This window comes from Dendrobates tinctorius, unplaced genomic scaffold (genome assembly GCF_039654945.1).
Source record: "Dendrobates tinctorius isolate UK_male_01 unplaced genomic scaffold, ASM3965494v1 ptg000156l, whole genome shotgun sequence".
NCBI lineage: Eukaryota > Metazoa > Chordata > Amphibia > Anura > Dendrobatidae > Dendrobates > Dendrobates tinctorius.
The window spans coordinates 6,800,561-7,034,888 of NW_027361823.1; the positions used below are offsets into that span (position 1 = coordinate 6,800,561).

At 44.2% G+C, this 234,328-nt stretch overlaps 2 protein-coding genes across 5 annotated transcripts; one reads left to right on the plus strand and one right to left on the minus strand.

The window, feature by feature from the left end:
• Nucleotides 1–16,003: 16,003 nt before the first annotated feature.
• On the minus strand, nucleotides 16,004–169,384 carry LOC141051301 (AMSH-like protease). 3 transcript variants are annotated; one of them, XM_073548193.1, is made up of 11 exons: nucleotides 169,166–169,384; nucleotides 83,234–83,317; nucleotides 81,437–81,654; nucleotides 81,278–81,353; nucleotides 79,903–79,998; nucleotides 70,582–70,951; nucleotides 68,774–68,898; nucleotides 39,715–39,852; nucleotides 26,846–26,958; nucleotides 24,154–24,253; nucleotides 16,004–16,327 (listed from the first exon to the last, which is right to left on the minus strand). In XM_073548193.1, exons 2-11 carry the CDS (start codon nucleotides 83,261–83,263, stop codon nucleotides 16,271–16,273), a joined length of 1,323 nt encoding a protein of 440 aa, XP_073404294.1. In that variant the 5' UTR covers nucleotides 83,264–83,317; nucleotides 169,166–169,384; the 3' UTR covers nucleotides 16,004–16,270. The 3 variants fall into 3 exon arrangements, with proteins under 3 accessions (XP_073404294.1, XP_073404293.1, XP_073404295.1); XM_073548192.1 differs by lacking the exon at nucleotides 169,166–169,384 and adding an exon at nucleotides 154,570–154,919; XM_073548194.1 differs by lacking the exon at nucleotides 169,166–169,384 and adding an exon at nucleotides 114,687–114,869.
• On the plus strand, nucleotides 144,494–210,961 carry ANKRD22 (ankyrin repeat domain 22). 2 transcript variants are annotated; one of them, XM_073548196.1, is made up of 7 exons: nucleotides 144,494–144,612; nucleotides 185,915–186,002; nucleotides 194,513–194,704; nucleotides 198,857–198,964; nucleotides 201,356–201,433; nucleotides 205,728–205,826; nucleotides 210,647–210,961. In XM_073548196.1, the coding sequence occupies exons 2-7, from the start codon at nucleotides 185,982–185,984 to the stop codon at nucleotides 210,722–210,724; spliced, it is 576 nt and encodes a 191-aa protein (XP_073404297.1). In that variant the 5' UTR covers nucleotides 144,494–144,612; nucleotides 185,915–185,981; the 3' UTR covers nucleotides 210,725–210,961. The 2 variants fall into 2 exon arrangements, with proteins under 2 accessions (XP_073404297.1, XP_073404296.1); XM_073548195.1 differs by lacking the exon at nucleotides 144,494–144,612 and having other exon boundaries at nucleotides 185,811–186,002.
• Nucleotides 210,962–234,328: the final 23,367 nt, after the last annotated feature.

A 234,328-nucleotide genomic window follows, 5' to 3' on the forward strand; every position in this document is an offset into this window, starting at 1 on the left:
TATCCACACGACAAATCACAAATCTGAAGTTTTTAGAACACACCTCCAAACACCTCCTCAAACAACAAACATCTATAACTTCAGAACCTGGCACTATGAAACTAACACTGGCAATCCCTGATTGCTTGAAACAAGTATATAATAATATAATAATAAAATTTTTTATTTCTATAGCACCGACATATTTCACAGCACTTTACATTTCAGAGGGGACATATGCAGAAAATAGACATTACAGCATAACAATAACCACATAGATTATAACAGATACCAAGAGGAATGAGGGCCCTGCTCACAAGCTTACAATCTATGAGATAGATAGATAGCAAAGGGGAATGGTCAACACTGAACAGTTGAAGTCATCAAAGCAGAAAAGCCCTGCATTGCTAGCAGAAACCTACACTGTTTAATATGATGTGAAGGGCTTCTAATCAGTGCTAGAGTGTGTGGAATCAGACGCTGCAGTCTTTTGGCCTTTTTGTTGCGATAAACCCATGACACTGACTCTACAGGTCCATCACCTCCCCAACACTTGAATTATTGATTATTCATCGACTGAGACTTGCACTCCCATTTTCAATGTAGTAGTATACCTCAATTAATTTAGGCTTTTTTCTAGCGACAGTGACTGCGGCCTCTGAATTGTCACAAGACCGGAAATAGGAAAAAAAATACACTAGTTGTTAGATAGAAAATAGCGTAGATTATGGGAATAAATTGATAGAGCGATAGTAGCAAAATGTATTTGCTTCTAGACCAACCCTTTAAGAACAATGAAATGGTGAATAAAAAAAACAGTTTAATTGCATATGATACTACTGAGGCCTCCTGTGGACCATGAATGTGAGTAGGGCTTTTAGTGTCCACTCTGGCATAGATATCAACTAGACTAAAAAAAAGTAGACAAACATGGGGAGAGTTAATAATCTTTACTTATACAGCGCCAACATATTCCGCAGCGCTTTACAGTTTAACAGTTTCAAAACACAAGTCATAAGTAACAATGTTAACAATACAATAATTAAAGCAAAATAAGACGAAATAAGACGACCCTGCTCGTGAGAGCTTACAGTCTACAATGAGGTGGGGGAGATGCAAAGTACAGGTGTGTATTTACAATGATGTATTTACAATGATGGTCCAGCCATCTTGAGGGAGTGAAGGATGGATGGAGATAGTGAATGGGCTACACATGCACACTTACACATACAATGTCTTTGATTAGTGAACGTGATAAGCCGCTCTGAACAAAATGTGTTTTGAGGGAGCGCCTAAAACTATGCAAATTTGTGGTTAGTCCTAATTTCTTGGGGTAGAACATTCCAGAGGAGAGGAGCAGCAAGGGAGAAGTCTTGGAGTCGGGAGTGGGAGGCACGGATTAGTGCAGAGGTTAGTCGAAAGTCGCTTGTAGAGCGCAGCGATCGGCTAGGCCGATAGACAGAAATGAGGGAGGAGATGTAGGGGGGGTGCCGCACCGTGGAGAGCTTTGTGGGTGAGAGCAAGTACTTTGAATTGGATCCTATAATGAATGGGCAGCCAGTGTAATGACTGACGAAGAGCAGACACGTCCGAGTACCGATTAGCCAGATGGACGACCCTGGCTGCTGCATTAAGTATGGACTGGAGAGGAGATAGTCAAGTGATGGGGAGGCCAATTAATAGAGCGCTGCAGTAATCCAGGCGGGAGTGGATCAATGCTACAGTGAGGGTTTTTGCTGTTTCCATGGTGAGAAAAGGACGGATTCTAGAGATGTTCTTTAGGTGTAAGCGGCAAGAGCGGGCAAGAGATTGTATATGGGATGTGAAGGAAAGATTGGAGTCAAACATAAAACCCAGACAGCGCGCCTGCTGCTGGGGTGTTAATCTGGTACCACCCACGGAGAGGGAAATGTCAGATTTAGGGAGGTTAGTAGACGGCGGGAGCAGAAGAAGTTCAGTTTTGGAGAGGTTGAGTTTCAGACAGAGAGTGGACATGATATTGGAGACTGCGGACAGACAGTCACTGGCGTTCTGTAGTACAGAGGGGGTAAGGTCGGGGGAAGACGTTTATATTTGTGTGTCATCAGCATAAAGATGGTACCGAAAGCCAAATCTGCTGATGGTCTGTCCAATTAGGGCCGTGTAGAGAGAGAAAAGAAGGGGGCCAAGGACTGAGCCCTAAGGTACCCCGACAGCAAGAGGAAGAGGAGATGACGTGGAGCCAGAGAACAAAACACTGAAGCAGCGGTCAGAGAGATAGGAAGAGAACCAGGAGAGAGCAGTGTCCTTAATGCCTAGTGACTGGAGCCTAGAGAGTAGGATATGGTGGTCAACAGTATCGAAAGCTGCAGATAGGTCAAGAAGAATGAGCAGAGAGTGGTCACCGTTACGTTTTGCTGTCAGAAGGTCATTGATCACTTTGATGAGTGCAGTTTCAGTTGAATGTAGGGGGCAGAAGCCGGACTGTGAAGGGTCTAGAAGGGAGTGAGTGGAGAGGTAATGGGTAAGGCGGGAGTAATCTAGGCGCTCCAAAAGTTTAGAGATGAAGGGGAGATTGGAGACTGGTCTGTAGTTGTTTGTGCAGGATGGGTTGAGAGCGGGTTTCTTTAGTAGTGGAGTAACAATGGCATGTTTGAAGGAGGATGGGAAAATGCCAGAGGAGAGGGAGAGATTAAAGATTGTAGTTAGGTGGGTTGTGACGACTGGAGAGAGAGACTGGAGGAGATGTGAGGGAATGGGGTCGGTAGTGCATGTAGCTGGATGAGAAGAAGAGAGGAGTCTGGAGACTTCTTCTTCTGTGATAGGAGTTACAGATTTTACTAGAAAAAAGATGGTTTCGAAAATTTTGGGATAATTATCATATTGGGGATACCAGTATGGTAATTAGGAATGTACAACAAAAGATATTAGAGTTGTTTAAGCTGCCGCCATTTTTTCCAACGATACCAAAATTTCTGGCAGCCAAATTACTTGCGGTATAAAATTTCAAGATTTTTATTTGGAATGCTTTTTCCTCAATAAGAGCAAAGGAGCAATAATGATCCATTTATGAATTATTGGAATCAGAAGTGTTGTATCATGTGGGTATATTAGATAGATACTATTCTTGGAATTGTACTTTAAGATCTTTATTGAATATATTAAATGTTAACACAGGAATTAGATGTGCTCTTTTATGGGATAATATAAATTTACATCTTTATATACCAGTAACCATAGCTTACATGGATAATTTCACATTTAAGAGTAAGTTTAGTTGATAAAACTATACAGTAAATATTACAACTGCACCATGGCACAATAAACATAAACACATAAGTGAGATCCCCTAATTAAAATCATAAATTGATCCAATTGATCCATTAGGCCCCTATCCTATAATAATGTCCCCCGTTCTGCAATAATGTACCCAATCATGTAATGATGTCCCCATTCCAGTCCCCTTTCTTGTAATAATGTCCTATTATTACCTATGTTGGCCCCCATCTTGTCGTAATTTCCCGTGTCTTGGCGCCTTGGCTATCATCCTGCAATAAAGTCCTCTGTCCTGCCCCCATCCTGTAATATTGTCCCCCACCACCCTGGCCCTTATCCTGCAATGATGTCCCTCGTCCAGACTCCTTCCTGTAATAATGGCCTACGTGATGGCACCCATTCTGTAATTAAGCCCTCCATTCTGTTATAATGTTCTCTGTCCGGGCCTCTATACTGTAATAATTTTCCTAAATTTCTCATGTGCCATCCGCCTTCGGAATGCCTCCGATTAGCCTGCGGCCTGTACCAGAGCAAGTGGGAAGAGGTGGACAAAGACTGTGGGATGCTATTTTTAAGCTGGGGAGGGCCAATATTCATGGTCGCTTCCTAGTCAGAGAACACCAGCCTCTAGCCGTCTGCTTTAGCTTGGCTGCTGGCCAAAAATTTTTGGGGACCCCACGCCGTTTTTAAAAATTATTTATTCAAATAATTAAAAAATATGGAGTGGGGACCCCTCTATTTTGATAACCAGACAATATAAAGCAGACAGCTGAGGGCTGTTAGATGGAGGACCCACTGGACAGACCTTTCCTTTTGATCTGCCGTAAATAATTAATATGTCAGTAGTGTCTGTGCGGAACATATTAAGTGACTTAACTTTTCATATCTAGTAGGAAATCCTATGTCAGCTTCCATTTATTTTCTGAAAATCATTGTTAGAATAGTTTTCGATTATTGAGGGTCCACATCCAGCTACGTAGGACATCTTCACTTCTAATGTACTGAACACATACATCCTATCATTAATAAGGACAGTGTAAGTGAGCTGCCGATGGGGTAAATGTCTGCTAAAACCCCTGGGTGCTGTTGTGTTTGGACCTCATTATATTGTCAGATCCCAATGTAGGATCCTGCAGATCTCTGGTAATCTTGTCAGTGATGTCATCTTCCCTAGTTTAAACCTATATTTGTAGTTTTACTGACTCTCCAGACTCTGTAGTATGGACCTGAATACTGACATGCCTTATCAGCAAAATCATCAGCTGTGAGCCTCAAAAATATGTTTTCACGTCTCCATTTTTCTGTGCAGATAATGAACGATCTGATAGTGAGGAGAGACCAGACACAGAGGAGAGGTGAGTTGTGTTGTACATAAATATTTCTATATAAAACCATGAACTAGGTAAGAAATGTTTCCGGTGAATTTATAGATGATTCCTATTTTTTCCCAGTATGCCGATATGTAAAATCCCTGGATGTTTCCTGGAAGACATCATATCACCCAGTTCCATCTACGTGACAAACTTCCAGGAGAATAAAGAGGAGCTGGTGACACGTCTGTATCGGCTGTATAATGAAACCGTGTTCAACAATCAGGTATCCTATCATCAGTATCTGGGTTATACATCACAAATCCATCCTCTCCCTCCTCCTACAATTAATTTGAAGAAAGCAGCTTTAGCTTTCTGGAGGGCTCCATAACACATTTGTCACTGTTGGGTAATTTGGTTATTGAAAATCCCATGAAATTCGTAATCTTATCTATTGATTGAGAGGAAACCTTACACAAGCGCCATAGACACACAGATTCTCTAACTTTTGCATGACATTCAAAGGATTTTTACATTTATTAATGAAACCATTTAGTTGACATTTGGACATTTTATAATAAGGTTATTTTGGTTGTTGCTCTCACAACTTGGATTTCTCAAAATACCCCATGCCCCATAGAAGGAGACCAGTAACGTAAATTACACATGAGCGCTGGGTACTTTGTTAGATTGGGATCTAAGAGTTTACAGATTAATTGAATTTGATTCCTCTTTTTAGCTTCCTGATGAAATGGAAATTGTGTGGAATAAGACGCTGATCCCACAATCCGGTAAAACTTGGCTCTCAAGGATAGATGGCCAACATTACGCCGAGATAGAACTTTCCGAAAAAGTCTTAAATTCTGCCGGTAGGTTTCAGATCACTTACAGCAGCTTCATACGATAACTTGTATACATGGGAACAAGCTGCTACCTGGGTTGTAATACATTTTATAAACTCATTGTATATTCAATCATGAGAAGAAATAAGTACACCCTCTTTGAATTCTAAGGATTTACATATCAGGGCAAAATTAAAAAAAAAACATTTCGTCCTTAGAATGTCTTAAAATTAGCTAAATACAACCTCAGGAAATAACAACTCATGATAAATATCATTGTGTCATTGCCTATTTGACAAAAATTAGGCCAACATAGAAAAGCAATGTCTGAAATATTAAGTACACCTGCTTCCATAGGAATTAACAGGGCAGTAGCAGCCATGTGCTGTTAATAATATGGACCTAAAGGGAATCTATCTGGTCTAATAATGCTATTAGCCTGCAGATATAGGGTTAATGTGCAGGTTAATAGTGTTATGGTGACCAGCCACAGTACTGAAAATGCAGAACCTGGTAGAAAATAAACTTTATCCAGTAGCTGCCAGCTTTCAGTGATGCAGTTGTGGCCCAAGCAATTACAGTCACCGGTCACTGAGAGTGATGACTGTAAGCACTCCCCGGCACTGACTGACAGCCAGCTCAACAGTGCACAGCTCAGTGTGGCTCTCAGTCAGTTTCGGGGGGGTTTTACAGCCACCGCATTCAATGCGCTAAATGGTGACTGTAATTGCTCCCATCACGCCTGTATTTCCCTTATGTGAAGACCTTCTAATGAGCTCACATTTTTTTTTATTATGTCCTGATATGTAAAGCAAAAATATTCAAACAGGTTGTACTCAGGTCATCTCATGCTTGTATAAATGATTTCGTTTTCAGAGCGATTACGATCCACACTTGCACACGAGATGTGCCATGCTGCCTGCTGGTTAATTGATGAATTCGAAGACGGCCATGGTCCATTATGGCAGGCGTATGCAAAAAGGGTCACTAATATCCATCCTGAGCTGCCAGAGGTGAAGAGATATCACAATTATAAGTTACCATATAACTTACCCTATCGATGTACTTCATGTAATAACAAGTAAGTAAATCTCATGACTCAATGCCTCATGAACCACAATCAGTGTGGAATGACACCGGTGCGGTTCTGTTGGTATTATGCTTTTATATTTTAGTGCTATCAGAGTAGACGGACATCTGGAAGCTGTAGGGTTAAGGATGCCACATATTATAGTTTGTTGTCTACAGACAGTTCTTCATATATTGGTTACAATTTGTTCTTTTTCATACAATCCATGGTAGTAACCAACATTCATGGCAGTCTGATAACCAATATTCCCTCTATCTTTGTAGATTCAGGTGTTTTAGAAAACTAGCTGAGAATGAACGCTTTTGCCCCCTGTGTGGAGGCCGATTATATCAACTGGCCACCACGTAAGGATGTTACACCAACAAGAGCAACTCAGGGTGAAGAGACAAGGCGGACAGCTCTCCACGCTATACAGTACAAGGCTGAAGAAGCGATGGATGAATCTGTTGGAATAGAAACAACTTGTCTGAATTTAGTTTGGGGCAGCACGGTGGCTCAGTGGTTAGCACTGCAGCCTTGCAGCGCTGGGGTCCTGGGCTCCAATCCCAAGGACAATATCTGCAAGGAGTTTGTATGTCCTCCCCGTGTTTGCGTGGGTTTCCTCCGGGTTCTCCGGTTTCCTCCCACACTATAAAAACATATGTATAGGGAGTTTAGATTGTGAGCCACAATAATATCAATAATCAGATTGTGAGCCATAACAATAAGTAAAAAATATAATAAAATTTAACTTCTGAGCTCAATAAAGTATTAAATTACCTGATTTATTGCGTTCCCACCCATCGCATGATGATTAGAGCTCACAGCTCCAGATAATAGGTGACAAACAGAAAACTTATCATCTACAAGAGTAATTTCTTATTTGAACTCCTCAGTTTCAGAACCTGGTGCTCTACACATTACCGGTCATCAGAAGTCTCACCCTAAACATTTCAGGACCAATACTTCGGTCTGCATCAGCCTCGTTTATAACTCCATTAGTAGCACAGCTCCAATATATTAGGATGTCTACTAGACAAGATGTGACCTTGACTGATCAGTGTCCAGTGGTCTTATCCCTACTGCTCAGAGTGCAGCTGTGGTGGACACTGGTCAAACAGCCCTCAGTTGTTTCACAACCCTAAAGGGGGTTTTACACTAAGCGATATCGCTAGCAATATCGCTAAAACATCACTGGTTTTGTGACGTTATAGCGATATTGCTAGCGATATCGCTATGTGTGATACTTACCAACGACCGGCTCCCCCGCTGTCCATCGCTGATCGCGCGAGAATGTCCGGCTCCATTTCTCGTCGGGCGCTTCCTGCTGAGACTTCCTGCTGTGACGACGAGCGACGCTGGACGCGGGCGGGAGGACGCAGGATCGCTGTGTGTGAATGGTAAGTATCGTGCGCTGCGTCGCTGCTGCATCGCTGTGAGATCTTTCTGTATGAAAGCTCACTAGCGATCATTTAGCGATGCACCAGCGATCCTGACCGGGTCGGATCGCTGGTTGGATCGCTGGTGCATCGCTAAATGTAAAAGGGCCTTAAGAATAGCCAAGACTGAGACTCTCCCAACCCTCAATACAATTCAACCTCCATCTATTGGCAATTTGATAACACAACTGTTATATACAAGACAGGCAGCAACAAAGCTTTCATTCTAACCCAAGATATACAATATAGTAGCATTCTCCCCCCAACTGCAGAAGATATTGCATAGCTGGACAACCATATCAGGGAGGCACAGATCAGAGAATAATATCACCTCCTAAACACCAGCACAAATAATTGGTAATATGTGGGTTAATACAGTTATGAAGGTGCCGAGCCATAGAACTGAAAGTGCAGCACCCAGGAGAAAACTAACTTTACTCGTCACCACCCGACGCATCCAGGCAAGTGCTGGGGCCCTGAGCAAGCAGGGGGTCCACTCACCGTCAGGACACCATCACGCTATGGGGCCTGTGAGTCAGGGGGGCAGAGCATTATAAGGGGGCAAATTCTGTATGGAGCATTATATGAGGCCCAGTATTCTGTATGGAGCAATATATAGGGTCCAACGTTCTGTATGGAGCATTATAAGGGGTCCATTATTCTGCATGGAGTGCTATATGGGGCCCATTATTCTGTATTGAGCAATTTATGGGGTCCATTATACTGTATGCTATGGACTATGTGGTGCTTATAATACTGTATGAGGGACTATACTGTCTAAAATGTAAAGTCTGCAGTCACTCTTACTGCAGACTTTTGAATCCCCCCAGGGCACGCAGATTCGCCCGTTTCTGAGCTATTGTAGAATTTACAATAGATATCACTCACGTAATGTAAGAACTAAGTGAAATCCTTGGCATTGTACTATACCTATATTTCATCATGAATCGTAGTGTGTTAAAGGGGCCCACTGAGATTTTTCACCCTGGGCCCACATAAACCTGGAGCCGGCCCTGCCCCAATGACCCATTTAATGCTCCATATAGAATGAGCCTCACATTATGCTCCATACAAACTGGACCTCATATATTGCTCCATACAGGATGAGCCCCGTATAATGGTCCTCAGGTCAGTGCAGAGGGTGCGCTGTAGTGATGATTTGTGTATGGGAGCTGCAGTCTCCATCCTTCTGTGTATAGGGCTGTGGGGGCCATTATATTCTGTATAGGGAAATGTGGGGACATCATAATGTGTGTCGAGGAACTGAACATGTGGGGACTCAGGGGCCATTTTTACCTTACACGGAGGGAATGTATGTGGGGGAACTCAGGTTGGGGATAGCATTATTAAATGTTATTTGGGCACTTCAGATGAATTATTGCTATAGGAGCACTCTGGGTATTGTGTCTGTAAAGGAACGATCTTAGAGATCGTTTTCTAACTAGAGGCTACAGCAAACGATGCGTTAAAAGGGGATTTGATAGGGCAAGAAGGGCTAACCGAGTATCCCTATTACATCCTACTGTTGATAATAAAAAACAACAGCAAGGAGTTGTCAGATATATTTCTACATTTAATGGGGAATGGGATGATATGAGAGGTATACTCAGTAAACACTGGAACATTTTGAAAACAGAACCTTCTTTAGCTAATGTCATAGCTGAACGCCCTCTTATGACTTACCGTAGAAGTCCCAATTTGGGAGATATGTTGGTGCATTCCCATTATGCCCCTCCCAACAATAACCCTTTCAATTCTCGTGGCCCCCCCGTTGGGACGCTACCCTTGTGGTGACTGTGTGGCGTGCAAAAATATTTTGCGTATTTCAACTTTTCAATCTGCTGACGGTTTAAAACCTTTTTCCATACGCCAACACATAACGTGTAACACCTCACAGGTGATATATTACGCAACATGTGGATGCCCAAAAATTTATGTTGGGCTAACTAGCCGTCAGCTTAAAACACGGACTAGAGAACATGTCCGTGATATTTTGGCAGTCAAGACAGTCACTGATCTGACACAACTTAAAACCATTCCTCGGCATTACAAATTAGTACATAACTGTGATCCAAAGACCTTTTCTGTCAGGGGCATCCAACATATAAGGAGTGGAATTAGGGGAGTTGACATTAAACGCCTCCTAGCCCAGAAGGAATGCAGGTGGATCATGGTTCTGGGAACCATGACTCCACACGGCCTGAACGAATCACTAGGATTTGCGTCTTTTTTATAAATTCAGTGTCTGCCAACTCTCTGTTATGGATCTCGCCAGTCTGTTTTCCCTCACTTTTTCTTCCTTTTTTCCCCATTCCCTATAATTTTTATTGTTTTATCTAGATATACATAGTGTGCACACATGAGCGTGCACTTGTTCATGTGCACGTACATGGTGATGTACTTGTTTTTAATGTTCACTTTCACTTTTTGACATGTTCTGTTTTATATATCCAGGTGTATTTAACATTCATCATCACCAATATTCAGATTTATATCTATGAGAGGGTCGGTATATTGAGTTACACATCATGCCCCTGAAGAAAATCCAGGAGGATCAATGAGAAGAAAGAGACTCCTTGAAACTATAGCATATACCGTCTTCATGTCGACTGATGTTATTGCCGACTGTTTTTGATGTGATGCCTTTATTTTTGTAATCGATTGGCCTCCATGAGAGGTTATTTATATATTGCCAACAATGATGTCATCTTGTGGCATCCGTATACGTGATGCATTTATTTTAGGAGACAGAAAATATTGTTATACTGCGCTTGGATAATCTATGCCCTGAGGCGGTCCTCAAGTGTGTGCTGCGTTGCCCTGGTGACAGCCAGGCGCCGGCCACCCCCGGGTGACGTTGGCACGCTTGGGGATTGCTGCCGGTTTGTGGCGTCATCCAACCGCAGGGCGCATGTGCCACCTTGCTGTCTACAATTGGCTTATAATAGCCATGTGATTCTATGTCACCGGATATATAGGGGTTGGATTTACTTTTTTAGCCACGCCCCCCCGAGGAAGCGGTATTATACCGCGAAATGCGCGTAGGGGCTACTGACCAGCGACAGGCCTTGGATATGATGGGTATGTGTTGATTTTTTCAACGTATTCTTTTTGTGGGCATTGTGCAATATATCTTTTATGTGATTTTGATGTTACCATGATGCGCAGGTCTGCAGCACATTGCAGCTCCCTCTTGTGCTGTATCCTTCGACTCTGGCAGCGACGATAACAGCCAGCTGTTTTTACTTTGGGCAACTTTAGCTCATATAGCCATTGCAAGCACCTTACTTATTTTTTCAGTGGCTGTATGTGTTGCAGCACGTCAGCAGCTACATGAAACTATTCAGCTTATTTCAGGGGCCGATTGCGGTGGTCTGCAGTCTGTGTCATCATTTTATATCTCATTATGCACGATAATTGGTCATTTCACATGTGATATATAGGTATTTACCATATTGTTATTACTACACTTGGCCATTTACATTGTGCCTGTCGCAGGTGTATTTCATTGTTCCAGGTTGATTCATCTTTTGACCACTTTACTTAATTACGTGTCCTGTATCTCACATATGTGTCTTTTATGGACTAATAAAATATTCATTATATATAGTTTGTTTGACTCTTTTTCTCCAGTTTGCTACAATTCTGAAATGTAGGAAACTGTAAATGTTTTTCTAAATTATTACTAGCTGGTGTATAAAAACAGATTATATACAGGTTGCACACAGATGACAAATGGGGAAAAAAGAATTATTATAGTTTTCTGGACTCTGACAATTTTTTAAATGCTTCTGTGAACTTAGCCTAAGTGAGAATTTTCTGTGACAAGTTATGACCCGTTGAAGCGCTCGAGCAGCGCAAAACGGCCGTTGTCAGCCTTTCTTGCACTCCTTATGTCACTCCCCCGACTTGACATGTTTATGATATGTCAATAAATCAGTGAAACTTCCATCTCGATGAGTGCGACCTTTTCTCTTTGCATGGATTCCCAGGATTGACTGTTTCCAGGTCTGGCACCCGAGATTCCCAGCTGCTGGGCTTCTGTATGCCGCACATCATTTGAAGTCACACGGTATCAGCGGTGCCGTCCGCGTTTTATCTTGAGTTTTGCAAGTTATGAAGATGGTGCACTGCATGCCATAATTACAGCTATGAATTCCAGCCTTCTATCCTTACATGGCATCGAATGGATAATGCCATCATTTTGTTTTAATGCGATAACTACAGAATAGTGATGAGAGAACGTGCTTGGATAAGGTGTTATCTGAGCATGCTCGGGTGCTAACCGAGTGACTTCAGCGTGCTCAAATAATATATTCAAGTCTCTGCAGCAGCAAGACAGCCGCAACACATTCAGGTATTGCCAAACAAACACACAATCACTGCATGTGTTGCAGCTAACAAAATCACATTCAGCAGGCAGGTGCCGGCGGCGTCGCCTGCGCTGCAGCAGGATCGCATCTATAATGTGCATTTAATTATTTTATTTAGTGATATAAGTCTATTCAGAAAAAAAATCTCTCATAATGGCAGCAGCCGCACCTAAGCAGTACCAGCTATCGACGAACATGAAAAGATAGTTGACAACCATTTTTTCTCCCGTACTTCTCCAAAAATTGTATATAGTAAGTATATGTTTTTTTACGCCAATATTCCAAATAGGTGATATGGTAATATGTAAAGATGTACTTCTCAATATGTCTAAGGTATTATTTTTTAATGCACCCTCTGATTCTCCCCACAGCATTGGCAAAACAATGTATAAAACTGTAAAAAGTAGTTGGAGAAAAATAGATACCTATAAAAACCTGCATACATCTTTGAAACACAAACTATTCTTGCTTTGGAAGACTGAGCTCAGACCGGGAAACCATGAGGTTGGACTAACTGCTTCATAACCAAATAAGCAGCAGTTAGCTCAGGTTGGAAGACCTGGGGGTTTGGACAATCCTCTGATCCAAGCGCCATCCATTTATACAGACTGTGAAACCGGCGAAAGGTTAGGGTCACATGATCTTTTTTCTCTCATCACAGATGAGAATAATAAAAAATATATCTCCATTCACTCTCTGTGTGAAAATAAGACCAAACTTGGATGTCTCTATTAAATCAACGGATAGCACTCGTCCAACTTTTACGGTTGCGTGCGCGTGCGCCTTAGTTGTATTAATTTGTTAAATCCCCTAATATTCCAACCTCTCCAATATGGCATTGCTGAGGGTCTTTGTTAAAGGAGTTGTCCATTACTTGGACAACCCCTTCTCTTTCCCCATATTTGGCCCTGTTATAATAAAAAAGCTTATACTCCCCTCCGGTGGCGGCATTGTTCAAGCGGTATCGGCACTCGCTTTCCTGGGGCTCATGTGAGGTTGTTATGTCATGTTAGCCTTGCACCCAATCAGCGTTGGTGTCACTGTCCAAACCTTCAGACGTACAGTGGGGGAAAAAAAAGAAAAAGTCAGCCACCAATTATGCAAGTTCTCCCATTTAAAAAGATGAGAGAGGCCTGTAATTGACACCATAGGTAGACCACAACTATGAGAGTCAAAATGAGAAAACAAATCCAGAAAATCACCTTGTCTGATTTGGCAATATTTATTTTGCAAATTATGGTGGAAAATAAGTATTTGGTCACCTAAAAACATGCAAGATTTCTGGCTCTCACAGACCTGTAACTTCCTATTTAAGAGGCTCCCCTGTCCTCCACTCATTACCTGTAGTAATGGCACCTGTTTGAACTTATTATCAGTATAAAAGACACCTGTCCACAACCTCAAACAGTCACACTCCAACTCCACTATGGTGAAGACCAAAGAGCTGTCGAAGGACCCAGAAACAAAACTGTAGCCCTGCACCAGGCTGGTAAGACTGAATCTGCAATAGACAAGCAGCTCAGCTTGGTGTGATAAAATCTGTGGGAGCAATAATAAGAAAATAGAAGACATACAAGACCACTGATAATCTCCCTCGATCTGGGGCTCCACTCAAGATCTCACCCCGTGGGGTCAAAATGGTCACAAGAATGATGAGCAAAAATCCCAAAAGCACACGGGGGACCTAGTGAATGTCCTGCATAGAGCTGGGACCACAGTAACAAAGGCTACCATCAGCATACACTATGCCGCCAGTAACTCAGATCCTGCAGTGCCAGACATGATCCCCTCCTTAAGCCAGTACATGTCCGGGCCCGTCTGAAGTTTGCTAGAGAGCATTTGGATTATCCAGAAGAGAATTGGGAGAATGTCATATGGTCTGATGAAACCAAAGTAGAACTGTTTGGTAGAAACAAAACTCGTCGCGTTTGGAGGAAACAGAATGCTGAGTTGCATCCAAAAAACACCATACCTACTGTGAAGCATGGGGGTGTAAACATCATGCTTTAGGGCTGTTTCTCTGCAAAGGGACCAGGACAACTGATCCGTGTACATGAAAGAATGAATGGGGCCATCTGTCGTGAGATTTTGAGTGCAAACCTCCTTCCATCAGCAAGGGCATTGAAGATGAAACGTGGATGGGTCATTCAGCATGATAATGATCCCAAGCACACCGCCAGGGCAACGAAGAATTGGCTTTGAAAGAAGCATATGAAGGTCCTGTTGTGGCCTAGCCAGTCTCCAGATTTCAATCCCATAGAAAATCTTTGGAGGGATTTGAAAGTCCGTGTTGCCCAGCGACATGCCCAAAACATCGCAGACTTACAGAAAACGTTTGACCTCTGTCATTGCCAACAACATATTGAGATGAACTTTTGCTAATGACCAAATACTTATTTTCCACCATAATTTGCAAAATAAATCTTGCCAAATCAGACAAGGTGATTTTCTGAATTTGTTTTCTCATTTTGACTCTCAGACTATGTGCACAAGCTATGGAATTCCCGTGGAAGTTACCACGGGAATTCCGGAATTCCATTCCGTGGGAAAACCGCATTTTAAATTCCCACGTAAAAACTAGCGATTTGCAAGCGTAATTAGCTTGCAGAATGCTTGCTACAGATCGGTTGGAACGAGACCGCTACGTCATCACAGGTCCTTGCCACACGGCATTACTGGGAACGGGAGTTGGCGGGAGCATCAGTAAGGCTGCGCGGGACGTCGGAAGGTGAATATAACCCGATATTTTATTTTTTATTCTTTTCTTTACAGGGATATGGTAACCACAGCCTGGAGGAGAGTCTCCTATCCTCCACCCCCTGGGTACCATCCGCAAATGTTCTGCTTACTTTTCGCATGGTGGGCATAGCCACATGTGGATAGTAAGCAGAACAATGCATTCCTATGTGGGCGGAATCCCCGCGATTCCGCAAAAGTAATGAGCATGCTGCGTATTTTTCTGTGAAGTGATTCCGCCGCGGGAAAATCCGCAGCATTAGCACAGCATTGCGGAATCCCATGGAATGCATTGGATGCTGTTTTTTTTGCGTTTTCGCGGCAAAAACGCGAGTTAAAAACCGCAGCGAAAACGCGAAAAAAATGCGATGTGTGAACGCAGCTTCATAGTTGTGGTCTACCTATGATGTCAATTACAGGCCTCTCTCATCTTTTTAAGTGGGAGAACTTGCACAGTTGTTGGCTGACTAAATACTTGTTTTCCCCACTGTACACGTACTTAACAGGACGTGAGTGGTCAGTCGCAGCTATCACCTCCTGTTAACTGTATATATGTCTGATAATGGGGACAGTGACGCCAGCGCTGATTGGGGGCAGGGCTCACGTGACATAACAGCTTGAGAAGAGATTGTCCTAGTAGTGGACAATCGCTTTATTTGTCCTTTAGTGATTGCACCATGTGCCGAATATCGGCATTTGACCGCTGCAGCCAATAACTGTCCATGGTTGTCTTATGTCAAACATGCCACGATTATCACTGAAGGCTGCAATATCAAATGGGCCATGAGAATGTATCCATGAAGCCCAAAAACAAAACCAAACATAAAAAACTAACATGAGGACAAAATTCTAATTGCAGGGTAACTATACATAACTCTTCTTCCTAGGTCATTTATACTTACATTATTGGGAGCGCATATGTTGTCTAATTATGTCTCGTGACCCAATATCTACAAGAACGTGCCACATGACTTCAATTCAAGAAACAAGAGGACACCGATTTATCTGAAGCGCACTTTTAATTCCAGGCCTTGTCGGATGTAGTCTTACACGAGATGGTACATGTTTTCATATTTATGGCCTGTGCGGTCACAGAAATCAAGTAAACAAAAATAAATTCCAAAATGTGCAGAAGCAATAAATAAAATATCACATTTAAAATGTATAAATTAGAAAAAGTCCACAGAATCTGGAAATGGGCTAAGAAAACCAGCAGCCGGATCGTCATCCATCTGTCACAGGTGACTGCAGACGACCCTTGTCGTTATTACCTCAGATCCAGCATGGAAATTTTTGCATCTTTTACAATCACATGCCTGCAAATCTGTAAAGGGAATCAGGCAAATAGCATATTATTTATACATATACAGCTTAAACGGGTTGTCTGGGACTAGCATAATGATGATCTATGTATGTAACCCCTTTCTCATGTACAGCACCATGGAATTAATGGTGCTATATAAATAAATAAGATAATTTTCTGGTTAGGATTGTGGTTTATACCATACAGTAGATCATAAAGCGACATGTAGTGCTGTGGATAAAAGTGGTTCTTAAAGCCCATATTTACTCATACCCTGGAAAATTCAGGGGTGACTGCAGTTTGTGCTAATATTCCTATGTACCACTCCCAAAAAATCTGTAAGCTGAGATGAGGTGACAGATGGGAAAACATCTTATTGATGAGGAATAAGACGTCTCACCATCTGTCAGCCGTATGTTCCACCAGAAAGGGCTTCCATCTTGTAGATTGCAACAGATTAGGAGTAGTGGACATCATGCATGTGATAATTATTACTTCTGATCATCTACATCTTTACAGTATTTCCTTCATATGCAGCAGAACTTAATTCTTTTTTTCTTAATCAAGCCGGGATTCACAAGCTTTCTGGTCAGAAGACCACATTGTCAAACTAAACCGAGCCCAAAGGTCACAGTAAAACTTAGTGTTACCATCTGAGACATTTTTAGCATATCAAAGTATAGGACAGGAATGTATGAGAATAGGTACCAGTTCCATTTCCAGGACTGCAACCCATCAGGAAAATATAAGTCTCTTTTTACTCCTTTGGCCGTCCACATAGGAAGAAACCTTGCATGCATGCGACTCTTCACTGTAGTTTATGTGAGTTGCTAAAATTGACCAGAGTGTCCCCAACTCCCATAAAACAAAAATGGAGATCGTTGCACACAATAATGGCCACCTCTTCACCTCAACTACCTCTGAGTGGAGTGCTACACTAGGATCTAGAGACCCCGCTACAACCATTAGTACTAGCACCTCCCTGCTCTTGTTGCAAGCACTACTCCTCTGCTGTCTGACATGGAAACACATGAGATCAGCCACAGGATGCAGACGAGGATGTGGTTGGGGCTTCAATGAATGACATTCCAAACTGCATTTTGCCCCTGTTCCACAGATGAAGATTCTTTACTGTACAAGCACTGAGTGGTCATTCAGACATCATCAGTTTCTTATCAGTTTCACCAGAATTTGGTCAGAGTGTCCATTTTACCATCCAAGTGTGGTCATAGTTTGTGTATGTGCACAAGAGGTATTATTTCCACCGATGCATCCGCCAAGATTTTCCTAGGCAAAATTGCTTTAGGAAAATGCCAGCTGTCTTTTTCCTTAAAGGGAATCTGTCACCCCTTTTTTTGGACTATGAGCTGCCAGCATCATCAGGGGCTTATCTACAGCATTCTGTAATGCTGCAGATAAGCCTCCAATGTAACCTGAAACATAAGAAAAAAAGAGTTAAGGCCCCTTTACATTTAGCAATGCACCAGCGATCCGACCACGATACGACCCGGTCAGGATCGCTGGTGCATCGCTAAATGGTCGCTAGTGAGCTGCCAAACAGGCAGATCTCACAGCTGTCGTTACTTACCTTTCACACGCAGCGATCCTGACGTCCTCCGGCCCACGTCCACACGTCGCTCGTCAGCACCAGCAGGAAGCGCCCGATGAGAAATGGACCCGGCCGATCTCGTGCGATCAGCGACAGACAGCGGGGGAGCCTGTCGGAGGTAAGTATCACACACAGCAATATCGCTGCTGCGTCACAAAATTGGTGACGCTATGCGTAAAACCCCCTTTAGATTATACTCACCGGGGGTCGGTCCGGTCTTGGTCCGATGGGTGTTGCGGTCCGGCTCCTCCTATCTTGCAGCAATGCCGTTCTCTTCTTCCCTTCCTGTCGTGGCTCCGGCGCAGGCGCACTGCTCTGCCCTGTTGAGGGCAGAGCAGAATACTGCAGTGCGCAGGCACCGGACCTCTCCCGGCGCCTGCGCACTGCAGGACTCTGCTCTGCCCTCAACAAGGCAGAGCAGTGCGCCTGCGCCGGAGCCACGACAGGAAGACAAGAAGCGGACGGCATCGTATGAAGATGGGAGACGCCGGACCAGAAGGCAACACCCATAGGACCGGACCGGACCGAACGCCGGGGTGAGTATAATCTAACTCTTTTTTCTTATCTTTCAGGTTACATCGGAGGCTTATCTACAGCATTACAGAATGCTGTAGATAAGCCCCTGATGTCGATGCCGGCAGCTCACAGTCCAAAAAAAGGGTGACAGATTCCCTTTAAGCGGCTTTGCTGACTGTTTTGCCAGAGGCTCTGCTGTCGGCATTCTTATACAATAATTCAAATATGACCATGAAGCCTAAAAAAGACATCATGTGTACATGGCCTTTCATCAGTGTTTGTCAGATAAAAAAATGAACTGGTGGAAGTTTAACAAGCTTCTCACAAAAAACAGTCCGGTGGGCAGAGGGCGCCCGCATCGGGCCCACTCTCCTCTGCTCACCGGGCCCTTACCGGCAGGTAAACCCGGCCCTTAGCGCGGTGCGGCGCTGCGGGCGGCAGCTAAACGCTGGCCCGCACATCAATAGTTAACAGCCGCCAGCCAATCGGAGGCTGGCAGCTGACGTCAGCTGCAGCGCGCACCTCGCCAGTGTCAAAATGGACACAGGGCAGAATGTGACAGTGAGAGACAGGAGGGGGCAGAATGTGGCAGTAAGACACAGGAGGGGGCAGAATGTGGCAGTAAGACAAAGGAGGGGGCAGAATGTGGCAGTAAGACAAAGGAGGGGGCAGAATGTGACAGTAAGACACAGGAGGGGGCAGAATGGACACAGGGCAGAATGTGACAGTGAGAGTCAGGAGGGGGCAGAATATGAGGCACGGGGGCAGAATGTGGCAGTAAGACACAGGAGGGGGCAGAATGTGACAGTGAGACACAGGAGGGGGCAGAATGTGAGACACAGGAGGGGGCAGGATGCGAGACACGGGGCAGGATGGGAGAGACATGGTGCAGGATCATGGGGCAGGATGGATACGATGTAGACAGATGGGGCAGGAACGGGAGATCATATGGGGGCAGAATGGATACTCATGAGGGCAGGATGATAGAAAATATGGCTGGAGCCAGGAATGCGACACATGGGGGCCAGGATGGGGGATATTACTACCATAGGGGCTAATTAAGGGATATTATTACTGCAGTGATGTATTTAATTTTTTGAGGATACTGCTTTAAATGGGGGGGGCGGTCCTGTTACTGTGCAGAGCAACACTATGTCACCTTTTTTTCTTCATGTGGTGTAATGTAGAAGTTGGGAAAAAATATGTAATGTGTTCTGCAAGTGGAGCTCTAGATAACTGTGTTATTTCCTGCAGAGACGAGTCCTGGCTGGAAGACGTGATGGCGATCTGTGCTGGATGAAAGATGAAAAGCAAGGATGAAGGACTTCACCTAGAGACATCACTGGTGAGTTAGTGTGTTACCTGCACACTGACACTATACACTGTATACTATATACAAAGATCCTGTGTATAATGTCACCAGTGATCACTGTGTTACCTGTACATTATATACAGAGCTCCTGAGTATAATGTCATTGATCACTATATTACCTGTACACAGACACTGCATACTAAATACAGATCACCTGTGTATAATGCCACTTATGGTGGTAGTATTATGTTTTTTTATTAATGATCAGTATTGTAGTATTCAGTTACCATGTGGTGGTAATATGTGGTCTGGGCATGGTGCGGTGGTATTTGTCCCTTGTATGTGCTATTATTTGGTCACTGTGGTGGTAATATGTGGTCTGGACATGATGCGGTGGTATTTGTTCCTTATATGTGGTATTATAGGTCACTATGTGGTGGTAATATGTGGTCTGGTCATGGTGTGGCGGTATTTGTTCCTTGTATGTGGTATTATAGATCACTATGTGGTGGTAATATGGTGTCTGGACATGGTGTAGCGGTATTTATTCCTTGTATGTGACATTATTGGTCATTTTAAAAATTGAAAAATAAATAAAAATATACCTAAATTGTATTGCATATTTTAACAAATATTTAATAGGTTACTGTAGAGTAGGGCCCGGCCAAAAGTGTCTACCCTGTTATGGTGGCGGCTTAAAAAAAACCTTTTGTCCAAAGCTGCCGGCTATATGTGTGATATGGGGATGGGAACTGTTAATGTGTGATTGGTGAGAAGTGGAGTTTTTCCAAGAGAGAGTGGTGGGACTGTGAACAGTTTGAGGGGTAGAGGCGGGGCTGGGTGGAGCCTGGGCGGAGTCTCAAGGGGGCCCAGAAAATTTTGCCAGTATGGGGCCCCGAAATTCCTAGTGGCAGCCCTGTTGGTGATACACTTCTTTTTGATACCAACCGTGGTGAAGACTGGATCTACCTGGTGCAGTGGTGGTTCAGCTTATCTGGAGCAGTGGTGCTTCAGCTGAATGCTGATAGGGTGCCTAACTTTTTGTTTTTTAGTTTATTTAACCCCGAGGTGTCTGTCTTATCTTTTCCTTTCGTTTTTGGTGCTGTGCACCTTTTCCCTGTCTCACCTCCTGTGGAGGGGGTTGGGGCTTTAACTCAGGGCTAAACAGGAGATAGGGACAGGTCGGGGACTTGGGCCTCACTACCATCATGTGTACCCCCAAGTTAAGGAAAGGCAGGGCACCCCCTTAGCCTGAGGGGCAGTTCAGGGGCCAAGGTTGCTTGTCCCCTGTTTTCCCACTACTGCCCCGTGACATTATCACCAACCGCCCATTTTTCTGGTGAGCCATGGCCCTAATGCAGATCTGTCTCCAATTGCTTCAGACCCTCACTGAGGAGCGTGGGGTGCTGCGTGGTGTGGTGGAGCAGCAGCTGCAGCAGTTGGTGGGTTCGGGGCCTCAACTCAGGTTCAGGCTCAACCAGAACCCAAGTTATCTCTCCCAGACAGGTTTTCTGGAGGGATAGAAAATTTTTTGGTTTTTCAGGAGGCCTGCAAGCTACACTTCAGGCACCGTCCTCATTCATTAGGGAGTGAGGAACAGCGGGTGGGATTCATCATATCTCTCCTTAAAGGTGATCCCCAATCCTGGGACTTCTCCCTGCCGGCCGATTCCCCATCTCTACGGTCGGTGGACGAGTTTTTTGCGGCTTTGGCGAATATGCCCCCTGTAGTCCTTGCTAGGGAGGACTCATTGGTGCAGTCAGAGGAGCCGAGGCAGGTGGGAGGAGTTGGTTCCCCAACGGTGTTGCCTACGCTTCATCGTTGGTTGGTGGCATGTTTTAGCTGTGGGCAGAGTGGTCATTTTATCAGGGTCTGCCCGGCTTGCGCCAAAACTTCTGTACCACCTAAGAAGCCACATCCCCCTGGTCGTGTGGAGGGAGGCGACCAGAGAGTGTATATTTCCTCCATTTTGCCTTCTCAGTGTACTATGTCAGCAGAAGTGGTGGTTGGCGGGGTACCTGAGGGCATACCGGTGTTTGTGGACAGTGGAGCGGGAGTCAATCTGGTGGACGGTCAATTTGTCCAGACCCATGGTCTGAGGTGTAGGACGCTGGCCAAACCCCTAAGCGTCCAGGACATTGACTCTGTCCCACTGAGCCAGGGGAGGTTGACCCAAGTCATAGAAAATATACATCTGCGTATAGGGACTCAGCATGAAGAGTCCCTGTCTTGCTACGTCTTGGGGGGTATGCCATCACCTATCGTTTTAGGCCTCCCTTGGTTGGGAAAACACAACCCAGTGATAGAATGGCGGTACAGGGAAGTAATCTGCTGGGGTCATTCGTGTGAGGGCTGCTGCCTGGGGGCTAATGTCTCTGCCGTCATTCTACAACCATCCTCTTCTTCTCCAGTGGGGGCAGCAGAGGTGCTGCCAGGGAGTAGGGGCAAGTCTCAACCCTCACCATTAGCCAACCCTGAGAGGCGGAGTCCTCATAGGAGGAGGGGTTGGAGGAGGGTGGTGATTCCCTCTCTGAATTGTTGGGGTGTGAGTGTGATGACACAGGGGGACGCCTCTGTTATCAGTTAAAGAGTTCACCATCTTGTGGAAAACGTGTACTTGGGAATAAACGTTCAGGTCCGGACCTGTGTGTGAACGAGTACGTATGGGTGTCCACCAAAAACATCCAGTGGAAGTGTGCTGCTGGGTTCTGGAGTTCTCGGGTGATCGGGCCGTATCGGGTGTCGGCCATCCTCAGACCGTGGACTTACCAGCTGGAGCTACCCCCAGTAATGCCCATACTCAACTCATTCCCAGGTCGGCGCTCTGGAGATTTGTGGCGCCTCCGGAGCATACGTTGTCACCTCCATCAGCCCACGTTTGCCATGAACCTGAGAGTCAGGTGGTTGCTGAGGTGAACTCTGGTGGATCTAGGCGTCGTCACTGTAGGTGGTTTTCTGGTGAAGTGCGATGTGGAGGGTCCAGAGGCCCCTCATTGTAAGGGGGGTACGGTCACGATCCATTTTTGGGCTGCTCACATTTAAACTCTTTTCCTTTCTGGCCATCAGGGGGTTAATGTCAGTTTTTCCCCCCAGTGGCCGCTGGTGTTACTACAACTTTAGTTAGTCTGCTGGTGGGTTTTTCCCTCCAGTGGCCGCTGGTGTTACTGCATTGTGATTAATTATCTATGCAGGTGGATGCCACTCTTACCTCCCTTTATAAGGTCACCAGGTGGATGCTACTCTTACCTCCCTTTATAAAGTCACCAGGTGCTGCAGCTCTTTATTGGTGATACACTTCTTTTTGATACCAACCGTGTTGAAGATTGGATATATCTGGTGCAGTGGTGGTTCAGCTTATCAGGAGCAGTGGTGCTTCAGCTGAATGCTGATCGGGTGCCTTACTCTGCTGCTCGGAGCATTGGCAGCAGAGAAAGCCAAGTTTTGTTTTTTAGCTTATTTAACCCCGAGGTGTCTGTCTTATCTTTTCCTTTGGTTTTTGGTGCAGTCTCACCTCCTGGGGAGGGGGTTGGGGCTTTAGCTCAGGGCTAAACGGGAGATAGGGACAGGTCAGGGACTGGGGCCTCAGTACTATCAAGTGTACCCCCAAGTTAAGGAAAGTCAGGGCACCCCCATAGCCTGAGGGGCAGTTCAGGGGCCCAGGTTCCTCATCCCCTGTTTTCCCACTACTGCCCCGTGACAGAAACCTAAGGAACTCTTTGCCACAACATGTTGTGATGGTTGATTTATCGAAGAGGGCCTGGATGTCTCCCTACTAGATTTCTGTAGAACTGAAACCATTTCAGGAATTTATTCTGGAGTAAGAAAAGGAATTTCTACCCAAACATGGGCCACCGTGTGCCATCCTTTCCTACCAAAAAATATGTCCTTTGCCAAAGAATGCCATCCAGAAAGCCTATAGATGGTCAGAGAGCACCTTTGAACGTGCCTAAATCATTAATGTGGAGTCACAGTGGTAATCTTCTTCTATGTAGTTATGTGTTCGCAGCCATTCTACAGTTACCTACATGTAAACTTCTCTTTCTATAGGTCGATAGGCTCAATAAGAAGTGGCAGCAGAAGTGACATATCTGACTACCTTCACCCCACCACTCACCACTGCAAATTTGGACAAAAATATATTATGGGGAGAAACATATTTCTTAAATGAAAAACAATGTTCAGGGCACAAGAGATTTACAGGTGAATAATGCATTAGAATATGGAGGTATATTTTGCATTATGTCCCAAAACTATCCCACACAATTTTACAGTGTATTTCTCAATATGGCTGAAAGCAGCTGCGGCAACTACGGCTGTCACAACTCGCTATTCAGAAAAGGAGCTTTCCTCTACCTGATCTTCAGCACGCAGAGCTTTAGAACTGTATATGATGTACTTGCGTTTACTTACATTGAATTGCCTTGGTTCTTTGCTGTGTGGATGAAACCCCTTCTTTTTACATCCTGAAACTTCTAACATGCCAGCATTAGTAAGTCGAAAGATCCCAGTACTGCGCAAAGAAAAGGAAACAGATATAAGCACATTAATATCATAACATTCTGTAAAAATGGCTCAAGCTAAAAAAAAATAAATAAAAAAGTGACGGCATTGGACGACTCATTGATGGGCTACATTGGGTCAAATTCTTGTTAGAACAAGCAGTTTCAAGTGGATCAGTTCTTTGTGACTGACACCTGTTTCCAAGTGTCCAAGTGGTGGTGGGACGGAGTTACTGGATGTGCGTGACCACTGGCACTAAACACATTAGGTGGACTTTCTGAGAAAGAATCAAACATTAGGGGACACCAAAACTGACATATCTAGACACAGGAAAATGTTCAGTTTTAAATAAAAATGTTATGTTATGTGAGATCTAACTGATCTATTAAAGAAATGTAATATCCAATCACAAGACAAACTCTGTATATACTGGTTTGTTTTACAATGCAATATTTAAGAGTTTTTTTCTTAAAGAAGCACTCCTCCTATCAAAGTTTTTATCCTCTAAATATATTGCAATCATCACATTATACAACACTGTGTACTTACAATTGCACATTTTGCCTTTCTACCCTCTTAATTATTCTGTTTTCCATTATATCTATGGCATCACATAATTAAAAACAGACTAACTGAATCATTCTAAGCTTTATGTAGAAACAGGAGGTCAATTTTCTCTGCACAAGTTAGGAGTCAGTGCAAAAGTCTGACAGAGGGAGGAGGCAAGGTCAGAAAGGACTGTCTAGATGGAGCGCCAGGCAGTCGGCCAATTAAGGGAGGTCCACTGCAGCTCCAACCAGGTACCTTGGGAGAGAAGCAGACGGAGTGATGAATGAAAAAACCCGGTCACAAGGGAGTGCGAAGGACACAGATGAGGAGGTTATTTAAATCTTCATTTATTGTTATCCACAATGCGTTTCGACGGTGTATATCCGTCTTCATCAGGTGACCGGGTTTTTCATTCATCACTCTGACAGGGGGAGGCAGACACAGCTGGGTAAGGAGGTGAAGACGGGAATGAGTAATGCAGGGACAAGAGACTTCCTGTTTCTACACAGAGCAGAGAAAAGAGAAGAATTAACTGGGTAGAAAGGCAAAATGAGCAATTGTAAGTACACAGTGCTTTATAATATGATGACTGCAATATAATAAAAGGATACAAACTTTGATGGGAGGACTGCTTCTTTAAGATGTGGCTTTTATGTCTAGGTCTGTTTTTAGATTATTTAACTAATATAGCAGCACATATTGTGATGAATTCGACCTGTGCCACTTCCACATTTATGTTTAGGCCCTGTTTACATCTTAAAAAATGATGCAACAATGCTCTGCCAGACTTATTATGTGACAAAAGCCAACAGTACCTCATGAGCTGCAACAACTGATGAAGTTTAATGGAACCCAATGAGGTGTCTATCGCTTTCATCATCATTGCTTTCATATTAATGAAAAATTATGAAAATGTAAAGGAGGCTTGGACACAGAAATAAATGTAACCTTATTTTCCCTTGTGATCACATACTATATGGCTTGTATATATTGTGAAAGAGAAAAAAAAAAAATTATTCTGTAGGCAGGTAAGGCCCAGAGTACAATTTCAAAAGAACGTAACATTCCTTATACATTTCAGTTGCTTTATATTGACGTGATGATGGTAACAATTGGCGGAGGATGCGGGCAGAGTATAAGGCTGTGTGCACACGCTGCGGATTTTGCTGCGGTTCCGCAGCGGTTTTGGCCGCTGCGGACCCGCAGCAGTTTTTGCTGCGGTGTACAGTACCATGATTCCCTATGGGAATCAAAAACCGCAATGCAGACGGTGCGGATTTTTCAGCGCGGATTATCTGCGGTTTTCAATCCGCAGAAAGAATTGACATGTCAATTCTTTCTGCGGATTCCCCTGCGGTTTGCCATCTCCTCCATTGAGGAGATGAAAAACCACAGGGCAAAACTGCAGAGCAATCCGTAGGTAAAACCGCAGGTATTTTGACCTGCGGTTTCACCTGCGGATTTTACAAAATCCGTGGGGATGAAGCCGCACCTAATCCGCAGCGTGTGCACACAGCCTTAAAGGAAGATATGCAGATTTTTGCTCTGAAAATAATTTATGTTAAAAGATGGAACATTTTTGCAAAATTCTGTTGAGAATCATTTAAGTACAAGCTAAACAGCTGGCATAGACGAGCTTTACAGCAAACAGTTCAGCACCCGTCAGTCTTTGCAGTATTTACACCAAACACTCTATGTGGGAAAAACAAATTGTTCTACAGAAATATAGGCACTCATTCAAGCTATTAATTGAAAAGCTTGTGAAAAGCTTGTTGTCAGACACCTCTACCTCCTAATGTAATCATCAGGTTTAAAATCTCTGGACTATAACACAGACTATAGCGCAAAAGTAATTTAACATAAGCAATGCATTTACTACATTACTCAACTGTGTAGATAAATTCTACATAAAAATATAAAATATTGCATAACCTTCAAAAATTATACTACTCTGTAGGCTGCTGTATTGCATCCAGTCATGGTGTAGCATGGTATAGTACATGGAAGGCATAAAAGTACATAATGATACATTTTGGTGGTACAGCTCGCATACTCATTGTGCTTTGGAGAACAAACAATAGCGATGGCTTCTGGTAGCATGAGTTGGTAGGAACAGTGCGTGTGAAGATCTACGCTGGACAAGAAAGCGGTCTGTGTTGGATGTGTCTGCAAAACAAGAGCGAAACAAAGAAATCATGAATTATTGATCCAGATGATAGAATACACTGCAATGTAGAGTGCTCAGCATAAATGAGGACACCTTCTTTGAAAAGTAAGATTTTAATCAACAGCTCAATGATCACAAAATGACTGAATATCATAGAACATTTTTTTAACCCATAACATGAAAGTAAGGTTAATTATACACCACAGCTAAAGAGAAAAACATGGACCGCACATACAAAAAATCATAAATTGATCTAATGCCACTAGGTAAACATTTATAAAAGTGAACATGATTCTGCTCAGACTGTATGAATTAAAAACACATGTGACATGCACAAATGTGAACAAGTCGGTCGGACAGTGTTCACACCACCCACTGACTGAAACACAAAAAGAAAACACAGAATGACAAATGTGCAAAAATACCCTTCAGTAAAAAATATGACAGTAGCCAGCAAGTGCTGGTAAAAAGATAACAAATTAAGGGTATTTAGTCAATACCTTTTTTTGCAAAAAAATGTATACCAAGCCACTCCACCTCGTCAAGGTAACCCTTATTGGAGCAGTCCCTATCTAATGTATTTAAAACCAGAACATATGAACAGTGTCTAAATGAACAGGATTCTGCAAGGCAGAGTCCCCATTACTCCAGACCACACCATCCCACATCATAGCACTACAGCAACAATGGCCAACATACAGCACCAACACCGATTGAAAGGAGCTAGAAAACTCACCTTCAACATGTTCTCAGAAAGTGAACCGAGAGCAAAAATAGGCAGAACCATCTTGCAGCCTCCTGCTAATTAAAAATGACTGAAAGGTTTGCCGTGGAGTGTCAGTGGACTTCATACATTGTGACCAGAATGTTAAACTAAGAATCTCATGTTCCGTTTTGTAAATTTTTGCCTAGCCGCATTAGATCAATGTGTGATTTTTGGATGCGCCATTCATGTCTCTCTCTACAGCTAGGGTATAAGGTTAATAAAATAACTTTCATTACAACATCTTCAGTTCTACTCAAATTAGTTGATATAAGCATAAATACATCACACATTGAAAACAACTGCATCAAGTATTTTGCTTTCCATGATAATTGGACAGCACTAAGTCTTTTAGGCATGTTGTGAACAACTTGGTGACATATTACAACATCTTTTTCGATTCTTCAAAAATGACCTGGATGCTGGATGGAGACTGATGCTCAACTTCTCTCTTCAAAATTCCCCATAGGTGTTCGGTTGGGTTCAGATCAGGAGAAATACTTAGCCACTCATTCACTTTTCTCCAGGTCTTCAGAAATGCAACTGTTGCCTTAGATCATCAAACCCGTCTGTTACATAAAATTATATGTTAAACAGAAAAGAGCACAATATTTGAACAATGTAAAAAAAAAATTTTATTATTCCACATGGAAAATTAATACATCACAAAGAAAAAACAAAAAGGAAAAAATGGTCAAGCTGGAATAACCTCTGTGGTGGGACTGAAAAAGGCTATGGACTACTTTAACCCCTTCACCCCAAGGGTGGTTTGCACGTTCATGACCGGGCCAATTTTTACAATTCTGACCACTGTACCTTTATGAGGTCATAACTCTGGAACACTTCTATGGATCCCGGTGATTCTGACATTGTTTTCTCGTGACATATTGTACTTCATGTTAGTGGTAAAATTTCATTCAAATAACTTGCGTTTATTTGTGAAAAAAACGGAAATTTGGCAAAAATTTTGAAAATTTTGCAATTTTCCAACTTTGAATTTTTATGCCCTTAAATCACAGAGATACGGCACACAAAAAACTTGATAACTAACATTTCCCACATGTTTACTTTACATCAGCACAATTTTGGAACCAAAATTTTTTTTTGTTAGGAAGTTATAAGGGTTAAAAGTTGACCAGCGATTTCTCATTTTTACAACACCATTTTATTTTTAGGACCACATCACATTTGAAGCCACTTTGAGGGGTCTATATGATGGAAAATACCCAAAAGTGACACCATTCTAAAAATTGCACCCCTTAAGGTGCTCAAAACCACATTCAAGAAGTTTATTAACCCTTTAGGTGCGTCACAGGAATTTTTTTGAATATTTAAAAAAAAAATGAACATCTAACTTTTTTTCACAAAAAAAATACTTCAGGTTCAATTTTTTTTATTTTACCAAGGGTAACAGGAGAAATTGGACTGCAAAAGTTATTGTGCAATTTGTCCTGAGTACGCTGATACCTGATTTGTGGGGGGAACGACTGTTTCGGCGCATGGCAGAGCTCAGAATGGAAGGAGCGCCGTTTGACTTTTTCAATGCAAAATTGGCTGGAATTCAGATCGGACGCCATGTCACGTTTGGAGAGTCCCTGATGTACCTAAACAGTGGAAACCCCCTACAAGTGACCCCATTTTGGAAACTAGACCCCCCAAGGAACTTATCTAGATATGTGGTGAGAACTTTGAACCCACAAGGGCTTTACAGAAGTTTATAACGTACAGCGGTACAATTAAAAAATCATATTTTTTCCACAAAAATGATCTTTTCACCCAATTTTTATTTTCCCAAGGGTAACAGGACCCTAAAAGTTATTGTGCAATTTGTCCTGAGAATGCTGATACCCCACATGTGGGGGTAAACCACTATTTGGGCGCATGGCAGAGCTCGGAAGGGAAGCAGCGCCATTTGACGTTTTTGGCTGGAATTGAGATCGGACATCATGTCGCGATTGGAAAACCCCTGATGTACCAAAACAGTGGAAACCCCCCACAAATGACACCATTTTGGAAATTAGACCCCCTAAGGAACTTGTCTAGATGTGTGGTGAGAACTTTGAATCCCCAAGGGCTTCACAGAAGTTTATAACATAAAGCCGTACAATTAAAAAAATCATATTTTTTCCACAAAAATGATCTTTTCACCCTCAATTCTTATTTTTCCAAGGGTAACAGCACCCTAAAAGTTATTGTGCAATTTGTCCTGAGTACGCTGATACCCCACATGTGGGGGTAAACCACTATTTGGGCACATGGCAGAGCTCGGAAGGGAAGCAGCGCCATTTGACGTTTTTGGCTGGAATTGAGATCGGACACCATGTCGCGATTGGAAAACCCCTGCTGTACCTAAACAGTGGAAAACCCCCACAAATGACACCATTTTGTAAACTAGACCCCCCAAGGAACTTATCTAGATGTGTGGTGAGCACTTTGAACCCCCCAGTGCTTCACAGAAGTTTATAACGCCCGGGCGTGAAAATAAAAAATTCGTATTTTTTCCACAAACATGATCTTTTAGTCACCATTTTTTTTATTTTCCCAAGGGTAACAGGAGAAATTGGACCCCAAAAGTTGTTGTCCAATTTGTCCTGAGTATGCTGATGCCCCATATGTGGGAGAAAACTACTGTATGGACACACGTCAGGGCTCGGAAGGGAAGTAGTGACGTTTTGGAATGCAGACTTTGATGGAATGGTCTGCGGGTGTCATGCTGCCTTTGGAGAGCCCCTAATGTACCTAAACAGTGAAAACACCCACAAATGACCCCATTTTGGAAACGAGAACCCCTAAGGAACTTATCTAGATGTGTGGTGAGCACTTTGAACCCCCAAGGGCTTCACAGAAGTTTATAATGCCCGGGCATGAAAATAAAAAAATCGTATTTTTTCCACAAACATGATCAATTAGTCCCCAATTTTTTCATTTTCCCAAGGGTAACAGGAGAAATTGGACCGCAAAAGTTGTTGTCCAATTTGTCATGAGTACGCTGACACCCCATATGTGGGAGAAAACTACTGTATGGACACACGTCGGGGCTCGGAAGGGAAGCAGTGCCATTTTGGAATGCAGACTTTGATGGAATGGTCTGCGGGTGTCATGTGCGTTTGGAGAGCCCCTGATGTACCTAAACTATTGAAACTCCCCACAAGTGACCCCATTTTGGACACTAGACCCCCCCACGGAACTTATCTAGATGTGTGGTGAGCACTTTGAACCCCCAAGTGCTTCACAGAAGTTTATAACGCTCGGACGTGAAAATAAAAAAATCATTTTTTTCCACAAAAATGATATTTTTTCCCCCAATTTTTTATTTTCCTAAGGGTAACAGGAGAAATTGGACCCCAAAAATTGTTTTGCAATTTGTCCTGAGTAGGCTGATACCCTACATGTGGGGGTAAAACACTGTTTGGGCGCATGGCAGAGCTTGGAAGGGAAGGAGCACCATATGACTTTTTCAACTCAGAATTGGCTGGAATTGAGATCAGACGCAATGTTGCATTTGGAGAGCCCCTGATGTGCCCAAACAGTGGAAACCCCCAATTCTAACTCCAACCCGAACCCCAAAACACCCCTAACCCTAATCTCAGCCCTAACCCTAGCCCTAACCCAAGCCCTAACCCTAACCCTAGCCCTAACCCTAACCCTAGCCCTAACCCTAATGGAAAAATGGAAATAAATACATTTTTTTAATTTTATTATTTTTCCCTAACTAAGGGGGATAAAACGGGGGGTTTGATTTACTATTTATGGCGGTTTTTATTTTTGGCAGCTGTCGCACGCTAAAAGACGCGTTTTATTGTAAAAATAGTTTTTGCATCACCACATATTGAGAGCTATAATTTTTCCGTATTTTGACCCACCGAGTCATGTGAGGTCTTATTTTTTGCGGGACGAGTTGACGTTTTTATTGGTACCATTTTCGGGCACGTGACATTTTTTGATCGCTTTTTATTCCGATTTTTGGGACGCAGAATGAACAAAAACCAGCGTTTCATGAATTTCTTTTGGGGGAGTGCGTTTACACCGTTCCGCGTGCGGTAAAATTGATAAAGCGGTTTTATTCTTCGGGTCAATACGGTTACAGCGATACCTCATTTAGGTCTTTTTTTATGTTTTGTCGGTTTTTTGCAATGAAAACTATTTTATATAAAAAATAATTATTTTTGCATCGCTTTATTCTGCGAGCTATAACTTTTTTATTTTTTCGCTGATGATGCTGTGTGGTGGCTCGTTTTTTGCGGGACAAGATGACGTTTTCAGCGGTACCATGGATATTTATATGCGTCTTTTTGATCGCGCGTTATTACACTTTGTTTGGCGGTATGATAATAAATCATTTTTTGCTTCGTTTTTTATTTTTATTTTTTAAGAGGTTCGCTAAAGGGGTTAACTAATGCTACAGTTTTATAGGGCGGGTCGTTACGGATGCGGCGATACCTAATATGTGTACTTTTATTGTTTTGGGTTTTTTTTATTTTCAAAAAATGAATTTATTGGGGAATATTTTTTTTTTTTTTTTACTACTAATTTATTTGGCGATTTTTTTAAAATTATTTTTACACTTTTTTTTATTTTTTTTTTTACTTTATTACATAGTCCCAGGTGGGACATCACTGTCCTGTGACAGATCGCTGATCTATCACATCACAGATCACTGTGACAGATCAGCAATCTGTCACAGGCATTGAAGAAGACTTCCTCATGCCTGCGCTTTGCAGGCACTGAGGAAGCCAGCTTCCTCCAGGCCCCCGAAGGCCCCCGTCGCCATCTTGGATTCGGGGGCCTGGAGGAAAGGAGCCCCCCGCAGCAGCGCTGCACATTGCGCTGCCGTGGGGGGCTCAGGGAAGCACGGAGGGAGCCCCCTCCCTGCCGATGCTTTCCTTTAACTCCCGGTACACCGCGATCATGTTTGATCGCGGTGTGCAAGGGGTTAACGTGTCGGGGGCGGTCCGTGACCGCCCCTGACACATTGTGCCGGGTGTCAGCTGTGATAATCAGCTGACACCCGGCCGCGATCAGCGGCGCTCACCACGTGGGCGCCGCTGATCGCGGTAGACGTACTATCCCGTCCATGGGCATAGGGGCCCGGGTCCCATGGACGGGATAGTACGTCGGATGTCAGGAAGGGGTTAAACACATGAATGTCAATCAAAAAACAATCAGTACTGGCCCTTTAAAGTTGAAAATAAAGGGTTAACAATTCATTAACCTCCATAACAATGTTCAAAGCCCAACAAAAGCCATAGCTAATAACTAGGCAAAGAAAAGGAGTGATAGCGTTATAATCCCTAAAACAAGGAGCGGGTAACCATTATAATAAATGCATATGAAAACTCACATGTGTGGAGCCTTATGCCACGTCCCTCACCCCTAAAAATTTTTTTTACATTGTTCAAATATTGTGCTCTTTTCTGTTTAACATATAATTTTATGTAACAGATGGGTTTGATGATTGCATCTCTTTGTTGATTATAATTGTTGCCTTAGATGTACGGTTTGGATCATTATCATGTTAGAAAACAGTGATGGTAGCATCTTCTCTTTAAAGATAAAGCAGTACATGTGTAAGTTCTTGATATGATCAATGAAATGTTACTCCCTGACACCAGCAGCACTCATGCTGCCGCACATAAGGACACCACAATGTTTGACTGTAGGCACCATGCATTTTTCTTTGTACTTTTCATGTTTACGACACCATCCAGATTTGAGTCCATCAGTTCCAAAAACCATTTGTCAGTCTCATCGCTCCAGTGTATAGAGTCTCAGTGGTCTGCATATTTTTCAATATGGGAACTGGCAAATTATAAGTGGGCTTTTTAGTGCATGGGCTTTCCGAGAATCTTGGGTGTGCATGTGTGTGGATGACACCCATGTATGTCATTCCTCTGCACTGTACGCTGTATTGTGTCACAGGAAATACCCTGTTTTGACTTTCTACTTCTTTAGATAACCACAGTGAACTTGCATGTCGATTTTCTTCAACGCTTCTTATCAGAAGACGCTCCTGTTTAGGTGTTAACTTCAGTAGTCGACTGGATGTCTCTTCAAGATGGTTGCAGCTCGATATTTATTAAATTTTTATATCATTTTTGCTATAGTATTCTGACTGATATATAAAGCTTTGCTGATCTTTTTTCTCAGGCAGTGTGGTGGCTCAGTAGTTAACACTGCAGCTTTGCAGCACTGGGGTCCTGGGTTCCAAGGCCAACATCTACTATGAGTTTGTATGTTCTCCCTGTGTTTGTGTGGGTTTCCTTCGGGTACTCTGGTTTCCTCCCACACTCCAAGGACATACTGATAGAGAATTTAGATTGTGAGCTTCATTGGGGAGAAACATGAAAATGTATTTAAAGTGTGCGAAATTTGATAGTGCTAGATAAGCAATGCATAATAAAGTAACATTTTTCTTCCATGCGGTTCCATTGTTGCCAGCATGAAATGGTAGAGCATTTTCTTTGTTAAGCAACGTTCTGCTGGATATCTGATTAATGAATAATTAATTACCCTTACTGTGACAACTCCTGGAGTGGACCCTCTGGGTCATGATACCAACCCACCCTGGGCAAGCTGACCTAGTGAGGACCACCCCCCATACAGGGAGCTTCAGGGGCAGGCCCAGGAGGGTAAAGTACCACGACTGCTGGAACCAGGTGGTCGGCTCACAGAAGACACGAGAGACCGTGTCAGCAAGGAGAAGACGGGAACACGCAGGATACAGGAGTGTGTAAAGTGTGGAAACAGGGGCACGCAGGGTACAAGATGGTGCAGAGCGTGTACATGGGGGCACGCAGGGTACAGGATAGTGCTGAGCGTATGTACGGGGACACGCAGGGTACAAGATAGTGCAGGGCGTGTACACGGGAGCACGCTGGGTACAGGAGTGCGTATAGCGTGCACTGGGAAGCACGCCCGGGTACGAGGCAACACAGAGCACATGCAGGGAAGCACACCTGGGTACAAGGCAACGCAGAGCACATGCAGGGAAGCACGCCAGAGCACAAGGCAAAAGCAAAGCGTGTGCTAAGAAGCATGCCAAAGCACAGGGCAGGGGACCTGAGTACAAAGAGCAGCCAAGCAGTGACCAAGCAGGCCTAGCAAGGAAGCCAAAATGATAATCAGGCGCCGCCTACAGGAAGAGGCAGCCTGATATAGGGCATGCGAGCTGGGACTCCCGGGTCAGGTCCTCCAGGACCATATAGACGTCAGGGGTGGCGCGGCCGCAGTCAGGGCTATGGAATGAGCACATGTGCACTCGACAGAGCCCTGGAGCCGAGCATGCAGCTATAGAATCAAGTGCGAGAGGTGCGCATGCGCACCCATCGGGACCCCCGGACCAACTGTGACACCGGAAGTGATGATGTCGGGCGCTGAATCAGGGCTCCGGAGGAGTGCAGTGAGAGTGGCATGACACTTACCTGTGCTTTAAGTCTTGATAATTAGAATTCTGTAGTCTAAACTTTAGGTTTGCTCCTAAGACTTTAATTGAGGTGAACTCATGTTTGTCTTTAATAAATTTCTTAGGAAAATTACTATTTTGCCTGTGCAAAAATAACAAATCTTCTTTGAAATCACTGGTCCACATTTGTGGGAGTATTTTTTGAAAAAGACTGGCATCGAAACGCGTAGCTCTGTCTCACTTGTCCTACATGGAGCTGTAACTGTCTGCATGATTGTTTGGAAAATGTTTTTCCTTTTTAGTAACTAGTGATAAAGCACATTTTTTACCTTTACATTCCACGCTGGATTTTTTTTTTTTTTCTTTTTCTTTGCTATTGCACTTACTGGTTGCTCTTCTTGATCTGAGCGAGGAATTGGATAGGAATCTATCTACAGAGATTGGGGTAAGCTGACTTTTTTTGCCAAATTTGCATATTTTTCAGTATTGTATCCTATAAAAAATGTTGATTCTGAAAGGAAATTAAAGTTTTTTTGACAAATCTGTTGGAGTGTACTCATTTATACTGAGCAGTGTACCGTATTTTTCGCATTATAAGACGCACTTTTGTTCCCCCAAATTTTGGGGGAAAGTGGGGGTGCGTCTTATAATGCGAATCTGTGTGCTGCTGTGCTATAGAGTGGGGGGGGCGGCTCTGGTGTGGTGTCAGGGGGCTGGGGTGGGCTGGCTGTGGGCTGCAGAGACAGCGGGAGGTCCTGTGCTCCCGCTCATTAGGCTCATGTAATATTGACTGCACCCGCTGTCCATCACCTCGGTGCTGAAGCCACGCTGAGTTGGTAGACAGGGGAGCAGCGCATATTGCCATGTGCCAGCACTCGCCCCTATAGTCACCTTCAGATGATGGCTCCTGCTCCCAGCTCCCCCCGTAGCTTTCCTGTGTCTGCTGACATCCTCTTCCTGCAGGGCGCGCGGCAGCAGCTGCTCATTCAGGCAGCTCATTGCTTCAGGACCTTCCATGATGTGACCAATAGGACCTGCGGTCACGTGACTCCCAGTGTGCACTGCGAGTCACGTGACCGCAGGTCCCATTGGTTACATCATGGAAGGTTCTGTAGCTACAATGAGCTGCCTGAATGAGCAGCAGCTGTGTGCCCTCACAGGAGGAGGATGTCAGCAGACACAGGAAAGCCACGGGGGGAGCTGGGAGCAGGAACAATTACCAGAAGGTGAGTTAACTGTTTATTATTTTATCATGTGCTTGCCAGCAGGGGGGAAATATAGGGACGGGGGCCAAGTGTGACAGTAGGGGGGAATATAGGGACGGGGGGACAATGTGTGCCAGCAGGGGGAATATATGGACAGGGGGGACAATGTGTGCCAGCAGGGGGGAATATATGGATGGGGGGGACAATGTGTGCCAGCAGGGGGGGAATATATGGACGGGGGGACAATGTGTGACAGCAGGGGGAATTGTTGTGAGTTCATTTTCCCCTTCACCATTGAGGTCTGATGAACTCCCTCTTCTGGTGAAGGAAGGTAGTGAGGCTGATTACCAAGCACCTGAGCAGGATGATGATGACTGGGTGACTAGATTTGCTGACTGGATATAAGGCAGCCGACGCCCTTCTGCCTTGCTGGTGATCTCTCTGAGGGATTCTAGGAGACCAGTCTGATTCCTGCTCCTCAAAAGCTAAGTTTTCTGCTCTGCTTTTTGCATTTGTGTTTTGGTTTTGTTTTGCCTTGTTTTTCTGGATTTCTGCCATTCCCTGCTGGGGTGAGCTGAATTCCTTTTTGCTCTGTCTTCAGAAAATACCTGAGTACTGATATAGTCTTTTTGAAGCCTAGCGTCTTCAGGGCTTTTCTCCCTATCAGTCTGTTGGCTCTTGTTTTGATAGGGTTTTGGCGGATTGCAGACAGCAGCTTTTCTATCCTTTCCTATTTAGTTAGCTTGGGCCCCATCATTTGCTCAGCCTATCTTTCTATCTGTGTGTGTTTTTTCATCTTGCTTCACCGTCATTATATGTTGGGGGCTGCCTATTGCTTTGGGGTCTGCTCTGGGGCAGTTTAGATTTCCCTTTCTGTCTTTAGGCTATTTAGTTCTCCGGCTGTGATCGAGGGGTCTAGGGCACCGTAGGAACCCCCCACGGCTACTGCTAGTTGTTGTTGATAGGTTCAGGGGTCTGCAATCCGATAGCTGCCAACTTCTCTGGTTTTCTGGACTTAGCTAGTATTTCTGTTTTTGCCTCCTACGGTGACTCATTCATAACAGGGAATATAGGGGGGGGACAATGTGTGCCAGCAGGGGGGAATATAGGGACGGGGGGGGTGTTGTGAGTTCATTTTCCCCTTCACTACTGAGGCCCGAGGAACTCCCTCTTCTGGTGAAGAAAGGTAGTGAGCCTGATTGTCAAACACCTGGGGCTGATGATGATGACTGGCTGAGTGGAGTTAATGACTGGATATAAGGCTGCCGACGCCCTTCTGGCCTGCGGGTGATTTCTCTGTGGACTTCTAGGAAACCAGTCTGATTCCTGCTCATCTAAAGCTAAGATTTCTGCCTGGCCTTTTTGCATTAGTGTTTTGTTTTCCTTGCTTTTCTGGATTCTGCCATTCCCTGCTGGGGTGAGCTGAATCTCCTTTTTCCTGTTGCTCTGTCTTCAGAATATTCCTGAGTACTGACATAGCCTTTTTGAAGCCTAGCGTCTTCAGGGCCTTTTTTACTGTCAGTTTGTTGGCTCTTATTTTCATAGGGGTTTTCACGGATTGCAGACAGCAGCCTTCCTGTCCTTTCCTATCTAAGCTAGCGTGGGCCCCATCTTTGCTCAGTCTATCTTTCTGTCTGTGTTTTGTTCTTTCTTTTTGCTTCACCGTCATTATATGTGGGGGGCTGCCTTTTACTTTGGGGTCTGCTCTGGGGCAGTTTAGATTTCCCTTTCTGTCTTTAGGCTATGTAGTCCTCCGGCTGTGATTGAGGGGCCTAGGGCATCGTAGGAGCCCCCCACGGCTACTGTTAGTTGTGTTGATAGGTTCAGGGGTCTGCAATCCGATAGCTGCCAACTTCTCTGGTTTTCTGGACTTAGCTAGCATTTCTATTTTTGCCTCCTACGGTGACTCAATCATAACAGGGGGGACAATATGTGCCAGCAGGGGGGAATATAGGGACGGGGGGACAATGTGTGCCAGCAGGGGGGAATATAGGGACGGGGGGCCGAGTAAATGCCAGCAGGGGGAATATAAGGATGCGGGGGCCGTGTGTGTACCAGCAGGGAGGCATATAGAGAGAGGTGGGGACATGTGTGTGCCAGCAGGGGGCATATAGAGAGAGGGGGGCCATGTGAGTGCCAGCAGGTGGGCATATAGTGACCGGGGGGCCATATCCAGGATGGGATGGAGGGTGGCTATGTGCCAGGATGGGAGTTATATAGATATCAGGATGAGGTACTTATACAGTATATGATTTGAAAGACGGACACTGGCATTATAAGACACACCTCCATTTAACATAAAAAAAACATTTTTTCTCTTTTTCTTCACCAAATTTGGGGGTGTGTCTTATAACCAGGTGCATCTTATAAAGCGAAAAATATGGTATTTTGTTAAAAAATGCAAGATAAAAAGCAAAACTACTCAAATAGACACTTTTTTCCGGGTACTAAACATTTTCTGGAACGCTTGTTTAAAAATTAATGTCGAAGGAAAGTCTAAAAAAATATAAGAGCACAAAACAAAAGAAGGTAAAACCAGCTCAACGACAACCACAACAGGTGCACGGAACTCCGTATTGATCAGACGTCAGGCATATGTAGTAAAAGGAAATGTTCCAGCTCCTTAAAATGAATTTTCATCCTTTATTAAATCCATATTAAAAACAGAACAAGTGGTAATGTGCTCTCCAAAAGGTAGCCAAACAAAGATCGTTACTGATCGAAACGCGTCGCTCTTTCCCCGTGTTCGGCTACCTTTTGGAGAGCACATTACCACTTCTTCTGTTTTTAATATGGATTTAATAAAGGATGAAAATTCATTTTAAGGAGCTGGAACATTTAATTTCTCTAAAAAATATATATATATACACAGTGTATCCCAGTACTGCAAAATGTAAGACTATTAGAAGCTACTAAAGTGTTTTGTTGCCATGTAAAAGCACAAGGCTTGTCAATAGGACACAGAATTCCAAGTTACATTTTGATATTCTTTATAATTCATGGTATTGTGTGCATTAATGATTACACACATTGACTGTAGCAAAACCTATTTTTGAAGACAAAAGGGAAATCATCTGTCCACCAGTAAAGTGGGTGTCCACTGTTATAAGAAAACTTCAGAAAAGGCTGAGTCTGGTGTAAAATAACAAAATCAATATTGGCTGCCCCCAAGAAGTCTTTCTTGACAGGGCTGCAGTGGTGATGTCACACCTACAGAATATAACCACTGCAGCCAATAACTGGGTTTAACCCAGCAATAGACTAAAGGAGTAATAATAATATATACAAGTATTATTTTTTTATAATCAATGTTTCTCAAAGGATCACACAGCTGGGAAGACGCTGCCTCAACCAGTGGAAATAATTCCCAATATTTTCTACTTACATGGATCCAGCCCAAGGTAAGAAGATTGTGTTGATCTTGCACATTAAACAATTCCTCCACATTCTCCATGTCACAATAGTCTGGTCCTGCAGACTGCTTTGGTACAATTACATGCGTAATGGTAAATTCATCATGAGTCTGACAAACATAATAAAAAGGAATTAGAAATGGTCAAACATATAATAGGTCATGACTGTAGTCCTTCTCCAAAATATTCGCCTGCTGGAGAGCGAATGGGCGACATTACTGCTGTGATAGCCCCAACATTATATTCTATTACATAAAAGGAGTTGTCTGGCCACTCTGACTGTCAAGCCCCCTCTGTATAACTGCAGACAGCCTAATTTTGACAGTGTGCGATCTGCTCACTGTCAGGATTCCCCCGATGAGTGGGTGGTCACATAAGTGAACGTATACAATTTGCATACTGTGATCATGTCCTGAATAGAAGAGAATGGAGTGAAGCCACGTGAGACTAGTCAGCACATGAGCGGCAGTATGCAAAACACACAAGTGTGGTCATGTGACTGCTCAATAGCACTAGTACTGTTGAATTCTGACAGCGTGCGCATCACACACTGTCACGATTCATCAATCTGCAAATTTTCTTCTTCAAACAACTCCATTAAAAGAACACTTAAGAAAAAGTGATATACTTTGTTGTGCCTAATGCAGTGATTGGGTGAGCCATGCTTTACTTCGTGTTTTGTTATTCGATGTATGTCTGGCTCATGTACTGGCTCCTTAGGCTCGGCACTTGGTCACAAAATGAAAGAGGTTGTCCAAGACTTACATATTGATTTCACCTGTTTGTAGTTCATGCACTTGTCAGGTTTCCCCAGTGTTCAGAAGTAGAACAGAATTAGAATTAGAACTCTGTATACAGTTTAGTGGACGTTCACAAGTGCTGCAACTCAGCTGCCATTGAAATGACATGAAATGGAGCTTAACAGCAGTATACGAGCATGGCCAACACACACAACTCTACACTATTTAGATTCAAGCACTGCCGGACCTGCAAACAGCTCACATTGACATCCAAAATAGATCATGAATACATACGTCCTGGACAACCCTTTAATAGAGTGCTGGGAGTAAATATATATATACACAATACAAAGAACGGGAAGATATACGCCTGTTTCGTGGACTTTAAAAAGACCTTTGATTTGGTGTGGCACCCAGGCTTATTCCTGAAACTGCTGGAGAGTGGAATAGGAGGAAAGATCTACGATGCTATCAAAAACTCCTACACCAAGAACCTCTGCAGTGTGAGTGTGAGCGGCAGAAGAACGGCCTATTTCCAGCACAGCCGTGGAGTCAGACAAGGCTGCAGCCTAAGCCCAACGCTCTTCAACATTTACATCAACGAGCTGGCTACCGCTCTGAAATCTTCCACAGCACCAGGTCTCACCCTCCACGATGTGCAGGTGAAATTCCTGCTGTATGCAGATGACCTGCTGCTTCTGTCACCAACCGAGAAAGGCTCCAAGACAACCTGAAAATCCTAGAGAAATTCAGCTCCACCTGGGCACTACCGGTCAACCTAAAGAAAACCAACATCATGGTGTTCCAGAAGAGAAAGAGAAAATCAGACCAGCACCCTTCATTTGTCCTCAACAACTGCGCCCTTACTGGAACAGACAAATATACCTACCTGGGCCTACAGATTCACCGGTCAGGGAGCTTCAAACAAGCCATAGAGACCCTGAAAGACAAGGCCTGCAAAACCTTCTATGCCATCCGATGGAAACTCTACCATCTGAAGCCACCAGTGAGGGTCTGGTTAAAAATATTCGACTATCATCGCCCCAATCCTCCTGTATGGCAGCGAAGTCTGGGGTCTTCACACCTACCCAGACTGGTCAAGGTAGGATTCCAGCCCAACAGAAATATTCCACCTGGAATTCTGCAAGCACCTTCTCCAAGTCCATCGGAGCACCTCCAACAATGCTTGCTGGGCCGAGCAGGGCAGATTCCCTCTACACCTAACGGTTCTAAAGAGGGCACTGTAATTCTGGGCTCACCTAGGTAGGAGCAATCCAAGCTCCCATCACCATAAAGCCCTGACACATGTAGGTGAAACAGAAAAACCAGAACCCTAGGAACAGCCCACCCAAACCCAACCTCACCAGAACACCAATCACAACAACCTGACAAAAGCCACAATCAGGAAGATGGTAGACGAAGGCCACGAGAGGTATGTCAGTGACTGGAAGAACGACATCATCAGCTCACAGAAACTGACCATGTTCCGGAGTCTACAGAGAGACTACAGACTGGCCCCATATCCGGAAAAACTCCCAGACCCCAGAGACCGCAAGATCCTGAGCCGATATAGACTCAGTGTCCACAGTCTGGCCATCGAATCCGGCCGACACAGGCAGAGCTACAAGCCCAGGGAGGAAAGACTGCCAACACTGTGACCAGGAGGCCCTGGAGGACAAAACCCACTTCCTGCTACACTGCTCCAAATACTCAGCAGTGAGGGACACTGACTTCAGGAGACTCTCACATCTCTTCCCGGATTTCATCACCATGAAGGAGAAAGAGAAAACATATAATCCTGCTGGGTGAAGAAGAGAGAGCAGTGGAGATAGCAGCGCAATATGTGAGCGAATGTCATAGACTACGAGAAGGAGAACTATGATATGCCATGGACGTCTATGGCCCCACCCTGGATCTGCCCCATCCCCCCATCCACCTTCCCTATGCCATGGACTTCTATAGCCCCATCCTGGATCTGCCCCCATCCACCTTTCCTACAGTCCCTATCCCTGTTCCCTTTTGTACACTTGCTTTGGCAAAACTAATGTGTATTTAGTCCTGCCAATAAAGCTTATTTGAATTTGAATTATATATATGTTTATATACAAATGTGTATATATATATATATATATATATATATATATATATATATATATATACACACACACACACATATACATATATATTAGTGTGTACGTATCCAAATCAAAACTCAATCTCACACTAAATATTCATTTCATTTCTCTTTTGTTCATTTACTAACTTAAAATTGTATTAATTGATCAAAACAAATTATCAAAACTTTTCTATTTTTAGAGGCATTCTTACTTTTTCCCACATCTGCCCAAAAGTTTTGCACAGCATTGCACAAATATTTTAAATACTGTATTTTTCACATAAGATGAACTTTTTTTCCCAAAATTTTTTGGGAAAACTGAGGGTGTGTCTTATAAACCAAATGTAGCTTACTAGGTGGATGACTGCGATGGAGCGTGGCCCCAGGAGGCTGGGTCTCTGATGCAGAAAGCTGGAGGCGGCAGCAAGAGTGGGGAAATGCTGCGGGCACAGCGCAGGGAGGAGGTGGTGTTCGGCGGTGCAAAGCTCAAAAAATGGTGCAGCGGGCGCTGGGCTTTCAGAAAATGTTGGGAGTGCCTGCACTTCCTATGCTTTTCACTGAGGTGGACTTAGGGAAAATAGTCGAACGCAGTGTATGCACAGATGGAGATCCTGAGATCTTAATCTGAGCATGCGCTGCATCCGGCGGCTATTTACAATAAGTCCACTTCAATTAAAAGAATAGGAAGTGCTGGGGCTGTCCTAGGTCAAGGGTCTTCCAGCAGGACAATGACACCAAACATACTTGAAGAAGCACCCAAAAATGGATGGAAACAAAATGCTAGAGTGTTCTGGCCAGCAAGGAGTCTGGATCTAAATCCCATTGAACAACTGTGGAGAGATCTTAAAATTGCTGTTGGGAGAAGGAGCCTTCAAATATGAGAGACCTGAGTAGAGTGTTCCAAAATTCCAGTAGCTTGTTGATGGTTATAGGAAGTGACTGATTGCAGTTATTTATTCCAAAGGGTGTGCAAACAAATATTAAGTTGAGGGTGCCAACAATTTTGTCAAGCTAATTTTTGGGGTTTTGTGTATGATGTACAATTTGCCTTTTTTTCTCTGATTTTTTGTGTTGTTCCAATACACACAAAGGAAATAAATATCTGTATAACAAAATGTGTAATTGCAGTAATATTCTGGAAGAAACACTTCACTTTCTGGAACAATTTCAAGGGTGCCAATACTTTCGGCCATGATTGTATATATACACATACATATATACACTGAGTATATATATTGCAAATCAAATCTTGCAATACTTGACAACCCAGGAATGTAAATAATCTTCTTTTCACGTAGTTCAGTGATATGTCAAAACAATCTGATTCAATTTATCCCAGCTGACATTATCCATCACACCAAATGGCATCAAAAGTAGAAAAGCAAATGTCACATTTCTTGCACATGATAGAGCAGACGCAACAGATAATGTAACATGCTTGTAGGCACGAATATCAATCTGAGCTGTAGAATCTTAGTCTGTTGAGTCTCAATCATCAGTGTCAAAAACAACAGTATCTATTTCATTCTACCCAAGTGAGGCTTTATGTTTTCTCATGGTCACCAATAATCAGGGTATCCAGCATAATAGTCATCCTGAAAAATCTCACAGACTCAGGAAAAAAAACAAGTTTTAATTCATCTTGCAACATGATGATTACCTGTCTTCTAGCAATACTTAACGTGCTCTACATATATTTATAATATTAGCACTATGGTTTAGTCCCTGCAATTACAAACATCATGTTCCAGAGGTATCAAGCAATGAATCAGAAATGTATAAAAAAAAATAGCTTCTGTGAGGCAGTGACCCCTGTTACAGCTAGGGGGCACTGTATGTTCTCCCCAGGATACGCACGGAGGCGTATTGAGGCTATGGGAATGCATTGCAGTCACAAGCGTATCTGTGATTGCAATGGTGAAGCAGTGACCGATGTCACAGGTAGGGGTCCTTGTGTAGTCTCCCCAGGATATGCACGGAGGTGTATGAAGGTCATAGGTGTGCATGGCAGTCACGGGCATAACGGTGGCTGCAATGCAGATTAAAAGATAAATTAAGTGCTAGCCTTGGACATGTTAGTGTCCAAGGTAGAGGTACGGAAAACCGGCTCTGGATGTGTGTGTGAAGCAGACTGCAGGATTGTAGTTTGTGCAGTCTGTTCCATTCTGGACACAGATTTTCCATGTGGCTGAAAGCCACAGGTTTCTGTGATAAAAGCCCTGCAGGAAAGGGTTAGTGAGGTCTTAGTGAGGTCTGAGTGAGTCTGAGGAGTCTCAGGTGTGTCAGGCCTGGCAACCCACAGCGTACACAGTGGTGCTACTGTGGCGCCCCAGGGGGTTCAGTCGCCACAGAGGTACTGCACCTCATCCAGAGGTGTGGTATTCCGCTCTCAGGTAAGGAGGGGACATCACCCAGAACCAACACACTTGCATCCAACATCAGATCTCTCAGTCGACGGGGAGAGCTGTGTAGAGGGTGTGGATGGAGAAAGTTAGAAGTTTGGTAAGCTGTGGTCTGAGAGTCAGAGGTCTGTTGGAGGGAGAGGTAGGAGACAGACAGTTGGTGAAGAAGGAGTTGCATCTGGATATTGTGCCGCTTGTCTTCAGACAGAAGAGACAGAGAGAGGGAGAAACTCCAGAAGTAGAGGAAGAAGAGGTCCTAGGGGCACGGATAGTGAGCAATCCATCAGGGGGGCCCGTATCCATGCTGACCGTAGTCAGGTGGAGGGGCCAGGTCGCGGTGAGGGGAGCGGCCCCAGCTAGTGGAGAAACTAAGGTCTCAGCTAGCAATCCAGAGACGGTAGGCATTGCAAGTGCTACAGCCACATCTACCCTCATTCGCAGAAAAGGCAGACATATAGGATCCAGGGGTCTGACCATCGTGGCCCGACAAGATCTGAGTCTGCTGGCTTGGGACACTGTGTGTGAAGACGCTGGGCAGTAGAGGTGGTAGCCAGTGTAGTGAGACAGCCAGGAAAGGAACATCTGGAAAGGGGTTCTGATACGGTGTACCCCAATTTACCTGGGAGCTGACTGGACCACGGACCCTAAGGACACAGCACCCCGGCTGGAGATTGTAACATCTGAACTGTGAATAAAACCTGTGAAGACTGCACACTGCTGTGTCCTTCAATTTATTACTGCGTCACTTGCCCTGCACTACAACCTCCATCATTCCCAACAACATAACTGCCCTGGGGAATATCTCTGCTTGTTGAGAGTTGTATCAACTCTGCTGCATCAACAACTACCCCAGCGGACTGAATCTGCAGCGTCAGTTAACATCTTACTTGCCGAGTACCACAGGTGGCGTCACAAATTCAATCATATAAACTATATTCCCCTTTAATTATTATCATTTTCATTGGACTGCCAGGGCCACGAACCGGGTTACTGCTGCTGTGACATATCCCCTTAAGAACCGGCCCGGTACTGAATATCCCCATGGCCATGGCGGGCGCTCCACTGCCATCCATGGTGACTGGTATCGGATGTGGATGTCTTGTGCCCGGAGGTGAACCGTAGGCAGACAGTCCTGTGTCGGAAAAAAGACTGGCGTGAGTAACGACTGCAAATAGATGGATATGGTGCCCGGCTGCGATCTGAAGGATATCATGTACTGTGTACGGCTGTGTACGGCTGTGTACGTGAGTAAAGAGACTAAAGGAGGCCGTAAGTGAGAGACATTGGCATGGCGTGCAGTCGCCCATGGAAACTGGACTATGTGAAGTCCGGCATGTTTAGGGACTGTGATACAAAGCCGTGTACTATGTAGTGCTATGAACTGGTGTGAATTGAACACTTATAATATGCACTGAAGTTATATGCAATTGTGTGGATTGGAACTTTTCTGTGTAAAGATAACACATTAAGGCTATGTGCCCATGTAGCGTTTTAAACCGGACACTCAAAACCGGACTCCTTCCCAGAAAACGCCCGTTTTTTCCACGCAATTTTACAGCAATTATGTTGCGATTTTCACGTGCGAAATTCAAGCACTTTCCAAGCGATTTGAAGCATCGTTTGGAAAGTGATTGACAGGTTGGTCACACTCGTCAAACATAGTGTTTGACAAGTGTGACCAGCTTTTTACTATTGAGGCCGCCTATGTGGCATCAGTAGTAAAAGATAGAGTGTTAAAAATGATAAAAAAATCGAGGTATATTTACCTTCCGACGTCCCACGCAGTCTCAGCGATGCTCCCGTTCCCAGCGATGCCTTGCGAGACCTGTGATGACGTTGGTCTCGCGTTGCTGTAGTGATCTCACAAGACCGCTAGAGTCACGCGAGACTACGTCATCACAGGACCTTGCCGCAAGGCATTACTGGGAACGCTGAGGCCCAGGAAGGCAGCGCGGGACGTCGGAAGGTAAATATACCCCCAATTTTTTATTTTTTATTCTTTTTTTTACAGGGGTATGGTACCCAGGGCCTGGAGGACAGTCTCCTCTCCTCCACACCGTGGGTACCATCCGCACATGAGACGCTTAACTTTGCGCATGGTGGGCATAGCCACATGCGGGAAGTAAGCGATTCTCATGCATTCCTATGGGTGCGAAATCGCAGCAATTCTTTGCGATTCCTCAAAAAGAATGAGCATGCTGCGTTTTTTTCCGCAATGCGATTCCGCCGCGGAAAAAAGCGCAGCATTAGCACAGCATGTGCGGAATGCCATAGGAATGCATGGGGGACGTTCTGTACGAGTTTTTAAAATGTTTTCGCAGCGTTTTCACGTCGAAAATCGCTTAAAAATCGCATTGTGGGCACACAGCCTAAAGAGAATTTTATGTTTGAACTTTGTGGGTCACTGCCTCATCACTGCGTACGGTGCTACAGCTGCACTACACTTCCTTATTAAAATGACAGACACGTGTATCTGTGATACATTTGTGAGTCATTGATTGATACTTAAAGGCTCATTATACTTGTCTTGGGTTTGCTAGATGCAAGGGCGATTTATTATTTATTGGCTGCGTCCTTTTGTTTGTACATCTAATCCATGCAATCTGCCTATAAGCAACAGTAGTTTCAATGTTCTGCAGAAACGTCTATAAAAAGTACAGCAAACATTACTATTGGCCATATGCATTATCTGCTTCCTAAAGGGGATTCACCAGCATTACAAGTAATAGGATATGCCATGGCTTCCTGATTGGTAGGGGCCCGAATGTCAAAACCTCCACTGATCTTTAAAGTTTTTCTCTGAAAGTAACCTCAGGAAGAAGACCTATAACACCGGCCCATTAATTTATATAGAGGTATGTTGTTTTCTGCAACAACAAAGGTTGGAATAAGGCAAGGGTAATGACAATTTTTCTCACATATTTCAAGGATCAAGGATGCAGGGCTAAGAAAGAACCACAAAAATTGTTACTTTATATACATAATGTTATTATTTACTGATACAGACACATCAAGAGGGCTGACAGAAAGTTCTTAGGCTATGTGCACACGCTGCGGTTTTTGCTGCGGTTCCGCTGCGGTTTTGGCCCTGCGGAACTGCAGCAGTTCCGCAGACATGGTACGGTACCATGTAACCCTATGGGTTTTAAAAACCGCTGTGCTCACGCTGCGGTTTTTTCTAACATAGTAGAGGTGTGAAACCGCAGGGCAAAACCGCAGGCCAAACCGCAGGTCACTTTACCTGCGGTTTTACCTGCGGTTCCGCACGGAAAAACCCGCAGGTTAATCCGCAGCGTGTGCACATAGCCTTAAAGTGTCTAGGATTAGTCAAACATGGCTGCTTTCTTAAAAAAACAGCAACGCACCTTACATACTTTAACCGTGACATACCCACTGGAGTCATTGTAATTGAGGTGCAATACTACACAAAACCTGTAATCAGGTGTGGTGCTCAGGGGTATACATAGAAATCATGGGGGCCCCATAACACAAGTCCAAATTGGGCCCCCCTTCCTGTTGTAAAAAAAAATTCAGCGGAATGGGCAGGGTATTAGCGCAGTCCCAGAAGGGCATACTGCCCAACTTTTCAAAACAGAGAGAGGGACATGTATTGTGACACTTACAAAAGTAGTTTTAGGCTGGTTTCACACTAGCGTTTTATCATGCGCTATTGGGCGCATGCGCAATGTTCCCCTATCTCTAACATGGCGGACGCAGTGTTTAGAGACTGCACGCGCTCATCAGCATTTGCCTGCGCTGTGCATTTTCTAGGTGTGCGTTCATGCGCGCCATACGCTACATGTTGCATTTTTTGTTCCGCCCAACATCGTTAAAAAAGCGAGCGCGCACGTGTGCGCACGGTATGCGCAAAAAAATAGCATTACAGTTTATGGGGTCGCTGGCGTGCGCTTGGATGTGCGCACATCAGCGCTTTTTGCGCACACGCGATTTGAGTAAACAATGTCTAGACACTTGTTTAAACCTCCCCCCTAAACAAGCAACATTGTTTGGGAGGAGTGTTGATTGGTTTGTGTGCTGATAATGATGTTGGCATCAGTGCATTGCATAACGCTTTCTTTGTTTTTCCAACAGTGAACAAAGTCCGCACAAGTCGGCGCTTGATGAAGGACCGCTTCAACACTGATGTTCGTGCTGAGGGAGAGGTTCGCAGTGGTTCAGCGGCAAGGACCAGAAGAAAATATCGTTATTATCGCAAGTTGGCGTTCCTGAGACCGGTCCTTGCCAGCAGAGCGTAAGTATTATTATTTTTTTTTTTAACCTGTCCTTTTCTATTCCACAGCTGATGCTTCTTGTAAATGCATGATAGTAATGTATTTCCTTTCTTTCCACAGCACCTGGAGCAGCACTCTGCAACCTGTCCCTGGAGCGGTCCTTCATCGGACGACCTTGGACCCGTCCCAGCTATCCGACAGCCAGGAAGCATCTTGCAGGTCAGGAACACAGACAGCTGGTGACCAGGAAGCTGGTCAATCAGGTGTTCCCCTGTCACAGGTCTCTGCCACTGGTTATGCGGACACTACCCGCCAGCGGCAGAGGGCCTTGGACAGGCCTGTCATGCCCAAGTTCATGTACTTGAGCGAGGCCTTTCATGCCAGCCTCAAGGCGGTCAGCCAGTGGAAAGCGGTTTTTCCCTGATGGAACGCGGTTTTAACCACATGGAACACCACTTCCACTCTGTCAACCAGTGCCTTGACCTTCTGGAGGCCGACCTCAACAGACCAGCGCACCATTTTTTCAGTAAAATTGAACAGGGCATGGCGGAACACCTTAGTCCTGAGCAACAGCTGAGTGTGTTACAAGTGGCCTGCAACACTGCTTACTTGCAGGCTATGCAGCAGAATCGGTATGTGCAGCAGTCAGTGGTGTCATTTCCAACAGTGCCTCCACTGACTCGCTACTCCTCACTACCGACTTCTACTGCATACCACTGCACGGCCACCTGCATTCCAAGCCAAGCCGGACACCATCCCAAGTCCGAGTGCTGCTGGACACTCCACCGCCACCACCACTATGGCAAGCGCTGCTCCTGTCTGGAGCACCACCACCGCCACCGCACCACCTGCTTGGAGCACCACCACCACAGAACCTGCTTGGGCCACCGACACCTATTCTCCTGTTCAGAGCACCACCACTATTTCTCTGTCTAGGAGCACCGACACCACCACTCAACAGCATTCAAGGAGCACCGCAACCACTCCTCATCATAGGAGCACCGCCACCACTCCTCATCAAAGGAGCACCGCCACCACTCCTCATCAAAGGAGCACCGCCACCAATTCTCCTCCTAGGAGTCCCGCCAACACTTCTCCTGCTCGGAGCACCGACACGTATCCTCCTTCTAGGAGCACCGACACGACTTTGTCTCCTAGGATCACCGCCTCCGCCACTTCTTTGACCACCGACACGAGTTTGTCTCCTTCTTGGAGCACCTCCACTGCCGCCACTTCTAGGAGCACCGACACAACTTTGTCTCCTTCTAGGAGCACCGCCACCACAGAGCATCAGAGGGGTGACCCACATTCCATCTTTTACAGGTCAACGCCACGGTCCACCAGCTCCAGGTGGTCGAGCAATGTAAGGCGGTCACACGGTGGAAGTCGATCCACGCAGGATACTCCTGTGCCAAAGAAAAAAAAAAAAACTTTGTCCATCCACCCTCTCCTCCTAATGTGTCTCAACCTGCCTCCATGTCCATCCCTGAGCTCCCTTCCCCCAGTACTTTCGTTGCCCCTTCCTCAACTTCCAGCCGTTCCTCGTCTCTCCACACCCCCAAAGTATCCCAATCTTCCCCCAAACGTCATTCATAATAAAAAAAAAATTTTTTTTTTTGGAAAAAATAAATGTGCAATTCTGCTTTCCAAAAATATGGAAAATAATGCACTCAGTACAGGTATCAAAACAGTGTTTTTATTAACATACCAACAAGAAATTTTTTTTACACCATTTGCTCTTGCCATTCCACCCGTCCTACATCTGAGTTGAAGTAGGCCGCAAATCGGTCCCTCATTTGGCCAACTTCAACCGATGACCGATGACCTGAGAGGGTGCTGAGTAAATTCAGGCAATGGGTTAGGAGCAACATCATCAAGATCTAAGTTCGGGTGCTCTCTAGCCATGACAAAATTATGTAGAACCACACAGGCCTTCACCAACTCATCCACTGTTTCCAGTTTCAGATTAATTGCTGTGCCGAGAATGCGCCATCTGGATACAAGGATACCAAAGGCACACTGAACAGTTCTTCTGGCCCCGGTCAGCCTGTAATTAAAAATTCTTTTGGTGTGGTCCAAGTCCCGGCTGGAGTAGGGCTTGAGCAGGTTTTGGCACATCTGGAATGCCTCATCCCCAACCATTACAAAGGGCTGTGGGGGACCTTCAGTGTTGGGAAGAGGCCGTGGCATGGGGAAATTGAACTGGTTGCCATACAATCTCCGGCCCATGTCCGAGTTCTTAAAGGCCTGGGAGTCATTCCCACGGCCAAATGCACCAATGTCCACTGCAATAAACATACAGTCTGCATCCACAATGGCCATGAGTGCAGTAGAAAAGTACTTTTTATAGTTGTAGTACTCAGATCCAGTTCTTTTTGGCTTGATAATCCGGATGTGTTTCCCATCAACCGCTCCCAAACAGTTGGGGAAATTGCAGACTGTCCAGAAGTTTTCGGCGATTTCCAACCACTTTTCTGCGGTGGGCAGGGGCATGAATTCTGGACAGAGAACGTTCCACAAAGCCCGGCAGGTGTCCGCTACAATTCCAGACAATGTGGATATTCCAATACGGTACTGAAAGTGGAGTGGAAAGAGGGTCTCTCCAGTAGCCAGGAATCTGGGAAATGAAGGGAAAAAAAAATATATTATTTATGTATATGGATTTTTAAAACACCAAAAATAAAAAAATAAAAAAAAAAAAAAAATTCATAAAAATACATCTGCAGCCTTTTGTTCACTACATGCCATAAAAAAATACCGCAGCCATTTGTTAACTACATGGCAGAACTATAATTCTGCCAGATTTGGAATAGTACATGTCACAACAAAGAAAATTATGCAGGGATTGGTTTTGCAATACTAAATACCGTAATGTAACCAGGAGCCGTTCCTCAGGAGTAATCGCACGACGGAGCTGCGTGTCCTGTCTCCGGATGGCTTCTTGGACACAACCAAGCAAATCGTTAAAGCTTTCTTAGGACATCCGGGTATAGTCAGTAAATTTCTCCGGGTTTGCCTGTAGCTCACTGTAAAGGGTGTGGTACGCTCCACGGCTCTCCCGGAGTGGGATGTATGGTATCCACATACGCCGCCGCTGCCGTCTTCGCTGCCTCTCTCTCTCTCTTTGTTGATGGCAAGCAACTGCATAAGCCTGAGCCATCCTGATATCCAGATCCAAGTCAAAGTAAAAACTCTTCCAGCGAAGATCCATGTTTCACAAAGGAAAATGCAAGCAAATGTGAAGAATTCAGCTGTAAACAGGGTCTATATAAAGAATTCCCATAACACTCGCCCACTGATGTCCCATTGGTGGAGTCTGTTGCAAGAATTTTTCAAGGATTTTTCTCCTGTGAAATGTGACACCTAGACTACCATTGCGCATAAAAAACGCAAACGCATGTAAAAACGCTTACAAACGCATAAAAACGCTGCGATTTTTTGTCGTAATGCGCACAATAATGCTACAGAAAAACGCAGCGTTTACAAGAACTTGCACGCTTTTTTTCATGTGTTTCATGTGCGGTCGATACGCTGCGCAAAAAGGCGCAAGTGTGAAACTAGCCTTAGACCTATTGAAACCCTTTAGGGTATATATCCACTGGCCGGATTACATCCGGATTAGCTCTGGATTGAATGCTGCGTACAGCCCCGGCGTTCAATCCGCAACGTCCAGATGTTACAGCATAGTGGAGGTGATTTTATGCAATCCCATTGCCCTGCGTTTCCGGACATGCGGCGCATCTTTTTAGACCGCAGAATGTCTGTTTACCTTGCGGCGACACTCCATCACTGCAAGGTAAATAACATAGTCCTACATTGCTGTGCAAATTAATTGGGACAAAGCATTTTTTTAAGTAAAATCGTAAGTTGGTTACCAGTCAGTGATTCAAACCAGTTTTAACTGCTTGGAACAGGTGTGTGTAAAACCTTGAGTAACAAAATGTGGCTTGACTGGCTTTAGTCAGAAAATAACAGCTAGCTGCCCCCTCAGCTTCAGTTGAGAGCTTGTTTCTGTGAGGAGTGGTTTAGTGTACTTTTTCTCTCGGAGGGCAAAAGAGCCAGTAAAGAAACAACTTCTGACATCTCCAATGAAGTCAAAACGACTCGCATGCGAGAGAAAAAGTACACTAAACCACTCCTCACAGAAACAAGCTCTCAACTGAAGCTGAGGGGGCAGCTACCTGTTATTTTCTGACTACAACCAGTCAAACCACACTTTGTTACTCAAGGTTGTATACTCACACCTGTTCAAAGCAGTTAAAACTGGTTTCAATCACAGACTGGTAACCAACTTACGATTTAACTTAACAAAATGCTTTGTCCCAATTAATTTGCACAGCATTGCATGTATAGGGTGCGGAGATTCCAGATGTGTTCAATGAAGGGGGCAGCGCTCACCAACTAAAATATCCCTTTATTGGCTCAAATACAGTATGATACCCCCCCAAGAATGCTCCCAACACACTGTATAATACTCACACAGTGAATTTCCCTATAATACCCCAAAACACATAGCATGATGATCCCATGGCGCACTCAGCAGAGTATGATTTCTCTCACAGTGCCCCAGCACGGTAAGATGACCTCTGCAGCCCCCATCACAGAGTATAATGGCCCCCACATAGTATTATGACTAAGGACCCCCATAGCTCTCCCAACACAGTATTATGGCCCAACAGCCCCTCGTAGCAAGTATGATGGCACCCAGAGCCCTCCACACAGTATCATGACCCCGCAAGCACATACTGTTAAAAGAAAAATTACTCACCTCATCCTGTTCCTCTGATGCACGTCTGCATTCTGTGCAGTGTGGGCTGAGCCTCTGTGTAGCAGGCATAACCTAGTGAAGTCATTGCATCTGCTATACTGAGACTCAGATACACAAGCTGAATAGTAAAGCAGAGAGCCGACGGCTCTGTCAATGTATACAACTCTGTTTGTCTCCTACGGATACAGATACTATTGTCAAGCCAGGTGGTGGAGCCTCGGCCCTGGTCCCTCCAACTCACAAGCCCCATACCGACAGCTCGGTCTGCCGCTATTAGCCCTATGCCATTGGTGGCTCTGTTTTCTGAAAAAAATCAGCCATATTTTACTAACTCTGGACAACCGCCATAAACAGTGGTGTAAATTGTAGTTCATGGACCTGAATGTAAACCTGAAACAGGGTCTCCAACTATCACACGTCTTTAACAGTATTGTTCTTCTTTTATGGTTCAATAGGACTTTTAGGGTCTTCATAGACTCTAGGACAGTGGTTCCCAAACTCCAGTCCTCACAGCCTCCAACATGTCATGTTTTCAGGATTTCCTTAGTATTTCACAGTATTTCACAGGTGATGGAAGTATTGTCAAGGCATCAGGAATTAATAATAATAATAATCTTTATTTATATAGCACCAACATATTCCGCAGCGCTATACAGTTTAACAGTTTCAAAACACGTCATAAGTAACAACGTTAACAATACAATAATTAAAGCAAAATAAGACGACCCTCTCACATGTGTAACACTATGGAAATGCAGAAAACACGACCTGTTGGGGGCTGTGAGGACTGGAGTTTGGGAAACACTGATTCTAGGACATAGGTCGGACTGGCCCACCGGGACACTGGGGAAATGCCCGGTGGGCCCCACCCCAGAGAGGAGGGAGAAGGAAAAAAAACGAGGCGGAAGAAAAAAAAAAAAAAGGGACGCGGGCCATTTAACTCCAAAGGAGGCCCAGGCGCGCGCGTGCACGGGACGCATGCTGTCCCGTGCAAGCAGTCCCATCCCGACCAGGGCTGGCAGCACCACCCGGAGGCGTATCTAGGGGGGGGCAGCCGGGGCAGTTGCCCCAAGCGCAGCCGGCAGGGGGGCGCAGTAGGGCCGCCTAATGCAGCGGTCCGCAGTGTCTCCCCTGGCGGCTGCATTCTGCCACCCCCCCGGCATGAGAGTCGGCGGTTCTCTGTGTCAGCTGTCAAGCTGACAGCTGGCGCAGAGAAGGTGCGCGTGCCGGCTCCCAGGGATCAATTGTACTGGTCTCTATACAGACGCGAGTACAACTGCAGCTCTGACAGCCGGGTCAGAGCGACGTCAGCAGCGTGATCAGGTCATGTGATCACGCTGCTGATGTCACTCCCCGGCGCCCAGAGCGATGGCTGGTGGTAAGTGTGCTCCAATGTGGAGCTGAAGAACCACCGAAGATGGGGGTGTAAATGTGGGGAAGGGGGTTAATGAGTGGGGGGGTTAATGTGGGGAAGGGGGTTAATGAGTGGGGGGGTTAATGAGTGGGGATGAGGGCTATTGAGTGGAGGGTTAATGAGTGGGGATGGGGGTTAATGTGTGAGGATGTGGGTTAATGTGTGGGGGGATTTGGAGTGGGGATGGGGGTTAATGAGTGGGGATGGGATTAATGTGTGGGGGGATTTGGCGTGGGGGGTACATAATGTGTGGGGATTTGGGGGGGTTATTGAGTGGGGATGGGGTGTTATTTAATGTGTGGGGAGATTTGGAGTGGGGATGGGGGGTTACTTAATGTGTGGGGGGATTTGGAGTGAAGATGGGGGGCTATTTAATGTGTGGGGGGATTTGGAGTGGGGATGGGGGTTATTTAATGTGTGGGGGGATTTGGAGTGGGGATGGGGAGTTATTTAATGTGTGGGGGGATTTGGAGTAGCGGGTTATTTAATGTGTGGGGGGATTTGGAGTGTGGATGGGGCTTTTTTAATGTGTGGGGGGATTTGGAGTGGGGATGGGGGTTATTAAATGTGTGTGAGGGATTTGGAGTGTGGATGGGGGATTTAATGTGTGGGGGGATTTGGAGTTGGGATCTGAGGACACAAAATGAAGAGTATGTATGAGGAAACAGTATGGGGGATGGGTGCAGACAGTATGGGGAGCGAACGGGTTAATGTATGTGGACACAGTATGGTGAGTGAGGGTTATGGGATGTGAGCAGACACAGTATGGGGAGTCAGGGGTATGTGTGAGCAGACAGTATAGAGAGTGAGGGGGTAAATATATGAGGAGACAGTATGGTGAACAAAGGGATGTTAGAGGAGGGAGGGGATTAGTGTGAGGAGACAGTATATTGCAGATATTTTTATTCAGGAGCATTATAATGACACTTCTATCTTTAAGGGCATCGTGTGGAGATTTGCTGCAGAAGAACGGAGAAGATGGAAGTCTGCAGAGACGGCTGTGGATGAGAAAACTCATCATAGGGTCTGGACAAGAAGAAGAAAAGGAGAACAACTCCAGAGACGACGTAATCTATAAGGTACCTTGCTGATTACTTTTATATGTTTTTCACTGCACAGTATTTTTTCAAATTTGTCATTTTGTGCTCTCTTGTTGTGGTTCAGCCATTAGGTGGTGTGGGCATTGTCTTACCGACTTGTTCACACTTGTGCATGTCACATATATGTTTTTAATCCATTTTTTCCGTGCTCAGCATGGTTTGGGAGACCCCACCCCTCCTCACTGACTGTACATTTCGGCCTGCGGGGCTGTGCAGTGAGGGGGTAATGTAATGCAGCCTCTTCCCACCCTTCCTCCATCCTTCTCCTCCGCCTATCGGGAGTCTCTGTACCCCTGCTACCTAGCAGCTTCTCCCTCCTCTCCGCCTGGACCCTCAGTGAGCAGCGCTGCGCTGGGCAGAGGCAGTGCTGACGTCAGCCCCGCTGCACTGGAGGACTGTCATGGTGGGATGGTCGCGACTGCCAGGAATGTGATGCACACAAGGAGCCATGTTAGGAAGAGCCAAGCAGTGAGCTGGTGAGTGCGGGGCTGGGGTAAGGTGGTCTGCGGCTGCCCCCGGCGGCCCTGTGTGCAGGCAGCTGTCATCCTCATCACAGGCTGCGCTGGGTGTGTGTCTGCCTCCATTGTGTGCAGTTATGTGCCACCAACACCGCTGCCTGTGTCTCACCATGTGCAGCAGCGAAAGGATCTGTGCATGCAGCCACACTGTGTGTGTGTGTATGTACACTTATGTGTGTGTGTGTGTGTATGTACACCTGTGTGTGTGTGTGTGTATGTACACCTGTGTGTGTGTGTGTATGTACACCTGTGTGTGTGTGTATGTACACCTGTGTGTGTGTATGTCTGTGTGTGTATGTATACACCTGTGTGTGTGTGTGTACACCTGTGTGTGTGTGTACACCTGTGTGTGTATCCACCTATGTGTGTGTACACCTGTGTGTGTGTGTGTGTGTGTGTACACCTGTGTGTGTGTATCCACCTATGTGTGTACACCTGTATTTGTGTATGCCTGTGTGTGTGTGTGTCTGTGTGTGTGTGTGTGTACGCCTGTGTGTGTGTCTGTGTATATACACCTATGTGTGTGTGTATGCCTGTGTTTGTGTATGCCTGTGTGTGTGTGTGTGTGTATACACCTGTGTGTGTGTGTGTGTACACCTGTGTGTGTGTATCCACCTATGTGTGTGTATGTACACCTATGTGTGTGTGTGTACACCTGTGTGTGTGTATCCACCTATGTGTGTGTATGTATACACCTATGTGTGTGTGTATCCACCTATGTGTGTGTACACCTGTGTTTGTGTATGCCTGTGTGTGTGTGTCTGTGTGTGTGTATACACCTGTGTGTGTGTGTGTCTGTGTATGTGTATATACACCTATGTGTGTGTGTGTACGCCTGTGTGTGTGTCTGTGTCTGTGTGTGTGTGTGTATACACCTGTGTGTGTGTACGCCTGTGTGTGTGTGTCTGTGTATATACACCTATGTGTGTGTGTATGTATACACCTGTGTGTGTGTACGCCTGTGTGTGTCTGTGTATATACACATATGTGTGTATGTATGCCTGTGTTTGTGTATGCCTGTGTGTGTGTATACACCTGTGTGTGTATATACACCTATGAGTGTGTGTATGCCTGTGTTTGTGTATGCCTGTGTGTGTGTGTCTGTGTGTGTGTGTGTATACACGTGTGTGTGTATACACCTGTGTGTGTGTGTGTGTATATACACCTATGTGTGTGTATATGCCTGTGTGTGTGTGTGTCTGTGTGTGTGTATACACCTGTGTGTGTACACTCTGCGCATGTGTCAGCACAGCAGCAGCTCTGCTTTCCTAGGTTTTCTGTCCCGTCCTGGCACCGTAGCAGCTGCAGAGGCTCCGCCCTATTGATGCTCCCGGGAGGAGGAAAGAATATGGCGGTGCTGCTGCCCCAGCTGGGAGCGAGAGGAAAAGGGTAGGACAGTACTGCACGGGGTGAGGTGGGATACTGGGGAGCATGGTATGGGGGCGATTTGTGGGAGAGGCTGCTGGGTGCACCGCGGCCATTACCGGAGAATGCACCACCAACATCTGTACGGGAGAAGCCACAGACAGCTGTCACATGCCACATAGACATCACACCACAGGTGTCCTAATACAATAATCATCCCCCATATAAGTGTTCTCGTACATCCCCCCATATATACGTGTCCTCGTACATCCCCCATATCCATATATACGTGTCCTCGTACATCTCCCCCTATACGTGTCCTCGTACATCCCCCCATATACGTGTCCTCGTACATCTCCTCCCCATATATTTTCTGTTTTTTTCTGTCACATTATTAAAAATTATTATTAAAAAAAGCCATTAGGTCTTCATCCAGCATCATCAAGCTAATACATACATATATATATAGAGAGAGAACTGCAAGAAGATGAAAGTCTAGAAATGTAGAAATAATAACAGCAGAGTTAGTAGCAGACTAAAAATTAGATCTTTGAGTGTAGTGTGGGCTCTCCTGATGCTTCCGGATTATCATCGACCAAAGGGGCGGCAAATTTTTCGACCGCCCCGGGCACCACAAACAGTTGCTACGCCACTGATTGTACCATACCTGTATTTTTTATCTGTGCATCATGAATCGTGGCATGTATTAAAGGGGCCCACTGAGACTATTTCGCAGGCCCACGAAAACCTGGAGCTGACCCTGGTGACATCGCACATAAAGATGAATGCCGGCTGCAGCTGTGACAGGGCATTCTGCTCTGCAACAGGCCATGCCTCGACGTCACATAGCAGTTACGCTACATGACTCCTGCAGCCTTTGATAGGCTGGAGACCAGTGATCACTGTATTACCTGTACACTATACACAGAGCTCCAGTGTATAATGTCATTGGTGATCCCTGTATTACCTGTATACTGATTCTATATACAGAGCTCCTGTATATAATGTCACTGGTGATCACTGTATTATATGTACACTGACACTATATACAGAGCACCTGTGTATAATGTCACTGCTGGTAATAAGTGTTAGTATTGTGGGTTGTATTCATGATCAGTATTGCAGTATTTGGTCATTATGTGGTGGTAATTTGTGTTCTGATGTCGGCGTAGCAGTATTTCTCCTTATATGTGGTATTATTTGGTCCTTATATGCTGGTAATATGTCATATTATTGAGTCACTATATGGTCTGAACATGGTGTGGCAGTATTTGTCCCTTGTATGTAGTATTATTCGGTCACTAAGCGGTCTGGTCATGGTGTGGCAGTATTTCTTTTCTGTATGTGATATTATTCGGTCACCTTGTGGTGGAATATGTAGTCTAGTTATGGTGTGGTGGTACTTCTCCTTGTATGTGGTATTATTTGGTCGCTCTATGCTGGTAATATTTGGTCACTATGTGGTCTGGTCATGGTGTGGTTGAATTTCTTCCCTGTATGTGGTATAATTGGTCTTGGTATAGTGGATTGTGTTGTGTATGGTGGTCATTTGTTCTCTCTAATAATTAAATACTTGGCACACAGCTGCAGAGATGCACTTACAGGGGTTTTCCTGTGAAAAAAGTAATCACCTCTCCACAGGATAAGTGATAACGTATTGATTGGTGGGGGTCTGACTACTTGGACCCATTCAGCAAAATGTGGAACTTTATATGGGGGTCTGACTATTTGGACCCATTCAGCAAAATGTGGAACTTTTTATCCCCATTAGACTGGAGTGGCATGTACAACCTGATCACTGATCCATTCATTCCCTACGTTGCTGCACTTGTTTTTTTCTGGAAGCCCCAAAGAGAATGAATGGAGCTGCGGTCAGACATTCCACCTGCCGCTCCATTTTTTTTTCTTAAATTCGTTAATTGAACTTCAGGATACAAAAAAGAAGAATGCATAACATACATTGGCCCATGTTAATAAACATTTTCTACAGAGCATACATGTTTCCATCCATTGTTGAAAATAGAAAGCCAAGAAATTGCACATTATTATCTTAAAGGAATAAGGTAGCATTGTACATAATCTTCCCAGCATACGCAAAGGACAGTTAGTTATATAACATAAAACATGTATATCAAGCAAAACACACAGGCCTTTTAACATTTTCGGATAAGAGAATCTAATCAGAAATTCCTAAACCAAACTAAGGCTACCACTACATCAACCGATGTCTACTATTTCGCAACCTAGCATCCTCCAGCATACTGTCTCGTATGTGATGTTTCAACCTTGCAGGGTAAGATGAGAGGAGTTCCACCTCCCCCAGATCTTTTCAAATTTACCCTGGCATCCCCTATTTTGGTATAGGGTACGTTCTTACGGAACAATCGAATTCACCAAGTTAATCCAAATTCTAAGGGAGGGGGATAAAGTTCCCATCCACCGTAATGCTAATACCTTCTGTGCCATAAATAACGTCTCACGCAGGAAGACCCCATCATATCTATCCCAAATCTCCTCATCCCATATCCCAAACAAGCAGACCAGTGGCTCTAAAGGGACCGGGGCCTGTACTAGGGATGACAGTAAGGATGTCACCTCTCCCCAGTAATGCAGGATAGTGGGACACTGCCATACCATATGAATAAAATTTGCATCTGAAGAGTGGCACCGTAAACATTCTGATGACTGGTATCGGCCCATCCTAAAAAGTCGTGTCGGAGTCAAGTACGACTGATCTATAATAATAAATGCCCTAAGCAACTTCCGGTTGTAACAACTTCCGTCCAGTTGTAACCGGTGACGTCACCGCACACCTCTTTCCATGTTAACCCTCAACACACACACTCCACTCACCTTTCACCATCTCCACTCACGTCCACTCACTCTTTCACTCCACATACGACCCTTTCTCTCACTCCGTCTCTCATACTCACGCCGTCATCGCCGCTGATCCACGATCCCCGACATCATCTTCCGCCGGCGCCATCCTGGATCCAGACGTCCTCCACGCCGGCGACATGTTCTTGCGGCGACGCCATTTTGGATCGGCGAAATCCCGCGATAGTCAAGATGGCGTCGCCGCAAGAACATGTCGCCGGCAAGGACGACGTCGGGATCCAAAATGGCGTCGGTGAAAACTCGCGAGATTTCGTCGACGCCATTTTGGATCCCGACGTCGTCCACGCCGGCGACATGTTCTTCTGGCGACGCCATCTTGACTATCGCGGGATTTCACGATACTCAAGATGGCGTCGCCGCAAGAACATGTCGCCGGCGTGGACAACGTCTGGATCCAGGATGGTGCCGGCGGAAGAAGATGTCGGGGATCGTGGAGCAGCGGCGATGACGGCGTGAGTATGAGAGACGGAGTGAGAGAAGGGGTCGTATGTGGAGTGAAAGAGTGAGTGGAGATGGTGAAAGGTGAGAGGAGTGTGTGTTGAGGAGTGTGTGTGTTGAGGGTTAACATGGCAAGAGGTGTGATGCTATCGCATCCTCCCGATGCGATAGCATCGGGCCATAATCTAGTTAATTATATACTGTATAATTGTATCATTCTGTTGTTAATAGATGGTGATACACCAATCGGGGACTCCAAAATCTCCTCCCACTCCTCATCCTGTGTATTAGGGATGAGCCGTTCCCACTTTCTCTTGAAAGAACTTATGGCAGATTCTGCTCCCGCTGATAGCATGTATGTGTATAAGGAGGAGATGAGACCCTGAGGGCCCTGCGATTTAAGGATTCCTATCAGAGGTAGAAATGAAATAGTACGGCCTACACCCTTATATCTTACCTGCCGCTCCATTTTAAAATGGGGATAAGTGTCCTATCAACGATAAAACTTCCTCATTCTTCCAGTTGCTGCAGTTTCTAATGGTCGGACCTAAGTGATCACCTATCCTGTGGAGCCCATGGATCGGTGATAACTTGTTTTAACCAAAGAACCCCATTAACGTAAACTATCGTAATTATACATCCCAGTTATGGGGGCGCACAGTAGATATGCAGGAGCCGCTTGTGTTTTAGGCCAATGCTTCACTATAATGGGGATAACGACTGACAGATATTTGCATATAGCTGTAGGGTGGGCCCCTAGAGTCCATTCCCCTGGTGGGCCCCAGACACCCCAGTCCGACCCTGTAGATGCAGATTGCAATCCCTGCATCCCTTATAGACATGCCCTGCCTGTAAGGCCAAGGTACAGTGTGCATCATGAATTTCACTGCAATATCGCAAACTTCACTAGGGAAATGCAAGACACAACATATGTATTTGTCATTCCTCCATGATTTTTTTTTTACAATGAATCCAACAGGTTTGTCCTTCTTTTGTACCTTACAATTCTAAGTCATTTATGCAAAAATTGTGATTTACACTAAAAAATTATATTGTGGTGTGGTGTATTACCATGCAATAATTGTCCAATTTATCTAATTTATTTAATTTTACAAAGATTGAATCTGAACATTGACACCTAATTGTGTACAAACACTTCCAAATATATTGAAATAATTACTGCACCTAATTAACCTTATTGCTTCAGCAAAACTGAAGACCACTAATTTAATGGAAAACTGGACTTCTATGAAACCATTATTGCACCGCTGCGACTCCCTAAAGAATCCACAGCCATTAAGATCCTGTCTTCTCAGTAGATTAGGTTGGATTGTAACTATGAGATGGAGAGGTCATGGAAGATCTTGTCCCCAAGATATCATTTTTTTTTCTCCCATGCACATACATACAGCTCCCATAGGGTCTGAATTGAGTAGCAATATTCTTGCACAGTGACTACTACAATCAAACTCTTCCATTTCCTGTTTTTTTGGGGGGGTCTCAGCAGTGGGAGCTGCAAGTGCTCAAACATTTATCACTTAACCCATAAATCTGTATATAATAACATGTAAATTATAGCTCAGATTTGCAGAGAATTTCAAATCCAACATTATAACTAGTGAAATCTGTGGAACATGTAGGTAAAAGTTTTCTCCGCATCATCTATAAAGTTGCAGAGGACTAGACACATACCCTCCATGGTATTTAAACCAGTAGATCAGCACATTCCAAAATCAACATATACTTTACTCTAGACCAAAGGTGTAAAGATCGTCGTCGCAGAGGGTGCGACAAGGCCCATGCAGGAGGGGACACACCAAGCAAAGCACCTACTTCAGCTGGATGTGCAACTGTGGACACACATCCAGTTGAAAAATATTGCACTGCAGAGACCTGTTGGCTGCCTGCCCTGCAATACAAGTCCCTGTGCAATCAGAGATTGGCATTTGGAGGAAGATAAGGTGTATTTAAGGAAAGCAGAGAGGAGGAGGGCCTTCCATAAAAAGAAATTTTATGATGAAGGTGAAAATATATATAAATTGAAGACTGGTGTATATAAATTGAAGACTGGTGAGGAAAGGGAGGTGGGGGACACAGAGTGCATTTTGGGGGAATTTAGACGATTCTATAATCAGTTATATTCTTCGGGATCGGGGGGATTCATTTGGGGACATAGAGGGTTTTCTTCAGGAAGCAGGGCTCCCAAGGATTAAAGACAGTGATGGGGAGACTGGAGGTGCCCATAACAAAAGAAGAGATAGAAATGGCTATTACATCTATGGCTAATAATAGGGACCCGGGGGCAGATGGTATCCCTAGTGAAATTTACAAACAATTAATTGAGATGGTGACACCCAGACTGCAAAAGGTTTTTGAAGAGGCTCTTCGGGAGGGTGAATTACTGGCGTCCATGAGGGAGGCGGTGGTGGTGGTCATTCCGAAAGAGGGAAGATTCGGGGTTGGCAGAATTGCTGACGGTGGATGCAAAGATTTTGGCTAAAATTTTGGCCAGCCGTTTTGCGAGTGTGCTTCAGGATCTTGTCCATCTGGACCAATCCGGATTTATGCCAAATAAGTCTATGGCGATTAATTTGCGTAGACTTTCTGAATTTGCAGCTGCCATCGGACAATAGAGGCAGTAGGATTGTGGTATCATTGGATGCTCGTAAAGTGTTTGATATTGTTGAGTGGCAGTATCTTTAGAGGGTATTGGAACGCTTTGGTTTTGGGCCGACCTTTATTTCATGGATATGGTTGCTATATACTTCCCCAACCGCTAGGGTCAGAATTAACGGGAAAATGTCTAGGAGTTTTGAGCTTCATAGGGGGACTAGGCAGGGGTGTCCGCTGTCACCGCTACTTTTTGCTTTGGCAGTGGAGCCCCTGGCGCAGACAATTAGGAGGACAGCTTCGGTTAAAAGGTTCAGTTTTGGCTTGGTAGAGGAAAAAGTGTCATTTTATGCAGATGATGTGTTGCTTTTTTTGGAGGATTCCGGAGAGTCGTTGTTGAGAGCAATGGAAATTATTAAAACATTTGGGTCTATATCGGGATTAGAAATTAACTGGGAAAAAAACACTGTCCTGGCTGTATATGATTGTGCTGTTGATTTGCCAGTGTCGGGGGAGGGTAGTAGGTTGGCAGTGGTGCGACAGTTTAAATACCTGGGCATTCAGGTGGCACTTCCGATTTCAAGCTATGCAGATTTCAATCTGATTCCACTGCTGAGTAAGTTTAGGAGTAAAGTAGGGGCGTGATGTAAACTGTATCTTTCAGTATGGGAAGAATTAATCTGATTAAGATGACTTTGATGCCCCAACTGCTGTACGTTTTACACAATGCCCCTATCTGGTTCCCTAGGCAGTGGTTTATACTATTGACTCTATATTTAGGGATCTTGTGTGGGGAAAAAAGCAGCCAAGGATCAGACTTGATATATTGCAGAGGCCCAAGGATGGAGGGGGACTGGCGCTTCCGAACCCTGGGATTTACTACTTAGCTGCTCAGGACCAACAGATGAGGGGGTGGAGGGATGTGTCTGAGGCTGGTTCAAGTGATGGGGAGGGATCCCTTGGTTCAGGGGTTGGAGGCAGGAAGTTTTAGTAAGTTGGGTTTGATGTATCCTACTTTAGCGCTGATACATAAAGTCTGGGAGGCAATTAAAAAGATTAGAGGTTTGGAACACTTGACAAATTTTTCCCCGATATGGCAAAAAGAGACTCTACCGGAATTTGTTAAAATGGGAGAATTTAAAAATTGGATGAGACTGGGAATACAGTACATGGTTCAGGTGCAGGACGCACAGGGACTGGTGCCCTTTGGAAAGTTGCAGGAATATTATGGGCTACCGGAGGTCTGCAGATTTCAATATGGGCAGTTTAGGCATGCTTATGTTACGCAGAGTAGGACGATGAATATGGAGATTCACAAGGATATATTGATTGATTATGTCTTTGCAGAGGGGGGAACAAAAGGGGTAGTGTCAGGCATTTATAAGGTTCTAATAAAAAGAGGAAGATAAATGGGAAGTGATTATGGAATATATACCCCAATTATCGCTGAGTGAACCGGGCAGACTCTCGTATATATGTACTCCATAGAGTATATAGGACTCCTGAACGGCTGTATAGAGCGGGTCTGAGAAAGACTTCTGAGTGTCCTCGGTGCCGAATAGAGGGGGCTGGAATTCTCCATATGTTATGGCAGTGTCCAAATCTGAACCCATATTGGACGGCGGTACTTAATGCCATAGGAGGAGCGTATGGTTGTAGGATTGGTAGGGATCCTGTGGTGTGTATACTGGGATATGTGGAGGAGATGCTGTTTTTGACAGTTTTCATAGTTGGGGGCAGAATTTCTGTGTTTAAATTATGTTTAGTCATATATATGATGGCACCGTATCTGAACTATTTGCAATTTTTTTAGCATTTGGCAATTTTTGATTGCTAGTTCTATCTTATGCTATATTTTCATATATTTTTTTGACATATCCTTCTGTTTTGAGGTGCTTCTCACTGTCCCTGGTCACCAGTGGCAATTGATGGGTATTTGCCCTTTTTCAATATGGCGGCATTGATTTTTTACTCCTCACTGCGCCTGTGCGGCTCCCTCGCCACTTCCTGTGCTGATGCTGGGGGTTATGGACGTCCGGTCCCGTGGGGCCCCGCGGGATCTCTGCGTCACACCTCCCTGCTGCCAAGCCTGGAGAGGCGTGTGTGTCCCTCAGGCAACGGACCTTGTTGCCACATATGCGCACTATACATGCACGCAACAGCGTGCGCGTCGGCATGGGAACCGATGGCCACTTCCGGTTTCGCCGTTAGTCCCATTTCCGGTTTATGCCCGCTATAAAATCAGCGTTTTTCACTTCATTCCTTGCGCCCCCTGACGAAGGTGTTCCGAAACGCGCGTTGGGGTGGACATCGGGACCCTGTGTCTGCCAGCTGCTTCTTTGCCCAGGTATTCAACATATTTTTTATGTATATTTCCTGACTGTTGCCTGGATTTTTTATTACTCAATCTGTCTACCCATTAGTACAGCATGAATACCAGAATACATAGCTACTACATTGTTGGGTATACATGATTATTGTGTAATTCTTCATGTACTTATGTGCAGTTCTGGCTACTAGGGCCCCTGTGTCCTTATTCGCTGTTTTTACTGTTTTTATGGCTTTTCATCACGTTGTATTTGTACCTTGCCTCACTGTGTGGAATAAAGCAATTCTATTAAGACCAATACTTGTTGTCTGGATTCGTCCTCCCCCCGTATGCTTATGTTACGCAGAGTAGGACGATGAATATGGAGATTCACAAGGATATATTGATTGATTATGTCTGTGCAGAGGGGGGAACAAAAGGGGTAGTGTTGGGCATTTATAAGGTTCTAATAAGAAGAGGAAGATAAATGGGAAGTGATTATGGAATATATACCCCAATTATCGCTGAGTGAACCGGGCAGACTCTCGTAGATATATGTACTCCATAGATTATATAGGACTCCTGAACGGCTGTATAGAGCGGGTCTGAGACAGACTTCTGAGTGTCCTCGGTGCCGAATAGAGGGGGCTGGAATTCTCCATATGTTATGGCAGTGTCCAAATCTGAACCCATATTGGACGGCGGTACTTAAAGCCATAGGAGGAGCGTATGGTTGTAGGATTGGTAGGGATCCTGTGGTGTGTATACTGGGATATGTGGAGGAGCTCCAGGTACATAATAAATATAAGGTGGCTATAGCTAGATTATTATATATTGCTCGAAAACTGATCGCAAGATACTGGATAAATGAAGATCCGCCGACGTTGAGGGAATTTTTCAGACAGTCTGACTATATTGTGAATATGGAAAAAGACATTTACGTTAAGAGAAAAGGCATAAGAACATTTGAGACACTGTGGACAGCTTGGGTGGAGAGAAGATGACCCTGAACTTAGGTTACACCATGCATTATTTGCTGCTCTTGTATGTAATGGGGGGAGGGGAAGGGAGGGAGGGAATTTCTGAAACTAATTACCATTGTTAATGTTTTCAATGCGATTTTTGAACTATTGTTTTGTACCTTGAATTTGGTTAAATAAAAATGTATCTGATTTAAAAAAAGAGATTGGAATTTGGTGTCGGCGTGCTTCTTATGGGCAGCACATGGCAGTGACATTATGCTCCACCAGGACTGAAGTCAGCTTCTGGCCTCTGCGTTGACTATAGAAGAGGACGCTACATGTTGTGGGAGCTGAGGAAGGTAAGAAGAATCATTTATTTATTTTAAATCTGTTGGGGAAGAATGGCAGAATGGAGGACATTTTTACTGCAAGGAGCAAGGATGGGAGACATTTTACCGGGAAGGGGCCTAGGTTGGATGACTATCACTAGTGGAATGGGGGACATTATTATTTGAAGTGGTCCAGTACAGAGGACATTATTACTGGAAGGGATCCAGAATAGAGGACAATATTGCAAGAAGGGTCTTAGGATAGGAGACACTATTTCAGGAAGGAGCCCATAGTGACATTATTACAGGAAGGGATCAGGATGGGGGACATTATTACATGACGGAGACATTACTATGGTGGGGCAAGGATGGGGGACGTTATTACATTGTGGCAAACACGTATGTCTTTATTGGATCTAGAATGCTACAAGGGCCCATGCATCTGAACAACATGCTGCACATCCTTTTGAAAGAAAGTAAGGGATTTTGAAGCCCAATATCTGAAAAACATTAAATACATGAAGGACAATCTACAGACATAGATTCAATCAAACATCTTTCCACATAGAAAGAAATAAGGGAGATGAAAGATAAAGGTAAAGAGGTTTCACTTTCATGGTAGAAAACCCAAACTCATAAAAACCACTCTGGAGAAAAACTGAACAAAAATTAGGATTTAGCCTCAAATCAAGTTTTAACTGTTCTAAAATAAGTGTTCGTTACCCATAATCCACAGAATATGTTGAGTGGTCAGACACTCATGAGAGATTGTGTGCACTATTACCTATCTTTAATATTTTTTTAAATAACAAAAAAAAATTAAATTCTTACCAGTTTACCACACAGAATCCCACAAGTTTCAATTCCTCTGCTTGTATTTGCCTCTGCCAGTTGCAGAAATTTTTGGGAGAGATCTTTGGGCAAAACAACTATCCGCAGTCCTTCCACTATTTCATCTGATGGGAAAAAAAAAAAAGCAAACAGTTCAGCTTTGACACCTAGGCTAGATTTAGGTTAGATGATGCTCTATGAAGAAGCTTTTATTTGACTCTTCTACATGTGATGTGCAACTTGCCTCTTCAGAGAAAAAGAGGACTTGAACTCTATAGCGCCACCTGTTGCTAGTAGCGATCCTACAAGTCACAATCAACCCTTTAACGAGTCTTGTAAAGGGTATTATTTTCCCAGAGGAGCATTGCAAGGCGAATAAGCCTCCTTACCTTGACAAGCCAGAGCTGGCATGTCACTCTCCACAAGGAGAAACCTTACCCCTTAGACTACATGTGATGTTCATGTAAGGGTCAAAATAAGTGTGCTGAACAGCTATAAACTAGATGATGAAACTACTGTACATCTTGTGCAGTTCACTTTGCATACATGTACAGCTGGGCAGTGTAGGATCATGGTGTAAGTTCTTGGTGCCCATACACTTAAGTCCTCATTGTGCAATCATATACTAAGAACCCCTCCATGGATTGGTAGGTAGTAAGTGGCTGTCTCATCAGTATCCTTACACCTGTGTTACTGCCATCTTAACCACATGGGCCTGCTGCGCCCTGAAGTGCATTTGGCTGGAGGCCTAGGCAGGTAAAAACATTGAAAGAAAGTTCAAAACCTTCATAATTATCATACGTGGCCAGGAACCAGTTGAAACAACAATAGTAGTTCCCCCACCAAACGTGAGGACTATACAAATAATAGTGGAGTACTCCCAGCAACATGCAAATTGAAGAAAAATGGAGTAACCATCAACCACAGAACAAAGGGTATACGAAAAGATAAAAGCCTTCCCCTTGAGAAAGCCGAGGCGAAACGCGCGTCGGGGTTGAGTGAGGCATCTCCCCTTCTCTACAATCCCATTATGGGTAAGTGACACGGGCATTATGGACACCGGGTAGGATCCCGGGTCTTTGATTGAGATATGTTTTTTGCGCCGCACTTTTTTGCTATATTTATTGGCACTATGTAGCACCTGCGCATTGAATGGAGACATAGTCCTGGGATAACTATATAGCACACTTAGGTGACTTAAGTGCATTGATTTTTGCATGCCTTTTGTCACTTTATATGTAGGGGTGATTTCTTGCTCTGTAATTTGGATGATTCTTTCTATTTCACCTCATATACCGTATGTATTTATAAATGTCTGATACTCTTTTAAATGTGAGATAATAAAGGTTTGCTTTTATCTTTTCATATACCCTTTGTTCTGTGGTTGATGGTTACTCCATTTTTCTTCAATTTGCAGGTAAAAACATTGCTGCCTTTTTTTCTGCTGTCTTTTGAATTTTTGGAAGATTTTAGTCCTCTTTTAGTTGCTGTTTATATTTACAGTGTACTTGTGAACTCTCATGGAATGTTCAAAACCCTCCTCAAACCTCCTGGGAAACCTCCTGAGAAGGAGTATCCCTAGCATCCAGCTTCATATTTGCAGTAGGAACTGGGGTACAGATGGGGAATAGAATGCAAAGGAGCAGTGAGTACAAGTGTTAACATTAAATGCTATCCTCAAAAGACCATCACTCGGAGCATGGGGTATTGGAGTCTGCAGACCATACAGGTGGATGGAAATCTATACTGTTACATAATGGTGTTTGATGAACGATACAACCACAAGGTATAAGGTATCATGCACTCACTTTGTACGGCACTTAGAGTTGCTGCTGGTTTCAATGCTCGGCTTATAGGGGGAGACTGTCCAGCATACATAGCTGCATCATTCTTTACAGTTTTGCCAGAAAGGACATTAGACAATGAATGGCCTTTATGAGAGGGACAACAAGATATCATGGTGCCATCTGTTTGCTCTGGCACCTTAGACCTAAGGCTAAGGTTTTCTTGATGTTTTAGATGGTCTCGCATCATGTCTTGTTTCCGGAGCTGATCCTCAAAAAAACTGAATTGCTCCGTTTCTATTTGTTGCTGTCGCAGCTGCGCGACTCTCTTCTTCTCTGCCTCAATGAGTTGCTGCTGTTCCATCTTCTTCAGACATTCAGCTTTTCTCTCATTCTAGAAATAAAGATATAGCAAAGTACAAGTATGAGGTCACTAGATATCCAGATAGCCATTTTGTTGCTTAGTGATCAGAAAGGCTTAGTTTAGGTGGGATACAGGGATTCTCATCCTGAGATAATTCTTGCTTGTCACAAAAGTTAATTAAAGAAGCACTCCTCCTCCCATGAAAATGTGTATCCTCTTAATATATTGCAATCATCATATTATATAGGACTGTACACTTACAGTTGCTCATTTTGCCTTTCTACCCAGCTAATTCTTATTTTCTCTGCTCTATGAAAAAAACAAAAGTTTATTGTTCCTAAATCATTCTTCTCCAACTCCTGACCCACCTGTTCCCTCCTCCCTATGGCCATTGACTTTTGCAGTGACTCCAGTGACTCATGAGTCATACAGAGAAAATTGACCTGCTTCTACAAAGAGTTTATGTGATGTCATAGACCTAATGGAAAAGAGAAGAATTAACAGGGTAGAAGGGAAATATGAGCAATTGTAAGATGACCGCAATTTATTAAGATGAACATTTTGATGAGAGTGCTTTCTTAACAATAAGCTAATAACATGGTAACAAAATGCTGGGACTTCACTATCAGCCATGATCTGTTGGGAAACAGGAGAGGTATTTTATAGTAAAGTACATGCTCTGTATCCCCCTTCACTCTGAGCAAAATATGACAATCATAACAGATTTCCTTATAGGATAAATAATAATGAGTTTTCTACAATGAACACGTCCTTTCAATATTATATTTCCCCCCTCCCCAGTTGACTAAAGAGTTGGTACAGTTTGACTAAATTGTATAGGTTTAATGCAGACTATAGGCAACTGTAAATTACAGGGAGTAGCTTCTATCCATCATATCATACAAATATACAGCAATTGCATGTAAAATTACTTTTTACGACTCATTTGCGTCTCCATCGCTCCCTGCTATTCCTCTTTTATACTCCCCGATTGGTGGATGGGCATTCAACATGTCTTTGTATGAAGCCAGGCGAAGGAAAGGTGTGAGAGCACATGGGTGAACAAAATGCTATCTCCCCAAGTCTCCCTACACAGTATGACCAGTTTTTGTTTTTGTCCCTTCATTTCCTTCCTCCACCCTCTTCCAAGAACAGTAATTTTTTTTTCATTGTTCAATCGAAAGCCAAGCCATTTGAGGGCTTCTTTGTGACACCATTGATTCTTTGACTCTACCATATAATGCATTGAAAAATGGGACATTCTATATAGGGTGAAATGGAGAAAAAAATGCAATTACCCTGTGATTTAATAGGTTTTATTTTTATGGTGTTGACTTGATTATGATTACCAAATTTATATCGCTTTCTAAAAACATTGAAAAAAAAATTGGTCTGTGTATTTTCTGAAACCTATAACTTTTTTGTTTTTCCATTGAAGAAACTGAGCAAGGTCTTGTTTTTTGCAGGCTGAGATATAGGTTTTTCATTGGTACCATTTTGGGTTACATACCATCTTTTATTCTCTATCAAGAACTACCACCCCTTTCAGGTCACCCCGACCTTCCACACTTACAGAAACATGCAGGCCATTAACACCCAGAAACTCATGAAGAACTTGGAGTCATCATTGGCCCCTATCTCCTCCCTCTCATGTTCTGATTCTGCACTGAAGCATTACAATAAAATACTGCAAAGTGCCCTGGATGAAATTGCCCCTCCTATACTTTGAACAATACGACACAGACGGTGACAACCGTGGCACACCCTGCAAACACGTTTCCTGCAGCGGTGCTCCAGGTGCGCTGAACGTCTGTGAAGAAAATCTAATCTACCCGAAGATTTCATCCATTATAAGTTTATGCTTAAAACATACAACGCTGCCCTTCACCTCTCCAAACAAATCTATTTCAACACCCTCATCACCTTGCTATCCAATAACCTTAAACGTCTCTTTGACACTTCATTTCCTACTCAACCAAAAGTGCAGGCCCCAACCACGGATCTCCGCGTTGACGATCTGGCCAATTATTTCAAAGAAAAAATTGACCATATCCGACAGGAAATTATCTCCCAATCACCACATACCATGTACTGTCCTCCCTCCCCCCACTGCATCTAGCTCACTCTCTGATTTTGAACCAGTCACAGAAGAAGTAATCAGGCTCCTTTCATCTTCTCGCCCTGTCACTTGCACCAGTGACCCCATTCCGTCACATCTCCTCCAGTCCCTTTCCCCTGCTGTCACCTCTCACCTAACAAAAATATTCAACCTCTCTCTTTTTTCCGGTATCTTTCCCTCCTCATTTAAGCATGCCATCATACATCCATTACTTAAAAAACTATCCCTCGACCAAAACTCTGCCGCTAACTATAGACCTGTCTCTAATCTTTCCTTCATCTCTAAACTCCTGGAACGCCTGGTCCACACCCGTCTTATCTGCTATCTTTCAGATAACTCTCTTCTTGACCCTCTTCAATCCGGTTTCCACTCTTTACACTCTACTGAAACTGCCCTCACTAAAGTCTCTAATGATCTACTAACTGCTAAATCTAATGGTCACTACTCCATGCTAATTCTCTTGGATCTCTCTGCAGCATTCAACACTGTGGATCATCACCTCCTTCTCACTATGCTTCACTCCATCGGCCTCAAAGACACCGTTCTCTCCTGTTTTCCTCCTATCTCTCTGACCGTTTCTTCACTGTATCTTTTACTGGTTCCTCCTCCTCTCATCTTTCCCTTACTGTTGGGGTTCCTCAAGGATCAGTCCTAGGCCCCCTCCTCTTCTCTTTGTAAACCACCCCTATTGGACAAACAATCAGTAGATTTGGTTTCCAGTACCATCTCTATGCTGATGACACCCAATTATACACTTCTCCCGATATCACGCCTGCCTTTTTAGAAAACACCAGTGATTGTCTTACCGCTGTCTCCAAAATCATGTCCTCCCTCTATCTGAAACCGAACCTCTCAAAAACTGAACTCCTCGTGTTTCCGCCCTCTACTAACGTACCTTTGCCCGACATTGCCATATCCGTGTGTGGTTCCACCATTACTCCCCAGCAACATGCCTGCTGTCTTGGGGTCATATTTGATTCCGAGCTTTTATTCACCCCCCCCACATTCAATCACTGGCTTGTTCTTGTTATCTGCACCTCAAAAACATTTCTAGAATTCGATCTTTTCTTACTTTTGATTCTGCAAAAACTTTTACTGTTTCCCTTATTCATTCTCGTCTGGACTATTGTAACTCTCTACTAACCGGCCTCCCTCTTACCAAAATCTCCCCTCTCCAATCTGTCTTGAATGCTGCAGCCAGGATCATATTCCTCACCAACCGTTAGATCGATGCCGCTACCTTGTGCCAGTAATTACACTGGTTACCCATCCTCTCCAGAATCCAGTACAAACTTATTACCCTCACCCACAAAGCTCTCCATGGCTCAGCACCACCCTACATCTCCTCCCTTGTCTCAGCCTTCCACCCTACCCGTGCCCTCTGTTCTGCTAATGACCCGAGGTTAACATCCTCAATAATCAGAACCTTCCACTCCCGTCTCCAAGACTTTTCATGTGCTGCGCCATTTCTTTGGAATGCACTACCCAGGTTGATTTGATTAATCCCCAATCCCCACAGTTTTAAGCGTACCCTAAAAACGCATTTGTTCAGACTGGCCTACCGCCTCAACTCATTAGCCTAATTATCCCTATGTGGCTCATTCAAAAAATATTACCTTGGTATCCAAGGTAAATATCGGGTTACTAAGTGGCGCGCGTCACTTAGTTACCCGATGTGTACCTTAGAAATCTGTGTGCCTGCAGCTCCTGGCGCGAGCACACAGATTTCTAAGGTACACATCGGGTAACTAAGTGACGCGCGCCGCTTAGTAACCCGATATTTACCTTGGATACCAGCTCCCAGCACCTGCTTAGAGTGCAGGGAGCCTCGATGATCGTTGGCTCCCGCTGCCACATGCAGCGATGCGCGCTGGCCTGCGGGAGAGCAACGATGAAAAAATGTCCCAGGACGATGCTGCACGATCAGCGATACCCGGCGGGGGGGCAGTCGCTGATCCCCATCACACACAGCGATCTCGCTGTGGCGTCACAAAATCAGCGATCTCGCTAGCGAGATCGCTGTGTGTGACGGGGCTTTTACACTATGGCTGGTCCGAACAATGAAAGCAATTGTTACCATCTACCTTTCATGTCTCCCCTTTTTCCTCATAGATTGTAAGCTTGCGAGCAGGGCCCTCACTCCTCTTGGTATCTGTTTTGATCTGTGTTTATTGTTATGCTGTAATGCCTATTGTATGTACAAGTCCCCTCTATAATGTAAAGTGCTGCGGAACATGTTGGCGCTATAGAAATAAAATTAATATCTCTGGCTCTGATTTTTTAGTGCATTATGACATTGTGCAGTTGAGAAGCAGAAAGACAGCTGTCAGTGATGGCCAGACTCCCCATAGAGAAGTCAAATATCTTTTTTTGCTATCTCTGCCTTCTTGGTTGCTGTATACAATGCGCTGAATGATGTAGGAACCAAAAACAGCACTTCATACTCTAATTTCAACGATTATGTGATCAGACCACATTAGGTCAGCAATGGATTTAGAACGCTGAATTTGCCCTGTAACTGGATAATTTGCCAGCCCCAGTTACAGAGGAAATCAGCAATTAAAACATGTATTTAATGTTGAAATGCCCCCAGAGGTCTTTTATGACTTACTGTAATTAAGGCACAATGTGTGAAATACATGAAAAAATAAATAATAAAAAGCAGAAAAAAAACGGCCAATTTAAATTGCTGTTTCTTGTCCCGCCAAACCGAGGGTAACATAATTTAAAATGTATTTAACTGGTCCTTTCTGGTCATAAAAAAATGTGAAAAAAATTAACCTATTTGCTCTTTTCCCCTTTTGCATCAATACTGTGAAATAAACTTTATACATGTCATAAAAAGTAGGCCCCAAGTATCACAACAAAGAAGATAAAAGGTATTGTAATATCCAAATAAAAAAAAATATTGGAGCTCTTAAATTGCATGTACACAAAAAAAAAAATGAAATTGCGCCTGGTCATTAATGGAGAAAATGTCTTGGTTTTTGACCAATTAAGACTTATAAGACATTCATACACAGTAATGTCCTACGTAAGCTTCACTGTGATTGCCAATTGCACTTCTGAGGTATTGGTTTGGATCAAAGAAAACTATGAAGCAAACGATTTAACCCTCACATTTCTTGTGGGCAAGCATAAAAACTCAGACCAGGGGCTGAAAAGACTCCTAGGAATTTCCACAAAAAAAGGATGCAAAAACTAATCAATTTATCCAGGCCTATAAGCTATACATTTTTGTTTATAAGAATGTCCTCGAATTAACAAGTTGACTCATTTAATATGCCAAAAACTATCCTAAAGCCCCCGTCACACATAGCAATCTCGCTAGCGAGATCGCTGCTGAGTCACAAGTTTTGTGACGCAACAGTGATCTCACCAGCGAGATCGCTGTGTGTGACAACGATCAGCGACCGGCCCCCCTGCTGGGTATCGCTGATCGTTCATGAAAGGTCAGGACTTTTTTGGGTCGTTGGTCTCCCGCTGGCCAGCACGCATCGCTGCGTGTGACAGGCGGGAGAGCAACGACCAGCGATCAGCGCACTGGTAACCAAGCCAAGGTAAACGTCGGGTTTCTAAGCAGCGCGCGGTGCTTAGAAACCCGATGTGTACCTTAGTTAACAGCGCTGGGAGCTGATAACCAAGGTACACATCAGGTTTCTAAGTGACGCTCGCCGCTTAGAAACCCGATGTGTACCTTAGTTATCAGCTTCCTGCATCAGCACGCTGGTAACTAACGTACACAGCGGTGCCGCGTGCTCGGCGTCGCTGGTGCTGATCGCTGGTGAACCTGTCTGTTTGACAGCTCACCAGCGATCATATAGCGACACACCAGCGATCCTGACAAGTTGATATCGTTGTCGGGATTGCTGGTGAGTCGCTATGTGTGACCGGGCTCTTAGAAATAGAGGTCAACTTAGGAGATGGCACTTAGCTGAATACATAAACAATGACTCACAGCCTTGATGCCATGCTTTGACCAAAAACACTCTACTTGTACTGGCTTTGCAATAAAGCAGAGGTGCACAACAATTTTTGGTCCAAGGGCCACAAAGCCATACTGAACCAATCCCAAGGGCCACAAATTATTTTAAACAAGTAGTTACATGAATACATCACCAGTGCATTCATTTTACACTGGAACCAAATTTTGAGTATTTCAGAAGGATTTGGAGAGTTTCGGCTCCAAGAAAATCAGTGTGAACAAATGCTAACTTAAACTGAGTTTTTTTGGAGCAGAAACTTGCCAAATCCACCTCATAATCTCAAATCTCCAAATTTTGACACTTTTTAAGTGTTAACATAGCCATGAAACAAATTATGGATTGCTACATGTGTACAAGCTCAGAACCAACATATTTATTAATGACCTTGTAGGGGGCATAGAGAGTAGAATTTCAAAATTTGCAGATGACACTAAACTCTGCAAGGTAATCAGTACAGAGGAGGACAATTTTATATTACAGGAGGATTTATGTAAACTAGAAGCTTGGGCTGATAAATGGCAAATGAGCTTTAATGGGAATAAATGTAAGGTCATGCACTTGGGTAGAACGAAAAAGATGTATAATTATGTGCTTAATTGTAAAACACTGGGCAAAACTGTCACTGAAAAAGACCTGGGTGTATGGGTGGACGACAAACTCACATTTAGTGGCCAGTGTCAGGCAGCTGCTGCAAAGGCAAATAAAATAATGGGATGCATTAAAAGAGGCATAGATGCTCATGAGGAGAACATAATTTTACCTCTATATAAGTCACTAGCGTGACCACACATAGAATACTGTGTACAGTTCTGGTCTCCGGTATATAAGAAAGACATAGCTGAACTGGAGCGGGTGCAGAGAAGAGCGACCAAGGTTATTAGGGAACTGGGGGGGTCTGCAATAACAAGACAGGTTATTACACCTGGGGTTATTTAGTTTGGAAAATCTAAGGCTTAGGGGTGATCTTATTACACTGTATAAACATATGTGAGGACAATACAAAGACCTTTCTAGTGATCTTTTTACTATTGTCCGACCTGTGACGGGGACAAGGGGGCATCCTCTACGTCTGGAGGAAAGAAGGTTTAAGCATAATCACAGATGCAGATTCTTTACTGTAAGAGCAGTGAGACTATGGAACTCTCTGCCATATGATGTTGTAATGAGTGATTCCCTACTAAAATTTAAGAAGGGACTGGATGCCTTTCTTGAAAAGTATAATATTACAGGGTATATACACTAGTTTCCTTAATATTGCGTTGATCCTGGGAGCTAGTCTGATTGCCGTATGTCGAGTCGGGAAGGATTTTGTTTCCTCAATGTGAAGCTTACTGTTTGCCACATGTCTTTTTTTTGCCTTCCTCTGGATCGACATGTTAGGGCAAGTTAGGATTGGATATGGGTTGAACTAGATGGACTTAAAGTCTTCCTTCAACCTTAATAACTATGTTACTATGTTACTGCTAGCACAAGTGTCACACCAGAATCACCATCATTACATGAGTATAACACCAGAACTACCATCAGTACATGAATAGAACACCAGAATTACTGTCAATCCATGAATGTAGCATCAATACCACCATCTGTACATGAATATAGCACCAGAAACACTGCCAGTACACAGAGGCTGCACCAGGAACACTATCAGTAAGTGAACTCAGGGCCAGAACCACCATCAGTACATGAATGCAGCACCAAAACCACCACCATTACATGAATATAGCACCAGAACAACCATCATAATACGAATGCAGCATGAGAACCACCGTCAGTACATGAAATTCAGCACTAGAACTACCATCAGTACATGAACACAACACCAGAACCACCATCAATACATGTTACCCTACACAGATCCTCTATAAAAAAGAAAATATCCCCCCTACACTGCCCTTCTCCAAAATATCCCCCACTCTGCCTATCTGTATAATATCCCCTCACACTGCCCATCCCCAAAATATCCTCCCACAATGCCCCTCTTTATAATATCCCTCACACTGCTGCTCTTCAAAATATCCCTCCACAATGCACCTCTATATAATATTCCCCCACACAACCCCTCTCCATAATGTCCCCTCACATACTGCCGCCTTCCATATCTCTCCCAAACTGCCTCTGTCCAAATATCCCCCGCACCACTGTCCATTGCTATACTATACCCCCTTTCACAATCCCCCAATTGCCCCATAATGTTCTAAATTGCTCAAAATGTCCCAAATTGCCCCATAAATATCCCAAAATGTCACATTATGTGCCCTTGCAGTAACACAATCTTTCCCTCCCTCGGCCCCTCATCGAAAATAATATGACATTTAATCTCTGGTTCCTCCATGGAGCACTTAACAGATGTCTCCTCTGCCAGTGAGGCCCGGCAGCAGTGTAATCACACCAGCAGTGTGCTGACCTCACACCGCTGCACATCAGGGCAGGGGCTAACACGGACTCCTCTGCCCCAGTCTCAACACTACAGTGTTCAAAGACGCAAATATATTTATACATGGGAAGAAGTAGCTGTCGCATGCTGGACAGCTCCACAGGCCCCACAACATCCTTTGGCGGGCCGCACATGTGCAAATAGTGTTGGTAATGTGTTCTGCTACGCTGGCCTGTATAAATTAAATGAGTCTCTGTTTGGCCTCCACTGATTTACAGGGGAGGAGAATCTCAAGTTTATGTTGAGTCTATTTCATAAAAAGTGACTTATGTTCTTATATATTTTACTTTGGAATTTACCATTTCCATTTTGGTCCTGCAGGCTGCTTTACTGCAGTGCTAGAATAGATGCATAATGTATTTATATTAGTTCACATCAATAATCCCTCCATCTCCCAGGAAATAGATCAACTGTAATATTGACTTTCCGTACAACTTACTATGTCTCTCATGTATTCTTGGTATTCTAGGTTATATTTCTTGAGAAGGTCTTTTTTTAGATCATCTGTCCTTGGAAAGGCAACCTCCTTTAATTTCTTAAAGACAAGTAGGAAAATGAAGGTCTTTACTTTGCAATCTATGACATCATATAATATCACATTAAGGGTTTCTTCACACTGGTGTATGTTTTCTCATGTGAGATAATTGGGCCGATCATACTAATGATAGTCGGCACAATCTCTGTCAGAGTATGATCCGAGTATCATCTGAGTGTGATCCGATTCTCTCAGATGATACTTTGATGGAGAACTAAACTTATCCATCGCCTCCATTGCCAACGTCCACTGTATTTGCACTGCACTGGGGTGTCATCCAGGTGCAGGCCGATGTTTCAGATGCACCCATAGACTTGTATGGGTGCATGTGAGCTTCGTCTCGCGATTGTTTGCTCATGACAAATCGTCATGAAAAAATTATTGCAGATCTGCAATGCTCAACAGTATAACATTGGGCAAATTGCTATCCGATAAAACACCGCATAACACTCGGCCATGAAATACATAAGTGTGACCGAGCCCTAAAGGGAATCTGTCAGTAGGATTTCACCCCCAAATTATTTATATGTGCATATGTGTGTATATTTCTTTCAAAGACAATCCCAGCAATACTTTTACATGGCCAGTCCATTCCACCATTACTGAAAAATAGTTTGGTCATTAAATCCTGCTGACAGATTCCATTTAAAGGAGTTTTCCACTACTTGGACAACTTTTTCTCATACCCCAAAGTTTGACCCCGATAAAATAATAAAGTTTATACTCAAATTCAATGCTGGCGCCATTCCTGCTGTGTCAGTACTCGCAGTCCTGGTACCTCACGTACTGTTGTTGTGGCACGTGACACCGGCATCCAATCAGCGCTGTCGTCACTGTTCCCACCTCCTGTCGTATTGACCAGAAAGAGGAAGTCAGGTATCAGCTGCAGCCTGGACTTCCTCTTAATGTTCGATCTGTCTGAAGGTGGAGACATTGACGCCAGCGCTGACTGGGCACTGTCGTCACGTGTCAAAAAACTGCACTAGAGCCCTGGGACCACGAGTGCCAACACCGCAGGAACGGCGCCAGCACGGGAGGTGAGTATAGGTGTTATTATTTTATAGGGGCCAAACATTTTAATCGAAGGGCCTGTCCTAGTTGTGGACAACCCCTTTAAAGCACATTATTATAGGAGCAACTTCCAGTGTCATCCATTGAAACAATATGCTATCGGTGGGTCAAATGTATTAAGCATAATTCCTGTATCTCGTTTTTTCTGATTTTTGTCTACGAACATAAAAGTTACATCACATTAAATCAGATAATAAATCCAGCCAACCTTTAATATAACCTGTTTTTCTGGGATTTCACATTGCTGGTAGTCTCGGTGATTAGGCAGTTTCTCCACAAACAATCTGCAAAACAAGAAACATCTTACAGCCTATGGCAGTATTTCAGACCAGAAAGATCTAGAGCTGAACACAGCCTAAATCCTCACGTGATGAACTTGTTGTAGAGAACAAAGGCATTTTCAAGATTCCCTTCATCCAGATACACAGAGGCCATTCTCTCCATTTCCACTCCAGAACGTAAGTAGCGTCTGGGAGTGATGTCTTCATTGATGGTGATGTTACAGCCAAGCTTGCTTAGGGCACGGACACGCTCCTCTGGGCTCAGAGATACATCTGTATGATCTGGCATCGCTGCTAGCTTTTTCTACAGAAAAAAAATATATATATATATTAGAGTTAAACAGCAATTAATGTAATAAATCCAGATAAATATGTATAACCTATATTGGATTTATCCACAGTGTTTGGAGCTTTCCAATTTTGGAAAAATTCCCCCTGGCATTCCTTGCTTTCGCTATGCACAGATCTGGCTCCAGTAATCGTCATTCTGCGAAATCGTTACTCTAGTCCTTATGGAAATTTGATGGAGGGGAAAATGGCCTCACTGTTTCTCCACTGATGCTGTTTGGGTGACTTTATTGCATCTTTTTTATACACTCCTGTGTCTACTATTCGCCAACAATCCCAAACTTGAGTGGCCTTATTTTTCAGAAACAATCCCAGCTAATTTGGGTCCATCCTGGGCATTCCTGGACCCTCAATAACATTGGTAAGTACTTCAGGGGTGACATGTCACGTGATTGGACTAAGCATTCATCGATTGCTTTAGTGAAGTCACTATAAACTATGATTGGACTATAGGGAAGACATGTCACGTGATTGAGCTAGACGGTCATGCCATGCACTAGTGACATCACTATGGATCAGATCCTGATTGGACCATTGGGCTAATCTTGATGAGTAAATGGACCGGAGTCAAACCCACCCACTGACTCTTCATGAATAAGGAGCGCCGGACGAATGGCGTGCACATCGCCACAAATCCTGCTCTGCTGGAGTAAGATTTGTGGGGCAGCGAACACCGCTGCTTGTTATGAAATTGAAGAGAAGCGGTCTCCACCACCCCGAAATGCCCGCATTATCATAGCTCTGTGAAAATGGCGTAAGAATGCCAAAAGACATAAAATTGTGCCAAAATGATGTGACTTTTCATAGCCTTTTATGCCAGAATGCTGACATAAAAGCTTTATGAATCGGGCTCTGTGTCTTACAAGAAGCTAACTGACATTAAATAGAAATGAACTGAACTACGAAAGCAGCTCTGGACTATATCCAGAATTTCAGAAAAAAATAAAGCATGTGTATACAATGGTATTCAACTTGTAGATTATAATTATAAAAACTATACAAAATAAATTGCTCACCGGTAGACATACCCTGTAAATAAATTCATGAATATAAACAATGCAAGGAAACATGAACTGAAAATGCACCATGTAAAGAAGCGAATTCTGAAAACATGAATGCAATCTGTCGAGAGAGAGATATACCGTCATCTCTGTATAATCAGTGGATCCCTGTTACCTTAAGTACAGTACCAACTCACTCCCCGCTTACATATGATGAAAAGCCCCCTTTGTCATTAACTCCTTAGGGGCGCATAGTGATAACCAAAAGTAAAGTTTGGCACACAATGTCTAACTTATTTCATTCCACTCCATTAGTAGAAAGAACAAGCTCGTAAAGGCCGGTCACAACTATAAAGAAGAGATTGCATCAGAACTCGCACTGCAGTATAATATAGATTCATCTAGGATTTATTTACATAATAAGAAGGTACAATTAATGTACACACACATATATATCACACGCATGTAGACTATCTGAATGATAGGTATATACAGTATATATAAATATATACGAAATAAAGAAAAGGGATTCACCAGTGATGAAATGGAGATGGACTGCTCCATGCTGTCTTCAGGGTTGATGGCAAGGGGCTGGTAATAGCTTTATAATCCGTCCATCTGCAACCAGAGGAGAAACAAAGAAAATCAATGGCTCCACAAGTATCAAATAACGTCAGTCCCTCCGTTCTGTATGAATCATTGGTCGATACAACGGCCCAGAAACGATAATGGTCTTAATGATCCCAGGCCTCAAATCCAGGAGTGGCGGCATGACACTAATGTTCAGCAAATACAGCCGCGCCGTTCTGTGCTTATTAGAAGCTGCTTTGCTTCTAGCAAGAATGATGATTTACAGAAAACTGCGGGGGAGAGGATGAAGTGAAGGATTAAAAATATCAGTGAAAGGGTAAGCGTCGAGAGAATATCTCCCACCTATCGCTATGGAATACTGAGCTCTTAGACAGAAATCTGACCGAGTACAACATCTGTATCAGGTTCGTCCTTCAGTCTTGTGCTCATATATCTGTGCACATCTGTATAAAACTCTGCAGAATACTTGGTGCTTTGTGCGTAAAAAAAAAAAAATACAGAGAAGATAAACATGTTCAGACATTTTTAAGACTATGATAAACTCTCTTTGATCAACCAGTAACCCAACTGACATACAGAGTAAAGGCCCCGTCACACACAGCGATCTCGCTAGCGAGATCGCTGATTTTGTGACACCACAGCGATCTCGCCAGCGAGATCACTGTGTGTGACAGGGATCAGCGACCGGCCCCCCTGCCGGGTATCGCTGAAAGTGATAGTGGCCTGGGCCATTTTTTTGATCGCTGGTCTCCCCCTGGCCAGCACGCATCGCTGCGTGTGGCAGCGAGAGACCAGCGATTAGCGACGCTGGTTTCCAAGGTAAACATCGGGTATCTAAGAGTCGCGCGGCTCCTGGATACCCAATGTTTACATTAGAAGCCAGCTTGCTCGCTGGTCCTGATCGCTGGAGGGGCTGTCTATGTGACAGCTCACCAGCGATCAGCCTAACAATGTCCCAGCGATCCCATCGATGTCGGATCGTTGGTGGGATCGCTGGGACATCGTTAGGTGTAACGGGGCCTTTACACAGACGCCCCTTTGCCCCCTGTGTCAGTCTTGTATATATCTAACACTTCTTCAGCCTGGCCTAGATAAGCCAGGGCTGAGTATTCCTAAACTGAGAATGCACAACATACATAAGAAAATACAAATATATCACAAATAATGTCAGGGTCAGCCTTAGGCCAAGAAGGCCCCAGGCTTTACAGGCCAAGAAGGCCCCAGGCTTTACAGGCCAAGAAGGCCCCAGGCTTTACAGGCCAAGAAGGCCCCAGGCTTTACAGGCCAAGAAGGCCCCAGGCTTTACAGGCCAAGAAGGCCCCAGGCTTTACAGGCCAAGAAGGCCCCAGGCTTTACAGGCCAAGAAGGCCCCAGGCTTTACAGGCCAAGAAGGCCCCAGGCTTTACAGGCCAAGAAGCTCCCAGGTTTTACAGGCCAAGAAGCTCCCAGGCTTTACAGGCCAAGAAGCTCCCAGGCTTTACAGGCCAAGAAGCTCCCAGGCTTTACAGGCCAAGAAGCTCCCAGGCTTTACACAGGCCAAGAAGGCCCCAGGCTTTACACAGGCCAAGAAGGCCCCAGGCTTTACAGGCCAAGAAGCTCCCAGGCTTTACAGGCCAAGAAGCTCCCAGGCTTTACAGGCCAAGAAGGCCCCAGGCTTTACAGGCCAAGAAGCTCCCAGGCTTTACAGGCCAAGAAGCTCCCAGGCTTTACAGGCCAAGAAGGCCCCAGGCTTTACAGGCCAGAGACCAAAACTTTGTACTGATAAGGCCAGTCGTGCATTGTCATTGGAGTTTTTTAAGGTTAGAATTGTAAAAGGATCTTTGGTCACTTTATGCCATGTTTGTGTGTGTAACATGCAATGTGTGTGTGTTTGCGTAAGTGACAAAGTGTGTGGGTATGTGTGTGTGACATGTAGTGTGAATGTAGCATATAGTGTGTCTGTGTGTAACATACAGGGCTTATCTGTGTGTAACATGTAGTGTGAATGTAGTATATAGTGTGTATGTGTTGTGATAAAACACTCCGGGATCGGCTTTGCTGGGGTCAAAGGTCACGTGTGTTCCGCATGAAACCCAGGCGTAGAGCTGGGATTCGGGTGTAACTGACCCTGGGTCAGGTTTATTAATAGTGAAAGCAATGCAAAAGGAAATAAAACATAAAACAAATCCTTGCCTGTCCGGCACTAACTAAACAATGGACAACCTAACTACCAACTGGCGGGATTCTCCCGTCCAGCCAAACCACAGTTGCAGTGGGCACTGCTTTCACTCACGTGTGTGTCTCTCACACAGACAAGCTCTCTGTGTTCCCAGGCTGAGACACTCACACAACCACCTGGCATCCTTTTATATCCACCTCCCATTATCCATTAGTAAGCAGGTGCGATACTGACCAGACTAGGCCACATAGGAAAGGAATCTGGGCGAGATATACCTGCCCTCATCCACTATTCCCACATGATTCTCACATATCCCCCCCCTCTGCTCAGACCACTCCGGTCGAGCAATGACACCCGCCAAACAGTGCACTCGGGACAGGGCATCTGCATTCCCCATCTGTACCCCTGGGCGGTGCTCCACCGTAAAAGTGTAGGCCTGCAGGGCAAGGAACCACCGGGTCACCCGGCTATTCCGCTCCTTGTTCAAGTGCATCCACTTGAGAGGGGCATGGTCAGTGATCAGCCTGAACTTTCGGCCCACCAGGTAATATTTGAGGGCCTCTAGAGCCCACTTAATGGCGAGGCACTCTTTTTCTACGACTGCATACCTTTGCTCGTGTTTATTCAGCTTCCTGCTGAGATAGAGGACTGGGTGTTCCACTCCGTCCCTCACTTGTGAGAGTACGGCCCCGATACCGGTATCAGAGGCATCCGTTTGTACCACAAACTCGCTGCGGAAGTCCGGAGTCACCAGTACGGGCTGAGAGCAAAGTGCCCGTTTTAGGCCATGGAAGGCTTCTTCAGCAGCTAAACTCCATTTAATCATGACGGAGTCTTTCCCTTTTGTAAGATCCGTTAGGGGGGTAGCGATGGCTGCAAAATTGGGTATGAACCGGCGATAATAGCCGGCGATCCCCAGGAAGGCTTGCACCTGCTTCTTGTTGACAGGTTGTGGCCAGTCCTGAACCGCCTGAATCTTATCAACCTGGGGTTTAACAACACCCCTCCCAATTACATACCCCAAATACCGGGCTTCTTCTATCCCGACGTGACATTTCTTGGGGTTCGCGGTTAGACCTGCCTCCCACAGGTCGTCAATCACAGCTTGTACTTTCTGGAGATGAGTCTCCCAGTCCAAGCTGTAAATGACAATGTCGTCCAAATAGGCCGAAGCGTACTGCCTATGTGGCCTCAGGACTCGATCCATCAGTCTCTGGAAGGTCGCCGGTGCTCCGTGCAGTCCAAACGGCATATACACATACTGAAATAGACCTTCCGGCGTAGCAAATGCCGTCTTTTCTCTGGCAGCCTCCGCCAGAGGGATCTGCCAATACCCCTTTGTTAGGTCTAGGGTCGTAATATATCGGGCTTTACCTAACCGATCTATTAACTCGTCGACCCGGGGCACAGGGTAGGCATCAAATTTTGAGACCGCATTCAGTTTCCTGAAGTCATTGCAGAATCGGATTGTGCCGTCCGGTTTAGGAATTAACACAATCGGGCTGGACCAAGCACTGTGCGATTCCTCAATGACACCTAACTCTAACATTGCCTTCACTTCTCGGGAAACGGCTTCACGGCGCGCTTCCGGAATTCTGTAGGGTTTCACGTGAACAGTGACACCAGGTTCCGTTATGATGTCATGTTTCATTAGCGTAGTCTGCCCGGGTTTTTCTGAGAAAAACTTTTGTTTGTGAAGTAAAAACTGCCTCACCTCAGTCTTTTGCCGCTCTGAGAGAGTCTCTGCAACCCGTACCTCCGGTACGGTATGTGAGCAGACGGGACGGGCCAGCTCCGCTGACAAGGCAGACCGATCCTTCCAGGGCTTTATCAGATTTACAAGATAAATCTGTTCAGGTTTCCGTTTACCTGCCTGGTACACTTTGTAATTTACTTCACCAACTCTTTCCTTGATCTCAAAGGGGCCCTGCCACTTTGCCAGGAACTTACTGTCCACCGTGGGGACCAGGATCAACACCCTATCTCCGGGTGCAAACGTACGGATCTTGGCGCCCCTATCAAAGATTCTTTTTTGGGCTCCTTGGGCCTGTATCATGTGTTCTTTGACGATAGGCATAACAGCCGCAATACGCTCCTGCATTTGTGTGACGTGATCTATCACTGTTTTAAACGGAGTGACCTGACCCTCCCAGGTTTCTTTTGCAACGTCTAATAATCCGCGAGGACGTCGGGCGTACAATAACTCGAAAGGCGAGAATCCCGTGGAAGACTGGGGTACTTCCCTGATGGCAAAAAAGCAAATACGGAAGTAAATAGTCCCAGTTCTTCCCATCCTTGTCTATCACCTTTCTCAGCATCTGCTTCAGAGTTTTATTGAACCGTTCGACCAACCCGTCTGTTTGAGGGTGATACACGGATGTGCGTAACGGTTCGATTTGTAACAACCGGCAGAGCTCCTTCATTACCCTGGACATAAAGGGGGTCCCCTGGTCGGTGAGTATCTGTTTCGGTATACCGACCCGACTAAACACATGCACCAGTTCCTTGGCAATCATCTTGGTGGCCGTGTTACGCAAAGGGATAGCCTCTGGGTAACGAGTGGCATAATCCAAGATGACCAGGATATGTTGGTGTCCACGTGCAGACCGTGGAAGGGGCCCAACTAAATCCATCCCAATCCTCTCAGACGGGACTTCAATAATAGGTAGGGGTACCAAAGGGCTACAGAACCGGGGCTTAGGTGCAGAGGCTTGGCAGTCAGGACAAGACTCACAATATACACGAATATCGTGATGCATGCCTGGCCAAACAAAACAGTGTAATATCCTTTCGGTGGTTTTCTGGACTCCCAGGTGACCTCCATCACATGTCCGTGGGCCAGGTCCAGCACCTGCCGCCGGTAGGGTTTTGGCACGACTAATAGTTGCACCGTATCTTCCCCCTTTTTCTCTATCTGATAGAGTAAATCATTCTCCAGAACCATGTAAGGATATGCCAGCCTAGAGCCAGGTTCTACAGGTACCCCATTTATCACTTTTACATTTGTCCTAGCCTGAGAAAGGGTAGGATGCTTTATTTGCTCGCTTTGGAAGTCATCTTTCTGAACTTCTAAATCCGGCAAACGGGGAGGTGGACGGCTGTCGGCCTCCTCCTCTTCCCCGGTCTCCTCCGTATCACCCGTCATGACTGAAAATGGGAAATGCAGGTCATTTCCCGCAGACTCTTCCCCAGAGTCTTCCGGGGAGACCTCTTCCAGGGGTTCGGGACCCACACGCGCCCTGGGAGAAGAATCATGTACACTATTACCCTGGGGTATCAACTGATTCTCCCACAATTGCCAGAAGTGGGGAAAATCCCGGCCCAGGATAACATCACGCAATAACGCCGGGACGAATCCCACTTTATGTTGCACAGACCCATAGGAAGTAGTAATGCATATGACCGTGGTGAGGTACGAACAGGTGTCTCCATGCACACACGTTACAGAAAATTTGTCTGATGGTCCAGTCGGGGCTGACACCAGACTGGCCTTCACCAGAGTCACCACACTTCCCGAGTCTAACAATGCCACCACATTTTTGCCATCAACAGTTAAATCACACAAGTGTTTTTCCACATCCTTTTGACCGGCATTCACACTCACTACCCGTGCAACCATAGACATGCGGTTTTTAGAGTCTGTGACGTCGCACTGCATGGGTTCAGTAGTGACCGGACAGTTCGCAGCAATATGTCCCATCTCTTGGCAGCGGAAACACCTAACGGGCCCCTTGCTTAGACCATAGTTCGTTACTCTCGGCCTCGCAGTGCGGGCAGTCCCGTTTTCCTCCCCCACTGTCTTAGGGATTTTTCCATCTCCCCTGCTCCCTGGAACAGTCTTACCGGTTCCACGTGGAGACGATGAAGAACGAGGTGGGGTAGCGTCGTCTCGGAGTCCTTCCGCCACGGAGTAACGTTCAACCAGATCCACCAGTTGATCTGCCGTCGTAGGATTTCCATGGCTTACCCACTTCCTCAGGGCTGGCGGTAGAGCTCTCAGGTACTTGTCCATGACGACTCTCTGGATTATCTCTGGCGCTGTCAGCACCTCGGGTTGTAGCCACTTCTTCGTCACGTGGATCAGGTCGAACATCTGGGACCGCGGTGGTTTATCCGGCTGATAAGTCCATTGATGCACTCTCTGTGCACGGACAGCGGTCGTCACTCCCAGCCGGGCCAAGATCTCAGATTTCAATTTGTCAAAGTCCTGCGCAGCTTCAGGTTCCAAGTCATAATACGCCTTTTGGGCCTCACCGGAAAGAAACGGGGCAATCAGGCCGGCCCATCGTGCCTTCGGCCATTTTTCTCGCACCGCCGTCCATTCAAACGTGGTCAGGTATGCCTCGACGTCATCTTCGGTCGTCATCTTCTGCCAGTACCGACTCTCGTGAATCACTCTCGACTCGGCTTCCAGATTAACCTCCTGTAGGCTTGCCAGGCGCTGCGCCACCTGCTGGAGAAGCGAACGATCGGTAGCTGTCATGTCCACCAACTCCTTCAGCTGGGCCATCATCACCCGATTAGCTTCTTGCTGGACGGCGGTGGACTGTACCAGCGCTTTCACCACGTCCTCCATGCTCATGCTTGCAACGTGATGCCCGCGTTCTCCACCACAATGTGATAAAACACTCCGGGATCGGCTTTGCTGGGGTCAAAGGTCACGTGCGTTCCGCATGAAACCCAGGCGCAGAGCTGGGATTCGGGTGTAACTGACCCTGGGTCAGGTTTATTAATAGTGAAAGCAATGCAAAAGGAAATAAAACATAAAACAAATCCTTGCCTGTCCGGCACTAACTAAACAATGGACAACCTAACTACCAACTGGCGGGCTTCTCCCGTCCAGCCAAACCACAGTTGCAGTGGGCACTGCTTTCACTCACGTGTGTGTCTCTCACACAGACAGGCTCTCTGTGTTCCCAGGCTGAGACACTCACACAACCACCTGGCATCCTTTTATATCCACCTCCCATTATCCATTAATAAGCAGGTGCGATACTGACCAGACTAGGCCACATAGGAAAGGAATCTGGGCGAGATATACCTGCCCTCATCCACTATTCCCACATGATTCTCACAGTGTGTAACATACAGGGTGTGTGTATGTGTAACATGTAGTGTGAATGTAGCATATAGTGTGTGTGTGTGTATCTGTGTGTAACATGTAGTGTGAATGTAGCATACAGTGTGTGTAACATACAGGGTGTGTGTGTATGTGTAACATGTAGTGTGAATGTAGCATATAGTGTGTGTGTAACATACAGGGTGTGTGTATCTGTGTGTAACATTTAGTGTGAATGTAGCATATAGTGTGTAACATACAGGGTGTGTGTGTGTGTGTGTGTGTGTATCTGTGTGTAACATGTAGTGTGAATGTAGCATACAGTGTGTGTAACATACAGGGTGTATCTGTGTGTAACATGTAGTGTGAATGTAGCATACAGTGTGTGTAACATACAGGGTGTGTGTATCTGTGTGTAACATGTAGTGTGACTGTAGCATATAGTGTGTGTGTGTATCTGTGTGTAACATGTAGTGTGAATGTAGCATACAGTGTGTGTAACATACAGGGTGTGTGTGTATGTGTAACATGTAGTGTGAATGTAGCATATAGTGTGTGTGTAACATACAGGGTGTGTGTATGTGTAACATGTAGTGTGAATGTAGCATATAGTGTGTGTGTATCTGTGTGTAACATGTAGTGTGAATGTAGCATACAGTGTGTGTAACATACAGGGTGTGTGTATCTGTGTGTAACATGTAGTGTGACTGTAGCATATAGTGTGTGTGTGTGTATCTGTGTGTAACATGTAGTGTGAATGTAGCATACAGTGTGTGTAACATACAGGGTGTGTGTGTGTATGTGTAACATGTAGTGTGAATGTAGCATATAGTGTGTGTGTAACATACAGGGTGTGTGTATCTGTGTGTAACATTTAGTGTGAATGTAGCATATAGTGTGTATGTGTGTAACATACAGGGTGTGTCTGTGTGTGTGTGTATCTGTGTGTAACATGTAGTGTGAATGTAGCATACAGTGTGTGTAACATACAGGGTGTATCTGTGTAATAAAAAGAGAGAAGAGCCAGCACTGCCAGTGGTCAGAACGCATAACATGAGGTGCATATGCACATATCTTACTGCATTCAAAATGAGACATTTAGCAAAATATTGATCAATATATTGAGCCACCCCGCCTGGGCCTGGATCGTCCTTTATCTGTGGTGCTGGTCAGGCAGTGTGGAGGTTGGACCTGAAATGTCCGCATGGACCTGGCTAATCTTTATCTGCGCTTGTCCTCTCTGGTGCCATAGGAGCGATTCTGAAATGCTTGAGGTACAGTGTGCATGTAATGAGGTCTTGCTTTTATACATTTAGGAGGCCGTAATGGCACAGCGAACATAAAAAACGTAGAGTAGGACTCCCCATACGAGACTGCCTTGACGTGGCGGGGTAGCTCAAACAATTGATCAATTTTTTGCTAAATGTCTCATTTTTGAATACAGATTGAAACCTATGTGTGTTTTCACACTTTATGTATTACGTTCTGACCACAAGCAGCGCTGGCTTCTCCCCCTCTTTTTTCTTGATAAGGGTGTATCTGTGTGTAACATGTAGTGTGAATGTAGCATACAGTGTGTGTAACATACAGGGTGTGTGTATCTGTGTGTAACATTTAGTGTGAATGTAGCATATAGTGTGTATCATACAGGGTGTGTGTGTATCTGTGTGTAACATGTAGAGTGAATGTAGCAATCAGTGTGTGTAACATACAGGGTGTGTGTATGTGTAACATGTAGTGTGAATGTAGCATATAGTGTGTGTGTGTAACATACAGGGTGTGTGTGTAACATACAGGGTGTATCTTTTTGTAACATGTAGTGTGAATGTAGCATACAGTGTGTGTAACATACAGGGAATGTGTATGTGTAACATGTAGTGTGAATGTAGCATATAGTGTGTGTGTAACATACAGGGTGTATCTGTGTGTAACATGTAGTGTGAATGTAGCATACAGTGTGTGTAACATACAGGGAATGTGTATGTGTAACATGTAGTGTGAATGTAGCATATAGTGTGTGTGTAACATACAGGGTGTATCTGTGTGTAACATGTAGTGTGAATGTAGCATACAGTGTGTGTAACATACAGGGAATGTGTATGTGTAACATGTAGTGTGAATGTAGCATATAGTGTGTATGTGTGTAACATACAGGGTGTGTGTATGTATCTGTGTGTAACATGTAGTGTGAATGTAACATACAGTGTGTGTAACATACAGGGTGTGTGTATCCGTGTGTAACATGTAGTGTGGCTGTAGCATATAGTGTATATGTGTGTAACATACAGGGTGTGTGTGTGTATCTGTGTGTAACATGTAGTGTGAATGTAGCATACAGTGTGTGTAACATACAGGGTGTGTGTATCTGTGTGTAACAGTTAGTGTGAATGTAGCATATAGTGTGTATGTTTGCAACATACAGGGTGTGTGTTATTTCCATTTTGTGGGTATAGTATGGAGTGAGTGTGTGTAACATACAGTGTGTGTGTGTGTAATGTACATTTTGCAGGTGTAGTTTGGAGTGTGTGTAAAAGGCCGGATTACTTGCCGGTAATGCTCTTTTAATGAGTCCACGACAGCACCCACTGGAGGTATCGGATCCGCCCATTTGGAACAGGAAACCCTACAGGAAAGATAAAAGGGGCGGTCCGCCTTTCCTCCTCAGTTTTACGTTTCAGAGTACCAGAAGGACCGCCAAGGATTAGGCAATGTTCTCTTATTTTAACATCTTTCTTATCCATTATTTGGTAATACTTTAACTATTGATATCTTTAGGGGGGGAAGTGAACGGGTGCTGTCGTGGACTCATTAAAAGAGCATTACCGGCAAGTAATCCGGCCTTTTACTCTTCGCCACGACAGCACCCACTGGAGAGATTCCAGAGACCATCACCTGGGTGGGACCACCGTGCCAAGGATAGTCCTGCCAAAGCTTAAGTCAGAGGTTGATGAAAGATCAAGTCTGTAGTGGTTATAGAAGGTAGAAGGGGATGACCAAACTGCCGCCTTACATATAGTTTCAATCGGAACATCTCCCTTTTCCGCCCAAGAGGTTGCCATTGCCCTGGTGGAATGCGCCCTGATGTTCCCTGGAGGATCTTCGTTTTTTGCGGAGTAGGATAAACGAATGGCCTCTCTGATCCACCGGGAAATGGTGCTCTTCGTGACTCCATACCCCTTCTTACAGCCCTGAAATGAAACAAATAGGGCCCTACTCTGCCTCCAACTGTTGGACCTCTCAATACATTTTAGGACAGTTCTTTTGACGTCCAGAGTATGGAACTTCTGCTCTTCCGGAGTAGAGGGATTTTCATAGAAGGTTGGGAGGAGTATCTCCTGAGATCTATGGTATTTTGTTGCCACTTTTGGCAGGTAGGCAGGGTCTGGTTTTAATACTAATAAGTCTTGGTATTCTTGGAAAAAAGGTGGATCTATTGACAAGGCTTGGATATCACCCACTCTTCTAGCTGAGGTTAGTGATACTAAGAGGGCCATTTTAAGTGCTAAGTATTTGAAGGGTATTGTGTCGATCGGCTCAAAGGGGTCTACCGTTAGGGCGTCTAAGACCAGATTTAGATCCCATGTAGGGACGGAGGGTATGTGGATTGGAGTTATTCGTTCACATGCTGTAATAAAACGAGTTATCCATTTGTTGCCTGCTATATTATGGCCATATAGTGCTCCTAATGCCGATATTTGTACTCTCAGTGTATTTACTGCTAAGCCTAAGTCTTTCCCCTTCTGCAGAAATTCCAAGATTGGGATTATCGGAACTTCTGTTGTATGAGGTACTGTATGGAATTGAAGAAATTTTTTCCATATTCTAATGTAAATCTGGGTCGTGGACTGTTTTCTACTTTGTAGTAGTGTAGCAATTAAGGACTCCGAGAATCCTCTTGTCCTCAATAACTGCCTCTCAAATTCCACGCCGTCAAGTGCAAGCTGAGCACTTGAGGGTGGAAAAAGGGGCCTTGGGAGAGTAGATTGGCAGTCGGAAGGACCCAAGGATCTGTTATCGACATAATCTGCAGCCACGAAAACCACGGTCTTTTTGGCCAGAACGGTGCTATTAAGATTATTCTTGCTTTGTCGTCTCTGATCTTCCGAATTACTTGAGGTAGGAGAATCAATGGAGGGAACGCATACGCTAGGTTGAAATTCCATGGAACTAGAAAGGCGTCCAGTATGTTTGGGTGATCTGACGGAGATAGGGAGGCAAAGGTTTTTATCTGCCTGTTCTCCCTTGTGGCAAAAAGATCCACCTCGGGTTGTCCCCATGCGGCTACTATGTCCCTGAAGACCTTCCGATTGAGGCACCACTCTCCTTGTCGTAGAGTGTGACGGCTTAGGAAGTCTGCCTTTTGATTGCTCTCGCCTCTTATATGAAGGGCCGAGAGGGACAAAAAATAGTTTTCTGCCAAGTTTAAAATTTTTGCCGCTGAAGACATCAGAGTCTCTGATCGAGTTCCTCCTTGTCTGTTTATATATGCCACTGTGGTGGTATTGTCCGACAGGATCCTTACATGCTTCTGTTGGAGCTGCGGAAGGAAGTTGTATAGAGCATAGAACACTGCAGTCAGTTCTTTTAAATTAGATGAGTAATCACATTCCTCTTTACTCCACCTTCCCTGATAAAACCCATTCTCCATGTGGGCTCCCCAGCCCTGGGGACTGGCATCGGTGGTTACAATACAGGATGGAACTATAACCCATGGGACTCCTGAACATAAATGGTCATCGTCTAACCACCACTCTAGGGAAGTCAAGACTTCTTGTGACAGGGTTATTTTGCTCTGTAAACGACCACTATGTCGCTTATCCTCCTGGAGGATCTGGTGTTGTAGTGTACGGACATGGTACTGGGCCCACCGGACTGCCGGGGTGCAAGAATTTAGTGATCCTAATAGTGACATTGCTCCTCTTAAGGATACACGTGGTTTATCTATAGCTGCTTGTATTTTTTGTTTTGTGAGGATGATTTTTACCTGGGGTAGTAGACATCTCTGGGTCAAGGAATCTAGTTGAAATCCTAGAAATGTCTGGAGAGATTGCGGATCGAGTCTGGACTTTTGGATATTGATGATCCAGCCAAGGCTCTGAAAAGAGGAGACTGCGTCAGTCACGCGTTCAGTACATTGTTTGACTGAATTCCCAATTACTAGGAAGTCGTCTAGATATGGTACAATTAGTGTGTCCTTTTGGCGAAGGTAGGCCATCACTTCTGCCATCACCTTGGTAAATATTCTTGGTGCCGTGGAAAGCCCGAAGGGCATGGCCGCGTATTGGAAATGACGAATCCTGCCCTCGACTTCCACTGCGACTCTTAGGTATTTCTGGAATCTGTTGTGTATAGGGAGATGATAATAAGCATCTTTTAAATCAATCCCTGCCATTACGCAATTTGGGAAAAGAAGCTTTATAGTGGATCTAATCGATTCCATTTTGAACTTATAATTTTTTATAAATGAATTTAGCTTCTTTAAATTAATAATGGTTCTAAATGTACCGTCTGGTTTAGACACCAAAAACAGGGGAGAGTAAAAGCCTCTACCCTGTTGTTCCTCAGGGACGTCAACTAAAACTTTTTTAGCTAGCAGGACTCGAATCTCGTCTTCGAGAGCCTTTTGCTGAAGTGAGGAATTAAGGCGAGTTATAACAAAGAACTCATAGGGGATTCGAAGGAATTCAATCTTTATTCCTTCCTTGATTATATTCAAAATCCATGGGTTTAACGTAATTTGTTCCCATTTGGTAAAAAAAAATTTTAATCTGCCCCCAACCGGTGGGTCTAAACTTTTAATTTTTTTCTCTCCTATATGTTGGCCCTCTGAAGATGGTACCCTTCTGCTTTTCGTCTTTCGTGGCCCATCTCGTTCTGTCCGATTGTCTTCTTCTCCCGAATGGCCGTCTTTTAAAGGTTTTCCTATAAAACGGAATGGGAGAATCACTGAAGGCCTTTTTTCTTTCTTTTGCCTTGGCGAGAATTTCGTCTAAGGCTTTTCCGAAGAGGAACTCACCCTCGCATGGGGTTGCACTAATTTTGGATTTTGATTGTGCATCCCCTTTCCAGCTTTTTATCCAAAGCGCGCGTCTGGCGTTATTCACCAGGGCTGCCGACCTTGCTGCAAGTCTTAGGGTGTCCGCTGAAGCGTCTGCCATAAAGGCAGCTGCCCCTCTTATCAACGGGATGGCTGCACGCAGTTTCTCCCTTGACACTCTTTGCTCAATCTGCTGGTCTAATTGATCTAGCCATACCAGCATTGACCTAGCAGTACATGTGCTGGCTATTGCGGGTTTGAATACCCCGGTGGTGGACTCCCAGGACCTTTTGAGCGAGGATTCAGCCTTTCGGTCCAATGGGTCTGCTAACAATCCTGCGTCCTCGACCGGGATCGAGGTTTGTTTAGAAGTGGAGGATATGACAGCGTCCACCTTTGGTATTTTAGACCATTTTAATAGATCTTCATCAGTGAACGGGTACTTCCGTTTTGAAGCGGATGGGAGAAAACCCCTCTGGTCGTGTTTTTCCCATTCCCTTTTGATGAGATCTTTAATTGCCGGTATTACTGGAAATGATCTCCTCTTTTTTCTGCCAATCCCGCAAACATAATGTCCTGCGCGGTCTGGGCTCCCCTTTCCTCTTCACACCCCATAGTATTCCTAACCGCTTTTACCAGGTTATCTACGCTGTCCAGAGGAAAACATGCGCGTCCTTCCGCCTCCGAGGATGATGATGAGGACGTGGATGCGGAGCCTGAGTTTAACCCCTGTTCTTCCTCTGACTCTGAACTAACAATAACCTGTTTTCTATGCCTGGACTCTGCGGGAGTGCTGGCGCGGTTGATGGCTTGTATTTCCTCCCTAATTATGGCTCGGATATCCTGAGAAGATATCGTCGGCCCCTGCCTGGTCTGTTTCATGCATTGTTTGCAGAGTTTTTTGGGGTAGGAGTCAGGGAGAGGCTCTGAACATAATGCACATTCTTTATGTTTTGTTTTTCCTTTTTTCTTTGACTGAAACGGGAGGTCAAAGGTAAAGAGAGGGGGGAGGGGGGGGGGAGGAGAGGAGGTTAGCTTAATAGGTAGAGCATATGCTTTGCACACTCACCCAGTGAAGCTCAATACCGGTTCAGATGGCTGAGACGGTTTGGATCGGGTTTCTGCTGCCTCGCTCCTGCGGGCAGTCTCCGTCCTGGCGCTGCGGTCCCTGGTGGAGTTGCCCCCAGCTGAATCCCCTGCTGGGGTTTGCGACTCTGCGGGGGACGACATGTTCCAATGTTGCAGCGCTGTTTTATCTGTATCGTTGCCCCGGAAGTCGCCCTGTCACAGGGCGCATGCGCCGCGTCATCGCCATCTTACCCCGGAAGTTCAACCATTACTTCCGGGGTATGGGAGCGTCGGGCGCCGGCCTGCTCCCGCGCCACCGCTATTAACACATGCGGCTCGCGCGCACATGGCCTCACCATCCACGCTATACCCCCACCGATGGGAATGGGGGGGGGGGGAAATCTCCCGGATGCCAGACCGGCGCGCTCCCTGGTAAGACCGGGCGGCCCTCCCCGGACCCGGCCATTACCACTATGCCACCAGACGAGGGGGGAGCCGTCAAACGGAGTCTCCCCCGACGCTGCCTCCGGACCGCAGCCCCTGCCGTTCCCGAAGAGACCGCACAGGCGGATGCATGGCCCAGGTAAGATCCTGCAGGATCCTGCTCCATTTGGAACAGGAAACCAAAACTGAGGAGGAAAGGCGGACCGCCCCTTTTATCTTTCCTGTAGGGTTTCCTGTTCCAAATGGGCGGATCCGATACCTCCAGTGGGTGCTGTCGTGGCGAAGAGTAAAATGAAGTGTGTGTGTGTGTGTGTATAACACTGTGGCATATAATGGCCCAGGGCAGCATATACTAAAGTGTTTAGTGTTAATGACAATTTAATATACCAATTGAAAGCTTTTTTAGAGAAACTGGAGCAAAAGGATGGCAACCCAAGGCCTCAGGATCTTACAGGGGAGCCTCTGGCTCCGCTTTGGAGTTCTGATTTCTGCTCCAATTTTGCTTTCAGGGACTCAATGTTTTGTGTGGTTGCTCAGTTAGGAACTCATGTGTCCTCAGAAACTAGAGAATAAAATCATAAAACACGAATTCTCGGACAGTTTGTATTTGATATATTTATTTCCCTTGGATCATGTGACGGTTGACAAAGAACGAGTTTTCAAGAATAATGCCGAAAGAAAGACAAAGGTAGACAAAAAGTTTGGGAATTAGATTCAGGGTTTTTCTAGCCTGCCTTATATTCTCTGTCAACATTTTCCTGAGAAGGGAGAAGAGCTTTCCATTTACATGAATCCAATCTATTGAGTCCACAAGATGCACAGAGGTTCGGCTTGGTGGCGCTATGATGAAGAGTTGTCATTGTTATGCTCAATAGGTTGGGTGGTTAAGGCAACTGATGTTCGGATTCAATTAATACTTTCTCAAAAAAAGCAGTCACAGACTTTTTCTTGGGGAAGCCGCCACAGGTTGCTTCAGCAGCTGCTGTGATGGCCCAGCACACCACAGGTGCCTGTTGGCTTTTCAATGAGAGACACTGTAGATTTTTTGATACCTACAATTTCCACCATGAATGTGCAATTTGTGGTGGTAAAACGCAGCACTCCGTTGCTTTAGGACAGGGTTCCCCAACTCCAGTCCTCAAGGCCCACCAACAGGTCATGTTTTCAGGATTTCCTTATTATTGCCCAGGTGATAATTGCATCACCTGTACAATACAAGGGAAATCCTGAAAACATGACCTGTTGGTGGGCCTTGAGGACTGGAGTTGGAGAACCCTGCTTTAGGAGAAACAGACAGTTGGCAAAAGCAGCGTTACACAGTACGCATGAAATCACCGGTGTGAATCACCAATCCTCTCTTGGCCTGGCCCCCACGAAAAAGCAAGGAAAATTCAGGCTCATACATCACTTATCCTATCTTCCGATGGATTCAGACAATGACGAGATATCAAAAGAGGACACTGCTGTGTCTTATACATGTTTCGACATGGCAGTTCAGTGGGTACGTCGTTTTGATACAGAGGTTTCGCTTGCAAAGTTTGATATAGAGTCAGCATTTCGCCTATTACCCGTTCATCCGACATGTTATCATCTCTTCGGTTTGGTTAGATTTGAGTTAGGATTCCAGTCGGTAGGTCATTATTTTGATTACCATATTTTATGGTTTCTCTCTCCTGGTGATGGCGACACGTGTGTAGGGTACTTGCATGTTTTAGGCGATTGATGGGGCAAGTCAGCATTCCTGTCGCTGAGAATAAAACTGAACGCTCCACAACAAACCTTTCCGGCCTGGGTACTGTGCTGAACACACTCTCCATGACGAAAATCTGCAGAGACTGGTGGTGTTCATTGATCAGGTAACGATAGCTAGAATAGTCAAATTGAGGCAAGTTCAGTCATTATTAGATCTTTTCATTTTCACATGCCAGATAATACCCATGGGACGGTGTTATGATTGAGTCACCGTAGGAGGCAAAAACAGAAATGCTAGCTAAGTCCAGAAAACCAGAGAAGTTGGCAACTATCAGATTGCAGACCCCTGAACCTATCAACACAACTAGCAGTAGCCGTGGGGGGTTCCTACGATGACCTAGACCCCTCGATCACAGCCGGAGAGATACATAGGCCTAAAGAAGGAAAGGGGAAATCTAACTGCCCCAGAGCAGACCCCAAAGCAATAGGCAGCCCCCCACATATAATGACGGTGAAGCAAGATGAAAACACTTACACAGACAGAAAGACAGGCTGAGCAAAGACGGGGCCAAAAACTACCTAGATAGGAACAGATAGGAAGGCTGCTGTCTGCAATCTGCCAAAACCCTATCAGAGACAAAAGCCAACAAGCTGATATAAAAATGGCCCTGAAGCAACTAAGCTTCAAAAACTAAATCAGCACTCAGGTACTTTCAGAAGACAGAGCTCACGGAACACTGCACACTCCAGCAGGGAGTGGCAGAATCCAAAAAGCAAGAAAAACAAAAACAAATCTTAAATGCAAAAAGGCAAAACAGAAAACTTAGCTTTAGGAGAGCAGGAATCAGACTGGTGTCCAAGAGTCCACAGAGAAATCACCCGCAGGGCAGAAAGGGCGTAGGCTGCCCTAAATCCAGTCAGTGACTCCACTCAGCCAATCGTCTTCATCAGTCCCAGGTGCCTGATAATCAGGCTCACTACCTTCCTTCACTAGAATAGGGAGTTCACCAGGCCTCAGTGACGGAGGGGAAAATGAACTCACAACAGGACGGGTTTCTTCGCTTGTCATGAGCGACTTGTGGTGTTCGCTACGCATTCATTTAGGATCGGCACGGCAACCAAGGCCAACATACTTGGCCTAGGTGAGGAGGCAATTAAGCAATTGGGCAGATGAAAATCTTTTTGCTTTCCTACATATACTAGACCGGACCTGTTATAACATGGCAGCGCTTTTTTACCGGTTTGATTTTCCTACTCATTAAGCGTATCTGGTTATCTCTCTTTTTCAAATGCTCTTATTCCACATATAAGGATACTCAGTCATTCGCATATATTCTGGGCTAAAAACCGAGCGGAGGTACAACAGGTGTGCCCAAATTTGGGTAAAAAATATGCAGAGGTATATTGGCTTGTTTTTAGAGGTTTACGGTAGGCTCAGGTGTTTCTCCCGGTGGTGGGTTTTAGTCAATCACTAGGGCATCCTGTAGTTTTGGTCATATACGTGGGGGCAAAACAAGTTGGGGAGGATCAAGTTAGCGAATCTCATCGGCTTTATTAAACTGGACCCGGCTAGGTGTAAAAATCTGTTTAGTCAAAAATGTGTTTTTGTTTGGTCGGAAATTGTGTCGAAGAAGAACTGGAAAGGGTCCACAAAATTAGCGGCCATGTAATATGAGGGCTACTGGCAGGGTGGTGGTACGTATGGTATGCTGGAGGGTAACAACCAAGATTTGCTGTTGGCGAATGGGGTTAATCTAAATTCCACAGGCATCAATATTTTTCTATACTAAAAATATAAATTCGCGCTAGTCAAACCCATTGATTAAACAATATACAGTATGTAGTATATTATAGAATATTACTATTATATAAGATAATCCTTTAATCGTCCCACCATGGGGAAATTCAGAGCATTACAGCAGCAAGGCAGGAACAAGTACAGATACAGATGCATAAAGGCATTACATTGACAGTAGGTAGGTACATATACGAAAAGAAAAAGATAAAACCGGACTATCACAACTTTGGATCTATCAGTTCACTGTTTGGGTCGTTCTCCGTTTTGGACAGTGCTGGTTATACAGCCTAACTGCAGCAGAAAGGAAGGACTTTCGATAGCGCTCCCTCTCACATTTAGGATGAAGTAGCCGGTCACTGACAGTACTGCACATCTTTGTCACGGTCTCATGCATGGGATGGGAATCATTCTGCGCCATGTAGCTCACCTTGGCCAGTATCCTCCTGTCGCCTACTTCCTGAACTTCGATCAAGGGGGCATCCCAGGACAGAGCTGACCCTTCTAATCAGTTTGTCCAGCCTATTCCTGTCCCTGGTTGATATGCCACTACCCCAGCAGGCCACATCAAAGAAGATGACTGATGCCACAACAGAGTTGAAGAAGGAAGCAAGGAGTGCCCCCCTAACTCCGAAGGCTCTCAGCCTTCTGAGCAGATAAAGCCTACTGTGGCCCTTCCTGTACACTGCATCCAAGTGATGGGCCCAGTCAAGCTTATTATTGAGGATCACACCAAGGTACTTATAGGTGTCGACTATCTCAATGTCATTTCCCTGAATGTTCACCACTACTGGTGGATTTTTTCCCTTGCGAAAGTCCACCACCAATTCCTTGGTCTTCCCGGAATTAATCCTAAGGTGGTTCCTCTGACACCACTCCACAAAAACTTGGTTAGTATCTCTAATAATAATAAATTTTATTTTTATAGCGCCGACATATTCCGCAGCACTTTACATTTCAGAGGGGATTTGTACAGACAATAGACATTACAGCATAACAATAATCACATACAGTAGATTATAACAAATACCAAGAGGAATGAGAGCCCTGCTCGCAAGCTTACAGTCTATGAGGAAAGAGGTAGACACGAAAGGTGGGTGGTAACAGTTGCCCTGATTGTATGAACCAGCCATAAAGTGTGTGACAGTACAGACACAGAGGGCTAATGGATGCATAAAGCATGTGGGAACATGATGCAGGAAATCTGGTTATGGTAAAACTTTTGGCTGTGCCACACAGGGATAGATTAGGTTAATGTGTTGAGGCGATAGGCCAGTCTGAATAAATGCGTTTTCAGGGCACGCTTAAAATTGTGGGGATTGGCGACTAATCGTATTGACCTGGGAAGTGCATTCCAAAGAATTGGCGCGGCACGTGTAAAGTCTTGGAGACGGGAGTGGGAGGTTCTGACTATTGAGGATACTAACCTCAGGTCATCAGCAGAACGGAGGGCGCGGGTAGGGTGGTATACTGAAACAAGGGAGGAGAAGTAGGGTGGTGCTGATCCATGGAGGGCTTTGTGGGTGAGGGTAATAAGTTTATACTGAATTCTGGAGTGGATGGGTAGCCAGTGTAATGACTGGCACAAGGTAGAGGCATCGGTGTAGCGATTGGTGAGGAATATGATCCTGGCTGCAGCATTCAAGACAGATTGGAGAGGGGAGAGTTTGGTAAGAGGGAGACCGATTAGAAGAGAGTTACAATAGTCCAGACGAGAATGAATAAGAGAAACAGTAAGTTTTTGCAGAGTCAAAAGTAAGAAAAGGTTGAATTCTAGAAATGTTTTTGAGGTGCAGATGACAAGAGCGAGCCAGTGATCGAATGTGGGGGGCAAAGGAAAGCTCAGAATCAAGTATGACCCCAAGACAGCGGGCCTGTTGCTGGGGAGTAATAGTGGAGCCACACACAGAAATAGCAATGTCGGGTATAGGTACATTAGTAGAGGGAGGAAACACCAGGAGTTCAGTCTTTGACAGGTTCAGTTTCAGATATAGTGATGACCTGATATTAGACACAGCGTTTAGACAATCGCCGGTGTTTTCTAGAAAGGCTGGCGTGATGTCAGGAGAAGAAGCGTATAATTGGGTGTCATCAGCATAGAGATGGTACTGGAAACCAAATCTACTTATTGTTTGACCAATAGGGGCAGTGTACAAGGAGAAGAGGAGGGGGCCTAGAACCGATCCTTGGGGGACCCCAACAGTAAGGGGAAGGTGAGAGGAGGAGGAACCGGCAAAAGATACAGTAAAGGAGCGGTCGGAGAGATAGGAGGAGAACCAGGAGAGAACGGTATCCTTGAGGCCAATGGAACGGAGCATAGTGAGGAGGAGCTGATGATCCACCGTGTCGAATGCTGCAGAGAGATCCAAGAGAATTAGCATGGAGTAATGACCATTTGATTTAGCTGTTAGCAGATCATTAGAGACTTTAGTGAGGGCAGTTTCAGTGGAGTGTAAAGAGCGGAAACCGGATTGGAGAGGGTCGAGAACAGAGTTTTCTGAGAGATAGCGGATAAGACGGGAGTGGACCAGGCGTTCCAGGAGTTTAGAGATGAAGGGAAGATTAGAGACAGGTCTATAGTTAGCGGCACAGTTTTGGTCGAGGGATGGTTTTTTAAGTAGTGGATGTATGATGGCATGCTTAAATGAGGAGGGAAAAATACCTGAAGAGAGAGAGAGGTTAAATATTTTAGTATCTCTGTACTCTTTCATCTCCTCCTGTGATGAGGCCTACTATTGCAGAGTCATCAGAATACTTCTGCAAGTAGCAGCTAGATGAGTTGCACTTAAAATCCGCAGTGTACAGTGTGAAGAGAAAAGGGGCAAGAACTGTACCTTGAGGTGCCCCTGTATTGCAGATCACCGTGTCTGACACACTGTCCCGAACCTTTACAAACTGAGGTCGGTTCGTGAGGTAGTTAAAGATCCAGGTGGAGAGTTGGAGGTCCACGCCAACAAGGCCCAGCCTGTCTCTCAGTAGACCTGGCTGTATGGTATTAAAAGCACTAGAGAAATCGAAGAACATTATTCTCACAGTGTTCCCAGGTTTCTCTAGGTGAGAGAGAGTCCTATCTAGAAGGTGCATAATGGCATCATCCACACCAATGCCCGGACTGTAGGCAAACTGGAGAGGGTCCATATCCGAGCTCACTAGAGGACGGAGACGTGTGAGAACCAATCTCTCTAGTACCTTCATCAAGTGTGATGTCAATGCTACAGGTCTATAGTCATTAAGGTCTTTCGGATAAGGTTTCTTCGGAACTAGTACCACACACGATAATTTCCACAGTTGTGGTACTATACCTATTCTCAGGCTCATATTGAACAGATATGTAATGATCTCACTCAGCTGGTGCCCGCAGGTTCTGATTAGCCTTGCACTGATGCCGTCAGGACCTGCAGCCTTCAAAACTTTGATCTTATCCAGTTCTTTTGCATCCTGGGTACTTGTGAAGAACAGACCCTGGCTCAGTTGACAAGTTGCAGCAGGGGGTGAGGTTATTGTAGCAGAGAGGTGTGAATGGTATGCAGGGGCAGGAGCAGCCAGTGTGTGATTAAATCTGTTAAAGAATAGATTAAGTTCATTAAGCCCCTCTTTATCTACAACCATCCTGGAGACAGTCTGTCTATGCCCAGATATAGACTTTAGACCCTCCCAGACTTCATGAATCCTTTTCTGTGAAAATTTCAGTTCAATCTTTCTCTTATAATTAGCCTTTCCCTGCCTGATTAGATTCTTCAGATCTTTCTGCACCTCTCTCAGCCTGCCCTTGTCACCTGATCTGAAGGCCAACTTCTCTTTGAGAAGAGCCTTTATTCCGGGGCTGATCCATGGTTTATTGTTAGAGAAGCACCTCACTACTTTTGTGGGTACCGTGTTGTCTACACAGAAATTAATGTAGTCCGTTATACAGTGTGTGAGACCATCCATGTCATCACCATAGTAATCTTGCAGCACATCCCAAGTGGTTGTTTCAAAGCAGTCTCTCAGAGCATCATCACTCTCCTCAGTCCATATCCTCACTGTGCGAGTGACAGCAGGTTCTCTCTGTACAAGTGGCTTGTACACGGGTTGGAGGTGCACTAGGTTGTGATCCGATCTTCCAAGGGGCGGTAGGGCTTACGAGGCATATGCCCCTCTCACATTGGCAAAGAACAAGTCCAATATTTTGTTGTCTCTAGTGAGACAGGTAACATACTGTGTGCAACCGGGTAGTATGGATGCTGGAGACACATGACTGAAGTCTCCCGAAACCAGAAGGAGTGATTGGGGGTGAAGGGACTACATCATGCTCACTGTGGATTGTAGGACCTCAGTGGCAGCATCAGCTTTCGCATGGTAAAATGAGTGGAGTCACTCAAAGTAGAACAAAACAGACCTCGTACGGTGACGTGGAGGGAAAAATAAAACCAAAATTGGCTCTTTTGACAAGAGGATGAAAAAAAAAAAAAAAGGAAAACTAAACAGAAAACTGCCCCATCAAGAAAGGGTTAAATAAATAATAGACGCCAATAAAGTTCTATTAAAATGCAGCCATGAAACCCCAGACTTGGTGCACAGCTGTGATCAGTGACTCCAGCTTAGGCCGTAGTCACACTAGCGAGAAAATCGGACGAGTGCAATGCGATAAAAAAAAAGTTGCATTGCACTCGTCCCAATGTTAATCTATGGGGCAGCTCCCATCTGCCGATTTTTTTTTTTCTCGCCCGTTTAAAATGGGCTGAGAAAATCGCAGCATGCTGCGATTGTCACTGATTCCCGGCCGAGACTCGCCAATGCAAGTCTATGGGTGCGAGAAAAAAATCGGATTACACATGGACCACAAGTGTGACTTGCAAGAAATACGCACCAGGGTCCTTTAACCAAAAGTCGGCAATTCAGTGCGCGATACAGTAGAATCACACTGACATGTTTAATAAAGAATAGAAAGAATAGATATAGACACATAGAATGCATATACAGTATATATATATATATATATATATATATATATATATATATATATACACACACACACACACACACATCATAGAGATATATATATTAATTCATACAGTTCTTCATAGCCGAATAGCCGCTAAAACATTTGCCGGCTTCATTAAAATCATTCCAAAACCCGACATGAAATGACACATGGTTTATATACAGCAAGCCATTTCATTTCATATTTTTTTTTTTTATATGTCTTCCACTAGTAATTAGATGAGGGTTTCTGTGTAAAATTTGGGAGGTGTAGGTGTTAATTTAAGGGATTAATTTTGTGGGCTCCAGCGGTAATTTGTCAACCAGAGAGGTAAAACAGGTGAGTGAGGGCAGATTTTACTAGCCTTGAGATGGACCATTGTTTTTGCTCCCCCCGGCTACAAAAATCTGCCCCCAGACACCCCCAGAAAAGGCGCATCTATAAGATGTGCCTTTTCTGGCACTTATCCACTCTATTCCCATTGCCCTGTAGCGGTGGCGAATGGGTTAATAGCAAAGGGTTAATGTCACCATTCGATTGGAAGGTGACATTAAGCCCATTAATAATGGAGAGGTGTCAATAAGACACCGATCCATTATTAACCCTAGACTATAAAAGGGTTAAAAAAACACACAGACATTAATTAAAAAGTATTAATGAAATAAAGACACCAAGTTTTTGACAAAATTTTATTACTCTGCGATTCCAAAATTAAATTAAACCATGATCTGCAAGAAAAAAAAAAAAAAATCAACAATATCCTTACCTCTCAGCCGTCCAGTCATGTCCCACGCTGTAATCCTTCACAAGGGGTTAAATAGTTTACAATGAGGACCGGTGCTAATGCGATCAGCCCCACTGTAAACTACTACGAAATGAATTAATTCAGCTCTGCGCAGACTCACTGGCTGCCCTGAGATGAACTAATTACCGTGTGAAAGTTTCTGCATTTTTTTCCCACGTTCATTAGTTCACCTCAGGTCAGCCAGGGGACACCCAGCAGCCTCATTTCTGCAACGTGGGTACATAGCCTAAGCTGGAATCACTGATCACAGCTGTGCACCAAGTCTGGGGTTTCATGGCTGCATTTTGATAGAACTTTATTGGCGTCTATCATTTATTTAACCCTTTCTTGATAGGGCAGTTTTCCGTTTTGTTTTCCTTATTGTTTTTGGTTTTTTTCATCCTCTTGTCGAAAGAGACAATTTGGTTTTATGTTTCCCACCGCGACACCGTACGAGGTTTGTTTTGTTTGGGATGGGTCGTGGTTTGAGTGACTCCCAACTAATTTTACCATATAATATTATTATTATATAATATTCTGCATATATTGTTTAATCGGTGAGTTTGACTAGCGCAAATCTGTATTCTAAGTATACAATTATTTTGACAACCCTGTGGGTATTGTCTAGAGTTGCAGCAGTCCTTAAAATCCCAATACACACCAGCGCCACCAAATTACATAAAACAATATTTTTCTGTCTGCTCTGGTATTGTTGGGTGGCGATGATGGGAGGGTTGAATAAAGTGTTTCGACCTCCTGCCTTGGTGGGTTTTTTGGCCCCGTTGCTATCATACGCTCACTGCCTCGTGCTGTGACTCGGCATTGGTGGATTTTTGTTTTATGCGGGGTCAAAAGGGATAAAAAAAAATGGATGGTTAATAAAGCCGTTTCCATTCGTTCACCCAACTGGAGTCATGTGTATTATTCTTGTTTAGTGTTTTTAGGTTAGTTGGTCCTTAAAGGTATATGGAAGCAGTCTTGGTTTGACACTGCTCATCCGATGTATCCAGTTTGTTTTGTAGGACCTTTCAATCCCAATCATCTCCTCTAATGGGTGGTGTGACTAATTCTTGGACACTAAAATCAACATTGATGATATCATTAATATTGTCATCCACCCTCCTTCTAGGTACAGTGATCAAAATAAATCCAATATCTTTAATAGATATGGGCACATTCAGGTACATTTTTTTACTTATATATACAGTCATGGCCAAAAGTATTGACACCCCTGCAATTCTGTCAGATAATACTCAGTTTCTTCCTGAAAATGATTGCAAACACAAATTCTTTGGTATTATTATCTTCAATTAATTTGTCTTAAATGAAAAAACACAAAAAGAATTGTCCTAAAGCCAAATTGGATATAATTCCACACCAAACATAACAAAGAGGGTGGACAAAAGTATTGGCACTGTTCGAAAAATCATGTGATGCTTCTCTAATTTGTGTAATTAACAGCACCTGTAACTTACTTGTGGCACCTAACAGGTGATGGCAATAAATAAATCACACTTGCAGCCAGTTGACATGGATTAAAGTTGACTCAACCTCTGTCCTGTGTCCTTGTGTGTACCACATTGAGCATGGAGAAAAGAAAGAAGACCAAAGAATGAGGACTTGAGAAACCAAATTGTGAGGAAGCATGAGCAATCTCAAGGCTACAAGTCCATCTCCAAAGACCTGAATGTTCCTGTGTCTACCGTGTGCAGTGTCATCAAGAAGTGTAAAGCCCATGGCACTGTGGCTAACCTCCCTAGATGTGGACGGAAAAGAAAAATTCACAAGAGATTTCAACGCAAGATTGTGCGAATGTTGGATAAAGAACCTCCACTAACATCCAAACAAGTTCAAGCTGCCCTGCAGTCCGAGGGTACAATGGTGTCAACCCGTACTATCCGTCGGCATCTGAATGAAAAGGGACTGTATGGTAGGAGACCCAGGAAGACTCCACTTCTTACCCCGAGACATAAAAAAGCCAGGCTGGAGTTTGCCAAAACTTACCTGAAAAAGCCTAAAACATTTTGGAAGAATGTTCTCTGGTCAGATGAGACAAAAGTAGAGCTTTTAGGGAAAAAGCATCAACATAGAGTTTACAGGAGAAAAAAGAGGCATTCAAAGAAAAGTACACGGTCCCTACAGTCAAACATGGCGGAGGTTCCCTGATGTTTTGGGGTTGCTTTGCTGCCTCTGACACTGGACTGCTTGACCGTGTGCATGGCATTATGAAGTCAGAAGACTACCAACAAATTTTGCAGCATAATTCAGGGCCCAGTGTGAGAAAGCTGGGTCTCCCTCAGAGGTCATGGGTCTTCCAGCAGGACAATGACCCAAAACACACTTCAAAAAGCACTAGAAAATGGTTTGAGAGAAAGCACTGGAGACTTCTAAGGTGGCCAGCAATGAGTCCAGACCTGAATCCCATAGAACACCAGTGGAGAAATCTAAAAATGGCAGTTTGGAGAAGGCACCCTTCTAATATCAGGGATCTGGAGCAGTTTGCCAAAGAAGAATGGTCTAAAATTCCAGCAGAGCATTGTAAGAAACTCATTGATGGTTACCGGAAGCGGTTGGTCGCAGTTATTTTGGCTAAAGGTTGTGCAACCAAGTATTAGGCTGAGGGTGCCAATACTTTTGTCTGGCCCATTTTTGGAGTTTTGTGTAAAATGATCAATGTTTTGCTTTTTGCTTCATTCTATTTTGTGTTTTTTCATTAAAGACAAATTAAATGAAGATAATAATACCAAAGAATTTGTGTTTGCAATCATTTTCAGGAAGAAACTGAGTATTATCTGACAGAATTGCAGGGGTGTCAATACTTTTGGCCATGACTGTATATATATATATATATATATATATATATATATATATATATATATATATATATATATATATATATATATATAATATACTAGCTGAAGAGGCCGGCGCTGCCCGGGCATAGTAACTAACTGTGGCTAGTTATAGAAAGTTAGTTATAATTATCCTCCATCCCATAGTCCCGTGCCCATATACCCATCATACATATCCTCCATCCCATAGTCGAGTGCCCATATACCCATCATACATATTCTCCATCCCATAGTCCCATGCCCATAAACCCATCATACATATTCTCCATCCCATAGTCCCATGCCTATATACCCATCATACATATTCACCATCCCATAGTCGAGTGCCCATATACCCATCACACATCCTTCATCTCATAGTCCCATGCCCATATACCCATCATACATATCCTCCATCCCATAGTCCCGTGCCCATATACCAATCATACATATCCGCCATCTCCTAGTCCCGTGCCCATATACCCATCATACATATCCTCCATCCCATAGTCCAGTGGCCATATACCCATCATACATATCCTCCATCCCATAGTCCAGTGGCCATATACCCATCACACATCCTCCATCCCATAGTCCCGTGCCAAAATACATATCCGCCATCCCATAGTCCCGTGCCCATATACCCGTCATACATATCCTCCATCCCATAGTCCAGTGCCCATATACCATCACACATCCTCCATCCCATAGTCCCGTGCCCATATACATATCCGCCATCCCATAGTCCCGTGCCCATATACCCGTCATACATATCCTCCATCCCATAGTCCAGTGCCCATATACCCATCACACATCCTCCATCCCATAGTCCCGTGCCCATATACATATCCTCCATCCCATAGTCCCGTGCCCATATACCTGTCATACATATCTTCCATCCCATAGTCCAGTGCCCATATACTCATCACACATCCTCCATTCCATAGTCAACCATTATGACATCATAATGAGCGGCGGCAGGGCTTGCAACCTTTGGTGACATCAGCGTCGCCATGGAAACCATTGTGACATCATAATGAGGGGCGGGGCTTGATACGCACACACTGCTTCCCCAGTATGCAAATAGGGGCATTGTGACATCACAATGAGGGGCGGGGCTTGACGCGCACACACTTTTTCCCCCAGTATGTAGATAGGGGCAAAATTGTTTGGTGAATTGGAACGCGCGGGGTTAAAATTTCGCCTCACAACGTAGCTTAGGACGCTCTCGGGGTCCAGACGTGTGACTGTGCCAAATTTTGTGGCTGTAGCTGCGACGGTGCGGATGCCTATCCCGGACATACACACATACATACATACACACATACATACACACTTTGAGCTTTATATATTAGATAAAGCTCAAAGTGTGTGTGTATGTATGTATGTATGTGTGTGTGTGTATGTGTGTATGTCCGGGATAGGCATCAGCACCGTCGCAGCTACAGCCACAAAATTTGGCACAGTCACACGTCTGGACCCCGAGAGCGTCCTAAGCTATGCTGTGAGGCGAAATTTTAACCCCGCGCGTTCCAATTCACCAAACAATTTTGCCCCTATCTACATAATGGGGAAAAAGTGTGTGCGCGTCAAGCCCCGCCCCTCATTATGATGTCATAATGCCCCTATCTACATAATGGGGAAAAAGTGTGTGTGTATCAAGCCCCACCCCTCATTATGATGTCATAATGGTTGCCATGGCGACGCCGATTCATCATAGGTTGCAAGCCCCGCCGCTTATTATGATGTCATAATGGTTGACTATGTAATGGAGGATGTGTGATGGGTATATGGGCACTGGACTAAGGGATGGAGGATATGTATGATGGTATATGGGCAGTCTACTATGGGATGGAGGATGTGTGATGGGTATATGGGCACTCTACCATGGGATGTAGGATATGTATGATGGGTATATATGGGCACGGGACTATGGGATGGCAGATATGTATGATGGGTATATGGGCACGGGACTATGGGATGGCGGATATGTATGATGGGTATATGGGCATGGGACTATGAGATGAAGGATGTGTGATGGGTATATGGGCACTCGGCTATGGGATGTAGAATATGTATGATGGGTATATGGGCATGGGACTATGGGATGGAGAATATGTATGATGGGTATATGGGCATGGGACTATGGGATGGAGGATATGTGTGATGGGTATATGGGCAGTCGACTATGGGATGGAGGATATGTATGATGGGTATATGGGCACGGGCCTATGGGATGGTGGATATGTATGATGGGTATATGGGCCCGGGATTATGGGATGGAGGATAATTATAATTTGCTATAACTAACCACAGTTAGTTACTATGCCCGGGCAGTGCCGGGCTCTTCAGCTAATATATATATATATATATATATATATATATATATATATATATATATATATATTTATTAGGGGCTAAAAAAAATGCAGTTGGCCTTCATTAAGATATTTGCATTGTTATTCTTTTTAACACTGTTTGTTTAACTGCACATTCCTGGTTGCAGATTGAAAAGAAGGAAAAAGCAGTCAGATCGTTGTGATGAAAATTTTGCATCTTTTTTATGTCTTTTACAAAACCTTTCTCAGCTAATTTAATACCACAAACCGCATCAAAATTGAGATGAACTTTGATGTAGTCATAAATCACTTGGAAAAATCCTAATATTTTAGACATGTCCATCAACACTTAACTTATACCAAAGTCTCAGAGGGAAGGCCCTCTCTGAATCAACTTCACAGAGAAATAACTACGTTCTGTGCATTCTGAAAAAAACACACCAGAACAATAATAAATCCAGTAATGTAGTATCAATGAAATGTAGACATAAAAGACATACACAGGTGACTTAACAGGATGGAAAAATCAATACACGATATGCGCCGGACTTCAAATGTTCCTGCTCTGCTTAATATTTATAAATCACGTGTCTTCCCACAACAGGAATTGTCTACAGGACTCGATCACTTGAAGGTTAAGGAGCCGTGGAATAAACAGAAACATCTGGTTTAAGAGTTCTCAGACGTGTGTACACAGCTTTCAGTGCAGCAGAAATATAGAAGTCATATAATATATAAGAAATGCAACTACATGTTCTGAAATGATTAATGCAAATCATAAAAAAATTACTTCAAACTTGATTTTTAGGGCTCTTGCAATAGAGAAAACTGAAGAACATTATGAGAGCCATATGGTCCCATGTATCATATATTAGCCTGATATGTCCATCCTGTCCTACCTCTTTCTTCAGCTTTGATGCTAGGCAGATGTCCTATTAACTGCAATCTGTTAATTGTCCCCTGCTGTGAACGGTCCTCCAGCCCCCTTCTCCTCCTCCCTCTCTCCCTCACCTGGCTTCATTTCATGGACATTTGAATGGTATAAGTTGAAGCGAGCAGGTCAGATATGACCTTGGTCAGATGTAACATCTTGAAAGTGTAACATCTTGAAAGTGTAACATCAGAAATATTACCAGAAATAGTCCAGAAATCGGTCAGACGGTAAGACTAACCACTGCTTTCTTCCTTTACTTTTTTTTTGTTACCCTCCTGTTTATCCATGCTCACAATTGCCATCACCGTGTTTGCTCCACTAATCCTTACTCTCCTTCACTATCCCCAAACCCCTGCACCCTCAAACCAAATAACCATCTCCCCTCTCTTACCCCCCACCTCGCTTTTTCTGCAGACATACTCCTTAACCTAAGACCTCTCCTACTAACATACAATACAAAACGATCACTCTCCTTCACTACCTGCTTTCCCTTTCTCTGCTTCTTCTCACTGCTGGTGACATATCCCCCAATCCTGGCCCCCCCACTAATCCTCACCCCTATCTTTCTCACTCTAAGAGAAACTACCGCAATCCCTCACACTTAAAACCCGTGCCACTGACCCCCTCCCTCCCGCACCCTCTTTCTGGAGCACTTTGGAATGCTCGCTTCATCTGCAACAAGCTCCACTTGATCCACGACCTCTTTACCTTCCGCAACCTTTCCTTCGTGGCCCTCACTGAGACCTGGCTGACACCCCCTGACACGGCCTCCCCGGCCGCACTGAGTTACGGCGGCCTCCAGTTTACCCACACTCCTCGACCTGGCAACAGACATGGTGGAGGAGTGGGTTTCCTCCTTTCTAAAAACTGCTCCTTCAACCCTATCCAACCCCCACCCTCCCTTATCCCCCCTTCTTTCGAGGTTCACTCTGTCCGTATCTACTCTTCCTCTAATCTCCAAATGGCTGTCATATACCGACCACCGGGCTCAGCCACTACCTTCATCGACCAATTTTCCACCTGGCTCCTCCACTTTCTCTCTGCTGACATCCCCACCATCATCATGGGGGATTTCAACATCCCCATTGACACCCCCCAGCCAGCAGCCTCCAAACTCCTGTCACTTACCTCATCCTTTGGACTTACTCAGTGGTGCTCCACAGCCACCCACACAGATGGACATACATTAGACCTCATCTTGACCCGCCTCTGTTCCCTATCTAATCTCACAACCTCCCCCTTCCCCCTATCTGACCACCATCTACTCACCTTCTCATCCTTGTCCTTCTTACCTGCCCCTTACGTCCAGCCACTAGCACATCCTCGCAGAAATCTTGCACACCTAGACATTCACAGACTCTCTTCTACCTCTGTCCTCCATATCTTCACTCCACAACAGAGACAGTGCCACCTGTTATGAATGGGTCACCGAGGAGAAAAAAACAAAACAAGCTAAGTCACAGAAAACCAGAGAGGTTGGTAACTATGCAGATTGCAGATCCCTGATCCTAACCACACAACTAGCAGCAGCCGTGGAGCGTACGTACGATGGTCCTAGACGCCTCGTCACAGCCAGAGGACTAAATAAACCTGAAGCAAGAAAAGGGAAAAACTAACCAAAGGAAAGACAGCCCCCACACATGTATTGATGGTGAAACAAGATGAAAGCACAAACACAGGCAGGAAAATAGGCTGAGCAAACGATGGGGCCCAAACTAACTAGAAAGGATAGGAAAGAAAAGACACTGTCTGCAATCTGCAAAAAACCCTACAAAAATAAAGTCCAACACTTCTGATAGCAAAATTAACCCTGAAGTCACTAGACTTCACCCACTATATCAGCACTCTGAAATATTCTGAGACAGAGCAAAAAGAGGCCAATCTAATAAGGGACAAAAAGCAAATTGGCAAATACAGAAAGATAAGAGTGGAAATTTAGCGCAGCCCCAGCTGGGGCTGGCTGACCACATAAAAAACTGAATAGACCAACAAAATCAAGTGTGAACATTAGCAGAAAAACTTAGCTTTAGATGACTGGAACAGAGCTGAAAACCAAGACCTGAAAAGCCAGAAGGAATCACCAGCACCAGACTAGGGCGTCGGCTGTCTTAAATCCAGTCTGAGATTCCTGAGGTCCAATTGTCATCCTCATTATCAGGTGGCAGGTTTCTACTGATTAAATCAGCCTCACTACCTCCAGTTACCAACAGAGGGAGCCTGGAAGGAGAAATCACAACTGGTGGACCGAAAAATGAACTCACAACAGCCACCTTCACATCAGCCATAGACTCAGTCGCCCCTCTCATGCATGGCAAAGTGCAACAATCCAATAGGCAACCCTGGCACAACAACCTCACCAAAAAACTTCGACAAGCATCCAGGGTCGCGGAGTGGCATTGGAAGAAAACACGCCTGCCAGACGACTTCGCTGCTTTCAAACAAGCTACACTTGCCTTTAAATCAGCCCTCACCTCTGCTAAACAGACCTATTTCACAAACCTTGCATCTTCACTATCCCACAACCCAAAACAACTGTTCACCACATTCAACTCTCTCCTCCGCCCACCACTGGAACCTCCAACTCCCCTCATCTCTGCTGAGGACTTTGCCACCTACTTCAAAAACAAGACTGACCAAACAAGGCAAACTTTTACAGCTTCACCACCCCAACCTCTCCACATACCAGACCTCTGCCCTTCCCTAATAACCTCCCTCTACAACATCACTGAAGGAGAGCTTACTCATCTCCTTTCCAAATCACGCCTCACCACCTGTGCACTTGACCCCATCCCTTCCCACCTGCTCCCCAACCTCACTAACATGATCATTCCAGCCCCAACCCATCTCTTCAACCTATCCCTAACTTCTGGTACCTTCCCTTCTGCCTTCAAACATGCCACCATAGCACCCATCCTCAAAAAGTCAAACCTTGACCCAACTACTCTGCCCAGCTATCACCCCATATCACTGCTCCCGTTTGCTTCCAAACTCCTTGAACAGCATGTCCATGCTCACCTTTCCTCCCACCTCTCATCTAACTCCCTCCTTGACATCCTGCAATCTGGCTTCCGCCCCCACCACTCCACTGAAACTGCCCTGACCAAAATTACTAATGACTTACTTACAGCCAAAGCTAACAGACAGTTCTCTATCCTCCTCCTTCTTGACCTGTCCTCTGCCTTTGACACAGTTGACCACTGCCTACTGCTACAGATTCTTTCTTCCCTTGGCATAAAAGACCTCGCCCTGTCCTGGATTTCCTCATACCTTTCCGACCGCACATTCAGCGTTTCCCACTCCCACACTACCTCCTCATCCCGCCCCCTCTCTGTTGAAGTCCCCCAAGGCTCTGTCCTGGGGCCCCTACTTTTTTCCATCTGTACGCTTGGCCTAGGACAACTCATAAAGTCCCATGGCTTCCAGTACCACCTGTATGCAGATGACACTCAGATCTACCTCTCTGGCCCAGATGTCACCTCTCTGCTGTCCAGAATCCCGGAGTGTCTATCAGCCATATCCTCCTTTTTCACCTCTCGCTTCCTAAAACTCAAGGTATGCAAAACTGAACTCATTATCTTTCCTCTATCTCACTTATCTTCCCTACCCGATCTATCTATTATGGTAAATGGCATCATGCTCTCTCCCGCACCTGAAATCCGCTGCCTTGGAGTAACTCTCGACTCTGCCCTGTCCTTCAAACCACATTTCCAATCTCTTGCCACCTCCTGTCGCCTCCAACTCAAAAATATTTCCAGAATCCGTCCCTTCCTCAGTCCTCAATCTACTAAAACTCTTGTACATGCCCTCATCATCTCCCGCCTTGACTACTGCAACACTCTCCTCTGTGGCCTCCCTGCTAACTCTCTTGCACCACTCCAGTCTGTCCTCAATTCTGCTGCCCGACTAATCCACCTCTCTCTTCACTACTCCCCTGCCTCTCCCCTCTGCAAATCCCTCCATTGGCTCCCAATTCCCCAACGAATCCAGTTCAAACTACTAACACTGACCTACAAAGCCATCCACAAACTTTCCCCTCCCTATATCTCTGAACTAATCTCCCAATATCTTCCCTCATGTACTCTTCGATCCTCCCAAGACCTCCTTCTCTCCTCCACACTTAATCGTTCCTCACACAACCGCCTCCAAGATTTCTCCTGAATATCCCCTATCCTCTGGATTGCCATGCCTCAACACGTCCGATTATCCACCACCCTCGGATCCTTCAAACGGAACCTGAAAACCCATCTTTTCAGGAAAGATTACAGACTGCAATAACCATTCTGCCACCTCGCTGCGGCCTCATCACCACCAGAGCTGCTGCACCCCAAACCTTCTGTCTTTTCCCCGCTATCCCGTAGAATGTAAGTCCGCAAGGACAGGATCCTCTCCCCTCTGTACCAGTCTGTCATTGTAAATTTGTTGTGGAAACTTGTTTACTGTTAAGCGGGAGTCACACATAGCAATCTCGCTAGCGAGATCGCTGCTGAGTCACAACTTTTGTGACGTAACAGCGATCTGACCAGCGAGATCGCTGTGTGTAACAGCGATCAGCGACCGGCCCCCCTGCCGGTATCGCTGATCTCTGTAAGAAACCTCTGGACATTTTTTTGGTCGCTGGTCTCCCGCTGGCCAGCACGCATTGCTGCGTGTGACAGGCGGGAGACCAGCGATCAGCTGTAAAAAATAGAATTAAAATAAAAAATATTGTTATTCTCACCTTCCGACGTCCCGCGCAGCCTTCCTCTCTCCACGCTCCGGTCCCAGTGATCCTTTGCACGAATGACCGCGAGACTTCGCGCTCCCGCGAGACCGTGACGCCTCATGGTCATTCTCGCAAAGGATTACTGGGACCGGAGCGTGGAGAGAGGCGGGAATGCTGCGCGGGACGTCGGAAGGTGAGAATAACAATATTTTTTATTTTAATTCTATTTTTTACAGGGATGGCAAGCGATGCCGGGCGCTCGGCATCGCTGCGCTGATTGCTGGTGAAGCTGTCTGTGTGGCAGCTCACCAGCGATCACATAGCGACTTACCAGCGATCCTGACACCTTGATAATCGGTGTCGGGATCGCTGGTAAGTCGCTATGCGTGACTCCAGCTTTAACGATATTTATAACTTTGTATGTAACCCGCCTTCTCATGTACAGCACCATGGAATTAATGGCGCTATATAAATATATAATAATAATATTAATAATAATATGTGACATCCATAGGAGAACACCAAGATCACCAGCCATTTTCATGGTACCTGTTATGCCTCTCGAATACAATTACATTCAGATCTTAACTTAAGATTTTCATGACAAATATTATACCTAAAGGTATAATATAAGGGTTTTATAAATCTTCTTTTTAAATTTTAATTCCCTCCCATATTCCTCTTCTTACAAAGTCAAACAACTAATGAGGTATAACTTTCATTACGCAAAAGAGTTCTATAATAAGGGAGCCTCACTTATACACCAACTGGGGGGAAGCGAAAAGTTGGAGGGTCACCTAAGGAAATCAGATACCTCCTTTAATTTTTCGTAACACGATTCCGAGAAGTATGTTTATCAACGGAGACGACCTTCCCAAAGTCAGACGTGCCGGTAAACTGCTACAAGACAATAAGGAGACAGTGACACTGCCCGTCTAGACTTGTTATTTTATATAATCTCATTTCATGATAGATTATTATATCTTTAATATAACATGCTTGTGTTATGAATTGGGTTTTGGATCAGATAAATAAATCCAATACGACTGGACACTTGGCAGCATCTCCTGGGTGTAGATAAATTAATTAGCGAGTGACTGACAGTTTCTGGGAGAGCAAACTGTTACTGTGTACATCCTTGTTAGCAAGTCAATGCTACATCAAGGGTGAATATAATTGCCCTTAAAGAAAACTGGTCATCTCCATACAAGAAACCTCACATGGCGGAGATTATTATCGCTATGTCATGGACATATGTCATCCACAGATATATCTGTGATTGGGGAAAATAATTGCTTCAGTGGGTTCAAGTGCCAGGAATTTTAGTCCTTGGGAAAATACAGAATTGGTCTCTCAACCACAGAATTGTAATATCAACCCGAATTACGGATATATCATTGTCATATTTGGTGTGTTGCATGGTGAAACTATGGTTGGAACTATGGTGATCTTATCCTTCCACTACAAGATTCCTGTGAGAAAATGTGACATAGATTAGTAATTACACCTTTGCACCATGTTTCTGTTAATATAATAAGCCATCCTCCTCTCACTTGACCAGGAGGAGGAGTGAGGGGTGTGGATGGGACCCTTTATAATGTCTTCTCCAGAAAAATCTAGTTGTCATATTCAGGAGAGACAACATCAATTGTAGCTCTATCCCAATTTCTACTGTGATCTCACCGATTTAACTTGTAAGAGCTTTCATTATTTATCCGCAGTATATATTCGAGTATAAGCCGACCCGAGTATAAGCCAAGGCTCCTAATTTTACCACAAAAAAACTGGAAAAACATATTTACTCAAGCATAAGCCTTGGGTGGTGTCATGATCCAGGTCGGGTTTTGCATCCTGTCTTTCTTTCCCGGTCTGATCATGTCAAGGGTTAACTTTTCTCTGCCTCGTTCTGGCACTAGGCTGGCTATTTCTCTTCACTGCAATCTGCAGGCGGTGTCAGTTATAGTGTCTCCCTACAGCATGAGTAGCTGACTCCGTGTATACCGATTTGTCCTTCTGCTTGTGCTGACTTAGCCTGTCTGTTTGTTCCCCTCTTCCCGTCCCGACTCTGTGTTCCCCCTCTCGTGTTTTGGACTCTCTGGTATTTGACTTGGCTTGGACCTTGACTTGCTATGTCTCTTGTCTTTGGCATATCTGTTCCTGACTGGTACTGACCCATTTGACTTGTTTCTGACTCTGTGTTTGTTTATTCCTTTGTTCCTTTATTCTGCTGCCACCTGCTGGTAGCTTTGCTGTTGTGCTGCAGGTCTGCTATTGCTGCGTGCAGTCCTCCCTCCACTCTATTGCCATCTGGTGGAGCTTGTATCTACCTGCATTGTAGCAGCATGACACGTGGGAAATGCAGCAGCTACTGGTAAATGCTCCATACAAAATATGCTGCTCCACAAAGTTCAAGATGGGCCCCATAGGATGCTCCATACACAATACGCCCCATATAATGCTTCATAAATTTCATGATGGGCCCCATAAGATGCCCATATAATGCACAGTTTATGCCATTTCAACCCCATAGAAAATCTTAGGAGGGATTTGAAAGTCCATGTTGCCAAGTGACAGGCCCAAAACATCACTGCTCTAGAGGAGATCTGCATAGAGGAATGGGCCATCATACCACCAACAGTGTGTGCCAACCTTGTGAAGACTTACAGAAAACGTTTGACCTCTGTCATTGCCAACAATGGATATATAACAAAATATTGAGATGAACTTTTGCTAATGACCAAATACTTATTTTCCACCATAATTTGCAAAATAAATCTTGCCAAATCAGACAAGGTGATTTTCTGGATTTGTTTTCTCATTTTGACTCACATAGTTGTGGTCTACCTATGATGTCAATTACAGGCCTCTCATCTTTTTAAGTGGGAGAACTTGCACAATTGGTGGCTGACTAAATACTTGTTTTCCCAACTGTACTGATTTTACTTGTGTGTAGGTATTTTATTTCATTTTTGTAGACTTGGGAAGTGTGTGTGGTGTGTGTGCAGGTGTATTATTCAGCATTCACCGTCCTGCTGGACTTTCAAAACAGCAGGTGGTGGTAGCGAAAAAGTATGGTGTGGGTGTGCGGCGCACTTCGCACAATTTCAACCCAATGCAATAGGTGAGTGGGTGAGTTTGTGTGAGAAGCGAAGTCCCACTTTACTTTCGCACACAAGACACGTGTGCAGCCATTGAGAAGTGTTCGAGACAGCGTGACATCTTTACTAGCTTGGTTGCTTAAGCATATTTTTTGAGTATTCATTGTCACCATGGCCATCACATAAGATGAGAAGGGTTCAGTGGTTTCCTATAAAATAAACTAGGTTTATTTGCCTCTAACATTAAAATGGTGTTTATTGATCTAGAAAACCACTATTTCAGGAAAGAGAATGATTTGGAATTGCAAAATTGCTGTAAACACAATTCTCTACGCTTCACCCACGGTGACAGTAGATAAACGTGGGCGCTTGCTGGGCTTTGTGCAGCGCCGACGTTTATCTACTGTCGGCGGTTTTGTGCCCCCCGGGACCCCCACATACCTTACAACGCGGGGATCCCGGTGCACAATGCATGCTGGGACCCCCGACGTCATCGAGACCTGATTGGTTCAGGTCCTGATGACGTCAGCGTCACAGCAGCCAATGGGAGCGATCGCTGGGAAAGCTGCTTGTTTCCCGGAGATCTCACTCATTGTAACGCGGCTTCTCCTCTGATCTAACACTGACAGATGATCAGAGGTGAAGCAGCGTTACTGTGTGACTAGATCACTGCCTGGCACAGCTGATCGCTGCCTGGCACAGCTGTGCCAGGCAGCGATCTTGTCACACAGTAACGCTGCTTCACCTCTGATCATCTGTCAGTGTGAGATCAGAGGAGAAGTGGCGTTACTATGAGTCAGATCGCAGGGCAGCGATCTTGTCACAAAAATAAAAAAAAGTAAAGAAAAAAAAAAGCAGGTACACAGGTTAGGGCTAGGGTTAGGGCTGGGATTAAGGTTATGGGTGTGTTGGTGTTAGGTTTGTGGTTAGGGTTATGGTTAGGGCTGAGATTAGGGTTAGGGGTGTGTTGGGGTTAGGGTTGGAATTAGAATTGGGGGTTTCCACTGTTTAGGTACATCAGGGGCTCTGCAAACGCGACATGACGCCCGCACACCATTCCATCAAAGTCTGCATTTCAGAACGTCACTACTTCCCTTCCAAGCCCCACCGTGTGCCCAAACAGTAGTTTTCTCCCACATATAGGATACCAACGTACTCAGGACAAATTGGACAACAACTTTTGGGGTCCAATTTCTCCTGTTACCCTTAGGAAAATAAAAATTGGAGGCTAAAAGATCATTTTTGTGGGAAAAAAAAATGATTTTTTTTATTTTCACGGCTCTACATTATAAACTTTAGTGAAACACTTGGGGGTTCAAAGTGCTCACCACACATCTAGATAAGTCCCTTGGGGGGAGTCTAATTTCCAAAATGGCGTCACTTGTGGGGGGTTTCCACTGTTTAGGTACATCAGGGGCTCTCCAAATGCGACATGGCATCCGATCTCAATTCCAGCCAATTCTGCATTGAAAAAGTCAAACGGCACTCCTTCCGTTCTGAGCTCTGCCGTGTGCTCAAACAGTGGTTTAGCCCCACATACGGGGTATTAGCGTATTCGTGAGAAATTGCACAAAAAATTGTGTGGTTCATTTTCTCTTTTTACACTTGTGAAAATAAAAAAAAATGGTTTTGAAGTAAAATGTTTGTGAAAAAAAGTTAAATGTTTATTTTTTCCTTCCATATTCCATTCATTCATGTGAAGCACCTGAAGGGTTAATAAACTTCTTGAATGTGGTTTTGAGTACATTGAGAGGTGCAGTTTTTAGAATGGTGTCTCTTTTGGGTATTTTCTGTCATATTGACCCCCCAATCTCACTTCAAATGTGAGGTGGTCCCTAAAAAAAATGGTGTTGCAAATTTTGTTGTAAAACTGAGAAATCGCTGGTCAACTTTTAACCCTTATAACTTCCTAAAAAAAGAAAATTACGTTTCCAAAATTGTGCAGATGTAAAGTCGACATGTGGGAAATGTTATTTATTAACTATTTTGTGCGATATCACTCTCTGATTTAAGGGCATAAAAATTAAAAGTTTGAAAATTTTCTAAATTTTTCGCCAAATTTTGATTTTTTTTAACAAATAAGCGCAGATCATATCTAAAAATTTTTACCACCATCATGAAGTACAATATGTCATGAGAAAACAATGTCAGAATCAGTAGGATCCGTTGAAGCGTTCTAGAGTTATGACCTCATAAAGTGACACTGGTCAGAATTGAAAAAATTGGCCACCGTTATCTACAGAATGCTGTAGATAAGCCCCCGATGTAACCTGAAAGAGAAGAAAAACGAGTTATATTATACTCACCCTGGGGCGGTCCAGGTCCAAAGGGTGTCGCACTGCAGTACTCTGCCCTTAACAGGGCAGAGCAGTACGCCTGCACCGGAGCCGCGACAGGAAGCAAAGAAGAGGACGTCATCGCTAGAAGATGGGAGGCGCCGGACCAGACCGCGACACCCTCCGGACCCAACCGGACCTGGACCGCCCCTGGGTGAGTATAATATAACTCGTTTTTCTTCTTTCAGGTTACACCGGGGGCTTATCTACTGCATTCTGTAATGCTGTAGATAAGTCCATGATGGTGGTGGCTGCATCTTATGTACTAAAAAATAGGTGACAGATTCCCTTTAAAGGATATGATGGAGCCAGAAGCCTCATTTTTAATATTCTCAATATACAGCACAATTCAATGTCTGTATACAAATTACAAGGCACATTGTAGAAATACAGAAAGCAAACAAAAAAAGGTGCTCATAAAACATAAGAGCAGGCTCGCTTCCAGATAACGCTGGAGATGGCAGGGGGGTGTTCATGGCTATACTCCAGCAGGACATAACATTTCATTACCACAAATGAATGAGTCACACGTATTAGTCATCTCTTGCGTCTTAACCATCTAATTATCGTTTGCTCCTTAACCATGTAGAAACACACACATAGGATTTGCTAAACACAGTACTTATCGTCTAAGCACAGTGGGGGGCCATGTTAGAAAAGAAACAGTTTTAGAAACAAACAAAAAATGGATGTGCAGAAAATGCTACACGATATACAAAGAATATGAAGCATGAATTTTTGAGTTGTATGGTTCATCAAATCTTACCCCTTTAGATCCGACTTGCTGAATATTTCAGAAAGACTCCCAAAAGACAGGTAAAAACAGGCTAGTCTCTTGGACGGTGTATCCTCAGGCTGCATTTGCCTTCTGGTGCATATTTCTTTATTCACCCAGTGAGGTCAGAAGAGTGTCTGCAGCCTACAATCTGATCACATCCATTAAAATATGTATACTCTGCAGTACGTATTTTACTAATATAGCCGGCCTATAGTCATCAGAGGCGTTCATCGGAGGTTCACATCCCAGTGTCTTGCTCTGATTTAATGAATAAGCCTTAACTTCTGAATCTATGGGTCCCGTCACACACTGCAATCTCGCTAGCGAGATCGCTGATTTTGTGACACATGAGCGAGATTGCTGATTTTGTGACACATGAGCGAGATCGCTGTGTGTGACTGGGATAAGCGACCGGCCCCCCTGCCGGTTATTGCTGATCGTGCTCAAGCGGTCTGGGCCGTTTTTTCGATCGCTGTTCTCCCGCTGCCCAGCACGTATCGCTGCGTGTGGCAGCGAGAGACCAGTGATCAGCGACGCTGGTTACTAATGTAAACATCGGATATCCAGGAGCAGCGCGGCTCCTGGATACCCGACGTTTACATTAGAAACCAGCGTCCAGCGTCGCTGGTCCTGATCGCTGGGGCTGTCTATGTGACAGCTCACTAGCGATCAGCCTAACGATGACCCAGCGATCCCATCATGTCGGATCGTTGGTGGGATCGCTGGGACATCGTTTAGTGTAACGGGGGCTTATGACCAAGAAGCACTTCCTTGCTCGGCCTTGGCATCAGTTTGCAGCAACACCTAGGAATGAAAAAAATATATGGCAAAGTAGGTGTAAGTGAACTGCAGGGAATCTGGGGTTTAATCTAATTTGAATTGATTTTGGGGTATGATGATCATCGATGGTGCCTGGGGGCGTATATAAAAACCTAGAGTCCCCATAAAAACAGATTAAAATTGGGTTGCACCCAAAGCTGATTGGCAGTTTTCTGCCTATGCACAGTGCATACAAAAAGCTGCCTATCAATGGTGGGGATAAGGTTATATAGAGTTCAGCCTATAGAGTATCGGTAGATCTACAGCAGACAAAACAGTGATTTTATCAAGACTGCAGCAAGTAGCCCAGTAAGTGGTACGTCACTGAAATCAGGGTATGTACCCCTACATCAAGTTGATCTCAGATGGATAGCAAAAGCCTGAGGAAAGATTCCCTTTAAATAATGATACTTTATTTTCTGCTTTCACAAATCAATAATACAAAGAAACTTTGTAAGAGAAAAAATGTTTCTATACCCGTCACTCTTTTCATCTCCAACACTGTTCAGTCACTCTCAAAAACTGCTCCAATCATGTTTACAGTTCTGTCTTCAGTGATCAAATTATGTCTACTGGTTATAAAACTCTATGGATAGGAGAGAGAGGAAAAGCAGAGGGGAGACAGGAACAAAAAAAGAGAAATTGATGAGGATTCTAATGACTGGAACTTCAAGAGGGGAAAACTGGGGGGAAAAAAAAATGCAAAATTCGAGCCATACAATGGCCAGAAATAGTGCTACTCTTTATGACCAAACACATTACAACTTGTCATTAAAAATCACCTAAAAGTACAGTTGCACTTTAAGAAGGTCAGAGGTGTATAGCGTTTTATTGGCAATAATCCGTTATTCATTTTACTCACTTATATAGCGCTATTAATTCCACAGCGCTTTACAGAATATCATCACTGTTTCCACTGGGGCTCACAATCTAATTTCTCTATCCTTATGTATTTGGAGTGTGGGAGGAAACCGATGCACCAAGAGGAAACAAACACCAGGAGAACATACAAACTCCTTGCAGATTTTGACCTTGACCCCAGTACTGCAAAGTAAAGGGCCTGTCACACTAAGCGATATCGCTAGCAATATCGCTATAACGTCACTGTTTTTTGTGACATTATAGCGATATCGCTATGTCTGATACTTACCTCTGACCGCTCCCCCGCTGGTTATCGCTGATCGCGCAAGAACGTCCTGGACCGTTTCTCGTCGTCAGCTTCCTGCTGGGCTTCCTGCTGTGACGACGAGCGACGCGTGGACGCGGGCGAGAGGACGACAGAATCACCTCGTCTGACAGGTAAGTAGCGACCCCCCTCCCGATCTTGCTCTACACAAGAAGAAATGCGTAGAGCAAGACAGGGAGGGGGGAGGCAGGTGAATAAGCCCCGCCCATCAGACCGGACAGCGGCAGTTCACATACATCTGAACTGATATAAAAAAGGTATTTATGCATGAAAGGTGCGGGGTCAGGGGGAAGCAAAAGTACTAAGAGAATCCTTATGTGACACACAATTGAATGATATTATATGATATCTCAAAAAAGGGGTGACAGATTCCCTTTAAGAAGCTGAAACCTGGAAAATGAATGTAAAGAGCTGCCCACAGCATAATAAGACTGGGTAAGAGCTTGGGACGTGCCATGAATAAAGCGACATCAGCCTTATATAATAAAGTGCAATGTCATATCAGAATAGTAGGGGTAAACGTTACACACAGTAAAGATTAGTATCAAAATAAGTGAAAATATCAAGAAAAGGTTACATTGCATTCCACATTCCATGCATACGGTTACTACCTTGGCTTCAAAGAATCCCTTTAAAGGGAACCTGTAACCCCCGCCCCCGGGCGTTTTTAAGTAAGAGACCCACCTTCAGCAGCACCAAGGCTGCATTCTGTGAAGATGGCTCTTCTGTTTCTGACCCCCAGTAACGCTGAAATATCAACTTTTATTAATAGCTCTTCATACCTGTAATGTGTCCCATAGGTATGGTGTGTCCCCCTGTATCAGCCGCCTACCATCTGTCCATCATGATGCCCCTGTGCGTCGCTGCCTCCTCCTGTTTTGTATTCTGGCGCTTGCGCTGTGACAAGAGTTCTCGGGCATGCGCAGTGCGCGCTGCCCGAGAACCGACATCAGGCTATTGCGCCTGCGTGTTGCGGAGGCCCCAGATCCCGCCCCGCAGTGTGTTATGATGTATTCACACTGCGAGGCTGGGGCCTCCGCAACACGCAGGTGCAATAGCCTGATGAACTCTTGTCACAGCGCAAGCGCCAGAATACAAAACAGGAGGAGGCAGCGACGCACAGGGGCATCATGATGGATGGATTGTAGGTGGCGCCCAGACACAGGACCGAGGCATAATGGACGGATGGAAGGCGGCTGATACAGGGGGGGGACACCATACCTGTGGGACACATTACAGGTATGAGGAGCTATTTATAAAAGTCGATATTTCAGCGTTACTGGGGGTCAGAAACAGAAGAGCCATCTTCACAGAATGCAGCCTTGGTGCTGCTGAAAGTGGCTCTTTAACTGAAAAACGCCCAGGGGGGGTGACAGGTTCCCTTTAAGTTCTCTTATTAGACCCATAATGTACGATTTATCTGACAAACCAGGATTATATCTTCTAACGGGTTATTCTAAATACAGAACATGAAAGAGGAAGAGAAAGAGTTTTCCTACGACTATGAATGTATCTGCCTCCCAGCGCCTACATCTGCCACCTGTCAGGTTTAACAATTCATAAACTATACTAACCTGTGAAATCACATATCCCGCAGGCTCTCAACAAAAATGTTTGTAAAACAGAAACGTAAGAATATAGCCAGGTATATAGCACAAGGGAACTGTACATCTTCCACCATTACTAATTGCATCTACAAAACTATCCATTCTTCTTACACTGTTGTTCCTCCTTGCCCTTTTCATCACAGCCTTTCCAGGGCTGTTTTTAGTGGGGCCCTGCACAAAACTTTAATGTGGGGCCCCAAATGCTCACATATTACACCATCACACAGAAACATTTAGGTTACATTTACATGCGCGGAGTTCGGATCGTTAAAGGGAATCTGTCACCTCACTTTTCCACTAGGAGATGCGGCCACCGCCATCAGGGGCTTATCTACAGCATTCTGTAATGCTGTAGATAAGCCCCCGATGTAACCTGAAAGATAAGAATAACGAGTTATGTTATACTTACCCAGGGGGGGGGGCGGTCCGGTCCGATGGGTGTCGCGATCCGGGTCCGGCGCCTTCCATCTTCTAGCGAAGACGTCCTCTTCCTTGCTTCCTGTCACGCTCCTGTGCAGGCGTACTTCTCTGCCCTGTTGAGGGCAAAGCAGAGTACTGCGGTGCGCAGGCGCCGGGAAAGGTCAGAGAGGTTCAGCGCCTGCGCACTGCAGTAGTTTACTCTGCCCTCAACAGGGCAGATATTTACGCCTGCGCAGAAGTCGCAAAAGAAGCAAGGAGGAGGACGTCATCGCTAGAAGATGGGAGGCGCCGGACCCGGACCACGACTCCCATCGGACCGGACCGCCCCCCCGGGTAAGTATAATATAACTCGTTTTTTCTTATCTTTCAGGTTACATCAGGGGCTTATGTACAGCATTACAGAATGCTATAGATAAGCCACTGATGGCGGTGGCCGCATCTCCTAGTGGAAAAATGAGGTGAGATTCCCTTTAAATGAGCGCGATCGCCAATATTGAATTCAGTCAGCGCTTGGTTACCGGCCTCTATAGACCGGCTGAGGAAGAATGATGGGGACAGAACGATCACTGGTAGATCAATCTGTCCTCATACAGTATCATGTTATCACCAGCACATCTACAGATTACACAGGATGATGTGCTACTGAGAACAATGATATTTGCTCCGGTATAAACAATACGATCGCCCGATGAATAAGCAACATTTTGCGCGTTCCTTTGGCAATTACCAACATGTATACAGAGCACATACACAGGGACAGATAAGTATTCACAGAGCATATACATGCATACACGGAGCAGATACAGACACATTTATACAGACACAATGTATAAACACCAAACTCAGCTCTGCTACATCCATAGTCTCATCATACAGTACTGAATTACAAGGAAGGGTATTGGGAGTCCCCAGACGAAGGCATATCGCCAAAACACGCCATTCCAGCAGGAGCGTTTACTTCACGGGTACATGAATGTTTTATACTGTTGGCACTTAAATAAATCTGCTTCTTATTATACATGTACTTTTATCATTCATGCAATACCTTTCCATGTGATTGCACAAATATACATTATAACATTTACCGCATACCGTCCCCTGCTGCCTATGTCACCACTTTATTGCTGTTCTCCCTCCCCTTATCTGTTTGATATTTCTCTATATTCATCATGAGGCCTATAAGCATGAATTTCTTCCTTTTGTATAAGACACACGCACACACAGACACAATAGAGGACTTACCACCAGCGTACAGTGAATTGCATTTTACCCCTTGGCTTTTTACTTATTTTGTTACATCACAACCCGTATTTACATATTTTTGTAATCCGATGTGTGTGTGATGCATCAGGACTAAATAGTGTGAGTTGATGAAGTGAAATTAGAAAAAGTATAGGCATTATTTAAATTTATGGGATCAAATAACTAAAAATTGGCATGTGCATACTGTATGTATTCACATCCCTGTTGCGATGAAGCCTCTACAAATTTCTGGTGAAAGCAATTAACTTCATAAGTCACACTCTTAGTGAAAGGAAGTCCACCTGTGCAATCTATGTGTCACATTGTCTGTCAGTATATACAAATTACCTTTTCTGAAAGGCCACAGAGGCTGCAACACCATAAAAGGGGTTGTTCACTACTAAGACAACCCTTTCCTGAGTCTAAATGCTTGAGCCTGATAAAATAAAATGCTTATACTCACCTCCTGTGCAGTTACCGATCCAGCGGTGCCGGCACTCGTGATCCCGTGCGGTTTTCCTGGAACGTGAGCCTCGCCTTCAAACCAATTGAACATGAAGTCCAGACTGTGGCTGCTCTCTCACTTCCTCTTCATATTCAATTCGTACAAACGCCAGCGCTGATTAGGCACCGGATACCACATTTCATAACAACCGCATGAAAGCCGCGGGGCTGTGAATGCCAACACTGCTAGAACAGCAGCGGCATGGGAGGTGAGTATAAGCGTTTGAATTTTATTGGGTCCAAACATTTAGATCAAGAAGGGGTTGTACCAATAGTGAACAACCCCTTTAAGCTGGACCCCATCTTCAGTAGGAATACTTAGCCCCAGTGTTTTATCTCCTATCAGCTGCTAGGAAGATGCAGGGAGATGCAGTGGCTGCTATTTAGCTGCTATCCCTGTACATAAACTGCAGCACCACAACTTTCATTACAAAGTGTGAAAGGCAACGCAGGTGCTGTGACCTCCTCAGCACAGCAGACACAGGATGGTATCTGAGCTCCACTGAGAAGCTACTTGCCCATTATCTACAGCACATGGGTGTTGTAGTCCCTGCTTTCCTCCTCCTGTCTTGACGGCTCTTCCTCCTGCACCAGCTCTGCAAGCCAGGAACTGAGCAGCCCCACATCCACCAATGAGATGACGGGGGTGGGGCTAAAACAGCTTCTGAGAAAGATCAGACTCATAAATCAGTCCCTCTCTGGCGCTCTGGCTGTGAGTGTCAGGGGGCTGGATGTGGCCCGTGGGCTGCAGTTTGCCCAGGCCCGCCTATCAGTATGGCTTTGTAGTGTGGGAGGAAACTGGAGAACCTGACAGAATCTCACGCAAACACAAGGAGAACATACATGTGGTAATAGCAGCTATGCAGGATGCAGTGATGAGACGCGAGACCGATATGACTTTAAACGTTAACTTTTATAGATAAATGCCGTTAGGGCTATTGTTACGCAACCAACAGAATAACAGTAGTTGTCCTCACAGGGAACCAATACACATAAACAAGGATTGGGAGAACACGACTAATCCGGCAAAGACCGGTCACTATAGGGCCACGGAATGGCCGACTACGGGTCCTTAGTCACTAATCTTCTTTATTTTTATTTTATATAGCGCTAACATATTCCACAGCGCTTTACAGTTTGCACAAATTATCATCACTGTCCCCAATGGGGCTCACAATCTAAATTCCCTATCAGTATGTCTTTGGAATGTCGGAGGAAACCCACGCAAACACGGGGAGAACATACAAACTCCTTGCAGATGTTGTCCTTGGTGGGATTCGAACCCAGGACTCCAGCACTGCAAGGCTGCAGTGCTATCCACTGAGCCACTTATCCGTCCTGACGTCCCTCGGCGTTCTGTTCCACTGTGTGTCTGCGTCGCAGCCACTGGGCCCAGCCACTAAAGATCTGGCATAGTCTTCGGGCATTCCAACGCCCAGGAGGAGCAGGGGCACAGCAGGTCCGCGGAGAGTTCTTTGGCGGGATGTCCCCGCAGCGGGCACAGGCCCAGTCTCTACCCCGGACTGGAGCGGGGCGGTGGCAGCTGCGGGCGGCAAAGGAGGAGTCACCGCCGTGGTAGGGAGTGAAGCAACGGTGGCTGCGGGAAGCAACGAGGAGGCCGCAGCCGCGAGCTGGAGTGAGGCGGCGTCGGCCGCAGACATCTGCGAGTAGGCCGCAGCCGAGAGCTGGAGTGAGGCAGCAGTCTTCTTTTGTCGGTAAGCTCGGCGCCGTCTCCCTGTGGTCCACCGAGAGTCTCCCTCCTGTCGCTGTCCTCCTCTCTGGTAGCTGCTCGTCGCTCTTGCTCTCTGGCCCTCGCCAAGTCTCCACCTCCTCCTCTCTCGTTCTGCTGACTCATAGTCTGGCCCTCTCCGACCCTCTTCTCTGGACTCCTCCCCCAACTGCCCTGTCAGTCTCAGAGGTCCATCCCCTAGCTCTGCTCCCTGGAAAGACACCCCAGGAACCTAGAAGACGGTCCCCTCGGTTCCGGTCCGGCTACTCGGCGGGGGCCTCTCCTCCTACATACAAACTCCTTGCAGATGTTGTCTTTGGTGGAATTTGAACCCAGGACCCCAGCGCTGCAAGGCTGCAGTGTTTACCACTGAGCCACTGATAAAATTAGGGGATTTCTGGGTATGTAATCCCTAATACATTACCTAATATTTAGGATCGGTATCTATTTTATGCTCTACCTATAGAATAGTTGCGTCATGGGACGATAAATGCAGGTTTTGCAGCATGTACACCATAAAGAATTCTTCCACAAATCTCCCTTTCCTTAAAGCTGTGCTTGCATACTAGGAAATTATTGCCTATCAAGCAATATACCAATATAAACCTCTCATCTGAGCAGCTTGCAGACCTTGGAGCAATATGAAGCGTCCTGGATAAATCTTTAGATTTTACCGGTTCATCTTATGTGATAACAGGCAGTGTCACCACTGAGCAAATACAAATGCCAGATGTAAGCCAAAGTCAACAGACTCCGTTTGCGTAACGGTCACACTTTGTTGCATCCATTACAATCTTAGGACTACGTGAGGAAGTACATAGAGCTCAATGTCGGGCATTATTATTATTCCTAGTGATTGTGATTGCCAATCGCTATATCACAAAATGCCCTAATATTTATTGAGTCCACTGCCATCTTATACTACCAGGGGTGTAACTACAGTATAATAGGTACAGGTGTTGCAATCACACCTGGAATCTGGAGGTGACAGCAGGGGGCAGGGGGTTTTGCTAATTTTTATCGGAAATTTATAGCAAAATTTTCTAGTATTGCCAAGCCATTGACTGATCTGACTAAGAAGGGTGCAGATGTGTTGAATTGGTCTCCTGAGGCTGTTGCTTCGTTTCAGGAGCTGAAGCGAAGATTTACCTCCGCCCCGGTTTTGCGGCAACCTGATGTCTCACTCCCGTTCCAGGTAGAGGTGGATGCTTCTGAGATTGGTGCAGGAGCCGTTTTGTCCCAAAAGGATCCTGTAACATCTAAAATGAATCCCTGTGCTTTCTTTTCCCGAAAGTTCTCTCCATCTGAACGTAACTATGATGTGGGGAATCGGGAACTGTTGGCCATGAAATGGGCATTTGAGGAGTGGAAACATTGGTTGGAGGGAGCTAAACATCAAGTTGTGGTCCTCACTGACCACAAGAATTTGATTTACCTAGAGTCGGCTAAACGCTTGAACCCTAGACAGGCTAGGTGGGCCTTGTTTTTTACACGTTTTGATTTTGTGGTCTCTTTTCTTCCTGGAACTAAGAATGTCAAGGCAGACGCCCTCTCTAGGAGTTTCTTTGCTGATTCTCCTGTGGTGACCAAGCCTGCTACCATCTTAGGCGAAGGGGTAGTTCTTTCTGCCATCTCGCCCGATTTGAGACTTGCTCTGCAAGAGTTCCAGGAGGACAAACCTGAGCGTTGTCCCAGTGGAAAGTTGTATGTTCCTGACCAGTGGAAGAAGATAGTGATGTCTGAAGTTCATTGCTCTGCATTGGCTGGTCATCCAGGTATTTTTGGTACTAGAGATCTGGTGAGTCGCTCTTTTTGGTGGCCCACCTTGTCTCATGATGTCAGGAATTTTGTGCAGTCCTGTGGGACTTGCTCCCGGTCTAAATCTTGTTCTCGCTCTAGCGGGTTGTTGATGCCTTTGCCGGTCCCCAGGAGGCCATGGACCCATATTTCAATGGATTTCATCTCTGATATGCCGGTCTCTCAAAGAATGACTGTTATTTGGGCGATTTGTGATAGGTTCTCTAAGATGGTTCATCTTGTACCACTCCCTAAGTTGCCATCTTCCTCTGAGTTGGTGCCCCTGTTTTTGCAACAGGTGGTTCGCTTGCACGGGATTCCTGAGAACATTGTATCTGACAGAGGAGTTCAGTCTGTGTCTAGATTTTGGAGGACTTTCTGTTCCAAGTTGGGAATTCAGTTGTCCTTCTCCTCTGCTTTTCACCCTCAGACCAATGGGCAGACAGAGAGAACAAACCAGACCTTGGAGTCGTATTTGAGATGTTTTATTTCCGCTGATCAGGATGATTGGGTTTCATTTTTGCCCTTGGCCGAATTTGCTTTAAATAATAGAGCTAGTTCTGCCACTTTGATGTCACCTTTTTTTTGTAACTTTGGGTTTCATCCTCAATTTTCTTCAGGGCAGGTGGAGCCTTCTGCCTGCCCAGGTGTTGACACTGTGGTGGAGAGAATGTACCAGATCTGGGACCAAGTGGTGGATAAGTTATCTCTCTCCCAGGAAAAGGCCCAGCGGTTTTCCAATCGACATAGGACCATTGGTCCCCAGTTTAAGATTGGTGATATGGTGTGGTTATCATCAAAAAATATTGCTATGAAGGTGGCTTCTCCTAAGTTTAAGCCTAGATTTATTGGACCTTACAAGATTTTGGAGATTATTAATCCGGTCTCTTTTCGTTTGGCTCTTCCTGTCACATTTAAAATCCATAATGTGTTCCATAAGTCCTTCTTGAAGAGGTTTGTTGAACCAGTTGTTCCTGGGGTGGCACCTCCAGACCCTGTATTGGTTGAAGGTAACATGGAATATGAGGTAGAGAAAATACTGGATTCCCGTCTGGCTAGACGGAGACTCCAGTATTTGGTTAAGTGGAAGGGTTATGGTCAGGAGGATAATTCCTGGGTCTCTGCCTCTGATATTCATGCCAAAAGATTGGTGCGTGCATTTCATCGGGCTCACCCTGATCGCCCTGGTGGCGTGGTTGAGGGTTCGGTGACCCCTCCTCAAGGGGGAGGTACTGTTGTGAGTTCATTTTCCCCTTCGTCACTGAGGTCTGGTGAACTCCCTATTCTGGTAAAGGAAGGTAATAAGCCTGATTATCAGGCACCTGAGCCTATTGAGGATGACTGGCTGAGTGTAGTCACGGATTGGATATAAGGCTGCCGACGCCCTTCTGCCCTGCGGGTGATTTCTCTGTGGACTTCTAGGACACCAGTCTGATTCCTGCTCCTCTAAAGCTAAGTTTTCTGTTTTGCCTGTTAGCATTTTTGTTTTGTTTTTTTGTTTTCCTTGCTTTTCTGTATTCTGCCATTCCCTGCTGGGGTGAGCGGAATCTCCTTTTGCCTGTAGCTCTGTCTTCAGAATATTCCTGAGTACTGACATAGCTTTTTTGAAGCCTAGCGTCTTCAGGGCCTTTTTCACTGTCAGTCTGTTGGCTCTTATTTTCATAGGGTTTTTCACGGATTGCAGACAGCAGCCTTCCTGTCCTTTTCTATCTAGTTAGCTTGGGACCCGTCTTTGCTCAGTCTATCTTTCTGTCTGTGTTAGTATTTTCATCTTGCTTCACCGTCATTATATGTTGGGGGCTGCCTATTGCTTTGGGGTCTGCTCTGGGGCAGTTTAGATTTCCCCTTTCTTTCTTTAGGCTTATTTAATTCTCCGGCTGTGATCGAGGGGTCTAGGGCATCGTAGGAACCCCCCACGGCTACTGCTAGTTGTGTTGATAGGTTCAGGGGTCTGCAATCCGATAGCTGCCAACTTCTCTGGTTTTCTGGACTTAGCTAGCATTTCTGTTTTTGCCTCCTACGGTGATTCAATCATAACAAGAGGGTCTGCTGAAGACTCCATGCCTGTCATTATGAATCTCCTATGAACATGTTCGTAAGAGATCGCGAAGCGCTGCTATGTGTAGAATAGGCAAAATGATGATCACAGCTTCAAGTCTCCTTAGGGGGCTTTAAAAAAATATTAATAAAAATTACACAAAGTTCAAATCTCCTTTTGCCCCATTCAAAATAAAACAACTAAAAAATACACATATTTGGTATCGCTGCATTCAGACATGTACGATCTATCAAAATTAAATTAAATTAATCTGATTAGATTATCAAAAGGCAATCAGAGGCAATCAAAAGATATCTACTCCAAAATGGTAATAAATAAAAACGTCAGATCATGGTGCAAAAAAAAGTAAGCCATCACCCAGCCCCCGTGTGGAATTGTTCTTTTTTTTGCAATTTCACCACACTTGGAATTTTTTTAATCAATGATGCCATTCAACAGTACAACTTGTCCTATAAAAAAAGAAGCCACCATACACCTATAATGACAGAAAAGAAAAAAGTTATGGCTCTGGCAAGAAGGGGAGCAAAATTCGAAAGTACAAAAACTGAAAGGGATTAAACTTTTGTTTTTGTTTTTTATACAAAAGAAGCACTTGTCCCATCAAAGTTTTTATCCTCTTAATATATTGCGATCATCATATTATACAGCACTGTGTACTTACAATTGCTCATTTTGCCTTTCTACCCAGTTAATTCTTTTTTTTTGCTCTGTGCAGAAACCTGAAGTATCTTTTTCCTGCATTTATCATTCCCATATTCCCATCTTCACCTCCTGACCCAGCTGCTCCCTTCTCTCTCCTGCCAGAGACTTTGGCAGTGATGACTCGTACAGGGAAAATTGACCTCCTGTTTCTACATAGAGACTGGAAGGATTCAGCAAGTCCGTTTTTAATCATGTGAGGTCATAGACCTAATGGAAAACAGAATAAATCACTGAGTAGAAAGGCAAAATGAGAAATTGTAAGTACACAGTGCTGTATAGTATGATGACTGCAATATATTAAGAAGATAATATTGTTGATGGGAGGAGGAGTGCTTCTCTAACGTGGAAGCAACATGAACAAAAGGATGAGAATTAACCTTGACCAACGGCTCATTCACACATCGAGGTTTGTACACTTTATTCCCGGACTGAAAGTCTCATCGAGATGTCGGTTTTTCTCGCACAATTCCTATTCATATTTTTCATGTACAGCATTCATACCGGTTATAGTCTGTAGGACTGTTCACACATTCAATTCTTTTCTCACCCAAATGCTTGGAGACTAGTCCGCTTTCATCCAAGTGGCAGACCAAACTCTGCAATGCAATGAATGGGTGCGTGAAAACGAATTGGACTGTTTAATAGAACAAGAAATTTCCATTATTTTTTTTTTATCTGAGAAAAACTGATAGAACCGTGACAAAAACTCTGATAGTGAAAACTGACGCTAAACAAATTCTGATGACAGTCTGTCAAAAACACAGATGAAACTAGTGTTTATCATAAGAGAAGAATCATTAATTGAACCCGAATTTCCAAGAAAAAAAAAAAAAAAGATGAAGGCCTGATCATTTGATCCCATTTTCCTTTCAAGACCATGGATCTGTGGAAACAGCGGACAGCTGTGCGTCATCCGAGTGCTTTCATTTATAACTGTGTGGTTAATAGGAGAAGCTTTGACTTTTTTTTTATTCGTACTACAAAAACGGATGTAAACATCAATGGATCAATTGGATTTTTTTTTACGTGCAGCAAAGAGAAAATGTGTGAATTCAGTCTTACCCAAGTCTTCATTCAACTAACGTAATCTAGAAGTTGGGAGGCCCCCCCCCCCAAAAAAAAATGTACACCATCGGGGGGTGTTAGGAACGGCGGAACGCACTAAATAAAAATAATAAAGTGCGTTCGCCGCTCAGGGTCCACCGTACAGTAGGTGTTACAACCACTGCTGATTAATGGCAGACGAGCAATATGGTGATATAATGCGCATGGGTTCAACTTCACCCGAAGTGCGCAGAGCGGGCTCTGTTCACACACAGAGGCGCCGCAACAAAAACATACATAAAGGCTGAGCCTGTTAGAGTCACAGGTCTCAGGTAAATGCACACACGGTATAAGGTCACAGGAGCAGGAACTAAGACAGAGGGGCTGCGTCCGTCTAGACCTACCGTGTGTGCGGCGTCGCTACTGCGAACGCCAAGAAGGGTTGCAACTGCAGCGCGGCGCAGGACACTGCCGCTGGACGACACAGCTACAAAGCAGGCGCTATGTCGGACGCTAGCGCAGAGGTGCGGTGTTCACAGTGGCCTAAGGCTTGCCACAGACTGGCGCTGACTGCTGAACTAATTCCCTAACCACATGCGTAATATCAGAGGGAAGGGGTTTCATAATAAGTCAGTCACCAGAATCAACCATGCATCACCATTCACACATAGCAGTCTATACTAGCGCATGGCAGAACGGCCATGCGTGCTTTTTATAGCAGCCGGGACCTTCCGGAAGCTTCCAGATCTCCGAGATGTACCAATGAGATCTGGAGCAGGACCTGAGCATATGACTCCCGATCTCCAATGGGAAACCGTCTCATGAGCATGCTCAGTAGGAGGACAGAGGGACTTAGCCCCTGGAGAGAGATTTGCTGCAAGGCAATCTCCTCTGCGGTAGATGAAGAGCAAGAGACCGCAGAATGTAAGGGTCTGGATTCCTGTAGAGCAGACCCAAGAAGCTGACTCCTAACAGAGGGCAATTCTTTTTTCCTACCCATTTTTCTTAAATGGATATTGTCAGAAAAACAAGCAGTTTTGTTATTTATTGCTTATTACAATGTGCAGAAATATTAACACTTTTCTTTTGTTTGCACCTTGTTGACAACACACTTATCCACAGTAACAACCACTGCGGCCATGTTCCTCATGGCTTTCTTTCCCATTTCTCCAGCATTCCTAGTTCTCACCTAATTACATAATCTTACACTCCTCCTTTGGCCACACATCTGGCTATTTCCTCTTCCTCCACTGTATCCCAAGGACTTGGCAGCTTATAGTTACTTTCATATTTGGCATTCACTTCTCCCTCAGTCACATGTTCTGCAGCAATTCTTTTCCCAGGATTCCTGAGACTTGCTGTTAGGCATCGAGTTTCTCCCACTGCACAGGAGGAGTCTTGAGCCATGTCCTCTATGGTCTCCCATTTCTCTACAGCCACAGAGGTTCCTGCTCAGCAGAGACGTCCGTCCCAGCGTCTTGCCCAGGGTAATGTTAGGTGTCTGGTTGCTACTCCTGGCTCAGCTATTGTACCATGCATGAGTCAGCGGCGAGCAGACGCTCCTGGGACTAAGTCCTGCTTTTCTCCTACTGAGCATGCCCGTGGGACGACCTCTCATTGGAGGTCGGATGTCACATGCTCAGGTCCTATTGCAGCTCGGATTGTGCCATCAGGAAGGTCCCGGAAGGCTGCGTCTATAAAAGGATCGCACGGCAGTTTACCACCTCTGCACGGTGGACCCCGGGCTGCGAACACACCTTACTATCATTTTATTATTTGGTGCGCTCCACCAGCCCTAACACTTGCTCTCATCATTTACATATATTCACTCTCCCCTCAGTCAGTTTCCTTGCTGCGTCACTCGGACTATGCTATGCACCCAGTCATGTGCCCACTATGAGATCACAGGGAGCTGCAGAATACAGGAGGTGATGCTGCCCCTTTTATTGGTTATCATACAGGAAATAATGGGGCCCCATTTTTGTGTCAGAGTAAATGAAATGATGCCGCCCAACTTCCTGGTCACAGTGCAGGAAATGATGTTGCCCCACTTCTGAGTCAAAGTATAAGAAATGATGCTGCCCCACTTTCTGGCCACAGTACAGGAAATGATGCTACCCCACTTCCTGGTCACAGTGCAGGAAATGATGCTGCCGCACTTCCTGGTCACAGTGCAGGAAATTATGCCGCCCCACTTCCTGGTCACAGTGCAGGAAATGATGCCGCCCCACTTCCTGGTCACAGTGCAGGAAATGATGCCGCCCCACTTCCTGGTCACAGTGCAGGAAATGATGCCGCCCCACTTCCGGGTCACAGTGCAGGAAATGATGCCGCCCCACTTCCTGGTCACAGTGCAGGAAATGATGCCGCCCCACTTCTTGGTCACAGTGCAGGAAATGATGTCACCCCACTTCCTGGTCACAGTGCAGGAAATGATGTTGCCCCACTTCTGAGTCAAAGTATAAGAAATGATGCTGCCCCACTTTCTGGCCACAGTACAGGAAATGATGCTACCCCACTTCCTGGTCACAGTGCAGGAAATGATGCTGCCGCACTTCCTGGTCACAGTGCAGGAAATTATGCCGCCCCACTTCCTGGTCACAGTGCAGGAAATGATGCCGCCCCACTTCCTGGTCACAGTGCAGGAAATGATGCTACCCCACTTCCTGGTCACAGTGCAGGAAATGATGCTGCCGCACTTCCTGGTCACAGTGCAGGAAATGATGCCGCCCCACTTCCGGGTCACAGTGCAGGAAATGATGCCGCCCCACTTCCTGGTCACAGTGCAGGAAATGATGCCGCCCCACTTCCTGGTCACAGTGCAGGAAATGATGCTGCCCCACTTCCTGGTCACAGTGCAGGAAATTATGCCGCCCCACTTCCTGGTCACAGTGCAGGAAATGATGCCGCCCCACTTCCTGGTCACAGTGCAGGAAATGATGCCACCCCACTTCCTGGTCACAGTGCAGGAAATGATGCCACCCCACTTCCTGGTCACAGTGCAGGAAATGATGCCGCCCCACTCCCTGGTCACAGTGCAGGAAATGATGCCGCCCCACTTCCGGGTCACTTGATTAGAGCCAAACACTTCTAAAACCAGGGGAAGAGTCTTGAGGAGATCATTTGCATATTTCCAGTGCCTTCTGGGATAAGTGAAGAGTCTCCGCGAGCTCAACGATCTCCGCGCGCCGCGAATTTTGGCTCATCTTTCATCGTTTTTAAGAAATCTCAAGATGGAAGAGGCCAGGAGCCATTTGGTGAGCTGCATTTCTTGCTACATGTTCACAGATTTACCAGTGGAAAAGCCAAACTTCACATGCCACAAATGCAAGCTTGTGTCCCTGTTGGAGGAAAAGTTGCAAAATCTCGAAGAGAGGTTAGCTACATTGAAGATCATTAAGGAAGGTGAAGAGTTCTTGGACAGAGCAGAATTATCTCTTCATGTTACAGAAAGAGAAGAAATTCGAAGTGCACCTGAAGAAACAGAGGAATGGAGACATGTGACCCAGAGAAGCAGGAGGATCAGGAGGCAGTCAGCACCCATACTGCTCAGAAACCAGTACCAGGCTCTCACGCAGGAAAACAATGAAGAAATACATCAGGATAAGACTTTGCCAACAAACAGCAACCTTGTACGCCTTCAGAGTCCTCCTGGATGGAGAAAGAAAAATGTTGTGAAGAAGAAACGGAGAGTGGTGGTCATGGGGGATTCACTGTTGAGAGGAACAGAGGCCGCTATCTGCAGACCGGATATAACTTCAAGAGAAATGTGCTGTCTTCCAGGTGCAAAAATTAAAGATGTGTCTGACAGGATATCAGGACTCTTCAGACCTACAGATGACTTCCCATTCCTGCTACTACATGTGGGGACAAATGACACCGCAAGAAACGACCTGGAAACCATCTGCAGAGACTTTGAAGACTTAGGCAAGAAAGTGAAAGAACTGGGAGCGCAGGTGGTCTTCTCTTCCATCCTCCCAGTGGATGGCCATGGAACAAGGAGGTGGAATAAGATTCTGCAAGTGAACAACTGGCTACGTCGATGGTGCCGTCAGCAACGATTTGGATTTCTGGATCACGGAGTGAACTACTTATACGATGGACTACTTGCTAGAGATGGGGTGCACCTTACGAAGACTGGAAAGCATGTATTTGGAAGTCGCCTTGCTACACTTGTAAGGAGAGCTTTAAACTAGAACAACATGGGAAGGGAAGCAAAAGACCAGAAAAAGCCATACACCTGACAAATGCTATTGAGAACTCTGCTATTAGAAGTGGAAAAGAAGAACAAAGACGAAAGAATCTAATTAATAAAAATATTGGAGAAAGAGAAACCAATCACAAACTAAAATGTTTCTATACTAATGCACAAAGCATGGGCAACAAACAAGGAGAATTGGAACTACTAACACAGGAAAAGAAATATGATGTCATTGGAATCACTGAAACTTGGTGGGACAATACACATGATTGGAATACAAGACTAGAAGGATACAACTTATTTGCAAGAAACAGACTTGATAAACGAGGAGGGGGTGTTGCATTGTATGTTAGAAACGCGTATATCTGCACAGAGATTGAAGCTTCAGAGACTGGGAGTTCTGTGGAAACTGTTTGGGTAAGAATACAAGGACAGAACAATGGAAAGGACACCATTGTAGGCATTTACTACAGGCCGCCTGTGCAAGCTGAAGATATGGATGAACTCTTTATGCATCAAATGGCCAAGTTCTCCAAAAAATATGACATAGTTGTCATGGGAGATTTCAACTATCCAGACATTTGTTGGGAATCTCTCTCAGGCAAAACTAACAGGTCAAGGAAATTCTTATCCTCTCTTGCTGACAACTTTATCTTCCAAAAGGTAGGGGAGAAAACAAGGGGAACTGCTACCTTGGATCTAATCCTTATTAACAGGGAGGAAATGGTTGAGGAGGTAAAAGTGGCTGGAACCCTAGGAAGGAGCGACCATGCTATTTTAGAATTTTGGATAACTAGAGGAGGAAGACCTGTGAAGACTCAGACGTCAAGGTTAGATTTCAGAAAGGCAGATTTTAAGGGATTCAGAAAGATAATTGGAGGGATCCAATGGCTGGATATCCTTAAAGACAAAAATGTCCAGGAAGGATGAGAAATCTTGAAAAATGAAATTCTCAAAGCACAGTTGTTAACAATTCCGAAAAGAGGGAAAAATAGGAAGCATTTAAGGAAACCAGGATGGGTGAACACAGAACTTAAGCACATGCTAAAAAGGAAGAAAAAAATGTTTATAAAATGGAAAGAGGGAGGCATATCTAAAGAAGAATATAATGCTGTCTGCAGAACCTGCAGGGCACAAATCAGATTATCTAAAGCTGACAATGAATTGAGGCTTGCAAGAGATGTCAAAAGCAATAATAAAGGATTTTGGGGATATGTCAAAAGTAAAAGAAAAGTCAAAGATGCTATAGGATTTTTACAGGATGAAAATGATGAAATAGAAGAATCCAGGATATCTATAAACAGAAAGATAGTGAGGAAACACTTAGCTACCCTAAATGAATTCAAGTCTCCAGGTCCAGATGAATTACACCCCAGAGTACTGAAGGAGATAGCAGAAGAAATTTTTGAACCCCTCTCCATAATCTTTGAAAATTCTTGGAGAACAGGAGAAGTGCCAGAAGACTGGAGAAGAGCAAATGTTGTTCCTATCTTCAAAAAGGGGAAGAAGGTGAACCCAGGCAACTATAGGCCGGTGAGTCTGACTTCTATACCAGGAAAGATCTTTGAACAAATTATTAAACAACATGTATGTCAATACCTGGATAAGAATGAAGTGATTAAACAGAGTCAGCATGGGTTTGTAACTAATAAGTCATGTCAGACTAACTTAATTTCCTTCTATGACGGTATCACTGATTGGGTGGATCAAGGAAATGCTGTAGATATAGTATATCTTGACTTCAGCAAAGCATTTGACAAAGTCTCTCATACAATCCTTATTGAAAAAATGACTAAGTATGGAATGGACAAGGCAACTGTTAGGTGGATTCATAACTGGCTTAGTGATCGGACCCAAAGAGTGGTCGTAAATGGCTGCACATCCAGTTGGAAGAATGTCTCAAGTGGGGTACCACAGGGCTCTGTCCTGGGCCCTGTATTGTTCAACATCTTTATCAACGATTTAGATGAAGGAATTGAGGGTAAACTGATTAAATTTGCTGATGACACAAAGCTAGGAGGGATAGCTAATACTAGAGAAGAGAGAGAGAGGATTCAAAAAGATTTAAATAAACTGGAGAAGTGGGCAGCAACTAACAGAATGGTTTTTAACAGGGAGAAATGCAAAGTACTACATCTGGGCAATAAAAATGAAAAAAGCATATATAGAATGGGAGGAATAGGGCTAAGTGACAGCACATGTGAAAAAGACTTGGGTATACTAATAGATCACAGACTGAATATGAGTCAACAGTGTGATGCAGCAGCAAAAAAGGCAAATGCAATTCTAGGATGTATTAACAGAAGCATACAGTCTAGATCACGTGAAGTCATTATTTCCCTCTACTCCTCTTTGGTCAGACCTCATCTGGAATATTGTGTCCAGTTTTGGGCACCACATTTTAAAAAAGACATCAACAAACTGGAGCAAGTTCAGAAAAGAGCGACCAGAATGGTGACCGGTCTGCAAACCCTGTCTTATGAGGAAAGGTTGCAGGATTTGGGAATGTTTAGTTTGCAAAAGAGAAGACTGAGAGGAGACTTAATAGCTGTCTACAAATATCTAAAGGGCTGTCACATTGTAGAAGGATCAACTTTATTCTCATTTGCACAAGGAAAGACTAGAAGCAATGGGATGAAACTGAATGGGAGGAGACACAGATTAGATATTAGAAAAAACTTTTTGACAGTTAGAGTGATCAATGAGTGGAACAGGCTGCCACGAGAAGTTGTGAGTTCTCCTTCAATGGAAGTCTTCAAACAGAGGCTGGACAGACATCTGACTGGGATGATTTAGCGAATCCTGCTTTGAGCAGGGGGTTGGACCAGATGGCCCAGGAGGTCCCTTCCAACTCTACGATTCTATGATTCTATGATTCTATGGTACTTAGTGTAGGCCTTCCATTCTCCTGACATCGCACCATTACACCTTATTGATGAACCTGCCATCCCGCATGTGCTGAGATCGACCTAATATCAATCCACCTGCAATCCGGTAAGGACCTTTTCTGCCATATCTGGTCACGTCTCATGACACTTTGTCGTACTCTCTTCTCAATCTTCTGAATTGTGCGTGTTTTTAATTAGTGATTACTCTAAAGAGAAAGCAGTGCTTACAATGTATTCTCACCGTGTACACGGAGTCCTGCAAGCACAGCCCTCTAGCCATACTATGTAGCCTGGCGTCCATTATAGCGTGTGTATAACTGGCTGTCAATAGTGTTCTGTACCCATGACAAATTTATCTGAGCACACATCGCCATTGTTTGTATCTCTGCCATTGTCGGAGATGGTGTCGTTATGCCAAAAATGTTGGCAATCGTTGTCCTGTGTGTTATACCCACAAATCGCTCCTTGCTTTCCCTTCCTTTTATTTCCTTCTGTCCTTCCCCTTGTCTCTTTTCCTCAGTTTCTGTTCTGGGTTAGGGCTCGCTCATTTCCCTAACAAATATGTAATACATTAGTCTCACTGTAAGTGTTGACATTACGCAGCAATGTACACTGAATACTGTCATTTATTGATGAAGCTCACATGTTCTTGGACTGTACAACGATACCCTTGCCAAATTCACAAGTGATAATTTTGTGCCCAGGTTCTTTCTATTATTAACTCACTGGGTTTGTAAGGGCCGGTTTACTCTGCACGATGCACAGTGTCAAGCGATTGACCCGCATCATGGTGGTTTAAGAGCCTGCTTACATCGGCTCCAAGTATGCGCTGACCAATCTATAACTGGCTGCGCAAAGGCGGCTATCGTTCTCAGCAACACAGGCCGATGCACCGCCAAAATTGTTCTTTTTTTTTTTATTACAGGTCGCTCAGTGTGTGACGCTTAGCGTGGTATGGTTGTAGTCACAAGCTTTTTTAGGGCCTCCCCCATTGGTAAATATTACCCAAATGGTTGTTGTTTAGTGCCACCAACGAGTCCATGTAAACGGACCCTTAGACTGGTTTCACATGTTTGTAAAATATGGGTCATGAATGAAATGTAAAGTGTGTGAGTGTCTTTAGAAATGAAAGGCAAGTGAAGAGGATTGGAGATTGGATAGCCATTCTACAGGATAATGGATACTACCTTGGTAATCAGTGAAATATTTCCCTTGGGATAAGTGTAAACAGTAAAGTAATACAGCTAACAAATCAGTTGTCATGTGTGAAGTGTTACTCAATCTGCTACAAGGCGCTTCCTTCTATATAACACAGTCAATAAGTAACAATGGTGATTGTATCCTCTGTGTATTTACCTGCTACTCCGGTTGCACACAGACCAGGTACACCTTCTCTTGAGAAATACAAAAGCTTAAACAGAGTATATCAGCTCTAAAGTTTGTAAAGTTAGCACAAGTCCTTGTAGGGGACTTTTGTTTTAAAAGAAGCCATGCCCTTTGTTTAATAATCAGCTGGAGAGTTGTTGTTGGTTTGTTTTTTTTTAAATGTTCATATGCAAATGTGTTTGGAGCACCATGGGCCAGTGCTGGAATAATTTTTTTTTTTTCCTCCCCATCCACAGTCGCTGGTTAGGTCATTGCTGTCAATAATACAGCTGAGGCAAATAAAGCTGGGAAAAAAAATGTGATCTGAATCACATGGCCACACCTGCAATGCTCCAAGCATCTAATTTGCATATGAGCAGAAAGAATATTTTACTTAAACCTGTCCAGGGGATTTGTATATTAAAGTTATGGCCCCTCTTAGGCTGTGTGCACACGCTGCGGATTTTGCTGCGGTTCCGCAGCGGTTTTGGCCGCTGCGGACCCGCAGCAGTTTCTGCTGCGGTGTACAGTACAATGATTCCCTATGGGAATCAAAAACCGCAGTGCAGACGGTGCGGAATTTTCCGCGCGGATTATCTGCGGTTTTCAATCCGCAGAAAGAATTGACATGTCAATTCTTTCTGCGGATTCTCCTGCGGTTTGCCATCTCCTCCATTGAGGAGATGAAAAACCGCAGGGCAAAACCGCAGAACAATCCGCAGGTAAAACCGCAGGTCTTTTGACCTGCGGTTTCACCTGCGGATTGTACAAAATCCGCGCGGATGAATCCGCACCTTTTCCGCAGCGTGTGCACACAGCCTAAGTGTAAGATCTTATTAAAGATAAGAGTTTACTTTGATACCAATAAGCACAGGGTGAAGCCGGTTTCTTGCTTAAAATAAAGAGGGTATCTGGGATTTTGCATATTTTGCCCCATGGGGCTAAGAAATTACAGGCAGGTAGTTTCTACCTACCTGCTTGTTCTGCCCAGTTCCAATCTCTGCCAGCTTAGAGCAGTCGGGTACCGTTCCTGATGGCGATTCTGTGGCTTCCGGTGATCACGCTGACAGAGCAGCCGCTTCTTTTCTGCTCTGTCGACGAGGCGTCCCTACCAATGTAATGTTGATTAACAGCTGCCTCCCTTCTCCCACTGCCTAACTGCAGGAAGCTAGCCGTCAATCAGGATGTTAGCAGAGACACCCCGTCAACAGAGCAGAAGAAGAGCTGCTTTGTTGACGAGAGGTGAAATGAAGAAGTTCTGTGACCGCTCTAAGTGGCCAGAGATCGGCATCGGGCAGGTAGTTAGCGACTACCTGCCAGTAGGTTTTTGGCCACTTGGGACAAATTAAGCACAGTCCCAGATGACCTCTTTTAAGATAAACGGTCACCACAATTTTGTAATGTGAAGACATGGTGGTAATGGGGCTGTAATACTGATTAAATTGATAAATTCGGTGAAGAAATCCACTTTGCTGTTCTTCTTTAATCACCGCATGAAGTTTTCTGTTAATTAGATTTCAATGCACAGGGGCCGGACTGTGCACGGTGTCTTCTCCGCCCTGTCTGTGATTCTCCACCCCTCCACCTGCATCCAGTCTTTGAGTCACACGTCATTCTTTCAGTGATCTGCCTCTTCTGTGTGAAATCTCCTCTTCAAACAGAAGAGTCAGATGGAAAAGTGAGGAAATCAGACATGGAGGAGAAGACCCGGTGCATAGTCCCGGTCCCTGTGCACCAAAATCTAATTAGCAGAAAGCTACAAACGCTGTTTATAGAAGAACAACAACGTGGATTTCTTCATCAAGTTTATAAAGGTATTCAGTATTACTGCGCCATTACAGCCATCTCTTTGTTACGATACAAAATCAGGCTGATGGGTTCTTTAACCCCTTAATGACGGAGCGTTTTTCAGTTTTGTGTTTTCATTTTTCGCTCCCCTTCTTCCCAGAGCCATAACTTTTTTCATTTTTCCGTCAATATGGCTATGTGAGGGCTTATTTTTTGCGTGCCGAGCTGACGTTTTTAATGATACAATTTTTGTGCAGATTCGATCTCTTAATCGCCTGTTATTGCATTTTAATGCAATGTCGTGGTGACCATAAAAACCATAATTCTGGTGTTTTGATTTTTTTCTCGCTACGCCGCTTAGCGATCGGGTTAATCTTTTTTTTTATTTTTTTTTTTTTTTGATCGGGTGATTCTGAATGCGGCAATACCAAATATGTGTATGTTTGATTTTTTTTTTTTTTTTTATTTTATTTTGAATGGGGGGGTGATTTGAACTTTTATGTTTTTTTTCCCATATTTTTGAAAAAAAATTTTTTTTTTTTTAACTTTTGCCATGCTTCATTAGTCTCCATGGGAGGCTAGAAGCTCCCACAACTCTATCGCCTCTGCTACATAGAAGTGATGCTCAGATCGCCTCTATGTTGCAGATTTACTGCATTGCTATGAGCGCCGTCCAGAGGGTGGAGCTCATATCAATCCGGCATCAACAATCAAGGTCTCAAGGAGACCTCTGGTTGCCATGCCGATGACCCCCGATCACATGAAGGAGTCACCGATGAGTGCATTTCCAGCCAGATGGCTGGGAGCGCTTGTTAAATGTCGCTGTCGGTTTGACAGCGGCATTTGACTAGTTAATAGCCGCGGGCGGATCATGATTCTACCCGCGGCTATTGCGGGCACATGTCAGCTGTTCAAAACAGATGACATGTCCGTCTTTGATGTGGGCTCACTGCCGGAGCACACATCAAAGCGGGGGTGCCGCCATCGGACGTACTATTCCGTCTGATGGCATAAAGGGGTTAAATGTCAAACATCAACAAAAAATAATTTTTCTGAATTTCTGTAACATACACATATTCTATAGCACTTTTAGCAAATTTGTTCTTATGGTCAACAGGTAAAAAAAAAAAATCTATGAATGTTCAATAAGACCCTCCAGTCAAACACATGAATGTTTACTCTGAAAGCTCTCCACCCTGGAAGTCCTACATCTCAAACTATGTGGAGAGCGAAAGAGAAATCCTTCGTGGAATGATTTTCTCATCTATAATTCTGTTGGATTCCCCAAACACTGGACAGTATAGAATTTTAGCATGTTGTGAAGTATGGTATACTGGAGCTACAGAGCTATGCCAAGGTGTACCAGCCGGAGCTCACAAAAAATAGTGTAAAAAGGTCTGTAAATATTTGACTGTCAGATCCACTATAAATTTAGAGCATACACTGGATATTCTTATCTGATTTATGTAGTGGAGCTCAGGTCACACTGGGCCAAGACCTTAAGGCCCCGTTACATCTAACGATGTCCCAGCGATCCCACCAACATAGACAACCCCTCCAGTGATCAGGACCAGCGAGCAAGCTGGTATCCAAAGTAAACATCGGGTTTCTAAGAGCCACACGGCTCTTAGAAACCCGATGTTCATGTTGGATACCAGCGTGCAGCATCGCTGGCTCCTGCTGCCACATGCAGCGATGCGTGCTGGCCAGCGGGAGACCAGCGATGGAAAAAACAGCCCAGGACGATCCGGCACGATCAGCGATACCCGGCGGGGGGGGGGGGTGGTCACTGCTGGATGTCACACACAGCGATATCGCTGTGTGTAACAGCGCCTTTACTCTACAAGTAATATGTGCCTCCTCCCTATGAGCAATAGCAGCAATTAATGGAGTCAATAAATACAGTATACATGGATTACATGTCTCAAGTTCTGGAATTATTGTCCTGAGAATTTGGGCCCATACACACTTGTGAGACTGAAATACATGTAGCCACACGCTCCGCTCCCAGGGCCGGTGGCAGTCCCAGGTTTTCTTGCGAGAGACTCGCACGAGAATCATGTGAGTCTCTCACAAGTGAGTATGAGCCCTTTTGTTGTATTTTTGGGCAGTGTGAAATGGCCATCGTACCGACAGCACATTGACCAACTTTAGCCCCATCAGTGACCACTGCCGTGTAGATCAGTTGCATGCAGATTCTGATTATTGTACTCCATGATGAGCCCAAGAGAAAAAGTTGAAAGGCGTAAGACCCATGCAGTGTTGAAATTTAGGGGTAGGTTCAAGAGTGGTCACCCTTGTTAGTGTGGGGAACCTGCGTGAGGTTCATGATTTACGGCAGGGCTATGGAATCTGTGACACTTAAAATCTATAATACATTGGGTACAGTAGTACAATGCAGGATGTGCTGCACATTTTTTTTTTTAAAACAATTTGGGAAAGTTCTGAAATGTCCTATAAATGTCTGCTCTGTTCCTGATCTAAGGTCTGGGCTTTTAGATGAGAGGAATCTGTGCTGCACTTTATGCACATGCTCAGTAGTGACCAGTGCTGTGGGGTCAGGGAAACTGAGTAGTCAGAAACTTGGATTACAGACTCCACAGCCCTGGATCACGGTGTACCTGAAGGAGAAAGCATGGATCAGGGCAGAAAATGTGTCCTATACCAAGCAAGATTTGCATACCATAAAAGTAAAATCTCATAAGTAGCTACCAATGCATTTTATGGTCTTTTTAATAAACATTCTGTAATTGATGGTTTGCGATTGTTTTGCACAGTAACTTGTGTTGTGTGTATTTAAGCCTGTGACCAATAAGTTGGGTCTATTTAAGGATTAAAAAAAAAAAAAAAAATATATATATATATATATATATAATGATTTCAATGAACTTGCCTTATTGTATATAACACATTACCAGTAAGGCTAAGTTTCACATAGTGTTGTTTCCTATGTTTAGTGGGCCCTTTGGGGTTCCTGTCCAAACACCCCCTCCCAGCAAAATGGGATTCGGGCGTATGCAGTGGAATGGCCATTGACTATAATGGTGCTTTGTTTTACATCAATTTCGGATTTGCCTATAGGAGTCGGGAACCAACAGTCTGCTATGTCTTGGTGCCCACCTCAACCAGGCATATACGGCCAAAAATGGAGCACATCAGAGTACACGGTGACTCCGTCTGCACCATTATAGTCAACTAGCTAAAGAGCCCGGCGCTGCCCGAGCATAGTAACTAACTATGGTTAGTTATAACAAATTATTATGATAAAATATATATATATATATATATATATTTATTCGGAGTGCAGAGCCCCGCCCACTCTGCATAGCCACATTCACTATAATATCCCACCAGCCAGAGTTACCGGACAACAATCCCTAATATCCCACATCGTCCCATCAGCCAGAGCCACCGGACAACTTCCATTAATATCCCACTTCGTCCCATCAGCCAGAGCCACCGGACTACTACCCCTAATATCCCACATCATCCCGTCAGCCAGAGCCACCGGACTACTATCATTAATATCCCACTTCGTCCCATCAGCCAGAGCCACCGGACTACTACCCCTAATATCCCACATCATCCCGTCAGCCTGGGGTCAGAACCAAAGTGCTGGATGGATTTGCTCTGACTTCCATACCAATGATCTCTTTAAGAGGGAAGATGTGCCTATGAGATGGAGGATGTGTGATAGGGATATGGGCAGGGAGGGGGGATTCCTTTCTGTCATGTGCTCTGTGCTCCTTTTTGGGGGGCAGACAATGGCTGGGAGCTTATGTTCCCAGGGATGCTAGACTTCTCCCACCATGTCAGTGTCTGCTGAGGTGTTGTCAAGTGGGAAAACTTGCTCATAGCAACCAATCATAGCTCAGCTTCTTTTGAACAGCTCTGTTGAAATGAAAGATGCATTGTGATTGGTTGGTGATACACACACACACACACACGTTCAGTTTTATATATAGAGATGGTCATGCCGCTGCATATGCCTGAATCCCATTTTGTGGGGGATCGGTTGGAGGCCACTGAATTTAGGAGAAAACGATATTTGAATCTAGCCTAATGCTTTATACAGCAGAGGAATTGATACAGTGGAGATTTATCAATAATGTTGCAGTGATCGTCATGCCGGTCTATCACACTAATGTAGTGTTTGTTGGCTGCTCAGAGAATTGCCTAGACTGGATACGTTCCAGCTGATATGTTTAGGTCAATTTTCAGCATCTAACATAAAGGTTTTTATTGCATGACAGTAAGCAGAGATTTTGAAAATGGAGATAAACAATATTTGCTATTATGCATGTACCAGATATGATGACAGTCAGAGACAGGTTAGCATTACCATTAGTTACACAACGTCAGGCTTTATATACAGAATGCTATCACTAGAGTAAATAGTTTCCACAGCTCATCGGGACCATGCTGTACGGGAATCCACAATTATCTACTAAACACTGGCCACCCAGGCCATAAAGAACAAGCATCTGGAATTTAATATAATGGGACATGGCTTCATCACATGCCGGCTGATGAGTAAATAGGATGATGGAGCTCCGCAGTTTTCATTAACAGTTCAGGTCAGATAAGTCACAATGGCAGCACGGTGCCACCTCTCAGGGTAAAGACAATGAAGTCTGCCACCATTTGTGGACGTCGGCTCAGAAGTTTTAAGCTGTTAATGACTATTACAAGTAGACACAATTGTATCTGACACAGGGATGAAAGTATGCTGATGGTAATAGATCACCAGCTATTGCATTAAAATATTACTTTCATTAAATTATGACTCATCTTTACAAAATGCACGATAGTATTATATCCTGTACAGCAGCACGCTGCTCAGTGGTTAGCGCTGCAGTCTCTGACCACTGGGGTCCTGGGTTCAAATCCCACAGATGTTGAATTAGATCTTAGCCTACTTAAAAAATATTGTATGGTAAAACTATGTGTAGCGTTTTGTTTGACAATTTATAAAAAGAAAAACGAATTATTGGGAAATATGTAGAATTATATAAACAGTCATCCAGCCACAAACATAAAAAAGGACATCAAAATATAAACTTGGCTTTAGGACAGGGGTGCACAACCTGTAGAACAGGTTACCTTCCTGTGCAGCCAACCATTCGCTGACAGACTTGCTTGACCATGTCTAATGACTAAATATATGTATTTTCTATGTGACGAAGGAGAGGTGTGGTGCAGAGATGGACTGATTTTTAACGACTTGTCCATCTCTAGGAACCCTAGAAATGTGGGGGCTATTGGCCTCCATATGGTACTTGATGGTAGATGAGGCGCAGAAGTGGCCCCGTGCATTATAGTTTACAACTGTTTTGGCCACTCTTAAAAATTACAATGGGTAAAGTAGCATGCATGGCCTCTTCATTCACAGCCTAGGAATAGGGGAGAAGATGGGTCCCCGTACAACCATTAAGTGATGGTCCTGGAAGAAGTTCTTGCCATTTATCACAAATTCTTTCAGCATGCCCTAATATCTCAGATGGTAATACCGACTGTGTGCAGCCATTGCAATTGGTTGCTTTGGAGCAGAAATTATTGTCCACTCTTCCTCAAAGGCCTCATTCTCACATCTGTGTTACCCAAAGAAGTTCTATCCATTTTTTTTTTTTTTTTTTGTCTTTCTTGGCTAGAACACGTACCCGTAATCTATGGTGATCTTCACGTCTCCGGTATCGCTCATGAAAAGGGCCAATACAAGTCTATAGGTCGGCGAAAAAACACGTACAGCACACGGATGGCATCACGTACAGTCCATGTGCTGTCCGCATTTAACCTTGCAAGTGTAGAAGTCTTGGAATTTGTCAATCCATCCGTGAAAAACGACGGCACCCTGATGGTGAAGAACGGACGCCTGGACGGCACCCTGATGGTGAAGAACGGACGCCTGGACGGCACCCTGATGGTGAAGAACGGACGCCTGGACGGCACCCTGATGGTGAAGAACGGACGCCTGGACGGCACCCTGATGGTGAAGAACGGACGCCTGGACGGCACCCTGATGGTGAAGAACGGACGCCTGGACGGCACCCTGATGGTGAAGAACGGACGCCTGGACGGCACCCTGATGGTGAAGAACGGACGCCTGGACGGCACCCTGATGGTGAGAAGAACGGACGCCTGGACGGCACCCTGATGGTGAAAAAAACGGACAAGTGGACGGCACCCTGATGGTGAAGAACGGACGCCTGGACGGCACCCTGATGGTGAAAAAAACGGACAAGTGGACGGCACCCTGATGGTGAAAAAAACGGACAAGTGGACGGCATACTGATCCAAAACGCTGTTTATACTGGTACAATTTTTTCAGAGACGTGTGAATGAGACCTAAGAGGTGACACTGGAATCGTGTCATGCAAAAGGGAGCACTAACTTACCCCACGAGAACTGATCTTGTAGTAGTTATTGGCAAGGAAGGGGGATTTTGAGGTTGCAATGTTTGCGTTACCATTTTCATGTATGTAGTATCTGCATATAACACTTGTTGGTTTCGGCATGTACTTGTAGGAGAGACAGATGCGAGAAATAGGATGAGGGTTAGTTTATAAAAGTACCACGCTCCTTATTAGCACACATGAAATTGCCCTTTAACTACTTGTCCTTCCCAATGTCACCACTGACCATGCGGCGCCACATCAGTCTGGTACAGAAGTCACAGCATATCAGCCCGACAGCCATCTGGATAGGAAAAGGTTTCGGCATACCGAACTTTATCAGTCTCAGCGCCAGATATATTACATACCCCCCAACCTATTTTCTACCAACTAAAGGGCTGCACAGAGTAGAGTGTAAGCTCTGAGGAGCAGCCTCCTCCTTCTGCATGAACAGCTGTTGTCATTCTTCGTCCCCAGCCCGCCGCCAGCGTCCTCACCCAATCCGTGGTCTGACTTACCCACACCGCAGCCTTGGCTTGTCATCAGCCGCTCTGCTCTCCCGGCTTTTGCTGGAAAGAACTGCAGCTTTTTGTGACAGCACAGAGTGAAATGCCAGCAGCAGCAGCAGCCGCCCGGCCGTGTCCCCACCTCTCTCCAGCCTTCGATGGAATGGCTTGTTTACCAGATGTTGCTTTTATGTGCACGTGGTGTCAATTCTGTAATAGCAACACCCCCCCCGACTCGGAAAAGGGGTCTGCACCCTGGGACCCGAGCCTGCGGCGGTGAGAGCCGGGCTGATTGCTGAGAAGGAAGCCTCTCCCTCCCCGGGAAGCGCCAGGTCTGCAGCTGCTCATTGCCGCCTCCTGTGACAGGGCCATGAGGAGGCATCACCGCGCCGGATTCACACCACTTCTTGTATTCCTAGGGTTGTGGCCCCGCTGCTCTTTATACTCCACATTTATCAGTCCGAGGCCAGGGATCGACCCCAGTGACACCTACCACATGACTCTAAAATGCCGCACATCCCTGCAGCCGTCTAATCGTACTGCTAGAAAGCCAAATCTGACCAAGACATTAATGTCCGGCAGCTGTGACCCGCAAGCCGCACCGCTGGATCGCAACTGGGGAAATTCACCTTTCCTCTCGCGCATCCCATTTAGAAAAAGAAATATGGCACTCCTGTACACGACAGTGTGCGGTCTGACTGATGCAGATGAGCGCAGAGCCCCCCTGACCACCATCAGCTCCGGATAGGCTTCGTTTTACAATGGAAGAATTTTCTTCCAGTTGACTCTTACCAATGGAACTCTGCTGGTACAAAGCCATGCTCGGGTCAGGGGAGGCGCCAGCCAGTCCCAACAATGCGATTGGCCATCTGTACGCGCACTTAAAGGGAATCTGTCAGTAGGATCAACCCTCCTAAACTGTCTATATGGGCATGTGGGTCACAGGAAGCTGAATAAAATGATGCCTTGGTATCTGCGATCTGATGTCTTATTCCCGAGATATCTACATTTTCCTTAATATGTAAATGAGCTTCTCAAGACTGTGGGCCGGACACTAATCTGCATGAGAATCTGCTCCAGAGATGATTTTACATGAAGCATATAAAACCTACAAGAAACAAAATAGTTAGACAGACTCAAGGCTAGGTACACCACCTGGGGTATTAATACACATGTGATGTCATGGCAGTGTACACATGGAAACCAATGGGGGACAACTCAGAAGATTAGAAGGAAAAAAACCGAAATGATGTCCAATAATAGCAAATTTTATTCAAGTGAGTATAAATGAATATAAAAGGGGGGAAGGAAATCAATGCCAAAAGGGGCACAACACAGGGGACATAGAAATACAATGGTAAAAATGAAGTAAATACTAGAGAATGTAAAGATAAGCAAGATTAAGTATCTTGCATGAGGCAAACGCAAAGTGCCAGTGCATAAGAGTGCAAAATAATGCTCAGTAATATAAATATATATAAAAAAAAATTAATGAAAATGAATAAAGTGCAAATGCAAACTATATAGTAACTGTACAGCAATTATTAAATAGCAATATCACAGTGGATTCAGTGCAATAATGAATAATAAGTCACATAGGGGTTAAAAAGTAAAGAGGAGTGATGTGCTTAGTGCAATACCTCATGTGGCGATGGAATCCCCCGGGATTAGCCCACCCCGATGCGCGTTTCGGCGTTGCCTTAGTCTGCTCTCCTGATCTCACTGCAGAGCTGTGTGTGATTATACCTGACACATCTGCAGGTTCCTCTCAGATTCAGTCTCACAGGCAGACAGAGAAACAATACAGCAGAGCTGTGAGAGCTGCAGTAAATGTGTTTGTAAAGAGACAAAGTTCCGTTCTCCTGTTGGCCATAAAGCACCATTATCAAGGTGACTCTGATCGGGACGGTCCTATACTGCCTAATATTAAAATCCTCACCATGTGTCAGAATTAACTTCAGTGTGTGAATAAAGTCCATTTGTCTGCCCTTATTCACACACTGAGATCAATTCTGACACATGGTAAGGTTTTTAATATTAGACAGTGTAGGACCGTCCCGATCAGAGTTACCATGATGATGGTGGGACGGCTTTTATGATATTTTTGATCAAAACCAGTATTACTAAGAACCCTGCGTTATTTAGATGCACTTGCTTTAGTTACAGCAGGGTTTTTGTTTATTTTGTTTCTTGTAGGTTTTATTTGCTTTATGGCCAATGTGAACATGCTGCATGTATACCAACTTAATTCAAGCTCAATTTTTGTATTTTACATGAAGGTAGAGTTACCAATGTGAGACACGTAACTAACACAGAACAGGAGAACTGAACTCTGTCTCTTTACAAACACATTTGCTGCAGCTCTCACAGCTCTGCTGCATTGTATCACTGTCTGCCTGTGAGCTGGAAGCTGAGAGGAACCTGCAGATGTGTCAGGTATAATCACACACAGCTCTGCAGTGAGATCAGGAGAGCAGAGAGGCCATCACACTGGTAATGCCCCTTTTCATTTACAGTAAGTCCTGGAGGCAGCTTCTCTGGCAGATCAATGTCTGGCCCACAGATCTTAACAGCTCATTTATATGCAAGAAAAAGTTCTCTGGATTAAGACATCAGATTGTGGATATGAATGCATCATTTTATTCAGCTTATTGTGACCTGTATGTCCATATAGACATCTTAGGAGGGTTGATCCTACTGACAGATTCCTATTAGTGTTTTTCACCCTTAGGTCGGGATCCCACATGTGAGAAACACAGCCGAGTCTCGCATGGTAATACCCGACACTCGGGAGCGGAGCGTGCCGCTCCATGTATTGCTATGCGGCCGCATACTCCGCTCCCGAGTGCCGGGTATTGACATGCAAGACTTGGCCGTGTTTCTCACATGTGGGTTCCCAGCCTAAGATTAATACATATACAATAAGGGAGGATGTTTGTGTAGAATTAAGGACTACAGTGTTTATAATATAAATGGAGGTCTATGTATATAATAAGGGATGAGGGGGGAGGGGAAAAATGAAGCTTATCTGGATAGCTGACCCGTGTTTTCATAGAATCATAGAATGGTAGAGTTGGAAGGGACCTCCTGGGCCATCTGGTCCAACCCCCTGCTCAAAGCAGGATTCGCTAAATCATCCTAGTCAGATGTCTGTCCAGCCTCTGTTTGAAGACTTCCATTGAAGGAGAACTCACCACTTCTCGTGGCAGCTTGTTCCACTCATTGATCACCCTCACTGTCAAAAAGTTAGAGTGACCAATGCCATGTAAGAATTTCACCATGTGAAACTATACCTCCCAGTATAACCCCCACAATGGAAAGAGTTGTCCTTGTTTTACAAGCAAGAATGTTATCAACCATCATGACTCCGCAGACCGTACAGTGATTAGAGGCAAAACAAACCTGTACCTTACCGATGACTCCACTCTGGAGTCACTTTCTATCTTTTCTTTTTGGTTCTCAACCTGTTCTTAACATGTGTAATGAACCCTGGCTCCTGGCCACGGCTTGGCAGAGTTCACTGCTCCTAGCTGGAACGGGTATGTATGTGCCAAAAGTAGCATCATTGGGTGCAACCTCAGGTTGTGCCAAAATTTTGCAGTCTTACAAAATCTTTTATGCCAGGTTTTGGAGTAATTACTTTGATAAATCAGAACCAAACACAATTTATGTTTTGGGCTCGTTGGCATTTTTTATCATCACCTAGCATGCTTTATGCATGTTTTCTCTTCAGCTATTACACTCAAGAGACTCAAAAATTGTACAAAATAACACAAATTAAAGGGAACTTGAAGTCTAAAAATGCTATTCACTTGCAGATATAACAGTAATCTGCAGGTTAATGACACTTAAAACCATGTCTGTCAGAATTACTTGAGCATCAGATAAAGGCTGGGATCACCCATGCGAGAAACACTGCCGAGTCTCACATGATAATACCCGTAAGCCTGTCAGACATGATCTAAATGTTATTAACCTGCAGATTACTACTATGTAGGTAAATAGTGCTTTTTTGGAAATGACAGGCCCCTAAAATGTTTGTAAAAGATGCCATTTGGTCGCCCTCCCAGGGCTGTGGGGTACTCTGTGCCGGGCCGGTGTCATGGGGGTGATGTGTCACAGCAGCGGTGACCCGGTCCGTGGCCCTGGGCGCCCAATATCAATGGCGGTGATGTTTGTAATGTAAAGTTCGTGACGCCACCCATAGCCAACGCTGCATGCAGATCCGCTGGGACTCCACAGGTGGAGCTGTAGCCCCAGGGCAGTGTAGGTGCAATGGATGAGTAGAGGCACGGAATGGGGTGGATGTTGGTACCCAGATGTAGCGGTGCTGAAGGTGTTAGCGGCGAATGAATGGAGGACACCAGAGCTTGCAGTTTCAAAGCTTTACTCACAGTTCTTGGTACCCACTGGTGCCTGCCTCCATGCCGTGTCCTCCAGGGTAGAGACTCAATCAACCTCCCGGGCAAGTCAGAGTTCTCCCCTCCAACACTCCGCCAACATGTACCCTTCCTGAACGACTCCTCTATTGCGCCTATTAGTGTGAAGAGCTCCAGTACTGTGGTACTCTGAAGTTCCTCCTGTCAGATGTTCCTAACAACTCTACTTGTATGACAGACAGCTGTAGCCTGATCAGGGACCTCTTGGATCCCGGCTCTCTATCCGTGTTGCTGTTGTGTCCCAAGTCTTGGATGGGAGTAGTGCATTTACAGCCAACTACTCCACCGGTGTCTGCTGCAGAACCATAAGCGTCCGTACAACCTCGGGGACCGGGCCCCGGCCTTGCGCTGAGAATCTATAGGCAGGGTTCCTCTTCCAACCCACAACTCCTCTCTGTTCTCCTACTCCTTCGTCCCGTACTTGTCTTTCTCTCTTATGGAAATGCAGGTTACAGGTCTACATCTCTCTCTCCTTCTATTTCGTTCCACGGGAGATGTTCCACTAAGACCAGTCCTCAGCCTCTCCTGACTGACTGTCTTCCTCCGCCTCACTCCCGTCAGGCGGACCTGCTGTCCGCCTGCTCTCTCTCTCTCTCAGACCCTCGTCTGACTTCTCTGGGACTCACCCCAGACTGACCTTCCTGTCAGACTGACCTCTAATTCTATCTTTCCCCTTCTTTTTATACTAACTCCACCCACCTCCCAGCACATCTCGTGTTACGAAGCAGGGTTTCACGAAGGGTGCTCTGCTACCCCCAGCCTGGAGCTGCTAGGTGGATCTACTGAACTATCCTGTGTGTGGGATGCAGGTGTTGGAGTGAGGAAAGGAGTTCCCAACTTACCTAGGTGGTGGGGCAATACACCTTAGGAGAAGGTGCAGTACCTCTGTGGCGACTGAGCCTCAGGGGCGCCACACCATAAAAAGAAGCTTCAGGCTGCAGGGTACTTTAGAATACTCTCAATATGTGATAGTGGCATTTTCCATTTCATGATTCTCCTGAAAGTCGTGAACAGATCACATATCTATGTTTTATTAAACCATAAGCACAGAGAGGTAAACTAGGTCTATAGCAGAATATACCTGTGTGCATGCCACCTTACGCAGATTTTACACTTGTGTCGCAAACAGCTGTGCCATAAAATTGGTTTACTTAATGTAGCGACAGCTCAAATGTATAATATATTACAGTTCTAGAAATATGAATGTTATCTGGCCCCGGTGCGAACTTTAAAATGGGGGCTCCGCACACCTCATACACGCGCGGCTCCGCTCCGCACACCTCGTACACGCGCGGCTCCGCTCCGCACACCTCGTACACGTGCGGCTCCGCTCCGCACACCTCGTACACGCGCGGCTCCGCTCCGCACACCTCGTACACGCGCGGCTCCGCTCCGCACACCTCGTACACGCGCGGCTCCGCTCCGCACACCTCGTACACGCGCGGCTCCGCACACCTCGTACACACGCGGCTCTGCTACATCCACCCTGTAAACCCCCCCCCCACCCACCTTACACATAAACTTACCCTCATCCGGCACCATGGCAACCAGCACAGCAGAGTCCTGCATCACCGAGGCTTCTGATCATGTGACCCCTGACTTCTCCCCTCCTGTGACCTCATCACAGGTCCTGCGTGCACAGAGCAGCCATCGCAAAGCACGGAGCTGCACAGCCAATGAGCGGCTGTAGCTCCCAGAGCCTGCTACTCCCCTAACTCGAGATCGGACCCCTAAGCACTGTGGGCCTGGTCGCAGCTGCGACTGCTGCGACCATGGTGTTTATGCCCCTGTCTGGTCCTATTACATAGAACATGCAATATTTGTAGGGCTCGTCCATACTTGAGCATAACACGGTTGAGTGCTGTGTGATGTTTTATCAGATAGCACTTGGCCCAATGTTATACTATGGGGTAGTACAGATCACGCGCACCCATACATTTCTATGAGTGCGTATGAAACATCAGACTGCACTCAGATGTCAACCAAGTGCAGCCCGATTTACGCTCATATCGACGATGGAGAAATTAAGTTCAGTCTCCTCCACGCTTGTGCCGCGATTCTCCCATGCGAGAGAATCGGATCACACTTATACCACTCTGATTAAACTGACAGAGTTTGAGCTCGGTGACCTTAGCATGAGAGAATGTACACCGATGAGAACGTCAACTTCCAAATTGACCACTAACATTTGAAACCTTCAGGTTTTGCCAGCAGCGCGTTGTGTGGCTCATTATACTCTTCATGGATGACGCCATCTGGTGGCAGAAAATATTGACATATTGCGCTCACATTAATTTGAAAGGAAATTTAATCGAAAAAAAAAAGTAAAAATAATCTGACTGCTGCAGTTCCCACTGATCATGAGAATGAGAGGCCTGTGTGCTCGGTTTGCATTGAGCAAGTGCATAGCAGTTCCATCTAATAAAGATGAAGACGGACGAGTTCTAGATATAATAATGATATATTCTGCAGCACTTGACAATATAAAGGGGCGCGTACAGACAATATAAGACGTAACAACTCAAACTAGAAGAGTGAGGGTCCGGCTCGCAAGCTTCCAATCCATCAGGATATAGGGGTCATACAAGGTCATAAGCCGCTTGTATTGTACAGTCAGGCCGTCAGTACAATGAACAAATAAGTATTCACATAAACCCGTCATGTGTCTGTATGTGTCCAGATTCAAAGTGCTGCTGAGAGCATGGAGGGGGAGAGAGAACAAGGAGCAGTTGTATTGGGGAGATGAGGCCCTGTAAAGTGATGTGTTTTAAAACTGTGGATGCTGGGAAGGAACTGGATTTTATGTTCCAGTTCAGAACGAGCGTAGCTGGAGAGAAGTCCGAGGCTACGTGCTCACGGTCAGGAATAGCAGTGTTGTGTGTGTGGAGCAAAATGCTGCTTTCTACATTAGATTTATAGAAATCCCATGTCCACTGTTCTATTTAATGCTGCGTAATCTTGTAACAAGGGGAACCGGAAGGGGGGAGGTAGTTGTGGCCGAGTTATTTAAAGGCACAGTACACAGACTGAGTCCACTGAGCCAACAGTCAGCGAGCACCCCCGACCCCTTTTATATAAATAGACGGGACCAACACAGCTTTTCCCACAGTTTAACTTGTTCTCTCTCTGTTCACGGTAGTCCAAGCGAATTAGAGTCTAAGAAGGCAACTGTTGTCCAACTTTTTAACCCCTTACCTACAATGGACGTACTATTCCGTCCATGTGACCCTGGACCTAATTACCATGGACGGAATATTACGTCCCAGCGATCAGCGGCGCCCACGTGGTGAGCGCCGCTGATCGCGGCCGGATGTCAGCTGATTATCACAGCTGACACCCGGCACAATGTGTCAGGGGCGGTCCCGACACGATAACTCCTTGTACACCGCGATCAAACACAATCGCGGTGTATCGGGGATTAAAGGGAAGCATCGGCAGGGAGGGGGCTCCCTCTGTGCTTCCCTGAGCCCCCCACGGCAGCGCAATGTGCAGCGCTTCTGCGGGGGTCTCTTTCCCTACAGGCCCCCGGATCCAAGATGGCGACGGGGACCTTCAGGGGCCTGTAGGGAGCTGGCTTCCTCAGTGCCTGAAAAGCGCAGGCATGAGGAAGTCTGCAGAACTGCCTGTGACAGATCGCTGATCTCTCACAGTGATCTGTGATGTGACAGATCAGCGATCTGTCACAGGACAGTGATGTCCCACCTGGGACAAGGTAATAAAGTAAAAAAAAAGTGTTAAAAATAATTTAAAAAAAAATCACTAAATTAGTAAAAAAAAGAAAAATATTCCCCAATAAATCAATTTTTTCAAAATAAAAAAAACAATAAAAGTACACATATTTGGTATCGCCGCGTCTGAAGCGACCCGCCCTATAAAACTGTCCCATTAGTCAACCCTTTCACGAACCCCGTAAAAAAAAAAAAAAAAAAACAAAGCAAAAAATAATGATTTATTATCATACCACCGAACAAAAAGTGCAATAACGCGCGATCAAAAAGACGCATATAAATATCCATGGTACCGCTGAAAACGTCATCTTGTCCCGCAAAAAACGAGCCGCCATACAGCATCATCAGCGAAAAAATAAAAAAGTTATAGTTCGCAGAATAAAGCGATGCAAAAATAATTATTTTTTTATATAAAATTGTTTTCATTGCAAAAAACCGACAAAACCTAAAAAAACGACCTAAATGAGGTATCGCTGTAACCGTACCGACCCGAAGAATAAAACCGCTTTATCAATTTTACCGCACGCAGAACGGTGTAAACGCACGCCCCCAAAAGAAATTCATGAAACGCTGGTTTTTGTTCATTCTGCGTCCCAAAAATCGGAATAAAAAGCGATCAAAAAATGTCACGTGCCCGAAAATGGTACCAATGAAAACATCAACTCGTCCCGCAAAAAATAAGACTTCACATGACTCGGTGGGTCAAAATACGGAAAAATTATAGCTCACAATATGTGGTGATGCAAAAACTAGTTTTACAATAAAAAGCGTCTTTTAGCGTGTGACAACTGCCAAATATAAAAACCGCCATAAATAGTAAATCAAACCCCCCGTTATCACCCCCTTAGTTAGGGAAAAATAATACAATTAAAAGAAAATGTATTTATTTCCATTTTGCCATTAGGGCTAGGGTTAGGGCTAGGGTTAGGGCTCAGATTAGGGTTAGGGGTGTGTTGGGGTTAGGGTTGGAGTTATAATTGGGGGGTTTCCACTGTTTGGGCACATCAGGTGCTCTCCAAATGCAACATGGCGTCTGATCTCAATTCCAGCCAATTCTGCGTTGAAAAAGTCAAATGGTGCTCCTTCCCTTCCAAGCTCTGCCATGCGCCCAAACAGTGTTTTACCCCCACATATGGGGTATCAGCCTACTCAGGACAAATTACAAAACAACTTTTGGGGTCCAATTTCTCCTGTTACCCTTAGGAAAATAAAAAATTGGGGGCAAAAATATCATTTTTGCGGAAAAAAATGATTTTATTTTCACGCCCAGGCGTTATAAACTTCTGTGAAGCACTTGGGGGTTCAAAGTGCTCACCACACATCTAGATAAGTTCCGTGGGGGGTCTAGTTTCCAAAATGGGGTCACTTGTGAGGGGTTTCAATAGTTTAGGTACATCAGGGGCTCTCCAAACGCACATGACACCCGCAGACCAATCCATCAAAGTCTGCATTCCAAAACGTCACTACTTCCCTTCCGAGCCCCGACGTGTGCCCATACAGTAGTTTTCTCCCACATATGAGGTATCGGCGTACTCAGGACAAATTGGACAACAACTTTTGGGGTCCAATTTCTCCTGTTACCCTTGGGAAAATAAAAAATTTGGAGACTAATTGATCATGTTTGTGGAAAAAATAAGATTTTTTTATTTTCACGCCCGGGCGTTATAAACTTCTGTGAAGCACTGGGGGGTTCAAAGTGCTCACCACACATCTAGATAAGTTCCTTGGGGGGTCTAGTTTCCAAAATGGTGTCATTTGTGGGGGGTTTCTACTGTTTTGGTACATCAGGGGCTTTCCAAACGCGACATGGTGTCCGATCTCAATTCCAGCCAAAAACGTCAAATGGTGCTGCTTCCCTTCCGAGCTCTGCCATGCGCCCAAATAGTGGTTTACCCCCACATGTGGGGTATCAGCGCACTCAGGATAAATTGCAAAATATCTTTTAGGGTCCTGTTACTCTTGGAAAAATAAGAATTGAGGGTGAAAAGATCATTTTTGTGGAAAAAATATGATTTTTTAATTGTACCGCTGTACGTTATAAACTTCGGTGAAGCCCTTGTGGGTTCAAAGTTCTCACCACATATCTAGATAAGTTCCTTGGGGGGTCTAGTTTCCAAAATGGGGTCACTTGGGGGGGGTTTCCACTGTTTAGGCACATCAGGGGCTCTCCAAACGCGACATGGCGTCCGATCTGAATTCCAGCCATTTTTGCATTGAAAAAGTCAAACGGCGCTCCTTCCCTACTGAGGTCTCCCATGCGCCGAAACAGTGGTTCCCCCCCACATATCAGGTATCAGCGTACTCAGGACAAATTGCACAATAGCTTTTGCAGTCCAATTTCTCCTGTTACCCTTGGTAAAATAAAGAAAATTGAACCTGAAGTATTTTTTTTGTGAAAAAAAGTTAAATGTTCATTTTTTTTTTTTAAATATTCAAAAAATTCCTGTGACGCACCTAAAGGGTTAATAAACTTCTTGAATGTGGTTTTAAGCACCTTAAGGGGTGCAGTTTTTAGAATGGTGTCACTTTTGGGTATTTTCTATCATATAGACCCCTCAAAGTGGCTTTAAATGTGATGGGGTCCCTAAAAATAAAATGGTGTTGCAAAAATCAGAAATCGCTGGTCAATTTTTAACCCTTATAACTTCCTAACAAAAAAAAAATTTGGTTCCAAAATTGTGCTGATGTAAAGTAAACATGTGGGAAATGTTATTTATTAAGTTTTTTGTGTGCCATATCTCTGTGATCTAAGGGCATAAAAATTCAAAGTTGGAAAATTGCGAAAATTTCAAAATTTTCGCCAAATTTCCATTTTTTTCACAAATAAGCGCAAGTTATTTGAATGAAATTTTACCACTAACATGAAGTACAATATGTCACGAGAAAACAATGTGTCAGAATCACCGGGATCCATGGAAGCGTTTCAGAGTTATGACCTCATAAAGGGACAGTGGTCAGAATTGTAAAAATTGGCACGGGAGTTAACGTGCAAACCACCCTTGGTAGTGAAGGGGTTAATGAACAGAAATGAAATAGTAGTAAAAGAGTATAACACTCGATTCCTGATCTCTCCCTGTCACTCTCTACAGCTGTACCCACAGCAGCTGCAGGAAACAAAGATCTACAGTAGTCCATGCGCTGGGATAACCCCTTCAGAAGAGGGGAGCCCTTCCAGGGTCCTGGGGTCCGTGTTGCAGTCTTTTTAGTCATTATGCTTAGTCCTTAGCCTGGGGCACCAGACCTCTCCCGTCCAGGGGGCTCTGGCAGTGCCCTGTCTGTAGTACACGTCTGACCTGGCCAACAATCTGCAGCTGGAGGTCCAGTCCCCTTATTTAACATATCCTGTCCCTAACTAAATTGGCATTAAAGGGAAACATACACATTATAAGACAGTACATTACAAGACAATAAACACATATAGAACATTACAGGCATATAACATATGTACATAAGAGGTGCATCAGGGTCACACGGCAGAAGGAGAGGGCGCGACTGAGGGGAACGGCCACCTCCTTACAATCTCGCCCACGGTGTGGGTTTACAAGCCACAGCATGGGAATTTCTGTAGCGGATACGCTAGTCTCCACTGCAGATTTTGACCAATCCGCATGTACTGACAAACAAATGCGGCAATTAGAATGCAGCGTTTTGGACCCAGTGGAAGTACGCTTCATCCTGATTATGTGGACTTAGCCTTGGAGCTGGGAGTGGGAGCATCACACTTAAGAGGATGTTAGTCTTGGGTCACTAGTGGAATGGAGAGCACAGGTAGGGTGGTAGACAGATGAGAGGAGATGTATGGTGGTGCAGAACTGTGGAGAACGTTGCAGGTGAGTGTGATAAGTTTATATTGGAATCTGCTGCAGATGGGCAACCAGTACAACGACTGCAACAGTGTGGTGGCATCAGTGTAGTGGATGGACAGAAATATGACCCTGGCTGTTTATTGGAGAGGAGAGTGTTTAGTAAGAAGCAGACTGATTAGTAGAGAACAGTCCAGACGGAATCAGTACATTAGTAAGAATTTTTGCAGTGTCAAGGGTCAGAGAAAGGTCTGATTTAATGAGTGGCTGTAAAAAAAAATAATAAAAAAAATGTAGGTGTACTCTATAGAGCTCTCAGAACAACACATTCCTGGTGAGAGATTCGCTTTAAAGGGAACCTGGTGCCCCTTGCCCTCCAGCCCAGCAGCATTCATCTTTGGATGACTAAATTGCCTCTCCAGTCTTGTATGATGATATTCAATTTAAAGTTTAAACATTTATAAGATCCACTTTTCCTGTGCTAACTTTGACTAATTGTTGGGGCGTTAGTTTCCTCAGACTAGTTGCCCTTCTTTCATGTTATTACGCTCCTGCGGGCAAAATAACATAATTTGCAAGATACAGCATCATCGCCAGCTCATGCAAATCTCACGCAGACCTGCCACTCATTTTGGCATTGTCACTATGCCTCTGTAGCCGGGTACACACCTCCCTGCTTCAGAGGTGCGTTGCACATGACCGGAAGCCATCTACTGAACTTCCAGTCATGTGCAGTGCGCCTCTGAAGCTGTAGAACCATACACCCAGCTACGGAGGCATAGCAACACTGCCAAAATAAGCGGCGAACATGCGCGAGATATCCAGGAGCTGGCGATGACGACAGCTCGTGAACATTGATATCAAGCTCAGAGGGGCGTCATAACATGGAAAGAGGGGTGACTAATGTGAGGCAACTAACCCCCCATTGACTATTCAAAGCCCTAATTAGCATTGGAAAAGGAGGCCTTATAAATGCTTTTTTTTTTATACATTTAGCTGAATAATGTTATACAGGGTTGGTTAGGCGGGGAATTTAGTCATCCAAAGGTGAATGCTGCTGGATTGGAGGGCATGGGGGACCTTTTTAAGGGCTCATTCACACTACTGTTTTTGGTCCAAGTGCTGTCCGTGAAAAAAAAGAGCAATTTTTTTTTTTTAGTTACCAGAACTGCATGTAAAAAAAATGGCAGCAGGCACTAGTTTGTTCTGTAAATTGGATGAGACTCAGTCCTTCAAGTTTATGGGTGTGTAAAAAGCAAAAAGATTGTCAGCGTATTCGGACCGAAATACGCCAAGTCTATGGGGGCGCAAAAAATACGGATTGGACACGGACCAGACGTGTGACTTGCGAGAAATACGCACCCGGTGTCCTTTAACAAAAGCCGGCAATTCAGTGCGCGATACAGTAAAATCACACTGACATGTTAAATAAAGAATAGAAAGAATATAGACACATTGAATACATATATATTATATAGTAATAGTAACAAACTACAGTTAGTTATAACAAATAATATTTCATATATATATATATAATGAGTGTATGGCCCCGCCCACTCCGCATAGCCAGATTCACTATAATATCCCACATCATCCCGTCACAGCCGCTGGACTGCTACCCCAAATATCCCACATCATCCCATCAGCCAGAGCCACCGGACTACTACCCCAAATATCCCACATCATCCCATCAGCCAGAGCCACCAAACTACTACCCCTAATATCCCACATCATCCCGTCAGCCAGGGCCACCAAACTACTACCCCAAATATCCCACATCATCCCGTCAGCCAGAGCCACCAACTACCACTAATATCCCACATCATCCCATCATAGCCGCCGGACTACTCCCCCTAATATCCCACATCCTGTCACCCAGAGCCACCGAAATACTACCCCTAATATCCCACATTATCCTGTCAGCCAGAGCCACCGGACTACTACCTCTAATATCCCACATCATCCTGTCAACCTGGGGTCAGAACCAGAGCGCTGAGTGGAACGGTCCTAACTTCCATACCGGGGATCCCTTTAAGAGAGGCCTGGCATCAGAACCAGAGCGCCGAGTGGATTTGCCCTGACTTCCATACCAATGACCGTTTAATAGAAGCCTGGGGTGAGAATCAGAATGCTGAGGGATTTACCCTAACTTACATACCGGAGATCCCTTTAAGAAAGGCCTGGGGTTAGTACCAAAGCGCAGAGTGGATTTGCCCTAACTTTCATACCCTGGGGTCAGAACCACAGAGCTGAGTGGAACGGTCCTAACTTCCATATCAGGTATCCCTTTAAGAGAGGCCTGGGGTCAAAACCAAAGCGCTGGATGGATTTGCTCTGACTTGCATACCAATGATCCCTTTAAGAGGGAAGATGGAGGATGTGTGATGGTATATAGGCACGGGAGGGGGGGATTCTTTTCTGTCATATGCTCTCTGCTCCTTTCTGGGGGACAGACGATGGCTGGAGCTTATGCTCCCGGGGATGCTCCCACCATGTCAGTGTCTGCTGAGGTGTTGTCAAGTGGGAAAACTTGCTGATAGCAACCAATCACAGCTCAGCTTCTTTTGAACAGCTCTGCCATGTCCAGAAAACAGGCTCTATAGCCTCAACACAGTTATTTCCCCTTGTCCGGGGTTACCTCTTAGGAGCCAACTCTTGGTTAGTCCTTTCTCTCAGGGAAGCGGCCGCACTGGGATCACCGTTCCGGACAGTGCCTTATTCACTAGGTCCCCTCACTGTTCCAGACCCACAGCCGGGCAGTGGCTTCCCCAAACGCAGGCCGTCACAGACTCTGTTCACACACGTGGTCTGTCCGTGTGCTGTTCAGGACGTTCGTCCCCCACTTGGAACCGTCCAACATACAGGTCTCACCGGGTGCTATTCAGGGATCCAACCCTACTCCCAGGGTCTCCAACACACCAGCCCCACCAGGTCCAAAGTCTCGCCACGTGCTCCAGGGGTCCGATCCTCCTCCCAGGATCTCCCAACACAGACCTTAGAGGACCTAGCAGTCTGCACCATTCAGGTAAAAACACTCTCCCCATGTGACCCACCACAGGCACATTATATGGTACATAACCACACCCACAGCTGAGGTAAAGATCACATGTTCATGACCTCACTGCAGGTCCTCTTAACACACCCAGCCACACGTACACAGGCTTTACTTTGGGCATTCAGACACACACCCCTGGGTGGGTTTGCAGTTGACTGGCCCCACCCACTCACCAAGTCACCTGGAAGCTTCCCTAATACACAGTAACAAACCCTCAGCAGTACCTCTGCTGATCAATACACGTTCCAGCTTCCATACATATCGGACATTTATATTCCTGTCGCTCATCATTTCCCCATCACAATAAAGGAAACGCCTGCATGCATGTCCTGGGAAGATCACACAGCGCCCCCTAGCTGTCACAGGGTCACTGCATCACTATATATATATATATATATATATATTTACATTTCATAGAGTTATACATAGCAGAATAGCTGCAAAATCAGTTGCCTGCTTCTGTAAAATCATTCTAAAGCTGACATGAAATGACAAATGGTTTACATACAGTAAACCATTTCATTTCATGTATTTTTTTTTATATGTCCCTGACTAATAATTAAACTAGAGTTTGTGTGTAAAATTTGGTACATCTAGGTGTTAAATTAAGTGGTTAATTCGTTGGAAAAAAATGCATGGGCTCCCGCGGCAAAATCGCAACCAGAGAGGTAAAGCAGGTGAGTGAGGGCAGAAAAATCTGCCCAGACACCACGGAAAAAAAGGCGCATTTATAAGATGTGCCTTTTCTGGCACTTATCCTCTCTATTCCCATTGCCCTGTAGCGGTGGCTAATGGGTTAATATTAATGGGTTAATGTCACCTTGCAATAGGAAGGGGACATTAAGCCGATAAATAATGGAGAGGTGTCAATAAGACACTTATCCATTATTAACGCTAGACTATTAGCGGGTGAAAAAAACAGACATTTAAAAATTCTTTTAACCCCTTAATGACAGCCATTACGTCTTTTTACTGACCTGAGATATAAGAGAATATCATCCCCATACAGGTGACAAACCAGCAGCTGTCGGCTGTACACTATAGCTGACAACTTGCTGTATCAGAAATGATTAGTGTTGGCACCATCCAGATCTGTTTAACCCCTTAGTTGCTGCTGTCAAAAGTGACTACATCTATTAAATGGTTAATAGATTGTGGGGGGCTTCTGCTTTAATCTAATTGACACACCGAGATCATGATTGTGTGGTCCTGATGTTTACCATAGCAGTTCATGGCCAAATAGCGGCCTAACGCTACGTGCACATGCTGCGGATTCCACTGCGGTTCCGGCCGCTGCGGACCCGCAGCAGTTTTAGCTGCGGTGTACAGTACCATTCAAATGAATGTTAACCAAAAACCGCAGTGTAGATGGTGCGGATTTATCCGTGCGGTTTTGAAACCGCAGAAAGAATTGACATGTCAATTCTTTCTGCGGAATCCGCAGCGGTTTCCTATCTCCACCACTGTGGAGATGGTGAAACCGCAGGACAAAACCGCAGGCCAATCCGCAGATAAACCGCAGGTCTCTTGACTTGCGGTTTTATCTGCGGTTTTTGCAAAATCCGCGCGGATGAATCCGCAGCGGATTCCGCAGCGTCTGCACACACCCTTAGGGTACGTGCACAAGCTGCGGAATCTGCTGTGGATTCATCAGCGCGGATTTTGTAAAATCCGCAGATAAATCCGCAGGTCAAAAGACCTGCGGTTTATCTGCGGATTGGCCTGCGGTTTTTCATCTCCACAATGAAGGAGATGGCAAACCGCTGCGAAATCCGCAGAAAGACTTGACATGCAATTCTTTCTGCGGATTTGAAACCGCACCACAATCCGCGCGGAAAATTCCACAGCATGTGCACAGCGTTTTTTTATTCCCATAGGGAATAATGGTACTGTACACCGTGGATCCGCAGGGCCGGATCCGCAGCAGAATCCGCAGCGTGTGCACACACCCTTAGAGTCTGCCAGCTACAGCGGCCAGTTCAGAAGTCAGCGACATTTAGGTGGTAAACAAACACTTTTTCATTCCTGCTACACCACTTTGTATTAATTCCTGAAAATCACCTGAAGGGTTAATAAACTATTTGACAGCAGTTTTAATTATGTCGAGGGGTGCTGTTTTTAAAATGGTATCACATTTGGGGTCTTCCAATATATAGGACCCCCAAAGTCACTTCAAACCTTGATAGGTCTCTCAAAAAAATAAATTTTGTAAATTTCCTTGAAAAAATGAAAAATTACTGCTGCATTATTAAACCTTCTAAAAGGCTAATAAAATAAATTAGGCTTTTAAAAATGGTGCTGATGGAAAGCCGACTTGTGGGAAATGTTGTTTATTAATGTTTTTGTGTGATATGACTATCTGGATTAAAGGGATAATCATTCAACTTTTGAAAATTGCAATTTTTTTACATTTTTGTCACATTTCTGAAACTTTGTATAAATAAACACAAAACTTATCGACCTAAATTTACCGTTATCATAAATTATAATGTGCCACGAAAAAACAATTTCAAAATCAATGGGATTTGTTGAAGCGTTCCAGAGTTATCACCACATAAAGTGACATTGGTCAGAATTTTAAAAATTGGCTCCGTCACTAAAGGGTTAATGAAATAAATACACCAAATTTTTGACCATATTTATTCCTCTGCTAATCCATAAATAAACCATGGACCTGTAACAAAAATAAAACAAAAAAGTAACAATATCCTTACCTCTCCGCTGGTCAGTCAGGTCCCCGCTGCAATCCATCAGAAGGGGTTAACTGGTTTACATCAGGACTGGTGCTAATGCGACCGGCCCGAAGTAAACCACTGCCAGAATGAATTAGTTTATCTCTGCGCAGCATCCCTGGCTGACCGAGGATGAACTAATGAGCGTAGTAAAGTTTCTGCATTTTTTTCCCACGCTCATCTGTTCACCTCAGGTCAGCCAGGGGACTCCGTGCAGCCTCACTGACGTCACTGGCTGACCTGAGGTGAACTGATGAGCGTGGGAAAAAATGCAGAAACTTTCCCACGCTCATTTATGGATTAGCAGAGGAATAAATATGGTCAAAAACTTGGTGTCTTTATATCATTAAAAGATTTTTTAAATAATGTCTGTGGTTTTTTTAACCCTTTAATAGTCTAGGGTTAATAATGCATAGGTGTCTTATTGACACCTCTCCATTATTAATCGGCTTAATGTCACCTTCCAATAGCAAGGTGATATTAACCCATTAGCCACCACTACAGGGCAATGGGAATAGAGAGGATAAGTGCCAGAAAAGGCGCATCTTATAGATGTGCCTTTTCTGGGGTGTCTGGGGGTAGATTTTTGAAGCCGGGGGGGGGTGGCAAAAGCAATGGCTCCTCTCAAGGCAATTATCCTCCCTCACTCACTGGCTTTCCCTCTCTGGTTGCGATTTTACCGTGGGAGCCCACGCATTTTTTTCAATGAATTAACTCCTTAATTTATCACTTAGATGTCCCAAATTTTACACACAAACCCTAATCTAATTATTAGTCAATTATTAGTCAGACATATATAAAAAAAAATGAAATGAAATGGTTTACTGTATGTAAACCATGTGTCATTTCATGTCGGGTTTTGGAATGATTTTACAGAAGACGGCATTTCATTTAGCAGCTATTAGTCTATGAAAAAAAAAAATATATACAATATGTATGTATTCTATGTGTATATATCCTTTCATTTCTTTATTAAACCTGTCAGTGTGATTTTACTGTATCGTGCACTGAATTGCCGGCTTTTGCAAAGGACAATGGTGCGTATTTCTTGCAAGTCACACATCTGGTCTAATCTGCATTTTTCTCACCCCCATAGACTTGCATTGGCATATTTTGCCCATAATACGCTGGCAATTGCAGCATGCTGCGATTTGTCGCGGCCCGTAAAATACGGGCCCCATAGAGAAACATTGGTCCGAGTGCAATGCATTGTTTTTACGCCTCTCACTCGTCTGTATTTCTCTCTAGTGTGACGCCGGCCTTAGATGTTTCATGCGTGTCCCTCCTCTCCTCTAAAGTTGTTGAGCAGAACTTTCCCTTTTAGACCGAATGCCATCATATAAATATTATTATAAGAAACTGAGTTGAACTGGAAAAACCAGTTGTGGTAATTTAGTCTTGGTGGCAGGCTGGGGTGAGGTTCTTTGCTTCAAACATCAGTGCACTTAGGCTACTTTCACACTTGCGTTTTTTTGCAGCGCGTTTTTTGCACACACAAACGCATTAAAAAACTCATCATGCGTTTGTGTGCGTTTTTTTGTGGGTTTTGGTGTGTTTTTTTGTGTGCATACGTGCGCATTACAATGCGCACGTATGCACACCCATAGACTATAATGGGTGTTTTGCTGTAAAAAAACGCATTGCGTGCGCATGCGTTTTTTGGGGGCAAGTCGGACGCACAAAAAATGCAACAGGATGCATTTTGTGCGCCCGAGCGCACACTACAAAAAAACGCATGCGCATACAAACGCATGTGTATGCGCACCCATGTTAAAGTATGGGGAAAAACGCATGTGTTTTTTTTGCGCTAAAACACAGCGCAAAAAAACGCAAGTGTGAAACCAGCCTTAGCTGAAGGTCTTGATACTCAGTGTTCTGTCCTCTTTATGTGTAAGGCGTACATAAATCAACATAAAGCTAACTCCCTTCACGCAACTCATTGATTGGAGAAGTTTCCGTATTCAACTTTTATTGCAATGAAGCAGAGTGAAACTGTGAAACAACAATAGGAGCATTTAGTACATGGTACATACATAGTAAAGTAATACATGAACTGAAATCGCAGATATGTACATAAGTAGTTCCTATTTAAACGGAAACGAGATCTAACTAATGCTGACTACAAAGGAGAAACACAAAAGCGCTGACGTATAGATAGTCCTAAGTCAAAACCTGAATCTCCTTACCGACAGTGCTTCTGTAAGCCGGGAGGCAGAGAGATGCTTCAGTACCACATGGAATGAAAAACTAAAATGGCTCCTGGAGAATAAGGTTATATGATGTCTCCCAGGGGTCAAAGGTAGAGACTACGGTGGCCGGATAGATCAAACAAGAGTAGACTAGAATGAACTCCAAAGCTGTTTGTACAGACAGCCAGTAGGTGGCGCTGTTGCATTATAAATGACAAGCATAAGAAATCACAGAAGGACAATAAATAAACAATTATGAAGAAAGCTGTTAAAGGCTTCACACTCCCCGTCTGATGTCTTGAAGATATCACTTCAACACACTTTAGGGGAAACTAACAGGATCAATTCAGTAACGGGTCTCAAGAAAAGTTTTGAGTGACCTTGCTTCCAAACTCTCACTTCTACTTTCCTAACTTTTCCATCTTCGCTCGGGAACACTTTGGTGACCAGTCCTAGAGGCCATTGGTTTCTCTTTGATTGAGGGTCTTTGATTAAGACAACACTTTCAACCTGCATGTTAGGTTTGTCAACCTGCCATTTGTCTCGTGTCTGGAGAACAGAAATGTACTGTTTTTTCCATTTCTCCCAGAAGGTATTAGAAAGAGTTTGTACTTTCTTCCACTGGCACCTGTATAGGTCTTTTGAAGGAAACTCATCAGTAGGTGCAGCAACTGTACCAACCTTTTGGGTGAGCAGAGTAGCAGGAGTGAGCAAAAGAGGATCTTCTGGATCATTGGATATCAAGGTCAAGGGTCTGGCGTTCATAATAGCTACCACTTCAGCCATGAATGTTATGAGGGTATCGTGTGTGATAGTCAAAGTCCCTAATTGTAAGAACATTGAGTCTAAGATTCTTCTGGCTATGCCAATCATGCGTTCCCATGAGCCCCCCATATGAGAGGAGTGTGGCGGGTTGAACATCCACCTGCAGCCTTGATCTGCGAGATATCTTCCTACACATTCATCGTCAATGTTTGAAGGGATCTTCAGTTCTCTGCAGGCTCCGACAAAATTGGTTCCTCTATCAGAACGGATAAGTTTTACTGGTCCCCGAATGGAAATAAAACGTCTAAGACAGTTTATGAAGCTAGAGGTGTCCAATGATTCAATCACCTCTATGTGCACGGCTCTAATGCTCATACAAGTAAATATAGCCGCCCAGCGTTTGTTGGTGGCATGACCTCCTCTGGTGCGCCGTGCGATGACAGACCAATGGCCAAACACATCTAGACCGACGTTTGTGAATGGAGGTTCTGTACTCAGTCGATCCCTTGGAAGATTAGCCATCTTCTGAGACTGGAATGTACCACGACGCTTCCTGCAAGTGACACATTTGAAGATTACACTACTCACGAGTCTTTTTGCTCCCACTATCCAGAAGCCTGCAGTGCGTAAAGCTCCCTCGGTGAACAGACGACCTTGATGTTTAACTTGCTCGTGGTAGTGTTGCACAAGTAAGGACGCAATATGATTACTCGGGAGTATTAATGGGTAGCTTTGGTTGCTCTCTATCCTTGCATTTGAAATGCGACCTCCCACTCTAAGCGATCCGTTTTTATCCAAGAATGGGTCGAGTCTCCTAAGATGGCTGTCTTTGGAGACACATCTTTGGTTCATTAAACATTCAAACTCTTGCGCGTAAGCTTCTCGTTGAACACATTGTATAATAAAGTCCTGAGTTTGTGAGAGTTCATCTGAGGTACAAGGTCTGCGGTAGCAATGCCAACCTTTGCAATGTTCTGACTGTGGTGATTCAGCTTTAAAGGATCTAGCTATGTGACGTAGATGGGTTATAGCTCTACACAATGACCGCCAGGTAGAAAACTTGTTGAAACGTCCAATACCGAGTTGCTTGTCTGAAACAACTGTATTAAGTGTAGAGACTCGAGGACGAATCTCTATGTCAGATTCTGGTTCTAGCAACTCAAATGAATTTCTTTCCAGAGTTTCAGGTTTTGTCTCGTATAACGATACTGGTCCTGTGAGAGCCACATAGTGTCTCTGAGGCGAGACGCTGCTACACCTCTCGTGGCGCAGTCTGCTGGGTTTAGGTTAGTTGACACATAGTGCCACTGGGTAGGTTGTGTTGACTTTCTGATCCTCTGGACCCTATTACTTACGTAGACGTAAAACCTCCTGGTCTCATTGTGAATGTAGCCTAACACTACTTTACTGTCTGTATAAAACATTGTATCTTCGAGATCTACGTCTATTTCTGCTGCAATCAGTTCAGATAGTTCTACTGCCAGGACGGCAGCACAAAGCTCTAGTCTCGGTATCGTGAGTTCCAGACGTGGTGCCAACTTCGTCTTGCCCATTACAAAGCCGATATGAGCTTGATTTCCAATGTCTGTAGTTTTGAGGTAACCTACCGCAGCAATTGCTTTTTCGGAAGCATCGCAGAAGATGTGTAGTCTCTTAGACTGGACCTCATCAAGAGGGACAAGTGCGTATGGTCTGGGTATGTGTAAGCTTGACAATACCTCTAGAGAATCTCTCCACACTGTCCACAACATTTCCTTTTCAAGAGGGAGTGGAGTGTCCCAGTCACACGTATCTGTAATTAGCTCTCTGAGCAGAGCCTTACCTTGGATCGTCACTGGTGCTGCAAACCCAAGCGGATCGTATAAGCTGTTTATCATGGATAAGACGCCGCGTCTTGTGAATGGTTTTTGATCACGGACAACCTGAAAAATAAAGGTGTCAGTATTGAGGTCCCAATTGAGCCCCAGACTCCGTTGAACAGGGATGGAATCTGTAGGCAAGTCTAGATCTTTCAGATCGTTAGCGCGATCTTGCTTGGGGAAAGCTTGCACAACAATTTCGCTATTTGAAGCAATCTTATGTAGTCTGAGATTTGAATGGGCTAACACGTCCTGGGTCCTTTTGAGCAAATTGATAGTGGCTTCTGCTGATGGAAAAGACTTTAGGGCATCGTCCACGTAAAAGTCTCTTTCTACGAAGCGCCTGACGTCTTCCCCTCCTTTCTGTGCAGACAGTTTGAGTCCATAAATAGCAACTGAAGGGGAAGGGCTGTTGCCGAAAACATGTACTTTCATACGATGCTCTATGACGTCTTTGGTAGGATCGTTCTCTCGGAACCAGAAGAATCTTAGGAAGTTCCGATGCTCTGATTTCACTAAGAAACAATGGAACATCTGCTGTATGTCGGCGACGACGGCAACTGCTTCTTTACGGAATCGGATGAGGACCCCAAGGAGGGTGTTGTTAAGATCTGGCCCCGTTAAGAGAACATCATTAAGGCAGACGCCTTCATAACGGGAACTAGAATCAAAGACTACCCGAATCTGTCCTGGTTTCTTAGGGTGGTAGACTCCGAAGATTGGTAGGTACCAGCATTCTTCCTTTTCCTTTAAAGGTGGAGCTACTTCTGCATGCCCTCTCTCAAATATATTTTTCATGAACAGTAAAAAATGTTCTTTCATGTCTGGTCTCCTCTGAAAGTTGTGTCTGAGAGAAGTAAAGCGTTTTAGTGCTTGACTCTTGTTGTCAGGGAGGCGACGCCTTTGTGTCTTGAAAGGGAGTGGTGCGACCCAGCTTCCTGTCTCATCCTGGAGAAACTCATACTCCATTATCTTTAGGAAGGCTTTATCCTCGATTGAAGGGGCTATCTTGTTATCTTCCTTTGTTCTGTGGAAGACTGTACATCCTAGATGGTCGTTGACTGTACCACCAGAGTAGTCTTCTCGCTCGTTAAAAGTAAGATGCACAGGGCCACTAAGATTCTCTTTAAATAGGAACTTGTTAGGGCAGGGTGGCAAAAAGGATGGGCGTCCACTCTCTAGCGAGTTTGTGTACAGAGAGCTCACGGTGGTTGGTTTGTGAAAATCCCTTAGGCAGACATCGCCTATAATGACCCAGCCTAGGTCGAGCTTCTGCGCATATGGCGAATTATGAGGGCCGTTTACTTGCTGCCTCACCTTGTGTAATCTTATAATGTCTCTTCCTAGCAGAAGCATAATCTGAGCCTTTGGGTCTAGTGCAGGAATGTGGTCGGCTATGGCTCTCAGGTGTCTGTGATGTAATGCCGCCTCAGGAGTAGGGATCTCTTCTCTGTTTGGGATTTGATTGCACTCAATCAGCGTAGGCAGAGGTAGAGATAGTTCTCCATCTATAGATTCAATTTGATAGCCTGTTGCCCTTCTCCCCGCCGTCTCACTCACACCTGTGCACGTCTTGAGCAGATACGTAAAGGTGTTTCCTTCAACTTTGAACATGTCGAAGAAAGCTGAGCTAGCAAGAGACCTGTTGCTCTGATCATCGAGGATGACGTATATTCTTACCGCTTTTTCTCTCTGTCCAACGGGATAGACTACAGCAATACAGATCTTGGAGCATGATTTGTTACTGAGGCCTTCTCCACAAACCTGGGTACATTGGGGCGTCACTTCGGGAGATGCTGTGGCGTCTTCCTCCCCGCCGTGGTCCGTAGCCTGGTCTAGAGGAGTAAGAACTTAGGAGCTGATCCTGGATGTAATACTGTGTTGTGCTCTCTGCTATCACATTCGGCACACTTGACTTCTGTTGTACAGTCCTTTGCCAAATGAGCAGTTGTTATACAGCACCTGAAGCAAATGCGATTTTCTCTAAGAAATATCTTGCGGTCTTTCAGGGGTTTGCTCCTGAATCCTCGGCACTTTAGTAGTGAGTGGGGTTTGTTGTGTAGAGAGCACTCTTTGCTTAAGTCTCTTGCATGGGGCTTCTCTGGGTCCTCTAAGGGTAGAGGATTGTGTAAAGAGTCTGATGAGGATACACTAGTTTTGTGGACAGCTATTGGCATGCCTTTCCCGCTGCGAAGTAATGTGGGTTTACCTACTTTAAGACAAGCAGCGTCAAGCGGAGACAGATCAAAGCTAGGATCGTTTCGGGTTTTTGCCTGTTGATTCACAAACTCTACGAAGAAGGCAAAGGGGGGAAACAAAACACCATGTCGTTGTTTGTACTTTGAGCCTTGGGTAATCCACCTCTCCTGTAAATTATAAGGTAACTTTTGCACTAGGAGGTTGACCCCACGTAAAGTGTCTAACAGCGCGAGACCTGGTAGGTCACCTTCAGATTTGGCGACTTGGAGCTCCATTAACAGGTCCCCTAGTTCTCTCAGCTTCTGGTACCCTTTGTTAGAAATCTTAGGGAAGTCTTCAACCCTTTTGAAGAGAGTGTTCTCTATCACTTCTGGTGATCCAAAACATTCATCGAGTCTTTCCCATATAAGGGCTCGCCCTCTACTAGGGTGGTTGATGCAAATGTCTCTAATTCGCTTTGTGTGCTCTGCGGAGTCTTTACCTAGCCATTTGATTAGGAGATCAACTTCTTCACTTGCTGACAGCTCCAGATCTCTGATAGCATTCTTAAATGAAGAACGCCAAGCACTATAACCTTCTGGACGGTCGTCAAATTTTAGGAGGCTCTTGGTTATAAGCTCTCGTCGTGCGTAAAACTTAAGAAAGTCAGGCATACCTTGATCTCTACTCATTGAGTTGTCATTTGTCGGGGCTGGTCGACCGTAGTAATCTTTACATTCATCTGCATAGTAAACATCATCTTTCTCTTTCTCGAAACCTGTGCTCATGTTGTGGAAGTTTGTTGATCTAGGTGACGTCCGCATTGCGGGTTCACGGTATACGGGATGATCATATTGGTCCATATAAGGAGTTTGGGTCATAAGGGTTGCGTTCAGTGCAATAGGTTTCTGTGTGAATTCATCGGCAGGAATTGGTGTAGTTCTTGGGTGCAAGTTGTCGTCTATCTTAACGTGTTGCGTTACATAGTCTAGAACGCGCTGTGAGTGACAGGATATGCTGTCACGTTCTTTCTCTGACGCATCTGCGGCCTCTTGTAAGGCCTCTGCTTCAGCAATGGCGGCTGCAACTTCTTTCTCGGCTGCTAGTTTGTCTAATGCCATTTCTAGATGTGCTTTTTCTAATTTCAATCGTCTTTCCTCTTCTGAAAAGGTCGCTCGTGCCTTTGCGGCTTCGACTCTCGCGCGAGCTCTGGCGACTGCGGAGCTGGTCACTGACCTAGTCTCACTTCCGGAGTTGACAGAGACGTGTGACCGTGTCTCGCATTGGCTTCCCTCTGCTGCTGACATGTTGGTTCTAACGTCACTGATCTATAGTACTGATTGGGTTCGGTGCACTGCGTAGCTTCTAGAAGCGTCGTTTCACTGTTCTGTCCTCTTTATGTGTAAGGCGTACATAAATCGACATAAAGCTAACTCCCTTCACGCAACTCATTGATTGGAGAAGTTTCCGTATTCAACTTTTATTGCAATGAAGCAGAGTGAAACTGTGAAACAACAATAGGAGCATTTAGTACATGGTACATACATAGTAAAGTAATACATGAACTGAAATCGCAGATATGTACATAAGTAGTTCCTATTTAAACGGAAACGAGATCTAACTAATGCTGACTACAAAGGAGAAACACAAAAGCGCTGACGTATAGATAGTCCTAAGTCAAAACCTGAATCTCCTTACCGACAGTGCTTCTGTAAGCCGGGAGGCAGAGAGATGCTTCAGTACCACATGGAATGAAAAACTAAAATGGCTCCTGGAGAATAAGGTTATATGATGTCTCCCAGGGGTCAAAGGTAGAGACTACGGTGGCCGGATAGATCAAACAAGAGAAGTAGACTAGAATGAACTCCAAAACTGTTTGTACAGATAGCCAGTAGGTGGCGCTGTTGCATTATAAATGACAAGCATAAGAAATCACAGAAGGACAATAAATAAACAATTATGAAGAAAGCTGTTAAAGGCTTCACACTCAGTGTTAACAATGTGGCTTCAAAACTTTAATAAGAAAAAGTGTCATTTTGATCATAAAGGCAGATGAAGCTTTCTGCTACTCCTCTTGGTATGTGCACACATAGTTTTTTGTCTTTGCGGATTTTGTAGAGAAAACCGCAGGTAAATCCACAGGACTAAGACCTGCGGTTTATCTGCGGTTTTGCCCTGCGGTTTCACACCTCATAATGGATGAGGTGTAAAACTGCAGCGTTTCTGCACCAAACAATTGACATGCTGCGTTTTGAAAACCGCGCGGAAAAAAACGCAGCATGTGCACAGCTTTTTTTAATTTCCATAGGAAATAAAGGTACTGTACAACGCAGCAGAATCTGCTGCCTTTCTGCAGAGCCAAAACCGCAGCAGAAACCGCAAAGTGTGCACATACCCTTAGGCCTTTTATAATACAACACCAGGCAAGCAAACTTTAACAATGTTGTACAAAGTCCTCACTGACCATTCCTTCTTACAGGTTCCTTCTTAATGAGGATCTTATTTCTACACTTAGCTGCTGAACTTATATTTTAGAAAATAGCCTTTGTCCAAAAGAAAAAAATATTATATAAAGAAATCTAAAAGCCCAAAAATACATAGAAGACAATCCATTATCTAAAATGAGAGTGAGGGCATGCTTCCACGTAGTGGAAACATTCAGTATTTGCTGCGGTTGAACGCTGCGTCCTGCCGCAGTGTTTAATCCGCAGCATCCAGATGTTCCAGCATAGAGGAAGGGATTTTATGAAATCCCGTCTCCACTATGCGTCCTATTACGCGGGTGACACCTGCGAAACCGGACATGCGGCACATCTTTTTAGACCGCAGCATGTCTGTTTACCTTGCGGAGATGCTCAGTCTCCGCAAGGTAAACAGCCAACTCTATGTATAGGCTGCGGCGATTCCAGATGTGCTCAATGAGCATATCCGGAATCCCCATGCGTACAGAAGGGGGCGGGGCTTTGGTCGGAGCGGGTTTTCTGCTCCGTCCAAAGCGCAGGGATTACGGTACGTGGAATCGTACCCTAATAGAAAAGATAATATTAATCAGTCACTCTGAAAAAAGTAAAAAAAAATCTGCCAAACTGAGACCCTTGGGGTGAACACAACTACAGATTATGTTTTTTGACATGCTTATAGTTTGGCTATGTTTACACCATGCATTTTTGCAGCATTTTTATTTCTGCAGTCAAAACCTGCTCTCTTGGCAGTAAGAAGCAACTTCAAAAAAGCAGGTTTTCCTTAGTGTTTGATTCTTTTTTGCAGCATTTTTTTTTTTTTACTGTATTTTTGGTAGGGTACTTTTCTTTTTTGCATGCTAAATTTTGTGTATAAAAAAAGAATCTAATTCAACTTCATCAGGTGTTGGCACCAAAAACACAACAAAACCTGATGCCTGCATTTTTGCACTACCCATGTGAAAAACACTGAAAGAAGCCGAAACAGTGGTTCCCCCCCACATATCAGGTATCAGCGTACTCAGGACAAATTGAACAATAACTTCTGTGGTCCAATTTCTCCTGTTACCCTTGGTAAAATAAAAAAAAATTTGACCTGAAGTAATTTTTTTTGTGAAAAGTTAAATGTTCATTTTTTTTTAAACATTCAAAAAATTCCAGTGAAGCACCTGAAGGGTTAACTTCATGAATCTTTTTGAGCAACCTGAGGGGTGCAATTTTTAGAATGGTGTCACTTTTGGGTATTTTCTATCATATAGACCCCTCAAAGTGACTTCAAATGTGTTGTGGTCCCTAAAAAAAAAATGGTGTTGCAAAAATGAGAAATCGCTGGTCAACTTTTAACCCTTATAACTTCCTAACAAAAAAATGTTGGTTCCCAAATTGTGCTGATGTAAAGTAAACATGTGGGAAATGTTATTTATTAAGTTTTGTGTGTGCCGTATCGCTGTGATTTAAGGGCATAGAAATTCAAAGTTGGAAAATTGTGAAATTTTTGAATTTTTCGCCAAATTTCTGTTTTTTTCACAAACGCAAGTTATATGAATGAAATTTTACCATAAAGTACAATATATCACGAGAAAACAATGTCAGAATCACTGGGATCCATGGAAGCGTTCCAGAGTTATTACCTCATAAAGGGACAGTGGTCAGAATTGTAAAAATTGGCCCAGTCATGAATGTGCAAACCACCCTTGGGGGGTTAAGGGGTTAATAGAAGCCTGGGGTCAGAATCAGAGCGCTGAAGGATTTGCCATAACTTCCATACCGGAGATCCCTTTAAGAGGGAAGATGTGCCTATGGGATGGAGGATGTGTGATGGGTATATGGGCATGGGAGGCTCTCTTAATGGGGTCCCCCGATATGGAAGTCAGGGCAATTGCCTTCAAATGCTCTGATTCTGACCCCAGGCCTCTATTAAAGGGATCATTGGTTTGGAAGTCAGGGCAATTGCCTTCAAATGCTCTGGTTCTGACCCCAGGTCTCTATTAAAGGGATCATTGGTATGGAAGTCAGGGCAAATCCATCCATCACTTTGGTTTTGACCCCAGGCCTCTCTTAAATGGATCCCTGGTATGGAAGTGAGGACCATTCCACTCAGTACTCTGGTTTTAACCCCACGGCCTCTTAAAGGGATTATTGGTATGGAAGTCAGGGCAATTCCACTCAGCGCTCTGGTTCTGTCCTCAGGCCCCTCTAGGATCCCGGGTATGGAAGTGAGGGCAAATCCACTCTGCGCTTTGGTACTGACCCCAGGCCTCTCTTAAAGGGATCCCCGGTCAGGAAGTTAGGGTAAATCCCTCAGCACTCTGATTCTCACCCCAGGCTTCTATTAAAGGGATCATTGATATGGAAGTTAGGACCATTCCACTTAGCGCTCTGGTTCTGACCCCAGGCTGATGGGATGATGTGGGATATTAGGGGTAGTAGTCCAGTAGCTCTGGCTGATGGGATGATGTGGGATATTATAGTGAATGTGGCTATGTGGAGTGGGCGGGGCTATACACTCAGATAGATAGATAGATAGATAGAAAGATATATATTCATTGTAATTTGTTATAACTAACCGTAGTTAGTTACTATGCCCGGGCAGCGCCGGGCTCTTCAGATAGATAGATAGATAGAGATATATATATATATATATATATATATATATATCTAACTATGAAATTACTGTTATGCATAATTTAAAGGGTGATCCGAAACTGAAGGTAAATTTCATACTAAATTTAATTCAATAATCTAATCACTTTTCTAATATACTTCAAATAAAAAAATTCTACCTTTTCAGTCTCTACTTTTTTTTTTTCTTCCAGTTACATTTTTTTTTGAGAATCCCAGTGCATTTTGGGATACTCACATGGGACGTCAATCACTGCCACAGCTGCTTTCCCCACCATGAAATAAAGCGTCATCTGTTTCAGAGACAGGAATGGTCCCTGCTGGGTCATCACTTCTTTTTAGAGCCAGCAAGGGAGCGCACTGTCACTGTGCATTCAAAGGAATATAGCACAGGGAGCTCATACTGAGTATACGTCACAAATTACAACCGACACATTATCAGGTGAGCAGGACTAGCCGAGCCTCCAAAACGGACATCATGGGACGTTAAAAAAAAAAAAAAGTCAGAATGTAGAGGGTACGTTAGGGAATTTTTCATTGAAGTATATTAGAAAATGAGATTAGTTTATTACACTGAATAGTTATACATTTAATATGAAATTCACCTTTGGTTTCGGACCGTTCCTTTACGTTCAGCCGATCAGTTCGGCCCTCCACAGCAGTGCCAGTTTCTCAAGCGGTCGCTTGTGAAAATTAATTGCCCACCCCTGCTTTGGATACAGCTCTGATTTTTTTTTTTTTCTTAACATACAGTTTACAAGTTTGATGATTTAGCGTTCAGTATAATCCACAAGAACAAATTTTTGACATTATTTTACCTACACCTGATTACAGAACTAGAATGCCATGTTGTAGTCTAATCATACAATTCTGAGTATGACATGTTCTCTACTAGAGGTTCTACAGGACTACGATGTCTATGACCTCTTCTTAGGATAGTTCATCAGATTGATGGGGGTTCCAACCCCCGGGACTCCCACTGATCATCTATTAACAGGTTCTGTGACTGCTAGATGTAAGCGGTGTATGAAGCCTAAACACTGCTAGTCTGAACACTTTGTAATGGCCGTTCTTGGGAACTCCAGCTTAGCTCCTATTGTAGTGACAGTCCTATGAGCTACAGTACCCGAGAGTCCACCACACAGTATACAGACCTATGATGCTCCAGCTCCGTACATTCTGTACTTCCGATGCACGAGAATTAGTAGAAGTGTTTGGCATTGGACATTAGTGACCTATACTAGGGTCCAGTCATCAATATCAAAGTCCTGGACAACCCTTTAACCAATCTACTTTTTTTCTATATTTTCTAAACAAAGTCACATATGTCTCATTGTGTGCACAATGACTGAGAGCGGCAATGTTGTAACTTGCCCTAGTCCTGTCATGTATTAAGTAATAGGACACTTATGGGTTGGGCGTCTTCGGCAGCAATCCTTCAAGTCGGGATGTTTCACACTTCCACCTAGTATTGACTATGTAAAGTCTTACATATTTGTACTTGATTTATTCTTTTACTTTTCTGAAGGAAAGTGACCGTGAAGAGTTGGACTTCTACAGTTACAGATCAAGCATTATCTGAATCGGCAGAGGACATGGGAATTTTGTACTCTGAGGTACGTTGGATTATGTTTGTATGGATGTAAGTTTTATTTTCTATATAGACTTATGGTTGACACAGGCCTGTCATGACTCAAGGCGGACATTGTGATTTTTCCTGTACTTCAAGTCTTACGACGTCTGCGTTCGCCGATAGAAGTTTGTTAAATCTCACGCAACTGTGTCCATTTCCAAAGACTTTTGTAGGTTTTGTATGCTTTTTGGCCATGTGAACATGCATTTATATGCTGCATGTGTACTAACTCAAACCAAGCTCAATTTTTTTCTTTGTATTTTTGCACTCTGTGCAAGCTGGGGTGTGGCCTCCCTCTCCTGAGCTGGAAATTGTATTTAAAGGCTTCCCCTGACTGGTGTCCGGTGGTTGGGACCCGGTCCTTGTCTGCCCTTATTCACACAGGCGTCAACTTTGACACATAAGGTTATTAATACTAGACAGTGTAGGACCGCCCCGACCACAGAGTCACCTTGTCGACGGTGGGACGGCTTTTATGCTATGTTTGATCAAATACAGTATTACTAAGAACTCTGTATGATTTTAAATGCACTTTTGCTTTTTACTTATTTAATTATAGCAGGGTTTTTTTCATTTTGTCTTTTGTAGGTTTTGTCGGGTCACATACATTGTCTGACCCAAGTCAGTCCTATGAAACCATACTATCAAATGGGGGGAAAAATATGAGACATGAAAGTTTATGTATATAATACACAAATTCAATACCCGAGAGTCCATGTAATTGTTCATGTAGGAACTAGCAAGTAATCAAAAAGGACAACAGGTTCTACCTAGAGATGAGTGAACTGACTGGCAGGCCCTTGGTCCTGTGCCCAGATCATTATTTCATGGCTGCCAGGCTAGAGCCCTACAAACTGCCTTTTACCTGATGGCATCCATGTCTCCTGTTTTGCCTGGTCCGATCTCATTATTTCAGAGTGGTGCACAAACATCACGCGGCCCGGCTAATCGTGAGGAGCCACAGATGCCGGCAGGTAGGAGGCCATTACTAGGGACCCTTCAAGTGGCCCCTAAATACTAAGCTGGTGACTGACTCAGGGTCCTGCAAAATTAATGTGCTCCTCTTTAGTTCTTTAGTTCTTGTAATCTCTCCTAGGCCCGGGTACAGAAAGACTGTAAAGAATTGTTACTGTGCTCATGATACAAGGTCATGTCTATGTAAAGTCATTGTATGTGATAGTTGAAGAAATGGTGAAGTCTTTACATTGGGATCTTCAGGCTATATCTCGGTATATAATGTAGCCTCTAGGGCTTTTCTCAAGATAGAAAGCTGTCCTAATGTGCACCTCGGCCCATTTCATTGGGCCTGTTTCATCAATTCACGCCAGTCTTAAGGACACATGCTGGAGTCAGATGGTCCTGATTCAAGAAGAGGTGAACGCTTCTTTGGGAATCTGAGCGTCTAAACGAGTGGCGTACTCCATTCAGGTACTGGAGTGATATTTCTGTCATAGGGAACGCCACAGCTTGTCATTAAACGAACGAGCTTTTGTGTCCTGCCCCATCTCTGCCTATTTTGTCAGAGCTGGGAGAAACTGGTGTGAACTAGTGTCAAAAGTATCAAAATTTAGGCATAACCCAAGTTATGCCTAAATTTTGCAACTTTCTAAAGTTTATATGCCAGAATCCTGGCACGAAAGCTTTGATGAATTGGGTTCTTAGTCTATGCGACTGTCCGAAAAAGATGAGCTCTGTAAAGACTAAATGGTGCAAGGTGCGCATTCAATTCAAGAGGAGCTCTGCAGTGCTTGCAGACCGAGCCGATGGACTCCCAGAGATCAGTAAGTTATCCCCTATCCTATGGACATTGGATAACGTATTACTTTTGGAAAACCTCTTATGATCTGGCTGTTTAAATATCTATTGTTTAATTATAGCTTAAGGTGCAACAGGAAACTTGCGTAATACAGCCACGTAGGAAGCGAGTCACTGCTGACTCATGAATGTACTAAAATGAATTCTACTCGTTCTATACATTTAGGTGTGATTTCTTGCAGCTGGACCTGTGTGGAGACATGGGCTCAGTGGGTGCTCTGGTCTGAATACCTTTGGCTAACTGCTTATCCGAATAGCTATAGCGCTTACCGAATACCGTAACTGCATCGGGAACTGGAGCGCTCCTGATGATCAGCTGTCCGGGGCCGCAGCTCCAAGTGTCGCGGCTGTGTGACAGTCACAACACATTCATGGAGAGCCTGTTTATTGGGCTCATGTGACTGGCCTTGTATTTAGGAGTGTGTATAGGCGACAAAAGCTATAGCTCTATGAAAATGGATAGACATTGGATATTGAATAAAGGTGGATGGAATCAATGGCCACCACAATATGGTTGTTTGAACAGGACTAGTGTCATGAAAATATTAATGATTTTACCCTTACGTAGCACGGTGGCTCAGTGGCTAGCACTGTAGTGCTGGGGTCCTGGGTTCAAATCCCACCGAGGACAACATCTGCAAGGAGTTTGTATGTTCTCCCCGTGTTTCCGTGGGTTTCCTTTGGGTACTCCGGTTTCCGCTCACACTCCAAAGACATACTGATAGGGAATTTAGATTGTGAGCCCCATTGGGGACAGCGATGATAATGTGTGTAAAGCGCTGCGTAATATGATAGCGCTATATAAGCTAAGCATATTAATAAAATAATACGTAGAGTGCAAAAAAATAAAAATAGACATGTTGAGACCTTTTACAATCCTATCTAGCTAACAACTTTCACATTCAAAACATACTGTTTTGTTTTATTTTTTTCACAATATATGGGGCTTCATTTTTATGTAAATCGTATTCTTTTTTTTTTTCCCTTATATCGGGCAAAAAATGGGAAACATAAGGAAAATTAGTGTCTTTGTTTCCCATTTTTTTTTTCTTTTTATAACCACACAAGATTACTAAAATACATTTAAAAATTTGTTCCTCGTTCTGCATCAAATATCTTTATATATTGTACATGTGTTGTGGTTTGTTTGGGAGGGAGGGCAATGCTATTAACAGTGATTTGGACTGACTCTGGCATTATTATTCATTTTTCATTTATTTTGCACATTTATTGTGCACTCCCATAAGGTTATAAAATGCCTGGGGAGAGACCAATTTAATTGTTGAATTCTTTGTCTTGGTCTTCTGTGTCCTAACAGCTCCTGTTCCTTCCCTCGTGACTAGAGTAGAGCGACTTTGGTCGGATCGGGTTTCATGAAACAAAATTTGTTTCAGATGAAACTGGTCTGGCTAGGGCAAAAAAAAGTCGGCGTTTCGTCCGAAACTCGACCCCAATGCAAGTCAATGGGGAATAAAAGTCGGCATTGAGTGGATGAATGTCATCCGCTCAATGCTGACTTATTTCCCATTGACTTGCATTGGGGTCGGGTTTCGGACGAAATTCCGACTTTTTTTTACCCTAGTCGGACCAGTTTCATATGAAACAAATTTTGTTTCATGAAACCCGATTCGACCAAAGTCGCTCAACTCTACTCGTGATCGCACCATTAGCGCTTCCTATCACTGCATAACCAGCGCTTGTCTAGCACTGTGTGTACAGCAATAAAGAAGGCAGAGACTGTAAGAAAACGCCTCAGCCTTCTCTATGGAGATCCAGGTGTCTCTTACAGCCGTATTCCCGATCCTGTTTTTAGGATGTCATTGCAGAGTAGGAGCAGGACCTCCTGGATGTTAAAGGCTATAAGCGGTCCTGAAGCAGTAATTGTGCTTTTTACATGTATATCCAGACTAAAGAACAAAACAAAAAACACAAGTTGAAGTTACCTTATGTGACACAGTTACACCCATCATTACAGTACAACACAATAAATATACAACATAGCTTCCATATGACAGGAGAAATGTTTGTACCTCTGGGTGTCTTCTACTGGGCGACTCTTGCATGTGAGTCACCTAAAGATTGATGTCTTCTTACCACCTACATTCCACGTCACATAGTTGGTCTAGGAAAACCCACAAAATGTCAGAACGCCCTATAGCATTTTTGCCTTGGGAGGTAAATTACATTTTTAGTTAGGAATGTATGTGACGTGATGAATTCAGGACTGGATGTCATACGACTAGTTACTCTGAGTTCAGCTATACATGTAGTAAAATACAGAATAGCTATGTTGGCACATATATGCGCTGTCACACTCCCACTGCATCGGGGTTATTAATTTGGACTTTTTTTTAGTTTTATTTATGTATTTTTTTACATTGTTGGCCAATGGATGACGCATGCTTCTGACCTCATTTATTTATTGTGCTTATATACCGCCATCCTATACTGCAGCTCTTTACAGCCACCATCATTTCAGAAGGATTCTCTCTTTAGACACCGGTGCCATATGTATAGAATATATTGTGCATGTCTTATAATGAGGCACTGCGCTGGTCCTTTTTACTGCAATGCAAGAAGGAGAGCATGTGATGCTGCTAGGAATATAGGGGAGATTATCTGGAGGGTCTATATAATTGGCACGGATATTGCAGTCTAATACACGCTCCTTTGTATGTAGCTGTGCTTTTCTTAAAGGTAGGGTCCGAAACGAACATTTATTTTAATCATAAATTAGTGTCTAATGTCATAATCTAATCTCTTTTCTAACATACTTTCATTAAAAATAACCTATTATTTCTTCACTATGCTAACCGCTTTCTTTTTTTTACCTTCTTCCTGTTTGATTATGCTTCATTTGAGAACCCCCAGCGCATCCTGGGATCCTCAAACAAATCGTCATCAGTCGTCAGCGTTCACCACTGCAGCCTCTGCCCCCTTCCTGAAACAAAGTCATCATTTATGTCCATCTCGGGCTGATCCCTGCTCTGCTGAGCATGTGTCTGTTGTCAATTCTCTTGCAGGCTCTCATGAGAAGCAATGAGCCAACATGAAAGTATACTGTCATTGCGTAATGTAAAGGGAAAACCCAGCATGCAGAAAAAGCAGAGACTACTGCTGCCCCCGCAAGTGACGTTTTCCTGCTCGATTCTTTTTTTTTTTTTTCTTTGCAATGTGCACTGACAGTGCGCTCTTTTTCTGTATCATCACTTCTCATCAGAGCCAGCGAGCGCACTGTCACTGTGCTGTACATATTGCACAGTGACAAGAACCTGCTGAGGATACATTGGAATTGACAACTGAGGCATGCTCAGTAAAGCAGGGACTAACCCGACACTTGAAACTGATGTCATAGATGACGTGGGGTGGGTGGGGACAAAGGTTGCGGTAGGGATCGCAGCTTCTGCACCCTGATGACTGCTCATCTGAGTATCACAGTATGCATTGGGGGTTATCAAACAAAGCTTCATCAAAGATGAAGAAAGTAAAAAAATAAAATAAAGCAATTAAATATTATTCCCTCCCTACGCTAGGGAATTTTTAGTTAGTGTATATTATAAAAAAGATTCAGATCATGACATTAAATACACAGTTAGGATTAAAATAAAAGATTCTGACCACCCATACCAATATCCATGTGATCGCATGTTGCAGAAGTAAAAGCAACTAAACATTTTGTGATCGTTTCACTTTAATACTTATTATAACCCCCAACCACAACAGCTGCAAAATATATTACCGTAATATTCACCAGCATGGTGCCGTATTGTTACAGCTAGTATGAAGGCGATCTGTTCATCAGTAACCTCTCTATCCACGTGTACTTTTCAATGAGAGGTTGTTAACTTCATAATACGGACAATGAGTGGTGTAATTACTGTCTATTAAGTTGAGATTAATTGTATCCTTTTAACTAATCTAAAACCAGTAAAGTAAATAGAATATACATAGTACTACAACTAAACTAGTACTCATCCCCTTAAGGCTATGCATTCACTTTTTTAAAGGGGTATTCTCAAGTATGAATATGATCCCCTATCCACGAGAGGGAACTTTGTGATCGCTGAGGGTGGCCCCCATTGATAACGAGAGCAAGGGCTTTGATGAGCCCTGGCTAATGCAGCATAGGTTGGTTATGCACCAAAATCAGCTGAGCGCAGCGCTGGGCAATCTCTGGTGGTTCCATTAGAATGAATAGAGTGAGAGTGCGCATGATTGACATCTGCTCTTTTCAGCAAGGGCTCTTAGGACTTGCAACAATGAGAAAGTTATCACCCATCCCTTGCATTGGGGGTAACTTTCAAACTTGAGCACACTCCTTTCAATGTAGACTCATCTCCATTCATTCTCGGCCTTGATCTGGTGGCTAGTAGCAGATATATATGGCATATTGTGTGGGTATTATACCATGATATGTTCTATGGTGAGAAACCTCTTTATAGAGAGAGTTGAAAGTGTATCATGTATACTCATCAGTAGGTTTGTTTTTTTTACCAAAATGACTCTGGCTCCTTGAGATGGTGAATTCCATAAGATCTGTGAAGGTGTCCTGTGGTATCTGGCGCCAGGACATCAGCCGCAGATCTTTTAGTAGGTCCTGTAAGTCGTCATATAGGACCTCCCATGGATATAATTTTTTTTTTAGCATATCCCACAGATACTCAATGAAATTGATATATTTGAAATTTGGAGACCTATGAATTCCATGCACGGATCAATCAGAAATGGTTTGAGGAAAATGAAAATCTTTACTGTGTTGTAGACCACTGCCATGGATATGATAAAGTAACATCAAGTGAATAACAACACCTGAAGTTTTCCACCCAAACCTTGCCTTGAGTATCACATTATCTTCATCCCAGGTGACATCTTTTCCCATGACAGGTTGTCAGTAGTGTAACTTGAAGCTTGTTGGTTTCAATGCAAAATCTCCTATGACTCTTCACGAACACTGATCTTTAAGTTGGTTATAAAGGAATTTTTTTATTTGTTTTAGGCTCATAATGAAATACAAACAGCAGGTAGTTGCTTTAGAGCCGTCCTTACTGCTCCTGCCAGCGATCAAGTTGCTCCATGTCAACAGAGCATCTCATCATCTTCTGGGCTGCTCTGCTGACTGCGCATGATGGCTGGTGTCATGCTGATTGACAGCTGGTTCCTCGTAGTTAGGCAGCAGGGAGCCGGCTGTCAATCAGCATGACGTCAGCAGTCACGCCCCATCAACAGAGCAGAGTGGAAAAGAAGATGCTGCTCTGTGATGTGATGACAGCGGAAGCTGCTGAATTGCCGGCAGCAGTGGTCGGTGACTGCTTTGTGTTGGCAGAGATTGGCGCCAGGCAGATAGTTAGCAGCTACCTGCCTTTTAGTTCTTAGACACATTGTGAAAAATAAAGAAGTCTTGAATATCCCCTTTAACAATATTGTCTTCTCATCTGGGCCTGATCGGCTCTCCTAGGCTCCGGGGCCTATAGTTCTGCCCCTACAGGTTGTGTGTAGTATTGCAGCACAGTCCAATTGACTTCAATGTTGTAACTGTGTAGGGTTGGAGGGGCGAGCTGGGGGATGGCCCCTCTTCTTACCGCGCAGAGACGAAACAGAGACAAGATGGAAGCAGGTACTGGGTACAACAGGTCCAAGTTTATTGTTCACCGTCCGACTGACGGCCCTCGCAGCACACCGCATTAACTCTCTCTCTCACGGCCCTCCGTGTCCAGGGCCGCTTCCAACACCGACGTTACACTAGGGACGTATTTATACGTACCGCCCCTTCTCACACTATGACAATCCTGACAGCTCAGTCACTGTGGCCGCCTTAGGCCCGTACACCATCAGCACTTTACTGGCCAGTTGCGTCGTTACACATACGGTGTCCTTCACCCAGAGCCTTGTCTCTACTGCGGTCCTTTCCTGTCAGGACCACCCCCCTGACGTTCTCTCTCCTCAGTCCCCCTGGTCTGGATTCACCTCACAGTGCACAGACTGTCGTAGTCCTCCTGTCACTGCGACTCCCCCTGGGGACTGGAATCTTCTGGAACCCTCCCTCAGAATTTATAGCTCACCCGGTTCCTTGAAACTGTCACTCCAACTGTCACCTCGCCCCCCATGACCAACGGTTTCTAAAGCCCTAAGCTGCTGTCAAGTCCTTTGCTCCTACTCCTCCCTGCCATCTAATGTCCACCCAAGGTACTGCACGTCACCTACCCTTTCCTAGCTGTTTCCCCACTGTAATAACCGACACCTACCTACACAGTGCAAACCTTTCCTTCTTCACTCTGACTAGTCCGTCCGTCAGGTCACCTTCCCTACAACTGGACATTAATTCCAAATACAACCCATGGAGAGTGCTGTTTATAGAAGAAAGCAGCCATGTTTTCTAAGTCTGTACGATTTCAGTTTTCAAGATAGTGGTTTCATTGTTTGCTGGCGATCGTTGTGCAACATATAACAAGTATAATGCAGACCTCAATGGGATATTCTCCGCTTGTAAAGCAATGTTACGAAGATATGGCATCACTTTAAAATCTTTGGTGGCCTGACCTCTGAGATGTATATTTTAGTGACACGTTGTCACTTCATGTGGTGGGAATACTCTTTAAGCCATAGTTGTGTAATGTTGATTTGCGGACACTGAATAATGAAGATCCTTCACATTCTCTTTTTTTTTTTTTTTTTCATTAGCCGATCTGTCAAGCTGCCTATGAAAACGATCTAGGTGAAATCCAACATCTTGTAGAAGAAGATCCCGATGTCGTTAATGTGAAGGATCGCTTTGGTGGAGACACGCCACTCATATGTGCCTGCCGGAGAGGCAATATTAAAGTTGTCAATTACTTACTATATGCGAAAGCTGATATCAACCTCACAAATGACGTAAGTTAAAAACGGGGTCAGATTTTGAATTTTAATCTTTACATTTTACGGTAGATTCGTACAATCTAAAACATTTGTCAATAAGACAGTACTGGCCTACATAATGATTACGGTATATATTTCCCAGAGTTACAGCCCCAAAGTACACTATTACTCAGATAACATGTTTAAAGGTTTGTTTCTAAAATCACAATGTGGTTTTCTAATAATGTACACATTTGTAGCCATTAACTGGTTCCAGCAGAGCTCCACACTTCTGCACTCCACCACAGTAGAGCTGTAATAACTGGGCAGTGCAGAACTGAGACACAAGCTGAGCATTTGCGGCTTCACATCATTAATCTGTCACCAGCAGGCGGTAACTGCTCTGCCCTTCCTAGTAATAACAAGCTTCATTGTGGAGGAATGCAGGAGAGTTGAGCTCTGCTAGGAAATAGCTAGCAATGCTATAAACCACACAGGCTGCTATATTGATGCAGGTGGCAGAAGATAAACCCTGTCCGGCAGGGTACTGTACCATACCTCCCAACTTTATCAGGAAAGAAAATGGGATAAATATATGCAGCACAGCGTGACACATTTTTAGCCATGCTCCTAGCCGCACACATTTATCCTTTTCTTTTTTTACCCTGACTTTAGGAGTTGTCAGAGGGGGCACACTGGCAAATGAGGTACATTCATCAGACCACAAAGGACAACAGGGCGTAGGCACGAATCTGTGAATGTCCTGCTGAATCCGGTTAGGACTTATGGATATATTTTTTGTTATTTCACAGCATACTTGTAGCAGCCATAATTTTTTCTTTTTCCATAAGCTTCAATTTGAAGCGTTTCTTTTTTACGAAAACAGCTATAGGGTGTATACAGCTACCTTAAACAGGGGAATTTACCAGCGAAACATCTCCGAGGTGTGCAGGCGTACTGTTCCTCCTTCCAATGTCTCAGTATGTAGAAGTTTCTCCTGTGGATCTACAGCACTGTCCGTTTAAGGTACCGAAAGCAAACTACTGTTTTGCGTAGATCATTACTGGATTGTATTGTTGCACTTCAGTCGATGAAAATATTTCTATTTGAAGGATACATTTGTGGGTGTTTCAATAGAGAGCGCGAGACCACGTGTAGATATAGTTTCAGAATAATCTACACTTGAAACGTGTCAAATATCTTTTTATGGCCATGCTACTTTTTTATTGAGGTCATTATAAAGTATTTTTGCTTTTAATTAAATTTTTTGCTGGATTGAAAAACCTCTCTTCACATCTTCAGACCACTGACACACTGAATTGGACTTGTTCTGCTGGTTGCTGATTTTTTTTTTTTCTTACCCTTTAACGATTTGGAAGACTTCATATGTTTTTTCAGATCATGTACTGTACAACCTTTTTTAACTTAATGATCCCCGCTGCCCCCTCACCACTACTGGAGCTACCGCCTCACCATCACTGCAGCTGCTGCAACCCCCCAACCTACTGTCTCCTTCCCCACCATCCTGTAGAATGTAAGCCCAAAAGGGCAGGGTCCTCTCTCCCCTCTGTATCAGTCTGTGATTGTTAGTTTGTTTACTGTAAGTGATATCTGTAATTTGTATGTAACCCCTTCTCATGTGCAGCACCATGGAATCAATGGTGCTATATAAATAAATATTAATAATAATAATAATAACTTTTCTAGAAAAAAAAAAAATATTTTAGAGCATTCTCCATCTTATTCGTACAAATAAAACAAAAATCATAGCGTGCCAGTAGTTTTGGGTAAGTGTAATGTTAGCGCACTGCAAACTAGTAGGCTTGTAAGAGTGTTTGACATAACCGAACTGTAGCACTACCATTTCTGTAGCAAATTAAACCAAACACTAAAGAGCTTAATAAAAAAAAAAAAAAAATGTTATGTTCTCTGAGACACACCTCTGATGGAAATTATCATCAAGAAAGCAAACAAGTGCATAACATCTCGTAAAATATGACCTTGTGGTAGAGCGACTCACTCAGCTGCACTCGAAGGTAGACACAGGTACACTGTCTCTTTAAATCTGGTTTATTAGACATGTGGCATAAACCAGCGAGAAGTGAAAAGAAACACGGCCGTATAGGCAAAACGGGAAAAATTAAAATGGTATACAGTCTATGTAGCTGCAGGGATCAGCCAACTCGGGATATAGCAGCCAGGTAAAGTATAGTTAACATAAACAAAACCACTTCTCTGGAGCTGCTGGCTCCAAACTCACTGAACACTGAATTAATGCCTCCTGTGGCCGACTATTTAAAACCCAGACTACACCCTGGGGTGGAGATAAGGTGGACAACCACCCACTTTATGGTTGTCCACAAAAACCCAGTCCTTAAAATGGCCAATTAAATCCTCTCATCACATCGTGTGATTGAGGAAACTTCTGGGTTTCAAATCACTGAAGCTATTGGCCTCAGTGAAACATTTCTCCCCTTCAGCACTTTGCTAGTAGCTTTGTCACAACCTGTATTTAAAAATAAATAGATAACATAGATACAAGAACAGAGTAATCCTATGGAGGGTCACGTGGTATGGAATTTAATTTTATTGTTGGTTATTACCTATATCGTCTTTTTTTTTTTTTTTTTTACTCACTAGCGCTGAGCTTAAACTAACTCGTGCTCTTCATTAACAAACTGTTTGACCATAATGGAAGGGCAAAAAAATGCACACTAGTATATGTACATTGCCAAGAGCTAGTGTGACCAGTGGTCCTGTGTGCCCCAATGCACGTTTCACCCAAGTTTCTTCAGGGGCTGATATCTCTGTAACAAGCAACAAGTAATTTGTAGAACTGAGAGATGTGCAAGACAAATTGCTGAGGTTTGAATGGAAAGGTTTTATAAACCTTTAATAGCACTATAAATATTATTTTTATTATTCCTCTACCGTTCTGCTTTAGTCTAATTTACTTTGTATAGCGTATATCGCTAGAGAAAGTATATTCTGTATCTATATACTAACTATAGTGTATATTAGGGTGACCGCAAAAAATCGATGTCGGAATTTTGTCCTTCTGGACCCCACAAAACGATTCCCCTTTCCAGATATTGAGATAGCCAAAATTTGAGCTCGATCAAACGACGTTAACCCGTGCCGCTCGTCGCTCAAAGTTTGAAAAAATCCAAATTGAGGTATTTTAAGATTTAGGTATTTTGCATAGTCTGTTAGACTATAAAGAATGTGACAACAACATTGCAGAAATAGCCCTGACCAAATTTTCGAACCATTTGTGGTATTTGAATGCAGAGTTGGTGGGATTATCGTTTTTTGATCCCACCATTACAAGACAATGAAAAGTTGTTAATGGCTAATAAATTGCTCAGTAGCACAGATGAACCATCAGAGCACGCTAGGGTTGTAAATCCAAAAGTTAGGAAAGAAAAATTAAAAGAGGTAGGAAGTAACCGACTTTAACGACCTTCTGACAAAAGATGAAGAACAAAAGCAATATGTCCTGCAAGTTGTCAGCAAATGCCGAGCATTATATTCTGACGTTTCAAAAACTACTTTAACAAAAGCTCTAGAATAGATAAGATAACTATGTAAAATTATCAACTCATGTAGGTTAGCGTGCTCTGATGGTTCATCTGTGCTACTCTCTCAATATCTGGAAAGGGGAATCGTTTTGTGGGGTCCAGACGAACAAGATTCTGACATTTTTTCCCCCCCATATGAGATCCGGTCACCCTAGTGTATATATACTAACTTTTCGTGGTTTCTCAGCCATAAAGCATTCTTCAAATGCTGTGAGGTTAGAAAGCGATGATCACAATTAGGCTACATTCACACTTTGAGTATTTGGTCAGTATTTCACATCAGTATTTGTAAGCCAAAACCCGTAGTGGGTGATAAATACAGAAGTGGTGACATGTTTCTATTATACTTTTCCTCTGATTGTTCCACTCCTGGTTTTGGCTTACATATGTAAAATACTGACCAAATACTGAATGTGTGAACGTGGCCTTACTTTGCTGCTTTACGCATCACCCCTTCCTCCCATTCTTGCTTACTACAATTTTTATTCTAGTAGTAACTGCGGTTACCCAAGAGTCCAACATTCTAAAAAGGACAAATGGTAAATGAAGGTGACCCACTGGCATTCAATATTTGAACTGAAAATGTTCCCTTTCTCTCTGATTACAGAAAGGAAGGACATGTTTGCACTACGCTGTTAGAAAAAGGTTCACATTCTTGGACTACCTGCTCATTGTAATCTTGATGCCCGTTATGCTTATTGGATACGTTCTCATGGTGAGTTCTGCAGAAAGATATTGGTGTATTTCCGTAAGTAAAGCATGGTTTACAACAGATATGATCTAATACTGTTTGTCAAGTTGGGGTAGGAAACGACTGTCTCTTTAAAGGAATTCAAAAATATCTTCAAAATGAAATCATGTCTGTATGATAAGGTCATTAAAAGTAACTTCAGCAGGTTTATTTATGTAATCTGACAGCCGCATAGAGAGACCCTGATTCCAGCAATGTGTCACTTACTGGGCTGCTTGCTGCAGTGTTCATAAAATCCCTGTTTTCTGTGCTGCAAAACTACCAGTTCTCAGAATGCCGAGTTCTGTATAATCCTGCCCATACCACTGATTGACATATATCTGTGTACACTGTGCATAGACAGAAAGCAGCTATTCTGTGGTGGGAGCGAGGACTTTGTGGCACAAGACAACTAGTCCTCTACTTTAGCCCCTGCTGATTAAAGCACTGATTTATTCACTCTATAGTAAGCAGCCCATTAAGTGATGCATGACTGGAATCAGGTTCTCTACCCATGCTGCGCTCAGATTAAATGGCAAAAACCTACTGACAAATTCCCTTTTGGAGATACAAAGGTGAAAATTCTTATAGTTTCTTGTAGTTTAAAGCAATATAAAGAAGAAACCTCAATTCCTTATAAAGCAGGTGCAGATTGTAGATGTGTACTAGAAGTAGCACAGCCAGAATTTGTTTTACCTAACCTAGATATCTCTGCAAGTTGTATAATGGAAACAATTAAAGCAAAGCTGCATATTCATCCCCAAGGCTATGTTCTGTGTTTTTGCCTCCTAACAATGTATTTTTTCCCATCTCTCCAGATCAGAAAGCCACAGCAAGGGTTGGAAATAGATGGTCACCTTTTAAAATTAGTCACCACTCCTGGGTGAACGTCTGCACGTTGGACGTAAAAATAACTCAATCCCGTAGTTTAGATCCTCAGGTTTTGGATCAACGTACAGGTAGCGAAATGATCCAACCTGCATAAACCCAGAACCTGAAAAAAAATGTATATTTCACTTGATCTAAAGACCCAAAATCAGCAAGCAAATGATCATAACAAAAGTTTGATCCCGATCATTGACACGTAAACATTCCACTGATCTTCCAACGAGATGAACACTTGTTCATCAATTGGGTGGATCAGATACATTTGCCATTAAAAAATCTGAAGATGTGAGAATAGCCGTGCCCTCGGGGCCAGATCGTAATGGAGACGGAAAGATCTCTACCCAGGAATCTTCATTCTCTTTATTGAGCGCTGAATTTCCTGTTACCAACTGCGTAGTGACGATTTAGCTGCCGGCAATCACCACTAGTGGTTTTACTATTGCTTAAAATAGGATCTGTTCAACGTGCTGCGGGGCGGAAGCCATGGGAGAGGTATTCATCTTCCACCCGTCATGTTACATGAAATGTGTGGACTTGTACTATGGGGGGCTACGCCCCTGAAGCACGCATGTAACCAATGACTTTGGTTGGCCAGGACCAGATGTTTTACAGCTCAATGAGGGAGACCGTCAGTCAAAAACAAACTTTGTACTGAACGATAACGTGGTGGGGATTACATACAGCAGATCGCGGGTACACATCATGATGAACGTTTCCTTCACAAAACTGAGCATCTTCCACACTGTTTCTGTCCCTTCCTCTTCCCTCGTTTCTTGTTCACTATTTTCACTGTTCCTCGATAATTTGCCACAACCCAGCTCAGTATTACAGTCTAGTTGCAAGAGTCCTGTACTGAACCCGCGGTTCTGCTTCTTCTTTTCCAGTATGGCCAGCACTTCTCTGTCTCTGGCGCTCTGGAAGTCCAGCCCGAGGCGCTGTCTTTGTCTCGCGCACTCTGTCCTGTCTTGGCATGTTACCTCTTGGAGTTATAAACTCTGGGCCATACTGCTAGACGTCCTCTCTCGGGATCCGTCTGCAGTCGATCATTCTGACTTTCAGTCACATCTTTCCTTCTGCTAGGATCTTGCTATCCCCTGTCACGGTCTCCCCTCACAATAATGACACCCACGTCCTGCAGCAGTGCTCAGTTCAGTTCTTAGGTCTGCTTTCTACGCACACTGATCCCTGGCTGATGTCTGTGTCTTCAGCTTAGCCCATTCCACTCTTGTCTTGGTCCAACCGTTAACCCTAACTCTCCCTCTTGTCTAACAACATTAACGCTTGTCACAGTTAACATTACAGAAGAAAATACTTTTGCAACAATACACATGTTCAAGGGGGAACTTGGGCAATATGTCCATCTCCTTACAGCTGCACCCGATGAACCGGCCAGAATCAGCTGGTAAAGTGTTCAATAACAAGATCGCAAAAACGCCATACTCCGAAATGTAATAACATGTCGCCTATGTTTTGTGTTCCTGTGTGCAGGTATCAAAGACAAAACAAAACGAAAGATTAATTAGACTATTGCTGAACGCAGGTGTCAATGTCAACGCCTCAGATTCCGTAAGTAATGTTTACTTCTGGTTTGTGCTATTTTATTCGTGTTATCTGTATGTATCCCTTGCCTCTACTACAATTTTTTCTTGCACTTGCATTTTTCTCTCCACTTTTTCCTAAACTTATGCCTTTTTTTTAAATTATTTTTCCATCTACATAAGTCAATGAGAACTTGTTATTTTTGTAGGATGAATTGTCGTTTTGAATGATGCCATCCATTATAACCTTCTACAATGCACTAGAAAAAAAGAAACAGAACAAATAGGGATAAAATGGTGGAATTAAATTATGGAATTTTACAATGTTATGTTGCGTTTTGTTTACCTGTACTCAACGTAAGATAGAAATGACCAGACAATATTATTCTCCAAGTCAGTGTGAATTACAGAATCGTGGGAGGATTTTTTTTTTTTTTTCTTTTTCTGGATTGTGTTGAGACCCATGACCTTTTCATTTTTCTGTTGCTGCTCTTGTTTTCCGCGTGACGAAGGTGCCAGTTTTATTTACGTATTTGGGGTACATACAATGGTTCCAAATAATCCAGACAGGCGATGTTCACACTGGTTTTCATAAGGGGGCAGGTTGGAGTCAGGCAATGGCGGATCTTAATAGGGGCGGATGGGGCGGTCGCCCCGGGCCCAAGGTTTTTTGGGGGCCCAGGGCAGTGGCGTATCCAGGGGGGCGCAGTCGAGCCGCCCGGCCGCCTAATGCAGCGGTCCGCAGTATGCCAGTATCTCCCTCCTGGGAAGGGGGGTACAGGGGCCCAGGTTTTATGAACAGCCCCGGGCCCATAGTCCACTTAATCCGCCACTGGAGTCAGGCGCTCATCTACTCTACTATTTAGAACAAATAGTTGTACTATATTTTTTTTATTGACTGGTCTAATCCATATTTGGGTCTCAACCTCATGTGACAGCTCAGAAGTGCATCATCTGGCTAACCGTGATTTACCGGCTCTAGTGACCTCATTCACCTAAGGAAGCACATTAGCGAGTCGAGTATGGTTCAGTTTCATCGTGTGTTAAGTGCTTCAGTTGGGATGTTGATGTAGTAATTGGACACACAGTCCCTAAAGCAAGATAATCCCCTCCGCAGAGGAAGCGTAAGTGGCTTCATTCATAGTCCCAGGACAAAGATTGCATTAAAGCTGAGTGAATCATGTTCAGGAGGGGTCTCTAGCAAGTGTGAGCTTGTGTTTAGCAGCTCAATACTTCCGTTCCACTGATGAGTTCACTGGTCAATGGCAGAGAAATACAACTACCATAGTCAGTTAAATGTCACATTACAGGTACTGATTCTGCTTGCTTTAGGTCCAGCTGCTAAGGAGTCTTTTTTTTTTTTTTTTTTTTTGTACAATCTCATATTTCCAAATCGGAGACATATCAAACAGCAGAGTTTGAGGGTTCTTGACCCTCATTAATAGAGAGCAGGATACTGGGTGGCTGAGTGAGAGGCCTTAGAGCAACTTGAGGAGTGTACTAGTTCTCACTTCAGAGATCAAACTCAGTTTAGAGACTTACTTTCAAGGTAATTCTCCATGGAAAAAAATATATGCAAAGTAGCTCATACCAGACACCCATCTGTATACAACACTGTTTCAGGGTTCTTGCCTCTCATCAGTACAGAGCAGCAGATTGGCTGAATTAGCTTCCCAAGTTGTATTGCTTCAATGAGAGCCAGTATCATCACTGAGTTGCTTCCAAAGTGTCTCATCCAGCTAATCAATACCCCGCTCTGCATTGATGAGGGGCAAAAAACCCTTAACCGTGATGTCTACAGATAAGTCACTGTATTAAACATGAAGTCAGCTTGAAACAAATGTTGCATACTTTTTGGATTAATATAACAAATTTATGTACAATGATTTTTCTTATCAAGGTGATGATTTAGAGAAACTTTTGGAAGTTTTGGGCAACCGCTGACAACCGACAGCAATCAGTCCCATGGGCATTTTTCTAAAAAAATAACAGTATCAGCCAGAATATTAGCTATCACTTTTTCCTTTGCAATGACAATGGAAAGCTGTCATGTTTTTCTCATTGTTCATGCTGAAAAAGGGAGGTGTTATTAATGTTGGCACGCCGCGCTTGTAGTTGTGCATCAAGTGTATTGATGTGTATTGAAGTGTACATTAAGCCTCAATCGCGGCTATGAACAAGGCCAGGTCAAACAAGGTTGATATGTTTTCAATGTGCCAAATTTATTTGAAGACTGATGCCACATTTTCAGGCTGCTCTAAAGTCCGTAAATGCAATATGATCACGGAAATTTTAGAATTACGGCATTTCTTTTGGGGGTGTGATTTTAATTCTATGCCCACAGATTTTGCACCAAATTTATCCAAATTATCCAGTTAGTGATCGAGTGGAACAGGCTGCCACGAGAGGTGGTGAGTTCTCCTTCAATAGAAGTCTTCAAACAGAGGCTGGACAGACAACTGTCTGGGATGATTTAGCGAATCCTGGTTTGAGCAGGGAGTTGGACCAGATGGCCCAGGAGGTCCCTTCCAACTCTATGATTCTAAATGTTGCACCGTGTATGTTGAAATCAGAACAAAACAATAATTTGTAAATGGAGTACCAGAAACGCCTGCTGACAGTCAGATCAGATCCTCACACAGAAGAGAAGGCAGATTTATCGTCATTAAAGGGAATGATAGTTGATGTCAACAACTTGGATTTCCACATTTATGATGGTAGAAGCTAGAAAAATCTCCCATCATTTTATACAATTGGCTATTTTGCATAATTTCTGATGGGGCATTGTCATGAGAAGAAGTCTCTATATTGAGTTGAGTCTCTTCAATAGGAGGTAGTATTGCCCCTTGAGCTCCAGAACAAAGTCTTCTTGGTGCCACCGGAGAGCTTCTACACAGACATCTGACACGACGGACCAGAACCCTACCGTGTACTGAGCAGAAGCAACAACCCTGAAAATGTGCTGTTTGCAGATGGGTTGTTCTGGATTGGAGCTGCCTATGTATCAGATTTCTTCACCAGAATTACACCAATTATTTTGGTACTCAATGATACAAGGTGTTTTTTTTTGTGTTTTTTTTTTTTTTTTTTATATTTAATCATTTTCTACATTTTGAAAACTCCACAACTTTTTTTTTTTTTTTGGGTACGAAGACTTTTATTTTTAATGCCCCAAAAATAAAGCATTTCCACCATAGTTTTTGGGTTTTGTTTTTACAATGCGGTATGAGTAATGTTATCAATTTATTATGTGGATCGTTACAATTACAGCACTATTTATGTAGGATTTTTTAAATTTTTAAAGAATCACCCCAGTGATTGGTTTTTTTTTTTTTTTTCTTATTGCAGCACTGGAGTGGTGCTTCTAATAGAAGTTCCCTGTCCCCAGTCTTAGTTACCAGCCACCGTCTTATGCCGGGATCACACATGTTATTACCCGGCACTGCCGCCAGCACGTGGGAGTGAAGCATGTGGACCCATGTATTGCTATGTGGCCGCATGCTCCAATCTGAGTGCCGGCGGCAGTGCCGGGTAATAACATTCGAGACTCAACCGTGTTTCTCGCATGTGTGATCCCGGCCTTGATCTGTTATCGGTGCTGCTCCGGTAGGTCGTCAGCAGTTTGTGACCTGCCGGATCACTCCAGTGTTCGTTGGGTGAGCCAGAACTCACTACTCTGTGTAAGTCTGAGAGAACCTCTTTCTGGCTCTCATAGACTCACACTGAGCGCTTGTGATCATTGCCTCTGACTTTCGGTCAGTCAGAAGTTTCAGTCACAAGATCAACGGCGACAGGTAAGTATAAAAAAGTACTGTGCTTTAATACTTTTCCACAGAATCATTTTTTTTTTATCTGCCTGCTTTGCAAGATTCAATAACATTTTATTATTCCAACAAGGTACTTGTATGAGGGTTTACTTTTTTATTGTTATTAGACAAGCTTTGGTTTTTGCTGGTGCCATTTTGGGATATACGGTAGTTTTGAGAGATGGAATGATCAGAAAGTAGCGATTCTGCATGGTTTTCATGTTACTGCTATACAGTACGAATAACATAATATTTTATAGTTTCATATTTTGTTGGACGGTTGCCAAATTAGAAAATTCTGATTCAATAGTTATCTCACATTGAGTATCCTACTCTATTAAGCAAAGGAAAAAGAGGCTACAAAGAACTTCTGTAGCTCTGGAGGACCCAACGTGTCCACCCAATGACACAAATCCATGGTTTCAATATATGTTGTGTACAATAATTAACATAATAACAATAGGTGAACTATTGTGGGCCATTCCTATCTATTCCTTTATTCCTGCTCTCTTTTAGGAGGGAAACACAGCCCTCCACTACGCCTGTAAGATGAAGAGTCAAAGTATCGTACCAATTCTGCTGGAAGCCAAGGCTGATCCCCACATCAGAAATGAAGTAAGCTTGAAAAAAATGTTCCATGCACTTGTATTAATAGAACAGATCATTCATGTACAATTACCCTTCTGATCAAGAAGAGGAACTTGGGAAAGGCTGAAACATCACCTGTATCTGTGCAGATAAAGTCCACTTTTTTCACTTATTTCCATTAGTGCGCTGCTCCCACCCCATTCTTTCTATATTTGGAGGCTGATTGCCTGTGAAAGTATTGCACCCACAATATCAGGACTGTGCTGCTATTGTTCCTTGTTATTAAAAGTACAAACATAAATTAAAAATGCATGTTACAATTTTAGGCTGTGAGCCCACAATGAGTGGGGAGAGAGTAGGCGCAGTAGGGCGTTATCCGAGCTGTAATCAGGAGATGACCGGTTTCTGCTCATCTGGGAGGTAATTGTGAGATTCACAACCCCCATATCAGCTTAGAAATGGGCTGCTGCAGATCCGCGATTTGGAGATACCGGTGAGGCGGGAAATAAGTGGGTAAGAATCCGCACTGCCAGTGCCCCAGAGAAGAGTCGGAGACTGAAACTGTCAGTCAATGCGTTTCAAAGTAGACAAATCTAGTAACCGGCATTCAAACTCTTCAACTTAGGGCTCATCCTCACTTGCGAGAGACTCGCACTGCCGCCGGCACTCGACCCGGAGCGTGCAGCTAAATCTATTTCCATAAGTTTGGTGAGTTTTTGACGCTGCGTATTTCATTGTGTCAAAAACTCAGTGACTCAGAGTTGCAGCAAACTTTTTTGTTTTTCTCGTATAAACTGACCTGCAGTGCACGTTTCAAATCCAGAATATGTCAATATTTCCTGCAAGTAAGCAGAGTTTTACATGCAGATTTTTCCCATAGATGCAAATGCATTAGATGCGGAAAATCTGCAGGTAAAAAACACACCCGCTTTTATTCCACTTCCGCAGCGGAAACGCATCAAAAACGCATGGAATCTGCATATGACTAAATCAATAAAGTTTTGAAAAGAACAAATTCCAGAATGTATCAAAAACAAAGCAACTTTATTTAAAACATGACATTCCAACAAGCAATAAAAATGCAGGTTAGGCTAGTTTCACACTAGCGCTTTGGAGCGCAGCGATGGCCTGCGCACGGCCGCCGCTAAGCCCTGCCGCGCCTCCGCCGGTAGCTCCGCCTACTGGCGCATGACGCTGCATGCGTCCTGCGTCACCTATCTTTACCACTGGGGGCGCAGGCCGTGCGCAGTATGCGTTTGGCAGCGCATGCGTCCTTTTGACGGTGCGCCGACCTGCGCCAAACGCAACTTGCTGCAGTTTGGTTGCGCTCGGCGCACCGTCAAAAAGGCGCATGCGCCGCCAAACGCATACTGCGCACGGCCTGCGCCCCCAGTGATAAAGATAGGGGACGCAGGACGCATGCAGCGTCCTGCGCCGGTAGGCGGAGCTACTGGCGGAGGCGCTGCAGGGGGCGGGGCTTAGTGGCGGCCGTGCGCAGGCCGTCGCTGCTCTCCAAAGCGCTAGTGTGAAACTAACCTAACCTAATTTACTTAACAGATATGTCGGGTAAAAAAAAAACACTGTTAAGCTGTGGATATGGTGTTAATCTTCATTTTATTTGTGTTCTGAAGCTGCCCGGAGCCTGTACCGAGAGCCCCACTGCCAGGAGGTAATGAACGATATTCCTCCCTGCAGCATCGGAAGTTCAGTCACTGCTCAGTGCGTGTAGAGCCGGCTGTCAGTTAGAAGCGTGGTATTGCACAATTTTTTTTTTTAATAAAATGAATCTAACAAAAATAACATAGTAACATAGTTTTGAAGGCTGAAGGAAGACCTTATGTCCATCTAGCTCAGCCTATTTTTAGTGCAGCTGTTCTGCATTGTTGATCCTGGGGAAGGCAAAAAAACCCACAGAGTAGAAGCCAATTTTCTCCATGGGGAAAAAAATTCCTTCCCCTAAGCTGGGTCAACCATCTACCTATAATATTATGTTATTTGTAACCTTCTATACTGTTACTCACAAGAAAAGCATCCATTCCTTTCTTAAATTCATTCAGTGAGTTGGCCATCACCACTTCCTCAGGAAGAGAATTCCAGAGCCTCACTGCTCTTACCGTGAAGAAAATGCAAGGGAATGTTAAATTTTGCGTGCACTATAAAAAAAAACAAAAAACAACGTAGGCTATATGTGCACGCTGCGGATTTGCCTGTGAAATTTTCTGCATCTCTTGGCACAAAACACTGTAAATTCCGCACTTTATGCAGATTTGTTAGCGCAATAAATATGTACTACCGTAAAAAAATAAAATAAAAAAAAATTGTGTTTTTCAAGTCCTCCCTCCATTGTTGATGCGTTTCAATCAAGATTGGCTCTATTTTTGATTCTCCGCCCGCACACTCTTCCGCCTTCTGATTTATTTGAGTTTTAAAAATCCACAGCATTTTTCCACCAAATCCGCAAAACTTTTTACACCTGCAGATTTGTTGCGGATTTGAGCGCTTCAATGTAAGTCAACGGGGGAAAAACGCTGCAGATCGGCAAAAAGAACTGACATGCTGCGGAAAATAAAACGCTGCGAATCAGGACGGAATTCTCCGCAGCATGTGCACACCAATTCTGGATTCCCATTGATTAACCTTGCTTGAGCAATTATTTGTGGATTTGGCACAATTCCGAGCAGAAAATCCGCTGCGGATCTGCAACAAATCCGCAACGTGTGCACATAGCCTTCAAGGGAATAATAATTAGCCCACAAACTCTGTAAAATCTATGACCAAGTTTAAAGTCAATAGTTTATCAGAAGAGGTAGGAAAACCAGTTTTAAATCAGATGTAATAGATCTTTGTCCTATTTTTCTAGTTATTCATGAGCACTATGGAAAAAGTGAAAAGTTTGACACATTTTGGAGCTTAGTTTGCATTCAAACATGGTGAAAAAATTCTTATTTGTCCATTACTGTCTGAAATTTTCACACGGGCTAATTCTATTTAAATGTACACTGCTCAAAAAAATAAAGGGAACACTAAGATACCACATCGTAGATATTGCTGAATGAAATATCGCAGCTGCAAATCTTTATTCATTACACAGTGGCATTGAGAACAAGAAAACATAAAAATGATCAATGTAAATCAAAATTAATATCCCATGGAGGTCTGGATTTGGAAGGATACTCAAAATCAAAGTGGAAAATTAAATTACAGGCTGATCCAACTTCAGTGGAAATGCCTCAAGACAAGGAAATGATGCTCAGTAGTGTGTTTGTGGCCTCCACGTGCCTGTTTGTCCTCCCTACGACGCCTTGGCATGCTCCTGATCGGCGGATGTTGTCATGAGGGATCTCCTCCCAGACCTGGAGTAAAGCATCCGCCAACTCCTGGACAGTCTGTGGTGCAACGTGACGTTGGTGGATGGAGCGAGACATGATGTCCCAGATGTGCTCAATCGGATTCAGGTCTGGGGAACGGGCGGGCCAGTCCATAGCTTCAATGCCTTCATCTTGCAGGAACTGCTGACACACTCCAGCCACATGAGGTCTGGCATTGTCCTGCATTAGTAGGAACCCAGGGCCAACTGCACCATCATATGGTCTCACAAGGGGTCTCATCTCGGTACCTAATGGCAGTCAGACTACCTCTGGCAAGCACATGGAGCGCTGTGTGGCCCTCCATAGAAATGCTACCCCACACCATTACTGACTCTCTGCCAAACCGGTCATGCTGAAGGATGTTGCAGCCAGCAGATCACTCTCCACGGTGTCTCCAGACTCTGTCATGTCTATCACATGTGCTCAGTGTGGACATGCTTTCATCTGTGAAGAGCGCAGGGCGCCAGTGGCGAATTTGCCAATCCTGGTGTTCTGTGGCAAATGCCAAGTGCCCTGCACAGTGTTGGGGCTGTGAGCACAATTCTCATCTGTGGAAATCGGGCACTCAGACCATACTCATCGAGACGGTTTTTAACCGTTTGTGCAGACACATGCACATTTGTGGCCTGCTGGAGGTCATTTTGCAGGGCTCTGGCAGTGCTCCTCCTGTTCCTCCTTGCACAAAGGCGGAGGTAGCGGTCCTGCTGCTGGGTTGTTGCCCTCCTATGGCCCCCTCCACATCTCCTGGTGTACTGGCCTATGTCCTGGTAGCGCTCCAGCCTCTGGACACTACTCTGACAGACACAGCAAACCTTCTTGTCACATCTCGCATTGATGTGCCATCCTGGATGAGCTGCACCACCTAAGCCACTTGTCTGTGTTGTAGAGTCCATCTCATGCTACCATGAGTGTGAAAGCACAACCAACATTCAAAAGTGACCAAAAAATCACCCAGAAAGCAATGGTACTGAGATGTGGTCTGTGGTCCCCACCTGCAGAACCACTCCTTTATTGAGTGTGTCTTGATAATTGCCAATAATTTCCATCTGTTGTGTATTCCATTTGCACAACAACATGTGAAATTGATTGTCAATCAGTGTTGCTTCCTAAGTGGACACTTTGATTTCACAGAGTTGGAGTTATATTCTGCTGTTTAAGTGTTCCCTTTATTTTTTTGAGCAGTGTATCAATATGTTGGATTTTAAGTGTCTCTGGGGGGAAAGTAAAAATAATCATTTATATAAGCCAGAATGTCATACATTTATTTCCCAAAGAAATCCATTATAAAAATAACACCCTGTGTTGATGAACGCTGATGTCAATGTGCGATAAAATGTTAATGTTTCTATGTAAAGTAAACATTATTAAACTTGCTAAAAATGTGGATTTCCTAGTCTATGCACACTTCTATATTTGGTGGGACATTCCCTTAGGGTGAGGAATACATCTATAACTTGTTCTCTTTTTTTTTTTTCACAGGCAGGAGAAACTTGTATTGAAATCGCTGAGAGATTAAGATTCAAAAAAATCTTACACCTGATGAAAAAGTCCACATGACGCTCCTAGAAATAAGTTTACCCAATGTGAAGGTGCTGAAACAAGCGCAAGGCTTGTCGTGAAGTCACGTGTTTACAGATATTTACAATGAAGAGCTGTATCACTAATGGCATCTAAAGCAACACGGAAATGGACACTCATAGCGTTACCTTGGATCTAAGATTATTAATAGAGACGTTATTGTAAAACTATTTGTATATTTTTTGTTACATATAATAAAGTAATATTAAACACTAAGCTGGCATTGCTGGGAATAGGGTATGGACGTATTTACAGCATTGCTTGTAAGATTTTTATTTGTACTTTTTAACTTTATTTTATTTTTTGCTGACATACCTTTTTGATGTGATGAATAGATACACAAAGCATTGCGTCCTGGGAAGCATTCTCTGCGGTCACAGACCTAATTTGAAGCTCTCCGGCCTTGATTTATCATTTGCAGGTTTTGTTTTAAGGCCACATGCTCACATTGAGGATTTGGTGAGGAGTTTTTTGCCTTTAGTATTTGTAAGCCAAGACCAGCAGTGGGTGATAAATATAGAAGTGGTGACGTCTCTATGAGGCTGTGTGCACACGCTGCGGATTTTGCTGCGGTGTACAGTACCATGATTCCCTATGGGAATCAAAAACCGCAGTGCAGACGGTGCGGAATTTTCCGCGCGGATTATCTGCGGTTTTCAATCCGCAGAAAGAATTGACATGTCAATTCTTTCTGCGGATTCCCCTGCGGTTTGCCATCTCCTCCATTGAGGAGATGATAAACCGCAGAGCAATCCGCAGGTAAAACCGCAGGTCTTTTGACCTGCGCTTTCACCTGCGGATTTTACAAAATCCGCGCGGATGAATCCGCACCTAATCCGCAGCGTGTGCACACAGCCTTATACTTCGCCACTGATTGTTCCACTCCTGGTTTTGGCTTACATATACGGAGGTAAAAACTGACCAAATATTGAGCGTGTGATCGTGGTCTGCATCACCTTTCAGGTTTGTCTTGTGATATTAGTTGTTGATTTTTTCTTTTTTTGCAAAATATAATTAAATTCATTACTTTTGTTGCAAAGTCAAAAACAGGCTGTTCTCATGTCCGGAACTGTTTTTTCAGCCAAAAGTCACAAACATTTCGACAAGATTTTGGTGTAATTAGAAATGCACCAAGGAGAGGATTGGAGTGGAGTTGTGACAAAATTTGCCATTTTTTTAAAGGATTGTAATTGATCAGGTAAAAACATCTGAAATCGCTAAACTTCACCCACAAATCAGAAACAACAAAAAAAATACGAGCACATATGAAATAGACTTAAAAACCCCCCACAAAGAATAATGAAAAAGGTGCAAACAAAAAGAGAGTGCAAAACGTACCAAGCTAAACAAAAAACGGGCTAAAGTAATGATGAATCGGGGCAGTGCGCTCACATGACAATTGTGTTACAGGGACCTAAACCATTACCATGTGACATATATCTGCTTCTTCATATAAAACCTAAGATAGAAGCAAAATTAACCCCTTACCTACAATGGACGTAATATTCCGTCCATGTGACCCTGGACCTAACTACCATGGACGGAATATTACGTCCCAGCGATCAGCGGCGCCCACGTGGTGAGCGCCGCTGATCGCGGCCGGGTGTCAGCTGATTATCACAGCTGACACCCGGCACAATGTGTCAGGGGCGGTCACAGACCGCCCCCGACCCGTTAAGCCCTTGTACACCGCGATCAAACGCGATCGCGGTTTACCGGGGGTTAAAGGGAAGCATCGGCAGGGAGGGGGCTCCCTCCGTGCTTCCCTGAGCCCCCCACGGCAGCGCAATGTGCAGCGCTGCTGCAGGGGGGCTCTTTCCCTACAGGCCCCCGGATCCAAGATGGCGACGGGGGCCTTCGGGGGCCTGCAGGGAGCTGATTTCCTCACTGCCTGCAAAGCGCAGGCATGAGGAAGTCTGCAGCAGTGCCTGTGACAGATCGCTGATCTGTCACAGTGATCTGTGATGTGACAGATCAGCGATCTGTCACAGGACAGTGATGTCCCACCTGGGACAAGGTAATAAAGTAAAAAAAAAAAAGTGTTAAAAATAAATTTAAAAAAATCGCTAAATAAATTAGTAAAAAAAAAAAAAATATTCCCAAATAAATCCATTTTTTCAAAATAAAAAAAAAAAAAACAATAAAAGTACACATATTTGGTATCGCCGCGTCCGTAGCGACCCGCCCTATAAAACTGTCCCATTAGTTAACCCCTTTAGCGAACCCCTTAAAAAATAAAAATAAAAAACGAAGCAAAAAATAATGATTTATAATCATACCACCGAACAAAAAGTGCAATAACGCGCGATCAAAAAGACGCATATAAATATCCATGGTACCGCTGAAAGCGTCATCTTGTCCCGCAAAAAACGAGCTGCAATACAGCGTCATCCGCAAAAAAATAAAAAAGTTATAGCTCGCAGAATAAAGCGATACAAAAATAATTATTTTTTATATAAAATTGTTTTCATTGCAATAAACCGACAAAACATAAAAAAACGACCTAAATGAGGTATCGCTGTAACCGTACTGACCCGAAGAATAAAAACGCTTTATCAATTTTACCGCACGCGGAACGGTGTAAACGCACCCCCAAAAAGAAATTCATGAAACGCTGGTTTTTGTTCATTCTGCGTCCCAAAAATCGGAATAAAAAGCGATCAAAACATGTCACGTGCCCGAAAATGGTGCCAATGAAAACGTCAACTCGTCCCGCAAAAAATAAGACCTCACATGACTCAGTGGGTGAAAATACGGAAAAATTATAGCTCACAATATGTGGTGATGCAAAAACTATTTTTACAATAAAAAGCGTCTTTTAGCGTCTGACAGCTGCCAAATATAAATGCCACCATAAATAGTAAATCAAACCCCCCATTATCACCCCCTTAGTTAGGGAAAAATAATAAAACTAAAAGAAAATGTATTTATTTCCATTTTCCCGCTAGGGTTAGGGTTAGGGTTAGGGTTAGGGTTAGGGTTAAATCACAGCGATACGGCACACAAAAAACTTAATACATAACATTTCCCACAAGTTTACAAAAAGGGGGTACAAAAAGGTGCACAAGCAACCGGGATAACCACAGCCTCAAAAGGATTGCTAAGAAAAGGCCATTCCAATATTTCGGAGAGATTCACAAGGAGTGGACTGCTTCTGGAGTCATTGCTTCAAGAGCCACCACACACAGACATATCCAGGACATGGGCTGCAAGTGTCGCATTCAAGCAACTCATGACCAATAGACAGCGCCAGAAGCGTCTTACCTGGGCCAAGGAGAAAAAGACCTGGACTGTTGCTCAGTGGTCCAAGGTGTTTTTTTCAGATGAAAGTAAAATTTTGCATTTAATTTGGAAATCATGGTCCCAAAGTCTGGAGGAAGAGTGGAGAGGCCACAATCCAAGCTGTTGAGGTCTAGTGTGAAATTTCCACAATCAGTGATGGTTTGGGGAGCCATGTCATCTGCTGCTGTAGTTCCACTGTGTTTTTTTATCAAGACTACTAGAGTTGATTGAATAGCTTTGGACAAGAGCTTATCTGAATAGCTGCATCAGTTACTTGGAGCGCTCCTGATAATCAACTGTTTGGTTCTGCAGCTGCATGTGTCGTGGCTGTGTGACAGGCACAACACATGCATGGATAGCCCAACAAACAGGCTATACACACACACTGGCACACAGCCATGACACATGCAGCTGCAGCGCCAAACAGCTGATTATTGGGAGGGTTCCAGGTATCCAGGTTACCGATGCAACGATTCAGCTAAGCTCTTATACTAAGCTAGTGATCCCCAACCTTTCTGCCTTGAGAGAGGCATTAAGCTTTGAGAGAGGGTCGCGAGCCACATCCAGCTCCCGCCCACCTCACAATAGCGACACATTGCCCCCATTACTGGTATAATGACAGCCAAAGTTTTTCCACAAAAATGAGACCGGCATTGTACTAAGAGCCAGAGGTTCCTACATGACCCTCATTCAGTATTCTTGCATCAACCAACCCCACCACACTGTCGCATCCAGCTTTAAGCACCTACTCTTGACACTTCACATCATCTGGTCTCCAGCTTATCATACTTAAATTATCTCCAAACCCCCAAGGCCAGAATATGCTCATTTAGATCTGATCTTCTGTACTGGGCTGCTCACAAAATTCACTGGAGACCTGCTCTTCATAGTTGTTTGCTAGATCTGATGCTAATGCACCAAGCTGACAGCCAGTCGCAAGCCACATATCATGGGCTCAAGTGCCACAGGTTGGGGACCCCTGTCCTAAGCTATTCAATCAACCCTAATCAAGACCAAAGTCAGCGCAGCTGTCTACCAGGAAATTTTAGAGCACTTCATGCTTCCTTCCGCCGACAAGCTTTTTGGGGATGGAAATTTCATTCTCCAGCAGGATTTGGCATCTGTCCACACTGACAAAAGTACCAATACCTAATTTACAAACAACAGTATCACTGTGCTTGATTGGTCAGCAAACTCACCTGACCTTAATGCCACAGAGAATCTATGGGGTATTGTCAAGAAGAAGATGAGAGACACCAGACCCAACAATGCAGATGAGCTGAAGGCTGCTATCAAAGCAACCTGGGCTTCCATAACACCTCAGCAGTGCCCAGGCTGATCGCCTCCATGCCAAGCCGCATTGATGCTAAAGGAGCCCAAGTACTGAGTGCATTTACTGAACATACGTTTCAGTAGGCTAACATTGTGGATAGTAAGGTTGCACCATAATGTACAAAGAAGGATTACTCTAGCAATTTTTGAAGATAAATATTTCATATGTTCATTATATAATGCTTTTTCCATTTTGTCCTATTTCCTATGGCAGCAATTCAGTGTCAATGTTCTGGAGTAATCCTTCTTTCTATATTATGGTGCAACCTTACTATTTTTTGCTTACATGCTTTTTTTTGGTTGGCGCCTGTTCACATTAGTTTAGATGTGCTGGTCCTTTCTATTGAATCATAGCCTTTTGGACATGTGCACTCCCATTAGCCAAAGGTGATTTTAAGCAGATTAGCTGGTCCATTCCTGCCCCATAAATTGTAGGCTTTTTTGCCCAGGAGAGGTGACATATCAGGACAGGGACCCAATTTACGAAGGACGTCTTGATGTGGCAATTGGGCTTACATATTGGCCAATCTATGCGCGATGTTCCTTCCTTTTTTCATAGCAATTTTTGCAGTTAAATATTTCATGTGTACATTATACTGTCAGTGTCTGCATCATGGATGTCAGACGATGAGAGGGGGATAACGGGAGAGGGACCAGTTGTGGTCACGTAAAAGAATGTTTCCTCCTACACATGCCAAAGCTAAGAGCTTGAATTTCACCATCTCCAATCTGTTGGCCACTGAAATGCTACCTTTCTGACTGGTGGATACAGATGGTTTCAGAAAGTTGATGGGCATTGCAGTCCCCCAGTACCAGTTTCCCAGTCACCATTACTTCTCTAAGAAAGCTGTGCTTGCGCTACACCAGCATGTCGCAGACAACATCACTTGCCCCCTGAAAAAAATCTATGTCTGCCAGGGTTCATTTCATCACTGACACCTGGACGAGCAAACATTGGCGGGGACTTGCATCTCACTGACTGGGCATTGGGTGACTCTGGTGGCTGTGGGGGCAGGTGGTCAAGGGGCTACTCCACAAGTCTTTGAATCTCCAAGGCTTGCGGGACATACCTCTGTATCTAACAGTTCCTCCACTGCTTCTGGCTCCTCCACGTCCTCTAGGTCCTCTACCTGTCTCCCAACCTCTCCCTTAATCAGACATGCAATCGAACAGTGCAGATAGAATACCCCCACCTCCGTACTGCGCAGCCATGGATCACCATAATCAGGCAGTGTTCAAATAAACATGCCTTGGACATCGCAGTCACACAGCTTAAGAGTTGTGGACAGCTATCCAAGCCCAGTTAGAGCAATGGCTGTTGCCACTGAACCTGGAGCCAGAGAAGGATGTGTGCTATAATGGTGCAACCTGGTGGCGGCCCTACTTAGGGGCAACCTTAAACACGTGTCTTGCATGGCTCACATCCTCAACAGGGTGGTACAGCAATTTCTTCTCCACTAACCCGGTCAGGATGCGTTGCTACAGAAAGCAGGTCACTGCGTGCTCACTTCCATGGCTAGCACCCCGCAGGTCATCAACTTGCATTGCTAAACTGGTCTTTCGGCCTACCGGTTTACCGTCTGATTTGCAATGTTATGACACGATGGAATTCCACTCTGCACATGTTGCAGCGACTGTGGGAGCAGCAACGAGCCGTGGTGTAGTATGTCCTTTTGCATAGCCTGGGCCAATGCAGTACGGATGTGGTGCAAATCATGCTTGCACAGTGGGCACAGATGAAGGACCTCTGCACCCTTCTGCACAGTTTCAAAATTGCTACTAAGATGGTTAGTGCTGACAATGCTATCATCAGCATCACTATTCTGGTCATCTACATGCTGGAGCACACTTTAAATAGTCTGCGTGAAGAGGTAGTGGTCCCAGGGGAAGAAGTGGAAGCAGAGGAGGATGCGGAAGGGATAACAATGTCTCAAATTTCCGGATTGTCGTCGCACAGGCGGGTGCCATGAGAGGGTGCCTCATGGTACCAGACAAACTGTTAGTGAAGGTGCAGGAGCCGAGGAACAAATGGAAGAGGACAAGGTGGTGGATGAGCAACAGTCAGGAGATGAAGTGGTTAATGATCCTTTCTCTGTTGTCCATAGTTGGTGGGAGGGGACTGAGGAAGCAACCTTGAGTGTTACGCTGCCACCAACACACCATGGGCTTGGACCTCATGGAAGTGCCCGACACATGAGCGCCTTCTTGCTGCACTTCAACATCATGCCTGTATTCTTGTGGTTAAAAATAGTGCTGACTACTGAGTTGCCACTCTGTTAGATCCACGGCACAAGAGTAAATTTAGCCAGATGCTTCACCCCCTGGAAATGGGATACGCGCATGCTGGCGTATCAAAATATGCTTCTAGACAATCTTCGATAAAAGAAACAAAACAGGGCACATCCACTGTGTGAAACCTTTAAAACACAATTGTAATGGTGAGGCAAGGAGAGACTCACCTGATAAGGTTGTGAGATTTCGGTCACAACACCTATAAACGCATGAAACAGCTGCTGCAGTCTGCACGAGGTCCAAGGACTTGTAAGTGGAGATGGCGTTAAACTGCAATAATAAACTGCTGCTGCTGTAGGTATATTTCAAGAGGCTTTAATGGTGCCTACGCGTTTCCTGAGCTGTCCCAGCTCACTTCATCAGGAAACACTTTAAAGCCATCTCCACTCTAGACAATCTTAAGAGTGGTTTTCCCCAAGATGTCAGTGAGGCACACAATGTGCATCCCAGTTCTAGATATCCAACCCCAGGAACATCAATCATCACAAAAACATTAGAAGCAGCAGTGTAAGTGGCATAAGCAATTTCTGTGAGTTTTTTCACACATTTTGTAGATCAGCCCATGCACCAGCAGAACAGAGTACAAGTCTGACACGTTGTGAACGACTGGAGAAGATGGTGCAGGAGTATCTGGAGCTCAATATCAATGTCATCAGGGAGGTTTGCATTTTTATCTTCAAAAACGGTAGAGTGGCCTGAGCTTGCTTGTCACGCCAATATTTTCAAATGTGGGCACTCCAAGTTGGGTCTCCATCTGGTGTGTTGCCTGTAGTAGAAGGTATGTCAGAGGCCTATTATACTGGTTCTACTCTGTGGAAATTGATGTCAATTTAGTGGTATGTGACATTTATTTTTTGAAATGTGGAGACTCCAAGTTGGGTCTCCGTCTGGTGTGTTGCCTGTATAAGTAGGGCTCTCCGGCAGGCCTCCTCTTACTTTCAGACAACTACCTGTGTTACTTTCCTTACATTTTTCTACCAATAGTACTGTATGAAACTGATGTTTGCGCCATCTGAGTGTGGCTGGAAAAAAAAATAAAATCTGAGGTGTTGCATGAGGTATCAGGGCTCCCAGCTAAGAAGTCTTAAGGTACTGTCACACTTAGCGATGCACCAGCGATCCTGACCAGCGATATGACGCGGTCAGGATCGCTGGTGCATCGCTAAGTGGTCGCTAGTGAGCTGCCACACAGGCAGATCTCACCAGCGACATCGCAGGGGTCGCTACTTACCTGTCACACTAGGCGATCCTGCCGTCCTGCCGCCCGGCTCCACACTCGTCGCTCGTCTCTCCACAGGAAGCGCCGCAGGAAGCTGACGACGAGAAACGGTCCTGAACGTTCTCGCGCGATCAGCGATAACCAGCGGGGGAGCAGGTCGTAGGTAAGTATCACACACAGCGATATCGCTAGCAATATCGCTATAACGTCACAAGTTATAGCGATATTGCTAACGATATCGCTTAGTGTGACAGGCCCTTTACACTGGTCCCATAACAACCAGGTTCTCATTGAATTTAACCAGGGGTATTTCTGTTTTTGTTTCCATTTTTTCTCCCATTTTTCCAAAAAAAATCCAAAGTTTTTGCAAAAAAAAAGAAATGCCATTTTCCGAGACTCGTAGCATCTCCATTGTTCAGGATCTAGGGTCAGGTGAGAGCTTATTTTTTGCACGCTGATCTGATGTTTTTAATGATACCATTTTGGTGTGTATACGATCTTTTTATCGCCCGTTATTGCATTTTATTGCAATGTTGCAGCAACAAAAAAAAAACCTAATTCAGGCGTTTTTTTTTTTTTCTGGCTACGCCGCTTACCGATTGGATTAATTCTTTTTATATATTGATAGATGTGGCAATTCCGAACTCGGCAATACCAAATATGTGTATATATATTTTTTATTATTTTTTTATTTAGAATGGGGCGAAGGGGGGTGGTTTGAACTTTTATATTTTAATATTTTTAAAAACATTTTTTTTTACTTTTTACTTGCTTCAATAGTCCCCATGGGAGACTAAAAGCTGCGATCATCCGATTGGCTCTGCTATATAGAGCAGGACTGCAGCCTGCTCTATGTAGCAGATATGATCGTTTGCTTTGAGCCCCGACTGCTGGGCGGCACTCATAGAATCATAGAATCATAGAATCGTAGAGTTGGAAGGGACCTCCTGGGCCATCTGGTCCAACCCCCTGCTCAAAGCAGGATTCGCTAAATCATCCCAGTCAGATGTCTGTCCAGCCTCTGTTTGAAGACTTCCATTGAAGGAGAACTCACCACTTCTCGTGGCAGCCTGTTCCACTCATTGATCACTCTAACTGTCAAAAAGTTTTTTCTAATATCTAATCTGTGTCTCCTCCCATTCAGTTTCATCCCATTGCTTCTAGTCTTTCCTTGTGCAAATGAGAATAAAGTTGATCCTTCTACAATGTGACAGCCCTTTAGATATTTGTAGACAGCAATTAAGTCTCCTCTCAGTCTTCTCTTTTGCAAACTAAACATTCCCAAATCCTGCAACCTTTCTTCATAAGACAGGGTTTGCAGACCGGTCACCATTCTGGTCGCTCTTTTCTGAACTTGCTCCAGTTTGTTGATATCTTTTTTAAAATGTGGTGCCCAAAACTGGACACAATATTCCAGATGAGGTCTGACCAAAGAGGAGTAGAGGGAAATAATGTCTTCACGTGATCTAGACTGTATGCTTCTGTTAATACATCCTAGAACTGCATTTGCCTTTTTTGCTGCTGCATCACACTGTTGACTCATATTCAGTCTGTGATCTATTAGTATACCCAAGTCTTTTTCACATGTGCTGTCACTTAGCCCTATTCCTCCCATTCTATATATGCTTTTTTCATTTTTATTGCCCAGATGTAGTACTTTGCATTTCTCCCTGTTAAAAACCATTCTGTTAGTTACTGCCCACTTCTCCAGTTTATTTAAATCTTTTTGAATCCTCTCTCTCTCTTCTCTAGTATTAGCTATCCCTCCTAGCTTTGTGTCATCAGCAAATTTAATCAGTTTACCCTCAATTCCTTCATCTAAATCGTTGATAAAGATGTTGAACAATACAGGGCCCAGGACAGAGCCCTGTGGTACCCCACTTGAGACATTCTTCCAACTGGATGTGCAGCCATTTACGACCACTCTTTGGGTCCGATCACTAAGCCAGCTATGAATCCACCTAACAGTTGCCTTGTCCATTCCATACTTAGTCATTTTTTCAATAAGGATTGTATGAGAGACTTTGTCAAATGCTTTGCTGAAGTCAAGATATACTATATGTACAGCATTTCCTTGATCCACCCAATCAGTGATACCGTCATAGAAGGAAATTAAGTTAGTCTGACATGACTTATTAGTTACAAACCCATGCTGACTCTGTTTGATCACTTCATTCTTATCCAGGTATTGACTTACATGTTGTTTAATAATTTGTTCAAAGATCTTTCCTGGTATAGAAGTCAGACTCACCGGCCTATAGTTGCCTGGGTCCACCTTCTTACCCTTTTTGAAGATAGGAACAACATTTGCTCTTCTCCAGTCTTCTGGCACTTCTCCTGTTCTCCAAGAATTTTCAAAGATAATGGAGAGTGGTTCAGAAATTTCTTCTGCTATCTCCTTCAGTACTCTGGGGTGTAATTCATCTGGACCTGGAGACTTGAATTCATTTAGGTTAGCTAAGTGTTTCCTCACTATCTTTCTGTTTATAGATATCCTGGATTCTTCTATTCCCTTAATAGGACAGTGAATAACAGTTGGTGTTACATTTCCTTTCTGAGAGAAAACAGATGCAAAATAGGAATTTAAAAGTTCAGCCTTCTCAACATCCTGTCTTACCATTTCATCATTTTCATCCTGTAAAAATCCTATAGCATCTTTGACTTTTCTTTTACTTTTGACATATCCCCAAAATCCTTTATTATTGCTTTTGACATCTCTTGCAAGCCTCAATTCATTTTCAGCTTTAGCTAATCTGATTTGTGCCCTGCAGATTCTGCAGACAGCATTATATTCTTCTTTAGATATGCCTCCCTCTTTCCATTTTATAAACATTTTTTTCTTCCTTTTTAGCATGTGCTTAAGTTCTGTGTTCACCCATCCTGGTTTCCTTAAATGCTTCCTATTCTTCCCTCTTTTCGGAATTGTTAACAACTGTGCTTTGAGAATTTCATTTTTCAAGATTTCCCATCCTTCCTGGACATTTTTGTCTTTAAGGATATCCAGCCATTGGATCCCTCCAATTATCTTTCTGAATCCCTTAAAATCTGCCTTTCTGAAATCTAACCTTGACGTCTGAGTCTTCACAGGTCTTCCGCCTCTAGTTATCCAAAATTCTAAAATAGCATGGTCGCTACCTCCTAGGGTTCCAGCCACTTTTACCTCCTCAACCATTTCCTCCCTGTTTATAAGGATTAGATCCAAGGTAGCAGTTCCCCTTGTTTTCTCCCCTACCTTTTGGAAGATAAAGTTGTCAGCAAGAGAGGATAAGAATTTCCTTGACCTGTTAGTTTTGCCTGAGAGAGATTCCCAACAAATGTCTGGATAGTTGAAATCTCCCATGACAACTATGTCATATTTTTTGGAGAACTTGGCCATTTGATGCATAAAGAGTTCATCCATATCTTCAGCTTGCACAGGCGGCCTGTAGTAAATGCCTACAATGGTGTCCTTTCCATTGTTCTGTCCTTGTATTCTTACCCAAACAGTTTCCACAGAACTCCCAGTCTCTGAAGCTTCAATCTCTGTGCAGAAATACGCGTTTCTAACATACAATGCGACACCTCCTCCTCGTTTATCAAGTCTGTTTCTTGCAAATAAGTTGTATCCTTCTAGTCTTGTATTCCAATCATGTGTATCGTCCCACCAAGTTTCAGTGATTCCAATGACATCATATTTCTTTTCCTGTGTTAGTAGTTCCAATTCTCCTTGTTTGTTGCCCATGCTTTGTGCATTAGTATAGAAACATTTTAGTTTGTGATTGGTTTCTCTTTCTCCGGCTATGACAACTACAGGGGTCTCCTGCTGACCCCGGGTTGTCATGCCAACCCATTGGCGACCCGCGATCATGTGACATGGGCGCCGATGGGAGGTTTTAAATGTCGCTGTCAGAGTTTGACATGTTAACAACCTCGGGTAGACCAACTCTTAATGGATGCCTATGGATTTAGAATGGGATATTATAAAATTCTGTATCCATATACTTATGTCCATATGGTGTACACATATAATAACAATATAAGAAAAAAAATTGGATTATAAGACTCTTCTGCGTATACGTGTTCCCGGGTCTGTGTGTGTGGGGGGTTGTTGTTTCCTATCATTTATAACAATTTACTGTAGCAGATTATTTACATACAATTATAAACCCTCCATAGACTTTATTACACAGATTTTTATTGATCTCTTTGGCTGCAGGGCTTGTTCTAGAACACTCTACAATGTTATGAGATCACAGTAGGGTCACCTCTGCCTGAATATTGTGACATCATGAGGAATATATAAGCAGCCGCTTGCCCAGGATTCCGTTGCGGGTTATAGTAGGAGTTCTATAGTGAGTATGTGCGCGTTATGCTCCTGTCTGGTCCTTATTATTCCCCATTTCCTAGCTGTATAAGGTTCTGATTTCTTATGACAGGTTTCCTCTACTCCCAGTTCTCATATCTCATACATTTTTATATAGAAAACGTTCTATTTGTTAATTAGCTCGTTATGGCAATATGTGCTATTGATGCAACTGGTATTGAACATTAGGCCATTTATAAGGAAACCTTTCTCTATTTAACCAATTCAGGTTTATGCGATTATTTATTGTATCAAAATGATGAGTGCAATGTGGAGAATAATATACATAAGTGTGAAATAAGAGAAGTCATGTAATTCAGAATAGTGACTGTAAAGAGATCTCTACACGTATATAACAATGGATTTCTGTTGTCTGATGCCCGTTATTTACGCACGGCCAACTGCCTGGACCAATCAGGTCAGGACAATTACAAAGATATCAAACCTGCATTTTTCTTATTTAAAGGAAATCTGTCAGCAGTTTTCTGCTATGTAAACTGAAGACAGCGTGCTGTAGGGGTTAACACACAGATGTCAGTGATGCATTTATCAATCTTCAGGCTGCATTTTGCTTACAATGATGTTTTAGTGCCAGTAGCTTATCATTGCTGGGACTAGCTGGTCCCTGAGCCCTGGTCCAGCACGCCCCTCCTGTGACAGGCAGCTCACTGACTATGGACATTGTACATACAGAGGCTGGTGTGGGCGGGGGCAGCTTTCTGACCTCTGTTGCATTACTGAACCTAAAATCTCTGTGTGAGAACGGCTGCACCCGGTAATCTGTGTGATACATCACTGGCTTCAGCCTCCTTCACCTACATCAGACTGCGTACAGATGAGGTAGCAAAAAGCTGCTGACAGATTCCTTTCAAAGGGGTTGTCCGGTCAAAACCGATAAGTCTGCAGTCACTCGGTGTGACTCTGTGTGACTGCTGACTTATGAATCCCCAAAGGGCATATGTGGCGCCCCTGAGGGTTCAGTCGCCACAGAGGTACTGCACCTCCTCCTGAGGTGTGGTGCCCCACATTCCAGGTAAGGTGGAGACACCTGACCACACTCCAACACCTGCGTCCCACAAAACATAGTAGTGTAGCAGAGCACCTTTGGTGGCTCCCTGCTTGGAACATGAAGAGTGCTGAGAGGTGGGTGAGCTTAGTCTGCACCAAAAGATTGGGAAGAGTTTAGGATTTAGTCAGTCTGACAGGAGTCAGAGAGAGGATCCCCTGAGTGGGATAGATGAAGGAAGTGCTGCAGCAGACCTCAGTGACCTGGGTCTGCTCACACAAGAAAGAGATATTCAGAAAGCCTAATTCTCCCTAAGAAATATTGATTTGTATGGAACGTAAGGAGAAGAAGAGAACTAAGGATTAGGGTTAGAGCAGAGCCCTTCCTCAAGTTCTAAGCGCATGGCCGGGGTCCGGTCCCCGAGGTTGTATTGATACTAATGGTCCTGCGACAGACACCAGAGGAATAGAAGATGTCACCACTTTATTCCCACACAAGACTTGGGGGCACAACAGCAACGTGAGTGAGCCGGGACTTAGTAGCAAGGAGTCCCCGAAGCAGGCTATAGCTGTCTGCCTACAAGTAGAGTACATAGGAACATCTGACAGGAGGAACTCCAGTGTAACTCAGTACTGAGAGTACTTCACTATAGGCGCTATAAGAGGAGACGTTCAGAAAAGGCACATATGTTGGCGGAGTGTTGGAACGGAGTACTTCATCTTGCCTGGAAGTTGACTGAGCTCCTGACCCGGAGGACACGGCACGGATGCGGACACCAGTATGCACAACAGACTGTGAGTAAAGCTTTGGAACTACATGCCCTGGTGTCCTCAGCTTATTCCTGCGCCAACACCCTCAGCACTGCTACATCTCTGTGCTTGACAACTGCACCATCTACATCTCTCCCCCATCTCTTCAACTACACTGCCCTGGGACTACTGCCCTACTTGTGGAGGGCCACAACATCATTGCTGCACTACACCATCTGTCCCAGAGAATCTGCTCGCAGCGTCGGCTTAACACCTTCCTTGCCGAACACCACAGGTGGCGTCACGAATCATTCAATGAACATTTCTGCTATTTACAATGGGCGCCCAGGGCCACGGACCGGGTCATAGCTGCCGTGACAACAACCCCACTCGTGGAGATCCGCGGGCCCGGTACCGAGTACCCCGCCACCCTGGGTGTGAGGGCATCCCACATACACTGTGGACTGTGGGGATTTGCAAGTTTCAGACCCGGAACCAGTGGGTATTTATGAGTTATACAGACCCCCTGCCAGGGGGCGCAGCCTCGCTCTCCATACACTTGTATATAGCGAGGCTACACCCTCTAGTAGGACACGCGCACTGGCCGGTCACGTTACTAGACAGGGCAAGGACTCGGCTCAATACAACTATATAGAGAACGAGGCTGCGCCCACTGGCCGGGGGTCTGCATAACTCATACATAACCTCCCCACAGCGCACAGTGCTTGTACTGGGGGGATAAGTCAGTAGTCACACAGTAGTCTTGAGTCGTAATTTTCAAATACCAGAAGCATTTTTATTTTTTGTTTTTTTGCATGGTGACCGGATGTTTTTATTGATACTATTTTGGGGGTAGTTACAAAGCTTTGATCGCTTCTTAATGCTTTTTTTATTGAGTTGTAACACCAAAAAAAACACAATTCTGGCATTTTTTTTTTTGCTTTACAGTTTTTACAGATTGGATCAATTAATTTTATATTTTCAAAGATTGGACTTTTCTGAACATGTTGATACCAAATGTGTATTTTTTTAAATGTTTTCCTTTAATTTTAACTGGGTGATTCAAAGTTTTTTTTTACATTTTTAAAACTTTTTTTTCTTTACTTTTTTCTTTGATCACCTGATCGCTTGCGCTACATGTAGCAGTATTGTGGTATATAGTAACAATCACTGTCCTCTATAATGCCCAACCAAAGGCCGGACATCACAGGAGAGATCACGTACCAGGCACGGGGGCGTATAGCCGGCCCCTGGCTGTCATAGCAACCCATTGGCTCCCTATGATCGTGTCACTCTTAGTGCTGCGGTCAGAAACTCAATCAGCGGGCACGCCAACTGCTGCTGCTGAGGATGATGACATCTATATAATACCGTCAACATCTGCCCGGTGTGGAGCGGGCTTTGCTTCCGAGACCGCTCCTAAGTCGCTGACATGCTCCATGATGGCTAAATTCATCATGGCTCATTAAAGGGTTAACACCATGTAGCATACAGCCCCTGGAGTACGCAGAACTCTTACATTTAGGCAGATTTCCCAATGCAGCTGCCAGTTTCCCCCATTTATAGATTTATTAATTCTAAGGCAATCTTGTGCGATTATTTGAAACCCCATTGATTATCCCGTGTAATGGAAGCCTATGAGTGTGTGATGTACGGTACAATGCAAGAAGTGGAAATATCTCATGGCCTTTATACATTTCTCTATTACAGCCGGCAGGGACCAACATCCAATGTAAGTATTGACATTCTCACCCGTAATTACAACATTTACACCCCGCCGTCTCCTCCCAGCGCCCGGCTCCGGTCTGTGCAGTGCGGGGACTGAGACTTTGCACTGCAGGCGCGATCTATTGATGTAATGGCGCCTGCTGAGCTGAGTCTCAGACGCACAGGGGCAGCTGAATGGTGGGACAGGAACAGTAAGATTGTGATGATGGTTGGGTGATGGGGGAACAGAGCCAGCGCTCCCCAGGACTCACGGCCGTGTGGTCCGCCACTATGGATGTAACACCCCTGCACCCCAGTAGTTACAGTATAGCTGAAACCTGAACGCCGGATCAGATCCGATAATGGTGTAAGGAAGTCTCTGTACAATAACGCTGGGAAGGAAAGGCTCATCACATGTGTGTAGCAGGGGCGCTGTCTGTATTCTCACTGGCCCTTATAGTCTATGGAGCTGGTAACATGTCGGATGTGGGGAGAAGTGTCAGCCACACTCCCTTATTCACTGACTATTAGGAAGAACTTCCATCAGCTCTTTTCATTTTTTGTATGTAAGAGAAATTGATGACATACTGATGGAAAAAATGGTCACACGGACCAAAAAAAGATGAAAATCGGATGCTGCACACTAATCAAAACTAGATGGCGTAGCTTTGTGTGGATGAGAATAAAATGAAGTGTGAATACGGCCTAACATTAAGTCGTCCGCTGCCACTGACGGATTTATTAGAGAGTTCAGTAAATCTAATTGTAAACTGTTTGTCTTTCAGCTGCAGTTGTGATTTACAGGTAAGAGTCTTTCTCCTCATTGTACAGTGTGTGGGGCGCATGCGCCACCTCGGCTCCATCCTATGGGACATCTCAGAGCTGGAGGTCCCAGCGGACGGATTCTCCGTAATCAGTAACTTATACCCTATACTGTGGATAGGGGAGAACTAAGTTGGGACATTATTTTTAATAAATTACCATTGTTAGGACATAGTCCCAGTTTCTCCCTTCCCTAACATGCACATTGCGATGTTCTCCTTGTACTATAGGGTGGACGCCCATGCCAAGATTCTGCAGAATCTGAATAGTGACATCAAAGAGCAGATCACAATAACGTAATTGATAAAATGTAACTCACTAATACAAGCAAACCTTATAGATCACACCGTGATATCGAAGTTTCCTGATCTCAGACGCTGAGTCTCTTATTCAGGTGCAGAAGTCACATGTAAATCCCGTCTGCACAATATCTGACTACACACACAGCCGCCATTTATTGGGCGCCAGTCATGTAACGCATTTCACAGCACAAAGATGCCATAGTAGTGATGATGGGATACAAACAGGACAGGAATTATTATTTAACCCCTAAATAACCACCGATATGCATTTAAAATGCGGCCTTTAAGGGCCTTATTCCTGATCACTGAGGTACAATGGCGATCAGGAATAAGTGAATAGCGCAGATACAGAAGGCAGTATGGTGCTCCTACAGGGGGAGCTAAAAGAGGGTCCAAGCCATAAACAACTAGACAAAGACCACTGGGCGGCGCTCATCGCAACCCAGCAATGACAACCACAGGTTTCTGCTGCAGACCCCGGGTTGTCAAGCCAGTCCATTGGCGACCCACGGTCGCCAATGGACAGGATTAGTGACATGCTTCCGGTGTGTGCATGTTAAATGCCGCTGTCAGAGATTGACAGCGGCATTTAACATTTTATCAGCGGCAGGTGGATCACGATTCCACCTGCGGCTGTTAGGGGCACATGTCAGCTCTTCAAATCAGCTGACATGTGCAGCAAATGTTGCAGGTTCATCTCTGGAGCCCACAACAATCAGGGGGAGCCCACCTTGGACGTATTTATACGTTCAAGGTGGTAAAAGTGTTAAGGTCAAAAGGTAATAGGAACTAAGGTAATGGGAACCAGGAGAAAACACACGAGCCACTACTGTAGTATGGCTTCTTTAGAAAGAAAGGACATATACTTTCTGCAGTGATCTGTATAGAGAGCTCATCTGACAGTTTTCCCAGTGAACAGCATTGAGCAGTCTGCAGTGTATTAAAATAAGCATACTGATCCCGTAGTAAGTAATCCACGTATTGATCAAGAAGTGTTATATAGATTTGAAAATTGTTTAAAACAAATTATTTTATTTCAATAGCTGTAAAACACGCCCAGATTAATATAAACCAGAGTTCCTCAAACCATAGAACACATACTCAAGAAGATTAGCTGGAGCAGAATGCATAACTATACAGGAACACGTGTATGCAAGGCCAAATATATCCTGGAAATCAATGAAATGGATATCAACATTCAGAGATAATTTGCAGCTATGGTACACCAACTGTTCTAAACCAAAAAGGATATAATGTACACGGTATATCTGCACAGAAGAAAAATCAGTGATGTCATGTTTTATCTTTACATATCCCCCATAAAAATAATTAAGGCTTTGTGTATAAGCACAAGCTATGCCTGTAACTATATAGACAGTAAGGTAGTCTGCAGTGTTAAAGTGCAGGAAGACGTGATTTTTACCAATAAACATGTGTTTACACATAGGACAGCATGATGGAAAGTGTCATTAGTGTACCTGTACTAACAAAAATTATATTAGATTTATAATAAAAGACCGATACCCTGTGCCCAATACATGTTACCTGGATCTGCGCTGCCTCCACAAGTAAGATGCCGAGTGACACGCTAACACTCCTGACCCCTATAAGCCTATGGGAACATGGAAAACATCGGACGGTACTCAGATGACATCTACGTGCAATCCGTGGACTCATACAATGGAAAAGATGAAGAAATTTTGTTCTCCATCTTCTCCTCATAAAGTACTCAGAACCTCTCATCCGAGATAATCAGATGACACTATGCTGACAGTGAATCAAACTCCGATCAGAGTGCCATTATCATAATCGAGGGCACAGCCGGTCACTGAAGCTGTGAGATGGATTACGACGTGGGACAGAACGACGGACAGGTGAGGGATATTGCTTTTTTATTTTTGCTTTATTACTGGAGACGAGGGCTTCGGTGGAATTAGGTGTTAGGTGAATATAGCTGTGTTAAGACTTATTCTGGCTGTGACTTTATTTACCATATAACTATAGAATTAGTAACGGATAGGTGTCTTATCGACGCTTCTCCATTACTATCCAGTGGGTTTGATGTCACCAAACAATGCAAAGGTGACATCAACCCCACAAATATGAACCCCACTTTCCATCGCTACAGGGCAAGTGGGGAGTGGCGGGCAAAGTGCCAGAATTGGTGCAACTAATGATGTGCATTTTCCGAGACTAGTTTTTTAAAAAAAAGAAAAGATAAATATAGTTTCAATCATCCTCTTTTAATATTTAAGAAGTAGTGAAATAAAAAACATATTAGATATCAAATGTCCATAAAAGTCTGGTCTATCAATATCACAGATGGGTGAACCCGAATAGTAAAGTTAAAATAAATAATTTAAAAAAACAGTGTGGGGTGTCACCACTTTTGACAACCGTCCTTGCTAAAGCTGACAGCTGGGTGCTGCTATTCTCAGGCTGGTAAGAGTCCATGGATATTGGTTCCGCCAACCTAAAAATAGCAGCCTGCAGCCACCCCAGAAAAGGCACATGTATTAGATGTGGCAATTCTGGAGCTTTGTCAGGCTCTTCCAACTTGCCCTGTGGTGGTGGCAAGTGGGGTTCCCTATTTTTTAAATTATTTATTTAACCCTCTTTTCTTGATAACCAACCTTGCTAAAGCTGACAGCTGAGGGTTGCAGCTCGCAGCTGTCAGTTTTGACTGGCTGGTTGTCAAAAATGCAGGGGGACCCACACTTTTTTTTTAAAAATTATTTATTTAAAGCGTAGGTGCCGGATGATGAATACTTCCATCAGCCGCCACCTGCTCTCACTGTTATTAGCGCCAGAAGGCGTCGGCTGATGGGAGTAGTAGTCCCATCAGTAAACTTTTAATCTCCAATCACAGCTGCGGGCTCACGTTGCACATGACAGTGTGTCAAACACTGGATGTTCGGCCCCCCATTAAAGTGAATCGGGTTTGAGTCGGGGTACTATTCTGGTGTCTGAACTTTTTTTTTACCTGTTCGGCCGAACTTGCCGGACCTGAACATCCAGGGTCCACCCATCTCTAATTAAGATATAAAATTACTTTAACCACACTTAAAAAAACAAAAAGTAAGGTCAAAATGCAAGAATATAATTTTACTGGTTGCTGTACCATCCACAAAAATGCACAAAAATAAAGTGAAGTGTCATATGACGCCAAAATGGAATCCATAAAAATGGCGGCTCAGGTCCACAGTTACACAGTTTTACCACTAAATTCTACGTTTGGGATCACTGTACTGTAACTGGCCTAAAGAATAATACTGCCATTACATTTATACCAAATAATGAATGGATTTTTTTCACCATTTTACCAATTTTGTATTTTTTTCCCATTTTTCAGTACATTATATGGTAAAATGATTGTTGTCATTCAAGGAAGGCTCCAAAATGGCAATGTCCCAGTCATTAAAGCATTAAATACTGTAAGTCTGGGCTAGACATATATGAAAAGTATCCAATACCCATGAGGTCTTGTTATGCCACCAGCCTTCTAGGTTTCTGTCCCTACACAGTGAGCGCCCTCTAGTGGTGGCTCCACAACACAACACACACCATACTGCTGACCCCGACGCGCGTTTCGGAAAAGAGTTCCTTCCTCAGGGGGCGTGTGAATATGCTGAGGTAAAAGCTATTTATAAGTGCCGCAAAAAATGTAAGCCAATAGCGCAAGGTAGTATAGTCAAACCCCCCCAGTCCCAACCGCCAACACAGCTGACGCTGACGAATGCACAGGGCCCTGTGACGTCAAGCGCCAGACTGCGGATGGAAGTGATAGGAGCGGAAGCCGGACCACCAAGCGCATGCGCAAGAGCAGGAAGACACGCAACCGCCATCTTGAAAGAGGGCAGGCGAGTGGGCACGTCTCCTGCAAATGTACAGATAGAAATCACTGCGCAGACTGGCCAAAAATATTACAAAAAAGGAAAGCGCTAATAACAGGGGAACAGTAAAGGGGACAATAGTGATCACAGTATTACAATTCAAAACAAGCCAATCTATGGGACTAACGAAACATGTAGCGATCACCTTAAAGATAGGGGGCACAAAAGAGGGCATGTATCTAGAAATGCAAAATTGCATAGATAGCTATAAATACCACAAAGGTAGGGCGTAATATATCAAGGGTAACACATATCCCTACCAAAATCAATCACAACAAAGGTCATAAAGACACAAATAAATGTACATAGTACATATATAGTAAAGAGACATGTAACCAATGGTAATATACCTCATAAGTATATACCCCCATGCCCATTAATACACACATATGCACATATCTCATAACAATAAATAAGGAAAACAGAAAATAATAAAAAATAAAGAAATATATAACTGCACATCCAGAAAATGAAAAATCAAAAAATATATGAATCCTAATTGACGGATTCTGATAAATATATATATATTTATAGGCAGATATAAAGTCTAGTCCGTCAAATAGATGAAGCAATATGATATCCGATTCCTCCTTCATCACCAAGGAAGGTGACATTGATATCCCCATAAGACAGAAATGAACAGCAACTCAGCAGCGACGTTAGAACCACAGAAAGTAGTCACTAAAATAAAAACAAAAGTTAAAAACACAAACAAAACACATATGTCACATTGCAGCTAAGGGGTGACTATAGAAAAGGGGCAAAAGACAGGCATTCATTTAGGCCATGCGGATGGACAGTTTTCAACCTCCATATCCACTTAGCTTCAAGTTGGCCTAATCTTTTAGACAGTCCACCACCCCTAATATCAATTCTCAATGTATCAATGCCTCGTACTCTCAATAGTGTCGAGTGGGCCCAAGGTGCTCCAGTCCAACGCTGCACACAGCGGCCATTTATTGTCACTGGTCACACATCTTATACTCCTGATTATTAAGGCCTCTTTCATACTTCATTTTTTTGTCAGTCAAAATGCTCCGTTTTTAGAAAAAAATTTTTGGCAGTTCCAATCCCATAGACTTACATTAGCGGTGGATTCTGACGGATGTTCGTCCGTTGCATCAGTTTTTTGACGGACCCGTTTGAATGTTAGCGTCCGCCGTCTGTAGCAGACGGACAAAGGAACGTTTCTTACAGTGGCGGAACCGCTATTTTAAAATGCGCATGCCCGGAAAATCTTTCCTGTCATGCATTTTAACCCTGAATTCCGTTCTGGCAGCGTAAAATCTCTCTCGTTCCTTTAAATTTGATGCACTTAAAACGGAAACGGATCCGATTTTTCACACTTTGGCGGTTTGCAACTGATGTCAAACAACTGAAGTGTGAAACAGGCCTAAGCAGTTTTGGAAGAGTTTTTTCCTGAAGCTTCTGTGCTGCTTTCTGATTGGACGGGGCCATGTTTGGAGAGGTTTCCTTTTGGATCCTGTTCTAACAAATGACATGTAATTTATTTCTTTCCACCAGGTGGAAAATCCTCCTCATATTAACAAAGTGGATTTTTTATAGAAATTAATTGGAATTGCTTTCCAAGAGTTGCTGAAATAATTTTTTTCCGGTAAATTTTGGAGAGGATTTGATTAACAAAATACTTAGCATTAGGCTATGTGCACATACTCTTGGTGATGTAACCAATTTTTAGCATTAGGCTATGTGCACATGTTGTGTTGTTGCTGTTTTTTTCCACGGGCAAACCTGCTCTATTGACAATGAAGCCGGGGTCACACTTGCGAGAACCTCAGACGAATCTCGCATGTCAATACCCGTCACTGCCACCAGCACTCGGAGCGGAGCGTGTGGCTCCATGTATTTCTGTGCAGCTGAACGCTCTCATCCAAGTGCCGGCGGCAGTGTCGGGTATTGACATGCGAGACTCGTCTGAGTTTCTCGCAAATCTGACCCTGACCTAAAGAAGCAACTTGCATAAAGCAGGTTTTGCCACGTTTTTATTGTCTCTCGTGCATGTTGATTAAGTTTAGTGGCCCCAAAAGAAGCATGATTTAACTTTCTTAGATTTCTTTACACCAAAAGGAAAGTTTTAAACATTAGGAAATACAGTCATATGGTAAAGTTTGGGCACCCCTATTAATGTTAACCTTTTTTCTTTAGAACAATTTTGGTTTTTGCAACAGCTATTTCAGTTTCATATATCTAATAACTGATGGACTCAGTTATATTTCTGGATTCAAATGAGGTTTATTGTACTAACAGAAAATGTGCAATCTGTATTTAAACAAAATTTGACCGGTGCAAAAGTATGGGCACCCTTATCATTTTCTTGATTTGAACACTCCTAACTACTTTTTACTGACTTCCTGAAGCACTAAATTGGTTTTGTAACCTCATTGAGCTTTGAACTTCATAGCCAGGTGCATCAAATCATGAGAAAAGGTATTTAAGGTGGCCACTTGCAAGTAGTTCTCCTATTTGATTCTCCTATGAAGAGTGGCATCATGGGCTCCTCAAAACAACTCTCAAATGATCTGAAAACAAAGATTATTCAACATAGCTTTTCAGGGGAAGGATACAAAAAGTTGTCTCAGAGATTTCACCTGTCAGTTTCCACTGTGAGGAACATAG

Excerpts from the sequence above, each read along its gene's own strand:
- LOC141051301 (XM_073548193.1), bottom strand. The coding sequence starts at position 83,263 with ATGGAGCAGTCCATCTCCATTTCATCACTG. Across the intron at positions 79,999-81,277 it reads AAAAACAGGTTATATTAAAG|AAATTAAAGGAGGTTGCCTT; the intron begins GTTGGCTGGATT and ends CTTGTCTTTAAG. Across the intron at positions 68,899-70,581 it reads AACTCTAAGTGCCGTACAAA|ATGAAATAGTGGAAGGACTG; the intron begins GTGAGTGCATGA and ends TTTTCCCATCAG.
- ANKRD22 (XM_073548196.1), top strand. The coding sequence starts at position 185,982 with ATGGGAATTTTGTACTCTGAG. Across the intron at positions 194,705-198,856 it reads ATATCAACCTCACAAATGAC|AAAGGAAGGACATGTTTGCA; the intron begins GTAAGTTAAAAA and ends CTCTGATTACAG. Across the intron at positions 205,827-210,646 it reads ATCCCCACATCAGAAATGAA|GCAGGAGAAACTTGTATTGA; the intron begins GTAAGCTTGAAA and ends TTTTTTTCACAG.